The following is a 279,643-nucleotide window of genomic DNA, read 5'->3' as shown; positions in this document are numbered from 1 at the left end:
CGATCAATCGGGGCGCGATATACCGGGAGTTTACTGTACATGAATTTTCTGAAACAAGCCAACAATTTTTCAACTTCGTCTTGTTCCCTGGTTAAATTTTGTTTGTCTTTAAAGATACACTACCACATTTTTTTGTAAAATTGTCTCACAATTCATGATGACAACATTAAGAGTGAGAACATCTACTCCTTCGCCACCTGAAAATGTTTAATTTTGGGATTCCTATGTATGAATGAAAAAAAAATTATTTGTAAGCAATAGAAAACACTTTTAATTAAGTCCTCGCTCAATGATTGGCAACTTAAATATCGTATGACTATGTACGTGCATCTGAATACCCACTGGAATGGCAAGGATGAGAAGAGTTGACTAAGGGTGCCAACTGACACGTAACTATGAACATTGTGTACCTTCAGTACATTGCATAAAGTTGTATTTTAACAAACTTCATGTATTGTATGGCAGTGATTGTAAACATAAACATACATAAAGGAAACTTTTTATCGTAAGTGTGGGAATGATTTGGTTTTAAAACATTTTTTCCCCATTTATTGAATGTTAGAAAGCAAACATTATAAGCAGGAAATTACACTATTTATGAACGTTATATGCAGGAAATAAATACATTGTCCTTATGGGGGAAATATTGGGACTTTAAAAATATGACATAATGTTCCTGCATATAATGTTTTCCTGCTTATAATAACAGGGTTCTACTGTAGTAAGAATGATAGTTAGAATCTGACGCTGCCGTCAGTGCTCCCTCTGAGAGCACAGGCCGTTATGTGTCCTCAACACCTGATAAGTGCCGCGCCCCGAACGCGCCCGCGCGCGCAACGTAGTGCAGTGCCCCGAACGGCGTGACGTCAGTCACGGCCTCCTACGTGTGCAAAGCGCCCGGCCGGGTGTGGCACTGCGCAAGGGTATTGTTTCTCAGGCCTTTTATAATATAAACAAAAACTAAGAAATCTAAACCATTCAATAATTAATGTTAATTAAATGATCATATGTTACAAGGGTATAATTCACAAAACTGGCCGAAGTCATCATCCCGCGCTCCGCAGTTTTCCCGCGGAATTTCCCCCCTCCCTGGCCCCGGCGGCCAGGGAGGTTAGGCAGTCGCCATCCAGCACTCGCCCGGGCCGGCAGCCCACGCACGGGGAGCCTTCAATTTTCGCGCCAACACCATATAACTGCAATAGGTAAATATAGTCCAAACGTTTTATATCAGCTCCCCGGTCGGCCCAAATCGGCCGTTAGCAACCACGCGCGGTCTTTTAATAATATGTGTATCCCATCAGGGATTTTTATAGTTTACGTAAGCAATTAGGTGACCTGTCGTGGCACCTGCGCCTCACGCTTTAACGTCCCACCACGGGACATAGTTCTTTGCCCACGCAGGGCGGCACTGCGCCGAACGCGACCAGAACTTTCGGACGAGTATTCACCTGGGACGTGCCACGGCCACGTGTGTGATATCGCTCCAGATTCCACCGTGTCCGTGCCCAGCTTAACGTGGCCCAGCCACCCCGCGGACTATCCGCGCATGCATATTCTCCTGTGCGGGACTAATCGCATTAATTCAGTGTAACGTGTTTTAATAAGTAAATCATTCTCCTGTGCGGACTAACCACAGTAATCTAGTGTCATGTATTGCCTTAATTAATTTGCGGGACCGATCGTCCACACACGTCACCCCACGTCCGTGTACTCTCGCAGAGACCCTAGCAGGTTCAGGTGCGCGGAGCTTAGGTCGACGGTGAAGCGGCCAGTCACGTGAACGTGTGACCTGTAGAGTGTGCTACGTAATAAATCACCAAAAGAACTCGTGTGTTTCATTAGTAAGGCGTCCTGGGAGGCCATAACAGCCCGGGGAGTCCTTTGTCGCCGCATCCCTGCCTACTGCCACGAGGCCAGGAACCCCCCCTTGAGATTCAAAATTAACCTACCAGCTTAAATTTACGTAAATTCAGATTAGGCAACGGGGACGGCGTCAAATCCTACTAAATATTTTTTTGAAATCATGTAACAACTTCTGAAAAATTAAGACAAATAACATTAAGTGAAAGGTTGAAGTCAGCTACAATAATAAATAATTATATGGAAAAGTTTGTTAAAATCTTTATATTATGACAAAAAAAAACTTTGTTTTTAATTATGCAGCTAACCTAACCTAAGAAAACAACCTTTCCATTTCCTATTCGCCTTATTTTTTAGTTTCTTCATATTTTCAAGATCTTTATTCCACCACCAAATTCTTTTGATATTTGTGGGTTTTGTGTAGACTTTATCCCTTTGAGAACAAGCAGTTATTATATATACTTTGTTGAAGTGCTTCTATTGTTGTTTCAACATTACTTGTATCAATCACTATTTCATTTTTGCTTATTTGTTCAATAGCTTTTTCCCAATTTAATACTCTCCTATGTAGTCTATTTTCTGTTATTACTATGGAATCTATTTGTGTTGATATTTCAAATCTAATTATATTATGATCACTTATACTTTTCTCCACTCGCCAGTTTTGTATTCTTTGTTCCATGTTTCTTGTGGTTAATGTTACATCGTTGTTCTCCTCCCTGTGTATGATATCATATGTATACAGATGCCCTTCTTTATTTAATACTATTAGTTTTGTATCTTCAATGAATTTTTCTATTTCTGTTCCTCTTTCATCTGTTTTTTTTTGAGAACCAATTTGTTGATTTGGAATTTATATCCCCAGCAAGTAATATTGGTACCTTCCTATTACTTCTAATGATTTTTTTAACTTCATCCAAAATATTATCAAATTCCTGATTTGGTGGTAAATATATACTTATTATTATTATTGTGATATCATCTATTATTGCTTTAATTACTGTAATTTCCTTAATTTTGTATTGTGGCATCTGAAGAATTTGTATTTCTTTATGTGATAGTATTGCAGTTAATGTTTTCCCTGATTCTTTAAGATATGTTGTATGCCGGTTTTTATCCATATTTACGAAATTATTTTCATGTATATATGGTTCCTGTAATATGGCTATTGTTATTTTTTCTTCTGCTATTATTTTATTAACGTCTATTGTTACTATTCTTGATCCCTGTAAATTGGCTTGTAGAAACGACCTATTTATATTACTCATCATCAAAATATTTTGTATTATTTTTTACTCTATCTTTTGCTATTTTGAAAATTGGGCATTGTATATCCATTGCGGTATGTTGTATGTCCTTTCTATTATTTCTTATACAATTTATACACTTATTATGATTTGCCTCGCAGGTCCTCATATTATGTCCCTCCTTGCTGCATTTGGCACATGTTGGATCTTTATTATTGCACCTTTTTTCAGTATGTCCATATCGCAGACATTTTTTGCAGCGCATTGCTGATACAAATTCGTTAACTTTATAAGATTCATATTCGCTATATACTCGCCCTTTCTGTATAATTATGTTAAAGAGATTTGGTGCTGTTTCTACAATGATATTTTTCTTGTTATTTCTTGGTTTAGTTTCAAAAATCAGTTTACTTTTTGTCCTGTATTCTTCTTCAGTGATTTCTTCAAAGAGATTTTGATGGTACAGCTGTTCATATACCTCTTCTTTTTTTTATCTCTTCTGGTACTCCATAAATTATAATTTGTGGGTTTCTCTTTTCCACCTGTTTACAATTCATCAGCGGTATTTTTTCTTGAATTATTTTTTGGATCTTGTTTAACTGTTGTGTTGTTGGTACCTCTACAATTATTCCATGTGTTCCAGTTTTAAAAATTTTGTTTATCTGTATATTTTCCTTCCTGGGGTTAATATTTTTAATAATTTTTAATTTAGTCGATTCACTACTGCCTTCACTTGTCTTTTCCTTAGGTTCTATGTAGAGTTTTACTGGAGTTGATTTTGATTGTAATGATTGGTTTGTCTGTTTCATTGTTTCTGCATATGTTAACTTTGTTGGTTTTAGTTGTGTCTTACTCTTTTCTATTTCTTTTAGCACTTCTATTTGTGTTTGTTTTTTTACTAATTCTAATTCCTGTTCAATTATGATGTTCCTCATACGGTTGAAAATTTCTATTATAAGCAGTTTAGTTGTATCTTGTACTTTAGAATCTTGTAGATTTAGTAAAATTTTGTGCAATTGGTCATAGTATTGTGTTATTCTATTTGTTGCTGTCTTTTCATTCTGGTTGATTTTCTTCCTCTTGTCTTCTTGTATTTCTTCGGTTTCTTCAGTTTCTCTATTCCTTTTTCTTTTTTCCTTGTCACTTTCTCTTTCAATTATCATGTCCGGTGTTTCTGTAGCCCAAGAACTAGAACTTTCCCTTGGTTTTTTTGGTGGTGTCCTTACTGTTTTTCTACTTCGCTGAAATCCTTCCATTGTATTTACTTTTCGTGATCTTAGCTCCACTGAAAATCTCTAACCAAACTTATCTATGGATCAATACACCAAACAAGAACGCAAGAATGCAGGCAAAACAGGTGGGCTATTTATTTAAAAACTTGGTATTTCTTCTATTCTTTTAATTAAAATAAATAAAATCTCATGTTTCATAAAAGTAACCGTTGAGGTTCTTGATTATGTTATATAATTTAAATGTGTCTTCTGTATCTAAATGCTGAAGTATATATACATTTCTTCAATTTACTTCTATTTCGATTTATTAAAACTTAATTTTTATTAATTTCTCAGTAACTCCTAAAATATTGCTCGTAGAGCGAAATGGACGAAATTTGGTTTCTTTGTTAAAAATCCACTACCAGCCTAATTATATTTTTATTATTTGACTTTTGAATGTTTCATTTTTTATTGGAATAATATATAAGTATAGTCGGTTATATATATTATATTATATATTTGAAGTATATCTTCTTTATTTGGGTGTTTTATATGTATTTCTTCAATTAACTTCTGCTACAATAATTAAAAAAAAAATTTTTTTTAACATAAAATTATCAATAACTCCTAAAGTATTGATCTTAGAGCAAAAATAAACAAAATTTGGTTTCTTATGTTTCTTTAATGTGAAACCCCGACCAACATGTTTATGATATTATTTTTCAAGAATTTTTTTTTTATTTATTTATTTTTTCCCCAATACTTAAACTGATCCAGTCAATATTGTCTTGAGGTATCGGTACTTTAGTATACCCAACCAATCTTATAAAAACTCTTTATCGTAGCTATATCATCAGTTACCGTTTTATCGTATCTTGCTGTTAGCCAATCACCGGGAGGTATCGTACCTTTACTAGACCCTTGCTTGTAAAGTATTGGAATGTTTTTTATTGTATATTAAATCTATATATAGATGTGTTTATATTTGATATTTTATCATCAATTTAATTACATATAATTATATCCATCCACAACACTAGTTAAATAGAGTTTATAACTATAAAAATTCCTAAAATGTTTTGTTTACATTTTGCATGTCGGCCATTGTCTCACTTCAAAATTTATAAGTTTCATATTTATAGAACAATACTTCAACAAAACATACCTTCATTTTTACATATATAATTTTGACTCACCTATCTTCTCAGATTGTTTAAAATATTCCATTTCATTTAATTTTCTTGTTTTTTGGCAATTTTGGGGAGCCCACCCTTCAAAGCCACTACTCACACAAATTCATAGATAACATAGTCTGAAGAATGTGACAGCGTCAACGGCAAGATGTCTAGTGGCGAGCGAGAAGGGTGGAGATAAAGGAGACAAATAACCAAAGCGCGCTTCACGCGATCACGCCGTAAATTCCTCAAAAAGACCTCGTTATAGCAGTGTTCTCGCTATTACCGTGTTTGCTATAACGGGATTCTACTGTACTTACTATACAAGATGTACATGCACTATAAACACACATCAAACCACAAGTAAGTGTCAATGATTGGTTTTTATGTGAGCATTGCACACAACAAAGCATCTGGATGGATATACGACATGTAGATATAATTTAGCTGATCATTGCATAACTTTGTACTGCTGCTAATGCAATAACCTTTAGTTTTTTGTAAATTACATAATTCTCCTGGTATTTTAAAAAGATAGATGTAAATATTTTTACAAAAATTGATGTAAATGTGCAAAATAATTTGAGAAAATAACACCACTTCATGCCATAAAATAAAAATACAAATGCATGTTTAGCAATTAACAGTAAATTTCCTATTATAAGGAGACTTGAAATATTCTGGAATGAAGAAATAAGAATGATTAACATGTTAAGCAGTATTAAGTTGTACAAAACAAGTTTATTTAGTATTTACAAATATTTTTCACACAAAGAAATTACCCTTATTTTAATTAAGGCTTCACTTACCCACCATGTTGTGTCAAGTGTATTTTCACATCATTCTACTTTGTTTTACTGCAAAGTCTGCAGTAGGTTTCACTATATAAGTGTCAATTTTTGCTCCAGATACATCAAGCAAGGTTTCTGCTATTGTAAAAAGTCACGGAAACATTCATAATTAAAATTTTGGCTGGATATTGGCCTCATGTCACTTGCAAAGTTCATTTCCAGTATCTGAGTATAACAACTTACGTAGCCCAATTTTGGAAATATTTCTTTACAAAGCTCTGGAATAGTAATGATAATAAAGGTAAAATTCCAACAGGTAGGTGAATCAAAGCCTTAACAAAATAATAAGACATACTCATCATTTTTCCACAAACATTATTAAGAAGAAAAAAAGAGTTTGTACACATTACAAAACTAACTTTAGTGTATGGTGACATTTAACAAACACAGACTCGCGAGCCAGTGACACAAGCTGTAAAATAATGAGCTAAAGTGCGTGCGCATGTACACAAACACAACACTTCAATCCCTTCTCTTGCGCTTGTCGCGCTCCGCTCGCTCGTCCCTGGGCCGCTTGCTCGCGCGCTTGGCCTGCGCCAAGAACTTGTCCAGGCCGAAGGGATCCTCTTCGTCCTTCTCAAACTGGACCGGGCCGCTCCTCGCAGCCGTGCCGCGGTCCGTCCCGCTGAATTCCTTGTCCGGCACGAATCTGCAACAACAGCTCTCTCTGACGTCCATTTGTGCACACACATGGTCACACAAACACACACAGGTGCTTGCTAAGTGCTAACGCCCTCATAACAAAGAGACCATACAAAATGCTAACATAAGTTACGGATTTCAGACCATTTGGACTGGCCAATGAACACGTCAACTCACACAAACGAACACACATATACATACTAACACAAACCAGATGTTAGTTTAAGATAAAATCAATATGAATGGGCATGTTGATTCTTCGGTGCTTCGATTCCACCGATTCTACCTGGAATCGGAACCGTCAATTCTCAAGCCGAAGGGAGGAATTGTACCGTATCAGGAATCATATCACAATTAGAATGGAAGGTCGTAAGAACCGTCAATAATTTGGATGTAAAATAGATTCACATAAATTGATTCTTGCAATGTTTTCCGACCAGTAAGCTGACAAAGTTTACGTACTCGCCTAGCATTAATATACAAAAGACGAGGTAAATTAATTAAGGTTAGACCACAACCGCAATCACCTATATTTATCCGTAACACTGTACTAAACAAAGTTAGATTTCTGTACTTGCCGGGAAAGCTTTGTAACCTTATTTCAAAATAATAACCTTATTTCATAAATACAAGATTAATGTAACTTTTCTCTCCTCTCATAAAAATAATATAAAGCAGGCTGGCCTACCATGTTATCTATAAACACTTTAGTTTTTATTTTAGTCATTTGTAAACTAAAACTAATTTCTCGTTATATTTTTGATACTTTAATGTAAATATATTCCACTTAAATGGATATCTGCCTATTTAGTCACTAAATTGAATGCCTAATTTTTATTTTTTTGCATAACATGTTGCTTCCCTTGTGTTAACAAATTTTTGTTCAAAATGCACTGTTCTCACATTTGTGTTGATGTTTCATTTGCAGATTCCACGATAGCTTGCATTATTATTAAATCTATTATGACTATGAATCACAACAAACAGAAAATATGTCATGATCAGTTATTGTTTTAATGTTAATGTAAATGTTCACAAACATAAATCAATTGAAACACAACGATCAGCACTGTTAATGATCATGGCAGGAGAGATGAATTTCACAAGAACACGAAAGTATTGATTGCGATAAGATTTTAATTACATATTTTGCACATGTTTGTTGATGGTGAATCACGGTGGCTAAAAATATGCTACAATAATTTATAAGTTGCAGACAAATATATTTCATTATTACAGTCAAACCTCTATTGTTTTTCAGGGACCAACAAAAAAATTCAGTAGATGCGGACATTCAATAGATGTAGACTTCACTCTTAGATTTTGAAAAAAATATTTCAACCTTTAAAATTAGTGTCTGAAATATATCAGTTACTTGTCATTAAAGTTTAATCAATTGAAAAAAAATAATAATAATAACGGAAGCATTTTACTTAATTCAATTTACAGTTAAAATAAAACATAGTCTATGCACAATAGACCTACAATTCAATTTCAATTTCTTCAATAATCCTAATTCGTTCATCAAGTGTTTCTCAACTGTTTACTATGCTGAGACATTTTAATCGCTCTAAAACGTTAACCTCACTTTTGCACTTTTTATTAAGTCAACATTCACGCACATGTAAATGAAACACCGATCAGAATCAGGAAGTAACATGTGCCGTAGATTAGGATAGCATGCCCGAACAATGAAATACCGGCCTACAGAAATGCGTTCATGATGCTGCACAGGAATCAATAAATTTTCTACGCCACAGCGGACGCCATATTGGTTTCTTTGTACCTTATAAACGAGACGTCTCAATGCTCAGACATAATAAGGGACATGTTTATTCTTGAAGTGATTTTATAATATACATACGGTATAAAATGTTTTGTTTTTTACGTTACCATTTTAGCCGACATGAAAAAGTTTCGTACATGAATACAAGTGGATAGTGTGGCAAAGTTACAACGTTTCGTGACGAGTCAATTTCACGGAAATATGTCACCAATGTTAGCCATCTACTGTTTGTTGACAGTTACTGTAGATGGTGATATGGTGTTGTCACATATTTTATACCAATTTTTAGCTTAAAAAAGTGTAGTGTGATTCTTCTGCGAATTTATAACTTTGGGTAAAAAAAAACTTTATAATTGTAATGTGTCTTAAGAATGTGTGTAAATAACTTTATGTTTCTAATAAGTATGTTACGTTGTTTAGTTCAAATATCCTAGCAATGCGTGAAAAGCACTATGAATGGTGCCTTTGTGCTACGTCTGCCGTCTGCCACGCCAGTTGTCCAGCCCTACAATCAATCAATACTTGCAAGCTTTTCAAATGCAATTTTTTTTTAGAAAATTAACATATATTTAGACTTTTTAAGGGTTTTCTTTAGGTTAACCTCTTGAAATTCCACAGTTTCATTCAGAAGAAAGTAAAATTGGGAATTGTAATTGAAATTGAACCCGGAATCGTAATAGAAGAATTGTGGGATCGACCCATTACTAGTATTCAATAATTTAATTTTTAGTTACAATTTTTCTTACAACCAAACACAATGCAAGATATTTAGGGAAAGAATCAGCCTTGGCATAGTGTCAGAAGTATCCCAGCACTTGCAAGGAGTGACTTTGAGAAACCATGGCAAACTGATGCCAAAATAAATGAATCTGAATTAAAACTTGTGACATAATGAACACAAGTACAATGTTTTAAAATTGTAAAAATACTTTTTTATAACCAAATTTTATTCATATAAATCAATAGATTTTGATTGATCACATTCCACAAGCATTTATAATCAATAACGTTAGTCATCATTATATCAACTACTTCCAGCCTGCAGCCGGGTCAGCAAAATCAATAATGTTAATGTCCACACAGAATGAAATTTACTTCAAAACTAATTAAAGTAATGATTAAGTTCAAAGAATTTATTAATAACTGAAAAAAAGAAGAATGAATTGAGGTTCAACATGTCGTCCACTTGGGGATCGTCACGAAACAACGCGAGTGGATGAGAATGGAGCGCGAAGACGGAACAAATGGATCGCCTCGGTGGTAGGCGGAGGTAAGGTGGCACCTGTTGGTCTTGATGAGCTTGTCCAGGTCGTCTCCGTACACGTCCTTGTCGACGTTGCGGCTCGGCCGGTAGATGTGGGTCCCCAGCGTGCCCGCCTCGCGCCACGGCTTGTCGTACACGTTGTACGCCTCATCGTCGGCGTAGCCCGAGTCCATGCCCTTGGAGGTGTTGAAGAGCCGCTGGTCGAACTGCACCTCCCCGTTCGAGATGTTCTTGGCGGGCAGACCCAGCGCAATCTGCTCGCTGATGTCGCGCTCCCGGTCCCGCTGCAACTTGGACCTGCGAAGCAACACGACCTCACAACAAAACAGCAAAACCTTTTTGCTTTGTAACATTTTATTTGTGAGGAATGTAGGTAATTTTTAAATAATACAAATATGAATATACTGAATTTCTTGATTTTACATCATTGGTAACTGTTGCATTAAGTCTGCACCCATGGCTGTGTTTATGCGGCCGGAATCCACTCGAACGCATCTAAATGCTAGCGGCCTGACTGGTGCAGGATTACATAATGTTCAGAACTATAAAATGCTCGTTTAAAGACTGTGAAAGGTACAAGGACCGGCAAAAGCTATTTTAGAATGACTGGATGACATATTCAAGGCCTGTTTTTTTTTTAACCCCTCATACCTACGCCCACTGTGTCAGTGTTCTGTATTGGTTAAAGTGTCAAGCTTTAACTTATGGTATGGTTTCCTTTATTACACTGCATGATTGCAAAGCAAGATAGTTTAAACTATATTTTATAAAACAATAAATAGTTTATAAAACTATTGATCAATTATTTAAACTATTCTGCCAATGTGTGATGGTGGTGGCGGCAAAAAAAATGAAGGGGGGGGGGGGAAACTCTTTATTCTTCTAGCCTGCCTGGCTGTGACATCTTGGATTGTCACTGAGGGTGAGAATTTTTTTATTTTTTTTTTAAATTCCTTCTCTAATTCACATGATTTACTCAAAAAAAAAGCTGAAATTATTTTTCTTAGGGGATTGTACTGCTTACATGACCGAGATCAACCTCTTACATGAAAGTGCAAATTTATTTTAAACTTTTTATCACCTAAATACTAACTTTGTATGGACGCTGTGCATCACAGACAAAGCCACCAAACCTCACCTTTTGTCCGGGGCAGCCCTAGAGATGTTGCGGTCTCGCTGCCGCTCCTTGTGCCGCTCGTAACGCAACTGGTCACGCTCCCTGGCTTCTTCATCCTTGTCTGACAAAACACATTACAATTAGTGGTGCACCGATGCGGATACCGATGAATCGTAATCGGCGATTATGGGTACTTACCGATTAATCGTAATCGGCGATTATCTTAACGATTACTTTGCCGATTATTTACGTCCCGGGCGTAATTAAGTAGGTTTTTACCGTGTAATATTTTGTTACACATTTTAGGACGAAATACTGTAATATTTGTATATATTACAAAATTCATCTAACTCCGTCATATCATGATTACGGATATTTCGTTAAGTTTAATAAATCTCATTGCCTCGAACAATAAAAAACACATTTTTCCTACACGTTTGTTTACGTTTCGTCTTTTGTTCTGTCTTTTGTCTATTAGCCAGAGACGTAAAATAGATGGCACACAATCGAAATACCACAAGCAGTTGCAGTCGATTCTATGACAATCAATCTTTTCGAGTCGTAGCTGTTCAAAATCGTGGTCCCGATACCTTCTAGAGTTTTATCACTGCATTTTACCAACTCGTTATGGGTGGCTTTGGTAACATTATCCGTTGCCACAGAATAAACAATTGTTTATTCTGTGCAGTTGCTGTGTTATTTGTATGTGACGTGAAAAGTGAAAAAGTATTTATAATTTTATATATTTAGTCAACATAAATAAAATCACATGTGCTAGAATTGGTTTTGAGTTTTATATATATAATTATAGTGAGATGGCGAGTAGGGAGAAAAAAAGTGAAGTGTGGAAACATTTTTCTATAAACTCAAGTGAACAAAATAAAGCAACATGTTTACATTGCTAAACGGTAATTCCTCGATGCAACCTTATGTGATAGTCGATAATAATGCTAGTTTTCCGCAACAAAAACTTACCCATTGTAAATTACAATTCTTAGGGCGCGGTTACACGGGAGTCTGAACTACTTCAGGTGAACATGTTCAGCTGTTGAGTGCGGTTACACACAGTCTGAACATGTTTCGTTCGAGGCCATTTCTCATTTAACTTAAACAGGTTGGCAAAGTAGTTCAGATCGACATATCTTCTACATTAGCCTCTGATTGGCTGGTTAGAATATAAACAGTCTTTTGCAGAAATTCTAGATGGAAAGTGTTTCTGGCACAAGTTCGAGTAATATTTTACCGAATGCAACAAAAAAAACCAACAGACAATTATACATATTTTTTAATTTATCCTGACCTTAATTTTCTTAAAACTGAGATAGGTACTCTCGCTCAAAAAATAATAAAAAATAAGTTTAAAACTTTACTGTGCATGTTTGAATTACCGATTTGTAAAAAAATATTGAGCAATATGTACACACATTTCATTTCTGCTGATAATGCTGTATAAACAAGTGAGAAAATCCTGCGTTTTCTGGATGCAATTAAAAAATAGAGATCAACAACACAGTCATTCGTTGACAGTAGACAATCGGTTTTAGAGCTAAACACACTTTTCAGCAACTACCGTGTAACCGCACACTTTCGCGTTTGTAAACGTGTTTACTTAAACATGTTCACCTGAAGTAGTTCAGGGTCCCGTGTAACCGCGCCCTTAGACTGTAGTTCAAGTTCTTTACAATAAGAAATATAAATAGAAGTTAATTAAATTTACACTTTGCAATGACTTAATAGTGTATTTTATATATTTTTATACTGTTATTATAACTGTATTCTCAATTTTACCTAATCTTTTTAAATTCACGTGGGAATAAAAATTTTTGTGTGCATTATTACACTTAAAAAAATTTGTTTATTATAATCGGTAACTGAATCGGTATCACCGATTATTGCTCTCATAATCGGTAATCGAATCGGTAATCGGTAAAGTCATATCGGTGCACCACTAATTACAATCACTACACCGCAAGGCAGTTGTTATCCTCTCTTTGGTGGTGGCTACACGTTTCATGAACTGGCCACGCCATATTTAATCGAATGCAAGTCAAGGCCGATATTTTCAACTTTCATAGAGATAAAATAGTTTTTTTAAGGTCAAATACTATGGGAATTTGATAAAACAAACATTGCAGCTGATACAGGTCCAGTTTTTGTTTATATACAGTAAAACCAAAATGTTAGACCTCTCATGCTTCTCAGAAATAGGGGTTTAATAAAGAGGGGTCTTAATAAACACTTTCCACTGATTAACCCACCCCCCACCCTGTATACCTCGAAGTATAACATTTTTTTCTACAAGTCCTAGTTCAGTCATCTCTGGCATGAAATTGACACTTTTCAAAATTAAAAATACATTTATTTTAAAAACAGACATCTGAACCCCCCCAACCCCAAGTAAAACATATTCAACCACGGATTGTAACCAAATCAAGCATTACCTGCCGAACCTATATCTTTTAAGAGTGTTAAGTCCATCTGATACTGATTTCATTAAGAGAATTATGAACATTTTCATTAAAATTACAATTTATTAGATGTGGGTTGCAACTATATACCACACCAAAGAGGTAAAGAAGGTTAAGCAACATGACATAGCTTCATGTAGCTCGCCCAAGTTTTAGACAAATGTTACAAAAGGTGATAAAGTGGAATGCACAGGAGGAAGGAAGGCAGCCAGATGTGCTGTAGTATATGCCGTGCTTGGTTAAAAAGGTTGACTTTTTTTTGTGCTGTGAAGTGATCTATTTTGTCAACCCACGAGTATGAGATAATTGGCCAGCTATCATTATTAACACCGCCTGCGACATCTAGAAGGGAGAGGGGTAGAGGCGACGCGCATCCGAAGCATGACAGGATGACCTGGTCATTTCTTATGTTTTTTAATCAGAGCTAGACAACTTTCCTATGGCACAATTTTAAAGAACTAATGAGGCATGCTGTACACCTCAATATTTTTTTGTTGAGCCTTCTAAGGAATTAAAATGTGGTACGTTTCTTTTAAGTAATTTTGAAAGCTGCTTTATTAACATCTTATATTTCTAAATAGTTTCAATTTCAGTTCTATATACTATGTACTTTCTTTTGGGCCTATTTTTTATTGTGTTCTTTCAAGACTGTTTGTAGGGTAACTAGAGCCTGTATGTACCGAAAAAATATTGGACGTTCGTTCGGGTTCTTTCTCGTCTCACTGCACCGCACCACCATCGCGAGCGACGAGCGAGGAGTTGCAGTGGCACTCGGCAAGACTTGCTCGTGCTCAGCCCTGTGGGGCGGACTGCTGTCGAACTGGGTGCTCTGCAGAAAAGTTTAAACGAAACAAGTTGAAAGCGAATAGTTTGAAGTTTATTTATTATATACGTTTCTGCGTGTGCTTGCGATCACGGAAGCTTAGTTTTCTTTTGTAAACAACCTTTTTTGGGCCACTGTGAAGCTATACAGCCATGAATCCAAATTTTGGTGATGACACAAAAATCAAGTTCATTTTACTTTATCTCCCCTTTAAATCTTTAATGAATAATGCATTAAAATAAAGTTGTATACTGGTTTATTATTATTTTTTTTTTTAGATAAATAAAACAGTGTATTACTGTGCCATTTTTAAAAGAAGTTTAAGATTTATGTACCAAATCCTTTAAATATGGCATCATTGTCATGTTCGGCAATGTTCGTTTTACCACCTCAAATATTTAGACAATTTGCAGCACTGAATTTCCAAAAAATGTATTGGAACATTGGAAGCATTTATAACTTTATTCCTAACCATAAAAAAAATTGTTTTAAAAGTAGCTGCGTTAGTTTAAAATAATTATTTTTTATGAAAATCTGAAATTATTAAATGTTAACCACAATACACTAAGTCCAAATATGAATTGTATGCATATACTGTTATATTTCAGTGCTTAGTCTCATTGCACATTTTTTCAGAATTATTTACATCGTATATTGTTATCGTCACAAGAATTTTTAATTAAATGACTTAAGTTAACATTAAGACCGAATTAAAAACATTAGAGAAAGTGCAGTTTGTTGTAGAATATTATGAATTTGATGTTTTCCCAAAAGGATTGTACTGTTCACAGAAACTAAAAACACCAATAGGTGTACACTTTAACTTATCCTCAAATTATGATTTATTTATGTTAATTCCATCAGAAATTGTATATTTAAGAAATTTTAAGATCTATTCAAATAATATTTAACTCAATTCAGCCCGCATAAAACATAATAATGTGCTGTATTTTTACAAGCCTGTGCTATGGGCAGGATTAGTTACTTCAGAATGCCCTTATTCCATAAATTCTTACTTTTATTGTGTTTTACTATACAAAAAATTAGACCTGTGTTTTGATTATTTCAATACACATCTTTCATTTTACTGTGTTGAAAATAAATTTTCTTGGACACCTGAGTAAAAATTTTTTTTTAATGAACTTTTGTATTCAATTCGAACAATATTCATTATTCGTGAATAACTTGATATTTGATTTGAAATTTGATTCAAATAGTGTGTGTGTGTGTGTGTGTGTGTGTGGGGGGGGGGGGGGGGAAGAACCAGCATTAGCAGACGCCTAGCATTTTCCCATTTTAACTACGAAAACTTCATGACAGCAACTTGAAATTTGATTGCTTTTACACGGTGCTTTCATGTTTACTACAAACACAAAGCGCCTGGAATTTATCAGTGGGACCAAAAAAAAATCATGCAAGAATTTTTTCCTGCCAAATTTTGATGCCCTAAAATAACGGCAAGACGATTAAGCAATAAAACATGACATTATTCCCCTTATTTCCTGAAATCAATTTTTCTACAGAATTACAAAAATATTTTATAAAGGCCTCTTCCTAAACAAGGGAAAAAACATAATATAAAACCCAAAATGCTAACATCATTATTTTTTTAATTTATCTAACTACCAATGAATAACTACTGCCAACAAAACCAAAATATAATCTTTACTAGTAATAAGTTTCTGTATGAATTATTTATTTTGATCTTTAGTATTATAGCACAACCCATTTTTATTAGTGATGTGCGAGTCTCGGCATCATCGAGAACGAGTCGAGGCAGAAATTTTCTCGATCTCGTCTCGAGATAATTTTTTTGGCTCGGAATTTTCGAGAATTTTGTAAACAAGAAATAGGTTAGGTTATATAATATATTGAGGCAGCATTTTGTTTTGCGTGTTGAAATAAAACATATCTTCAACGTAACGTAGATCGTATAAAATAAAATATACTTGTTACGATAGTATACACGATAAATTATTAAAAAGTTAAAAACGAACAACTTCCGTTCACAAGTCACTACATGAAACGGTAAACGTAAACAATGAATTGTGCTGTGGTTATCACATTAAATTACAGAAGAAAATGATTATTATCCGTCAATAAAACCAACATTAAAGTTAAAAATAAATCATTTTCGGTATCAATATCAAGTATCAACGTAAAACGGTACGGTAAAAAATAAAAATATAAACATGACTGCAGAATTCTTCCGCGATTGCATTTTGTTTTATGGCCTTAGGTTATACACACGGCCAGCAGTATATAACAAGCAACATGATGTTTAAATTGCGGTCCGTATCGATAGTGACATATCGATAGTGGCGAATGTTCAGACTTTCATGATCAAGTACCGTCCATGGCTCAAGGAAACTGTATAGACTATGGAGTCAATAACGTATGTTTACATATGACAATAGGCAAATAAACTTGAGTGTAAAGGTAAAGTTGTAATTGCAATTGTGGATACTTGATAAAATTATTGAATAATTATGTATGTTTGTCAGATTATTGAGTTTTACTTTTTTGGATCATATTATCCTGTTAACTAAAGTACAGATTTCTCGATCTCGACTCGATTCTCGAGAATTTTTAAATTGCTTTCTCGATCTCGTCTCGAATTCAAAAAAGTCTTTCTCGCACATGCCTAATTTTTATATTCCACACAAAATAAAACCTGCAACTACTATGGCTCGAATTTACTAGAAATCTTGCAAGTGTGGAGGACTGGATTTGAACTCTGCTCAACTCGACTCTAACTAAAAATTTGCAGACTTGTCCATCTCTAAACACAATGTAAGTTATACGTAAATGGTGGCAAGAAGCATGTGAACTTACCCACTGCAGCCTGAGTGCGTATGCCAGCGCGCTCCTCGCGGGCTTTCTGGGCCAACTGCCGCAAGTGTTCTTCCTTCTTTTCCTTTTCTTTCTGTGCCAGCTTCTTCTCCAGCTGTGCCCTCATCTCTACCGCCTCTCGCGCCTATGCAAACAAACACACAACTACTAGAGCTGTGCCGATACGATCGGCAGAAGCAGATTTGGCCGGCATTTCTGCCAATTCGTGATACACTTGTTGGTAACCTTTTCACTTATTGTACTACTAGATACTTTAAACTTGCATAACTTCTTAGCTACGTGTGCCAGCCGTACATATCAAACTCAAATATCCTAAGTTTTAATAATGTTCTTCAATCTAATACATCAGAAATAAATATATCATCAGAACTGTAAAGTTATATAGAACCAAAATTTACTTATTTAGAACATGGCTATCACTACAAACAACGTAAAATACCAACTGCTGGAACTGCAAAAATGTTCATAATATTGTCACTGTGACATTTTTGAACTAACTTACATTAAGTTTTTTAAAACTGAATAAAAAAATTATTATCAAATAATATAGGACCTCACATAATGTACATTACTTTCACTGTTTCCCGTGCAAAACGTCCACATGAAAATAATTTCTGAATAAATGTTTGGTGCTGTAAATCTTTGCCGCAGCATGCGTTATGATGGTATTGGAATTCCCGTTCTTGAATTGTAAAAGTGCACATAATCTCACAATTTTGCACATTTTAAATTCATTTTTTTAAACTTTGTATTTTGTAAATCAATATATTTCATAGTCATTATTAAATAATCTTATTTTATATAATTACATATCAATAATTGAATTTTCCATACTTATTAAGAAATTTATGTTTCAATAAGACACAAACGAGTCGTCAACAAATAAAAACAAGATAAAAATTAGAGTTACAAAAAGAGAGGTTATGTTCCGTTTATAAAATAAAATATATTTGCATTGCATGCTTTTCTTAAAATTAATTATTTTGGGTAATTTAGTACATTTTTTAACCAAAATGGTTTCCTTCTGAATCGGTTAGGAATCTGTGAATTCGCAACAGTTGTATCGGCAAAATTTTGTGAATCGGTACCGCACTAACTACCACATTCTTTATTCCCACTGGCACATCATTTAAACACCATTTTACCAATGCTGAGCTTGTACATATTATATTTCAGGCTTCAAATCAAAATGCTGAATTATTGAATCTTGTGTCATTATATTTGCTTCAATGCAATTCCAACAAATGTTTAAAGTGTTGCATATTGAAGTTTGTTGCTCGATACATGCAACATGGTATTGTCATTTGCAAATATTTAGGCAAGTATTGTTTCTTGCATTATTAACTGTATCATGGTCCCACATGATAGGTTTTAGTTTCAGAGTTCCCACAGCTGGGGAAATACCAACTTTGCTTCTTTAGTCCCATTTTGTAAATGTGTCTTTGTAAACTTCGGAAATTAACAATACACATTTAAAAATTAAAAATTAAAAAAAAAAAAAAAAAAAAAAAAACACACACACAGGAAGAAGATGGTGCTGAAATTCAAGTCTACGAGGGCATAAAAATATACTCAGCATTTCCAACGCAGGTCCATGCAAAGCGCGGGACAGAAACTGACCTTCCTGTCGGCGATGTAGAGGGCCTCTGCCAGCTTGGCGAAGTTCTCGTTGATGTGGACCTGCTGCAGGCCTCGCCCATCCGCCGCCAGCCGCTTGTCCAGGGGTATGGTGTAGCCCTGCGACCACACGACCACACCTGCTCCACCCGTGCTTGCTGCAGCTTTCCAACCACCAAGTCTCCAGCAGTTTCACGGTCTTACACACTCTCCAGACTATTTCCCATAACTAGGGACATGCACTTTTTAAGTCGATGAGAAATGTGAAATTTACTGTGAATAAACAATGACCAATCATAAACATTACAAATACTGTACAGTGCAAGATTTCATAGCAGCACATTTTCGAGGTTTTTAATAATAATAATAATAATAATAATAATAATAATAAAAGTATAAACGTTCTTGTCTGTGTTAATTAAAAAATGTACCCAGTGAATATTTATTTCTTATGTTGGTGTGCTTGTCTACGCTTAAACTATGTATATTTTTTTTTCTTGAATGGAAAGTTAACCTCAATTGTTCAGAAGACATGCTGAGCAAAATGGATTTTGGAGGTTTAGTTTTTTGCAAGATTTACAATTATTTACCTGTTATTTGTGATTGTATCAAAATATGGGATACATCTGTATTTCAAGTATATATATTAATTTTTTTAAATAAAAAAAAAATTGGTTGTCTGTAAAGTCGGTTTACGGACGATAGTTTAACGTGACAACGTCATAACAAAACATTGATGAAATGATTGATCCAGAAGAAAATGAAATATCCAATTCGGCCTGATACTGAGTCGTAATAGGTTTTTGCAACCAAACCATTTAGGCATTAAAAATATATTATTCTTTGAGGAAGTAGTTTTTTTTTTAATTTTTCTATCTTTTGTATGATAAAATCTACCTCTGCATACTTTTATGAATAAAATTGAATCATTTTTATTGAATTATCACTATTTTGTAGTGGTGCACCGATGCGGATACCGATGAATCGTAATCGGCGATTATGGGTACTTACCGATTAATCGTAATCGGCGATTATCTTAACGATTACTTTGCCGATTATTTACGTCCCGGTGTAATTAAGTAGGTTTTTAACGTGTAATATTTTGTTACACATTTTAGGACAAAATACGGTAATATTTGTATATATTACAAAATTCATCTAACTGCGTCATATCATAATTACAGATATTTCGTTAAGTTTAATAAATCTCATTGCCTCAAACAATAAAAAATGCATTTTTCTTACACATTTATTTACGTTTCGTCTTTTGTTTAGTGGCCTTGTACATTACGTATAGCCAGAGAAGTAAAATAGATGGCACGCAATCAAAACACCACAAACAGTTGAAGTGGATTCTATGACAATCGATCTTTTCCAGTCGTAGTAGCGGTTCAAAATCGTGGTCCCGATACCTTCTAGTTTTTATCACTGCGTTTTACAAACTCGTTATGGGCGTCTTTGGTAACATTATTCGTTTGTTATTTGTATGTGACGTGAAAAGTGAAAAAGTATTTATAATTTTATATATTCAGTCAACATAAATAAAATCACATGTGCTAGAATTGGTTTTTAATCATTTTTATATAATTATAGTGAGATGGCGAATAGGGAGAAAAAAAGTGAAGTGTGGAAACATTTTTCTATAAACTCAAGTGAACAAAATAAAGCAGCATGTTTACATTGTTAAACGGTAATTTCTTGATGCAACCTTATGTGACAGTATATTATAATGCTAGTTTTCCGCAACAAAAACTTACCCATTGTAAATTACAATTATTAGACTGTAGTTAAAGTTGTTTACAATAACAAATATTTAAATAGAATTTAATTTAATTTCCCCTTTTAATGACTAATATGTATTTTATATTTTTTTATACTGTTATTATAACAGTATTCTCAATTTTACCTAATCTTGTTATTAAATTCACATGGGAATAAAAAATTTTGTGTGCATTATTACTAGTGGTGCACCGATATGACTTTACCGATTACCGATTCGATTACCGATTATGAGAGCAATAATCGGCAGATACAGATTCAGTTACCGATTATAATGAAGAAATTTTTTTTAAGTGTAATAATGCACACAAAAATTTTTATTCCCATGTGAATTTAATAACAAGATTAGGTAAAATTGAGAATACAGTTATAATAACAGTATAAAAATGTATAAAATACACTATTAAGACATTGCAAAGTGGAAATTAAATTAACTTCTATTTAAATATGTTATTGTAAACAACTTGAACTACAGTCTAATAATTGTAATTTACAATGGGTAAGTTTTTGTTACGGAAAACTAGCATTATTATCGACTATCACATAAGGTTGCATCAAGAAATTACCGTTTAGCAATGTAAACATGCTGCTTTATTTTGTTCACTTGAGTTTATAGAAAAATGTTTCCACACTTCATTTTTTTCCTCCCTACTCGCCATCTCACTATAATTATATAAAAATGACCAAAAACCAATTCTAGCACATGTTATTTTATTTATGTTGACCTAATATATAAAATTATAAATACTTTTTCACTTTTCACGTCACATACAAATAACAAAACAACGGATAACGTTACCAAAGACGCCCATAACGAGTTGGTAAAATGCAGTGATAAACTCTAGAAGGTATCGGGACCACGATTTTGAACTGCTACTACGACTCGAAAAGATCGATTGTCATAGAAACCACTGCAACTGTTTGTGGTATTTTGATTGCATGACATCTATTTTACGTCTTTGGCTATAGGTAATGAACAAGGCCACTAAACAAACAAAAGACGAAACGTTAATAAACGTGCAGGAAAAATGTATTTTTTATTGTTCGAGGCAATGAGATTTATTAAACTTAACGAAATATCTGTAATTATGATATGACGGAGTTAGATGAATTTTGTAATATATACAAATATTACGGTATTTCGTCCTAAAATCTGTAACAAAATATTACACGGTAAAAACCTACTTAATTACGCCGGGACGTAAATAATCGGCAAAGTAATTGTTAAGATAATCGCCGATTACGATTAATCGGTAAGTACCCATTATCGCCGATTACGATTCATCGGTATCCGCATCGGTGCACCACTAATTATTACACTTAAAAAAATTTGTTCATTATAATCGGTAACTGAATCGGTATCTGCCGATTATTGCTCTCATAATCGGTAATCGAATCGGTAATCGGTAGTCATATCGGTGCACCACTACTATTTTGTATGGATACAAAGGAGTGAAATGAAATGTACAATTTAATTAATAAATTTACTTTTATTTGCATTCATTATTCAAATATATTTATTACTTTTGAAACGTTACGTGCGTCGTATTTATTTTTACAAGTACAAAAAAATTTTTCGCAAATCCTGCCTTGATTCGAACCGACAACCTTACAATTAGAAGATAGCGCCGCTGAGCGCTCACCCACGAGGCCATATTCAACAATTAATAGTTTCAGATGTTATACAGTGGAATACCGGTACAACGTACCTCACTTTAACGTATTTTTTTCAAATCCCCGCCAAAAAGTGTATGTTTACAATGCAAAATTGTTTCAGTTTAAAGTATCTTAATGTTCACTATAACGTATAATTTTCACTGGCAGCTTGGCACTGCTGCCACAAAACTTACATAAAATAGTAAACAAACGTCGAGCTAAATAGCGAATGTGATCGAAAGAATAAACAGAAACCACTTACACCACCGCACCGTAAAATATAACCTCTAAAAATAATCAAAACAAACGTTTGTGCGCCTGTACCATAGATGAATATACATACGCACGCAACACGTAATGTATACAACACATCGGCATTCGATACATCGAAACACAAAGCGCGAGGTAAAAGTGTATTTAATTCAGTGGAAAGTGTCCCGCTAATGTACGTATGGTTAAATCCGTGCCGTGATTACTGTTGAGTGTTGTTTGGAATTCATTTTCATGTTACTGTTTTTAGACGCCACGTGTTAGTGCTACAATGAGTGAATCTGGAAATAAAAGAAAAAGAAAACAATTCACGCTTAAAGAAAAAGTGGAAATGCTTAAAGAACTGGATAAAGGTAAAAAGCAGGTTGAAGTTGCGAAGTCATACGGCGTTAAGGCGACGACTGTAAGTACAATTGTGAAAGACCGTGCAAAAATTGAAAAAATGTACGACGAATCTTTGTTTGATTGTGACCGCAAAAGGCTTCGTTCCGGAGATCACCAAGGTCTAGAAGAAGCTTTGAACAAATGGTTGAAAGAAACTCGTTCAAAAAATGTTCCAGTAAATGGTCCCATGCTACAAGCAAAAGCAAAGCAATTTGCTTTGCTTATGGACATAACGGACTTCCAAGCCAGTTCAGGGTGGTTGCATCGCTTCCGGGAACGACATGGCATATCATGGAAAGTTGTGTGTGGGGAGGATAAGGATGCAGACACAGAGGCGGCAAACCAGTGGAAGGAAGAAAAGCTGGAAATAATTTTTAAGTCTTACTCAATGGATGATATTTTCAACGCTGATGAAACTGCTTTTTTTTACAAGCTTTTGCCAAACAGAACAATGGCGTATAAAGGTGAGAAGTGCACTGGAGGAAAAAAAGCAAAGGAAAGGTTGTCTGTCTTGTTCTGTTGCAATGCCACTGGCACTAAAACACTGCGGCCCCTAATCATTGGCAAACACAAGAATCCCAGGTGCTTCAAGGGAGTTTCTTGTCTTCCTGCAGATTATGCAAATAACACTCGTGCATGGATGACAAGAGAACTTTTCTCCAATTGGTTGGTTAAAACCGATAAAGAGATGCAAAAAGAAGGAAGAAAAATTCTTTTGTTGATTGACAACTGCGCAGCACACAGTGTTGATGTTAGATTGGAAAACATCAAAATTATGTTTTTGCCTCCAAACTGCACTTCTCAGTTGCAGCCACTTGACCAAGGCATTATTCAAAATGCCAAGGTCAATTTTCGAAAACGCCTGGTCGAAAGGCTGCTCATCAATTTGAGATTGAAATTGCCCACCAACATCAATGTTCGTCAGGCTATTGAGATGATCACCGGTGGCTGGTGGAATGTCCAGAAAGAGACAATTGCTAACTGCTGGAGGAAGTCTGGCATTGTAAACTGTAATGCTGATGAGATCACTGCAACATCATCAGACCAGGATGCAAGCCAGACTGCAGCTGCAGCACAAACATGTGAAACCAATGATATTGACCCCCAAGTATGGCAGGAAGTATCAGCCTCCATGCAGTTTGATGCTGTATCATTCACAGACTATGCCTCTGCTGATAACGAAATAGAAACAACACCAGGGTTGACCGACAGTGATATCATCAGTGAAGTCATTCAATCACAGTCATCAAAAGCTGAATCAGATGATGATTCTGACTGTGAAGAGCTACCTGTGACTGCAACGGAAGCTGTTCTGAGTGTAGAAAAACTAAACAAATTTATCTCTAAACATGAAAAGGTCCCAGAAGAGATCAGGAAATCTTTGCACAACATAGAACATTTTGTTCAACAGAGCATCATTAAAAATCAAAAACAAACTGAAATAACAAAATTTTTTAAAAAATAAATGAACTTTTGTTTTGCAGAAACTGATGTAATGTATTCGCCAATGTTAATGCCATGTGTTGTTATAACTATTTTTGATTAATTTTATGATTTTTTTTTCTTTGAAGTGATAATATGTATGTATTTATCAGTACTTAGTCATAAATGTTAATGCCATGTGTTATAATTATGTTTTTTTTTCTTTAAAAGTGATAATATGTATGTATTTTTCTGTACTAAGTCATCAATATTAATGCAGTGTGTTATAATAATGCTATTTTTGATTCATTTTGTAATTTTTTATTTGAAGTGATTATATGTATGTATTTTTCAGTACTAAGTACTTTCAGTACTAAGTATAAAAACTGGAGGTCCCTGTAAGTACTTAGTACTGAGATTCTACTGTATATACATTTATAAAAATTTTGTTCACGGTAGGGGAATAATATTATTTTGTTTTTATAACTCGATTTTATAACAAATACGCATCCCAAATACACCAAACTTATTTATAATGTGTTACAATATTTTTTAAAACATTGTGCAAAAGATCCCGGTTGTAATTTGCATTATTATGTGTAAATGTAAAACACCATTGTTGGTTCAAAACGTATTTGAATATTCAACATTACTTTTAAATAACTGTACCGATAGTGCTGAAAATCGGTGGACAATCGTTAAATTACATAATATTAATAAATCAAACGACGAAAATATGATTGAAAAGTCAAATCGATGGTTGTTCCAATAGAGTGGAAGAGAGATGCCACGCATGCGTACAATGAGCATTAAGAGAGATGCCACGCATGCGTACAATGAGCAAATAGGACACATCCGTAGTGGGACACTTTTTTGTGCGTACAGCCGGCATTCATCGATTTATTAGACGTTATCACGTCAAAAAAAACCTCATGCATTAAGAGAGATGCCACGCATGCGTACAATGAGCAAATAGGACACATCCGTAGTGGGACACTTTTTTGTGCGTACAGCCGGCATTCATCGATTTATTAGACGTTATCACGTCAAAAAAAACCTCATCTAATAGTAATTGTACACTACAAAAATACAAACGAATATGCAGCAGAACATCAATATAGATTCTACAAGAATAATATGAGGTGACGAATTATGTGGAAACAGGAGTGGATATTTAAAACCATGATGGTAGAAGTGATTTTGATGAAGAAAAATAAATTATTTGGTTTTCAGTGGAGTCACCCACAAGTAGGGGTTGGCCTGATATCGGGTCATTTTCTGTTCAGGTTAATATGGTTATGTTCCAGCATAATTTTTTTCAGGCCATACATTTCAGTGGCAATATAGCCTGTTACTCCATTTGGAACAGTTACTGTTTCATGGTGATGTGCATCTTGGAACAAATTTCATAAACAGAGATATTAAACAATACTACACTTTCACATTATGTTTTGATGTGTTTTGTTTATTAATTTTTTTTACTAAATCTTTAATTACTTCAATCCCTAAATATGTAAATTTTATTATAAATTTAGTTTTGAATTATATTTGTATGGTGTAAAACAAGATATTTCCAGCAAACATTTTATAACAATTTTATTTAATTTTAACAACATTTTTAAACTTCCATTAAGTTTATTTAGACTTTTAGTACCATTTTAACATAATTTGATAATGAAATTAATAGATTTTATTTACCACTTACAGGTGTTCCTATCCATAATCCTTTCTCACCAAGTTTTCAGTGAATGATCTTTGATCCAGCATTCTATGGTTAAGCACATCCTGTAATTGGGCACCAATATCCACTTGCATTCATATTTATTTGGGTGGATTTCGGCTGTACATTGGTCGTCAGCTCACATTACTGCGCTGCCGGTAGGTCTGTGCGAAACTTCCGACTAAGCAAACAAATGAAGCTCTTATAAGTATTCTATTTGAAATCACCAGCAAATTTCCTATCCGTTTTATTTGAAGCTTCGGTAGTGATGCGAAGCTTCATGTTTTGTATGAAGCTTCGCATTTGTTGCACATTGGAAGCCTAAGATTTGCTAATGAAAACATTTAGTTTTTTTTGTGTTGTAAATGTTTTGCTTGGATAAAGTCGGTTACTTAAAAAAATCAAAAGTGGGTGCTCCATTGGCTTTTACGACTGCTCACTATTAATATTATGCATGGTTATATGCTAATTTTATTGAATGATGTTATATGAAGGGACCAATAGGTTAAACACTTATCAGTTCAAATATTACAATACTTCAATTCTGCATTTTATGAAATAAGTGTAATACAGCTTTGTTGGGAACAATGTTTACATTTTGATTTTACTTTGTGAATATTTTAAACATTCAATTCAAAACATTCGCATCAAAAAACCATTATTCGCACAGGCCTGGCTGCTGGTGTTTTTAGTTTGCTCCAAGTTTATTGTTACTTATGGTTTTCATTTCAGTACTGTGTTTCATGTTTCTAGTCTATTTCATTTAACCTTTTCATATTCGCACGGATATGGTCCCGAACATGCCAGATAAAGGACCTTTTTCTCTAGTAAAAGTTTACGCTTTATTTGACAAGACCCGAAGGCAGAGTTTTTTAAACATGCTAGGCTGCATAAACTGTGCTTTCGATTTTAAAAATAATAAAAACACCAAGTCTTCAATGTTTCTAACCTTTTTCCCCACATGGGAGCAAGTTAAATGTGAGTGTTAAGAATCATTTTCCATTACCCTCAACCTTCCCGACACAAACGTGCTTGCAGCAGTACACCCAATTAAGGCATGTTTGACACGGGGCTCCAGAGTGGAAAATGATTCGACTGAATAAGAATTCCTAGCTTTCTAGGGTGAGTTTTTTTCGCTTCAATCATTTACACATGTACATATGCATAGTGAAAATAGAACATTGTTTGAGAAAGTTAACTGAAGTTTTGAAATGTAAAAAAAATCTCATAGCTAGCCTGATGTGGCAGAACATGAATGGATTCAAGTCCTGTTGATCTGCAATCACCTTGGCATTCTTCCAGTTGGAGATGCACGGCGGTATCTTCCACTCCTTCTGCTCCTTGACCGTCACCTGCGGCAAGAAACACACAGCGACTAACAAAACACACAACATTAGCCACACGTCTCAACATTTAACATGCACCTTATTGGCTATTGCCAACAGGATTCACAAATAACAAACTACAGAGGAATATCCAAGAATTTTGCTTTATTGTGCAACTACACACGTGAGAGATGAAATACAGCTTTAAAAAACTTGCTTTTTAATATTTTAATTACTTTTGAGCAAATCATAAATTAAGTATTTATTATTTTTGGCTTATATTTTTGCAATTTTTAATTATTTGAATTAAATGTTGTCTTTACCAAATTAAAAAATTGGCAATAATTATAATTACTGTATCCAGAATAATCTCAGAAAACAAATGGATAACAAACAAATTGCAATAAGGTTACCAGATTTATTAATTTTTTATTTTCATGAGCACCTACTCTAGATAATTACCCTCACCTTGAATTATCCCCTCACACTCAAAATTTGTTTTCGCATTTTATGTAACATGCTATTAACACAAACACAAAGACGCAGACAATGTGGACACGGCAACGTGTACAGTTACCTTTCTGGTGGGGGAATGCATGACTGGTGCTGGCGGAGATGGAGGTCCCCTGGGGATCTTCTTATTTATCCTGAAAAACACACACACACACACACACACATTACACTACATATCACTAGAAACCCGGAAATTACATGAATAGCAATCATTTCAAATTCTTGGGTGTAATTGAAGAAATTGTAGAGTAATATATATATTTCTTTAGTGAAAAAGACAAACATGCCAAACAAATACAGTGAAACCTCATTAATACAAACCTGAAGGGGAGTAAAATATTTCAGTTTGTAATAACGAGGTTCATATTAATGAGGTTCTTAAGCCAATAAGTAGAATAAGAACTCGATAAGAAATATTGAATTCCTACATGTCAGAGCACTAAAAATGTGGAATATTATTATTGTAATAGAAGCCAGATATTGACATGCACACTAACAAAATACACTTAGAAGCAATTTTAATAGTTTTAATAAAATATACTATAACAGACTGATAATAAGTATACATATACGTATGTATGTATTCTTATTTAATATGTTTCCAAAGTTTTGACAAAAATGATTAACATTTACCGTACAGTTAATTGCTGTTGAGTGTATAGCAATTCTCATGCAAAGTATGCAAGATATATTTACATAGGTTTAAAAAAATCATTAATTTTTTTCTGGACACACTTATCTCTGTAAATATCATTTACAGCAGAACATATCTTCTCAAATCCTGCAATCAAGTCAATTGGCACATCACTTGCAGCAAGTACATTTTCCAGTGTACGCAAAGCACTGATTGTGTCACTTTTGCTTGGAAGTTTATGCACTACCTCACCATTGTCGTCATCACCATCATTATCTTGACTTGTACCACCCTCACAAAGTGACTGTACAGCATCAGCCCTTGGTGTTTCCTGTAATCCTCATGAACCAACAAGATCTTCTGCAGTTAATCTTGCACTGGTGTACACACTGTCATCAATATGAACAAACTCATTGAAGTCATTATCAACTTGCACATGTTCTTTTAACTCTTGCCAATCCTCTAAAGGTTGATCACAGTCAGGTTCTTCAACAGTTTGCTGGCCAAAACCACTTTTTGCAAAGCAATGCACAATTGTCTTTTGGCTGATGCTGTCCCACGACATGGCTATACTACGGATAGCATCCAAAACTGACCATCTAGGAAGCTCAGTCTTTCCTTTTTCACACTGCCTGATAAGGTATTTCACCAAGCGCTGTCTGTAGTTTCTTTTGAAGCACTGTATTATACCTTGGTCGAGTGATTGTGTCACACTTGTTGTATTTGGTAGCAAGAAGAGTAAGGTAATGTTTTCCAACTTCATACCATGAGCAGTATGTGCAGCACAGTTGTCCAACAATAACAAAATTTTGCGATTTAGAGTCGCCATTTTCCTGTCCAATTTTAACAACCACAACTGGAAAAATTTTGTGGTGACCAAGCCTTACTGTTTGCCTCGTAATCTACTGGCAGGTTTTTTGCTGCAACATCTTTGAAACATCTTGACTTGGCAGACTTGCCAATAACCAAGGGTCGAAGTTTAGTACTGCCATCTTGATTACAACATAGTAAAACTGTAAGACGAACTTTACTGTGTTTACCGCCATGGCAGTTTTCACCTTTTACGGTTAGAGTTTTATTGGGCAACAGATTGTAAAAAAGCCCTGTTTCATCCATATTAAACACATCTCGTGGTGCAAATTTACTTACGATGGTCTGTACTGACTGAAGCCAGTCACTCGTTGCTGTTTGGTCGACAGCTGCAGATTCACCACAAATGGTTTTTGTGGCCAAATTATGCCTATCTTTGAAGCGTTGAAGCCATCCGTTGCTGCAATGGAAATCATCAATTCTGAGTTGCAGTGCCAGCTGATCAGCCTTTTCTTGGATAATAGGCCCGGAAATTGGAACTCTGGCGGCGCGCATCTGATGAAACCACTCCAGTAGTTTGGCCTCTAATTCGGAATGTTTACCGACGCGCATCCTTTTCTTAGTTTGATTACTACCTTTCCTGACTGCTTCTTCTATTTTATCTGCTTGCTTTAGAATTGTACTTAAGGTTGATTTTGATATACCAAACTCTTCAGAAAGTTCTGTTATCGTTTCTTCACCCTGACGAACTGAATTTACTATCTTAATTTTCGTCTTCAATGCAATTTCCTTGCGTTTACGTTTTGCCTCCATTTTTATGTGTGTACGTACAAATTCTAATGTTTAATAAAATTCTCACGAGATAATTCACTTAAACTTCCATTACAACGTACACAAATATTAAACGGGTTAGGCGTAATATATATTTTGATTTTATTGGTCCGGCACAGATTCATGTATACAAAGGAAGTACAAAATCGAACATAAATACAATCCCACGTGAAGTTCGATATATCGAATATTGTACAAACGCGAGTGATTTCTGAACATATCGAACACACGAACGAGTGATTTTGAAAACATAAGAGTTAAAAACACACTTCGGACAGTCAGGCGGGCCATATCTTTGTGGTAATCTTTGGTTCGTATTAAACGGTAAACACGACTGTTTGTTTATACGGAAGGGAATTGTTATTGTTCGCTATACATAATAACGAGAATTTTGTATTAACCAAACAAATCTTCATTGTGTTTAATGGGCATATTTCACGGGGAAACAGTAATAGGTAATATTAACGAGTCGTTCGTAATAAGCAGGATAATATTAACAAGGTTTCACTGTAACCATGTTAATTTATATAACATGATGAATTAAGTAAGTAAAACTAGATAAATTCCACTGATAGTTTATTTAAAGGAAAATAGTAGTGGTGCACCGATATGACTTTACCGATTACCGATTTGATTACCGATTATAAGAGCAATAATCGGCAGATACCGATTCAGTTACCCATTATAATGAAGAAATTTTTTTAAGTGTAATAATGCACACAAAATTTTTTATTCCCATGTGAATTTAATAACAAGATTAGGTAAAATTGAGAATACAGTTATAACAACAGTATAAAAATATATAAAATACACTATTAAGTCATTGAAAGGGGAAATTAAATTAACTTTTATTTAAATATTTGTTATTGTTAATTAACTTGAACTACAGTCTAATAATTGTAATTTACAATGGGTAAGTTTTTGTTGCGGAAAACTAGCATTATTATCGACTATCACATAAGGTTGCATCAATAAATTACCGTTTAACAATGTAAACATGATGCTTTATTTTGTTCACTTGAGTTTATAGAAAAATGTTTCCACACTTCACTTTTTTTCTCCCTACTAGCCATATCACTATAATTATATAAAAATGACTAAAACCAATTCTAGCACATGTGATTTTATTTATGTTGACTGAATATATAAAATTATAAATACTTTTTCTTTTCACGTCACATACAAATAACAAACGGATAATGTTACCAAAGACGCCCATAACGAGTTTGTAAAACGCAGTGATAAAAACTAGAAGGTATCGGGACCACGATTTTGAACCGCTACTACGACTCGAAAAGATCGATTGTCATAGAATCCACTGCAACTGTTTGTGGTATTTTGATTGCGTGCCATCTATTTTACTTCTCTGGCTAGACGTAATGTACAAGGCCACTAAACAAAAGACGAAACGTAAATAAACGTGTAGGAAAAATGCATTTTTTATTGTTTGAGGCAATGAGATTTATTAAACTTAACGAAATATTAATTATGATATGACGCAGTTAGATGAATTTTGTAATATATATAAATATTACCGTATTTCGTCCTAAAATGTGTAACAAAATATTACACGGTAAAAACCTACTTAATTACGCCGGGGACGTAAATAATCGGCAAAGTAATCGTTAAGATAATCGCCGATTACGATTAATCGGTAAGTACCAATAATCGCCGATAACGATTCATCGGTATCCGCATCGGTGCACCACTAGAAATAGTAACAGAGAAACAAATTTTAATACTTAATTAATAAAATTAAGCATGTGTGTGTGCATATGTATGTCTCTCTCTGGGTGTGTCTGTGTTTGTGTATGTGTGTGTAAGGGGGGAGGGGAGGAAAGGGTGATAAGAGCATGCATGTGTGTCTCAAGAAGGGCATTTGAAAGGAAACACTTCCTACTGGAGAATGGTGTGGGAATGATTGAAAAACTGCGCGAATGTGAAAAATGATGACCTTGCCTTACCCTTGAAGACTTTAAGAGCTTGGTTTGAGTGGACTGAAGAAAGGAAGTTTTTATTTTATAGTGAATCAGCAAGGGGCCACCAAGATAACTGGTTATCCAGCTCGAATGCCAGTTTTCTGAAACAACAGTAATTATAGCATCTCTGCTTATCACCCCTCAAGTGCTACAGTAATTATCTTCTGCTATCGCATTACCATAGGCAGATTAGGGAGAAAGGGGGCCATGTCTCCCCCCCCCCCCCAAGATGTGTAAAAACTTACAAGGAGTTTAATGCAGTCTCGCTAAAATTACGTTCGTTATGATCCTCCCCCTCCCCCAACCACAAAAAAATCCTGGATCCATCCTTGTTGCCATAACTTTAGTATAGCACAGAATAATTTGTATCATTTAATTCCCTACAGTGTCCACACTTTCCATTGCTATGTACCATACATATGGTTCGACATACCACAGCTATAACGTGTTCACACCTATGTGTTTTAAGAAGAAGAAGTAGAAGAAAAAAAATAAATACCCAACATTAAAAATTTGGGAGTGATTCGGGAGTGAAAACACACATATTTAACTTGCATTAAAAGTCATTTCCCACAGTTTAATAGTGTTTAGTAATTTTTTTCAAAGTTGCGAGTGCTGATTTTTCAAGGTCATGTTGTAGTACACTTAACAATTTTAATAAATGTCAATTAAAAGAAAAATTGTGATTTAAACTAATATTTGAGAATCTTATGAATGTTAATATGGTTTATGACATTACTGTACTAGTTTAGTTTTCCATTTTTATTTTTCTAGCAAAAAATAGTAACAAACTGAGCTTGAATTATCAATTTCAATAGTTGAAATGTTAATCATATAATTTATTCAGGTGTACAGAATGGCCTCAAATATAATAAACTCTAAAATATATTATTTTAATGTAGGACAATGTCCAATGTAATATAATACCCTTTAAGATAAGATAACATTCAAAATACGTAAATCTCAAATCAAAAATGTGGAAAATTAAAAAAAACTGAAAAATCTAATTTACTAATTTTTTATTAAATTACTACTCTCCTTTGTAAATAATATTAATTCTTCATTTGAGCCTTATAAAATTTCATATTGTTAATTTTTGATTTGTAAAATGAACATGTTAAATAACATTGTTATTTATTTGTATGATGTAGTATACTTAGGGCCAATGAAAAATGGTAAATAAAAAAGGCCCATTTCGGTGAATAAAAAGAGTTATTTCGGTGCAAATTTTCGGTGAAAAAAAAAAATTGTTTAGTTAGAAAAAATAACTATTTCGTCATTATAATTTTATACACATGTATATGTTTGATGGAATAATTTCTTTATTTGGTCAAATTTTATCAAAAACATTGTTTTGAAGTACATGCACATCTAAAATTTAGCATGCTGGATTTGCAATTAAAATTCTCAAGATTACATACAAAAAAAATCGGAAACTGATCAGAAACGTTAGTGTCTCAAGTCCATTTTGACTATCTCTGAAAATCAGCTATTATATATTTCCTGCAAACTAGTCCCCACCAAAACACTGTACTTATTCAACATTACAGAGTAGGCTATTGTTTTTTTTATTTGTTTACGTTTTTCACCGCCTCAACTGCGTGTGCGGTATTTGTTCATGTATATGTTGGCACTCTTGGCCGGCATTTTTCGTGCATTGCCGTGACAACTACGAAAATAAATAGTCGCCTCGGCTAGGACGCCCATATACAACAATTAGCATTTTGACAGTTATGATTTGATTGGCTAATATGGAAGTGACGCTATTTTTCTGGACTGCGTTTGGCCGATTCAGAGAAAGGAACAAAGATTGAGTTAAGGCCTATCGACGATTGCGTCACCAGACGCATTTGCGGTCGGCAAAATAATGTAATTTTTGCCGTTTTATGGCCTATTACGTCTCGTAGGAACGTATGCGACGACGGAGACTGAGTAGGCGTACGTCTGGATGTAATAATTTTCATTCGTGAAATATATGGTTCTAGAGTAACTTGACGCTTAGTTCCAGTGCGATGCTCGAAATTTACAGTGTTTTTCACACGTGTATTTTATTTTCCAGTCGACTTGCACATTACAGAACTTGCACATCATGATGCCTTTTTCTTTACTGAACACGTAAAATCCTTTGTCGTCATATTCTTTAGCTCTTTCGAAAACACAACTTTCGGCATTTTATATGTTTATCCAGTGACCATTGGTAATATGACCAAAATGACACAAAAACTTTAACGGAAAACGATCATAGATGCGGAAGAGAGACATATTGCATCCACTCGGAAATAAAGAACTTAAACTCGACAGACACACACTCGTGAAAACAAAATCATAGAACATTTCGACACTCGTAACTACCAACGCCATCTGTGATTTGTCCACCAGTAGCTAAGTGATAATGTTTATTGCTACACTCTACTCTATGGGTGCTAGAGAAAAACAAAAGCAAAGATGGCGTCTCGTCTCACATATAACCTCTTGGAATAATAAACGTTTTGTGCAGGTTACAGAATGTTTCAACGTGATTTTTCGCGATAAAAAATGTTAATTTCGCGCGAATATCGCGATTTCGTCATATTTCGTGAAAAACTACGGATTTCGCGCATCACAGCAAATTTCGTTAAAACGAAATGCAGTATATTAACGTCTTATCACTACCAAGTAAGGTTATTTGTATTACACTTCATGTGCAAGTGATTTTTTTTTAAATTTCGCGATTTCGTCATTAACGAAATTTGACTACCCCTAAGTATACTGTATACTGTATAAAACTTTTAATTTAAAAAATTGAGTGCATGAATATTATTTCAAGACATTTCTATATAAAAAAAACTGGGACTAAATTCATGCACTATGTAAGCTAACATCTTGAAAGAAAAGTGCACTTACTTGAATTTTGGAGGTTCAATAGGATCCTTCTGGGCTTCCACCATGCGTATGACCCTCTGTTTTGCTCCCGAGTTGAAGGACGCTCCTTGCTGTGACGGGGTGTAGCGAATATACTGTGCCGGGGCCTGAAATATCAATGCATCAGTGTAACTTACAATCACACAAGAAAACTTTGAACACTGTCTGTAGTCAATACCAGCGATTCCTGTAGCAGTATGGAGCCTGTTTGTCCCAATGTACTCAAGACATATGAAGGTTTAAAAATAAAAATGTACAGTAGTACAAGTACCCTCAAGCTGTTTTCTGTAGCAAGTCAAGCACGGGGAGAAACAACATACACCATGTTTCCCTGGTTGGATTAGCTTCCTCACGCAAGCCAGTGAAAAAGTTATTTTTCTTGAACAGTGGAACAAAATAATGGCACGAAACGTTGTGTAAAGAATCACCAATAAAATTAAAATAACTAATCACATGTCAAAATTTGCAACACTTTTTATCCTACTTTTTTTCCTACTAAAAACTATTTTGAGATAGTATGACATGAAATTCAAAATTATTTGTAAATTGTGGAAATCTAAATTTGGACTTATCTTCAGTCACTGCCAGTGCTCGTAGTTGCGATGTTTCACTTTAATTGTTCTTCAGTGTTCCATTAAATTTGTGAGATTGAGTAACACGACCTGCTGGACACCTATTGGCAGAAGCTGTATTAAAAAAAAGGCTGCTTTGATATGCCTCACAGTAGAGTGGTTACGTGGTGAAACACTTACTGTCTTCTCAGCACAGCGGACCGGCATGGCAGCAGCTATCTTGGTGTGTGTGAGGCGTTCCAGAGCCAGGCGCGTCTTCTCCGTCGTGTCTTGTACCTCGTCCTCGGGCGGTCTCTCCAGGCTGGGGTCATCTTCTGCCACCACCTCCGCAGGTAGCAGGTCCACCAGCTTGGAGTAGATCACCTGCAGGCAACAAGGAAACAAACACTCGTCACTTCATTAGTCATTAGTCATTACTAGCGACTGGTGACTTGCGATAAAGACAAAATAACATTGAAGAGAGTGTCAATACATCATAAATTCATAAGTCAAAACACCCAAATGCAAGTTAACACACCACATTAAAACAAAAACAAAAAACCAACTAAATCCATGAAATTAATCAGAATTTTAATAAAACTTAAAATGACTTAACAAAATTGAATCTTGTTACATATTAAATACAACAAAAATCATTTAGCTAGGTTCAAACCAAAACCTACAAAATTAATTTCACTATGATTCTGCATTTCTTATTAACTCATTAAAAATTACAGACATTGGTAAATTTTACAAATACACAAAAGTTTGCCGTTTTATTTTTATTTTTTCTGAGTGATTCTGTTTCCGACATGCTTATTACAAATTATTTTATTGTTAAAATCCATCATGTATTAGTCCAAATTATACACTATTATGGTGAAATAAGTACCTACCAAAAACATATTGTCATATTTGTTAAACAATAAACTACCTTTATGAATAAAATGAATGTATGAAAATAAAATACAGATTAGGCCAAGAAATAATTGTTAATGGTATGTGAAGACATATTAAAATGTGTTTAGTACACATTTAGACCCATCCCTATGTTTTAATTGTTTAGTTATTACAATATCTAGAAATGTACACAGTAAGAGTTGGTGCACTACTTTATTTAATACCTACTATGTTTCAATGATTCAACAATAATTTTTAAAAAAATTTTTTTGTTGAATTTATGAAAGTTATAGAGGTGATCTTAGGTAAATTTTTTGAAATAGATTCTTAAATCAAAACCATTATTTTATGAAATAAAAACATTAAGTAATTCTGAAGAAATGCCTTGTTTCTAGACCCAGAGGTGGGGGGGGGGGGGGGGGAGGAAGTTGAATAGGTTTTTTTGGTTTTTTCCTTTATTTACTGGCATGTTTTCCAATCAATCTGTAAGAAGTCATTGTGATAGTTCACGTAGTTTATAATTTTTTTCAAATGTTTAAGTTAGATATTAATTACAAATACAGTAGACTCCCAATTATCCGGGGTAACGATTGGCCAGGAGTTAATGGGTAACCAAAATACATCTTTGGAGGAGAAAAAAAAAATCGAATTTTTTTCTATTCCGACTATCTAGGCAAAAACAGTAATACCCCAACCTCAAAGTAACACCCTAATTCCTTCCAGTAAGGGCGCGGTTACACGGGACCCTGAACTACTTCAGGTGAACATGTTTAAGTAAACACGTTTACAAACGCGAAAGTGTACGGTTACACGGTAGTTGCTGAAAAGTGTGTTTAGCTCTAAAACCGATTGTCTACTGTCAACGAATGAATGTGTTGTTGATCTCTATTTTGTAATTGTATCCAGAAAACTCGGGATTTTCTCACTTGTTTATACAGCATTATCAGCAGAAATGGAATGTGTTTTCATATTGCTCAATATTTTTTTTTACAAATCGGGAATTCAAACAATATGCACAGTAAAATTTTTAAACTTATTTATTATTATTTTTGAGCGAGAGTACCTATCTCAGTTTTAAGAAAATTAAGGTCAGGATCAATTAATATATATATATATATATATATATATATATATATATATATATATATATATATATATATATATATATATATACACACACAGCAAAACCCCTTATTTGCACTTTTCATGGGGACAAAGTAAAAAAGTGTAAAAAGCGGGAAAGTGTAAATAAAGGGAAAAGTATAAAAAGGAGTACAGTTTACCTTATTTAGAATTTTTTTCCTTTTGTTTAATAGCACATACTACAATGCAGGTACAAACACACTAACAACAAATTTTACTTTAGTATTTAATCAATTATTAATTTACCACATTTGACAAAAATAAAAAAAGAATGAAAGCCAAAATGTTTTTCTGATTACTTCCTAAAAAATAAATTTGAAATTTTCTTCTGCTTGCTTTTTTGGCTGTTCAAGGAGATTATTTGCCTCTCCAAATTATAAATACAGTTGCAACCGGCAGGGTTTATAACAAATACGGGCTACATACACATTGCTCACAGTAAAAAATTTTTTAAGAAAAGGCCGCAAATTGATGAATATTTACCGTCAATAGCGCGCCAAACGCGGAGAAAGGTCATTGTACTCGGTCAGCTGCTGTAACGACGCGGCGGCGCATGCGCACTCTATGCTCCGCCCAGACTCATGACGCCATCAGCCGCCAACCAATAGATGCGAGCTTAGCGGAAAAAAATATAAGCTCCACCTCCCGTGTACCAATTTTATCCAGTTCTAATACCAGTTTATTGGTATACGCACCAGTTTTCTCGCTGCCGTGACATGTTCAAGTTTACGTTTATCATGATGTCTTGATACCAATAATTAATTATTTACGATCCCCAGAAATAAATGGTTAGTTTAAAAAATATGGCGTCAACTGTACAATACTTCCCAAATTATAAAAGACGTATAAAACAGTTACCAAGACACCGCTCATTTTATCTTGTGAAGTTTATGTCTCGTACCAGTATTTCGGCTAAGTTGTGACATAAATACAGTATCAGAACTTACAAGCAGCCATGTTTGTACATTCATGAGTTTACGTTTTTCCCTCGTGCATTTTAGATTGTCTCCTGCTATAATTACTCGTACTTTTACACGCCTAGGCTTAAATTATTACATGTTTAGAAATAAAAGCAACTTTTCATGTTATAAAATATGTATATTTTGCTATTTAAAATGTTCATTGCCTACTAGCTCCACGGTATTTTCTGGTTGTTTATGGTTGTTCGTGACGTAAATAGCGGGATTGATTCGATTTTTGAGACGTAATTCGCGGGAAAGTATTGTATTGGACTATATGGGAACCAAACGGGACCTGAAGAATATAGTGCAAATAACGGGAAAACGTAAATAACGGTAACGTAAATAAGGGGTTTCGCTGTATATATATATATATATATATATATATATATATATATATATATATATATATATATATATATATATATATATATATATATATATATATATATAATGATTTGTTGATTTTTTTTTGTTGCATTCGGTAAAATATTACTCGAACTTGTGCCAGAAACACTTTTTCCATCTTGAATTTCTGCAAAAGACTGTTTATATTCTAAACAGCCAATCAGAGGCTAATGTAGAAGATATGTCGATCTGAACTACTTTGCCAACCTGTTTAAGTTAAATGGGAAATGGCCTCGAACGAAACATGTTCAGACTGTGTGTAACCGCACTCAACAGCTGAACATGTTCACCTGAAGTAGTTCAGACTCCCGTGTAACCGCGCCCTAAAACAGAGTGCTAATCAAAACAGCACTAGTCAAAACACAGGTTTTTTCCATAAGAGATATTTTAATCAAAATAATTTGTTTTCCTAACAGGTAAGTGTAATTGCTGACTATCATTTTAATCAAGACACTACTCCTGTTAAAATTAATTTACAGTACCAACATGTATCTATATATATTTGAAGTACATTTAAATTAATATTGATAACATTTACAGATTAAACCATCTAAAATTAAATTTTAAAATTCACGTACTGCATTGTTTAAATAACATTTTTTTTTCCTATGTCGGCACTACCAACATTTCTGAGTTAAAAAAAAATAATGTTTTTGATATAGTAGATATATTTCAGTTCTAACAAGAATTCCAAAAGCATAAACTCAACATTTTATATAATTAGAAAGATTATTTAATCTGTTAACGTAATTCCAGACTCTCTTGATTACTAAATGTAAATGCATGTCTGCCATGACTTGCCACTAGCGCATCCAAGTGGCGCAAGATAAACTAGACCTGAAAGCGTCTGGCTTCTCTCTCCATAGCTGCTGTTGACATGCAGGATGGCGGAATATAAACGTTTGCTGAGCCAAAAGCTCTAACGCTCTTCCTGGTTGCGTATGCGGCGTGATCCGCATCCACGCCCATGGGGGCCCCAGGGCGGTAGGGCCTCACGGCTAAGAGCGCTGGGTTATCAAAGAAAAGGGGGGAAACCCTAATTCGTGACTTCTGAACACTTGCGCATCGTTTGATATAATTATGCAATGAAGGAAGCAAATAGCTATTGAGGAATAGCAAAATATGGTTTGTTGATTTGTCACATTATTAATTGGTTGTATTTAATGCTACACAAGTGCCATTGCACATGGAAATAAAAAGCCAAAAATTATTTTTGTTCTTATGATGTATTAAAGTGAAATATCACACGTTTAATCCGCAAACCAGATAACCCGCACACTGATAATCTGGAGTCTACTGTAAAATACAGTTATATTATGAAATGGGTTGGTATAGGTTAACTAAATTTAAAATCCTGTAAAATCATTAGGAATTACCAATTTAAAATGCAGATAACATCCTCACCAACCAAAAAGTGGTATGAAGAAGCATTTAATATCAATTAACATTTTTTATTTCTTGTACATTATTTCATTTTCGACCCTTGAGTTCTAGATTTGGTTTTGAGGGGTGGATTTGAGACACACTTTGAGATTTAGATGTGAGAAAATTGAGATTCCACCCATTGTACACACACCCAAATAATAATTCATGTGAATAAAAAATTATTATTAGGTACTTAGAATATACGACCTTGCTACCTCAAATCAGCCTTGATTTATTGGCAATGTTCCTTCAAAATCCCAATCAAAATCAAACAAGTGTTATTTCGAGTGGCGGGTGTAATCTATGTAACAAGGAGATGTAGTGGCAATACACAGTACATACTCACTTTCCACATGTTTTCCTTTCCCCAAAATAACTTAAGGCAAATTGTGATATAGTAAATTAATACAGGCCTTGGACGACTCCTTCCTCAATAACTCGGTTCTGTATTGTGTGTAACCATTTATATTGGCCTTGTTGTGGACAAAATAATAAGCCAATCTTTCAACTAACAATTTTTTTAAAATTTGTATTTGGACTAAATGTTTCATTGACAGCAAGATCATAAGAAACTTTAAAACCTGATTAAAGAGCAGGGGGAATTCAGAAAGGAATGGGCCAAAGAAAACTGAAAACAAGATGGTCAGAGCAGGATTCGAACTTATATCAGCAACATTAACAACTACTGGGAACATAGCCAAATGCAAGGACAACTGGAAGTCCTGTTGAACATGTTCTTGTAGTTGCACTAACTAGGCAATGGAAAGAGAGGTTCAAACATCAACATCCCGGCCACACCGAGGAGACCAACCCACCTTATCTTTGGCATGTCCCTGGCGCGCCAACACATCGTACTTGATCTTCCCCTGTGCGTCCAACTGCACGGCCAGGGCATTGGACGTACTCTCCTTCCCCTCCCGGCCCATGTTGAGAGGGTACTGAGCCACGTGGATCTCGGGGAATGCCCCTCCATCGCCGAAATCCTGCAAGCAACAAACGACAACAACCTGTGACACTTGCCTTCTATGGAACACCTTTTATACACAGCTGATTTTCAACTTTCCAGCAATGTACCCCAAGGTCTCTTTGGTCCCAATGCTAATACAATATTCCAACAGGTATTCACAATTTTTGGGAGGAAGGAATGAAGAAACTAACTACTACCTTAATAACAGGGGTTAAAATTAAAATTAAAAATATATATAAATTCTTTAGTATCAAATTCGTCAGAATTTATTAATAACCATCTTTATATTACCTTAAAAGTTTGTCTAAAAAAAAATTTGACCGACCATTAGTGCAAAGGATGAAAAATAGTGTTTGGATGACAGAACTATTTGCATAACTACCTTAGTAGGCATAATATGAAATTTATTAAAAAGACATTCAATGCTGGATGCATTAGGTTAAAAACATTAAAATATTTTTGCTGCATGGAATACGAGAAAATATAAAATCAATCTTTTTTGAATACTGGCGAACATACAAGTTGTTATGTACATTAAATTCTTAAAATGTTCCAGGAGTTTATAGAAGTTTCCAAAACATTTCAAGAAGAAAAATAGGTCCGAAATCTACCTACGCCTGTAGGCTGAACCAAATTGGGTTTTTTTTACAGAAGTCCTTAAAATCCACAGTTAAAATTTTCAATAAAATAACATCAAGTATAACATAATTACTATGATTAAGTACAACACATTCACAATGCACTTTAGCAATAACTAGGGACCGGAAAAATTTGCGGGCTCAATGACCTGCAGGATGAACTCCATAGTTCTACACACACTCGGTCAAATGCCAACCATTCATTGGCTGCTGTCTTGTGAGACGTCCCAACGTAGCAGCCTGTGATTTGATAAAGATTTGGTCGGGTGTTTCTCATTGGCCCAGAGTCATTCAGGTGAGTTGTTAGCCAATAGCAGAGGCAGCACTGAGGTATAACTATTTGTATTTTAGCCTATCGCGAAATGATTTCGCGAATTTTTCCTGTCTCTAAACTGACATGTGCTGTGCGCGTGACATGTACCCACCTGCAAGTTCCTGGGCACCCAGTCCTTCCTCTGGCCGTACGGGGGGGCGGTGGGGCTGGTGAGCACCAGGGCAGATGCCGGGGGTCGTGTCCGCACTCGCTCCTCGTCCCTGTCCCACACGGGCTGCACGGGAGCCGGCAGCAGGCTGCAACATAGCCGGCCAGTGTCTCACAGCTGCAGCACCTCGTCGTGCGAGGCCTGACCAGCCGACAGAAGGGAGAACCACTTTCCCGTCAAAAATTATAACAAATACTCCACAAGCATTTATTTTACTTCCTGACGTGTTTTCCAATCATTATCTAAGAGGGCAGGTTGACACTTCAAGTAGTTTACCAGTAATTGACCATTTTAAAGAGTGGTTAAGTTACATAAGATACATTAAAAATAGCGTAACATCAGGACAGTGGTTAGTTGGGTAGGCTAGCTACATTAAAAATAATTTATAATAGTGTGGATAGGATTGTTAGGTTTGGTTAGGTTAGGTAACCTACTTTATATTAGGGTTGAAAAAAAAAAACAGGTTAAAAAAATAAAAAATAAATAAAACTTTTTTTTTGTTTAAACCAAATATTTTTTTATTACATTAGTTATTTTGGTTCTCACCATGTTTTAATGAAAGCCACAGTACATCCCTTTCTGCCACTGATCTTGAACCATGAAATTTATAATATCAAAGAACTTAAGTTCAGCAAATCTGCACATGACTGTGACTTAACCACAGAAACAGGTGGATGATGATTCCCCATAGAATGGGTGTTTCCCACAGAATGGGGATTTACAGTACAGTCAGGGATTTCCCACAGAATAGGAGTTAACTGTTTAATAATCTTAATTTCAGAGGAGTATTTAGCATGGTATGATTTACAACTTATTCAGAAAATTTAAATGATAAGACCTTCATTAATATACAATTTTTTGTTCCTGTAAAATACACAAAACATTAATGACCAAATAGTATTAGAGTAGAATTAGACCTTTAATTTAAAAAAAATTAAGATATTCTATTTCAAAAGTACATTATTTAAAATCATGGTTTAAGCTGTGTGTTAAACTATTTTGATTTAAATCAGCCAACCCTGCTTTGTATACACTTTGAAATTGTGTGAACCGTTGGTTAGCTACATTTTACATTTTACAATTGTTTACACAATTTTACTGTATATTTAATGTATTCAACTAAACACCCACATTTTTAAAATATTGCTAACCTAACCAATTTTTCACACAATTATTAAGTATTTTTAATGTAACTAACCTAATCAACCATTCTCACAATACTATTTGTAATAGATAAGTTACCTCACCACTAATGAAACTGGTAAATTACTTGAAATATTACAATGCCCTCTTCGAGAATAATTGTAATTGTAAAATTTTAATTTTTTATTGAGGGGGAACCCCCCCCCCCCCCCAAAAAAAAAAACCGATTTTTGTCATAAAACATGTATTTATTACCTTTTTTTTTACAAAATTACTTCAGTTACCTTCAAAGTACTCTCCATTAGATGCAATGCACTTGTCAAGTCTTTTTCCCCCATTGTTTGAAGCACCTCTGGAACCCTTCAACTTTGATATCCTCCAGTGCCCTTTGCAAAGCTGTTTTTACCGCCTCCAATCAAAATGCTTTCCTTTTAGATCTTTCTTAATTCTGAGGAACAGGGAAAAGTCGCACGAGGCTAGTCTGGCTAATACAGAGGGTGGGGAACGACAGACAACCCCCGAGAGGCATTATCTTTGAATTATTTGTGCAATGGGAGTGCATGACTTGAATTAGGTTTTTGGACATACGCCATTGCTAAGCATAGGTATGTCTGTAGAAGAAAACTACAAAAAACGCAAATGACAAAAACACAAATAAAGCAAAAAATTGCTGTTGTCAGAATATAAACACCACACAATACTCCACAACAGGAATATGGTCAACAAACAAAGAAAAATGGACTAACAGAACGAAAAAAAACCCACAAATGATAACAGCACAAAAATACCGAACCCAAAGAGGCCACATAGCGGTTCACTCGTAATGCCATGTGTGCGGGAGTGTTGTCGTGATGAAGGAACCAGTCACCTGATCGCCAAAGTTCCGGGCGTTTCCTCCACACTCCTTTCGCAAACGTCTTAAAACTTACAAATAAAAGTGCTGGTTAACAGTCTAGCCAGGGAAACAAATTCTCTGTGCACAATTCCACGAACATCAAGAAAGACTAAAATCATCTTAAAATTCTACCTCACTTTTCTTGCCTTTTTTGTTCTAAGGGAATTGGGATTCTTCCATTGGCTTGACGCTTGCTTGGTTTCTGGGTCATACTCATATAACACCAACTCTCATCAACTATAATGACTTTGATCAAAAAGTTTGGATCACTTTCAATCTCTTTTTTTTTCTTTTCAAGTCCTGACTCAAATTAAATTGAATGTTTTTTTGATCCTGTTTGAGAAGGTGAGGAAGAAATTTAACAGCAACACGTCTCAATTGCAAATTCTCAGTCATAATCCGTTCACACGAGCTCGAACTCACTCCTGTCTCTTCTGAAATTTTGACCATCGTGAAATGACAATCCTAGATTTTTTTGCTGATTTTTCCAACGTTTTCATTGTTTCAAGATGTTGAAGGGAGCCCAGAATGAGCATGGTCTTCAACACTCATTTCGCTATGTTTAAAGCACCCAAAACACTCCAAAACTTGTGTGCGGCTCATAGAAAGGCTGTCGAAGCATTTGGTAAGCTTCTGTTGCCGATTTTATAAGCAGGAAACAAAATTTCAAACACACTCATTTAAAATCTGCCATAATGACTTTGCAGGTGGAACACGAGAACAGTAAGAGAAAAACAATACTACAATAAACGTTAACCTACAAACTGATGCCGTCTGGGCAGCTGTTTAGTGAAGGTATCTACTAACCCCATCTAGCAGGAGAACACTCTACTATGTCTACGAATGGCAGCGCGCTCTCAGTCCAGTTTTTTTGGGTCCCCCCTCGCATATTTAATCAGAATAGTGGCTTTCCATCAGAATTACCAACTGAATGTCTCAGTTTCGAATCCTGGCTAGTTCCACAGAAGACCTCCATCCAGGCTTCTATTTAAGATTAGATATTAGGTTATTCCTTCAACTCTGTGCTTCAAAAGGCAATTAAAAACCCCAACAGGATTTGGCCTGGACAGCTAGTAATGCATTTGAATACCAACAATTTTTTTGGGCAAATCAAATAATCACTACCATTATCAAATTGTAAGACCTGGTCAGCAAATAATTTTAAGAATCAGTAGCTTGAAGAAAAAAATAATAGTTAAATATCATACTGATACATACAGTAGGTCACATTAGATAGCCTATGCAGCGAAAACTACAGGACGGCTATGTCTAATTATTGCTATTTACAGGATAGAGAAGAATGGTTTAAGTATTTAAAAATTATATATTTTTTTAATTTCATTAATTTACGGAGAAGCCGCGACGTAAATTTTTTTTACAAACCTTTAAAACTAAAAAATATAACAAAACTTAAGAGAAGTAAAAAAAAAAACATAAGTTAGGTACCACTTTTTGAAATTTAGCTAATTATCAGACATTGTGGCTTTTTAGAATGGAAGGAAAAAAAAAATTGGAAAACATGGTTTTCACACACTACACGCATCCCTAAATTTACTCCAAAGGGATGATTTCGAAATTTCTACTAGTTTGTGAAAAAATTAAAGTTTTATATCTTATATAACAATACCTGTGCTTTTACACTCCCACAACCATTGTTTACCAGCAATAAATAGGAATATATGTTTTCCTTATACTAGAGACATTCCTGAATTAACAAGGAAGGTTTCATAATTCCTACAGGTTTGTAAAAAAATAAAGGTTTACAGCTTGTATTACAATACATAAGTATTCACGTAATCGTCGACATTGTTTACCCGTGTCAGTTTTTAAAAAAAGGTGTTGTAATAATGAAATTTGTTTAAATAATGACTGTATTCCAATTGTAAGGAATTTTAATGCCTGTATTTCATGTTTGTTGTTTTATTAAAATGAGTAATTATATTACGAAATGTTTATTTTCTTACATTGCCTTTAAAGTACGTACTATTTTGAGTCACGGTGTAACAAACTACTCTAATGGGAGCCAAAATTTGAATTGAAATGTTAACATCATTCATTTTCTGTGAGGAATATGTGCTGTGCACTGAAGTAGGACACACATTGAAATTTTCAGTCTTTTCTTTCCATCCAGGGAATTATTTGATTACAGCCGTCATATATTCTGTGTTCGATATTCCTGGATCCTGAAGGTTTGAACCTGATAGCATGATCCTGTTGGCTTGACGCTGTGGTACATGATGCTTGCTGTTTTAGTTCAAAACATCTAAAGAACCTGCACATACAAGAAATTGTGAAATAAAAAAATTATGATTGTAGGTTGAAAAAAAAAATCCCTTTTATTCGAATTACGATTAAAAATCATTACTATATGACAACTTTTTTTTAATGTACAGGATCTTCCAACATACTGAATTTTAAAAAAACCAGCATCATGTACCACAGGATCAAGCCTTCAGGACGCAGCGATAAACACCAATATATGAAATGGAGGCATTAGCATATTTTAATTCTTCATAGTTGGCTACCGTTGTGTTAAAAAAAAAGTTACACGACTGCGGGTAAACAATGACTGGCGGCAACAGTGTGAAAACATAGGTATTGTAATGTAAGCTTTCAACTGTTATTTTTCACGAACCAGTAGGAATTAAGTAACCATGTTGTCAGGGTCAAATTAGGGGGTAAATATGAAGTGTAGCGGTATTTGCGAAAAAAATGTTAAAATCCGAAAATACTTTTATTATATGTTCTTTCACTTCCTCTTTTCATTAAACCTGGCGGAGATAAAAAATTCCAAATACTTTAGGAGATATCGAATTTTTTACTTTTCATAGTTGGGCGACATTTGTTAAAAAAAATTTAAAAATTCCGAAAATACTTTTATTCAATGCTCTTTAACTTCCTCTCTTCATTTAACCTGGCGGAGATAAGAAATTCCAAATACATTTTTTTTTTGTTAATTTTCATCACAATACATGTGCATTCATGCGACATTCAACATTGTTTCTTGTTTACTAGCACGATTTTTTTTTTTTCCACGACGTAAGTGAACGACTACATCATTTTCTACTAATGGCAAAGGAATTGTACCCGCCTCTAACTTAGGTGAGTTTTTAACGTTTCAAATTTTAATATTTTATTTGTTATTTGGATATTGTTGCGCAAGTAATAAGTAAAAAAAAGTTATGTGAGTGCCAACTGTTCATCCTTTTTTCCGGTTTGTTTGGTCAGGTCAATTACATTATAAATACTTTAAAACTAAACAACCATTAAAATTAATTCACATTATTTTTAATGTCCGCTTATTTTGAAAGTATTTATAATGTAACTGACCTGACCTAATCGACCATTTTAATTAATTAGGCATTCACGAACACACGGCTAAATAAAAAAAATGGTTAAGGTCGAATGATAGCACAGGTCTTGTATTGCAAAATAAGAATGGCAATATCTCCTAAAGTATTTGGAATTTATCTCCGCCGGATTTAATGAAAAGAGTAAGTGAAAGAGCATATAATAAAAGTATTTTCGGATTTTTAACATTTTATTTCGCAAATACCACTACACTACATATTTACCATTTAGGGAAGTTTCAAGTACTTGAAAAACTTTTTTTATTTTTACTTTCTGTTCCACGAAGCAACGTCTGATGCTGGTAGGAATTAAGAAACCATCACTTTAAGGTAAATTTGGGGACGTGTGTAGTGTGTGAAAATCATGGCTGCATCCGAATACTAGCCTAATGGATCCCTTAGCTAAGGGATCCACTAAAAGTGCATCGTAGTGGACACGGCCATCTTTGTGTTGAATCCGAATTATCACAAGGGATGCCGATGCATCCCTTCACGCATCCACTAATTCGAGATTTCTAGGGATGCGACACTCGCATCCACTAACGCGTCCCTACATCCATTAGCTTCGGAATCAGGTTTTATTTTGTTTGTGTATAATATTACTTCAGATTTTCAGCATAACATTTGTTTAAAAAATTATAAGCAAAAGTGATAACTTAAACAGACAAATGAAGATGTTAATAAATATAATCAAAATACGAATTAAAACTTAAAGGATAATTCAACACTCATAAGTTCTTTTAAAGTTTACAATTTCTAAAATGTATTTTATTTGGATCGCTAACATGTATAACATACACGTTACATTATTTTTTAATTGGTAGGTATTTATTATTTACGTTTTGCTGAATATTCGTAGTTATCCCAACACAAAATTGCTGCGTGAACATTAGTACGACTGACAGTCAACAGGTAGTGCTAGCAGTAAAAGTATTCGGATACTATCCATTCATTAGAAATGCATCCTCTACATTGTGGCTGCATTTGCTAAGGGATGTAGTGATGTGTGTGCTAAGGACGCATCCCTATGTATTCGGATACAGCCCATGTTTTCCAATTTTTTTCTTTCAATTTTAAAAAGCTGCGACGTCCGATAATTAACAAAATGTATATTTTAAATAACTATTACCCAACAAAATCGAAACCCTTAGCACATACTGTCGAATATTAGTACTCTTCTTGTAAAGAACAACATTTTCCCCGAGCCAGTAACAAAATGAAATAACCATTTTTTTCTACTGTGAAAAAAATTAAACCAAATGCTAACTAACTATATGTTTGTGATTTAAATAAGTGTGTTTGGTGTATTATAAAAATTAAGTTTACAATATATTTCATAACATAAGTACCAAGACTTACCTGGACAAAGACATATTTTTTAGAATTTAAAAACACTCAACAGATTATAAATCCAGACAATCTGTTACGTCGCCATTTTGTATTTACAAATGGTGTAATAATAAGACCTGTTCCGATTGTTTCTATATCCGAAAATTGTTACTGTCCTAAATACCACAATGGCTCTATGGATAAGAATTATAGAGGCATAATTTTTTTTCACTCAAGAAGCTTGAACGACGACAAACCGCATTTACCTAAAAATATTATGTCAATTTTTTATCAAATATTATATATATATAATTTTTTATCAATAATTATATATATATAGCTGCAATTTTGTACAGAAGTGCCTGGTGGCAAGCATTCTCCCTACTTTCCCCGCACTCTCCTTATGAACTGATCCACACTCCCAGCCAACACACACTCTTCCAGCCTATTCCATTCCCCTACCATCCTCACGACCATCGCATTTTTTCCCCTTTCTGTTCTCCTCCTCTCTTTGAAGACCTACCTAGTATTTTCCGTCCTACTTCTAGGCATTCCCATTTTGACTCGTCCCTCCAGCTCTCCCCATCCTCCCACTCCACTCAGCACCTGGTACATCTAGACCAGTCTCTCCTTCTATCTTCTATCCTTTAGGCTCTCCCATCTCAATCCTATCATCTCTGTGGTACTGCACTCCCCCTTCCCTTCTCTGTCCATTCTCCTCCACTTGTCCTTCACCCATTTAGCTGCTCTCCTCTGCACCCCCTCCAGCTCCCTCTCTAGTACTGCCGTGTATAGGTCCCACACTGCTGCGGCATACTCCAGCATGGGACGGACCATAGTTTTGTAGGCCTTATCACGTAAGGTGCTGCTTCCACCCCTGAGCACTCGTCCCAGCATGCCCAGAGCCTGTTTGCCCTTCTTGACCACCTTGTCCACCTGTTCCCCCCACCCCAGGTTACCCTGCAGCACCACCCCTAGATATTTATAACTGGTGGCCTCACTTGTCACGTCTCCCCTCCAGCGATATTCCCTCCTGTCAATCTTCCTCTTCCCGGTAAACCTGACAACTTTTGTCTTACCCACATTTATTCTCATATATTTTTAAGGGTTTAATTATTATCATTTTAATATATTGACAACACTCATCAGTAATCCTGCTGGGCACATAGGTAGTAAAGATACATCGCCGCCCCAGCAAAGAATGTTTGACAAGTGGGTGTAGGAAAGCAATCTATACCTAACACAGAGATGCATGATGTATCGAATATCAACTATCGCGTACGAAATAGACGAACAAGGTTTTTATGTATTTTTAAGCACATTGTGGACAGATACTAAAATTAAACAACATCAGATATTACTTTATTTATTCAGCCAATGTATGCAGAAAGTGTTGCAATTTTCGCAATTGAGGCTTCACTCAAACTGACGTCGTACCGACCATGGCCTTTAAGCCCGTGCTCCGCACCGCCAGTACCGTATCCCGTTTTCGGAGCGCGCCCCTTGCCCAGCCGGATTGAGTCAGGCGAGCGCCTCGGGCGTGACCCCAATAGACAACAAACCTCATTAACAGTCACTGCGGCCACTGGCCTTAATTAAAATGCCCGTGACTATGATCAAGTCAGAATAGGAGAAATCCCTCTAAAACAATTCACAGTGGGACAATATGTTAGTAAATTTACAGTCGCCAATTTGATGTCACAATTTAAATAATTATATACATTAAATAATTGTTAAGCCTTAAGCACCCAATTACCAGGTGCTACATTTTAATTGGGCACCTGGAACATGTTTTAACTGGTCATAGAGTAAATTCAATTAATATAAGTTTTTTGACGCCGACTCACAAAGAAGAGAAAGTTTCTCTTCCTTGCGAGGCGGCCATGTCCGGCAGTCTCGAACCACTACGCGCCGGGAACAGACCTGTGTCCGTGGGCAGCATCCAAGTTTCTTTCATTAATTATTTTTTATTCTGTACTAAATCTTTAAATTTAAAACCTTTTGTTAATTCACCGCTGCCCACGTCGACTCGGCGCGTATTTTGCGGAGCCGGGCCTATACCGACCGTCTTCAGTGTGATTCCGCGATACGTATCGTAGCACAGAACGTACGGTACTGGCCGACTCCAGCGAAAGTGTTTTTACTTAAGGACGCCGTGCATATGCCTGCTGGCTGCACACACGTAAGTGTTTCGCCGAATTTAGGAGCCCGCTCATAGAGCCCCCCCCTGCACCCGTTAATGTTCGGCGCTGGCCGTCTCCAGCGAGCATCGACCCGCGTCCCGCGAGACTGCCGCGGTAACCATTAGTGTCGCGTAGTGTTATGTTTTTTCTGTGTTAATTGTGTAACGGCTAGATGTCGCCAAGTGTTGGTGGGAGTGTTTTGTAGCGGGACTAGATTAAAAGTAATTCTCACCAACTCGTGTACACTAATTTTCCGGAGTCTCCCGTCCTCCACACGGCCGAGCGGCCTTCACAGTCAAGGGAGAGCCATTCAGGGTAGATTCAAGCCATGTACCTGGTGGGGCACGCGGGGGCAGAGTACCCACGACCCAACACCAACGGCCTAGCAGCCCGCTAGCCTGGCGCCCCTCCGGACAACAAGAGCACCGCCCGTAGCGCCCGTCAGGTACCCCCCGGGCCTTTCACATAGGTCGGGTGACGGCAAAACGACCATTCCATATGCATTTCATCACCAAACCCGCCTTTAACAATGCACTGACAAAAGAGACTAGTTCATTTCCATTTCCGCTTGCATCGATCTAGACATGTGTTCATCATATACAGACCTTGAACATTAGGAGACAACTTGAATTCCAGTGTAATAGAGTAAATTATTGAACCATCATTCACCATGTCTTCTCTTCTATATTCACATAACCAATTTCAAATATAAGTTTCTTAAACTATTTATTCTCTCCAGTCCATGTTTTTAACTCCGAACTATTAAATGTGTCGCCCGAACACAGGGTGTGATTCGGAATTCACTACAACAGAATTCTGGCATATGTGCTCACTGCAGGACGACCTGAGAGCAGTATGTGGGCCATACCAGCTGCAGCCTTTATAGGTGCCTCCAGGCTGGACCTATTTCCACCACTGAAGGTGCAATATTGCTGCAGGGAACTGATCGCAGGGTAAGACCTGACTTCAAAACAAGGTGGGGCATCTGACATCTTACCTCCTGTGGCAGAAAAGCCTGGTCACTATCCCACAAGTACCAGTTCCCCGCTAGCAGAACACACCCTCCAAATAGCAAATAACTTTGATGTTGTTCCCCTCCTTCTGGTCCCCGGTGGTCGTTGGTGCTGTTCGGACAAAGCTAGATCTCAGGTCTAAATTGTTGGCCATTGTGGCAGGAGATAAGGGTTGCCTATGTTAGGAAATAAAATGACTGGATTCGCGCAGCTGGGTTTATTGTAAGGGTGCACTACAACTCTAACAAGATGTCTAGGAATCCAGCCCGACTAGGACCTAGTGTCTAGACACAGCCCACCGCAATCGGTAGGTGAAACACCAGGTCTAAAACAATATTGGACACACTTGCTAGTAAAAATTTGTTCCTGCAAAAAATAATGTTATGTTACTGATGTCGTCCGGCCGAAGGCCACCCCAAAGCCCGACATGCAACCGCCAGTATCCGACCCCACTAACGGAACGCACCACTAGCCATGCCCACCCGAGTCAGGCGAGCCCCTGAGGACCAGGTAGAATCAAGGACCATGCACTAATTAATAAGCCACCTCGACCCCAGATCATTAGAAATCAGACACAAATTAATAGTAACTCCACACTTTATTAAAAACCCCGTCCAAGGTAAGTGCGACGTAGGAGTGCCCGGGTCACTCACGTGTTGATTTACATTAATACATTTGTGAGTGCTCCCCTTGTGGCCTTCAGCCTTAATTAATTAGAGTATCGTGTAACATAATTATGACCTCCCCGTTTTTTGTATATAACTCGCCACTGGAGCAGACGACAAGTGACGAAGTCTCTGGTGTGACTCATATTATGTAAACGTAATTTATGTAAACATGTTAAATCTAATTCTTAGAGAGTATATTCAAATTAGGTTAATCCGTATTATTTAATGTACGAATTAAGAGCCATTTTCAATCTCTTGTTATTTAAATAATTTCCGAATAACGGGACTTTAGAAACTTTGGCGCGAGAGAACGCTGAGGCCTCCCCTCGCGCCAAGGGCAAACGTCAGTACCGAGTGACTCGCGGACCGGGGTGGACGTGCGTCCCACGGGGAGTCATCATCCTTTGTCTCCACTGAAATTCACTACTGGTAACTATAGTCATTAATTCAAATCCTTTTCGTTGCTTAAAATCCCCGTGCGTACCAGGTCCTTTTTACGGTGTAGGGCCTAACCCAGCCGCTTAAATATAAACTATCACACTAAGTATTACGCGGGGTAGTTTCAGCATACGGCACGGCCGACTCCCGCCACCAATGACTTTTTGATAATCGTCGAGTGCACAGGCACTGGCAACAACGACGCATACATAGGACTTGTAACTAATTTGACAGGACAGGGCAGGGCAAAAACCGGCCTTATTTAACTTCATCTCGTCGTGTGGTCATTATACCACAGAGTTAATTTCTTACAGGACTGGCCGAATTCAGAAAATAGAACAGTATTTAATCAGTCGTTCATATGCCTGCTGGAATCAAACATAACTTTCCTTAGCAATTTAGTTTAGAATCACAGCTCGTGCTATAACACCCGAACCACAATTAATGGGATTGCTTGATTTCAATTTTAAAAAATTATCTTAACATGACTGCTGCTAGGACCAATCTATTGTGTTTTTTAACTGAGGTAACATGCAAAGTGTTTTTCAAGTGTTATTGATTTTTGTCAGTTTAAGCTAAATACGTGTAACCAGAGTAACATGTGATTGAAGCAGTGTCCTTTCAACAATATTTTACAATTTTTACAGTTGTTTATCAGTTTATTTTTATTAAAGTACTCTAGCTAGGCATCAGCGCACTATGCTGGCTAGGGTGTTAAAGCAGTGTATTAGCTAGTTATTCAATAATTAAGTTGTATTCTACGAGCTTAGTGGATCATACTGAGAGCAATAACCCAAACACATCATTGTTTAGACACATGAGTTAGCCTGGTGTCCTCCAAGATAATTAACATCTTCAATATTCTCGCCAGCAAGCACTTAGCCCACCAAAGGTTTCAGCCACAAGACAGAGTGTCGTCGCCTGGCCGACTAGCCCCTGAATGATAGTATTTAGCCGGTTACTCAGTGATCGGTAGAGAGGGTTCGGGCCGCGTGGCCAAGGGACTAAGTCACCAGGATAGCAATTAATACACTCAAAGACGGTTTCCAGGTTCTTTATATACGGAAAATCAAACCCTTTACAAGGGGCTGCCGCGTTCCCGCCTGTGACCGATCCTGTAGGGTGGAGCCCGGTTCCGCGCACTGTTGCTGTATGGGAAAATACGTAATGTCCCGTTCGTGAGGAGCAAGACCCGAAAATTACCGTGCAAACGAAGGCGAAAATCCAGCCCGCAAAAGAACTCCGCGACTCGTAAACTGCCGAAGAAAACACGCACGCGAGAGCAGTGCCTGACTGCACGCCGCGACTGAATGACACGATGACACACTTAAATGACCACACGACTGTGACAGAGGAATCACTTCCTCTCGGCAATGCATGAACTGCAGCGAGACACCGCGCCCATTCTCACCGTCTCGGAGAGCTCTCGTAGACACGTCTGTCGCCTCCTGAGTCCAGCTGCCGACTGCCTGTCACCCCGCCTCGCGCTACCCAGTGCCCGCGTCCCACCCCTCCTCGCGAGCCTGCGGAACACGCTGATTGGTCACAGGCGGAAGCCACGGCCTTGGCGCCCGGTGAACACGTGATAACTTATTCTACATAACATTTCATACAATATAATAAACTATTTACAACAAAGAAAACACGACCCTTCAAATAATAATATAAACAATTTACAAATAAGAATGTTTCTTATGTATTTTACAGTAAACTTCCCCTAGCGTGCGAATCTCCCCCCCTGTCCTAGCCGCACTGCACATCGGCGCACACGCAAAACAGGGCAGGAGAAGCCGTTGGCGTGGCATAACGGGCTGTGAGAGCTGGGTCGGCACTTGGGTCGACGTCAAGAAGATGATGTAAACTTTACATCTCCATCTTCTCTATCAGCAACCTGTATGGCACTTTTTCAAAATCTATAATTACTACTACATCCACATGTTTTCATCCTCAACCACTTCTACCAGGTCTTCCAGTAAACCCTCTCCTTAAGCGGTGCTGCCTGTCGTCTCCATTTATCCTAATTATTTATTTCTCCCATCACATAATTTTGTCTACCTGTTCCTTCAATTATTTTCCAATATATATGTCATGCTCATTGGCTTGAAGCTTACTGGATTTTCTTCACACTCTATTCTATTGAGTTAATTTTTTTTTGTTTAAGATGTTCAGAAAATTTGTGGATAGAATTTTATTTAAAACTGTGTACGTCTATTAAAAATATTCTGTTCTTTAATTAATGCTGTTTCGAAATAATTATGACATTATTGACTCTTTGAAATCTTTTTTTTTTTACCGTTTCAAATTTTGTATTTGGTTTATATTTTTCATGTCTTTGGAATATTCCGTTTTCTTTGCAATGTTTTGGAAAAGCGCGCGAAGAGAATTTGCGAAATACAAGTGTTTGTGAGTGTGTTTGTTGAATGTTATAAAGTAACTGAACTGTCTAATCCTGCCAAAGCTATGAATAAGGAAACATATTTCTTTGATAAGACGAAAGAAGATCGATTGCGAGAATTCCAGAATATTTTATGTTTGACAGAGAAACCAATTCCTGCCTCGGAAATTAAAAACGAATGGGTTTTCTTTCTACAAGAAGTTATCGAGCCAACGGGCTGGAATGCCGTATGGTACGTTTCTCGGGAGGAGTGTGAAGAGCTAGCCATTCATTTTCCTACTGTTTTTTTGGTTGCGGTAAGTATTTGAATATTTGTGTTTTACAGCTGTTTCCTACTTACATAGCAAAAATTAGTAGGCCTAATAAGTTTGAAATTCGATTTTGAGTAATAAATATATAAAGAATAAACAATGTATGTGTAACAAATACGCTGTCCAGGTGCACACAAGCGTGCACAGTGGTATAGGAAAAGTGGGGTCTGTTTACGAAGAAACTTTTAAGAATTCGTGGAGGGCATAAAGTACTTTTTAATCTTGGATTAAGTTTTTAAACTGTATTTTTTTTAAGAGTTAATGTGGCTGAAAGTCGTTTTTTCAGAGTAATTTTTAGGCGTTAAACAACCGGTACAGATTGTTAATAGCATTCAAAGAACTTGCATTACACATTTTCCTTTTTTTTTATATCATATGGATGAGAGAATTGCGCACCAGTTCACAGACTTGCGCTTAGAAGTGATAGGTACAGCGCTAGAAGCACCAGCAAGCATCGCGTGTATCATTCTGTCTCACTAACACACATACACCCTGACTAGATAGACAGCCTCTTTAAGAATTACAGGTTGAACTCATTCACAAACTTGCTTATAGAAACTGCCTGGTTTCATTCCTGCCAACACAGACATTGCTTGCATAATACAGTAATGAGTTTTGTTTTTGTAGACCAATATTATGCTTGCCTTTAATATGCAAGAATAGTGTGGAGTTCATGTGTGTATTTCAATAATAGCTCAAAACCTATATACATTTATATAAATTAATAAAGAGAGTTTTTCTATAATTTACATATGTAGTGCAGAAGCAGCGAGACTTAGGGCTGTGAAATTTAGGATGTTGATCCTACGTTTGCACCTTAAAGAGATTTTTTTTTTAGTTGTTGCCTCTATAAAATTAATTTTTTTTAATGATTTTGGACCTTGTTTACCCATTGATCTGCATGGAAAAGGCTGTCACATTGTTGATTGTCTTTGTCTTTTGGCAATTATACTGCATTGTTGATGCATTATTCACTTTCGGATAATAATCCAGTCTTTCTGTAATTAACTTTGTCTTTATACTGATTCTGCCTTGTTGGTTATTTTAGTTATAAAAGTCTTTTTGTAATAAGTTGATTTTCAAAATTCAAATTTAGTATTTTCCACTCGAGGTACATCTGTAGCGTATCCTTGAGAAAGGGAATGTATAATGAGCAGTGTTGACTGTTGTAGCAAAGTGTGGGTGCATTAGCTAGTAATTGATAAAGAGTGAAGTTTTGTGTGTATTACATGTAGCACAGAAGCGGTGGGACCTAGAGCCGTGAAATTTGGTACGTACGAGGTGTGTAAATTAAGTAATGAGACTCATTTTTTTCTTAAATTTTTTATTTGAATAGAATTATAATTCAATATTGTCTCTCTAAAAATAACTTCTTTGAAAAGTGCTGGAGACGGTTCTTCCAATCTTCATAGCTGTGCTGAAACTCTGATACTGGAATAGCCTTCAGCTGTTTGGTTACAGCCGTTTTAATGTTTTCGAGTGTTCCAAAATGACGTCCCTTGAGGTGAATTTTCAATCTCAGGAAGAGGAAAAAGTCTTCAAGGACTCAAGTCAGGTAAATAAGGATGTTGATGAGTTACAGGAATGCTTTTACTGGCCAATAACCATTGATGCAGCACGCAGTTCTTAAAGTTTGGTTCAAACACACATGGCCCTTTTTCGAAGGTTTTCAAGATCCTCTCAGGAAAGTAGTGTTGATTGACTGTTTGGCCTTGAGGCACAAACTTTTTGTGGATGATTCCCCTGCCTATCAAAAAATCAAATCTGCATGCATTTGATTTTCGACTTGCTCATTCTCGAGTTTTTGGGCCTTGGAGAGGTTGAAGTGTACCATTTCATGCTTTGGCGCTTGGTTTCTTGGTCGTACTCAAACACCCAAGACTCATCACCAGTGATGACACGTTCCAGAAAAGGGGATAATTTTTAATAGACTCTAAAAAGTCCTTCTGGATGACCTTCTTGTCCTGGGAAAGTTTTTTTTTAGAACCATTTCGGTGCAGATTTTTCTCATCCCCAATTCATTGGTAAAAATCTGATCAACGGTAGTGTGTGTGTCATTCAACTCTTCCCCATTCATTCTGACCGTCATCCAATGATATTAACGCACAAGATCCCGGTTTCTGTTGACGTTCATCTTGAATATGGCCTTCCGCTTTGTGGTTCATCTTCAGTTGACTGTCTTCCCTCTGAAAATGCCTTAAACCAATGAGAAACCTGGACCCTTGAAAAAACACTGTCTCCGTAGGCCTGCTGAAGTTTTGCAAAAATTTCCGTTGCACTATACCCAAGTCTGAAGCAAAACCTGATAGTACACCGTTGCTCAAAATTGATGTTACTCATTTTTGGAACACACTAGAAAAAAATATTTAACGAAAAAAATTGCTGTGGACAACAAAATGTCTCGAGCAAGTTCAAACTCGTACTGAAAACGTAGCACATGTTCACTTGCTGCCCCTCCATGTCTTGGGTCCCCATTGTTGCCAGATAAAAATGCTACGTTACCAGTCTCATAACTTAATTTACACACCTCGTGTATTCTCCAGGGAGAAACCATTTGCAACTCAAAAAAAAAAATTTTTTTTTTTTCAAAATTCATTTTTTTTTATTTTAATGATTCTTGCATTTCTTGATAATCTCCATGGTAACAGTTGTTGCATTGTTGATGATGCTTTCTTTGTCTCCTGGCAATGGCTATTTCATTGTTTACACTTTCTTCGTTTCCTGGGGACGGCTATTACATTGTTGATGCCTCTTTCATTTTAAATTCTTATTCCTTTATTTCTATAATCATCTTTGCCATCATATTGAAATAGTACTAATTAAGCAAATATGAATTTTAAACCATATAAAAATGGTTGAATTCAAGATGTTGTCTTTGGGTTATATTTCTTCCTGGTTATTTTTATTCTAATGATGGGTCTAAAGTTGATCTTCAAAATTGATTCATTTAATTTTTAATTCGAGGCGTGGCAGGGGCGTATCCATGAGGAGGGGCATGTACAGTGAGCTCTGCGAGTGTGTTCTGTATGTAGACTGCCGTAGCGAAGCAGGGGTGCATCAAGTAGTACATAATAGGAGACAATGTAACAAATTTCCTTGTAATCATCTACTGCAATAACGTGAAGAATGTGATGAATGTTTAGGCACATGACTCAATGTAGAGGGTTGTTATGTTTTGACTTTTTTTTTCTTCCCAAGGTTGAAAATGTTGACTTCAAAAATTTATCTGCACGTGTGGAAATAATTGCTGTGAAGGAAGAAGCGGTGATAGCTAAGAAGCATATGGCTGGTTTAAGGCAGCTTTATCCGACAATAACTCAAGATGAGATGATTGCAATGAATTTAGAACGAACTGTGGATTATCTCGAGCAGTTCAGGTTTAGTATTGTCACGCTAATGTTAGTAATGATTACAATAGTTTCATAACAGTAGGATTAAAATTTTTAACTGAAATTTTTAAGACTTAATCTTATTTTCCTTGGTGACACCATTTAGGCCCTTTATTACATACCTAGGTATTTAGTTGTAGCTACAAGATATTTGACTGTGGGCAAATTATTTGATAGTTCAGTGAATACATCTCAGTCACAGATTTAAAATATTGTAAATAATATATCTAAACACCATCATTATCAAACACCTCATACATCTGACTACCACCACAACCACGTCACTTCCACGATTGCCATCTCACCTCCATTACCATTAGACCACCACACCATCACAATCAATACACCACCTCAACCCCCACAAATACCATACCACCATTACCACTATATGTCATGTTATTTGTGTTAATCATTCAACATATAAATAGTGTTTTAATAACAACTGGTAAAAGCACAATGTGTATGCATGTAAACTTCAGTAAGACATTCTGTTTGTTACAAGCATTCTCACTGCCATATCACCTTGGCATTGCTGCCAACTTCATAGCATGGAACACCCCCCCCCCTCCTCCTTTTCCAGGGTTTCCTATGATAATTTAAATGGTATCTCAGCAATAACTCTCCTTCCACTAATAGTAGGTAACATACCCATCCCCTCCAGGGTTCCTAATCCACTGATTGGTTCTGGGGCCTACTTTAAAACCCCGTAAACTCCTCTTCTATGGGACTCTTTCTCAGTGTGGCATGCTTGAGTGCCTCAGCTTCTGAACTATTTGTATTTGTGTGGCAACTGTGGGTGCAGGTTACCTTTTCAGGTACTACCTCCTACCATCTTATTAGTGACAATCCAAATCATTTATAAATCTTAATTTTTATACACTGTTGTGTGGTACAGCTGCTAAACACATTTTTTTTTGGGTCCCAGGTTCTTCTTTGATTATGTGTGGATGCCTTGGGATGAGGACAGTAATGAGCAAGACTGGCCGTCGTCTCATCTGGAGTCCCGACTGGACATGTAAGTAGGGTTTTGCAATCACTTGTAACCAACTGTTTACCTGTTGCTACTAGGCTTATGGCTTTACTGGACCCCAGATTCAAATATATTTAAGGTTCAATTCTTTTTTTGTTTTCTCTGCAAATAGATAAAATTTATGCATTTATCTCCACTAATATTATAAATGTGAAAGTGTGTTTGTCTGTTTGTCCTTCTTTCACACAGCAATGGAGCAACTGATTGACATGATTTCTTGCATATAGATAGTTTATGGATTGGAGAGTGACATAGGCTACAGATAATTATGAAATTCTATCCCCAAGGTCGTGAAAAAGGGGTAAATTCAGTTTTATAATAGAAAATCATAGTAGGTAGGCCATAGATACACAAACAGGGAGTTTGTGTCATTTCTCTATGTCTGCCACACAGTCATATAGTAAGGTCTGGCAACTTCTTATCCTTCACCTTGGCGAAACCCATCTGCTTAGTGAAGCTCGCAGCTGCTAGTAAACTAAAGGCGCTAATAACAGTTTAGTTTAAAACTTTGTCACTAGATGACATTGCCTTGAATTTGTAACACACTATTGTTTGGCAAGTTCGTCAATTTTTGCCGAGGGATTATCTGCCTTTCCAAAAAGTGAAGCTCAAGAGTGGCTTTCCTGTTTTGCTGATGTGTAGCCTTGATGCACCGAGATTGTGCAATCAATATGACGTAGAAAATCAAAACTTCCCGTTTTTCAAGCGTATGCCCAACAGACTTTAAACTCAGTAGTAATGTAGTAATGTTTCTTATGTTATGATGTGTTTAGCCCGGGCAATGCCAGGTACTTCAGCTAGTTTCCTTATAATAATTTGAGCTAAGTCAGCAATGAACTATATATCTATATATGTAGTCTATTAATAGGTATACTATCCCACCAAAGAGTATGCAATATGTATGTGACAACATAAGAATTATTTCAATTATATTTTGGTTCTCTGTATTGAATGCTAAGAGATGCAGAATGAGGCAACAACCTCGAGGTTAGAGTCGTGTTTGCAGCGATAACAATGTCTACAGCTACAGCTTTGTTTTCTCAGACTGATAAATACCGGAAAATCTCAGGGACCCAGGAAAATTGACAATATATGTACTTATTACCAAATATTCTAGTAAAAATCTGATATTAGTGTGTGCTTTTAATATCTTAAAATAGGTATGAATTTCATTCATATATTTTCAAAACATAAAATACCTATGCAGTTAACTATATATTAATTTATAGTGTGATAAAATATAGTAATTCAGCGCATGCGACAGACTGCCGTAGGATTGTACGATTGCCGACAACTGTCTTATGTCCACAAAAGTACCACATGTGGGTGTATCAGAGTTGGCTGATTTAATCCACAATGGTTTAAAACAAGTGGTTTTTATAAAAAAAAAATTAGTTTCTTTTAAATAATGTATTTTTACATGGAATATCTTAATTTTTTTTAGAGAAAGTTCTAATTCCACTCTAATAACAACAAAAGTTTGTTGATTAATGTTCCTTGTGATTTACAGGAACAAAAAATATTATACTTATCAAAATCTTATCATTTTAATCATCTGAATAAGTTGTAAATTATACGTAGCTAAATACTCCTCTAAAATTAAAAATATTAAATAGTTAATTCCTATTCTGTGGGAAATCCTTGACCGTTCTGTAAACCCCCATTCTGTGGGAAGCACCCATTCTATGTAGAATCCTCCACCTATGGGGAAATACCCTTTCTGTGGTTAAGTCCCAGTCAGATGTGCAGTTTTGCTGGACTTTGATGTTTTAACTAGGTTTGGGCCAATCAAATTCCTCAAATACCATCAGATACTTAGTATTTGAAGGATTCAATATTCGAGGGAAAAGAGTCAAAGAAAAATATTAGAGGAACTAAAGTAAATTAAAAAACCAATACAGATTACCTCTGAAGTTGTCTAGGTCATGTTTTTCTTCAACTTATTTTGTTACCTTTTTCCCAAGATATTGTATACATTTAACATGTATTTTGTAAATAAAATTACTATATGTAGTGATTTTTAGTTTGTGAAACAAACATTTAATGGGATAATTATTTCAACACCTTAGTTAATATTTTTCACTTCTTGTACATTATTTTATTTTGGGCCCTTGAGGCCTAGATTTGGATTTAAGGGTGTATTGGAGGTAATCTTTGAGATTCAGATTCAAGATTTGGATTCGAGAAAATTAGGACTTGACCCATCACTAATTATAACTTTTCTGGTTTAACATTAGTGAAAGTGGGTTGTTGTAAACTTATAAAAAAAACTTGTTCAGAAAAACTTTTTTTAACTTTGTTTTTTTTTCCAACTCTAGTGTGTATATATTTTGTATATGTTGTATATCCCCTCCCCCAGTCAGGCAGTGTGGGTTGTACAGTGTTCATGAATATAACAGTGCATGCCATATATTTAGCTGGAGAGAATTTTATGGTTGGTTCTGCATCAAAGTCCATTTTGAGGGCATACCGGTGTTGAGGTGAGAATATCGGTGGAAATTAATGGGCGCCACCACGTGAGTGGGCACGTGGACCCGGCTCTAAGGCCTCTTTCACACGGAGAGCCGTGCGGCTCGCACTCGCGAGCGGGAGCGAGGCGCGCGAGACTGAAATGCAGAGAGTGCAACTGGAGCTTTCACACGGGGAGCGCAGGCCTTCAGGGCGCGCGAGCGAGGGCCGGCAAGGCTCGTGCATCTCGAGCCGGATTCTCGCATCGCGAGCCGTGCGCTGTGGGCGGGGGTCGCGCTTCATCCTCGGAATGCAAAGGGAGGAGTGGGGGCATTCACACGAAGGGCGACAATAGCTCTCGCTCCTCAGTCTCTCGCTTTCAAGATGGATGTTGATGTCGAGTTCTTAATTAATTCAGTGCGTATCCGGCCCACCCTTTGGGACAAAAGTACCGAGTTATACAAGGACCGGAATGAAGTGGCTAGAAATTGGAGGGAAGTGTGTGAAGAAATCAACGGTGAATTTGAAACATTGTCCGGGCCTGAGAAAAAGAAATACGGTAAGGTGAAAGGAAAACACATATTAATTGAAATTGTATTTACGTATTTATGTATATACGTATATTTTAGTACATATACACATATTTATAAAATAATTTTGAGTCTGAATGCACGGCAGTGCACCAGCCAAGTAAAATAAGTACTCAAATATGAAGCTACATCAATTTTTGTGTTTCTTTTTATTTAATGAACTGTTTGTTTCTGTTCATTTTACATATCTTGTTACTGGGCAGTTACCTACAAATAAAATAAAAAAATAATAAAAACGCGGCGCTGCAAAGTACCACAGAAATTATTTCTGACATTGTTGCATTACAGTGTTAAATTAATATGCAATGTTACAGCAACAACAAGTAACTTAAAACAATTACAGAAGACATTTTTGACATTGTTGCATTACATAATTAAATTGCATTCATCTGCCATGGTACAGCACCAACAGGTGACATGAAATAATTGCAGAACACATTTCTGACATTGTTGGCGGACAAAGTTCCTCGCACTCCTTATTGCTGTTGTACATCCTCCAGTCCTGTAATTGTCATAGTGTCTTCGAATGCAAAACCATCTCTGTCACGAACGAAATTATGGAGTACAATACAACATTTAACAATGTCTACAGCGAAATCTGGCTGCACATTGATTGCCCGATGAAGGATTCGCCATTTGTTTGATAAAATTCCAAATCCGCATTCTGCAAAACGTCTTGCCCTACTTAAACGGAAGTTGAATACTCTCTTTTCAACTGAAAGATGTCGTCCTCCAAAGGGTCTCAACAAGTTTCTGTGCAATCCGAAAGCTTCATCAGCGATGAAAACATGAGGTAGTTGAAGTCCCATTGCACCAGGAAGACATTTATCGGTCGGAAGTTCAAGAGTTCCATTTTCAATTGAACTCCAAAGTCTCGAACGTTGAAAAACCGAAGAGTCGCAATCCTTTCCGTAGCTGCCAATATCCACTAACACAAAGCGGTACTCAGAATCCACTATGGCCATGAGGACCACAGAAAAATATTCCTTGTAATTGTAGTCCTACATGGATCCACTTTTGAAAGGGCATACCAAACGTATATGTTTCCCATCAACAGCACCAAGGCAATGTGGGAAGTTAGCTTTTTTTTCAAAACCTGCTGCAATGCTTTCCTACTGTTCTTTTGTCGGGACTGGGAGCACTTCCGCATTCATTGTTGACCAAATGGCTTCGCAAACGCTTCTCACAATCATGGATGCAGTTGATATTCCGATTCTGAACATGTAATGTAGCTCGGTGAATGTGCAACCACTTGCAAGGTACCTGAAAAGATAGTAATAGTGCAAGATCATTTATCAGTTGATTGGTAAAAAAATCTATAGCCTATTCACACAATAAGGACGAAAATTGGCCATACGGTTATGCAAAATACGAATTCCCTATTTATCAATTGCAGTTACTATCGAGTTAGTTGTTTGACATCATTTTTATTATTTTATTCTGTAAATATAATAAACTAAAACAAGTTAACATGAAAATAAACAACAAAATTGTGAAAATACTAGTGGTAATTCACTATGTTGTCACACGAATCATTTATTTTTTGTTGCAGAAAAGGACTTAACGACTAAATGGAAAACTATCAGAGATGGATACAGAAAAGCACTCGACAGAGCAAAAAATGCGAGGAAATCAGGAGCCCCCGCTTCAAAAATCAAGAAGTATGTTTACCACGACCAAATGGATTTCTTAAGGAAAGTTTTTGAACGGAGGGTGACTGAAGATTCTCTTGCCAGTGACAACAGTGACCCAGGAAGTTGCCTCGGAAGTGTAGAAGGTGAAGCTGAGGATCAACAACAGTTTACCGTAGGTGCGGTACCCTCGAATCCGGAAAGCCGTACCCAACAAAGGGAGGTTCTTTCAACAAACAAGAAGGGACGAAAAGAAACACCCAGAAGCCACCCTGACGAATTTGAGCAGAAAATGCTGCATTTACTCGAAACCCCAAACAGACACATTTGTTTCATGCAAGGACTAGTGCCAACACTTGAAACCTTCACTGATGATGAGGTACTCGAATCCCAAGCTGGTGCACTGAATTTGATTCAGAAAATAAAATCTGCAAGGAATAATCCACCTCACTCCGCTGTTACATTTGTTATCGATCCAAACCAGACAAATCAGCCTTTTGCATGGGGACAACCAAGCACTCCTCAGCAATCCAATCATAGTTGCTACAACTACTCGCATATAATGCCCACCTCATGTGTGCCCTCTCCCAGCCCAAGCAATACCACAACCACGTCTCCAACACAGACTCCATTTCCACAGGATATGGGACGATAGTGCAATTGTCTTGTTTCAATTAGTATGTGTTGCCTACCTAATTATTCTTTCATTGTCTATATTCTTTTTTCAATACCTTAAATTTTTCAATTTTTTAATTATTATTTTTAGAAATAACTTTTGTATTACTTATATACAAACTTTGAGGTTTCAGTGTGCATTATTTAAGCTTAATATATATATTGCTAAATTTATTCGCAATAAAGAATGCTGCAAATTAAAGAACATATGAGTTTATTATAATTATTCTCTCTCAAGATTTTTTAGTTCAATTAAATTGAATTTTAGTTTGTGTAGAAGTTGGTGGCCATGGTTTACATAAATTTTCTGTTTAGACAGTGCGATTTACTTACCTTAATGTTGCAGCCAGCCTCAGTTCAGGCTGAATGCAGTTCCTCATGTTAGTATTTTCGAGCTGGATACTACTATTGATCTTCCCAAGGAGCTCATCAAATGAGGCCAATGACATTCGAAAGTAGTTGTAAAACTTGTTGCCATCTCGTCGAAGTTCTTGATAAAGCGTGGCAAAAACACCTGTTTCATCGCGCCTTTGATTAATAGGATGTACCCAATACGTTTTGGTACATCGGCGTTTTTGTCGTCGAAGACGTCGCCTACGGTAAAGAAGATACATGGCCACGGCACTTGTACGATCCATTCCAATGCTTACTTGCGACTACGCAATGGCTAGCGCCCTAGCCAAAAAGGCTCTCCGTGTGAAAGAGTGGAAGGTAGGAGCGGAAAAAGCTCCTGCTTGCGAGTGCGAGCCGCACGGCTCTCCGTGTGAAAGAGCCGTAACTCAGGGCGTTACGTGGCCCGTGTGCGGCGAGATATTAGCCCTCCTGATGTTTTACGCAGCTCCTGTCCCTAACTAAGCCCGCTCTCAGCGTCGGGCACGCTCCTAATTGTCGCAGTGGGCTCTTAGAGCGTCCCACACGCCGCTGACCAGGTTAAGGACCCACGTGGCCCCCCGAACACAAAACACGTAACTCAGTTAATTGGTTTTTATTTTACTCACGGTACACGTCTTTACACGATCCTCCGTTGATACAGCTATAAACGCCCGAGGCACGAATCAGATTAGCTGAGGAGGCGGACCACGCACGTGGTCGCCTCAAGGTACAGACACGTCCGCCCTCGGCCAGCTGGAGAAAGAGACTGGGATGAGCTCATGGCTTGCGGGAGGCAACATGGCGCCCCTTCGCGCCGAACACAATTACCGTTACAACTTAGCTGTGGCGTGCCCCGGGTTACTATTAAAAAATACATAAATCTGTTTACAAAAATGAGTAAATTACTTCAATGTCCAGACCGTCTGTAATAATTACTTATATGAATAAAAATGGTTTAAATGAGTTGCATGCTAGTTCCTCCGTTGCCCGCTAGGGAGCGTCCTTGTTCGTGCTTGCACTTATTAAATAACAAAACATCATGAATTAGTTAAATAAAAGACACATACATAGCCGTCGTGACACTATTTCGGGGCAAAAAGAAAAAGGATTACAATATTTATTAATGTATATTAGGGGTGCGGCGCACTGCATCTAAGCGCCCTCTTGCCGGGCTAGCAACACACGCACACACGAGCGGGAGGTTTGAACAGATGGTGGTGTTTGGGCGGTGGCATATCGGGCCCAAAGGGGCCGCAGGCCCGGACGACGTCAATTTGTTGAAATGTTTTTGATAAGTACAGTAAGAGCTTTTTATTCCGGCACAGTCTGTACCTTGCGAGCCGGATTATTGAACATCGATATACAGAAAGAAAATTAATTTGCAGTACAATGATGTTAAAAAACAAGTTGTAATAAGCTGTTCTGTGGCTGTGCACTGTGAGTACACATTTGTTCAAAGATGACATGTGACCGCTAGTACACTGTAATCTACGGGGAAAAATCTTAAACCCAGGGAGGTTATAGAACGCGGGTTATAGAACATGCTTAACTGAAGGCCAGAATGTGCAGACTGTGGCGTATTCAAAAAAATTTTTGGCAAAATCAGGGAAGTGGGAATTGATCAGGGAATTAATTTGAAATTGTAGAAAAGCCATGGCAGTTCGCCAGAAGGGAAAATTTCATATTCCAGTCTGCCATCACACAGACTGTAAACAAATTTTTTTTTTTTACAGATGGTGTCGTTCAGTTATACATGCTTTAAAATGGTGTTTGAATTTTAGTTTTTTTGGATATATAATACCAGGTTAGCTGTGAGAATATTGGAGGCTGTATTTGGTTACTTTTTTCGGAAAATCTGAAAAAAGTCAATTATTTTCAAAAACAATTGAAGGGGCAAGTGGATGAAGGTGTTATGTTACAAAGCTATTGTTTTGAGAAAAAGGCTCCGAAAATAATTTGTTTGCTGCTTGCTTATGTGTACATAGCACCTTCATCAACTCGTAACTATGTTATTTTTGAAGTTAGAGGGAAGGGAGTGTTTACCATTACATGGAATGCATCTTAACACCTTCATCCCTGGACTTGGTGCAATTTTTTCAATGTAACATAACACCTTCATCCACCTACTATTAAAGTTAGGGTTTCTTAGTGAATAAAACTGAGAAAATCTACTTTAATATGTTTTATATTAAAGTAACAAACGATTGCACAGCAAGAATACACAACAGTCATAGACATCTATACAAAAATATGTAACACAATGGGCAACGACAACGTGGCTATTCAACCAAGATAAAAAATTTCTTTTTCTTTTTTAACAATTACCCCTTCAATCGTCAGTGGACGTAGACGACGGTGATCTCGGCGACGGTAAGAGCGGGGAGCCCTGGCCGCAGGTACTACGACCTGGTGGCGGACGGGCTGCGCTCCACGGCGGTGTACGTGCGGGCGCTGCTGCAGGAAGGCAAGGACGTCCACCGCAGGATCCGGTCCCTGGAGGAGTCCCTGGGGGAGGACGGGGCGGCGGAGGAGGAGGCGGACCAGGACCACGGCCGGGTGCAGGCCCTGGTGGAGCTGCACCTGAGGCAGGAGCAGACCAAGGGCGAGGTGGAGCGGCTCGAGAGCCCCGTCCTCAGGTGTGGTCCCGACGTGATGGGCCGTCTCTCTCCCTATCTCCGAACAACCTGAGTGTGGAAGCGTCGGTTATTTTTTTTATTTTTCTGCGGAAGGATTCCTTCATGTTGGTAAACATATCGTCACCTGATTGGCAAAAGGGCGAATGTTATATATTTTTTTACGATTTTTGGTTTTATGTTGGTAAAATTCTTTAAAATTCAATACGCATCTTGGCAAAGGGACTACCTACATAAAAAGTAAACTGGTGTTTTTTTATTCCGATGTGTCTTTTATTGCCTATATTGTATTTGTTAATATTTTAACAGTTTTTTTGTTCCTCCTGTAAAATTAAGATTTTGTAACATTCGTCCTCTTGCCAATCAGGTGACGATATGTATTGGATTCCACTAAAATCTTGGTAAACCCATTATGGTGCTGGTCCTATGGAAGAGTGTGATTGCCCCTTCCCCCCACCCCCCCTTTTTTTTTCTCCTCCCGGAACTAAACAAACTTCTATGGATTTAAAAAAAAAAAAAAAAATCGGCACCCTAGTTTTGATAATGACACTTTTCAAGATGTCAGATATATGTGTTGAGATAGCCGTTTTAATAGGCTATTTTATTTGAAAATTTCGGACTGTCCATTTAACTGGGAGTTGCACCTAACTTCTATTACAGACGCGCCTTTTGTGTGAATTGTCATGTTAAATTTGGAGACACCTTTTAATTTTATAATTTTGAGTAGAATGATAAAACTTTAAAGTAAATTAGTTAAACCAGTTATCAAAATTTAAGTTCTCGGTTGGCTTGAGTCATTGTTTTAATTAGTTTGTTTTTCAAGTAATCTCTGAGGACTATTTCATAACCCTGTGGGGCTCCTCTCCAAAGTGAAGGTCTTAGGGCCTCACAAAGCCTAGCCCTGCTACTGCCAAGGTTCTGCAGACATTAGCCCCCCTCAGATTGAAACTGGGTGCAGCTGGTCTCTTTGTTATAAGCTTTAATGTACTGCGTAAAACCTAACTTAGTCATATTTACTAAAATTTGTCTCATTACTGGTATCTTGTTCAGCACTAAATATCTTAGCTTTTTATGTACATACACAGTAGAACCATGTTATAATGTTTTTCAAGGGAGCATAAAAAAACATAAGCAAAAAATATCAATTTAGCACTTACCTATGTTTAAACTTTTAATCAATTGACCCATTAAGCTATATAAACTAATTTAAATTTAAAAAAAACTGATGGATACACTTGATGCTTGCATTTGCTTAACTAAGCCAACAATTTTACAAAATTATAGTATTTCTAGCTTCTATTTTATTTGTCTTTAAAAACACACTGCCACTTTTCCGTAAAAACAACCATTCATGAATCGCGACAATGATGATGAAATAATTCAAACTCTTTTTTATCAGCAATAGAAAACACAAATTTTTTATTCTTGTCGTTGCAGAATAGTTGGCAAACACAAATATTGTAGAACTACGTAGGTACATCTGAAAACACACTAGAATGGGAAGGAATAGAAGGATTTGTAAATTTTTTTGTCCTTCAAGACTAGAGTGCCAACAGACCCGTAAATGTGAACGTTGTGTACCTTCGATATAGTGAATACACAATGTTAGCCAGCACCAACATGTAGCGGTAGTGCTTTGGCACATTTTCAGTTTCTTTTTCCGTGCAATCATATTCGAATCTACATCTTTGGTACAGCAGTGATTGTAATTAAAAATGCTCGTAAAATATAAAGTAAACCTTTTAACATTTTTAATTTCACAGATGAGATAATTGTTGGGATTGTTAGGTTTTAAAAACTTTTTTTTACATTTATTAAAAAAATTTTAAAGCAAACATTATAAGCAGGAAATGAAATGTTCATGAAATGTTATATGCAGGAAATAAATACACAATCCTTATGGGGAAAATGTTTGGCTTTTGAAAATATGACATTATAAGCAGGAATATTATAACAAGGTTCTACTGTATGGTCTCTCTGCATTTCACAATAATTAGTCGCTCAACCTTTTTTAGTGGGTGCTCTTTCATACTTTTTTCACTTCATGTATGTAGTTTCTTACATTCCTGATTTTATTTCCAGGACTTTCATTATCAAGAAGCAGCAAAAGCAGATACACGCAGGTGAAGTGTTGTGTGTCTGCGAGGTCGCCACAGCTGACGAGATAGTCGGGCAGATCGCCGTTGTGAAGTCTCTCATCAAGCCATCAACACCCATCAAGTACGCAATTTTAACTTGAGAGATGGTTTCTTTTTCTTCCAAGTACCTTAAAACAACCTTAAGAGGCCGTGTCACAAATTTGCGCTCCTATCTATATTAATGTTATTTTAAAAGGCAGTTTTTCTCAAAGTCTATAAGAGGTAGGGGCCGGAAATTTTGCCTACTGAAAGTATACAATACATTTAACATAACCGCTTTTTTCAAATTTATTTATCATATCATATATTATTTCTGTGATGAAAATAATATTATCAATATTTTGATTTGTCCAGATACATTGAAATTTTGCTTATATTTATAATTATTTAGCAAAAACTGAAAACGCCATTGAAATGTATTGCACATTACCTTCCGATCAGTGTCTTCATGATCATGATGGGTTTAAAAACCTGGGTGTAATCAAGTCTTTAACTATTACTTGACAACATTTATACTTAATAATTTGGAGATATGCCTTTTCTATCCTCAGCCCCTGAGCTTTTACTATCTGGTCTGGCGACCGACCTGACACTCTTCAACCACCCCAGGGGTCTCCGATTACACATCTTATCAAAAAAAAAAAAAGCTGTTCGTTCATTTGTTTTTGTGTTCGAGCGAAGGTTTACTTCTCCATTAGTGCCACAGAATTCACACATTTATGCCAAGGGAATATTCCGCTGATGTGACGCCATACGAATGTATTATTCGCGACCATACAACTTTTTTGTTTGTCATCGGGAAAATGACGCCGCAGTTTGATTTTTTGTGGTGATATAAAATAAATTTTCTTGGAATGTTCATTTTAAATTGAGCATTTTTAAATGTCAGCGTAGAATATGCTTATCTGCCCATTTTGTTTCTTTCCATAATAATGAGTAAAGTTAACATTGTCATAGACATTTTATTATATTCGTTTGCCGTCCAAGTACAAATGTCACACTATATCGCACGTAATTATATTTTTTTACTAATTTGTTAGTTGTCATTTTATTTAAGTTATAAATAACATTAATAAAAATTATTACTTAATAGTCCAGAATAGAGATTGAGTTATTATTCATTTAATAGGGGTTTAAAATATGGTACTACATACATATTTATATTATCTTGTTGTCTTCTTTGTAACTTTAATGGAAGAATGGCATTTGGTATGTATGTTAACTCACAATGAAAATACTTCAGAAGTACTCAATTAACAGTGAACAACCTAGGGCCTATACTAATTTCATTATGTTCATGAAATATAATTGATATTACTAATAATGAACTGTATGTGTTTTGCGTAGAGATATCGTACGAACTGTATGTGGTACAGACCAACATTAGCTAAGACTGTAAATAAGTAATTTCAGTTAATGTGTAGAGAATATTAAAAGTTAGAAATAATGATATATATAAAACAATGCAGAGTTATCAGCATAAAAATAGAAGTTGTTTTTACGTAGCGCCTACTGGAATGTATATTTTGTGTTGAATTATGTGGTATGATTAGTATTCTCTTATTGTAAGTGTGTTTTGTTAAAATCTTATAAAACATCACTTACTGTTGAAGGATTTTCATTTTTTTTGTGATGATCTTAAACAAGTTTTAATTATATTACACATGTATATTTTAAAAGCATTTTAATGTATACTTATAGAATTGTAATAGGCTTTATACGGACTCTCACGATGCATGTGAGCATCTATAATTAATAGAGACCGGAAAAATTCGCGGATTCATTCGGCGATAGGCTAGAAGTCAAATACATATACCTTTTAGATGATTTTGCTATTGGCTTACTGTTCATCTGGACGAATCTCAACCAATTATAAAACACCAACCAAAGAAGGATCGAATCACAGACAAACAAGCTGAGACGACTAACAAGTCAGCAGCAAATGAACTGCCATTATTTGCCCGAGTGTACAGGGGAATGTGCAGTCTATCCTGAAGGCCGTCGAAACCGCAAATTTTTCCGGTCCCTAATCTACATCAATATTATGGCCGTTTCACAAGATCAAATATTTATTGAATTCAATCTGTTGCATTCATTGTACATGATTTTCGATATGTACATTGAATTCAATACAAATTGAAGATGTTACTCAACTAAGCTTATTCTTATTAACTTATAAGTATTTTGTTTGTTCAGTACATAAAAGTAAAAGATTCGTTATTATTTAAATAATGAGCATCTTTAAGCAATAACGTTTTCAAAATATTTACATAAACATAATGGAATATATTTTTTAAATACTTTATATCTACGATCACATCAACGGCAGTATTATGTAATGAATGAGGTAATGAAATATCTTGAAAGGATATTTTCTTCTCTGTAAAGTAAATTTGTAATGCAGCCCTCTTAATGTTAGTCTTGTGAGTTATTTCGTCTTCTAATATGCTACAGCAATGTATAAAATTAAGTTTTGTTAGTGTTTTAGTCTTGTGTAATGTTAAAGTGTAATGTGATAAATTCAATAATTTTTTTGTAAGTTCGTATTCATAAAGGTAGGCTACATATCGTATTAAGATAAATAGTATAATATTTGTAAATTTAAATTCTTTGAAACAACGTCGATAAGAGGTTCACCTACCTCTGTTAAACTGTATGATGGTGCATTGTAAAAAATTAGGTAGTCTGACTTAAGTGAGATTGTATTTAGATTGTGTGTGATGCATATGCAATATCTAAGCATATGCATTTATGTTATTATCCTTTTAAAACGTTACATGATGAATTTCGTATACTTTTTAATGTCAACTAACATTATTTATCACGGACTATTACATCCAGATAAAGAATAATTACCACATGTTTGAAGATTAATTGTATTCCGATACGTTTAAAGTATTAAAATTTTTAGATTCAACTCATACCATAGTTGTATAAGTGAGGTTTCTTGATTCTGAATCCCTGCATCCGCAATTTCCTAGTGAGCCGCCGGTCAGATTGTCATCCTCTCAGATTGTCGAGGAACCAGATACATTTTTCGTCGAGTAAACTCGAGCTGTCAACCTTCCCACTAATCCTGTGATAAGGGTATATATAGTAGCTTTATCACGCGCTGCGGCTACAGTTCCTTCGGTTGAAAAAGCCACTAAATCTCACTGTTAAAAGAGAGAACTTCTAGAGCAGAATATTGGAAATAAACATTTACTGACACGGCCTCTTAAAATGTAGAGTTATGGGTTGGTTGTTTTACCAATTTTGATGGAGTTTATGTGAATGCACTTAGTTTCTCACTACCTTAAGTGTGTTAAGTGTAGTTGAACATGGTTTTAATAATGCTTACTGTTATATTCAGAAATATCAGACAAGGTAACCACAACCTGCCTGGTACTGAACCTCCGCCATTACACCAGCTCTCCCGCCCTCGTGCACACAATAACAAAACATCATACTACTCAAGTCAACAGCACAACACCTACGTAATTTATGTACTAGCAAACCATATTTATGTATTTAAATACTGTAAGTATGTGTAAACAATTATTTAAGAAATTGTATATTTAAAAACACTGAAGCATGGAAATATTGTTACCACTACACTTTTGAAATACAGTGGAAATTGAGTCCATAATTGATGTATAACTTATTTGGGGATGCCTGAGGTTATCACCTAAAATAGTAATGTTTTATCCAGAGATGTGTTATGTGAAGCCGGATTGTATCTAATTTTAGTTTCAGATTGTCTAATCTTCAATTAGATATGGTGCTTAAAATTACTTAAATAGTTCTGAAATTTGGTTCTTCCTAGTTTCAGTTCTTGCATTATTAGAATGAGAGGTACCAAATAATCAGGACCCACAATCAGTATTTAATTTAATATTTTTTCTACGATTGATAACTGTAGACAGTAAAGAATTTTTGGCATCAAGACAGACCATTAGTGTTCTTAATTACGTGCTCCTAATGTATGTGTGTGTTTTTATTTCCAGGATGCTACCATCCCTGCAGGAAGCCCTCAACCATGTTACTTGTGGTCAGCAGATATTCTTGTTCCCAGGGATTCATCACATTAAGTCTGACAATGTGGAGGCTGCTCTCATAAAAGGTAACGGATCTTATTTCAATACGTAGTGTGACATCTCTATTTACAACATTCTCAATAATGAAAGTAACACTGTTCCATCTGTGCGGTTTTAAAGTAAATACCCGAATGAATTACGACATGATTTGAAATAGTGCAGTCATGGATTCTATCTAACACTTTTTTCTTTTACGTGAATTTTTATTTCTCTGTGCGCACAATGGCAACAACACTTGTGTAGTATTAAATACACTGAAATGAATTAATACAGTAGAACCCGTTTATAGTGAACCCGCCTATAATGAATTCCCGTTTATTGTGAATTTCCGTCTCGGTCCCGGCAAAATGATGTGAGGTTATGTATTAATTTATTGGATATAGCGCACATTTTTTGTCAATGTTGATACTATTTCCCGTGTACCACGAACAAATTTTGCCGACATAATGCACATTTATCTCAAATATTTTCATATAATTACAAGTATTTTCACAAAACGTCTATTCTGGATTACATTAACTTTTTTCTCCGCAATATGCTACTCGATTGTCCACTGTTCATATTATAAACAAGTTGTAATCGAGTGGCCTCGGTAGGCTACGTGTAGCCAGAAATGGTGCTCAGTTTGGTGAAAATAAATAATTTTCCCTGCATAGTTAAAGAATGGGCGAACGCGTGTACATTTAATATTTTATCAAAATTAAACATAAATTACCGCCACACAAATACGTATGTACATTATAGCAGCAAATTCAATATTTTTACGTCTCATTTTTATCGTTCACGTTTCGGACATTTTGATCGAGTAAGGTTCGTAAGACTACCACTAGATAGAACTCTGTGGACTAAATTTTTCCATAGAAAGTAAGAAATTTTCGTTCCAGCTTTAGCAACTGCGATACTAAATGATACGTAGTGATCTTTGATGCGCCAGACTCGTTAATTTTCGTTTATTTACTTTTGACGGTAAAAAGAATTTTGTGTTATTAAGCTGCAAATGTGCTTCAATAAGAAATACGTACATAAAAAAGGGTGAAAAACGCGTTAAAAAACGTAAGGCATTATCTGTGCGAGATAAACTGGACATTATTAAAAAGGTAGACTCCAACCCCACTGTCCCGAACGTGTTAATATCAAAGGAACTGGGAATTGCAACATCCACATTAAGTACAATATTAAACAAGCTGAACAATCTTTCTCAAGCTGCGAATACGTCACAGAGTATTAAACGCCTGAAAAAAGGAAAATACGCCGATGTCGAAGAACCATTAATAGAAAGTTTGTACGTGTAGTGTAATTAAAACAATATCTGCATTTGCTCATAAAACTGTTGCTTTGAGTATTTTCATTCGTTCTTTTCTTGGCTTAGGCCTATGTGTAGTAAAGATTATGCTTTTGCGTATGTATTGCCAATATAAAAGTTTTCCCAGATATAAAGTTTCCCCTCTATAGTGAACATATAAACTACTCCCTTCAGATTCATTATAACAGGGTTCTACTGTAATGTGACGAATCGACAAACAATATTTTGCTCTTTCCTTAATAGCTACTTGCTTCCTTCATTGCTGGTTCATCTCCGATGACGACCAGAGTTTTTAGCCTACGTTCATATTATGCCATCCTGTATGTCAGCAGCAGCTCTGGAGAGAGATGCCAGAAGCTTTCAGGGCTAGTTTACCTTGCGCTTACTGGGATGCGCTAGCTGCAAATCATGGCAGACCCATATTTAGTAAACAACAGTGTCGCAATTTATGTTAACAGGTTAAATTATATTTATACTGTTTAGTTTATAATTTTTTAAAACTTGTTAGAATTGAAATACATCTACATAATTATGTAACTCAAAAATGTTGATAGTTCTTAGGAATGTTATGTCCAACCTATTATGTAAACATTGCGGTCTGAATTTTTTGATTTAGTTTTAAATTTTTTTAATCTCAAAATGTTACTCAACATTTGTTTAAATGTTGTTCAAATGTATTTAGATGTATATGGGTACTGTTAATTGATTTTAACAGGAGTAGTGTCTCGAGTAAAATTTTTGTCAACCTAATTAGAAAACAAATTATTTTTATTAGTGCTTTGTTTTCCTGGAACATATTAGGGCATTACTTCGAGGGGCAGGTGTACTTAAAAATAAATACTAAAAGTGAGAACTCTTTTGAAGTGATGTACTTCGTAATGAGGTTGTATGTGGATGGTAGCAAAGTAATAGTCTTCTTAAGGATATTTGCATGTAGAACTAATATATATAATTAATGTTAAAAAATTACATAAGCATAAGTATTCATAAGTTTATACTTTAAATTACCGTATTTACTCGCATATAGGTCGCAGCAATTTTACCAGATTTGGGAAGGGGGGGGGGGGGGGGGGTGAATGAAGTGCGATCTATATGTGAAGAAAAAATTTTGAGGAATTTTTTTTGCAATACGTATTTTGCTTTAAAATGCGAAAAAGAAGTTTATAAAGGTATAGGCCAATTTATTTACAATGTACATGTAGTTAATTAACCAAGCGAATTTTCATAACAAGAAATAAACACACAAAAAAAATTAAAGGCAACAAAGGTAATGAAAGATTTAAATGGCATCTTCGAAGAAGGGGAAAAATAACTGTTGAAAATGTTCATGCAGTAAACACAAAAAAAAATGGTAAACAAAGGGCGATGTCGCACTTGGATGGAAAACAAGTAGAAAAAGGGAAGGGGAGAAGCAATGGTTTCCCCAGCCACTATCTTATCTGTGTGTTATCTGTATCGCACGTTTAAAACGAAAACCGCTGTAGATATAAAAAATCATAACAGGCCTTTTTTATTCGTTATTAAATTTACTACAACTTTTATTCTGTGCATTTTTTCAATACAAAGCACTGTTTTCGAGTTATAGTCTACAATTAAGACATTTTAAGAAGTCAGGTATCTAACTTGACTTCAATTTTCTATATTCGGTTATTACGAGTACTTGTTGTTACAACAATTTATCACGCCATTATCAGCTCTCGTAGTAGCATGTTTTACAGTACCCGTTAACTCTCTTGTACACGGTGCGCCGGCCGTTTGCGTCATTAAATTACCAGTGCTACCTATATGGGGGGAATCTTAAATACCAAATTCAAGACCTCAAATTATGGGTGTGACCTATATGCGATGGCGACCTATATGCGAGTAAATACGTAGTTGTACAGGTGGTGTTCTGTTTTGAATTCCCAGGTAAGGTAACGAAATGTTATTGTTCATTTACTTGAGTATTTTATCAAAATGGAGTACACACACTCTTTAAAATACTTATCTTATAACTGTAGCCAGTTGTGAACTACTCCATAAATTGAATAATGATGTTGTTTCTCGATACAACGATACCTCTCGATTCATTCATTCCCATTTTTTATGTCCAAGTGTGCCTCAAATGTATTGACATAACTCAGTCCCGGTGGCTGATTCTTTTGAAGTGAAATAGCTGGTAGTGTGAGTTCAGGCTAATGCGAGCATAACAAAAAGTGCATTGCTTAGGAGTGGGGTGATCGATGGGGGGAGTGGGTACGTAGAGCTTGCCAATCTTACTCTTGGGCAAGAGTTTGTGAAACGACGCTACAGTGCTGCAGTTTTCGTTACGCTGGAAACAACAGAGTGTTTAAAAATTACAATTATTCGTTAAAATTCTAAAAATTTGTATAGACGTTTACAGTAGTGTTAGTGTGTTTTTGAGACGAAACGTCTTTACAACACAGCTGATCCTCATAAACACAACCTGCTGGAAACACTATGACAAACACACTCAAGCCTTTTCCCAGCTGCACATTTAGTAGACATGGTGTTGAGTACCATGTATTTTTTTGAAGTTTCACGTCTAATGCCGCCATTTCTTTGTCCATGGATGTGGTAGAGAGCGCAAGTTGACACTGGACATTAGCACAAGTACTTCTCGAAGAAAGAAACATTCTGAAAGTGCACTGTGGCGATGATGTGTGTGGTCCACATTCCTCAGACAGCGTGTGGGGAATGCAGTAACAGCACTCGGCCGTAGTGGGGGATGTTTGTTCGGAGACGTGGGTGATGTTCCAGGCCTGGGCGGGCGCGGGGCGACCACTCTCGCGTCGCTGAGCAGCAGCAGCTGCCTGCTGCGGGCGTTGTCCCGGGAGGTGTCCCTGGAAGGCCTCACCCTGGACGCGGGCGCGGTGCAGATGGCGCTGGCCGTGAGCGCCGGCTCTCTCCGGCTGCGCGACTGCCGCGTGGTGGGCGCGGGCCCCGACGGCAGCGGGGAGGGAGTCGTGGTGCTGGAGGGGGGCTGCCTGCGGGCCTCGCTGTGCGAGTTCGTCTCCTTCGGCACGGCCATCTCCGCCAGAGCCGGCGCCACCGTCTGTCTCGAGGCGTGCTCCATCAGCGACTGTCACGTGGGCATCTTGGTAAGCGGTGTCACCTTTCCGCGAATATGATGGTTGTTGCTTTGTGCTTTCAATTTTGATGCTTCGTAATGTTTCACTTCTTTGTCGATCTTCACACCTGTTTATAGTTGCATTAGACACAGTGAAATATACTATATATTAGTGGTGCACCGATATGACTTTACCGATTACCGATTCGATTACTGATTATGAGAGCAATAATCGGCAGATACCGATTCAGTTACCGATTATAATGAAGAAATTTTTTTAAGTGTAATAATGCACACAAAATTTTTTATTCCCATGTGAATTTAATAACAAGATTAGGTAAAATTGAGACTACAGTTATAATAACAGTATAAAAATATATAAAATACACTATTAAGTCATTGAAAGGGGAAATTAAATTAAATTCTTTTTTAAATATTTGTTATTGTAAACAACTTGAACTACAGTCTAATAATTGTAATTTACAATGGGTAAGATTTTGTTGCGGAAAACTAGCATTATTATCGACTATCACATAAGGTTGCATCAAGAAATTACCATTTAACAATGTAAACATGCTGCTTTATTTTGTTCACTTGAGTTTATAGAAAAATGTTTCAACACTTCACTTTTTTTCTCCCTACTCGCCATCTCACTATAATTATATAAAAATGACTAAAAACCAATTCTAGCACATGTGATTTTATTTATGTTGACTGAATATATAAAATTATAAATACTTTTTCACTTTTCACGTCACATACAAATAACAAACGGATAATTTTACCAAAGAAGCCCATAATGAGTTTGTAAAACGCAGTGATAAAAACTAGAAGGTATCGGGACCACGATTTTGAAACGCTACTACGACTGGAAAAGATCGATTGTCATAGAATCCACTGCAACTGTTTGTGGTATTTTGATTGCGTGCCATCTATTTTACTTCTCTGGCTATACGTAATGTACAAGGCCACTAAACAAAAGACGAAACGTAAATAAACGTGTAAGAAAAATGCATTTTTTATTGTTTGAGGCAATGAGATTTAACGAAATATCTGTAATTATGATATGACGCAGTTAGATGAATTTTGTAATATATACAAATATTACCGTATTTCGTCCTAAAATGTGTAACAAAATATTACACGGTAAAAACCTACGTAATTACGCCGGGACGTAAATAATCGGCAAAGTAATCGTTAAGATAATCGCCGATTACGATTAATCGGTAAGTTCCCATAATCGCCGATTACGATTCATCGGTATCCGCATCGGTGCACCACTACTATATACAGTAGAACCTCGATGATACGTTCCCGTTTCATACATTTTCCCGTGTCATACGCCGATTAATTTTGGTCCCGCTGAAAGTACTATATTTACAATGGTTTACTTTCCCGGAACATACACTTATAAAATAAATAATTTCCCGTTTCATACGTTTTTACGAAGCGGAAAAGTCCTAAATTCACAAATTTTTTTGTTATATTCCTCCTGATAAAATACATTTTAATGCTTTTATTTTGAAAAACGTTCATTGTTTACCTTTGCAAACGTAAGAAAATAACTTTATCGCACCATAGATATGGATAGTATCAGGAAGACTGTGCACTTCGCTAGTAGCATCTATGGCCAGCACCAAGCGAGACTAGTGGCGCAAACTAGCAATGATTATGAAAATGGTGCACGCACTTTACCAAGGAACGGATCTCATATTTTGTGTAGTCCTTAATCTTTGAACTTAATATACCCGTTTGTTATTGTTTTCTTACGATCGGATTGTTTTGTATTTTACGTTTCTCAATTAAAAATATTATTGAAAAATGTTATGTTGTATAAAGTTGATGTAAAATGAAACAAACAAGCAAAAATTTCTGAATTTTTTTTACAATAGCCTAATTTTTTTTATTTCTAATTTAGGCTTGGTGACTTTTCCCCCCCCTCCAAGAAAGGACTGCTTTACTTGATTATGGAGTGTATTTTACATTTATGGTGTTTTTATTATATGTATATATAATGATGAATTCATATCTTTCATTAATATAATGCAATTATTTACAAATTATGTATTTAAGTTTAATCTGACATTGTGCTGGTATGCTAGATTAAAAAAATTTTTTTTATTATTGCCATTCCCTTTTCATACACTTTCCCGCATCATACACCATTTTTGTGCCCTCCATTGAAAAGTGTATGACAGGGGTTCTACTGTATATTTATTTGGATCCTAAATTCTAATGCATGATAGACTCATATTTAACATTTGAGTTATCTCTTTAAAAGCAGTATTAATAAGTCAATAAATGTGTTTCAGATAAAGGTTGGTTTTAATTTCATGCAAAGGTATCATCAGCTGACTTCAGAAAATATTATAACATTTCATAATATTATTCGGAACACGAAAATACAGTTTTTTTTATATGTGCTAACATATTTTAATACATGGATTTTAGGCAGTTGGTAAACACATGTTTAAACATCAGTAAAAATAAATGACTTAATTGTGGACCTTGATTTATCCATCTTAGCATTTTGGCTGTAGCTTTAGCTGCCTCGTAGTAGCTGTACCAAAATCTGAGTTGCCTCTTGTAGCTTGTGTAATTCTTCTTGCAGATGAGTGAAAATGCAAATGTGATGCTAGAGAAAACATCTGTAGGCGGCTGTAAAGACTGTGGCATCAAGATTGAAACAACTAAATTGAACGAGGGTGCTACATCTCAATATGGGACTCAAAGTCTTCTAGAGAGGTAATGAATATTTGGTTTACTGACATAGTACCTACATTTGTTTAAGTTTATTTGTTATTTGTAATTATTTCTTTCCTTCTGGCTCCCAAGTTGCATAAGCCAGGTGTTTGTGCTTGTTTTTGTGCATGTGTTTTCATGTCTGTGTGTCATACATATGTTCCAAGCATGATGACACACTTTGGTGCTTTATGGCTAAAATTAACAGGAAACTGTCAGTTGAACTCAACGTGCAGTGAAATATGGTTTTCTTTAAAACAGTATTAAAGCATTTAGAGTTAATATGGTGAAAATGATACAGCAGGAGTAATGATTCATTAAAAAATGTCTTAAAGTGTGTGACAGGCACAGTGCGTTATCCCATTAGTTGCCGTTTTAGTAACGTAATCATCTGTGTGCAACCTCCCCCTCCGATGGCCAGCTGAGTTTGGATAAGGAACACACCTTGTGGTCGGTGTTCCAGCAGTTCTTGCAATTGATGTACTGTAGGGTGGCAGCATTTATCAGAGTCCCCGAGAGTAACGTTTTAACGGACGGGAGCCATCGCAAGGTTTCCTTTTCCTTCTCCCCAATTTGCTTCGTGAGAGAAGCTAGCATTTTCAAACTAGGCCCGCAATATAACTAAATAAAGTAATGAGCTGTAAATATATTACCTAAGCATCGATAACTGAAGAGTTATAAGAATGTAAGTTAATAATTGTATTGTAACCAGATGATAATAATAGTATGTGCAGACATTTTATAGTTTTCTTGGTCCAATTTTGTTTTTAAAATAGAAGATTACAGTGTCATTGTTTTTATTTTGATGAATACCCTGTTTTATAATACTTCAACTCCACCAAAATAGTGTATTTGTATGCTGTTTTTTGTTACCATAAAATAATTTGTAATTAATTCAGAACAGTAAAAATAAAATGGTGAGCATTCGTGGTGCAGGAATAGGTTTTTGTACTGCGGGAAATTTTTGGGAAAAATAAATTATTCCCACGGGAAACGGGACGGGATCGGGAAAATTAAAAAAAAAGCAAATTTTTATTTCTAAGATGAGAAGACGGCCATTTAAACGTTTCTTGCAAAGTTAGTTGTTTTTTTGCTGCTATTTCTTTTGTCTGCTTCACTTGCCCTTTTTTCAGCGGCGACTTCATATTTTTTAGCATCCTCAAATTCTTTTTATATAGAGGGATGTTTATTGAGATGTCTTAGTAATCCAGACGTGCTACCATGCTCGCATCTCAAAAATTTTTCACATGAGACACACTTTGCCAGGGATTTACTGTCTGTCAGACGTTCAAAATACTTCCAAACACTTTTAGGTTTACAAGTAACAAGCTGATCGGTTGCGACCTCCATTATTTGTAGGCTGCTAGTTTGTTTTAATATACAACGGCATCGAAAATAGGAACAAATACTTTGCACAAGCCTTAATAACGTAACGTCAGCCGACAAAGCCCGCCAAACTAAACAGTAAACAACTATTTTTTTCTCCCAAAGCAAAATCATAGATGTTTAGATACTCGTGAGCAGTGGTGTAAAACTACGTGATTTCATATTTTTCAAAGTGCCAATACAGTTCTCTACATCGCCACCGATATCAAGTAATGAGAATGGTTACGCTTCGTTATGTAACGCAAGTCTAGTATTTCTTATATCTTTGGCGAAAAGGTTGGATTGCGCATGTGTTTTGTTTGTGTCTAAGGACACACAGTGGTTTTAGGTTAAATATTCAATGGTGATGGCAATAACGTTATATAACTGACTATTCACGTATCTTGCAAATTTGTACCCTTGAAGAAATATATTTATGAACGCATACAATATTTAAGGTACTCATGTACGTTTTTTATATTCCAGTTAGATATGTGTAAACAATTATAATTCACTGCACACCACAGCTGTCGCTACGATCGTCATACGTTTAAAAGATGTTTTGCGTTTAAATAATACAGAAACCTTTCAAAAATGTACGAATCCATAAAAAATATTGTTGTAAAAACAGTTTGAATTGATGGAAAACATTTTCACATGATTAGTAAACATTTGTAAATTTTTAAACAATTTCCCGAAAAATTCTTGAGTAATAAAATTCCCGCCCGGCATTTCGGGAAGCCTATTTTCCCAACTTTTTTCCCGAAGCGTCGGGATCCCGCACACCCCTATTTAAAAGTGATTCAATAAAAGATGCACAATAAAAAAAAATTAATTCTTCTGATCTATGCTTTTTGGTTCAATTTTTGTATTGAAATAATTCTTCTTTCTTGAATCTCAAATTTGATTGTGATTTGAATTAAGTTTTGCTTAAATGCTGCTTAATTCCATGATATAACTTGCATTATGGTGTATTAACTTGCATTTCGATGTTATGCTGTGTAGTGACATGATTTTTAGTGTTATTTTGGTTTTACAACAATTCACTGTATAATCTCGGCCCTAGTGATTTGCCATTCTGTTTGCGGGTAGGCAGGTCGATGAGAGCCGCAGAGTTCTGATTGGCTAGAGTTGGAGGCATGTAGGTTTGAGTTGTTTGGTCGTTGGGAAGTCGGTGAGGCAGGGTCTGTAAGAGCCGTGGAGTTCTGATTGGCTGGAGGTGGAAGCACCTAGGATTGCGTTGATTGGTCGTTGGGAAGTCGGTGAGGCAGGGTCTGTAAGAGCCGTGGTGTTCTGATTGGCTGGAGGTGGAAGCACCTAGGATTGCGTTGATTGGTCGTTGGGAAGTCGGTGAGGCAGGGTCTGTAAGAGCCGTGGTGCTCTGATTGGCTGGAGGTGGAAGCACCTAGGATTGTGTTGATTGGTCGTTGGGAAGTCGGTGAGGCAGGGTCTGTAAGAGCCGTGGTGTTCTGATTGGCTGGAGGTGGAGGCACGTAGGTTTGCGTTGATTGGTTGTTGGGAAGTCGGTGGCTGGTATCCTGAGCGGACATGCCACTGGGTACAGCGTGATGCATCACAATGTGTGATTTGAATTTAACTAATGGACGTGTGGGTGATGAGTGTCATGAGATGGCTTGCCATGGTGCGTAGTGAAAGAGATTATTTCAGTTTAATAGAGTTGGTTGAGAGACTTGGTGTTAGGTGTCAAGAGGTGGCTCAACATTAGGCAATCTTTCTCAGCAATGATCTTTAATTAGGACGCAGCCACCATAGTGATAGTTCACAAAGGTGTAATTCATTGGACAGAGTGCACATCACAGGGGTGTAGAGAACTGCAGACCACCAATGACGATCGACATGCGCCTATGTGAAGGGATTATGTTTTTCATTGAACGTCATTATGTAATCCACTTTGCAAGCTTGGGATTTGATGGAGATTAATCTAGGAATAATAAGTGGGGTATTAAATTGTGACTTGATCAAAAGGTAAAGTGGAGGAGCCATTTTTGTAGTGGCCATAGCCTTGTTTGTAACTACTGTGCATTCCAGCTATTGAGATCATTTTGGAATAAACTTTCGACTGGACTCCAATCAACAACAGTGCAAAATTCAACAAGCGTGTCTTACACCTTTTCATACTGGTGACATATTAGGATAAATATTCTCATAGTTTGACACCTACTCTTACACTATTCCTTACCAATAGTGTACTTGGATGAATATTTTCAAATTTTAATTAGGCCTGTGAATATTCAAATTTTAGAATTTGAATAATAAACTAGGCCAGATATAAGGATAGTGGAACCTTGATTTTCTTTATTTCTTTCAAAAATTTTAAAAATTGGAAAACTATTTTTAAATTTATTGTCAGGGGAATTTTATTATATATTTTTGTGGACACCCTGTTGCTACTACTTAGAGGTAAATCATATAAATCTGTGACTGTTTTAAGGGTTTTGCCCTCGTGCGTGTGCCTGGAAGCTAGCGGTCGTGCGCTGTGCGTGTTCCAGCTTCAGCACGGTGAAGCTCGAGGAGTGCGTGATCTCCGATTGCACCCGGGGAGACGTGCAGCTGTACCAGCAGCCTCCGTGCATGCTGTACGACTCCTTGGACTCCGGCTGCAGCTTCACCGAGCTATAGGCAGCGGGCCGCTCCCGCTGCCCTCCCAGTGCGCTCTGCAGCTGAACGGCTGAACAAACATGTGCCATCCAGAAGACATTGATTGCGCCTTTTGGACTCATTCCAGTCTCTCTGTGGCTAAGTATTCATGTTTTATGCAAAGTGTATGAAGCTTAGAATACTTTATTGTGGAATGATATTCAAATCTTAGTGATATAGTGGGAAAAAATATATTTATTTTGTTATATTAAAAAAAAAACTAATTTTAGAATGGATCATTTTTGTCAGTTGCAATTATTATTATTAACAATAACATATTAAAAAATTTTTCTTAAATCAGAGCATTTTATATTATATATTGTATTTGTGTAATAATTTTTAATAAAAATAACATTCTGTTCCTTTGATGTTGCGATCGCGGGGTTCGTAGAGGATAGCCCAATTAAAGATTTTATTACACTACACAGTTTTATTGATGGCCACTATTTACATTACTAGCAAATAATCTAAAAATGCCAATTAATCAATTGTACTTAAAAATGTTGCTTCCTCAGTCACTCGTTTTTACACACTGCACACCTCGCTGGGCCGCACCTCTTGTGCAACTCTCGCCGCAGCACCCCTCGTGGGTCTCCGTCGCTGCACTCCTCCGCCGCCGTCGCACTTCCCCTTCACCGAGATCCCACTCAACACCTCGCTCGGAACTTCACTTGGATCTCCGCCGCGCCCGCGACACTAACGCCCGGAAACTCCGCCGCGGGAAAACTCACGACTCCACTCTCTCTCTGAACTCTCTACTCTTAAGGCCGCCGTCCTCGTTTTATATATCAGCCGCAATTTCCAGAACTCACGTGCACGGCCGGGGCCAGTCGCGTCATTCCGCGCCGACACGAAGGCAGAAATCTCTCGAAACACATGTCGGCGGCTCGCGTAACTCCTCAGCTGTCCGGTGTCAGTTACGTGTCAAAGGCAGGGCGCCGTGCGGGGAGTGGGGTGAAGGAGGGGGGAAAGCGACAATCCTGTTATCTTGCAGGCGCGCACGGTACATCTCATGTTGCGGCAGCCGCAGCCAGCTCTGCACCTGCACGTGTCCCGGCCTTGCTCACGTTCGTAACAATATAATATTTCTTTCTTCTTTTAGTTTGGTTTAAACAACACCTCTGGTGTTAATTTCTTGGGCTTTTCAAGCCAAGCTTTATAACTGGTTGTTTACATTGGTTTACAACATAGTGAACTGTTCTGTGTATTGAAACTAACTAAAACACTAATTTCCCAATTTACTCTCTAAAATCAAGAAAATTTACAAATTATTACTACTGATGGCAAAAATTTAGTCGCCCATTAAACCTTTTCCTCATCGTAAGTAACCACAACAAATTTATGTTAAGGCCGTGTTTTAAATTTAAAAAAAAATTAACAAAATGATTGCAAAATCAACAAATCACGTTCTCTTTAGCAGCGAAATAAAATTACTGTAGCATCTTAAAGTCCTCCAATTAATTGTAAATAAGTATTCTGTATTGTTTTGCTGACAAACTGATGACAGCAACAATATTTTGAACCACACGGTTGACCACTTACTTATGTAAACCAAATTTGTTGTGGAAGAAATCTCGTGTTAGTGATATTAGTGATGCATCTTCTCTAATTGAAATGCTTTGATGCCTCTGAATCCTTGGTGTGCCGTTGCTCTAGGTTGGGGTTGCCAGAACTGATTCTGTCTGTATTTCTTCCCAGCAAAAGTCATATGCCACCTTGATTCAGAAAATTTACCAGCATAGCTGTGAACAAAGACTGAGCTTCACATTTTAAAATAAACTGTAATTTTCTCAGTCGGTGTGGTATTGTAAATGTGTATAAATTTTAAGATGCTGTGATTTGCTAATTTATTTAAAATATAATTTTGGACATATGCCATTGTTAGTTATACTGTGTTTCATGGGAAAACATGAAGAATAAACAAAGGATGAATACACAAACACATACAAAAACAAACTAAAATCAGCTGATGTCAAATGTGCATAAACAGCTCAAGAGGATTCCGTGGAAGGAGTTGGAACAAAATCACAGTTTAGACAGACCCAGTGGGCTGATGACGAGACAGTTGTGACAATGAAACAGTAAATACAGACAAACAGCACTCGTGGTCAGTACAGTGACAAATACATAGAGGAACCCAACGATGATTCTAAACAGATAGCCTGAACAACACGAAAAAACAAATGAACAAAGTAGGCTTCTTAAGACCCAACAGTTGCATTGTAGTCAGCCCACTGGGTTCGTCTGTGCTGTCTATGCTTTTGACATTTGACACCGGCTGATTTTGGCTTGTGTTTTTGTGTTTTCATACTTTGTCCATTCTTCGGGTTTTCTCGTTTTCTCTGTGATATACAGTGTAAAATTGTGATGGTGTATGTTCAAAATAATGTTTTAAATATCTTCCCCATTGCAAGAATCAAAGAAATTAATCTGCGAAATAAAAAAAAAACTGTACTTTTTATAGCATTTGTTAAGAAATTTATGTTACAACTAAAATCTTAATCAGTACATTTTTACTTATATAAGAACACTTCAATGAAGTTTTTATGTGTGCTGTTTTGTTAGTACCTAGGTATGTTAAAATTCTTTCTTACATGCAGAGAATAAAGTACGTATTAACTAAATCTAAACTCATTGTAAATAAATGTTTTTAATTCACAAAACATATCCCTTACTGCTTTGTAAACAGAAAAGTAAGTATAAAACTGATTACGTGGTGAAAAATTAGAATATTGTTTGTCAAACATTTACGATATATACTTTTTCTGGGTATGCAAATAGTTGGCAGTTGTTCACTTTCAAGAATTATGGCATTTCTTTCAATCAAATATGCAGCCCGTCACTCAAGTCATCACTGTCTCCGTCCCGGGGTGCAATGGTACAGTCACGCAGAGTGGATCCGTCTGCTCAAGTCATCACTGGCTCCGTCCCGGGGTGCAATGGTACAGTCGCGCAGAGTGGATCCGTCTGCTCAAGTCATCACTGGCTCCGTCCCGGGGTGCAATGGTACAGTGACGCAGAGTGGATCCGTCTGCTCAAATCATCACTGGCTCCGTCCCGGGGTGCAATGGTACAGTCGCGCAGAGTGGATCCGTCTGCTCAAATCATCACTGGCTCCGTCCCGGGGTGCAATGGTACAGTCGCGCAGAGTGGATCCGTCTGCTCAAGTCATCACTGGCTCCGTCCCGGGGTGCAATGGTACAGTGACGCAGAGTGGATCCGTCTGCTCAAATCATCACTGGCTCCGTCCCGGGGTGCAATGGTACAGTAGCGCAGAGTGGATCCGTCTGCTCAAGTCATCACTGGCTCCGTCCCCGGGTGCAATAGTACAGTCGCGCAGAGTGGATCCGTCTGCTCAAGTCATCACTGGCTCTGTCCCGGAATTGCAATGGTACAGTCACGCAGAGTGGATCCGTCTGCTCAAATCATCACTGGCTCCGTCCCGGGGTGCAATGGTACAGTCGCGCAGAGTGGATCCGTCTGCTCAAGTCATCCCTGGCTCTGTCCTGGAATTGCAATGGTACAGTCACGCAGAGTGGATCCATCTGCTCAAGTCATCACTGGCTCCGTCCCGGGGTGCAATGGTACAGTGACGCAGAGTGGATCCGTCTGCTCAAATCATCACTGGCTCCGTCCCGGGGTGCAATGGTACAGTCGCGCAGAGTGGATCCGTCTGCTCAAGTCATCACTGGCTCTGTCCCGGAATTGCAATGGTACAGTCACGCAGAGTGGATCCGTCTGCTCAAATCATCACTGGCTCCGTCCCGGGGTGCAATGGTACAGTCGCGCAGAGTGGATCCGTCTGCTCAAGTCATCACTGGCTCTGTCCTGGAATTGCAATGGTACAGTCACGCAGAGTGGATCCATCTGCTCAAGTCATCATTGGCTCCGTCCCAGGGTGCAATGGTACAGTCGCGCAGAGTGGATCCGTCTGCTCAAGTCATCACTGGCTCTGTCCTGGAATTGCAATGGTACAGTCACGCAGAGTGGATCTGTCTGCTCAAGTCATCATTGGCTCCGTCCCGGGGTGCAATGGTACAGTCGCACAAAGTGGATCCGACATGACCAGAGCCACAGAATAACATGGCTGGCGAATTTGAATTTCTAAGGCCAGACAGCACCACCTGCATCTGACGTCATGAACAATATTTGCCAATAAGAAGCGTGATGAGAACAAAGTGTAAGCTAGCATAAAAATAATAATTTGCAAACAATCATTTAAATTGGTACTCTTGGGTACCATTTTGTTGCATTTGTTTTCCTTTAAGTTGCTTTGAAACAGAGAACAAAGGACCGTAGGTATAGTAGGAAAAAATAGAAATAACAGTTTTGACTCTAATATAAAGCACATTTTTTCAAGAAATGGTTCACAATTCCATGAATATGTATTTAGTTTAATCTTTCCCATACAGCACAGAAACATATGCATGTTACTTACACGTCTCAAGCTTTGGATTCACTAGGGGTCAAATAGGAGCAATAAGATGCAGGTATTCTACATAACGTTTCGGGAACTATTTCCCACAACAATTTGCTCGCACACAGTAAGTTAGTATCGCGGAAATGTCGCCCAAGAAGTTGTGTTGATTAGTGCTGCATATACTGTATTGAGAGAATATCGAGCCTAAAGATAAATAAAGAAGAGGCAATGGTTGCGAAACTACTTACTGCAAAGAGTAAGTAAAGTTTTCATTCTACGCAATTTTAGAATGTTATATGGGTCATTTGTAAATTTTACTTGATTGTCAACAACTGATTTTGAAACTTGGCTGCATATGATTAGGCCTTCTGTAGCCAAGCAGCACACAATATTATGAAATGCTGTTCCTCCTCAGATCAGACTTGTAGTGTAATTGAGATATATTTTGACTGGAGATTCCTATGCTGCTTTGTCGTACACTTTAAGAGTGTAGAGACAACTGATTGCTAAAATTTTACTAGAAGTTTGTAAAACCAGCTTCCTTTTTTCTGTGCCATTTGTATTAGGAGCTACAAGTACTGTGATACGCTCTTTGGAGAGTTTTCTTCCCATACCTTCTCCTTTAAATTTCAAAGTTTTATTGGGTGTCAACTTACAGAAAATTCCAGCTTCATCAGCATTAAAAATGTCACTTGGAAAGTACTTTTCTTTCAATTTTGGCTACACACTATTAATCCAGTCGTAAAATTTGTATCAACACTTCGTGCTTCGCCATTAATTTTAGCATGGTTGATATGACATTGCATGAACTTTCCTAGCCATCCTTTTGATGCTTTGAAAGCGTTAATCCAAGTTCTTCAGTAAACCCTGCCTTAGCTTTCACGATCGGCCCCGAGACAGGCATATTATTCTGGCGCTGTCTGTGAAACCATGATAACATACATAGCTTGATCCAGATCTTCGTATTAAGGTTTCTCTGATTTCTTAGAAGATTTTCCATCACCCTCTGCTTGTAGAATTTTTTCTTTGTTCTTCCATATTGTAGACACGGTAGAGCGATTAAATCCAAAGTGTCTTCCAACAACACTTATCTTTTCTCCCGCCTCTATTGCGCGTATTAATAAAACTTTTTCGTTAATACACAAAGATTTTCTCTTACTATGTTCATAGTATGAAAGTTTGTGAGCAACTAAGAATATAACATATAGACAATGCATAACAACCTAACGACAGTCTAGCAGTCAAGGTAATCACAACAAACAAAAGATGAACACAGCTGCAGTTCTTATTAATTTCGGCAAATTAGAACGTACTGTTCATTGCTTAATGATGTATTGTTGTCGTTATTTAGAGTGGGTATGGACGACTAGGTAAACCAACCAAAGTCAAGTAATTTTAACATTTTAGGGAGTTTGTCATTAAATTGAGTGGCGTTAGATGGAGATTACACTGTATTGTAAAAAGAACAATGTGAAAAACTGGTAATAAATATGTGACAAGTGATGCCAGTAAACCTGGCAGTGTGGAGAGTACCTACATTTTTAAGTGCGTGAAACTAGTTACAGTAAAGGCATTTTGCGGCGTGATGTGTAAAATAGATGGAAAGCAATGCAGTGAATTGCCTCGTGCTTCACCAATGCTAATTGGTCAGAGTTTCCCATGTAGTCCTATTATATTTGATATAATATGCTGAAAGACACATGCAACAATATTGCATTATCAATGTTACAGCAATGGATATGTAATGTGTTGAGTGACAAACAAAATGTCGCATTATAACTTTGTGGCAACATGTACGTCCTAAAGTGATGATAGACACATTCATGTTTTTCACCAGAAACAAGTAGCATTAGAATACAAAGAAATACACTTAAATGAGTCCACCCTAGTAGAGATAGTGTAATGAGATTTCACACATGCGCACTGAAAAATGTTACAGCAATGGGCCATTTAATGTGCTGAGTGGCAAACCCAGTTTCATATTTATGCCTTTGAGGCAACATGCATGTGTGAAATGTGCAGAGTGACACAAAACGAATTAGTTCAGCAGGCAGGCACTTTCTACCTGGAAAGTATTACGAAGTTAATGATATTTCGGCATGTTGTTTGTGGGTATACTGTGGAGTAGAATCTGAGTTTTCAACCTCTTTGGTGCTGATGGTTTGTCATTGTCAGTGTTGTCATCATTTTCTTCCCCTCTAGCTATAATTTCGTCGAAGAGTTTGCTCGTTCTTCGCATTCAGCGTCAGTGTCTTATTCATTGAAGTCTGTTTCTGGCGAATTTTATTGTGCGGTACCAACACAATTCTTGCAGATGGCAGAGCACTGGAGTCCTGTTTTTTTACAGCTGCAGGCCCCCGTGAATGACACTGAGAGGTGCAAACCTCCTACCCACACAACCCTCGTTGTCGAATTCTGAAATGGAGGCAACCACACACGAGCCTTCCGAAATAATCCCTGATCAAAAGTGACAACACATGTGTTTTGGTTAATTCACCTGCATTCTTCAATTGCAGTGAGATTAGCTGTATATACTATAGAGTAATCATTTTGAGGCTCATTGATGAAATAGAGGCACACAATCTTGGAGCATTCATATTTCTCTCTTGGTGCCCTCAGTTCCATGAATCAATTCCAACCGGGTACTGATGATGAGTGTGTGTTCTTCCCATACAGCCAGGCAATATCAGAGGCAAATGGCACGATGCCATGTACATGGCTAATATTTATGTCAAACATTTTTACAGTTTTCAATCCTTCATTGGATGGTCAGTGATACTGCTTAACTTCAGCAGTGCCAGCTTTGCCAATAAGGTCGGTTGCTGAGGTGACTTTCATGCGAACTACATTTATCTCATTGGTCACAGCATGTTAGGGGATAACAACCATTATTCTTCCTATGATGTGGAATGTGCCTTTTCCAAACCAGCATGTTCACATTGAAATCAGCATTGTCGAAAATAAACTGGCTGAATGGATTGGCTGACTCATCAACTATGGCTTTCTTTGCCTGCAGCACATAAGCTCTTTCATGCCTAGAAGATTCGTCATAGGTAGCTGAAAATCATATTATCGCTAGGAGCAGGGGCGTAGCCAGGGGGGGGGGGTTAGGGGTTCCAACCCCCCTCCCCCCCCCCCCCCCCCCTTAGCACCGAATATTTAATTAATTTCCTATTCATCACTCAACAAATTTCATATTAAAATTAATAAAAATTTTACCATTACAATATTTAAATTTAAGAACCGAAAACTGCTAAAATAGCACTATTTTACACCTTAAAATCCAAATTTTTCCGGGGGAGGACCTCCGGACCCCCTGCTTTAATACGGGGGGGCCGTGCTTCTTAACACCCCCCATACACAAATCCTGGCTACGCCAGGAGGTTTAGAAGAAGTTTGGACCTAAACTTCTTGTAAACATATGTTGCAAACCCAATAATAATGGGTGACAAGAATGATTTTTGTCACATGGCTAGCATAATGGCATGTGCCAGAGCAAGACTTTTTTCTTCCATGATTCCAGTGAACCCTATTTATTTGTCAAAATGATATATGCAGGAGGAGAAGCAGTGCATCTGGAATAACATGGTGGGAACCACCATAAAAATTATAAATGGTAGGGTGAGCAGCAGTGCTGAACATTTTAGAGCGGATATCTTCTAAAATAATTTTGCCTGCAGTTTTCACAATTTGAGCCCTTAATTCTTTGAGGATCTCCTTTATTTTCTTCCAAGTACCAGTTGTCTTTTAAAATTTTTGGGCCAGTGTTCTTGAAACATACGACACTCCCTTTGCTGAACCAGTGATGATTATGCCATTTTTATACTTCTCCTCCAGACACTTTTCATAGTTTTAACATGTGGACGAGTATTTTAAGGTACCTCGTCAAGCAACTGTGCAATGGAAAACTGGCACTCGTCATTGTTATCCTCGAGAAAGGTGTATATAATTTCCATGGCTTGATCTTTGTTGGGAGTAGGTTGTGCCAGCCTTTTGTGGAGATTTGCAGGTACCTATTTTGTAAAAATTTTGAATACACTTATGGTGGTATTCGCATTAACCGCAACTAAATCTGTGTCCGTATTATCCAACATGCTCATACGGTCTTCAATTTTTTGGTCCCCAGTCATCTTCTCGCTGTCTTGCTTAAGACAAAATGTGCATGCTACTTCTGGGAACGTCACTACTTTGACCACAGAATTGCGCCTTTCCTGAGGTAACTAGGTCTATTTTTGTCTGTACTTTCCAGTAACGTCTTCCTCGCATAATAAACACTTGAAATCAAATGATAGTGATGGATTGCCTAAGCGTGTTGGTTTGGGGGTAGTTGTAGGGGTGTCACATTCACGACGTAAAGAGGCCAAAATTAATTTCTCACTGTTGTAAGTTTATTTTTCAAGCTGTGTGAACTTTAATTTACTCCACTTCCAGTGATCGTTGATTTTCAAGCTTTTTGCGTTAGACACTAGAGGCAAGAAGCATAGCAATTCATCTCTTTTTAACTACAACCACTTCACGTTCTGCCAAACTTCCTTCGCATATGAAACACTGTTCTAACACTATTGAAGATGCCATATTAACTCAGCACCACCATGAAAATAATTCGAATTACAGCAAGTCCAAGTAAAACGTATTGTAATATACCTCAAATAAGAAGTTACCAACAAACATCCACTTCAAACACCTGCAACGAAACCAAACAAAAAAGAAAGAACCTCCTTTAGGAACATAAAAGAAGGATCGCTAAGAGGGGATTTGTGAACAAAGGGTGGGGTCAGGATGGGCCGGTCTTTCACTCTCCTCTAGCCCTTGTACCTGATCCCGTTACGCGTGGTCATTCCATTATGACTCTCCTAACAAAGAGGGCGGAAAGTTCTGCACATAAAAAATTTTACATAGAAATGTTAACAATCGAAAGTTATAAGGTAAAAACATGGAATTTTTATGCTATTGATAATTTTAGAATTTTGTTGTATATTTAAATCACTGCATATCGGTAACTATTGGGTCAAAAATTACTTTCGTCCAATGAAATGAAGGGAATTTAATACTCTTCCAATTTGTATACAGGTATATCCGCTAAACCCGCATGGTTTAGACGTTATAAGCGAAAAACTGAAAAAGGTCCGAAAATTTCGGGCTTTTCGGCTCCCCTCAAGTTAGCTCAGGGTCCTCGAGGTCGAAATCTCAGATTCTACTCCACAGATACTTACAAACACAATCAACTTACTAAAATACTTTCCAGATACTCCATCTTCATTTATATCCTACTGCCTGGACTATAGATTACAGTGATATCTATGTAACTGTGACGAGTATTGGCACGTTGTAACATTATAAGAACGTTGCTAGCACAAAGTGTACAGTATGGGCTATTTTGTATAAATCTCTCGAGTAAAGCCAAGCAATCTACAGTGCTGCTCTCTATGACTGACAAAGCGAACCAGATGCATTAGACACGTTGGAACGGACAGACGCGATCGCGCGAATGTGGTAGGGCCTTAAAGTTTGCCTTGAGGGAGACTGCACTGATGGCCAGCTACACAGCTCCTGCGAACAACTGGAGGGGAAGCCACACTCGGAAGCGGAATAGCCGCGTGGCAGTTCGTCGCGCGGTCGGGGCGTGGCCGTGTTTACGCAAGAGGCGTGTCGTGTCTCCGTAGCGGTGACGCCACACGCCGTCTTTCTTTTTTTAAAAAACCGTTTTCCAAGGTGCGTGCGCGCGCGTGTGTCAGCGTACCGCTAGGCCGCCCGTCGCGCGGCGTTGGGTGGGTCCCGCTTTGCTCGCGGGGCTGTAACGATCAGCGGCGGCAGTCGTGGAGTAACGCCCTCGGGGGCTGCTGCGGTTGCGGCGGCGGCGGGGGCGGGGGGATTCCCCTCCTCCCTGCCTCCTGCCGGGAGAGACGTGCTGGAGCGTCCTCCCCCCTGGCGGGCGAAACAGTAAACAGCTATCGCTCTCCGTCTACCGGCGCGAGGTGCAACTGCCGCCAGCGGAGGAGGGATGCCGGCGGTCGGGGTTTCGCAACAATGAACTCGAGTTGGTTGTTCGTCACAAAAAAAATATATGCAGCGCTGTTGTTTCTCGTAGACGAGGTTAGGACCACCGACATTATTGCCGGGGGAAAGAAAAAAAAGTACTCCACCAAGGAATCAACAAAAAAAACTGGAAACAGTTACACAAAATAAATGAAATGTCTCGTTTCCTTGACGGAAAAGAGGACGTTGCTGATTCGCTAGTTGGCAAGCTTCGAACCCCGGATTTCCCCCCCACTGGTGGTAAACGTGGTGGACGATGCTGTGAGCGCGTAGGGTAGGTAATTCCTGGTCTCTGATACAGACTCGCTCGACTACATCAATAATTAAGCTGAATAAGAAAAATGAGTCTTTTTTTTTTCGGTTTTTACCATACAACTAGTAGGGTCACCGCTAGTGTTTCATAGAGGCGCGTTGCCGACGCGAAAACAGCACACCAGTTCGGTGCCTGGCGCGAAGAGGCGAAGTGGCGTGTGATGCGCGAACCATTGTCGCCCTTAGAGCCCCCTGCGCTATTGAAGCATGTGAACCCAGCGATAAGTAAATGTCAGCGAGGAAGGACAGTTTCTATGAAGGCCCGTCTACAACAGTCCGAAACGTGTGGGCACTCCTTGACTTTATCCTAACGTGAATGGCGTCACATTGTCGCACGGAAAACTGTCCTGTCTTCTATTACGATGTTCGAATCTACTGATTTCTTAAGCAGTCACCAAAACGCATCAGTAAATATAGAGTGCCAATATAAGTGTTTTTCGATTGTTTTTGTTTATCGTTTTCGTGCATTTAAAATGAGCACGCAGTTAAGTTTTGAATATTCATTTAACTTGTGAAAGTTGTGGGAGTTCAATAATATTTAGTTATTTGGTAAGGCAAAGGTAAATGTTAATAAATGACTTCTAATTATAATGTCGAAAATGAATTCGTGTGTTTGACCTTTGAAAGGTGCCGTTCGCAAACAGATGGCACTAATAAAAATTTCGCCCGTTCTTTTCCGTTTACCTTTTCGAAACGATAGCCGGAAACAGAAAATATCATGGGTGTTGTTCTTCACAGATTGGGACAAAAAGTTCAAGTTGACCGTTGTGTTTGAACCAGTGAGGTTCAGACCATCGCCCACACCACCCATGACGTCAGAGGGCCACGTGTACCAATCAGCGATCAGTGTCTGTCGGACACAACTTGGAACATTGCCATTCTTGACGGGCCTTGAGAAGATAGTATGAGTAAAGCCCATAGCCAGACTTAATACTTGACCCAACAATACATACAAGCGTGTTTTTTTCATGACAAATATAATTGCAAAATCATCAACAATAATTATATTTATAAAGCCTTTAACCATACTTATAAGTGACATTAATAATAATAATAATAATAATAATAATAATAATAATGGTTACAGTGATGTCCTTATTTCTGACTTTCTCAGACAGGCTGGCCGTTTGCCAACATCGTCAAGAACGTATAGTCCCATAATACATATCGCACGGTCTATTCGGGAACTATAATTCCAGGTATCAGCAGCAGTACCTATGTCTGAATACATTTCTTCTCTTGGTCGGATATGTTCCATGGTTCCTTACGAGACAGTGCATGTCGGTAAGACAACAGAACATCGCGCATCTGAGCCGTGTCGTTGCAGAGGTTAACGTACTCCATCCCGTCGCGTCGTTGTGCGACTCTGCGCTCCTGGAGATCCCCTCCTCCCCCCTCCACTTTCACAAGCCACTTCCCCAGTGGACTTATCATTCGCAGACATGTTAGCGGTGAATGGCCATGTGGGAAATTAAAAAGACGCGTACCGAATAGAAAGACCTCCGCACGTCTTAACAAGCTACTGTCTGAAAGGGAGTTTCATACCACGAAAGGGTGTCGTACTGAATACTGCAAACACTGGCAAACCACCTCAGTATCATCGCAAGTCGTCCATTTGTGTACTTCTTAATGCGGTTACGTTAGTCGTGAACAAAGTGCGAGGCAGATGTTTAAAGACGTACAGCATTGCGTCCATCGGGAGAGACGGCCCGCTGAAGCGACTAGACGGTAACCTCGTGTCGTGAGATGGTATTGTCTGTCGGAGCTGACCGCAAGATAGCGAGGGTTTCGCAACTGCTGCTGCGTCTTCCAGTTCGAACAACTCGAGGAGTGCTTTCAGAAACTCGCTTGTTGCGCACAAATACGCTCGTTATAACCTCGCTTTATTTCCCGCGAGTGAATATGATGATTGATAAACTTTTTTTTCTAGCTACTCGTTTACTACTTTTTGGTCGTTTGATTCTAGATAAACAGCTAACATATAAGATTTTTTTAAAAAAAATTATACTTTAAAAAAAAACACGTAATGAGTCTTTCAGTACTCGCCAGTGATGTGTAACATCTAACTTCGGTAACTAGCAAATTCATGTGTTCTCATGCTGCAAATAATCTTATAATACGAAACTCGGACAGAAAATTTAACGTAGAATTTTTTAAAACAATGCCGAGCGTGATAATATACGCAAATTGAGTTTTCAACTACATTTCCTAACGCGCATCACGCGTAGTTTTCGCACCCGCCGCTAGAATTCGTTGCCAGCAACTACGTCGACTATTGAATCATTTGATAGCAAACAGAAATTTTAAACTATAGGTATAATGAAATTTCTCCAATAAAAACGAGAAAGACTTGTAAAAAATAATAATACACCCCGGTTTGTACCTGCATTTTGACAAGGAATTTGATTAAAATACTGCCCATCTTGTTAAAATTAATTAAAACGGCTAATACTATTAAGTTTTCCTTTGTCTTTGTGAACTTTGGTTCGCGTCATAAGCCATATATTTAAGCAACGAAGTTACAGAATTCCGTGCCATGCGACTTATGATCCATTCACGAAATTACTCCTACCAAATGCCGTTTACCGAGAGCTAAGATGTTACACATAAAAATGATAATTTAAATGAAAACATTAAAATAACGCGTTTAACTAATCTAAACACAACTTCAAGCAACACTTATTTTAAACTAGTATGCTTGTACTCGACACTCGCTGGGTTATAGCAACGAGATTATTTTTGTTTTATTTTTTCGCCGACGGGACGAGCGTCTAGTAAACTCGTCCGATGTTCATTAAATCAAGGCTATGTGGTTGTACGAATCCCATACTTCACTTGCCCATGTGGTGTACTAGCGAAGGATATAATTTTTGGCCTTTATAAAAGGTGTCCAGCTTAACAGGCTGTTAACATTTTTTTTTTCGATGATTAAATTCAACAGCAGAATTTAATTTTAATATGATAGAAGTAAAAATTTACACGCAATTACAAACACCTGAATTTAATGTAATTTATTTAAATGTTACTTTTTTGTTATATAAATTTATATCGGTATATGTGCATGTTTTTTATGAAACTTTCTTACAAAATCTGTCAAAATATAAAGTGACAATTATTTTATAAGTATTTATTTGATTACCTAAGTGCTCAATTGAAACATAACCTACCAAATGCTTCTTTTTTATGATTAAATTCAACAACAGAATTTAATTTTAATATTATAGAAGTACAAATGTACACGCAATTACAAACACGTGAATTTAAGGTAATTTATTCAAATGTTACTTTTTTGTTATATAAATATAGATCGGTATATGTGCATGTTTTTTTTATGAAACTTTCTTACAAAATCTGTCAAAATATAAAGTCACAATTATTTTATAACTAGGTATTTGATTACCTAAGTGCTCAATTGAAACATAACTTACGCCCATGGGTCTAGGGGGCCTGCGAAGGAAAGAGAAACAAACTTAAAACAAAAAAGAAGACAATTTTAAATAAATCATAGAAAACAATTAAACAGTATGGCCTAAATTTAGTTACCGATGAAATATGACACCAGAGTAATATTATTCGGAATATGCTGTGCGTACCGAACGTGTCTGAATCTACAACTGTGAGTAACAAATTCAAAACCAATTGACGTGACACCACGTTGACAGTGCAGAACACTTACACTCATTTAAATGCCATTATTCAAAACAATTTACGTTGACAATCGAAACACTGACTTAAAACTAGTTTTAATGTGTTTTGAAAATAATTGTGAAAAGGTAAAAATATATATAAATAAAATAATATACATAAAGGGAAAAAAAAAAAACATTTTTTTTTATCTCTGTTAGAAAAAAAAAGGGGGGGGGGGATCGTGACTTCTAGCTACGGGGTCCACAGAATGATGTGGGGGGGTCTGGACGGCAGCGGTGACGTCACTGGCGGGGGCAGCGCGTGCTCGGACACGGCCTCACTGACACACTCGAGCTGCGTGACCTTGGCGCGGGCCGGCGCGGGTGGGTGCGGGAACCAGAGCGCTGATCGCGCGGGGGGGAAGGGAGACGGCGGTGACCGGGGAGGGGCCGTCCTTGGCTGCCGGAGGGTGTCGACCCGCGAGGGCTGCCTCCCGTCCGGCCCGGGATAGGGAAGCCTACAACTCACATAGTTTCGGTTCCCTACCACGTTCGTGCAACTTCGGATTTCTCTCAAAAATTGAAATTAAAAAAAAAATCGAAGGGTTAGGTTAGGTTAGGTCAGTCACAACATGCTTGTTTTCATTGGAATCTTCTGATTTAGCGGCTGAAGTGGCGTTAATACCAAAACGCAAAACTTCGGAAATCTTCGGAAATTTTTGCAGGGAACCGAAACTACGTGAGTTGTAGGCTTCCCTTCGGGATACCCGACACGATGAATTCCCTCCTAGCACATGATGCATGCGACCCTCTCCCTGCATGGCTAATCCCAGCATGACTAGGCGTATAGGCTTCGGCCTGAGACGCACCTAGGTCCCTCCCTAACCCGGACCCCTCCAAAATACACTTAGTTTTAGTTAGGTTAGGAAAAAAAAAAAAAAAGGACTGGCTGATGTCTCCGAGTGTGACAAACTCGCGGTTAGGCATTTGTGAATTAATTAACTCGTGGCCCCCTGAAGCGTAGACGCCGGGGCTAGGGTTTTGCAATCACGAGATTTCATGATTTCGCCAACAGCCGACAGCCTTTTAACTGGCAACATGCTCTATCCCTTCTGGAGTAACACCCGATGCGCCAGTTCGCGATTAACTAACGTAATTGTACTTTCAATGAGGATTATCAACACCTTCCTTTCCATAGACATTAGTCGTAGAGCTCCCCGCCAGGGGTACCAACCCAGACGCGCACAAACACCAATGCGGACCTCAAGGTCACAAGCTCTCGACCCCAGCATGGTTGAAACTTTCTGCCCCTGACCAGATCTTCTTAACGACCATCCTCCTTGTCCTGTATTATGTTTATAATAATTAATGAATTATCCCTCTGTCTATGCAGGTTTACCTGGGCCCAACTCAACTGGTTAAAGTCTAGATCTAAGATAGGGGAGCTATTCATGGCATAAATTGCCATGGCTGGCCAATCCCCGAACAAAGCACGTGATGCATGCTACCTTTTCTGCGTGGCTGAAATCCAGCATGAACTGATGTATATAGGCTTCGGCCTGGGACGCACCTAGAGTCTTCCATAACCCAGTCCCCTCACAAACAAAAACGCTTAGTTTTAGTTAAGGTAGAAAATATAAATTGGAAGCCTAAGATTCACACCAGTCAACTCCGTGGCCCGAACAGTTCCGAACGTTACCGAAGTTCGCTGCTCGCTCGTGAAACTTCGGTAGCACTTATTATGGGATAAAAATTTATTATTCACTTGAAATGGAAACAAATTAGGAAGTAAAATCGGTTTGGCCCGGCTATTACGTACTATCATGAAACATATCTGTCTTCAAGTTGCAACTAGTATCAAGAAAACAGTAGGACTGCGAGAACAATCACGGCAACCTCTCGAGGAAAAGTCTCAGCTACGATTTTAAAGCATTACATCAATTTACGCATAATCAACCATCCACTCTTTTAAAGTATTTTATTGTGGCTATCATAACGTAACTAACCGTCCACAATATTAAGACCAGTTTAAATTTAGGTAACCTAACCTAACTGACCATTCTCACGATATCACAAATTTGTAATATTTGCACCTAACCTACAACACGTTTTGAATCTTTTTAAATTTAAAAAACGTGACTTTCCTTCACAATTACCAATGTTTTAATAAAACTTCTAACCAAAAACAGAACATACGCCATAAATGGAAAGGAATGAATTTGCCATTAAACTTGTTCAAAAATGGAGCCTTACTACTGCAATCAAGCACAGACCTGCTATTGAGTCCAGCGCTTAGTATTTACGAACTTATCAGTATTATTAATAATTACTTAAATAGCTTTGCTGTTATGGTTTACAGTGTCTGACCCAGAATATCAAAAAAAAAAGGTGGTTATTGGAAGGGGAGGTGGAGGGGAGAAGTTTTGGAATCTAAAATCCTCCCCTTCCTCCCCCCCCCCCCCCCACACCCTTGAAAACGTCCTTTTATCCAGCGCAAGTTCGTTTGGAAAATAAAGTGAGCCTTCCTATTATCCGCCTCTGATTTCACAGAAATAAATAATCATTCAGCTGCTCCACACTCAACTAATAAGATCAGAGTCGGTGTGGCAGTGATTCTTGAAGGTCCAGTCAGCAATAAATTTCGTGTGTAATCTTGCGACGTAGAGGATATTGTATTTCTGGGAAACTCACAACATTGCATCTTTAAAGACTTGGACATTACTCGTGTATTTATATTTCGCTCATGTTCTCAAGTTGCGCAAAATACTATATAAAATCCGAGATAATATTTAACAACTTCAATTAAAAACACACATTTCTTAGCATTAAAAAAAGGGGGGGTTTGTCTGTAAAGTCGGTTTACGGACGATAATTTTACGTGATAACGTCATAAGAAAACATTGATGAAATGTTGCATAATTTTTAATTTTCAAATATCATTTACAGTTTTTTGCAAATTTAATTTAAATAATTTGTTTGAATATAATCACGAACAAATAGTTAAAAAAAAAAGCCCGCCTTAACCTGTTTGATGTTATAGAAGATTTTCTCGCACGGTGGTTTGGCCGGTTCTTCCACGCTCGGCTCATGCGGAACGTGACAATTTTTCGTGCGTCCAGCCGGCGTTCATCTATTTATAAGACGTTATCACGTCAAAAAATGTATATATTGTATTTTTAACTCAAAGCATGAAAACAATTGAGAAAAAATAAGTTTATTTTGGCGCTCTATATATATCGTGTGCTGTGGTGACTACTTTAGAAATCAGTATATTAGGACATCGGACATCGGACATCGGACATTGTAGACCGGCAGTTTTCCGTGCGACAATGTTGATGAGAACACGGACCGCCCACTGGTTCAGGCTCAAGACGGACTCTTCGGGGCCAGACACGGGCGACGGACGAGTCTGGTGGCTCCGCGGCGACCGGCGAAGGAAGACCGCTTCTTCCTCGGAGCCACTTGCGGTAAACGGGGCTTCTTGCCGCTGACTTGACTCACGTTTCATTTCGACGCCGTGTGCCCCCGCTCACGATTCGCGGCCCTGCTACTTAACGACGGAACGACTGTTAGCTTAGGAAAAAAATACAAACAAACAAAACAATCAATCAATTCTACCAACTACCGAGTTATTTCAACGTAGTAGTGTTCAACCCGCAGTCCGCGGACATTGTTTTAGCGAGCATTCACAAGTACGAGGCGGACTACGCCATCTTGGATTTATCCATCTTTTTGCTACAATTAATTCTTATTTGTAACTGTTAACCTCAATTTTCGGCTTTTCTAAGCGTAAATCATATATCCCAGACCTCCTATGCCTTGTTACAACCACTTATTTGCTAACAGGATCTAGTCTGTAAGTGCCGTGAATAAATAACTTATTATTATTTCACTCGGGCGACTACAGCTATCATGATTGATGATCACACCAGTTCACAAGTGTTGACTTCAACAAGTAGCCAAAGCTAAGTCCTAATTACAAGTTCATTTTTTTGTAGTTCCAGGCATACAGTCCAGCTTCTAGAACATTCTCACATCTACCGGTAAACCAAATATCCGATGACACTTACGTTCAATGATCCAACAAAAATAATGTTAAATTTAATTTGGAGGGGTTGGACGAGCAGTTACGATAGTTTTTAAAAAAAAGGGCTTGTGCAAAATTCACCAATAACATTTTCCTCAAACATATCCTTCACAAAGTAAGGAACCACATGCAAAAGTTAATCAAGACTTAGGTAGACGGGCTTCTCTTAATGAAAATGTATTAAAACAAAGTGGTAGTCGAAACCTTTCAGCGGGGACTAATGCTATCAGGGTGACGTAACTTACTTCGTGTCTCACACAAAATTTCGTGTGTCATTCTGCATACGAAAACCGGGACCAAGATCGTCATGTTATGGCGCAACACACGCTTGTAGCTTCTAGCGCGTAACACTTCACCCGGTTTTTTTTTCGCGCGCTCGACTAGACCAATTTTTTTTTTGTCTACAGCTTGAGCCAGCAACCAGGACTCTGCTTTAATCTTGCCTTAACCATCTGATGTCGATTTGTATCTGTGTCTCTTTATTCTTCTGTTTCATTTCTCTACGCGATGGTAGTGAGTGAGTGAGTGGCGGACGTAAGTATAAAGACGTAACCACAAGGAGGAGCAGAGGCGTACTAGAGCAGCGTGGAAGTCACTCACTGAATCATCCAGTATATCTAAACAAAATAATTTTTTTTTACTATCTAACTTAGATACGTAGTCACTAACAGCGCTATGAATATTTCGCTCCATGAATGCATAATGAACAGTGCGAGAGTGTTTACGTAGCGAAGCACGAGTGGAATAAGTAAGTATTTAGGAAATACAATATTTTCCGCAGAAATATCATTTATTGTTCCGTGTTCCGTGTTAATTATGTGTTGTTATTTTTTCATAATTGTTTAAATACGGTTATTTCAAATAATTATTTTTTTTTGTTTCTGTCACATGATACCGAGATGTATTGACTGGTTATTCTAAATCACAATAAGATGTAAGGTATCGTACTAATTTCCAAAGTGATATCAGGCCTGTTGCAGAGTGGAGGTGCGCACAGCGGGTCGTTAGTACCACAACGCCGAAATACCATAACGCCGAATGCCAAAATTGACCACAACGCCGACAGCTAGAAAACTGCTGTGTACCGCAACGCCGAAATAACAACTGAATGAATTTGTATGTGTTTCTTAAATGTACCTTAACGCCGAAATACCACAATCAAACCTAACCTTACCTAACCTAACCTAACCTAGCGTAATATAAACTAACCTAACTTAACCTAGCCTAGCCTAACCTAACCTAGTCTAACCTAACCTAGTCTAACCTAAACCTAGTCTAACCTAACCTTTGTAGCAGTCCTGCAATGACATTTTTCGGCGTTAGTGTATATCGGCGTTGTGGTTAACAGCAGTTTTCTAGCTGTCGGCGTTGTGGTGCGTCCCCGCGCACAGCCGGGCTGTGACCTCGGCGACGACAGCCGGCAGACAGGCAGACAGGCGGACAGGCTGACAGGCGACGCGAGAAGCGCCCCCGAAGAAGAAGGCACTCGTCGTCCAGGAAGAACACGGGCGGCGGGCGGGGACGTACCGTTCCGAGGAGCTGGTCGGGGAAGCCACGCATTGTTAGCCCCCCTCGGAGTGGGAGGGGGAGGATGTAACAGTTCGAGGGTAATGACGGTGAATCTTCCCCCGCCGCGGGCTAACTGTATCCCCCGGAGGAAGGAAGCTGGGGGAACTGCAGCGGACATCTTCCCACATATCACCACACACTCACACACACGCTCCGCCTGCGTCTGTGTGTCTGTGGGAAGATGTCCGCAGCAACACCGTGGACCGCGTGGTCCGCCACGCGAGGAACACTTCCTGCCAACTTCGACGCCAAACAGTTCCTAAATTTAAAAAAAAAAACTAGATTTTTATTTTATATAGATACGACATAATTAGAGTCCCGGAAATTTCGCGGATTCCTCTGGCCTCAGGATAGAATTCAAAGTTATAGGTGTGCTCGACCCACGTTTACTTTCCCATTGGTTGATTTCTTAGCGAGAACATTTTTATCGTTGTTATTTGGCACTACCTGATTCGCTTACTTCTCTACTAGCTGGACATCGTTGGCTCACGGTCGTAGAGGGGCGTGTCCAGATAACTGCGGTCCTATCATGAACACAGTGCGACAGTGTGGAGGTTTGCATTATAGCTTGAGACTAAATGAATGCGCGAAAATTCCGTGGCTCTAGACATAATTAGAGACCGGAAAAAAATCGCGAATTCATTTCGCGATAGGCTAAAATACAAATAGTTATACCTCGGTGCTGCCTCTGCCATTGGCTCAAAACTCACCTCGATAACTCTGGGCCAATGAGAAACGCCCGACCAAAGCTTTATCGAATCACAGGCTGCTACGTTGGGACGTCTCACAAGACAGCAGCCAATGAGTGGGTGGCATTTGACCGAGTGTACGTAGAACTATGGAGTTCATCCTGCATGTCATTCAACCCGCGAATTTTTCCGGTCCCTAGACATAATGAATAAATTCAAGATTGCGTAACAAATATTTAAAAAAAAGACGTAAAACTCTACTTGGGTGTTTTAAAGTCTATGATTTTTAGGCCTCCACTTGTAGTCTTGAAGATAATAACTGTAAAAATAGTTTTTTTTACACTTGACACGTTTATATATTTACTATGTAATGTTTAGTATTTAAAATAACACTATATTATATTTACACTTTCATAGGGCTCTAACTTACGAGAAAAATAATTTATTTCTAATCCTAGCTTGCTAAATTAATGTGTTCTTCTGAAGCACTAAAACCAAAGGTGTTTGTAATTTATTTCTTGATTTACTTTTGTTTAATGTCAAAGCTGAAGTATTCTCTCAGTTGCTGTGGTAGCATTGTTTAAAAAGTGGGAAAATTTTATCTCCATAAGTATTTTAAATAAAATAAAAACGTTCTAGACCTGTGGGTAAACGTACTAAAACACTAAAATTCTATAATCAGTACTAGATCTAGTTACTAGAAGTGGAGACCTTGATCGTAGCCGGACATCGAAACATGGCGATTCTGTTAGTAACCCGTCGAATTATGGCAACGCCAGCCATGAAAGCTACAGAGTTGAAGTAAATATATCTTAGTAGAACAGACTTTGCTCGTGGTCGTTACGTATGACTCACTACATTTGCAGTGATGACGTAACGAGCGTTGGTGGGAAGCTTCGAACTGAAGTCAGTGAGAACTCTGACTGGGTACAGTAGTAGACCTAATTTGCGTGATCTAACCTTTAAGTTGCTGGTGAGTGAGCACTGAGTGGCGCCAGTTGAGTGGAATAACTATAAAGATACTAACTTTGGTTTTGTAGTCATTAATGGCAAAATGCCTAAGCGAAAAAAGGTTATGTTGGAGAAAAGAAAGAAAACGAGCGAAACCGCCCGAGCAGAAGCAATTCGAAATGTAGACAAGTGTCATAGGTATCGCATGAGGCCAAAAGTAGCCGAGAGAAATGAGCCAGTGGGGCAAAAAGGAGCCCCCGATCGAGGCGCGAAATCTGCGCTCGAGCGAGCCTCGGCCGTCCGCCTCGCGAGAAGCGACGGGGAATGCAGACAATTGTTTGGTGATGGACGAGGATATGTTCTGTGATATATTCTGGTGTTGGTATGGCGTCAGTCGAGCCAGTGGTTGTGAACCATGGGCCGAGTTCGCCGCGTCCAGAGTAGACGATTCTCAGAGTGGCAGTAAACACACTCGACGGCGGATACACACTTCGTTAGTGCGTTTGTTGAATATAGATTTAGGCGTAGTTTGTAACATGTGGCATTAAGAAGGTAACGAAATCCAAACGCATAACATTACTGGCGAGCGTTTTCCGGGCAGACGCCGACGTGGCTGACTGCCGAGCGTGCAAGACTTGCGTGGATTCGACTTTGAATATATATACTGTATAGAAGTCGCCAGCCCAGGTTAAAATTTCTAATACGGTTTGAGGTAGTTGGTTAATTCACCGCCGCAATCGCCACCATCTCTAGGGCATCGACTTGTGGTGGTCCCTAGCGGACAAGTGTCGAACTCTCTTTAAACACCCCTTCCCCCTCCCGTTGAACGACCTTCAGCTGCAGTGAATGATTGGTGGGGGGTGCGGGGAATGACAGCGGGCGACAGTGCTGCGCTCTAACGTGTAAATAACAACCTAAGACGATACAGGGCGTTACGGCAGCACCCTGCAGCGGTGAAGTTCCCAAGCTGCTCATCATACGCTCCTGAAAAACGTAGAGTAAATCCTATCCACTCGCGACTTCTATACAGTATATATATTCAAAGGTTTCGATGAGTGCTGGCAAATTGGCAACTGTGTGTATGACGAATGGATTCAAGCGCCCCGAGATACGAGCAGGTTTGCCTCGTCTCGGTCCGATAGGACAGAGAAACTTATATCGCCCGGACTGCCTTTCATGCACATACACGAAGTTTGAGACAACGACGGAAACTAAAAGCCAAGTTATAACTAAACGCGCCCGGTTTGGAAGTTAACAACACGGCGAAACAATTGCCGATACAGTTGGAACAACGATTACGCTGCGAACGTTTTTTCTTTCTTTCTGGCGTGGCCACCCGATTTTCAAGTAGGACGTTCATCTAAATCACGTAAAAAAAAAAAAAAATTAAAGCAACATCAATTTCTCTTAATTATTTTATTTATTACATGCACAACATTCCCGTTCAGCACGTTGGAGATTCGTGAGACAAACCCCCTGGCGGCTGTAGTCCGAAATACAGCCTACCCAGAATTTTTTTTTTTAAAGCGTGTGCTGTAGTGTGCACTGTACGAAGCGAAGTCGAAGAAACCACTCCCACGGAACAAGAGCCGCTCTCGGCACACTCGCACGATGTCCGGGCACGAAGCGCGGCCCGGCACGAGCTCCTGGCACGACGGGCACCGGGGTCGGAGGTCAGAGGCACTCGCGCTGGCCCCTCGCCGGCGTCTCTCGACGGACATCCAGCGGCGGTCGCGGTTCTCAACCGCAGCACACGCGACTCGTCACGGACGGGGCAGGCCAAGTGTGGAACAGTTGTCCTCGTCGGGGGAAATGTTTTTGTGTCGACCATTACTGGAAATTTTAAAGGTCAACTTTTGTGCGCGTGTTAGTATCTTCAAACCGATGGCGACCATCAACAGTAGGTCTATTGAGATGTGTTGCCATTGGGATATTTAATTAGGGAAGCCTACAACTCACGTAGTTTCGGTTCCCTACCACGTTCGTGCAACTTCGGATTTCTCTCAAAAATTGAAATTTAAAAAAATCGAAGGGTTAGGTTAGGTTAGGTCAGTCACAACATGCTTGTTTTCATTGGAAACTTCTGATTTAGCGGTTGAAGTGGCGTTAATACCAAAACGAAAAAATTCGGAAATCTTCGGAAATTCTTGCAGGGAACCGAAACTACATGAGTTGTAGGCTTCCCCTTTAATTACGGTTGTAGGTTTGAAGGCATTAGAACCATCGTGGTAAAAATCCGCCTCATTATTCAACAGACAAATTTATTAAAAGTCCTCAGATATTGGAAAGCAGTTTCGTGAGGCAGTTCACGAAGGCCCTGCCTTGTTTTCGGTAAAATATAGGAACTATATTAACTATACACCACGGAAGACCTGTTGGCTGATTGCCTGGATTTGAGGAGCTTTGGATACCGGGTTGGGAAAATAATATCATTACTCCATCACAAGTCAAGGAAGTTAAAGCTGTGGGGAAAGTGAGTATAAGAAAATAAATGGGTGTATGGGCGCTTCGCGCGTTATAAGTGAAACTTCACAGATAAAAGGATAGGAAATTTGTAGGGTACATAAATATTTTAAACATCTGTACGAACGTGCAAGTACACAAGTTCTCAAGTATGCAAGTATGTGTGTGCGCAAGTACGCAAGTACTTAAGTTCGCGTGCGAAAGTATGTAAGTGTACAAGTGCGCAAGAATACACGTGCGCAAGTACCTATATTAGTGCGCTAATACTCATTTGTGAAAGTATGAAAAGAAACTAGTGCGCAAACACACAAGTACAAAAGTATGCAAGTACACAAGTGCGCAAGCATGTACAAGTGCACAAGCACACAATTGCACAACTCACAAGTACAAAAGTGCGTGAGTACACATGTTCGCATGTACACAAGTTAGCCAGTATGCTAGTGCGCAAGTACACAAGTGTGCAAGTACATAAGTGCGCAAGTACACATGTGTGCAAAGTACATAAATGCGCAGCTACACATGTGCGCAAGAATGCTAGTTGGTTACACACACACACACACACACACTAATCACAAAATCAAAATTAATTTCCTTGTGATAGAAAATTTTTATAAAAAGTGCCCTCCCGCACCCTCCCCGAGCGATAGTTTAGATCCATGCCTGTCCTACTGCTCGACTCATACCACGAACCTATGTCTCAACACACTGACTCGCATTAACCATTCGTCCCTCGCACACACAACACAGTCACGATGCACCAGTCTACGCACACGAAGCCCCTCGCTAGTCGCCCACATTCGCTAACCCCGACGTCACCCGCGTTCGGCCTCGAAGGCCGGCGTCACCGTTTTACACCCCGGTGCCCCCTTCTGGAATGGTCTCGCACCCCTTCGGAGTGTCGCGTCATCAGGGTCGACTTAACACCTGAAGCTCCCAGAACAATGACGTACTAGTTACGCCACTGCACGTAGACGGGGATCTGCGAACGTGTTGAACCCTCCAGAGCCACAGAGGATTCTTCGGTTTCAATGAAAGAGGTAAAAGAGGGGGGAGGGGGTAGCGAGGCGCTAATCCTATTAGGCGTTGTAATGGTAACTGAGCACGCCACACCCACAGGCGAGCGCTTGGCTGGCTGGCCGGCGAGCTGACCTGCCTCGCATCTACTATCCTCGTAACAATGCGTTTGGTCAGTTGCGTATCTGACAATAGCTGACACTGATCCAGTGTATCTCATCGTACACGGCAACGGCCCTAGTGTTAAAACAGAGGTATTTCCGAACCTATGCCCACTGACATTTTTTGTCTCCTGCACACATGTCCAGCATGTGCCACCCAAAGTCTGACGAGTATTTAGATACACTCTGTATAAAGTTGACACGCTTGTTGGGTAGATATATGTGTAACGTGTTGTACAACCACAACTGTTATGTAAGTTGCATTTGCGTCTCAAAACTGCAGCACGCAAATTCCCATTTTTTAATATTTCTACATCGTATTTGAACTGCTGTGATGATTCACATCGTGCGTTCCGTTTGGCCCCGTTGTTTTTACAACCTTACAAAACCACCAGATTGTAAGAGGGCCACAGATGATTGGGTGCAGGCGGCCTCCGTAGTGTAGTCGACAACGCAACAGGCTACGGTGCGGGCGTTCCAAGTTCGAATCCCAGGTATGACATGGATGTAATTTGTGTTGTTCTAATCGTCTACTTGGTACTATCCAACAACTGCAAAACCAACGAAACATTACATAACTACAGAGATTTCAAAACAAATACGATATTAAGTGGGTGGGAAAAGTAGGGTGAGTGTACTATGCTAGTGTGTCACACATATTTTGTACCGCCAAAGCAATACGAGGTCGATTCCGGGTGGGGTATAAAAACTGGATTTCAGCGACGTGGGAAAAGTCGCGCACGTTACCTTGAGAGAAAACCATCTTCGCAATGGCCGGCCAAACTACATCCCGGATCCAAACCCTGTGATTCCTGTAGTAATATCTGATCTCTTTCGTCTTCTCCGATGCAACTCCATGTTTTTATTTTCTTTCTCTCTTTCGAAAACAGCCGCAGTCCATGCTGTGGGTTTTTAAGGCTCTGTCCCACATGCTATGACAGTTATTTCATTTTCTTCTCGTTACTGTGAAGTAATATTGATAGCTCCCCTGCACTTTATGTTACGTCTCCAATTTCCTCAACAGATATTTTTACTAAAGATTACATGATAGCGATAAAAATTTACCCAAGTGTTCGTAGTTATGATCACGTGCATACCTTACAGTCGGGAAATAACATTCAGTAAATATTTGGTAAGAAAATTTATGAGTTAGATACAAATGCGAGAAATAAATTCGGAATAAATTTACAGTAAGATAACTTACTTTATAGTGATGACAACAAATTGAAAAAAAAAAAGGTGTGAAATTGAACATTAACGAAAAATTCTTCCAGAGACTTGTTGGAAAAGTTTTCGACAGTTGGCAACACTACAATACAAGACACATGAGTCACGTTCCGCATCAAAGTTTAATACACTCCATCGGACGATTGGAGAATGGCCTTGTGCGGAAGTGTAGCAAAAACCAATATAAAAGCGCAGCGCAGCGCAGCCAAACGAGTAGGTACATTAATGACTCGAAGATTCAATGCTTCTTCTATAAACACGGCGGATACAATGATAAACTTTCGTAACTGCAAAAATAGTTTCGAAATTCTTGTCCTTAACAATAGAACAACTCAGTTTTTTTTTCTTAAGAGATGAGACAAAGACATGGCCCCCACATTTGATTACGGGCCCTGGACCCAGGATCGGAAACGGGCCACATCCCCCCCCCCCCCCCCCCAAATTTTACAGTTACGTGCTACGTAATTATTAAAGATTATTTCTTACCTACACTTTTTAGAATGTTATTTAACCTGAAAATACAGGGTATAATTACGGTTACTATTTTATAAGTCCAAACTAAGCTTTATTTATAAAATATTCAATATTTTTTTTTCTAATTTGTAAAAACAATAAGGGCCCTGGACCCATGGACCCAGGGGTCCACCCAGCCCCACCCTTGTGGTGGCCATGGACAATGGATTGTGTTAGCCATACTGGACAAATTTTCTTACCGTAGTTTTTGAAGGAAAGGCCCTGAGAGGTAATTTCGCTGCTTCGTTGCACTTTCGGTCTCCGGAGCGACCGCTGGATGGGAAACGATGTCAGTGAAGAGTAACGACATTCGTGAAGCCGCAGACCAGAAGGTTCGTGACAGGGAGCAGGTGTCAGTCGATGTCAGCCACACGGAGCACGACGAAAACAAACACCCCCCACGTATCTTTTATTGTAAAAATACTTGAACACCGTTCAGTAATGTTAATTCATCCGACGATGAAAACATTCAGAATAAACTAATCAAACTTATTGTTCTAAAAAAAAATTGCTCTTCCTAAATTAACTTCTCTCTTTCTGCCTGAACGACGCGGTGGGCCGGGGGGGGGGGGGGGACTATCTAAACTCACTCTTTGTTTAAGAGTTCCCCAGTTTAATAGTCGTTCAAAATCTACTTTTTGTGCACTTAACAGAAACAATGATATTATTTTTATACTTATATATAACTACAATAGTTTTGATCAAATTGTAAATAAATCTATTTAGTAATTTATTTTTGTTGTAACCTATTTAGACATAACCAATAGAGTTATTTTATCATTCACCAAAATTATATTTCTTAATACTTGCAATAAGTAGTGTACTCTTGATATATGTATGTGTGTGTGTATATATATATATATATATATAGCCACAAATGTGTTATATAACTTTAGTATTTATGTTATTCTCAATTAACTTTTCCTGGAGGGTTTGAATGTTCATTTATGGTCCTTGTTCATTGTTTGTTTCTGTTCTCTGTGTTTTGTACTCAATTCAGTGTTGTTACTGTACTTAGTGTCAATCGTGCACACCCCTGCAGTCTGTTCAATGAGCGTTGGTAGGTATGTCACAGATGTCAATAAATAAATGCAAATGAATAAATAAAATTTTTAAAATTGCTTAGCTTACATTGTAATTTATTTTTTGTAAATGAATCAGAAATATTCATGTATAATAAATTACAGATATTTGTACATCTGTACGTTTAGATGAAAACAACTGTATCTCTACAAAATATTGTTCGCAGTAATATTGGGTTTGGATTCTTACCCGGGCATTTATACTTTGTGTTATCTCAGTAGTTACAATAGTTTAAGTTATTTGTAAATCGTTCCCTGAATAGTTTTTCGGTATTAACTGCGAGTAATATTAAGCACGGTAAAACAAAATAAGGTCCAATTTTTGAATATTCTATTATCTTTTCCATTGTTCAAAAAATTGTGCTTGAATGAAACATCAAAAAATATAAAATCACAATCGATTTTCATAAGAAATACTTAATCCTATTTCGAAAAAAACTGCAAAAATAACCATATCCATGTGTTGTTGAAAGTTACAATATCGTTCTTGTAGTATTACAAACTATTTCTTGCAATTGGTTTCCAAAGGAATCTTTTTTTAAGAGTACAGAACATTTATTTCTGTGTAAATAAATGTTTTATAACTTTACATTTGTATCGTGTTGTTTAAAAAAACAAAACAAAAAAATACAAGTGTGTATACTTTTACACAAATGTTTCTAAAAAAAATCTTCAATGAAAAGTCTTCAATATCCGGCATTCGATGGTTCGGCATATTCTGTAATCCGGTACAAGATTCTTTCAGCTGTTGTCCTTGGGCGCCATGTCGCATAACTGCGCTGCCGGCTTTCCAGTCCGCCCAGAGCTTATTGTTACTGTCGGTTTTAGCTTCAGTACAGTGATTCCTGTTTTCTAGCGTGTTACACTTCAAATTTTCGCGTTCGATACCTGTTAAAACTATACTGACGTTCGATAATCAGGAAAAGTCTCTAATCCGGCATGGCCGTGGTCCCGAAAGTGCCGGATTAAAGATCTCTCACTGTGTTCCAGGCCTCGGGTGAATTGAACTAATACATACGCCTTAAAACAATAACTTACGTGTTAAATTACACATTTGGATGTAGCCTGTGTGCGAAATGCAAATACAAAAAGCGTTAACTTAATTGGTGTCTTATTTTTCAACTCTGCACTTTAGTATTTTGAACACACTTCATTGTAAAAGTGCATAATATTAGTCAGAGTAAATATACAATGAATGATCTGCAAAAATACATATGTATGAATATTGACAGAATCTCATCAAATGCACGAATACTTACTTATAATGGCATTAGCTGACCGTATATGGTATTTTATTCCCATTACTAACTACTTGTCTACTGTGCTCAATGTTTAAAGGTTATTCGAGATAAAACATGTTTATTCTTTCAATTAAAGTGTTTTTTTAATTATTAAAAAGTGATAAAATTAAATGTTGATAAATTTAAAAAATGTATTTTTTTTTTGGATAGTATACTAATTGACATATTTATAGATTGTGTAAATTCACAAACCATGAAAGTAATATTTACTTGTGTTGTGGTAAATTTAAATTGTAAATGCATTTGTTAATTTACTTAAACGGAGTAAAAATACACCAAAAGCTATTAAAATGATAAAATGATCAGACCATAGCAATAAATTTTATTTGTATACTTTCGATAGTATTTTTAATTGAGTTGATCACAATAGTAAAAGTGTAAAGTTACACTAACTTCGGTAGACTCTGCTGCCTCATACATTTTGTGTAAAATAACACAATTTTTTTTTGCACTGTTGGTTCCAGTTGGAACGACGGCAGTTCCTGGCGATTGGTGATGAATGTGTGCTGCCTTAAGAGAAATGTTTTTTTTTATGCATCGATAGTTGCAGTGGCCATGCTAAAGAAAAATATTGATATCAACAGATCTAGCAAATTCTGAAGCATCTTGGAAGTCGACGCTTCCGAAACATTATTTCACAAACACATCTCGCAAGTTTTTTTTTTTTCGAAGACCACACACAAAATAGCATGACGTCTGGCATATGGACGTATTACTAATAGGCTATTTAGTCATTAACCGACAGTTACCTTTCTTATGAATATAATTTTTTCCTAAACAGATATATGAGATACACTATGAATGCTTGGGGAATATTTTTACCATTAATGAATTTTTATTACATCCATACGTTAAGGGGAATTATGCCTCACCATCTTTCAATTTCCAGTATTTTGATACCGCTTGAAATAAAGCTTCCATGATAAAGATTTTGGGTCGACATGGCATAGGACTTAGCTTTGGCTGCTTGTTGAAATCAACACTTGGGAACCGGTGTGATTTTCACGATAATGGTATTCGTCCGCGTGAAATTATAAGTTGCAAAATGGTTTAGAAGGTCTGGGAGATAATTATATGAAAATTTTGGGGAAAATGTCAAAAATTAAAATTATAGCAAAATTATAGAACAATCCAAGATGGCGGGGCCTAATATGCTAAATTGCACAACCATTTCTTACAGCGCTGGCCTACATTGATTCTATAACGTTGTGAGACTCAGATAAACTATCGCTATCGATGACTTGCCGGAGCTAACAACTCGCTGCAGTGCTCGAAGGGGGAAGGGCGAGGCGGGAATCCCGAAGGAATGCCTGGAAGAAACGCTGCGGTCCGCGGGCATCGAACCCTGAACCGCCGACGTCATCGGCGGAACCGCGATGATCTTCGCTTTCAATGGCAGCATGCTTCCTCGCGGTCTACCGCGCTCCAACTTCCACGTCGATACACATTTCCCCATTCTGTTCCCTCTGCTGCTCACGTACCGGGGCGCATTTCACGGTCAACTGTTCCATTGTCGAAAGAAAAAAATGTTATAAGCTCCGACACAACCACCCGACACGACAGAACGCACAGATCAAGGACGGAGCTATAGAAGTGCGACTCTTACATTGGAAACTGACATGTTTCGCGCGACGCTATAATGTGACGCTATCTGTTGGGTGGGCCCATAACTACTAGCACAAAAAAAAACCCTCGGGATATAAGGTCTATTACAAAGTTTTAGGTTAATAATGTTAATTTATCTACTTGACCCTCACCATCGCTATAGTGTTCCTCCCAAAAATGGTGCTTGTTAACTTCTGATGATGGTTAGTAAGTATGAATTAGAATCTCCTTCGTTAAAAAAGTCACTTAAGTAAAAAAAAATTAAAATTGTTTCCACATTGTAAACACTTGACTTCAGCCAATGTTTTGGGCGTCTAACCAATATGGCACAACAATTAGCTGAAGAAAAAAAAACAGCTTCACACACTTACCATGTAACATTGCAAACGTGGCCACTCCCTCATTTTCACATTTTTTTCTTTATACGGAATAATATGGCGATGGCGAGGTAAAATAAAAAAGTGACTTTAACTGCATCCAAGAAAGTCGTCTCCTTAAATTTCGTTACTCCATCCTCCGAACTAAACCAGGAGACTCGTTCACAAGACCTGTATGCAATGAAGAGCTTGGGGTTCGCAGTGCATATAAAATTGTTCCATATCCATCTCAATACCAGAAAATAAGCTCTATGTGGCGTGTTTTTTACAAGAAGTTTGCATGTTTTTCAACTTACTTTCCCAGTGTGGAACTGTACACAAAAAAAATTCTGTACTCTTACAAAGAATTTCTTTTAAAATCAGTTGCCAAGAAATATTTTGTAATACTACTAGAAAGATATTGAATCTTTGTACAACACATGCCTATGGTTATTTTTGCATATATGAAATACGTTATTCGATATAATACTGAGCATTTCTCTCGAAAACTGGCAAACAATTTCATGTTTTAATTGATCTTTAATTCAAGAAATTTTTTTTGACGTGACAACGTCTAATAAATCGATGAACGCCGGCTGCACGCTCGAAAAAGTGTCCCGTTACGCACATTGTCCCGTTTCGCTATGTCCCGTTACGCTTTTTTTATATTGCTCTTTGCTAACCTGAACCTCCTAGCATTGCGACCGAGTCCGTGGCTTAATTCTGTTTTCATGCATTTCAATGTAACATTTTCATTGCTCTTTGCTAACCCGTTCCTCCTAGCATTGCTGCAGACTCCGTGGCGCAAATATATTATTTTTGACTGCATCTTGGTATTGGGTAAGCCATTTTCCTTCACATCATCCTTGAAACACTCCCATTCGTTTCCTACTTTTCCTATCATCGTCCTATCCTTAACAGAATAACACAGATTGGAAGAAGTTAAATAGCAAACATGTATAAATGTTATAGTTAAAATAATCTGTTCGGTAAAGTAATAAACATATTTGAATTAATGAGTGCAAATAAAAGTAAATTTATCAATTAAATTGTATATTTAATTTCACTCCTTCTTTGTATCCATACAAAATAGTGTTAATTCAATAAAAATGATTCAATTTTATTCATATGAGTATGCAATAATTTCATCAATGTTTTGTTATGACGTTGTCACGTTAAACTATCGTCCGTAAACCGACTTTACAGACAACCAATTTTTTTTTCATACCTTGGAAAAGAGAGTCGAATATTCAACAATTTGACTTTATTTTGTTGCATCATGCTTATAATATGCGCTGGAATTCTCTGCAAGGAACAGTTTACAAAAAATTTTTAACTATTGGAGGTACTGGGAAAACACAAAGCATAGATACCCAGGTAAGAATCCGAAACCAGTATTACTGCGAACACTATTTGGTAGTGATACAAATGTTTTTATGAAAATGTTAAAATTTATAAATATCTGTAAATTTTACATGAATTTTTCTGTTCCATTTACAAAAAAAAATTGGTTGTCTGTAAAGTCGGTTTACGGACGATAGTTTAACGTGACAAAGTCATAACAAAACATTGATGAAATGATTGCATACTTTTATGAATAAAATTGAATCATTTTTATTGAGTTATCGCTATTTTGTATGGATACAAGGAAGGAGTGAAATGAAATCTACAATTTAATTGATAAATTTACTTTTATTTGCACTCATTAATTCAATTATGTTTATTACTTTAACGAACAGATTATTTTAACTATAAATTTTATACATGTTCGCTATTTAACTTCTTCCAATCTGTGTTATTCTGTTAAGGATAGGATGATAATAGGAAAAGTAGGAAACGAATGGGAGTGTTTCAAGTTTAATGTGCCTCGAAAAAGTAAAATCGATGGTTGTTCCAATCGAGTGGAAGAGAGATAGATGCGGCGCAAGCGAACAATGAGCGTAACGGGACAAAGCGTAACGGGACAATTCGTCATCCTTTTTCGTGCGTGCAGCCGGCGTTCATCGATTTATTAGACGTTGTCACATCAATAAAATTATATTGTAAACTTCATTTCTGCGGTCATTGTTGGAACAGCTGCCATTTTGTGCATCACAAAGACATCTGTATTGTTTCCAACCCAAAGTAGCTCCACAATCACTATCTTGTCTTCTTACGACACTTGGGACGTCTTAAATGTTGATGAATCTCGCAGCGCGCAGATGACAAACGACAGCAAGGGGTGCAAGTCGGGTCAACAGAAAAAAAAAACGACCCGACAGGGGAAGTGAGGGGGAACTGGATGTTGTGGATGGTTCTCCAGATCCCACCGCCAGTACCATCGCGTGTCGCTACGGTTGTCCCGACTGTTTGGCCGTCGTGTCGGAGCGTGTTGAGGGGCCTTAAAACTGAATGTGTTTCCAGCCTCCAAGTTGGACTCGATACACTGACCACTGTGCAGTCAAGACAGGTATAAATGAGGGTGTTTCGCTTAGTTGCATTGCTGGCCCCAATCGAGTCTCGACCATAAAAACTTGTAACATCTGGTCTTTGATGCGAACTTATAAATTTATTTTAATTATTTTAAAATTAACGCAATTTTTTGCTAAAAAAAAGTTAAAATGAAACTTAAAAATTTGATTTATATTTTTCAAAACTTTTTCCAGTTCGTAAAGTTACCTGTTCAACAACGTTTTTTTTAAACACAAAATTTAACAATTTCAAGAGAACTTACTGTTAAATATTCACGCGGTGTTTATATCACTTCCAACGTAAATGGTATCTTCGTATGTAACTATATTTTAAAGGGCTGAAGAGTATTTTATGGTTTGAAATGTTTCTGTCGTAACTCTATGAGGTACAATTTGACTTCATTAGAAGTAATTCACAACTGCATACCTAAAATAACCTTCAACAAACAGGAAACTATTTCAACTCCACAATTCCAATAATAATTTTGCGTTTAGACAGATGACGGGGACTTCAACTTAAACAGTTCTTTAGTATATTGTTTCGAGTCGGGAAACAGGTTCGAAAAGGATGGCCCAATAAATTAATTATAAATTTATTTCTTGGCTAAAGTCGATACTATCAATTATGTTACAACACCTAAAATGTCTGCCTACAAAGTGATCTCTCTTTCATCAATTTACTCTCCTCAATGGAGCTCGGCTCGACAGTCGCTCTCTCTCTCTCTTTACTGTTCGTCTCTTACCCCGCACCCCTGTCCCAACAACTGCCTCACACTACTCACTCGTCCACCGCAAACTCAGTGGCGTAGCCAGGATTTGTGTATGGAGGGTGTTAAGAAGCATGCCCCCCCCCCCCCCTGTATTAAAGCGGGAGGTCCGGGGGTCCTCCCCCGGGAAAATTTGGATTTTTAAGTGTAAAATAGCGCCATTTTAGCAGTTATCTGTTCGTAAATTTAAATATTGTAATGGTAAAAATGGTATTAATTTTAATATAAAATTTGTTTGAGTGAAGAATAAGAAATTATTTAAAGATTTGGTGCTAAGGGAGGGGGGGGGGGGGTTGAACCCCTAACCCCCCCCCCTGGCTACGCCCTTGTAACACAACACAGTCCCGGATTCTTCGGTCCCCGATGCATTAGTCTTCATACATGAAGCTCGTTCTTGTCGCCCATTCACCTATGGGTCACTCACCCTCTTCACTTCACTGCCTCGCAGGTCAGTCCGTCTTATACACCTCTCAGCCGCGACCTGGATAGGTCTCGTAGCCCTGCGAAGTGTCGCGTCATTATATAATCCCCGACTTAACACTCGAATATCCGAGAACAATGGCGTCCTAGTTACGCCACTTCACTCAGACGGGGCTGTGAGAACGTACCGAACCCTCTAGAGCCGCAGAGTCTCTCTCCAAAGTCTATGGTTCGGAATGCGTGCCTAATATCCCTCCCCGCCGAAGCAGCAATGTTCTCCTCAGTCAGAGTGGAGGTGTTCACAGGTACCTACATCTGCGATGTCTTCACCGGACTCTTCGTCTTCGTCCATCGCAAGTGCTTCTTCCTGGTCGCTAGCCTCCTGCCAGCACGCACAGGAATCCTCCTCAACAATCTCCTCATATGTGGCACCACACATCTTACTAGCTCTGTTGATAACTACGAATGATACCTCATAAGGGTGCAATGCTTCAACCCTCCCCACCCCTCTACCCTTTATATTCCAGTCCTGTCCATGCGTGCCAAGCGCACGCACCTCTGACGCACCACCCCTCTACCCATTCTATTCCAGTCCTGTCCATGCGTGCCACGCATCACAGACGCACGGCCTTTGCCGTCAGCATACCTACCCCCTCCCCCTCACACTGGCCCTTCCCAGCCCTAATAACTACGTCATTTTGACCTGTCGCCACACCGGGTTCATTGGCAAAGCGCTGGGGAAGGATAAGGGGGTAGCGAGGCACCGCTGCTAATCGGATTAGGTGTGTAGCAGTAATGGAGGGATGGTAGCTACCTGCCTCGTGCCTCACCCATAAGCAGGTGCGCGGGCTGGCGGCCTGCCTCGTCGCTAGAGTCCTCGCAACAATATTTTGAATCATAGAATAATTTTTTTTTTCTATTTGAAAGTGGCGCCAAACTACTCGTTTTTCTCGCGCTTATGAAAAATCTACGCATAACTTTCAAACTTATAATTATTCCATTTCTTTTAACGGTTTGAAATAATAGAAAACAGCGCGATGTGTGGGCCCTCACCGATGCGTAGCGATAAGGGAACCAACTACTAGGCGCCCTCGTGAGAATACTCCGAGTGGGACCCGAACTATTTGTGAGCTGTAGAAATGTAAAAATATTTCCCAGGATGGGCGCTTCTCACACCTTTGTCTGGCGCGCACTGCCGTGAGAACTGTGTACTACGTAATTCCAGTTACTTTACTGTTCCTGCAACTGGGGTGTGCACAGCCTGGGAGGTTTATTTTCATATGTAAATCCTTTTTTTTTTACTTGTTCATGAATTAGTGCAATAAATGTAGCTGTATTTGTGATCTTTTCGGAATCTCAAATAAACCACATATGCATAAACAAATATTCAACTTAAATAATATTAAGAGGCAAAAAAAAAATCTAATTGGACATGCCATTAGGCACCGGTGATTGGCGCCTTTTGGAATCCTCACAAGCTGTTATTTCTTCGTTTCTTGCGATTACGATCGTATAAATTCGCCATATGCCTTGACATTGTAATTTTTGCGCTCTATTAATTCGTATTTTCGTCTCACAGTTGTTATATCGCAAATATATTTATTTTATTTTTATTTTTCAAACGGTTTTTGAAATTTTTTACTATCTCTGAACACATTTTTTTTTAAAAATTTGATTCAAATCGGTTAGCTCAATGTAGATGAGTCACCCGGAATCGAACGTTCGTGAATCTTGCCTGTTACTTGCAGTGGAGAGCGTACGCAGAATCTCATTTCGTGAGAGGGAAAAATGGAGAAAAAAAGGAGGGAGGGGAGAGAATAGAACCACTTTCCCAGCTGTTTGCTTTCAAATTATTTCCATTTGTTGGTGGCAATGATATATTTATTTTATTTTTAGGATTTTTTGGGTATATTCCACCCCCCCCCCCCCCCCTTTTCCGGGCATGTAAAAATTATTATTTTTTTATAACGTTTTAAAGACTTACCTTTTTTTACACCCCACTTTTCATACTCGCATTCCGATTTATGAGACGCATTCACTCGGAGAAAACATCTGCGTCAGTTCCGATGCTACGAGTAAGGAGACACGACAGTGGATCGCAGGGAAGCGTGGTGTAGCAACAGGGGCCTTGCCAGGGGGGGGGGGGGGTTAGGGGTTCAACCCCCCCCCCCTCCCCTTTGCACCAAATCTTTAATTAATTTCTTATTCATCACTCAAACAAATTTCATATTAAAAAAATAATAAAAATTTTACAATTACAATATTTCAATTTAAGTACCGAAAACTGCTAAAATAGCACTATTTTACACCTTAAAATCCAAATTTTCCCGTGGGAGGGTCCCCGGACCCCTCGCTTTAATACGGGGGAGGGCCCATGCTTCTTAACACCCCCCATACACAAATCCTGGCTACGCCACTGGGTGCAAGACGTACCTCGCGTCACTGTCGCACGGGAGGCGGCGAGGTCACACCCCGCGGGTATGCCGACCCCCCTCCCTCCGCGGCGGGCTCCAAGCCCGAGAGACCACTGCCGGCCGATCCTCCCCGCAGGCCCGGAATACCGTCCTTCTGTGTTCGACGCGCGTGGTCGCCCCGCACCTTACAAGTTAAACTTCACGCTTCAGTCATACCCACACTAGAACGATCTAATAACACATGCAATCTATATAAATACAATAATTGTACATGTTCCTTCGATAAAAAAAAATATTAAATTTCAGAAAGTTCTTCGCCGATTGCTTTGAAATTTTTAAACTACGTTGCACTCGAATACGCGCGTGTTTTTACATACCTACGTCACACCTGTGACAAGTAAAAATACAGATAAAAATATTGACTAATATATATATATATATATATATATATATATATATATATATATATATATAAATGTTTGTGTGTCGTCTTCTGTTTTGTAAAAATAAATATATAGAGGACTATATAGGCATAAAGTGATAGAGATATGAATATATACAGATATAGGTATAGAGAGTTATAGCGAGGTATATATAGATATAGAGCGATATGTAAAGATATATAGATATGGAGATAGATTGAGATATAATTAGAAACATAGATACCTAGAAAGATATATAGAGAGATACAGAGCTAGAGAGATGCTTTGTATATGTGTACCTTTTTCAAACAAAATCCTAAAAAAAAATGGTGAGTTTTCTCTTTTCCTTCTTTTCCATCTTTTCCATTTAACCAGGCTGATCTATAGCCACGCGTGGTTGGGTACAGCTAGTTGAATAAATAAAACCAAACAATAAAGAACACAATAACATATTAGATATGACAAGTCTTCGAAATGCGCAGCTGGGAGACGGCCTGAGTGTGTTTGTCGCCGTGTTTCCAGCGGGCTGAAGCATACTTTGAACACCCTAACACTATTGGAAATGTGCACACAAATTTTCACAAAATTTTAATTGAACCTAAATGAATTTCTAAAGAGAGTTGGTTTTTTTTTTTTGTCGTTTCCAGCAGGGGCGCAAAACTGTAGGAATCAGTTGTGCGGGCGGGGAACTGCGACCGAAGAATTTTGCGCGACGCAAGTCATCTCTGGATAGCGTGATTTCATATGTTGTATTCTTCTCTTATTTACGTTTTGTTTAATAGGTGACGTGAGCAGAGCAGAATATTGTTTACGAAAGCTAGAAAAGAGGCAGGCCAGGCCAGCAGTTAGCGTCCGACAGTCCATTACCGCTGCACGGTAATCCGATTAGCAGCGGCGCCTCCCCCCCCCCCTCCCCCCCAAACACCTTCCTCGGACCCCGAGAACTTTCTAGTCGAACCCGGAGAGTTCTCTGCGGCTCTCGAGGGTTCTGCACGTGGCTTAACTAGGACGCCATTGTTCTCGGAGCTTCGAGTGTTAAGTCGGGGATCCTGATGATGCGGCGCTTCGGAGGGCCACGACACTTCTTCCAGGGTAGGACTTGGCAGGCATGCGAACGGAGAGACTGACCTGCGAGTTGCAGTGGAGTGAAGCGGGGGGAGTGGCTTCTTGGCGAGCGATAACGGGGCGACGTGCGGGCCTCGTGTGCGAAGGAGACGGCGTCTTGACGATGTAAACGAGCGAGCAGTGCCAGGCAGCGTGTTGTTGGGACCGACGTTCGTGGTAAGAGGCGAACAGCAGAGGGAGCCAACTGACGAGCCTTAGCTCCAGTATGGAGAGTGAATAGTGGACTTATTAAAAAAATGTGATTACTCTGTGGACCGACACTGCAGTTGTTGAAACATATTCAATAGTGCAAATAGTAACTGATAAATAAAAGTGTATCGAATTAACTGGATTATCCTTCCGGACCCGTTTTTCCCCACTCGTATCAGTGACTATGAAGAGTGTAACATTAAATATTTCATGTGTAATTTATTCTTAAATAATCTAATTTCAACTATTGGCTGACAAAGATAAAGTTATCACTTAAGGGGAAAAAAATTAAAATATACTTGACTCAAATAATATCGCCCCAACTAATGAGGAGCTTTTAAATTATTGGTTAACAAGTAATGGTTTGCAACATAGTAGCGTATCTGCACTAGACCCTGTCCAAGGAGTAGGGTGCTCAATATTACCCTTCAGCCTCCTCAAAGCCATCGAGTGCCCTGTTAATGAACGTTGCACTTATCGTTACGCTTATATGAGTCATAGTCTCGACTTAGCCTACCGGCTGTACAGAAATTTAAGCAAAAAAAAATGTTTCACTAACGAGAAAATTCGTATTTTCTCATGTTTCAAATACCCTTATAATACGAAACTTGGGACACGAAATTAACGTAGAATTCTTAAAAAATAATATAAAGCGTGATAAATGTACAAAAATTTTGTTTTCAATTACATTTATGGACGCGAATCACAAGTAGTTTCCGCTCCCGTCGCTGTAATCCCTTGCCAGAGCAGCTACGTCAGCTAACGAAACATTCGAGTCGAAGAGCGAAAGGTTAAACTATAATAAGAAAACGTATTTGAAAAGAATAAGCTTGACACCGGCTTTGGACCTGATTTTTCACAAGGAATTTTATTAAAATGCTGCCAATCTTGTTAAAACTTCACTAAACAGTTACTGCCATAAAGTTTACTTTTGGCTTTGTGAACTTTTATTCACACCATCCGCCACAGATGGCAGCATCGCGGTTACACATTTCCGTTCCATTCACGAAATTACTCCTACCAAATGCCTTATATAATATAATATATATCGAGAGCTAAGATGTTCGCACTTCAAAAAATCAGTCATCATCACCGTTACCATGACAAATGCCGGTCGAGTGGTCAGTTCAGTTACCTACCCGCCAAGGTTTGGAAAAGGGGGGGGGGGGGGAATAAGACACTTCGCAGCTCCATTCAAATGGCTCCCCCCACACATAAAAAAAAAAGCAATTGGAAACATACTTCCTTGAGCAAAGTGTACAGACACTCAGCAGGTTCCTGGTGGCGAGGGGGGGGGGGGGGAACTTACTAATTACAAAACTTTATGCAAAGAAGGGGCAGGAAAATAAAAGAACTAAATTATTAATTGGTTATAACGAAGGTTGCATATTAAAAAAAATATATCATAAATACAAAACAGTAACCAGTCTTTGATGGCACGGAATTTTCCGCAACTAAGTAGCAATTTCTGTGAGGCGATGAAAGACCTAGATATCGCCAGTACAGACCCGAGAAGGAGAAATTCTCACATTTCCCAACACACATCGTCCGCAGACCACCTACGTGTCGAAGAGGCGTTCAGAAACATCATCCGGAAGCGACGTCGTCGTCTTCGTCGTCTTCGTCGTCGGGGACCACGACGGCGGCAGCGAAGCACCTCGCGCATAGCGGGTACCCCCGTGGGGGAGGGGGGCAGGAGGAGGGCCCGCCTATATAAGAGCGGCGTGCGGTGCTCTGCAGAGATCAGTTCGTCGACCGGCCACGGAGTTGCGCTGCAGTCGGCACACACACACGCGCGCTCTCCGCGACAGTGCACTGCGGCACCAAATACACCAGCCGACAACACCCCCCCGCAGGTACGTGCAGTGACGTCACAGGAACAGCGGCGCCGACTCGCTGGGCCGTGCCTTACGGTGCGGTGCGGGAGGAAGGAAAGCTGTAAGGGCGACATTGGCTCGCGCTGAAATAGCTTTTGTCGTTGTCGAATCATCGCTTTCGGGACATTCGAGGGCTAGAAACGGAAACATTCAACAGTTATTTCAAGTCGTAAACTCATTTGATCGTTGATTGCAGAAAATTACAAATTGACGTATCATTTCAATGAGTGCCTGATGTTTAAATTGATTGGCTGGAACTATTTTTTTTTATCGGTTTAGTTTTGAATTAATTTTTAAGAATTTCTACAACTTAAATTATACGTTTTTTACAGCCTTTTTTGGAAAACCTATAAACATGGGGTCTACGTATGAAACATCAGCCGACTTAACGATGCGCGAGGCCTTGGGTTCGAATCCCGGGTAAGACTGGGACGTGTTCCGGATTTAGTTGGCGGCATCTGGTGCAATCTGGTTCTCAAGGGCACCGTTAGCTCCTGGGTAGCGTATCTTACCTCAGTGAAGTGGGTGCTTCAGTAAGAAACAATCCAAGGTGCTCATAGTTTCAAATGTCAGAAGAAAAAAAATATTACAAAAAGATGAAACAATACTTGTATAAAAATGTTGTTAGTAAAATTTAACAAATGAGCAATGATGCTCACTATTCTGAAATTTTTAAACGTTTATTAGCAGATAGCACAGCAATGTAGGCTTTTTTTTTTTAATTTACAATTTGTGGCTTGACAGCACTTTGGTAGAGCTTTGGATTTTAATGTTAAATGTTATAGAATTTGTAGTCACCTGCTTATCGGAATCAATCATTCATTTTCTTTTACAACGATCGCAGGATAAAAACGTTTAATTAGTATCAGACTGCAAAAAAAAAAAAACTTTATAAAAATCTGGGAACTATTTCTATAGATATCCTCTAATGGTGAAAATTTCAGAACGAATAATAGAAGATTAAATGTACAGAAATAAATGGCATATCCAAAATATTGATGGTTAGTGTATGTACCTTCTCTGATGAGGTATTTGGTTCGATTCCGAGAGCTCTGTTGTGATTGGTTGTTCTCGAGGCAATTCTGTTCCTTACCTCGTATCAGTTAAATCTCGTGCCATCGAAGATAACACTGTACACGTCCCTAAGACGTTGCAGTACCCGGCTGCAAGTCTTACTAACCCTGGTTCAAGTAAGGTCAACTTGTAAATTTTTTTTTCTTCGTTTTCTTGACGTTGTTGATCTTCACGATGAAGGGAATGCACACCGCCCCACCTGAGTATGCAACTCGGCTTTCATGTGTGCGTGCAATATTGTCTGTACCGGTAAGCCAGTGAAGTATAGACACGACTAGCCATATCCAAAGATAACAGAAAGTTACAGATGGAGCATAAGCTCTGAGCACTGTGCCCAGTTTGTTCACGTAAGAATATGGCGGCCATTTGTTTATATAGTATATAGAAATGTAGTTTACTACATACTCTTGTACACAATCATTTTTCTCGAGTCAACAGTCTTTAATTGTTTAATATTCATGCACTTTTCCAACACCATACATACATCACTTATGAGAAAATGCGATTTTCTTCATTGCACAATATGGCGGTGACCTGCTTCCCCCTTACGTCCCCTGGCTTCAGCAGAGATACCTACAAACTGTGTTTATGCTCCATCTGTAACTTTCTCTAATCTCTGGCCATATCGCGACGACTTCCCTGACGCGCCCAACGTGGCTCGGCTTCCAGCCCAAAGTTGTATGATTGCATTTTAGTTTTTCAACGACAATTTCTACCAATGTTTCACTCTATAATCATCCATGAGCTTAGATCGAGAAGGGGGGGGGGGAATTAAGATGCCCCTCACCGAGGGGGCCCCTCTTGTGTTTGCAAAATCGTGACTGTGAAACGGGTTCGATGAACATGAACGTCGAAACTATATTTTATGGAAAACTTGCGGTATATTTTAAATTTTTTTTCTCACATATTGCATGCATATAGACCAGGATATGGGCAGCACACAACATGCAAGCACCCATTTAGCCATGACTTGTGTCGGTTTAAACCTACGTGCCGAATTCTGTGTCCACGCGGGTCTCTCTCCACACCCCTTACCCAGGGAAGTTTTACGGCTTCCTCTTCCCCTTCATAATACTAAAGATTTGCGCTTCTGCATCATATTGTGTATTTAATTTTGAAAATATAAATAAAATGTCAGACAAGTACCCTTTAATAACACTTTTAGTTTGACTAATTCATGACGGTTCCTCACCGGAAGCTCAAGTACTGTGTTGTCACGGCTGCATAATGTATATAAATTAACGTCTATAGTAATATTTTTTAAGAAAAATAAATCTTCAAGTATAAAAAAATATTAAAATTCTCACTGAGGAGGTGGAGCCAAGCTCATACGCTAGTTTTCTATTGTTTTCCACTGAAGCAAGGCGAATGAGAAAAACAAGAAATTGCAGCATTGAATTCACGAAAGATTTTTTTTTTTTATGCCAGAAAGAATAGCCTGTAAGTATGATTGTACCCGGAATCTCAGACGTTCCAGCTGTGAAATGTCGCGCAAGTTCAAAATTAATTACGAACGAAATACGTGACTTTTCACCGTTGATCAGGTAACACTGAGAAAACACGTGGCGGCAGAATTTGCGAGGAAGCGCAAAACGCAAGAGAGCTGCCGTGACGAACTGGCAGCAGTATAACCTCGGCATGGGCGTGACGACGAGGGAATGAAGGCACCAAGATGGCGCGCGCTAGACCGTGCCCCGTTGGAGCCGGGTGCGAGACCTGCTCGGACCCGCCGCCAGAATGCGCGCTGCGCTCCGGCCACAGAGCGAGGGAGATAAACAGTCGCTGTTCAATTCTACAACCAACGCTCTTATTTTATTTGTAAAACAACGAATTGCGCGTTATTTAACGGCGACCTAACAATCTAAAAGTCGTTATCTTTTTGAAAGGAAATGTTGGCCAACTTGATTTTTTTTTGTCGTTTGTTGCTGAGAATATTCACCATGAATATTTTGGGTCGCGGAAGACTTCCATACTGAAAGACTGTCATATGGAAGTATTCCGCCTGTCTTCGAAAAAGGCGGAGAAGTACCATAACGGAAAACTGCCATAATTTCAAAGGGCTAGGCGGAATTCTGCCATATTTTCCTATACACTCAATGGAATGAGTACAGCTGCTTTTCTCTCCAAGTACTTTTCCGCCTTTTTCGAAGAGGCCAGGCGGAATACTGTCATTATGGTAGTTTTCCAGTACATAATATATGGTAGTCTTCCGTCGCCCCGAATATTTCAAATTATCCATTTTCCAACACGGAGAAACCCAAACACTTTGTTAAAGCGCTTTATCTTTGGTTTCAAAACTAACTAATAAAACAAAACTGCATAGCCTTAAAGTATAAGTGTTGAAAATCATACGCTCAGTTTCATTTGCAAAAAAAAAAAAAAAAATACACATGAGCACATGCATGCATATGTGCACACGGCAGCCATTCTTATTTAATTGCTACAAAGATAATTCAACACTGTCAGAAATTTTTACAGAATATAATATTTTGTAATTATATTCAATACGAGACTCCATTGATACACCATATAATTAATTCTGAACTAATAATGTCTGTAACACTCTTTTTTTTTGTTAAATCATTATGTTAAAGGAATTTTTATGTTTTATTTATATTTAAAAATATAATTTTTGATGTTGGAATTTCACAACCGCACAAAGTTGTCTAGTGGCCATATTCCGCCTGATAAATTGCGCCTCCCTGGCTCCGGCCGTCACCCGGGCTAAGGTTAAAGCTGGACTCACACAGGTCCAAAGCGGGGGTTACGTAATTTTTTCGAGTCTTTTTCGCTATTATAGGAGCCTGTTCATTATATAGTTTAAAATTTCGGTCAGCAAATGGAATGGTTCGATAATTGGCATAGCTGCTCCGACAACGAATTGTAGCGGCGGGTGCAAACTACGTGTAATTCGCGTCCAGAAATTTAGTTCAAAACACAATTTGCGTATATTTATCACGCTCGGCATTATTTTAAAGAATTCGACGTTAAATTTCGTGTCCAAGTTTCGTATTATGAATATATTTGTAACATAACACGAATTTGTTCGCTACCGATTCGCTCACTTTTTTTAACATTTTTAAAATGAGTATTTTATACTAATGACTAAAATATTATTTTTAATGCTACAAGTAGTTATTGTGTGTCTTCTAACAGAGGGGCATATAGCTATCAATAATTCTAACGAGGAGGATGCGTCCGAAATGAAATAAATTTTATGTTAGTAGGCGTTTACATTTGAGTCAATTGAAGTTATACACACAGTACGTAAAGCCTAACTTAAATTACAAATTATTTTACTTCTCTAAAACATGATACTTCAAAAAACTATACCATATACTATTATTGTAAGATTTATTTGCATATTGTAAATTAAGGTACCACTTAAATATATTTACGTTAATAGTACATCGATTCCGGTTGATTGCGAAGCTAAGAATATATAACTATCTTTGGCGCATTAAATACGAGATAACGTTCATCCAAAGGAAGAACGTCCAGAGAAAATCTTTGTTAATTGTAAAAATACCAAATTCTTTGTTTCGGTGAGATAGGTATCATCTTCCACAGGAAGCTAGCTCATTTAAACATGATGTTTTCGTTTTCACAACATTTGTTCGCTGCGTGAAAACGCGGGGAGTTGAAAAGGAGAGGTGAGGGAAGTTAATGAACATGTATCAATATTCGTGTCGGGGCAATCAACACCGGGCGTTGCGAAATGTTTTCACGTCTTCAGCACATTGCAGTGGCCCGCGGGAAAGTTGCGCATCCAGGCAGTTCCCGGCCTGATGCAAGCTTCATTGCCTCCGACGTTGTTCGATAATTAGTTTAGACATTTGACGATACGACTAGACTTCGTGGTCTCGTAGGTCTTTCAGACGTTGCTATTTATTTACTAAGGGGGATATATAGTTCCCGAGAGATGCCATAGTGGTTCAAACAGTTTTTAGGCAAAAATATATATTTTTTTAAATCTTTTAATATAGCAACTTTACCTTCGTTTAAGCATACATCATAATTTAAAATGTTCCAGTTTCAATAGTATATTACAACAGTTTAATTTAGACTACATATTTACAACAAATCACACAACAAATTGAAGGTAAACAAACCTAGTTTTTCTTACAAATTTTCAATATGTACATCTTTAGTTATACGACACACATCCAACATAAAGTCCAGTTCTTCCCGCACTTTGGTTAACACGTCCGGAGTAATGGAAGCAAATAGCCTCTTCAATTCTGTGTATCAACTCCGGCAAATCATTAGGTGGCGGCGGAACGTAGACACGATCTTTCATAAAGCCCCAAAGGAAAAAAAAAATATATCGCATGGTGTTACGTCAGGTGAACGTGGAGGCCAGCCAAAAAGAGCTCTGTCGTCTCGACCATTACGAGCAATCCAACGGTCAGGGACTTGCACGCGTACAAAGAGATTCCAATGGGCACGTTGAACTGAAATTACAGATTCACTACTCCGAGAACGCTTCGTTTAGGAGTCGCCATTTTGCATAGAAGGCGCTGCAAGCGAGAAAACAGTAATGCAGTACTCGCGCATGCGCTTATCCAAAATTGTTTAGGTCACTCTTTAATTGTGACCTTGAACCAACAAACTACAACGCTCTAATTGATCCTATTAAAATTTATAGTTGGGAAATTATTTATGTACATACCGTATTTTGTTACCACTTGCAATAAAACCTCCATGCTAAATTGTTTGGTTTGACATGGCACAGGACTTGAAATCAACACTTGTGAACTGGGGTGATCATCAGGATAGTTTTAGTCGCCCGCGTGAAGTAATAAGTTATTTTCCCGCGGCGCTTACAGACTAGAGCCTGGTAGTAAATATGTGGTTGCAACAAAGTAAAGAAGGTCTGGGAGATATGATTTGTTCCTTGACCAGATGGAAAAATCCGATATGGCGGGGTCTAATCACCTGAAAGAGATTTAAGAAGATCATAAAATAGTGTATATGAATAGAATTACTACAGTTGTAGTTATTTTCAGAAATAAAATTAATACTACACGCCATTATCTCACAGGGTAAAGTATAGTTTCATCGTTGGTTCCGTTTGTCCGACATCAGCTGATTCAGTCTTGTTTTCTGTTTATATTATTTTTAATAATAATTATTATTATTTTTTCGGAATTTTTCCATGACAAACAGTGCAAAACTGCAATGACGTATTTCCAAAAAATAAAAAAAAACTGCATTAAACTTAAGGTTCGGCCTCTCATTCTGAGTTGGTTATTTTGTTTGCTGGCCTTTGCTGTTATATCGCTCGAGCTCAGTTTAATTTGTAGTTAGGTCACAAATTTTCTGGCCACGTTTTCACCAAACGCCATTTCCGAGTTGAAGGTCGAGCAAGCGCGCGACAGATTTACCGCCGTCAACATAATCTTCAGCACACGCCTGTTGGGAAATTTTGAGATGAAATATAAAATGCAATCATTATGCGTTTACAGGAGAAAAGCCCTCTAATGATAGTGATGACATGATAATGGAACAACCATCACGGGTTGGGAAACAGAGCCACCATCCTACCAGTTGACGCACGCCGCAATGCAGGCCTCTGACGTCGTAGGTTAAGTAACTCTCGGATGATCATTGAACGCCGAGCAATTATTTATTCGTGACGGCCGTTAACAAACAGACGCAGGTCGGCGGAGAAAGTATTGCTTGGAAGTGTGACGCTTCAAAAACTGTTTGGGGATAATGCGTTTCACAAAACGTTCCTCCACTAGGTATAGCTGTGTTCTTTGGGAGTGTGTTTTTGGTATCTACGACGTTAGGATATTCCCATCGTAAAGTGGGTTGAAAAGGGCATTTAACCTAAGTTTCATATTGTAAAAGGTATTTTGATGTCTGAGAACGCACGCAGTTTTGAGAATTTCTTGATGATCGGCAATAAACGTAATTTTTCGCAAGAAACTTCGGTGACGTAGAAACTTAAAATTACAAACATTTTGCCTGTATTGCTAATAACATTTTTGACGTGACAACGTCTTAATAAATCGATGAACGCCGGCTGCACGCACGAAAAAGTGTCCCGTTACGCACATTGTTCCGTTACGCTGTGTCCCGTTACGCTCAATGTACGCTTGCGTCGCATATATCTCTCTTCCACGCGACTGTTTATAAAGTGAAGTGAAAAGTTAATGTGGTTTTCATTGCTTATTACAACAACAATTTCGGCAACAAAGGTTAATTATTCTTGCATTTTAAAAATCTGATTACTAGTATAATCTCAAGTATTTATTCTTTTATTATTAAAATAAAAATGATTCAATTTTATTCATAAAAGTATGCAATCATTTAATCAATGTTTTGATATGACGTCACGTTAAACTGTCGTCCGTAAACCGACTTTACAGACAATCAATTTTTATTCTTTTTTTAGTCTTTGTAGGAATTATTTTTTTCTCCATTGTAGTTACTCGCACTCACCCGGCTTGTTTAATAATGTGTTGTGCTGGGAGACCGCGTCGTCAACGACCCTAGCCTTGGCGTCTCCCCCCCCCCCCCCCCCAGCTAGCAAGCCCTCGTCAACGACCCTGCCTGAGCTGCCTGCCAGCGCCTCCGTGACGGACCCCGGCCGCGCGACTGCACTGCCGCCTGGCGGCTGTCGCGGGAAACTGCATCCTTCACTCCTACCAAGGAGGATACGAGTAAACAGAGATTTCACTCCCAGGTTAAACATAGTTCCATATTTTATTTCTTTGAAATCGGTCACTAATGATTCTCGGGAATCCTTCTTTTCATAGACGAGAGAGCCAAACTCCCGATTGTGCATCTTCGTTTTTTTTTGTTCATTGTAAATAAATATGGCGGTGTTGATAAAAGGATACTAATGGTCAATTAGGTTAGGTTAGCTACATTATAAATACTTTAAAACATTGTGGACGGTTGATTTGGTTAGGATAGCTACATTAAAGATACGGAAAAAACATGAACTTCGGGGAACTTCGGGTTTTGGCTCTCTCGTCTGTGAAAATAAGGCTTCACACTACCAACCACATAGAAAAAAAAAGTTTTGCCCTGAAATATATCAGGATCTAGGTTGTAATTAAAATGCTTTGGGTATCAGGATCTAGGTCTCTTTAAGACTTTTATACGTTTTAATAAAATATCGCCTAATTTGTATTGTGGAGTCTTGATATTCACGACATAAAAATTAAGGATTTTATAAGATGTTATCAGAGACGGAAGATGGTATTCGTTGGTGGTCTGAAACAATGTTAGATTAACCTAGTTTTTTCACAGTTAATAACCATCTTTCTCTCGTAAAATCGCGATATTAATTTGCATATATGCCTATATAATGCAATACAAACAAATTGACTTAATTTGAAGTGGTATCTACAAACACCTTAAAAAAAGCACCATTAGCTAGTGCTTTCTAGAATCAACTGACGCATTCAAACACTCTTGGCCACACAAAAATTTACTTAAATGTTGGTATTTAAACATAAACATTTAACTAGGTCTCACGATTCCTTTACATTTAGGTGCTACACATTATTTGAAAGTTAAGCATTATATTTATTAATTTAAATATACGTATCAGACAGGCATATTCAAAACACAAAAATCATTTAACAAGCGCGATTAAAAAAAACCAAGGACTCCAATCTGACGGTGTAAAATTTGTTGATTCGCACCTATTATTAAAAAAAAAAATTGTTAATTCGTCCCTCGACACTATCATGTTGTTCGAGTCAGAATAATTATATTATGAAAGTAAAATTTGTTGTTGTTTGTTAACAAGTTACATCATTAAAAATTATTTATATTTCAGCTTTGAATGTGAATGACATTCTGATGTTGGTATGGACGGAATCCTTACTGCGCAATAAGTTCATCGTAGGCCGTGTCTAGTGACAGCCCTCTGACTCCGACCACAGAAGAGTCTAGCGACAGCAACTACCTTCCTGCAACTGCCGCACCGCTTACGCTCGTTCCGGGGCCGGCTGCCGCATCGCTCACGCTCGTTCCGGGGCCGGCGGCACGACCATATATGTCATCTGAAACTTTTATATTGTCAAATATGGCCTCGTGGCTGAGCGCTTAGCGGCGCTATCATCTAATAGTAAGGTTGCCGGTTCGAACCCCGGCAGGTGCGAATTTTTTTTGTACTTATAAAAATAAATACGAGCACGTATAATTTCAAAAGTAATAAATATATTTGAATAATGAATGCAAATAAAAGTAAATTTATTAATTAAATTGTAATTTTCAGATAAGGACATAACTAATGGTCAATTAGGTTAGGTTAGCTACATTATAAATACTTTAAAACTTTGTGGACGGTTGATTTGGTTAGGATAGTTACATTAAAGATACTTGGAAATCAAACATCCAAGGGGTAGGCGCTCCCGATCGGCCAACTTCGGAGAGGATCGGCATTTGCTGCCAGTTGCAGGACGGTAGCATTGCTGTCGCTAGACTCTTGTTCCGACCACACTGCGCTTCGGGCAGTTATTACACCGTCACGTGTGGGGCAATTCAACTCATTTCCCAGTTGCATTCTACCTCGGGAGTTGAATACCAGTAGGGTTTTTAACAGAGTTGATGCAGACCGCAGAAACCGTCGGACAAGCAAACTCTCGGATAACAAGAATACATGAAGTAAGTTCAACAAACTCTGCTAATTAATACTTATTTTAATTGTTTAACATAATATCCATTATTAGAAAGTTGTAATATAACTTTTATGCTAGCTAATGTATATATTGTACATATATTAGTAATAGTGTATGTAATCATATACATGTATTTAATAAAAATTGTAACCATGTTGACAAGCCCTATATTCAGAGAGCCACTGCTCATCAACTGAGTCTATTGGGTGCTAAGAAAATAAATAAATAAATAAGTAAACCAGTTGGCTCAGTGGTATCAATTTTTGGGGTGAAGTTATTCCACCTATTCTTCGGTGTGGATTCTTTTCACGTCGCTAGATTATTTGCCCAACCAGTAAACGGCATCTTTGAGGTTACTTTCTTCTCTAGGCTTCCCACGGCAATTTCTAGGTCCACGAGCAAATGTTTCAACAGTCTTCGCTGGTAATTATGCTTGAGGTCGGCTTGGATAATACGGAACCTCAGTTGAGACCCTTCCGTATTTCAGAAATGTAATAATCCCATTAAAGCACACTCTAAAATAAATTAATTCAGCTGTATTTATTAATAATAAAACTACAAGGAAAAAAGGGGGAGGTAAATAAATCTCAGTGCCACGTGTATTACAATTATTTACATGCTACCGTTTTTTCATACTTTAAGGAAATAAGTCAGTCATATTAGTATATAGCATGTGTTAGTTTTATATTTTAATATTTTCTTCAAAATAAAATTGGAAGATAAGAGCGAAAGTAAGAATTTTTTTAGAAGTAATACATTATTATTATTATTATTTAGCATCACAAAGTTGTCACGTGTGGGATACTGTAGAGCCAGTGAAATATTAAGTACATTCAGTGACTCCAAAAATATGAAGTGCACTGCCCAATATCTATGAATGCAGCTGAAATGCAATTGAAAATGCACGGGAATTTTTTTTTTTTAGAATTTTGAAGCAAGAGGAATACGTCGCCATCATCATGCTTGCTACACTGATAAGAAATTCAAAATACAAATTATACTAAAACCAAATATTGATACGTACGGAAGTTGAAACGAGTTACAAACGTTATTAAAGGACCTGAAAAAAATCACAAAAAAAACAACATAAAATTACTACAGAATTTGACAATTTTCTGCTAGGTGCAATTGAGTTGAAAATCAAGTAAATCGCGCCCACAAAAAAAAAAAAAAGAAATCGGCGTTTCACAAGACCTACTCGTTTCTTGATGATCTCTTTACCGTGCGTTTCGAGCAGTTGGTGCATTCCACCAGAAACCACTTCCTCCTCCACCGAGTTGAGCCTTTTCAAGCCGCGAGAAGCTAGGGGTTTATTACGATCCTCCTCGCGGATCGCGACCATGATCGCATCCCGTCGGGTTCGCTACGTGACGCTTTCAAGAGGAGCGATTGTCCCGCGTCCTTGTGATCTCCTCCCTGGCGCGATGCTTCTGGAGGGGGGGGGGATGGGGGAAGAGGGGGAGTTCGCAGTAGCTTCCAGGTGCGCTGCCCTCGCGCAGACGAGGGTCAGGAGCACTTCACGTGGGAGGGGAGGAGGGGGGATAGGGGGGGGGGGGAAGATAAGAGACCGCCGCTTCTGCTCGCCGATAAAAACGCGGTGTTCGGTTGTAATGGGTTCCTCCTCCTACCGCGCGACGGAGCGGCGCTCGACTCTTGGTCCGTGAGGCCGGCGCAGTCTTCCGCGCCTCCTTCGCGAGCTCGGATCCCGCGCCGGAGACGTCCACGTGTCCAGAGGGGCGTAACTGTAATGTGGCCACTTCACTGTGCGGCTGAGAAATGCCAAAACATTAAAAAAAAAAAAAAAAAATTAGTTGTCTTTAAAGTCGGTTTACGGACGATAGTTTAACGTGACAACGTCATAACAAAACATTTGATGAAATGATTGCATACTTTTGTGAATAAAATTGAATCATTTTTTATTGAATTATCACTATTTTGTATGGATACAAAGAAGGAGTGAAATGAAATCTACAATTTAATTGATAAATTTACTTTTCTTTGCACTCATTAATTCAAATATGTTTATTACTTTTTCGAACAGATTATTTTAACTATAACTTTTATACATGTTTGCCATTTAACTTCTTCCAATCTGTGTTATTCTGTTAAGGATAGGCCGATGATAGGAAAAGTAGGAAACGAATGGGAGTGTTTCAAGTTTAATGTGCTTCGAAAAAGTCAAATCGATGGTTATTCCAATCGAGTGGAAGAGAGATAGATGCGGAGCAAGCGTACAATGAGCGTAACGGGACAAAGCGTAACGAGACAATGAGCGTAACGGGATAATGAGTCATCCTTTTTTGTGCGTGCAGCCGGCGTTCATCGATTTATTAGACGTTGTCATGTTAACAATTTAAGTTATTAAATATGAGGATAACATATAAATTTCTTAAAAATTATAACATCAATAAAGAAATTCGTGCGTGTACTTATGTATGTGCGTTACTTGGCGTGATAAAAAAAACTGACTTTATTTTATATTCAAATAATAAATATAATAATAAAAGGATTGGATTAATAATATAAACACGGTTGGTAAAGTATAAATTTAAAAAAATAAACACGTGTAAAAATTAATTATTTTATTCATTAAAATAATCAAAATAAATTTAAATTAATAATTAAACCAATAAATTTACCGAATTTACTTTCCCCGTAAATGCATCATATTTCACCTCAAATTTTACCATACATATACTATGCAGTGGTAAAATTCACTCTAGTGTTCATAATTAATATCAGTTGCGAGTCTTTTCACACCTCTAAAACAACTTTTAATAAATGTCTGGTCCTAACATTTGTGATCCATAAACCACAAATATATATATATATATATATATATATATATATATATATATATATATATCGGAATGAGTTTACAGAAAAATCCCTTGGTTAACGAAGGCTTAACTATAAAAATGCGTAACTGTCGTTTATTAAGCGGTAAACGTAGGGTCACCTATATTTTATGTGCCGTAGTAGTCAGCCTGCTTTTGGCAAAGTATCGTGTGAAATTATCGATTTATTCACGAAAGATACTCAACAAGACCGGCAGAAATCTTTCTCTTGACGCGATGCACGGGGCGTTGAGAAATAATACCGGTTGCATTATTTATAAGTCATAGATGATCATTTATAAGTCACAGATGATCATTTAAATGATCACTTTTGAACAGACGATACATCAAGTATCCGGGTTTCAAACAAAGATAACAACGAAATGTTACTCTTAGAGCACGATATACCGAGTAGGAATCCAAGGGAATCCATGTACATGTAAATTTTTTTGAAAAAATTAAAAAAAAAATTAAAAATGAGCTAGTCCTTCAGTACTCGGCAGAGATGTGTAACATCTAACCTCGAACGAGCAAACATGTGTGTTCTCATGTAACAAATTCACTTATAATAGCCTACGAAACTCGGACACGAAATTTAACTTATAATTCTTTTAAAAAAAGGCCGAGCGATATATATATATACACACACATACAAATTGTGTTTTAAACTACATTTCTTGACGCGAATCGCAAGAAGTTTCCGCACCGGCCGCTAGAATTCGTTGCCGGAGCAGCGTCGTCGACTATTGAATTATTTGATTAGCAGATAGAAAATTTAAACTACATAATGAAACGGCTCCGATAAAAGCGAAAAAAAAAATCGCGGTTTTGGATCTGATTTTCGTCAAGGAATTTTACTGAAATACTGCCCATTTGGTAAAAATTCATTAAACAGTAAATACCATAAAGATTCCCTTTGGCTTTGTGAACTTTGGATTGCGCCATCCGCCGCAGATAGTAGCAACGTGGTTGTTGCACATTTCCGTTCTGTACTACCTACTTCCGTTCCATTCGCGAAATTACTCCCACCAAATGCCGTATGACTAGTGTTAAGATGTTTACAGATTAAAAAAAAAATTAAAGTAGTTATAACAATCAAAACGTACAAACCCACTTTCTTATACCCCTTCCAGATTAACAAAGGCTGTATCAGTAGTGCCTTAAAAAAAAAAAAGAAAAAAAAACTCGTTTACGTGTAGTAGAGGAAATTGTAACCACGACACGACCGCCTTCAAAATATGCTACTTCACATTCACCGCAGCTGATCGGGTGGCTGTTGTAACAGAGAAAAACAACGAACAAAGTCCTAAAGCGTTCCGTCCCAAACCTCGCTGCTCGGTCACGGAACTCTGCGGTACTTATGGCTCGTGACTTGAGGGAGCACCAGCGAGCGTGACTTGCAATGTTACCAGTTATTCAGGCTGCAACTTGTTGAAGTGCTTAGGAATACCTACCGCATGAAATTATTTATATAACTGACTTGAGACAATTCTGATCTTTTTTTGATACCGGAGAATAGACTTAAGGACCAAATGGTTAGCAGTTTGTAACATTTGGTAAAAACAGTTAAAGAAATATTAAAGCTTATATATATACATATATAACTATTTATTGGTTTCTGGGTTTGGGTCACGACCATGAAAATTATGTTTTTCGACTTTTCGGAATGCTTCAAGGGCGAGTGAAAACTGCTGTAACAATTGTTACTCGCCACTGAGGATGGCTGACACAAGGCATGCCGAAACTTTGGGCAGAGCATTTTCATGGACGTGGTATTAACTCAGAAGCCAAGAAATGGCTAGTAACTATGGCCTTTAAAGCCTATATTCTAAATCTACATTTTGTTTGAATGCGGCACGTAAATCAGTTCGAGTTACGTAATAAAATTATATAAGTTACAAGCACATATATTAAGATAACCACTCATTAAATTATACGTAAAAATTGCAGAAAAATTATTATAACATAATTTTTTTTTTGTTATTCTATGGCCGTTAATAATACCTTGTTTTCTAAAAATTTAAAAACGCCTATTTTTTTACTGCTATTAATATATCTTGAATCAAGCTATTCACAATTATTAAAACTAGCTCAGATGGTAAATTTGTATTTACAATATATATTATTTTTGTTTTAAGGTAAACTATAACGTCATTACTCTACTCGCCAGAAGAACCTAATTCTGAATCTTTCGCTGTGGAATTCCGTCACTTTAAAATTCATAAAATTGCACGCCACTAGAATCGTCCTGAGAGCCGAATGGCCCGCGCTTTGTCTCCTGCATATACGAGTAACGGTTAAAAAAAATATCCTGATACAGTTGGTTTGCTTATCCGGCTATGAAGTTTGCCCAGTCACCAGGGTATGTGAATTTCGCGTATACAGTCAGAATTCGCACGTAATGGCATTTGAATTGCAAGGCTCCACTTTCATGCTAAGAGGAGACTAGGTTGGTAAAAGTGCGAGTCCAACTACCGAAGATACTCATATATTTTTAAAATTGGGTAAGTTATCCGAGCGAACCAGTTTCGCAACATTTTTTTTTTTGTGTACAGCCGTACGAAGCAAGGGCCTAATATAATCTTCAGCTTGGTGGCTTATTATTCACCACTCAATATTCAGCATTTTAAAAGTTATTCCAGCAAGCAAGTAAAAAAATATTTTCACCTTAAATTTACGAAGAACGCTGGTTACAAATTATTCAGGGATCTCCGAAAATTTATCGTTATCTTCGTAAATTTACGGGTACTAAGTTCACTTACTTCAAAATGAATTCACAAGAATAATATTGGTATATAAGCTAATATTTTAAAAAAAACTGTTAAATCTACTGCATAAACACAAATATTTCTTCCATGTGTGAGTTTACCTTGTTTATAACGGAAAAAAAAAAAACTCGCAGTCGAAATACGGCATTGTTTCTACGCAGATACAGCTATCTGAAATCACGAAGAACTCTTCGTATATTTGAGGTGAATTCTTCGTTGAAAAACCGCAAATTTTCTGTAATTTCTAACAGTGAAGTAATGCATTTAATGTTGTGAGTTTAAATGAGAAGTTGACTAAAAAAAATTGGTTGTCTGTAAAGTCGGTTTACGGACGATAGTTTAACGTGACAAAACATTGATGAAATTATTGCATACTTTTATGAATAAAATTGAATCATTTTTATTGAATTATCACTATTTTGTATGGATACAAAGAAGGAGTGAAATGAAATCTACAATTTAATTGATAAATTTATTTTATTTGCACTCATTAATTCAAATATGTTTATTACTTTAACGAACAGATTATTTTAACTGTAACTTTTATACATGTTTGCAATTTAACTTCTTCCAATCTGTGTTATTCTGTTAAGGATAGGACGATGATAGGAAAAGTAGGAAACGAATGGGAGTGTTTCAAGTTTAATGTGCCTCGAAAAAGTCCAATTCAGTGGTTGTTCCAATCGAGTGGAAGAGAGATAAATGCGGCGTAAGCGTACAATGAGCGTAACGGGACAATGAGCGTAACGGGACAATGAGTCATCCTTATTCGTGCGTGCAGCCGGCGTTCATCGATTTATTAGACGTTGTCACGTCAAAAAAAAATTGCATCGGACAAACGAACAGCCTTGTCAGGTGGATGTTGCAACCAGCTGCATCACGGGAAGCCGCAGCCAGACATGTCAGTGTTCTACTTCGTGCGAACGTTTCTCACACTGCAGTGGCACTCTCGTTCGAACCGAACTCAACTGCAGGTATTGTGGTGATACGGAACAGCCTCAAGTCGCGAGCTCACAGCCTTCTCGCGTAGAGAGAAAAAATACCCTTTTGATACGATCGTATAATTGTTGAATTCAATTCATTTGGGTGAAATTAATTGAATCCAAAAATCTTACGTGAATTCTCTTTAAAGAATGGATCCAATGACCTTTAAAGTATTTGTTGGTATCCATTTCACACTCTGTTCAAGTGCTTGAACTATTTCCGTGGTGAATGTTAACAATATAAATCCATTTATTGTGTTGGAAGTATATCTTTAAGACATGCATGCCTTTAAAAATAAACTATGAAAATTATTTCCGCAGGTTTCAGGATACATTAGATTGATGCTAACTAATTCCATTAAAAAAAAAAAAAACGGAAAAATTGAATTCGAATCCGGAGCGAATATCTTTAAAGAAACCAGAGCATTCAATCGCTTGAACGACAACTTGGCCGTGTTTATGACGTCAATGGATAATGGATTCCAGAAATGTTCAACGTGATTGTAAGCGAACCTTGATAGCGAGGGAAGGGCCACGGGTTAACACACGGGACTTCTTCGTCCGGAAGCGTCCCTCGCAGGAAGTGGTGTCGCGCGCACGTACCACGCCGCGATGACGTCGCGGGCGCTTCCGGTCCTGGTTGGCACCTACGGACTGTTAAAGGTAAATGATTGTCCATTGTGTATGTCTATATCCTCTTTCGAGTGTCAACCGGTAGAAGTTGACGTCTGTACTTCGGAGCACAATGCACAGAAATATTTCAGGCCGGGAGGGGGGGGGGGGGGGGGAAATAACATCTTTGCATGCTGTTTGCTTTCAAATTATTTCCTTTTGTTGGTTTGAATGATAGATTTATAAATATTTTTTAAGGAGTTTTAGAACTACGCAAGAAACTCAAAAAAGCAATAAACATAATAAGCAAAAAAGTTTAATAACGCTGTTTTCAAATATTCTTCTTTCTTTTTTTAAGTACGCAAGACGTAAAATAGCAACGTTTGCATCGGCCAACTTTCAACTTCTAGCGTTTGAAGTGAAGTTTCCGAAAACTTTTAAAGATGCAGACAGAAGTCATGCGTATAGAAGGTTGCGAATTGATTTTTATCTCTCGCGTCATGTTTTTACTTAGGCCCTATTAAACTATTCCATAGTGAAAGCAAATGACGCTTTTAATTAACATCCATCAATTTTTACATGTTATAGTAAAAAACATTATCTATTAAATAATCCAAATTAAAATTTTGTTCTACAGTGTTGCAATTTTAAATTGGAGTGTAGGATTGGCCCTTGCGAATTACGTGTTTTATAAAATACCATCTCTTTTTGCTTTTGTTACGTCCTTGCGCTCTTGTGTTTCTTGCGAAGTTTACAAAACCAACATTAAATAATTGCCATCAAAAACAAATATTTGCGTTTTGTGGGAATGATATAATTTACCTAGTTGAAAAATAAAGCCACAAATATTTCTTAACTACTTAATGTACTTATATTACTACCGCACTTAATATTTTTAAATCCATTGGATTGTTTTGCTTGCTGTTGCTGTTATAACAAATTATTAGAAATTCAACAATTTTGAGAAATAAATTGTTGTTTTGGCCTCTATATCACTTATTAAAACCAAATTGTATGTACAGACGCGACTCCGTTGCAATTTGGATATATGTAGGTCCCATAGATGACGTGGACTGGAGCCCATATCTGGTTACCCACTCAGGGCTCATAAATTATGAGCCTTGCATTTGAACCAGCACTACTCCAAACTCCTATTTACATGAGCGACCAACATTCGTGACGTAGTTATTTAGAGCTTCGACCAAATTCAATACGAAGAGTTCTGAATTCAAGTCGTAAGCAAGGCATTGGTGTATGGGACAGTATCGATTTTTAGTTTAGGACTTGTAAACACCCCCCCCCCCCCCCCAACATCAAATTTTCCTATCAGCTCTACCAACACAAAATCAAATACTTAAATAAATAATAAAACTGCCTTAGAATGCAAGTCAACGATGACAATACCTACATTTCAAATACTCGTAAATGGCTTGGAACCACAAGATATTGATATCAACATTTTTTTTTTTAGTCCATAATAATTCTTTAATTTTGATATTGAAAATGTACCTTCGTAAAGAAAAATATCATTCATTAACACTGAAATATCATAAAATTAGTGTCTATTAAGAGTATTATTAGAGTTGTAGTCATTCCCAAAAAAAATGATTTTAACGCTACATGCTAATTACCTCACAGGGGAAACTATTTGTCACTATTAACCTCAGGCATATCATGTTTCAACGAAACCAAATTTTGACAATCATACGATAAAAAAATTTTGTGGCTTAAAAAAATTGTTTTAACCAAAACCCATTTCTCTCCCTTAATTAACAAGTATGGATATATAGGCCCTATATATAATTTCTATAAATTATTTGTTGGTTATAAATTACATGTTATTTAAATTTAGATGGGTTGTATAGCTTGTAATGAAGGCCATTATTTTGTAATGAAGCGTTGTCAGTAGCATGAGGGCTGGGAAGAAAACATGAGCACTCCGAGAACACCCAGTACCTTCTCACCTGGCATTGGCACCCGGAGCCAATAATTACTGGTTCTACACGAACTCTGGAATAGAAATGTCCTGCAAGAGTGCTTGCAATACACCTTCTTACAATGAACTAATGAGGGTTTTACAAGGTTCGAGGCCGACCGTTTCGAACGGGAAACGTTCAAAATCAAATGCGCATCGGCTGGACGAAATTTTTAAAAATTTTAACACTACTTAAATAAATACATTAATAAAAAGTTAAAAGGAAATTAGTGTTTAACTACGCGGGAAAAATCCGTCACTATTTCCACGATCGTATTAAACGGATTGCAAGACCTAACTAACCACCGTTATTTTTCTCACTCGAAATGGGGCTGAAGAACAAATCTACTAAGAAACTGGTAGTCGAATGTAGTTTACCCCTCCTTTAGTGTGGAGTACCGGTAACATGGTTGGGTAGTAGCCCTAAACGGGCGAGGCTGTCGCAATAAGGGGTCGTCCACTGGCCTACTTCTCTGTTGGGGTTGTTGTCGTCTTCTCTGGACGAAGTTCACCAAGTAATTATGGGGTGCTGAAGTCTGTAAGAGAGCGCGCGGCCATTGTAAGTCGTGTGCCTGTCGTCTAAGTGGCTAACTTCTTCAAAGATGAGAGAGAGAGGGGTTGTTTCGAACAGCGCTGGATTCAGAGACGAAACGTTGAAAAAAAAAAAAATCTTGTAAGGGGTGGAAACGAGAGGGCCTAAGCCCTCCCGAAGATAAAAATAAAATAAAAGCAAACAAATAAAATAAAAGCAAACAAATAAAATAAAAGCAAACAAATAAAATAAAAATCAGACCGCACTTTAGAGTTGTCACAGTTACAGTCATAACACTTAATTACTCTCAGAGAGCAAGTGTATGAATGCGAAGTTTTTCTACTTCCTCTTACCCACCGAGTTAGTTATTTGATTTTCCTTTGCATTGATTCGAGCAGCTCTCTTCGTCACCTAGTTAGTTGTTTCATTTTCCTTACATTGATATTTACCCAGGGATTTTCCTTTAAATTAATTCCGACAGCTCTTTTCATTTGTTGTTTGACCACAAAAATGTTCTCACCAGATATTTATTAGACAAGCAAGTGATCATAATGCGAACACTTACGTAACATTGTACCGCTCGCTGGCTATTATATAATATTCAGTAAATATTTGTTGAGGAAATCTGAGATGAAACATAAAACGCGTGAGAGCTAACGCGATAAATTCACATGAAATGTCTTGAAATATAAGTAATGACAAGAAAATGAAATGTCGAACATAACACGCGACGCTGAGATTTAATTTGTTACTTTTCTGGTTAAATTGTTTTGGAATCTAGATAAATGTCTCACAAAAATATTTTTCTTCCCCCCAAAACCTCGTTGGAGAGAATTTACACCTTACATTAGTGCACAGTATTTTTTGTTTGTTTGTTAATGGTACAGAAATAGTCATATGAAATTGCATATATTTACATGAAAATTACTGTAACACTTAAAAAAAAAATACTGGGTTCGGATTCTTACCCCGGCATTTATGCTTTGTGTTGTCCCAGTACCTCCAAAGGTTAAAGTGCTTTGTAAACCGTTCCCTGAATAGCGTTTCAGTTTTAACATTAAAAAGCACAATAAAACAAAATAAAGTCCATCCAGTAGTTGAATATTCGAAAATCTTTTCCATGATTTCGAAAAATCATGCTTAAATAAAACATAAATAAAAAATATAAAATTAAGCGCCAATTTTCGAAAGAAATATCTCTAAACACGTATTTCATACTTGCAGAAATAACCATAGCCACATGTTGTAAAAAAGTTTCAATATCTTTCTTGTAGATTATTACAAACTAAAATTTGGTAACTGGTTTTCAAAAGAATCTTTTGCAAAAGTACCAACACATATATTTATTTATTTACTAGCTTTTAACCGCGGCTTCGCTCGCGTTATGTCCTTAAGTATCAAAGATCATTGCAAAGGAAAAAAAATATGGTAATTCTTTTTTTTATTGCGTGACTGGAATCATCAGTATTTAAAAATTCTAACATCCGATATAGCTTAAAAAAAAAAAACTGAAAACATGCTTTATTGAAATATGTTTCACTATTAAAAAAAATAATTTTTAATCCTAACATTTTAGAAAGTTCGAAGTATTAACGTAGAATAAAAAATTAATTAATTAATATTCTGCCCCAATTGTGTTATCCGAAGCCTCGTTCCATTACATAGTCGAGGAGCATCTAGATTTCGTATAAGCTTAACTTGTAGGCCTACATTTAGTTTCATTTGAAGTTCATGTGAGGGTACACCCGAAAGTTCAAGAAAATTTAAAAACTCCGAAGGATATGAAGCGCTTTGTTCTGTATCCATGATTGTATCTATTGACAAATACTCCATTTACCCTTGCACCTCTTTTAAAATATACATAAGTGCAGATTTTATAAACGATATAATTTTTTTTGGCGCCAATATTGCTCTTGCATACAACCACCGATCACTATTCAAATTTTGCTGCAAGTCCGGGAAAACTTGAGTAATTAGATCCACATCATTTTCACTAAATTACAAAATTCTCTTGAAAGTAAAATATAACATTCAGCATCAATGTCCAAACAACAATCACCGAAGAAAATAGACACCTAACCTCAAAAATTTAAAAAGTTTAAGTATTGCTTGGCGGTGACAGAAAAATAAAATTGAATAGTAAATTGACCGCCGGTATTATATTATTAAATTAGCGAATTATTTAATTTACTTATTGAAACACCAGATGGAGTTGAATGTCATTCAAATTACTCAAACTCGCAGTCAGACGATCATACATACAAATAACAATTTGTTTTGCCCTTCGGAAAAAAATATTGTTTTTTTTTTTTTCAATAAAAAGTATTCTATGTTACTTCTAATACCTCCAAGAAAATGTGCACAAAGTTTCATGATGATCGGTTAAGTAGTTTTCGCGTGAAAGCGTAACAAACAAAATTACATTCACATTTATAATATTAGTAGGGATTTACTTCTGTTTTGAGTTCCTTGCGTAGTTTATAAAGCCGGTCTGGTTGTGGTCAGAAGGGTGGGGCTCCAGCCCATGTAGTGTGCTCGGACGGGAGTGGCCGACCGGATACGTGAGGGCACTCGGGGACAGTCGGGAATGTGGTGTGGGCACAGCGGCGTGTGTGTGTGTGTATATATATGTACAGGGAGAGAGAGAGAGAGAGAGAGAGAGAGAGAGAGAGAGAGAGAGAGAGAGACAATCACATCCATCCGTTCTTTAAATGATTCATGCAATGGAGAATTTCGATTTAACGTGCAGTCTTTTGGACATACGACATTGCAGTTTTGCACAGTTTGTCATGGAAAAATTTCTGGAAATAAAAAAAATGAAAATATGAATATAAAAAAAATTCGCAGGAAACCGGACTGAATCAGCCGATGTCGGACAGACGGAACCAACGATGAAACTAAACAAGAATTGTGGACAACACACAACGACGACAGCACTGACGAACACAGAAGGTTTCTAATGACAACTGTTGTTTGGTTTGTAATACTACAAGAAATATACTGTAACCTTGTACAACACATGGCTATGGTTATTTTTTAGCATATTACTAAATACGTTTTCCGAGATAATACTGAGTAATACATACGAAAATTGGCGCATAATTTTATATTTCAATTGAATATTTTTTTTTTTTCAAAACATGGAAAGTTAATCGAATATTCATCAATTGGACTTTATTTTGTTGTATTATGCTTGTAAATATGCGCAGTTAATACTGGAAAAGATATTCAGGAAACGGTTTAAAAATATTGGAGGTACTGGGACAACACAAAGCATAGATGACCAGGTAAGAACCCGAACACTGTTAATGCATTCGTTTTAATGAAAATGTACAAACTTGCAATTATCTAGAGTTTAACATGGATATTAGTGTTCCATTTACAAAAAAAGAAAAAGGATGTGGCTGTGTCGTGGATACGGCCGTGTGTTGTACGTGAATACGTGTACGTTACAGGTAATATTATCTATAAAAATACAAAATACGCTATTTTTTTTAATACCACATATATTCACTGTAACTATTTCACACTAATGTTTTTATAGATATATGCAATACATAGATTTTTGACGAGAGCTGACGATTGAAACTCAAACGAACGTCGTAGCTTCGAGTCAAAAGTTATACTAGATGGAAATCTCGAAACGCAGCAAAATGACCTCAAAATGGCGGCGCTTCTTCCTCCACCGCGCGCGATTAGTCACAGTCTTTAGCTATCCAGTGGTGTGATTAAATTTTGGATGGAGCTGATAGATATGGACGGTCTCCGGGTAAAAGGTAACAAGTCACATTTTGGTGATTTTTAGTCAACAAGTCACTTAAACTCTTAAGTATACTTAGAATATGTAATGCATTTTTAATCATTGGCAACTATGTTGGTAAATATGTTGGTAAATAAAAGAATAATGCAAGAAAAATTTAAGTATTTAAATTCAATTTTTATCTAAGAGTTTTTTTGTTTCTCCTGCAAAAAGTGAATTCTTGACTTGTGTCCTTTTACCCGGAGACCGTCCATATGTAGCTGCAACACCAAACCGTATCCCCCGGATTTTGTTATCATTCGTTTTTTTTTTTTTAATTGCCTCCCACTATGGAGTCGTATTCACGTCAGAAAGGTGCAGTGCGCGGCGCGCGCGGTGCTATATAGAGAGCAGGCGGCACTCCAGCCGGGCCGGTCAGCGACCCCCGGCGCTGGAGGGGGGCCGCCCCGGTAACGACCGCATCTACAGCTAGCCGCGGCGCTGCGAGCTTCCGCACACGCCCGCCGCGCCGCGCCACCCGCCGTCCTTCCTGCTTCCCCGCCCGCCGCCTGCACGGTCTGCCGCCAGGAGCGCTGCTCGCGTTCATAGAAAACAGAGCTCGCGTTCCAACTCCTTCCTTCTGATGGCAGCGACTCCAACAGATCCCCGAACCAAAAAAAAAAAAAAAAAATTGGTTGTCTGTAAAATCGGTTTACGGACGATAGTTTAACGTGACAACGTCATAACAAAACATTGATGAAATTATTGCATACTTTTATTAATAAAATTGAATCATTTGTATTGAATTATCACTATTTTGTATGGATACAAAGAAAGAGTGAAATGAAATCTACAATATAATTGATAAATTTACTTTTATTTGCACTCATTAATTCAAATATGTTTATTACTTTAACGAAGAGATTATTTTAACTATAACTTTTATACATGTTTGCTATTTAACTTCTTCCGATCTGTGTTATACTGTTAAGGATAGGACGATGATAGGAAAAGTAGGAAACGAATGGCAGTGTTTCAATTTTAATGTGCCTCGAAAAAGTCAAATCGATGGTTGTTCCAATCGAGTAGAAGAGAGATATGTGCGGCGCAAGCGTACAATGTGCGTAACGGGACACAGCGTGTCAGGTCAATGTGCGTAACGGGACACTTTTTCGTGCGTGCAGCCGGCGTTCATCGATTTATTAGATGTTGTCACGTCAAAAACAACCGTGGACAGAAAAATACAATATCGCTTTTATTTTTAAATATCCATCCTGTGGTGATCCCTCGTGGCCAAGCATCTACACGGCAACCGACTTTACTTTTACGTAATAGACGTTGGTTTCAACATTATTTGCTTGTTCTTCCTGCCTACTAGTCCAGATTCGTAGGCTTCGTGCTTAGTCCCAGGGCTGCATTGGAAATGTCAGCTGCTGATATCTCTGACGAGAGTTTCTTCATATCCCGAGATAATTACTCGCCTGCTGAGAGTGGTGGTGAAAAAAAAAAAAAAAGGGGGGGGGGGGTGGGGGCAGGAACCAGGGAAGATGGGTGAAAGTCGTGCTACCGTGTTAAGTGGTTTTCAGGACACATTCGGGAAAATGTCGCCTGTTAATTGGCTACTCACTTGTGAAACGTCTCAACTGAGTAGCTAATACAAGGTGACACAGAAAAACGGGAAACAAAATAAAAATAGAATACATACATGCAACAACACAAAATTGTATTGACAGTAATTGAACCATTACAGCTTGCCTTTTAAGGAAAAACAATTCAAATCATCAATTTGAGTTATCTGTTTGTGATTATTTCTTGTGCGGCTGCTTCAGGAGTCAGGTACACACGACTCTGCCAAGAACACTGGAGGAATTGAAACAAAGAATTAAAGACAAAATTCATGATGTCCCAGCTGAGATGTTGCAGCGAATAGAAGAATGTAAACGAATGCAAGGACGCCATCTGCAGGACGTAATTTTCATTGTCATAATTGGTGATAAGGACTGGAAAATTTGGCGGTTTCGATGACCTTCAGGATAATCTTCACAGTCATCTGAATGCTCGGGCAGATAAAGCCAGTTCATTGGCTGCTGACTCGTGAGTCGTCTCAGCTGGTTTGCCTGTGATTCGTTACCTCTTTGGTTGAGGCGTTTCTCATTGGTCCAGAGTCGTCCAGATTAACAGTGAGCCAATAGCAGAAGCAACTTATTTGAATTTCAGTCTATCGCGAAATGAATCCACGACATTTCCGGTCCGTATATAGTGATTATATCGCGGCAGAGTAGACGTGAAGCACGTATGCGTCCACTTCACGTTGATGATTGGACAACAGACATATCTACACGGCCTTAACGAAGGCAAGGCGAAGAAGCTATTGTTAGGGACCGGAAAAATTCGCGGGTAAGATGTCCTTCAGGATAAACCACACATCCCCCTGTACACTCGGGCAAATAACGCAAGTTTATTGGCTGCTGACTTGTAAGTCGTCTCAGTTGGTTTGTCTGTGATTCGATCCTTCCTTGGTTGAGGGTTTATAATTGGTTTAGATTCGTCCAGATGAACAGTAAGCCAATAGCAAAATCATCTAAAAGGTATATGTATTCGAATTCTAGCCTGTCGCCGAATGAATCCGCGAATTTTTCCGGTCTCTAGCTATCGTCCATCCACGGGCATCCAGCCAAAGGTTGTGACCTTGTTATCAATTCGTATTTTTAAGAATGCTTGATTATGTATAGTTAAGTTGAGGGAAGTAAAATGTACCTGCTAATAAACGTGGCTCTGTTTATTTACGTTATAATTTGAATGCAGTCGCCATCGTCAGAGTAATAGTCTCCTACTGAGAGTCTTTGACGACCTTCTTCTCGCCTTCAAACACTTTCGCCCACAGCTATCGGCCTGATGATGGCGACTGCATCATCGATTGAAACGTTGGCGAAGTCTTCATTTTCGACGCGGCTGGAAGCCACACGCCGAGAAATACTGAGATTAGATGCAGTGGTGGGTACAGGAATTTATTTCGAGAGGGGATCTGAAAAAAAAGAAATATCTGTACTCAAAAATTTTAGGTTAACAACAAGGGGTTTGGACAGTTCCATAAATCTCTGCATAACTTCCTTTGTGGTTTGTGATTACAGTTGTCTTAATAGCTCAAATTTCGTCACCCAAAATCAGTGGCGGGACCCTGGGTCATTTCATGTACTTCTTGGAGGCCACAATATTTGGAGACGCGTCTTATCGTGGGATCTGCGGGTGTGGCATAGTCCGCTACACAAAATAAACTTTTTAAAACAACGATTTTTAAGCCAACCAGTACCTTAAATATTGACGATGATTTTTATGATTGTTAAAGATGTTAAAAAATACAAAAAAAATCATTAGAACAATAAATATTATTTTTTTTTAGCGTTATTGAAATTCGGGCAATCGACCAACATGTCACGTGGCAGATGCTGTGGTAGTGAAAGGGCCGACGCGGGACCCTGCAGGCACCCCTGCGCCGAGATCTCGTGTAACTTCTCATAACTAGAGACCTGCAAAATTCGCGGATTCATTCGGTGATAGGCTAGAATTCAAACACATGTACCTCTTAGATAATTTTGCTATTGGCTTACTGTTCATCTGGACGAATCTCAAACAGTTATAAACCCTCAACCAAATAAGGATCGAATCACAGACAAACCAGCCGAGACGACTTACAAGTCGTCAGCCAATGAACTTGCGTTATTTGCCCGAGTGTATAGGGGTATGTGCAGTCTGTCATGAAGGCCATCGAAACCGCGAATCTCGCAGGTCTCTACTCATAACTTGGTCCGCTACTCGGTCAGCTGCAACGCGCTGTAGGCGAGCGACTCCCGTCGGTGGACACGCGCAGTACACGTGTCGCGAAGGACAGGAAGCTCAAGCTGCGCCCGACCCGCTACCTGGCGGCCGCGCCGGAAGACTAGACCACTCGACACGTCGCGCCGCCCCGTGGATAAAGGGGGGGGGGGGGGGGGGGGGAGCTGCAGTTACCGTGACTCACGCCATTGATGACACGTCGCGGCCTTCTTCAATGAGCACGTCACCTCACTTTGTTTACATATATTACTAGAGACCTGCAAAATTCGCGGATTCATTTCGTGATATGCTACAATTCAAATAATTATACCTTAGCGCTCCTTCTACCATTGGTTCACTGTTAATCTGGAGGACTGGGTGCCAATTAGAGACCCTCACTCATAGAAGTGCCGAATCACAGGCCACCCAGTCGAGACGACTCACAAGTCAGCAGCCAATGAACAGGTGGCATTTGACCGAGTGTGTAGAGTGTAGTAGAGTCTATCCTGGAGGTCACTGAATCCGCGAATTTTGCAGGTCTCTATAATATTACACTTCACGTTAATAACGTTCGCAGGCGCTCAAGGCCATTGTCTGAAGTAGCTTGGCTTCTGGGTTGTGGCCGCGTCCGTGGAGAATAATTCACCGACGTTTCGGTCTACATTGCCGTCGCCATCATCAGGGGGCAGTTACCTACCTGACCTTATCTTTACCTTACCTTACGTTATCTTACCTTTACACTTCACGTGGTTTGATAACAAAACGTACAAAGCAAAGAATTAAAAAAAAAAATTACACAAGTATGCGAGTGTGCCAGTATGAAAGTACGCAAGCGTGAAAGTATACCAGAGCCCAAGTATGCGAGCACGCGAGTATGCAAGTGAGCAGGAATGTTAACATGTTATCGAACGCCACACTCCTGTTAGATGCAGTTTTCATTTGCCCTCTGAGAGTTAATACTTTCGTTTCTGATGACTTCATGGCCGCTACTTACCCTGCTGGCTGAGAAACAGTTTCGTTTAAAAAAAAATCGAAATAACTTTATTGGTTTTAAACATTAAGATGTTATTGTGCGGCTATTCATAATTTTAAAACTGGGGTTAAATAGTTTTCATATTTTTTTAAAGGTTGTTTTAGACTTGAAAATTGATTTTTTTTAAAGATTTATAATAATATTTAATTTACACATTAATACTCGGAGTATTGAAACAATGTTATGCAGACTGCATTCGAATCGAAACGGACCAAATCACAAATCAGGAAAATCAAATTTGACCGATCCTAGTTCTAACACGGGTCGAGGTCTGGAAGATCCACGGGCGGGAAGACAGACAGTAACGGAGTTCCATCAGACGGAGGTCGAAGATCGCATACCTCCACGGCCGATTTTGTGGGTTCGCCCGTGATAATGATAGCCTGCGTAGGCAGCAGTACGAACCGTGGAATAGCAACCAACGTTCGCCTCGGACTTTTTTTTTTTAATTTTATTTTTAGTTGCGTTAAAATAGACGAGAGCAGTCACCTTAAGGCCCGTTCCGCAATGACACGGAAGCGGAGACGGATCACGTAAACGGAGACGGATCACGTAAACGGAGACGGATCTCACGGAACAGAGTTCCTACAATAGCGCCAGACGGAACCGTAGGCCTACTCATTAGCTCGGCAATGCTGAGCTCTTCCGTTTACGTTTCTCCGTGCGACCATTAGAAGCCGAGTTCTTTTTTCCTTCTGTGCAGGCAAATGCTTGAATGGTTTCTTAACAATAGGCTACGAGTACGGCCAATTCCTTCTCCAATATCCCTGGCATGTATCTATCATTCCTTGTCTACAAGACGTAAAGACCAATTCAGTGTCTAAAACCTGCTGTTACAATAATTGTCACATGAAAGTCAAAATATTGCAGCATACTAGTCGGAAAACAGTATTAAAACCCTGTGATAGTGCTTTGACATCACTAGAAAATTGAACGTTTGTCTGATAGCAGCAGCTGAATGCAGTTATTTGTCGCACTTAATCTGTATGTTTCTAAACAAAGTCATACCGACTGTCTTGCCGTGCAAAGAAAAAAATACTGTACTTTTACAAAAGATTCCTTTGGAAACCATTTACCAATATGTATATAGTTTGTAATACTCTACAAGAAAGATATTACAACTTTGTACAACACATGGCTATGGTTATTTCTGCATATATAAAAATCGGTGCTTAATTTTATATTTTAATTTATGTTTCATTCGAGCATTATTTTTTTTAAAACCATGGAAAAGATAATCGAATATTCATTAACTGAACTAAATTTGGTTTTATTATGCTTATTAATGTGTGCTGTTAATGCTGGAAAGCTATTCCGTGAAAAGTTTACAAATAACTTAAACTATTGAGGTACCGGGACAACACAAAGCATAAATGCCAAGTTAAAAATCTGAACCCAGTAATACTGCGAACACTATTATGCATTGATGCAGTTGTTTTCATGTAAATGTAATAATTTACAAATATTTGTAATATTATATGAATATTTTCGTTCCACTTTCAAATAACAACATACGAATTAATGCTAGAGTCGAAAAGAATAAAAAAATGGAATCGTGACACAAAAATAGAATAAAGGAAGGATATGTTTAAAATCAAGTAAGGCTTACCGTGTAAATCTTGGTATACATTCATAACAGAGCACGAGCTAAAAGTCAACACACATTAATTCTAAACATATTCCATAAAGTTTCATTGGGCACGCTAATGCGTTTGGTATGTACCCTAATGTTTTTTTTTTTTTAATGTGGCTGTGTATGTTTTTTTTTTTTTTTTGTAGCTTCATGCAGGTCCGCCATCTTTGTCCATCGATATCCGTTCCATTTCCACTAAATTACTCGTACCAAATGCCGTACACATTAGAAGTCTGTAAACATCCCAACGGAAAACTTTTGAATCGCTCGTGGTTTTCGAGACGTGCACGTCTTCTTGCAACACGCCCGACGGGGGTTTAACTTGGCACATCGCAGCCTTTACCGGAGCCATAAGCGTCACGCCACGTGGTATGGTTGCGGATAAACGATCTACCGTAGGCTCTTGATAATGATCTCCCCGCGAGATCGCTCGGTGGAACGAAAACACATCCCCGGCGCCTATTAAAGTCATTGCAGCCTTGCCGGAGAGTCGAGGTGGGTGCGTTTGCCTCTTTGCGAAAGTCACGCCGCTCCGTCGTTGACGAATTGGTTCTTCCGAGGAACGACCGACTCATAAACGTCGCGTCCCCCGCAAGAGACGACGATTGCGACGATGGGGTTTTAGGCCGGCTTGCAATCAGGCGAATTTCACGCAGGTTAATAAAATGGTGGTAATTCCTTCCTTTTGCCCCCTCGAGTCACGACTCTTGGTAACTGAAGTTAAAATAGTTTGTCAGCGGTTGCCTAACTTTTCTGCGTCGCATGCACTGTTGCACCAATAATAAAGCGAGAACTGTTGCTACAATCCGGGTCATTTGCCAGCGAAACATCAACACTTATCGCTGCAGAATTTCTGTTACGCACTGTTAAAAAAAAAATCTTCATCTTAAATTTACGAAATACCCTGGTTGCAAATTATCCAGGGATATTCGTTAATGTACGGGAACAAAGTACGCTTTATTTGAATGTGCACCCACAAAATAAATCTTATTGTATAAAAAAGATTAAAAAATAGTCTAATACACATACAAAATTATATTTATTTACGCCACTAATGCGTTTTAGCTGTTTATACACAAATACATAATCCGGTTGATAAATTCGGCGTAGCTTCTACGAAGATCAAGTTATCTTCGTTTATTTGAGGCTCATTCTTCGTGGAAAAGTTCGTACGTTTACTGTAATTTTTAACAATGTCGTAGTTATTACCGCGAATGGATTTTTTTTTTTTTTTTTTTTTTTTATGCTTCTTGTGAATTGGCCGGTGTCACACGATGCGTTCCTGCCACTGCGACTAAAACTTCTGCAGCGTTTTTTTGGGTTGAATTTTCGTTCAAGCGCTTTTTCTTAGAGTGCTGGATTCCTCAAGATTGCACTTAGTAAATTAATCAAAATCAAAAGTGTAAACAACTGATCTAGAAGACATCATCTAGTGGAAACCGGGGGTACCACTCCGGTTAAACCGCATAGCGTGACCCCGGTCTTACGTCTCACGGACAGACAGGTTTTTAGAGACGAACGCTTTCATACGTCACACGTCGTGGACGCCGGAGAAGGTGTAGATCAATGGTAGATAACTTCACTATTTTCGACGGACAGAATTCCTTTTTTGAAACTAATCCGAGGGCCAGACACGTATGCATAAATATTTTTAATTTCTTACAACAATTTTTTACACTGTATTTTTTTTTTTTTTTGCGATTTGAACATAAATATTTATGTAAACTTACAGATATTTGTAAATGGGTATATTTACATGAAAACAACAGCATCACTATGAAATATTTTTCGCAGTAATACTGGGTTCGGGTTCTTTCCCGCGGAAATTTAATGTTGTCCCAGTACCTACCTGCATTAATTATAGTTAGCCTATTTGTGAACCATTCCCTGAATAGCTTTCCAAGTAAAAGCACTATAAAACAAAATAAAGCCAAATAGTTGAATGTTATATTATCTTTGCTATGGTTTGGATAAATTATGCTTGAACGAAACTTCAATTAAAATTTTTAAAAAAATATACCCTAATTTTTGTAACAAATAGGTCAGTATTATCTCGAAGAACGTATTTCATACATGCGAAAATAACCATAGCCATGTGTTGTACAAATTTAAAATATCTTTCTCGTAGTATTACAAACTATTTCTTTGGTAAATGGTTTCCAAAAGAAATTTTTATAAAAGTACAGAATATTTTTTTTTCTGGTTAGCGTCAAATTATTCTGTTGAGTGAGAAATGAATACAGTACATTGTTGCGGCATGCGATGAAGAGAAAAATAGTTCTCTTAAAAATGGTTTAAAATAAAAATAAAACAAATACTTTAACACAAAACATTATATTACAAACTTAAATTAAAAAATATTTTTTTCCAATATTTCTGTTAGAACACAGTGTGACCAGTAATGGCGCATGTAAAAAAAATCTTTAAACCAAAATTTCTCAAAATTCGAATAACGTTATACACGGCAGTTTAACTGAAAAAATGTATCTTTGTTGGAAGATTGTTCAAGCGGGCTGTACAGAATGTCATTGTGTGAAAAGGTGACTGTCACTGATTTTTAGGGCACGTCTCTTATTTGTCAATCGTAAAAATTATCTACGCGGCTTGCATAGTCGTGACTTGAGGCAAAATAAATTGTTCCTCATTTTGAATAACCTGCAAAGTTTTTGCTTGCATTTTACTTCCTGACTCCGCGTGTCATCTTTCAGCGAGTCTCACCGAACCTTGCCTAGCAACGCGCACCAGCTTTTGAGATCCAGGCAGGAAACCGTATATCCCATTCCAGGTCATCATTTTATATTTAGGTCCCACACTGTTCGACTTGCTAAATTTTCGATTTGCTGAACTTTAACAAAATAAAAAATAAAATTATATATATATAGGTAATTTTATTTTTTATTTTGTTAAAGTGTGTATATATATATATACACCTATATTATGTCACATATTTGTTTTGCATAATTAACTGGCAAATTTGAATTTTCAACGTTTTCATGAAGTATGGATAAGGAAAGTGAAATATAATATAAAACTGAAAAATTTAAGATATACATAAAGCCAATTAATGTTACCTAGCATTTTAAAACCCTCAATTTTTTTATGATCTAAAAAGGCTAAATAAAATTAAAATATTTTTCTGAAATAATCCTAATCATATCACGCAGTAGCCATCAGCGTTGCCTTTAAACCCAAAAAATTTCAGTTACTTATTCCATTTGGTTCTCTTTATCCATACTGCAGAAAAATGTTAAAAATTCAATTTTTCCAACTAATTATGCGAGAAGTATGCACGGTATATGTGTGATATTGTTGGTATTCGTACTCTGGAAAAGTCCGCAAGTTGGATTGGTTAAACGTGAATATAAAACAACGAGCTGGAACGGGACATACAGACGGAACTGGGAAACGGGGTGATCGCCACGGAGAACGATGACCTGACAGGAACACCAAGGAGAACACAGCGCCGTGGCATCGGAGACCCAACGGGGCCTCGGGATTCCAAAGAGGAAGATGTCTCTCGGACCGTAATGAATGGAGGAAGAGATAGGAACGGGAAGACGGCAACTATAGCTGCCAGAACCAACCATATATGTAATACAACCCAGTATATCACCCATTGATTCAGCACCTGCTAACGACTAAAACAAACTGCATCCGTTATTCAACATTATATATACCTTATCTGACTAGAATTAAGTTCGTCGGCTTTCGTGGCCGGAGTCTCTAACTACTTCCTGGCTTCTGGCTGCGTCTGACTTTTTGGCATACCTTGTTACAGCCATCTTCAAGGGTGATTAACAATCTTCCTGCACGCTACAAATGAAACAATGAAAGGCTCTACGCAACAGGAAATCCTAATTTTGTTAACTTAAAAAAAAAAAAAAAAACGTTGTAGCTATTTAGCGAACATTGAAGAAAGTGACACATATATATGGTAGATTTTGATAATGTTTTTAGAAGCTGGTTCCCAATTAAATGAATGTTATCGGCAGCCATACTTATGATCTGCAAGGAAAAATGTTAAAAAGAAAAAAAAAAGTTGCTATCACGCCAAAACTTTATGTTATATATACATGCGAAAATAAACCACTTTTAGCGGACTCTGATTATATATATATATATATATATATATATATATATATATAAACTCTTTTAAAAGTCGTTAATGCGAGGAACTATTTTTCTTCTAAGATATCGCATCCTGGAGTGTGGACACGTCCTTTTCGTTCCATGTTTACGAGCAGTGATGTTCTCTGCGGTTGATTCAACTGTCCAGATAAGTTGGAATGGACTGTAAGAAGCTATTCGAATCCAAAGCCTCCCGCTGCATGTTCAATGGTGTTCCAATAACGGAACGGTTTCTAAGGCTCTGCGCGCCTGTGAGTGCCGCGGGTAAATGGGCTCTCTCGTACGGTGATGAGACCCCTCTCCTTCTCGGATGCATTGTGCATCCTTTCGTAAATTACTAAACATACGGGTGAAGAAATATCATTATGACGTGCAGAATTATTTGGAACTGGTAAAAAATGAGCGACATCCGTTATAATTCGTTGGAAAAATAAAATGTTTTATGGTTGCAGTTGTGATAAAACTACCCGCAGCTATTTACGATGACTTTTTAGTAGGAAAGTCGCAAGTCACAACAGTGTGACAGCGGCGACGCGATGACTTTCAACCAATCGCGAACGACACATACATGACGTCAGCGCAATCAAAATGGCGAACATGACAGAATTTCCGATTAGAAATATATATATATATATATATATATATATATATACATATTTATATACATATATTTAATTTTCATCGAATCGCTGGGCGCGGCGTTAATGAAACGCTTGTCAGAATTTTATTTTTGAAATATGGTTAAACTGGTGCACTGGTTGTTGTATTATTATTCTTGTATTTTAAAGGTTTTGTTACAATAAACATTATCTGTAAAATCTTTGAAATGCACAGTGAAATGTTTAATTTGAATTTTAAAAAAGTACTCCCTCATACATTTCTAAAAAAAAAAAAAATATTAATAATAATGTAAGCATTGATGGTGCGTATGTAACTGCAAGAAATATTTTATAAACAATTATATATTTTTGGTTGTCAAACGGGTAAAAATTGAGTGCGGCTGTATCGGGAAACACGGCTGTTGTTTTAACGTGAAAGGTCTCTTGTCAGCAAGTACCTAGCTCCTAGTGTAATGATTTGAACTGAAAACGAATGCGTTCTAAAACTTTTACAGGCTTACTTTGAGTTTTCAAATATAAATATTGTTTAAAATACACTTCCTTCCCCCCCCCCCCCCCCGCTTAAATCGATCGAATAATCGCGCTATCACGTTTTGAGTCGCGAGTTGCGCTGAGTAGAAATGAGCGAGAGCGCAGGATTTTTGACCAATCCGCGCGGTTCCTCCTTCCCCGCCGACCCGCCTAGCCAATCGACGCGAGCTCAAGGTCGTTATCAACGAGCTGACTGTGTACGTTAATAATGACACCGCACTTACGTCTCTTAACCCTTTGAGGCACACAGAAATATATTAAAAATAAATTAGAATCTATTGTGTAACTTTTAGCAGACGTGGCGGAAGGAAAAAATAAAGCAGCCAATGTTGCTTGTTCTTGTTAGGATCGCCAGATAGCAGCACAAGGCTTACTTACGTGAGGTATTTCGGCAATACCACTGAAACATTGCGAATAGTAACATTTTTTCAAAGTGGTATCATAGAAATACCACTACAAACAAAGGGTTAAGACTGATAGTTAGGGAATTATAACGGTACAGATTTCTGTTCTGGTACCCTTGATGTTTTGGTGTGATTTTTTCAAAGACGTCTCGCGTGGAAACCGTGTGTTCGCAATGACTAGAGACCTGCAAAATTCGCGGATTCAATGACATCCAGGATACACACTCGGGCAAATACCACCTGTTCATTGGCTGCTGACTTGTGAGTCGTCTCGACCGAGTGTCTGTGTGATTCGACACTTCTTTGAGCGAGGGTCTCTAATTGGCCTTCATTACTCCAGATTAACAGCGAACCAATTGCAGAAGCAGCGCTAAGGTATAATTATTTGAAATTGTAGCATATCACGAAATGAATGCGCGAATTTTGCAGGTCTCTAGCAGCGACGCCGTGGCGCGCGGGCTGTAGCGCAGGTGGGCGCCGGTCAGCCCCGCAGGTGAGATGCCCCGGCGGCGCTGTCCGACTTTCCGGCCGCGGGACCGGTTCCCCCGCCCTGTGTGCGTGCGCCTGTGACCCACACGCCGCTTTTGGAACACCGGCTCCCGAGGGCGTGTGTTCCTCACGGGAAGCCTACGATTCACTCATCCTTCTGGACATACCTACCCGAATACTCACGTTGGCAAGCCTTCTTTTCACAGACGAGAGAGACAAACCCGATGTTCACCAAGTTCATGCTCGCTTTTTTTTTCCGTACCACAACAGATGTATTTATTTGAGGGGAAAAAAAAATTCGCGGGCATTTATTCTCCAAATGCGCGGGCTTAACTTATAAGATGCCATTCTTAAAATTAGCAAGAAGTAATTATAAATACTTTAAAACATTGTGGATGGTTGGTTATATTAGGCAAGTATAGCTACATTAAAAATATTGTAAAATCATTTTATGGTTGCTTAGCAAATAACTTTTTAATATGTAACTATCCAGCGCTAGGAAACCGTTTACATGATTTTACAGTATTTGTAATGTAGCTATCCTAACCCAATCAACCGTCCACAATGTTTTAAAGTATTTATAATGTAGCAAACCTACCTAGTTGACCATTAGTTATCATGAGTTGTATATTTATTTACAATAAACAAAAAAACCGAAGATGCACATTCGGGAGTTTGTCTCTCTCGTCTGTAGAAAGAAGGCTTGCCAACGTGAGTATTCGGGTATGTCCAGAAGGATGAGTGAATCGTAGGATTCCCGTTGCTTACAGCTCGGGCCGGTCGCCTGCGACGATACCCCGTGCAGGATGTGCTGCAAACCGTGTTGGTGGTCCACTAGGTCTCGTGTTCCGGACAGGGCAGCCGTTGGAAAAGGAGGGGGTGATTTCTCCGGGGCCCCAAGTACCGAAATTTTTTTTATTGTCGATAAGTTTCATTGACAACGTTACAAGTTATGCAATTTTCCCATATCATGTACCTGGGATGTCACAAAAACCACATTTTTTTCATCTTCCAGATAGCAGTTTAAAAATTTTTAAATAGTGCCCCACTTATATACTATAATATTTTCAAAACCATAATAGGTGAATTTTTGGCATCGCATCGTAGATCTAAGTGTTGTACGCCACTAAAAAAAAAAAAAAAAAAAAAAAAAAGATCGATGTTCAAGTTTATTGTTGAAAGCGCATTTTGCCCAAAAGTGGACAGGGTGTCTAATTTCTCCCCATGTACAAATATATATTTAATATGTTATTTTAAAAGTTAATGCACTTATTGACGGTGAGGACGCCCGACAAAAATGATCTTCCTGTGGTTGCTCTCGACGGCCGGGGATCCGCAATCCCAGGCGACAGTGGCGGCGGTCACTGTTAGGGCGGAGAGGTAGTGACCAAAACACGCCATAATGACTTCTAACAGATCTTGAGACATTGAAAATTTTTCTGTCGATTAAATTAAAAAAAAAAAAAACTACTGATTTTGTTAAAGCCTACCGTATATTTAGGCGCAGTCAGAAGTCAGTAGTGATTATCGGCTACAAATAGTTTCTCCTGTGAAGTCATTGCCGTATAGTAGTGAACTCGTTTACGGGAATGACTACAAGCTGAAATAAAACTACTAATGGCAGACACTATGTTATGGTCTTGGAACATTTTTTTTTAATGAGTGATATCTGCCCGAACTGAGGCAAATTTCAAATATTAAATGATAACATATCATAACACCATAAAAACTGTTAAAATATGGTGTGGTTTGGTTCCTATGTTCCTTCCTTGTGTTTTGATTGTGATGAGAAAACTGAAGTAAAATATCCCCATGAATTATTATTTGCTAAGTTGTACTAGAGGCTCGACCCCGGTTGGGAAAATAAAAGGTGGTTGGGGGGGGGGAGGGGGGGCCTACGTCTGCAAGATTACATAGTAACAGTGTGCGTGTGTGTGTGTGTGTGTGTGTGTGTGAAGCCTTTTATTTCTTCGGATAATTGTTGCGCCATATTGGTTAGACGCCAAAAAAAAAAGGCTGAAGTTTATTTAGTATTTGCATTGTGGAAAAGTTTTTTATATGACGACGGAGATTCTAAATTATACTTGCTAACCATCATCAGTCGTTGTAAGCACCACTTCGGCAATGTTTTGGGTGGAGCAAAATGACGTTGGCGAGGTCAAAGTGACTTCCACTACGTCACAGCATGAGGTCCCTGGCAATTCCCAACTCCAAGCTCGGAGTCCATGTTCGCGGGCTGTCAAATACCATGGGTTCAAAAGAATGGCGAAGAAAAAAAGGAGGGGGGGGGGGATAATGAATGAAATTTGAAAATTTTCGTTCGAATCTTCGTGAAAGTAGTTTGTTTTAATATTGTGCGGCGTTAGTTCCCAGCAACACATATCTCGCCTTGAATAATAGCTTCAGTGGGTAGTTTACGTCCAATTATTATTTTTCCATCGTAGCTAGTTTTTTGACGAGATCTTATAATTTTAACCTGCTCTTGATAATAATATGCACTCTGGCCTTGTTTTTTTTTTGTCTGTGTTCAGATTTTTTCCGATGGCTGTATGATGACTGCAACTCAGACCTTATGTTGATTCATTATGTCTTCACCATACTGTTTTTGGTATCCAACCTTTTGTTCCCTATGGTTCATTATCGGCAATGAAAGCAATCAATTTAAATTCAAAAGATGTCAATTTGTTTTGAAAAATTAAATATATCAGAACTATTGCTAACATTTTTGACACGGCGAAGATGGTATAGCTAATCTCTGAGGAAACTGTATTTCGTCTAGTTTACGTCACGAACAAAAAATTGTTTGTCTGTAAAGTCGGTTTACGGACGAGAGTTTAACGTGACAACGTCATAACAAAAAATTAATTAAATGATTGCATACTTTTATGAATAAAATTGAATCATTTTTATTGAATTATCACTATTTTGTATGGATAGAAAGAAGGAGTGAAATGAAATCTACAATTTAATTGATAAATTTACTTTTATTTGCACTCATTGATTCAAATATATTTATAACTTTAACGAAGAGATTATTTTAACCATAACTTTTATACATGTTTGCTATTTAACTTCTTCCAATCAGTGTTATTCGGTTAATGATAGGACGATGATAGGAAAAGTAGGAAACGAATGGGAGTGTTTCAAGGATGATGTGAAGGAAAATGGCTTACCCAACACCAAGATGCAGTCAAAAATAATATATTTGCCCCACGGAATCTGCAGCAATGCTAGGAGGAACGGGTTAGCAAAGAGCAATGAAAATGTTACATTGAAATGCATGAAAACAGAATTACGCCACGGACTCGGTCGCAATGCTAGGAGGTTCAGGTTAGCAAAGAGCAATATAAAATGAGCGTAACGGGACGCAGCTTAACGGGACAATGTGCGTAACGGGACATTTTTTCGTGCGTGCAGCCGGCGTTCATCGATTTATTAGATGTTGTCACGTCAAAAAAATGAAAATAATAATGGATTTAAAATAAACTATTATTTCACATACATAGTTTAACACCTCAGGAAACTTAATAGGAGTTTATATTCTGTCTAATTAGTCATAACTTTATGCGTAAGTCAGAACACTATCACTACACAATTGTTGTTTCAAACGGTGATGATCCAAAGGTTTAAACCGTTACAACAGGATGTTCTGAAGATTAAGGTTTTAACAAAGCAAATACGTATTTTTTTTAAAGCATGAACGATGCAACGTCGACCCCCAAGTATTGAATTCCAACCTTAAGTTAAATTTCAAAATTTTTTACACGGACATACGAAATTTTCTGGTGTATTATAAAAATAACCACGTTCACAAAGAAATTCAATCTCCTCAGGCAATTTTCAAAATGACGAGATGAACTTCGGAGTCGATGCGCTGGGTTGCGGGGAGAGGCATGTCTCTCGGAACGGCATCTTCCGCGTCCGTCTTTTCATCCGCCTCTTTGTGACAGCAGCCGCGAAATCGAGCTCTTTCCACCGTCCGCGGCCTTCGGCGTTCCCTTTTCTTTTTTTGTTTCCTTCCCCGGATGACGACGTGCTGTTGTTCGCTGCGCTTTTTATTATTATTATTACAGTTGTTATTGTTGTTTCCTCTGCCCTGCTCTCTTCCTCGGCCGCCGGGTTTCTTCTTGCACAATCCCGCCAAGGTCGTTCAACTCGCGCCTTCTGGGTCCCGGCCGCGCGGAAAAACGCCAGTCACCCCCCCCCCCCCCAACATCCCCTCCAGCATCATCTCGTGCGGGGCCGCGGAGCACCAGGTATGCACCCCCCCTCCCCCCCCCGGTCAAGGGTCCGCGAGGGCTCATGCAGCCAGGCGCGTCCCGATCATCCTTGGTCCCTATTGGCGCGGAAACTGTCCACTCCTCGCCGAGTGATTTAGTTCCTTCCAGCCGGACACTCGACTGGTTGTCCCCAGCGAGAGCTTTGCCGTTTTGAAGAAAAAAAAACAATTACCTATGTGAAGAAAGTATCCTGCGTTATAGTGAAAAACTGAGAAACATGACAAACATATGTCAAATACTGAAATCGAGCAAATGCTCCAAAAACCAAAACAAAAGGTTTTTTTTAATTTTTTTCTCCTTTTTATTTTCGAAAATTGTTTTTTTTTCCTGTATAAATTTAACAAAACAACCGCTTATATATTTTTAGCAAAAGAGCACTGGGTGCTGGGATGTCCGTGTATTAAAAACACAACTGTAAAAAGTGCAAATATGTGTAATAAAAAAAGGTTTTGAATTTTGAATTTGTCCCCAGCGAGAGCGGGATTACAATACATAGCTCGCCGCCGCCTTCCCGTCACTGTCCCATCCGTCGACACCGCGCAGCTAGCTGGGCGTTTCACCACATGACTTACTCGTCCGTCAAGATATTCCTCCCAAGTGAGAGCTACCGACAGTCAGGATTTTTTTTTCTCTCTCAGAGACTTTATTTACAAAGGAATAGGGAATATTCAGGATGTTCTACACAGTCCTCTGTACACTCGGGAAAATAACGCCAGATCATTAAAGGTATGCAGATTTCGCGAAAAGATTTCGCGACTAGCTCAATGTTAAAACACTGTAGCATCGTCTGTGTTTCGTGATTGGGCGAGTTTCTCCCAGATACATATCGATTGTAACAACACCAATCACAGTAATTCAGTGCGAAAGCAAACGAGTCCTGAATGGCTCGGTCAAATAAGGCAACGACTTCTCTCGCATACGGACGCCAATCACAAGGAATAAACCACAGGTTCGGGTATACCGTGTTGCAGTCTATTAAGCGTTCAGATCTTTTCGCGAAAAATGCCTGCCCCTACAGATCATTAATTCGCTGCTGGCTTGGTTTTCCTTTGATTCGATACTTCTATGGCTGAGGTTGGTTCTGATTGGCCCAGAGTAAAACAGAGGAACGCTGAGCCAACAGAAAAAAAAAACCAGCTTAAAGGTATATGTATTTGAATTTTATCCTATTACGAAATGAACATGCGAATTTTTTCCTGTCTGTACTTATTTTAATGATTTTTTTTTTACTATTTACGTCGTGTTTTTGTACGTATTGTTTTGGCATATCCTCGGGAAAATTCAGAGTCGTGACTGAATTGCCTGGACATGACTTTTAAGAACCGCAATGTTATTATACAAAGCACCTGAACGACCTAACACAAACACCAGAGGCCTGTGTTGTAATAACAATTGACTGTCGCAGATAAAAACGTAGATATAATCCATCCGTCCATCTGCCCGTCAAAAATATGAGTTTGCCAAACTTTTGACGGGCCGACGGATGAAATTTTTCGGGCCCTCCGATTGGCTGCAGGTCAAATGACCGACGGACGGATGACGAACGGAGGCTATTGTAATTCCGCCTGACTTAGATTACTGACTCAGTCAGACTTAGTCTACCTGATGATGGCAGCTGCAATGACTGCCGAAACGTCGCAAGGCAATTACCTGACACGGCCCTACACCCAGAAGCCAAGAAAAATGCAGACAATGGCCGTGAAAGCCTGCGTTCTTTATCATCTTATTTTCGTTACGCTCCAGTTTTCGTACATGCATCTCGATTTGTAAGACGTAGTCATGTCATAAGTAAGATGCGTGATGAATGTCGGAGACACACGAGGCAGCTCTGGAACTGGCTCCACGTGTGTGTGTGTGTGTGTGGCGGAACCCGGGCGGGGTGTTGCGTCACACCCGAGGGGGATCCTGATTGGTCGCGCCGCCCCAGTTCCGGGGAGACCGGCCCAGGAATCCGGGGACCGACCTCGCTCCGGGGCGCCGAATGACGTCACGAGCCCACAGCTCGTCTCCGGTGCTTCACAACTGAGGTTAGCCCGGAGGCTGGCTTGGGGCACTAGGCGGTGGTTCGTCATTGCTAGAGACCTGCAAAATTCGCGGATTCATTGACCTCTATAGGATAGACTCCACAGTCCTTTAAATACTCGCGGAAATGACACCTGTCCATTGGCTACTGACGCGTGAGACGTCTCAACTAGGCTGTCCGTAATTCGGCACTTTCTTGGTTTAGTGTTTCCCATTGGCTCACAGTTCCCCGGATAAAATGTGGGCCAATCGCAGAAGCGGTACGAAGGTATAGTCGTTTTGATGCTAGCCTATCGCGAAATGAATCCGCGAATTTTGCATGTCTCTAGTCATTGCTGTTCCGAGCCCGGGGAGGAAGTCTTCTGCGAGTGAAAAAAATATCCCCAACCCTACCGGAAGCTATAACCATCGACCTTAACAACTCAGACTACTAGTTATCTCGCGTTTCAAGTCTCACTGCAATTTTTTTTAATGGAGCTGAAATTATCATGTCAAACTACAGATATTTGTAAATTTGTACACTGACATGAAAGGAACTGTTTGCATAACATAAAAAGGTTCGTAGAAATACTAGGTTCAGATTCTTACCCGGGTATTTCTGCTTTGTGTTTTCCCAGTACCTGTATTAGATCAAAGTTATTTGTAAACGTTCTCTTAATAGCTTTCTATTATAAACTGAGCACGTTAATAAGCACAATAAAAAAATAATGACTGGTTGTTGAATTTTATACTGTCTTTTCCATTTTTTTTAAATGTATGTTTGTATAAGGCATCACAAAAAATTTAAAATAATACGCAGATTTTTGTAAGCGTGAAAACCTAGTTCATAGGCCTATTGCGAAAATAACCATAGCATTGTGTTGCGCAAAGTAGCAATAGCTTTCTTGTAGTATTACAAACTATTTCTTGGCAACTGAATTCGAAATGAATCTTTTGTGAGAGTACTTTTTTTTTCTGTGTGTAGCAATGATGGCTTACTCTTTGCGATGCAATATTTGAAAGCTGCATTGTGAAACAATGTAAAAGAAAATAGTCCCTAACTGCTCCTAGGCCTCTGGGTTGACGTCATATTCAAGGGGGAAGAGGGAATAATCTCTTCTGAAGATGGCTGCAATAAGGCATGCCGAAACGTCGTGCACGCCATAATGTTCACGGACGGTGCCCATACCCCAAATGATGATGGCGAATTTCTCCCACCTCTTAAACCAATAATAGTTTCCCCCTTTCCAAAAAAAAAATTACTTACCTAGGACTTTGGATTTGAAAGTGTCCAACCAATTGGTCCAGGGCTACTACCTCAGAAAATTTTTTAAAAATTAGATTAGAAATTTTTTTTTTAATTCGAATATAACATTATAATACTAAATGAAATATTGCTCTTTGTGACAATTAATGTCAACTGATACATATTTATAGATTTTGTGTTTATTAAATTTTTTTCTCATTCCCTCCCTCCACCATTCCAAGTTTTTGAAAACTTCCCCCACCCCTGTGGCCCGCCCGCTTAGGACTGTGGTCACAGCACCCGCCGGTCCATGACGTGGTGTCGTCCCCCTCTTCCCCCCTGTTCCAAAAACCCACCGCACGTCGAGGTCCGGCGGGCTTGCGGTCGAGTCGGGGCTCTTCGTGCGTCTCCGCGCGGCTCGCGGAAGCAAAGCGTCATGGTTGGGTTCACGATACGTGTACTTATGTACGCGCGTTAGAAGTTTAACTTTCTTGGCGTGATAAAAAACCTGCAGTAATTATTTTGCATGCGAGTAATTAATAGAAATAAAATAATAAAAGTACTGGAGCGCGCGTAACGTAAAAATTTATTCTCATCACTTTTTAATTACGCGCCTAAAAAGGTATAACTTAAAAAAATAAGCGAGCGCACATCATAACGAGCACACGACCTGTGCTAAATCAGTTCAAACTTGAATTCTTATATTTTAATTTTAGCCAACGAAATTTGGCGACATTAATCAATAAATAAGTTAAATTTTGAAAGGTACTTTCTGTTAAAGAAATATAGTTAAATATGTTGCTAACAATTATTTAAAAATTCAAATATAAAATAAAGATGAATGGACACCTAAAAATCGAATTAACAATCATATTTAATAACTACTTGACGATCAGACATAATATTTTGAGTAGTAAAAAAATAATATTCTATTTATGTGGGATTTTTGGTTGGAAACGTAAGAAAATAATTATTTTAAGAATTATTCTCCCACCAAAGTTGACTAACAACATGTAAACACTATTTTACTACTCATAAAATATTATTAATTATGATAGGATATTGTAGTAAACAATATTTAAGTAATCTAAAAATATTAGTACTTTTGTTATACATGTCTATCACGACCCAAATATCTGAATAATTATGATGGTAATACTAAAAGAAAAAATAAACCGAGAAAATTATCTACCACCTAATAATAAAAGTAAACAGTTCCCAACTCCCGCCAAAATGGCACCTTACTCTGCTCTCATTGGCTGTTACAACGTGCGTCCGTAACAGGAATAACTAATTTCTCTCGTATGTGCACGAACACTCTCTTACGCATAGGTACTATGCGTACGTTGTGAATCTGTAGTTCCGAAAACATTGCGGTCAAATGTTGTGTACACCACAGACTGTTACTGTTACTGTTCACAGTTTAAAAATAATAAATGCGTGTCTGCCACGAGTGTTGAAAGTGAAACTTCACAATTGTATATTCCATTTTAAACGATAAAAATAAACAATAAAGTACACTGTAATATACTAAGAAAGACACACACAAACACTATTGGAAACGTCTGTACAAATTTTAATGCCTGTTTTAGATTTGTCTTCAATTTCTAGTCCCTTATCAAACAATCGCCATTATTTAGTTTTAAAGAAAAATTTACAGTAGCACCTTAATACCTATTACCAAAGGGCGTGTATTTTTCGCGGAATGATATGATCGTTCATTGGCCTGCAATAAGGTATGCCAGACCTAGTGATTATTCCCTTGTAATTGGCGGCCGTTTGCAAGACGGGTCATTCAGGACGCGTTTGCTTCAGCAATGGATGGCTGTGATTGGTGTGGCAACAATAGACATGTTCCTGTAATTAACCCAGCCAAACCCGAAACACAGACAAGGCTGCAAAGTTTTAACACACAGCTGGTTTGGAAATTTTTCGCGAAAAGTACGTGGCCCTGCACATATATATCAGAAATTACTTACCACCACGACATATGAATATAAAAAATTCCTAGCTGCCGCAAAAAAATGCCACTCTACTCTGCTTTCATTGGCTTAAACATTATTTTTTTTACAAGGATAGTGTTTGAAAACTCAGTTGCCAATGATGCCACTTGTAAAACTGCAAGGCAGAGGTCTGTAAAACTTCAAATGGTACAAAAAAGCTCTGCCTTGCAGTTTTACAAGTGATAATCGCTGGCAACTGAGTTCCCAAGGATTTTCCTTGTGAAAGTACAAAAAATTTTTTTCGAGTGTACGCCATGCGTGCGTGACATAGATGAAATATATTCCATTTCCCTCACATGCGCAACGACCTGACTAACTAGCACACGACTGTAGCTGTGGGTAGTCGGGAATCAGTGGGGTTTGAAAACACGGCGGAAATAAACACGTGAACTGATATTTTATTTCAACCGTGAATCCACCTTAACCATCCCCCCCCCCCCCCCCCCCGGCCCGTCCTTCCTTCGGGTTTAACGACCCGGGTAAATGGTCGAAGTCGTTATACGTTCCGAGCTCGGTCAGAAGCCGCAGAACAAAATAATTGTGTGCTTTTTTTTACTGCGAGCTGAAAACGCCCTTCGGATGTATCGTCTAAGAGCCCGTCATCGGACATGTTTCCGTCTCCATTTCTCAATGCCTTGTCGGCCAATGGTGAGAGGCTTCTGGTCGTAAACTCGGCGAGATGAGGGAACGCAATTTGTCCAACCTCACGTGCACGGATGCTCTCTCTCTTTTTTTTTAATCCACAGCATTCGCACTAATAGAAATGTTTATACCTCCAACACGTCACAATAAAACCATGCTAAGGACGCATTAAATGACTTTTATAATTGGATGTCATGCAAACATGTTTTATAATTATACCTTAACTAACGAAGAAATATTCTAAAATAATAATTTCGGACATGACTTTTCGTTTATCAGTGTATTAATTTCGGGAGGGTTTACGTCTTGAAAAAACGCTGCTTTAACTGCGATGGTTTGGTTTTCTCTATAAAAAGTCATGGTTACGTGTCCACGGGATCAACTATGGAAGATAGATTCAATTAATTTGCCACGCCCACACAATTGTACACCGAGCTAGAGGGGCCACTTAATCGGTTCTAGATGCTTTGGATACAATTGGTTTCACGAAAAGCCCGATGGTTTTTAAGTGTACCTCTTTTTCCCAATCAACCAAAAAGAATCGCAGGTGATGGATAGTGCACTCAGACACGCACCAAACAGGAAGAAACACAAGACTTGCTACGGATCGCTTGGATGTAACACCACTTCGTAATTTCACGAGTAATCGTTGATCACCTGATTCGCAGTCCTGCCTTCTTCATCCTACCAGAAAATAACGGTAAAAATTAAGAACAGCACGATCGACACATGCGGAAACGTGGAAGATAAACTAGCGCCAGAGGGCGGAAAAAAAAGAAGACATCTGTCCAGAGTTGAATCCCCGATCTACGTAGAATAACGTAAGTCACGATATTTATAAATCAAACAAGCGAGCCAGTAAGCAAATGATATCGTATTTAAATGAGATTTTCAAGAAAATTTGGAGGAAGAATCAAGACCTTAACTTTGTGAGTCAATTTCTTTTAGTGAGTGATTGATTTAAAAAAAGTTACAAAGATCATTTAAAAGTCAGCATTGAATGATTAGTGAAACCTGAAAATTGAATTCACAATTGTTGCAACAACTTGAAGCTAAGCTAGAATATTCTAGAAATGTGTGACTCGTATCGTATTAAAACTTCTTCAGTAGGTAAATGGAGCTCGTCATCTTTCATTTTGGTCTGTAACTTAAATTACAGAAAAACGTTATAAACTAATTTTCGTGTCAGTTTCATAATGAATCTACTACTCACGATATCAACGCACTGTGTCGTGACTTATCATGTACAATCGACTTGGCAAATACTATACCTATAGTTTCCAAGGACCAAAACCCTAGCCAGGATGTTGTTGAGGAGCGGTTCGAGTACAACCATTTTATCAGTTTTTATTAGTAAGTTTTTATTATTGGATTTTAAAAGGAAAAATTGACTATCGATCAAAAATTTCAGGGAGTAGAAGACTTTTATAACTCCAACGTTTACACATAGAAATTTAAGTAATGATTTTTCTTGAGGGAGAAAAATTTGAAGATTTTATTAAATGCATGACCGAATGGTTAATCTGGAGCCGGATCACCGGAACTTGGCACACCAGTGATCATGGCGGGGTCACAGTTATTGGTGGTCGCACCGCTCAGCCTTACACCAGAGCGACACGGGTTCGATTCCCGGCGAGGACAGACCAGGATTTTATCTATGGAGAAACGTGACGGACGTTGCCACGAGCCGACACGAGGTTTATTTCTGGGCGCTCCCGCTTCCCTTGACCGGTGCATTACGTCGCTTCTCAGCGTCAACGTTTCATCCTCTCGCCCTTATGGGCTGGTCTGGATGTCGACGATACCAGTGGCCAGAAGTTATGGAAAAAAAAAAATGTTTTGATATTTCGGTGAAGGCAGTACACTGTATGTTGTTTCTCAGTGATGCACGTAGAGCTGAAACAGACAACGCCTGGCACAAGAAACTACTCATATTGTTAGAAATTAAGCTGGACTCAACGATGATCCGTCTTCTCACGTGATCTGCAGCCAATCAGGTGTCACGGAAAAATTCCGTCCGTCCGTCCGTCCGTCAAAAAAACTTACCAACCTTTGACTTTCGACGGATGGTAAGTTGAAATAACCTCCAAAATGTTAGCAAAGATTTTTATTGCAGGCAACCTTTGCTATATCAAAAAGTTTTCAACTTACGTTTGAACACATTTTTAAGTTTGATGTTTGATACAAAAATTGTCCTAGGCAAAGAAATGCAAGAAATTACGTTACAAATATGAAAATATATTAATAAATATCAAAGCAAAAAAATTAAATGGTTTGAGAATGCTTAATGCCTTATGTTTAGGGCCATGCATATTTCGCGAAAAGATTCGGAGACTAGCTGTAAGTTAAAACACTGTAGCATCATCTGTGTTTCGTGATTGTGTTAGTTTCTTTCAGGAACATGACGATTGTTAAAAACACCAATCACAGTAATTAATTGCGGAAGCAAATGCGTCCTGAGTGGCTCAGCCAAATAAGGCAACTACTACACTCGCGGACGGCCGCCAATCACAAGGAAGAAACCGCTGGTGCGCGCATACCTTGTTGCAGTCTAATAGGCGTTTAGATTTATTCGCAAAAAATGCCTGCCCCTACTTATGTTGTATCCAACATTGGCTGATTTTCCAGCGTGAAACTTTTTGATCTTGTTAATCGGCGCTACCCGATTTGCCGGGCTCCGTTGGCTCACGGTCGTGGTGGGGCGTGTCCAGGTAATTGCGGTCCAATCATCATCAACACAGATCATGCGTATGAAGGTTTGCATTCTAGCTTGCGACCAAATGAATCCGTGAAATTTCCGTATCTCTATGTATTAAAAACATAATTTTGAATGTATCTGGCGCAAAAATTAAAATTAATAAGTATCAAACAATGCGATGTATATATCGTGATGCATCTGTTTTAATCGCAACAAAACAAATATAATGACGCGAAAAAAGCAATATCTAGGGGCATGCACATTTCGCGAAAAAGATTCCGAGACGAGTTGAAAGTTAAAACATTGTAGCATCGTCTCTGTTCCGTGATTGCTCCCAGGTACAAGTCGATTGTTTCAACACCAATCACAGCTATTCAGGGCGGAAGCAATCGCGTCCTGAGTGGCTCGGTCTAATAAGTAGAGACCAGAAAAATTCGCGGATTCATTTCGTGATACTTAGTCTAGAATCCAAAACATTTGCCTTTTTACTGCATCAGTGATTGGGCCACAGTTTATCTTAATGATACTCGGCCAACGTAAAACCTTTAACGAAAGAAGTATCGAATCACTATCGTCCCAGTTAACAGGCGACACGAGTCAGTAGCCAATGAGCAGACGTAATTTTCCCGCGTGCGTAGAGGATCATGGAGTATATCTAGAGTCCCGGAAATTTCGCGGATTCCTCTGGCCTCAGGATAGAATTCAAAGTTATAGGTGTGCTCGACCCATGTTTACTTTCCCATTGGTTGATTTCTTAGCGATAACATTTTTATCCTTGTTATTTGGCACTACCTAATTCGCTTACTTCTCTCCTAGCTGGACATCATTGGCTCACGGTCGTAGAGGGGCGTGTCCAGATAACTGCGGTCCAATCATGAACACAGTGCGACAGTGTGGAGGTTTGCATTCTAGCTTGCGACTAAATGAATCCGCGAAATTTCCGTGGCTCTAAGTATATCCTACAGGTCATTGAAATCGAGAATTTTTCCGGTCTCTACTAATAAGGCAAGGAATTCTCTCGCAGAAGGCTGTCACTGGACAAGGAAGAAATCTTGTTGCAGTCTAATGGGCGTTCAGGATTTTATTTTTGGCAATATCCGAGCATGGCGAATGAAATAAAGCCTCAGCCTCAGTTCGTCGTGACGCGAGGGCGGCGCTGCTCGCCGATGATAATTGGCGCGCGGGTGGAGTGGTTGCTGCCGTCTCCGCTGCTCGCAGCGCCGGAGGGGCGGGGCTCCACGCAACGAGGAGCACTGCGTGATTGGAGTTGTCCGGTGGAGAGCAGATAGCGCGAAGCCTTCGCTTGTTAACATTCCCGGGGCTCGCCGAAGCGGAAACTCGAGTTGGGACCTCGCTGATCCCATACCTCCCCCGCCCCCAGCTTCCGCAGTCGTCAGCCTGTAATCTGGGAGCTTCCATTGGCAGGGTACACTGTGAATTTCATTTTCCCCCTCCCCCCCCCCCTTCGTAAACGGAACAGAAACATCCACGCAAAAATTACAGACGTTTTTGAAATTTTTGCACGTCTACATGAAAAACAATATTGTATCGCCACAAAATAGTGTTCGCAGTAATACTGGCCTCGGCGGTTTCATACCCCGGGCATGAATGCTTTGTGTTGTTCCAGTACCTGCGTCAGTTAAAGTTATATGCAAACCAATTCCCTGAATAGTTTTTTCCGTATTAACTGCGCACGTTTACGAGCACAATGAAACAAAATGATTTCCCGTTGTTGACTATTCGATACTCTTTCCCCGTGGTTTGTAAAATGTATAGTTGTGTAAAACATTAGTTAAAAGTTTTAATTTTTTGGCGCCAATATTATGCATTGTTTCCAACAACTTATTTCATTTAATGCAAAAAATAACCATAGCAATGCGTTGTACAAATTTACAAAAATTTTCTTGTAGTATTACAAATTATTTCTAGGTAACTAGTTTCCAAAGTAATATTTTGTAAAAGTATAAAAAATAGTTTTCTGTGCGTTGTCTCGCCCTCCAACTCCCGCTCCTTATTTCTTGAAAAGAATAAAGGTTTGGTTATGATCGGAAAACACTTAAGAATTATAAACTTAACTTGTACGCCGTTGAGTATACACGGTTAAGTAATACTGCGGATGTCCAGTTTAGGATTGGATTAGTGGTTGTCAAATCCAGCCAATCAAAACGGGCGAGTATGCAGCCATGTTATATTAAGAGGAAATTTTTGTGTTTGCAAGCATCATCTGCATTCTGAAGCGCATTTCGGTCAGGAATCGTTGTCGAGTGAAAAATTTGTTCGATGCAGCATTTTTAGCCACGGTGAAGTTCATGCACCTACTTGAAATGCCCGAAAGAAATACGGCTACGGTCAGAGGCGCAAATCTGTAGGATTCGCAGAGTGAAGGGGGTGGGGGGTAAACCGACACGAGTCATCTCTGGATAGGTTGTATACGGCCCATATTTTGACCTAAATGCATGCGAATAGCAGAAAAATATAATATACACAGTGAGTTCTCCATAAAAAAAATAGTTTTTTATATTTACTTTAATCAACACATTTTTCAAAGACACACCGAGAGAAAGGTTTGTTTGCCTCAACAAAATATTTGTTTGTATACGGAGAAATAAATATATTTTTTTAATTAAAATAAATATTTTGTGGTAGGAAAGATTCCGTTGACCCAACAAAAAGATTTTGTCAACTCAAATGTATATTTGGTTAGGTGTAACAAATAATTTTTGTTACTTACCGAGTTTGGTTAAGCTAACAATTTTTTTTTTTTTTTTCCACCAAGTGAATATTTGTTTCGCCATATATAAACAAATAATTGTTTGATTCAAACAAACCTTTTTCTCTGTGCACGCTTTGCAAGCGCAAGAGGGTCCCTTCAGTGAGGCGCTTCTTAATTCCAGGATGAGTGGGGACAGTGCGGGCCCTCCTTCCCCCGGGGGGGGGGGGGGGGGGGGGGGGGTGATCTACGCCCGTGGCTACGATTAAACCTGAAAACTTCAACATTTCAGCTCGTAACCTAGGATCCGTACGCAAATCAGAATCACAAATACATAAATCCTATTTCATGTAACGCTAGTGTAATATAGTCCGAGCCAAAATAAAATGGCTAAACGGTTGAAAAATATATTCGTGAATTGTGAATACATTTTTAGACTCGTATAACAGCACAAATGAAACCAGAAACTTATCAGATTAACCAGTTACCAAAATCGTAGAACAAAATAAAGATTCCTGAGTTTTATTATTTTTTTTAAATATTTCGTGCAGTTTTCTTGCAAGTAATCGTATCATTTGTTGAGATTATGCTAATAATTCCTTATTTCCTACTCCTTTCGTACGCTATCGTAACCTACTTTCCCCAAGGAGACATAATTTCACACCAACATTATTTCCTACTGGGCTCGGATTGACGCTTCCCATAATTCTTAAGGGAATATGTAACATATAACCATTTGTTAATTCTAAAGTCAACAGCTGATTCGCACGCGACCCGTCAAGATAACTTACACGAAAATCGTAAACCACTACCTTTGTATACATACGATTAATTCTTAATTCTTGACTTTCAATCGTAAACGCACCTTAATAGAGATTCCGATATCTTGTGATACAAAAGAGAAATGTAATTTTCTTGACGGCAAATGGAAAGTGAATGATGGCTCTATGCGCAGCAGATAAGAATCTCTATAGTACACCATCAACCTGTGGTGGACAGCCAGTTGATTTTGCCGCGACCTTTCAGATAGCAACTATAATAATAAAAATGGCATGTACACTGCGACGGGTGTAGAAATATTTCTTCTAAGGTCGCAGTAGCTTCACTGCAATCTCAACCCGTGTCGTAAGAGTACAGAACCCTTTCACCAAGCACCATATACTTATTGTTACTAAGGAGTTGATCTTTCTACCCCTCATCAACAGGACTTTCACAGGTAGTGCTCTGCCGCTCACCTAAATGACGTAACAGCTCTATTGTTACGTACAGTAATAGTTACGTCCCGTGGGTAGAACGCCCTAAGACGCTCGTGATCCAGGGCCTGATGATCGCGTGCTCCTAGACGTGAAATGGTCACCCAGGACTAGCGGGGGAACAGAAATTGACCACCTCTCTCATGAATATAACGGGACACGAATTCACGACGGGATTCGAAAACGTTCTCCACCGAAATCAGGGCTTAATAGTTAGCCGTGGTACGACGGCGCGGGGTACCCGTTCCTTCATCGCCGTTACACTTACGGTGCCGGTTTTTTATGTAGCCTCGTGATTAGATTCGGTGCTATGTTACGAGCATGCGCCACGAAAATGTACGGTAAAAATAATCACCAATTACTGATCTATAAAAAGAAACCATCCTACACCACAGGATGTAGTCAAAGGTATGTAGTCAACGAAGACACGTATAATTTCAAGCATTCATCCACACAAAGTTTTGATCGTGTAAAAAATACTCAGTTTACTTTACGCATAAATCCAAGATCAGAAAAAGTTTGAAGACAAAATTAAAGAGAAACCATAAAGCGCAAATAAATATATTCCCCGCTGCTGTTGGTTGGAGCAGTAAATGCGACATCCCTAAAGTGATTTTGATGCACTAACGAACGTCGCAAGATAAACATCTTGATTATCCGACAGTTAACAGTGTAAGTGTCTGTTATTAAGAAGATTTTAAGTGATGCATTATAGAGGAATGTTATTTCTCAAGCTTCTTAGTTCATAATGACAATTCTAATTCTCCTTTTTTAAGTCCTTGCCAGTATAATTTTGGTGGCGACGCTTTTAAAAATAGGACTTGAGTTAAAATGCTATACTTAAGTGTAAGTAAATTTTTCTAAGTTAAAATTTGCGATAATTACCGTTTATTCATTTTCGCTGTAGATAGGTATGCAGAACGTTATGTAGTCCCAAACCTCTCGGGGAAGTTTTTTTTGTTTATTCATGTAAATTCAGTAATATGTATGTAGTTAATTTATTTTAAAGATAAGTACGAAGTATAAGTTCCAGTATTTCTCGAAGTGTACATTTAATAGTAAGTTGCCTAAATGTGTTTTTCGAACAGATGTTTACTCTGCGTAAATAAAAGTAATACAAAAATTACTATTGTATCATAAAACATTTAAAGGAGAATGATATCCGATTCTGCACCATTTTGGAGTTTGTAATACATATCCATCAGTTTGAGTGTAGAGTAAGAATTATTTTTAAGACTCGGCGGCGCACATGGTATACATTTTGTGAAGTTATTCTGCAAACATATTAAATGTATTTAAATATTTAAACATGCATGATAAAACGCTTTTCTTACAGTTGAGACTTAGGTAAATAATATTCTTTAAATCCTCCCCCCCCCCCCCAAAAAAAAAAGTTGCACTTAAAATGAAATCAAAACCGTTATAACAATTTTCGAAAAAGCCAGTAGCCTACTGGAATGCGTGTTTGTATAGATATGAATATATATCAGTATAATAAAAATAAATAACAACCCCTCCAAAACGGCGGTAATTGCACATTTACGATACATTTGCGACATTCGCTTTCGCTTTTCATCGCTTGCACGAAATGCCGTACTCATCATTGACGTTATTTCCCCCCTCCCTCCTCCCCTTTCTCTTTCGTCGCCGGCGCGAAAATTACCTCGACATGATTCCATTTCGCTCCACTTGTGTTGGTAGTTGGGTAACGCCTGGGGGCAAATTGCCCCGAGCGAGAGAGGCGGGTCGTGGGGCAACAGCCACCAGTCGACGGTCTTCCCCCCCCCCCCCCCCCCCCGCGAAGGGGCGGACCGCAGGAATCCGCCCCCTGTCGCCTCGCCGCTGCACTCACTTCGCCCGATTGCAAGTCGAGGACACGCCAGCTGCACCCAGAAACCTTCTTCTTCCATCAACAATCAACTTAGCTGCCGCAGTAGTTTCCACTAGACATATAGTAGGTACACCTAGGTAAAATTATTTTGTATTATTGAAGGGAAACGTTTTTGCGGAGGGGCTACAAAAATTTCGAGCGTTACGAAAATAATTCCGATCGCACGAGGGGAATAGTTAGGTACGTGGTGGGGTGAACCGGTAGAAGAAGAGAGTGCGTCAGTGGCAACGCAACTCCAACGCATGCGCTAGCGGTCGAATGAGAAGACGACAAAATATAGGGGGGACAAGTACGTAGCGTAGCATGCTATATATGCTAGTTGTAAGGACCGGAAGGGGAGATGGCAGGGGAGAGGTAGAAATGACGCAGCAGTGATGCTGATGATGATCATCGGTATACATTTGTTTCGCCAAACACAAAGAAATATATTATGCAGGCAAACAAAACTTTTTCTCAGTGTGTGAGTGTGATATTTATTTTCTGCGAAACATAGGTAGTGTATTTGTGTAAATTATGAGAAGGAAATTAATAGCAACACGCGACCCTGGGACCATGCGAACAATATCTGTGATTTGTTTCTAAATAAACATTTTATAATTTGGTAAACATACAAATACTATGTTTTAACCACAGCTGGTATAATAGCTGTTTTCTGCAACAATTTCTGGCACATTTTTTTTACCATTTCATAATATCAAATCAGTTAATCTATATTCAGTGCATACTCACAGATGAAAATAGTGCTAAATCTAATGAGTACACGTCGTTTGTCATAAAATAGTTTGTCCTAACAGTGCACTTCCGTTATTTGTCCTAAAATTAAGACAAACGATATGAGGAAAAAGACGGTAATTATAGGGTCGTTACAGTTTTGGATTCAGTTTTAGGATAAACCATTTTAGGACAAACGACATTAGTACAAACATCTTTAGGACAAATTACATTAGTACAAATGACTTTAGGACAAATTACATTAGTAAAAACGACTTTAGGACAAACGAAATTAGTACAAACGACTTTAGGACGAAAGACTTTAAGACAAACGACATTAGTACAAACAACTTATGAAAAATTACATTAGTAAAAGCGATTTTAGGACAAACGAAATTAGTACAAACGACTTTAGGACGAAAGACTTTAAGACAAACGACATTAGTACAAACAACTTATGAAAAATTACATTAGTAAAAGCGATTTTAGGACAAACGAAATTAGGACAAACGACTTCAGGACGAAAGACTTTAAGACAAACGACATTAGTACAAACAACTTATGAAAAATTACATTAGTAAAAGCGATTTTAGGACAAACGAAATTAGGACAAACGACTTCAGGACGAACGCTTTCAGGACGAACGACGCACCCGGAACCCAGTGTGCACGGGCAGCTGGCAGCAGTTGAACTGGAGCGGCCGACGAGGCGAGGAAAGCATCGATCACTCGCAGCGCCGCAGTCTTGAGCGCCGGAAGCTCGGCAGGAAGTGGGGAGCGCGGCCATGTTGGGCGCGGCGCGGGGCCGAAACGGGCGGCTGTGCCTCGGACCACGCGCATCGCCCGGGGCGCGCACGGCTCGCGTCTCGCCTTCATTTCCTCGTCATTACCGACAGTCAACATTGCACTCATTGTCACGTCTCTGGCATTTACACCGAGTGTTACCAACTTAGTAAGTATTGCTTGAAACTATTTGTGACAGACAACAAATGCAACAGAGGTATAGTGTTAAATTTAAAATAAATAGCCCTTATTTTATACTAATGACGATAAATTGATAATATCAACCCCGCCTTAATTTCAGTCACAAGTCCGTATTGGCTTCGATGTAGTACAACGAAGCCAAAGTTTACTTACTTCTATAAAGCCTTCGTCACCTGTGCTAAGATTTTTGAGCCGTCTATACTTTTTGATGATTTTAAATGAAAGGGGATTTAGAAGTTAACTAAGGAAATGGAACCAGGTGGTGGGACATGGGGCTCGTATTCCTGAGGACTCGTGTTCTATTCCCGGGCCGCCATCTTGATTATTGCTCTCCGTGCCGCCACCCCCTCCCCCCCTTTTCGCCATGGGCTGAGCCCAGGCAGATGCTGGGATGGTTCCTTACTGCAGACCATGGCTAGAATCCGGAAAAATTCGTGGGTTGGTTTCGAGATAAGCTAGAATTACAATAATTATGTTTTTTTTGGCGATGCTTGTGCTATTGGTAGGTACTGAAAAAATTCGCGGGTTCAATTACCTTCAGGATAGACTTCGCGGTTCTCTGACTTGTCAGGCGTCTCAACTGGGTAACATGTGATTCACTACAGCGTTGACTAAGTGTCCTCCAGATTAACAGTTGACCAATAGCAGAAGCAGAACAAAGGTATAATTATTTGAATGTTAGCATGTAACAAAATTAATAAAAATGGAACAGAATTGTTCATGTAAAATTACAGATATTGGTAAATTTGTACATTTAAATATAAACAACTGTATCACTACAAAATAGTGTTAGCAGTTAATACTGGGTTCATATTTTTACCCGGACATTAATTATTTGTAGAGACCGGAAAGATTCGCGGATTCATTTCGCGATAGGCTAGAATACAAATAGTTATACCTCAGTGCTGCCTCTGCTATTGGCTCACAACTCACCTGGATGACTCTGGGCCAATGAGAAAAACCCAACTAAAGCAGCATCAAATCACATACTGCTACGTTGGGACGTCTCACAAGACAGCGGCCAATGAGTGGGTGACATTTGAATGAGTGTACGTAGAACTATGGAGTTCATGCTAGAGGTCATTGAACCCGCCAATTTTTCCAGTTCCTAATTATTTGTGTTGTCCCAGTACCTTCAATAGTTAAAGTTATTTGTAAACCGTTCCCTGAATAGCTTTCCAGTATTATTTACGCACATTAATAATAATTTAAAAAATCCAATTATTCAGTTATCTTTTCGATGGTTAACCAAATATGCTTGAATGAAACATCAATTAAAATATATAATATTATGCGCCGATTTTTTTAAATAAATGCTCAGTATTATCGCGAGAAACGTATTTCACACATGCAAAAATAACCAAAGCCATGTGTTTTACAAAGTTACAATATCTTTACAGTAGTGTCACATACTATTTCTTGGCAGCTAGTTTTCAAAGGAATCTTTTTTTTTTTAACTCACAGGAAACGTTTTTTCCTGTAGAGCTATGGTCGATTGCTTTCACAACAATTTTATTCTATGTACTTATTGTTTTATTTTTTTGTCTTTTCCGATGAACTCGCTGTCGACACGAAGCAAATCCAAAATGTAGTCATATAAACGTACACCAATAAAATCTAACTTTAACTAATAATGACTCGCCGAGCCAACCGCCGGAAATCTCCTGCTGTCATTCCAAGCACACATTATTAGGTTCACACCGCATAAATACATCAAAACTCCCCCAGGCAACTGATCCCGTTAGGGTATTGTCCTGGTTAGAAGAAAAGATGGATCTTTTACATGCGTGACACTGTTACCAGTGCCCAACATGGGTTCCCAAAATCGGGAAATATATACGCCATTTACATTCGCTGCATGTTACTGGAGAGCGCACGGCTAGGTCGAGAGGTTGAGGAGACCCATCCCAACTTCGGCCCCGCCTTTGAATATATATACTGTATAGAAGTCGCGAGTGGATAGGATTTACTCTACGTTTTTCAGGAGCGTATGATGAGCAGCTTGGGAACTTCACCGCTGCAGGGCGCTGCCGTAACGCCCTGTATCGTCTTAGGTTGTTATTTACACGTTAGAGCGCAGCACTGTCGCCCGCTGTCATTCCCCGCACCCCCCATCAATCATTCACTGCAGCTCAAGGTCGTTCAACGGGAGGGGGAAGGGGTGTTTGAAGAGTTCGACACTTGTCCGCTAGGGACCACCACAAGTCTATGCCCTAGAGATGGTGGCGATTGCGGCGGTGAATTAACCAACTACCTCAAACCGTATTAGAAATGTTAACCTGGGCTGGCGACTTCTATACAGTATATATATATTCAAAGGCCCCACCGACCCGCCCCCAGCTCCGCCGTAAACCCCCAGACCACCTACAGAGCTAGCCCCCTCTGTGGAATGTGAGTGGAACCGTCACGGAACCATGCCTCTCACATCCCTGGGACCCCTCGGTCACCCAGTTGCTCGTGATCCAGCTGAGGCCTATCCAACCTCTACTAGCTCAGCAGGCTATTACCCGAGCTTAAGTAGCTCAACACTTCCACTCGTCAACAGGGCGGGGACCCTTCGGAGTGTTCTCCAAGCGTAGGAGGACCACTACCACTCCACCTACCATTCCAAGCACAGTGCGACATCGTCTCAGCCAGGCGGCGTGCATTGATTAGTGCCCTGCCGAAAGTCCAGAAGTCTGAGCATAGTGCATCCGAGCCAGCTCACGCGAACATCGCCTTTACATGTAACTTGTTTCAAATTTGTCAGTTCTCGAAGATAGTACCGGTGGTGCCCCATTCACCCCCCCCCCCCCCCCCTTTTCTTTACCAGTGACTTGCGAGAGCCTGTTGTGTTTATGAATGCAGACACTCACGTGAAGTTGTTTACAAAAAAAAACTGTTCACAGAACAACAGTGGCTGAAGTTGTACCTAGACCATTTGTGCTATTTTTGAAAACGGTCTATTTTGAGACAAGTTATGTATCAGCGCCTGGATGAAACTCCATCCTAAACGTAGCTTATGTTATATATATTTTTTGTTTCAGTTTGAAAATGTATTAATACCAGGGCCGTTGAGTGAAAATTATGACCCGGGGGGGGGGGGGGGGAGGAGTCAAAATAGGGAGGGGAGACAATATTCCCGTGGTCCAGGCACCAGGGAGGCCGGGTTGAGTTTCGAGATTAATTTTAATGCTTGGGTTAACTCTGATGGTACAAAAATTACAAGCCTATTATTAAAATAATTCGTAGGAAACCTTACAATCAATGTGACATGCACACATCACGTTTGCAGTAACTTCTAACACCTTAGATTTTTTTTAATTGTGGAGTTTTAAAAGTTGTACATTAAATTTATATATATTTATTTATATATATATTTGTTTCCCAAGCCTAGGTTTCTTTCGATAGTCCTGGTTAGGGCAAGTAGTGTTGGAAATTTTCAAACTACATTCTGACTGAAAGGATGAGTTCAAAAATGTTCAAATTAACTAAAATGCACTTTGCCACACATGCACGGGCAGCATTCCCTTTTCTACAGAAAATGCTGATGATTGTCCCTTTATATTCCGCCTATTGCGGAGACGGATCACGTAAACAGTGACAGATCTCACGGAACGGAGTTTCTACAACGGCACGCAGACGGAAACCGACCCGTACGGATTAGTTCGGCAATGCTGAGCTCTTCCGTTTATGTTACTGCGTGTGACCAATAGAACCCGTTATATTTGGCCACGGTGGTAGCCATGTTGGTTTACAGTTACAATGCGTGGAAAAATTGTTTCAAGTGCAAGAATATCTAGTGTTAAATATTAAATCCATATTTCGTGAACGTGAAATTCAATCTCAATGGTTGTCATTTGTCACGTTTCCGTGCATTGTCGAAGAAGAGTGAGATCCGTCTCGGTTTGCGTGGTCCGTCTCCGTTTACGGGCGGTTCCCTACTTGCCAGTAACCCTTGGCAGGAAAGGATAACGCGGCCACAGAAAGCAGCGGAAGCACAGTCCTAGGTCATTGTCTTGTGGCTCGAGCGGGGACAAGGCAGGGGAGGTGCTGACAACAGTCGTCGCGAGGGCTACCGGTCTTACCAGCCAATCCTTTCAGCGACTGCTGGTCATGTAGCGTGACGCCGGATTTCAGCACAAAAAAAAAACTTCCCCCCCGGCCGGTTTTGGGCCTTCGGACGCGGCGTGCAGAGCTTTGGCAAATGGCTGTTGAATAGGCCAATTAAAGCTTGTGTGAGCCTTGAAAGGGCCAATCAGTAGGGGCATGCAGATTTCGCGAAAAGATTTCGAGACAAGCTGAAAGTTAAAAACACTGTAGCACCGCCTCTGTTTCGTGATTGGGTGAGTTTCTCCCAGATAGTAACAACACCAATCACAGTAATTCAGTGCGGAAGCAAACGCATCCTGAATGTCTTGGTCAAATAAGGCAACAACTTCTCTCGCATGCGGTCGCAAATCACAAGGAATAAACCACGGGTTTGGGTATACCCTTTTTGCAGTCTATTAAGCGTTCAGATCTTTTCGCGAAAAATGCCTGCCCCTACCAATGAGATCTCACATGGAGCTTGAATGGGCCAATGAAAGCTTGTATGGCTTTTGAATGGGCCAATGATAGATTTTTATGGTTCATGAATGTGCAAATGAAAGCTTATATGGCTCTTAAATGAACTTATTAATTTTTTTTTAAATTTGGCGAATGACGAACAAAGCGTAAGAAAATGTTCACGTTACTATATAAGTTTGGATTAACAGTTATATTTTTTTTATGTTGGGCGTTTTCACAGCCTATATATGTATGAAAAATCTAGTACGTATTATTAAAGTGGAATGGGGGAAAAGGGATTGCAGCGTACCTTTTATTTTTATCACTCCGACATAAAGTAAATCCCCTCAGAGGCACGCTGCAAACGAAAATGAATGCGCGCAATTAAAAAGCGCTGTGCGTAGAGGTCAGATTTGTTTATAAAATTGCAGTTTAGCTCAAAGATTTAGTTTTCTTTTAAATGGTTAAAAAAAAAAAATATTTTAGTAATTGAAAGGGTCTCTCACATTATCAAAGATCTAATATAAAGTTTGACCGCTAGAACACGGTAAAAACAAAATTTATTTAAAGTTATTTTAAATTTTTTTAAAATTTAAATATAGTAGAAAGTGCACAAAGCATCACGCACATTATAAATTATCTCAGGAATACACAGTATAAAACGCCAACTGTAGTCTTAACAGTATAACACTGGTTCTATATATATCCGCACGTATTATTTTAATATTAAATTTAAAAAAATAATTCAATGTAAGTTTACCATGAAATTAGTTATAAAATCTCAACTATTTGTGTAAATAACAAATTATTTCAAATTATTTCCTTCTAAACTTATATATATATATATATATATATATATATATATATACACATACATACATACATACATACATACAGCAACTAGTGTGTGTTTCGTACCGAGTATTCTGGTTGGTTTAAAACATTTAGAGTAAGTTCTAAAAATAGAAAGAAAAAAATATATATATATTCAAAAGACTTCTATATTTACGTTTCGGTGACACACTCGTGATCAATTTTTAGAGAGCCAAGAAGAAGACGTAGATTCGTTTATATTCTAGCGAAACAACTTCTCGTAGATTGCAGGTGAAGTGAGAGAAAAGCGAATTGGGCTAAAAAAGCTCATAGACGAATGTGTTGATAATTGATTTCGATGAGACGATGTAACACAGCTTGGTATACCCGCCCCCGCCCCCCCCACTCCTCGCCATAATCGCAAACCCGACAGTCAAGTGGCGTGTGATGCGTGGCTTCTCGAGGGGACTGTGCGCTTGTTCCCATGCTGTCGTTCTCAGGCTCGTGCGAAGCGCGAGTGAACCAGCCTCCTAGCGATGTCGGCCCACGAGTGAAGTTTCGCTGACCTCAGAGTCCAAATTGATAAGGGGGTGGGGGGTTGTGTGGTTCTCAAACTTCGCCGCTGCACACGGGTAACCCAGTTCGCGTCTCGGCGCGGCGTGGGCGCTGTGACACAGACCCTCGGAGGGAGCGAGGGAGGGGGGGGGGGGGGTTGCCGTGACGGCACCGCTAATTCCGCGAGGGGCCGCGGGTGCCGGTAACGGGAGTGGGCCGGAGCGGCCGAGGGAGGGAGACGGCATGTAGGCCGGCCGGGCAACGGTTCCCGTCCTCCGCCGAGACAGCTGCGCGATGCGCCCGGCGCGGCGCCGCCGCCGCCGCCGCCTGTTGGTCGCTGACCCGCGGTGAAGCGGCGCCGGCCCTGGCTCACGTCCCGTGACGCGAGGGGCGGGAGGAGCCGCCCATCGCCCGGCTCCCGTAACCCACTGGACGCCGAAGGTCGCGGCGCGACGCTTGCCGTCCTGCTCGTGCGTTGAGATCCCCAGCCGTTCTGCTCGTGGGTTCAGATCCCCAGCCGTTCTGCAAGTTCGTTGAGATCCTCAGCCTTCCTACTCGTACTTTGAGATCCTCAGCTTGCCTTCAAGTTCGTTGAGATCTCCAGCCCACCTGCAGCTGGAGTCATCGACACCCGCGCTCTTTCGGACGCCTTCGCGGCTGCGACAGAGCGCGTTCCTCCCCAGCCCCTGAACTTCACGCCCAAGAGTGCTTTACTACCGCAATTTGGGGTGTTTCTGTTTTTTTTTTTGAAATTCTTGAAATTATTACATATAAAATCTTTCGGCATGAAAAGATCATAATTATTTTTCCGCCTTTTGGATTTTTAACGTTGTTGCATTCTAGTGTATTTAGGCAAACGCCGGCTAACGACCCCTAGACAGGAGCGTATGCAGAATTTCATTCGGGGGGGGGGGGGGGGGAGGATAGAACCACTTTGTCCACTGTTTGCTTTTAATTTTTTGTTTTTGTTTTTTTGGGAATGATAGACTTTTTCAAGACTTCAGGGCGATATATCACCACACACATCCCCTCCCCCTTACATACATCCCTGCCCCTGGGTCAAGGGGGGAGGAGAAAGCACACCAGATACAATTATTTTCATAATACAATCTTAATTTAAAAATACTGATTTTAAAAATTGTGATAAAGTTATATATATTTTTCAAATAATACAGTGTAATAGGTTGCATACTATATTCTTCAATCTGTAACTTAATATTTGAAAAATTCAATATGGCGAAACTAAAGCTCCCTTAAGCTAGTTGCCCCGTAAAAAACTCCCTGGTGCCTTAAAGTCGCAGCAACAACAAAGAGACCCATTAAAGATATATATATATATATATATATATATATATATATATATATATATATATATATAGTTTTATCTGTTCACAACTCGATTTACGATCTACTAAAACATACGATAAAAAGTATTTTAACTGTGCAATAAGTTCCACTTCAGTCACAGGCAATGAAAGCATCATTCAACTAAACTGGTAAATAAAAAGCCGACTAGATTCGGTGTAACGGAAAGGAAGCAATCGTACATCAAATTAGCTCCTTGTTTCGCCATGTCAGTGAAGCATTTTCGTTTGTGGTTGTGGTAGAAGGCAATTTATATAGTCTTTCAGAGCTGCGTTCATGTTTTGGTATTTATAAACCAAAATACTCCAAACGTTTATATTATGTCAAGACATGAGCAGGTTAATAGAGTCTCTCTCTCTCTCTCTCTCTCTCTATCTATCTATCTCTCTCTCGTTGAGAAACCGTATTATTCTACGACATAAGTATAGATTACTGTGTAGTTTTTTGATACTTAAATAAAATTTTAAATTACAGTCTCTATGAAACAAGCATTCAACGCATCACGCAAATTATTTTCCAGAGACATGAAATGTTCATTTTATCTCTATTAACATTAGTTTGGTCAATGTAATGGGTTTCTCTGTTTTCTTCATATTGGCTACGCTAACAACATCATTCAACTTCCTACACGTGTACACCTAAAAACACCATGGTTAGCGATTTGAAAGCAAAACAAACCGTAGGCTAATACTAGAAGTGTATTTAATAGCTTGAAAGGAACTCGCAAGGAAGAACTTAAAAATGCCATCATGAATTGAGTACGGTTAAGCAAAGATTTCAACAACGCATCAGCAAATTACTAGCGTTAAATTTCGTGATTGCCAAAATTTTGTATTGCTAGCAAGATGGGAAAGGAGGATGGGGTTTCGCTCTTATTTTGAGTTCAATTACTGACATGGCAAAGATTGCACACGCACGAGCGTACGCAGGATTTCATTTCAGGAATTTGGAGGGGAGGGGGAATAGAATCACTTTTCCGCTGTAGGCTTACAAATTCAATTCCATTTGTTGGTGGAAATGATGGATTAATTTTTTTTTTAGGAAATCGGATATATCCCCCACCCTCTTCCCCGACATACATCCCTGCGCACACTAAATTTATATGCTGCCCAAGGGTTTAATTGTAGACTACCTTAGTCCCAGGTAACTAGCTTTTAGTCGAACCTACGCCGAATTCTGGCTTTTGTATTCGTATCACTATGATTAATTAATTGTTTTCCCAGTAACAGCAGTGTACATATATGTACACTTTTCCGCTTACAGCAAGCATTTGGCAAAGGCTGTCTTCCCTTTGTAAGACGATATGACGGTTTCCTCACGCTCATACCTTTTGTGTTTGAATTATTTTTTTTATGTATCTAAAGTACCCATGAAATTCATAATTGACTAGAGCGAATTTACAATTTTGTATGTATAGGTACATGCAATTTAACGAATAACTTGCCTTGAAAAACAAACAATTTTGGAAATATGTAGTCTGTTACAAATTTTTGCTTTTTACTTTTGGAAAAAAAACCTTCCTTATTTCTGTTTTTCCTCCGGGTCTTTCAAGTACATCGTCGTCTTCATTATAACCCGAATCAATTATTCTGAGATGTGGAAGGAATGTCTTGTTGAAGCCTATCTATGATATCTACTTTTAATACGTAGTTTTTAGTTTTACTCTTTTCTTGTCCCTTCCCTGATGAATTACATTTCGTGGGCTTGGTATTCCCCCCCCCCCTCCCCCACAAAAAGTTTAATTATTAATTGAGAACCTGGTGAACCGAATGCCCTGGTAATCGGGTAACGGATAATCGAGATTCTACCGTAGATAAAACAGAACTCTGAAGTAGGGACGACTCCAGGAATACTTTTTTGGGAGGGGCTATCTTACAAGGAAAGGATGCATGACAGAGACTGGGTTTGGAACATTTATAAATTTATGGTATCCTATACTGAAATACTCAAATAGTTTAATACAACTTTAGATGAAAGAAAAGATTAACACATGAATTTAAGAATTTACGTAAACATTAAAATACCCTAAAAATTAGATAATACAATCCTGGCTCGAGAGAGGCTACCGCTCCAAAATTATTTGTGGAAGAGCGCTTTCTTTTAAGTCGGAGTGTGGCGTAGTTACTACGAATATTCAGCTCTCCGTAACTCTGGAGAACACTTTGTAACATCTTAGTTCTAGGTATACGGCATTCGGTGGAAGTATTTTCGTGAATGCGATGGAAGTCTAGGAACGAAAATGTGTAACAACCACAGTGGTTCCATCTGTGACGGAGACGCGAACTAAAGTTCACAAAGAAATGGCAAACCTTACAGTATTAAGTTTTTAGTTAATTTTAACCATACTGGCAGTATTTTAATAGAATTCCTTGCTGAAAATCAGGTCCAAAACAGAGATTTAGTTTTTTTTTTAAATTCTTTTTCGCTTTTTACCGGAGCCGTTTCATTAGTTTAAAATTACGGTCTGCTAATCAAATGATTCAATAGTCGACGTAGCTGCTCCGGCAACGAATTCTAGCGGCGGTTGCGGAAACTTCGTGTGATTCGCGTCCAGAGATACAGTTGAAAACAGAGTTTTTGCGTGTATTAATCACGTTCGGCGTTATTTTAAAGAATTCTACGTTAAATTTCGTGTCTGATGCGTTTCGTATTATAAGTGTATTTGCAACATGAGAACACATCTCCGGCGAGTACTGAAAGTCCAAGTTCACATTCTTGGTTGAAAAGTCCGTGTAACTGCGCCCTGCGCCGCGTGGGGAGCGAGCGACGCCTGCCAAGTAGCGCACCGACTGCGATGGAAGCTGAGGGGTGCACGGAGCGGGAAGCGGCGAGTGGCGGCATCTGGCTGACCTTGCGGCGTGACGTCACCGCGCGGAGGGGCAGGTGTAGTCCATGAGGGGGGGGGGGGGGAGAGGGGGGGAGCGACTCCAGCGTCGCCGCAGTCAGGGTTAACGGCACAAGGAGGCGAGCGGCCAGTCGGCGGCGCGGCGAAGGCGGTGTTACACGCGCGACTCTTCAGTGCTCTGCTTGCGACCGGCTCGAGATATCCGCTGCCCTTACCGCAGCACCGCCGACCCAGGACGCAGCAGGTAACAAGCCCTCGGCTGTCTCCGCGGCTTCGAGCGACGTGCGCATCGCATCCCTGAAGCCGCCGTCTCTGTAGGCTACGAACAACGGACTCAATCTAACTTCATATTTGCCGCGTTGCTTGAGCTGACGGAAAATGTTTTGTTTCTCAGCGGAAAAATGAACTTCCGTCCTCTCTTTTCCAAGTCGAGTTCAACCCATCTGGAGTGTTGGGATGTTCCTCGGCGGTTGTTTTTTTCAATTCACCAGCTCAGTAAACTCTAGTATGGGCTTTAAAAAGGGGATAGGGGCATTCACATTTCGATGTTATAGTATCAGTCACGTAACTGTCTCAAATTTGACAGATTTCGAAACCAGACCAATACCAATGAATGCCCTTCGTTTCCTTCTGCCACTGTTGTTTCTGTTGTCAACTGTGGTTTTTAAGTTAAACAACACCATGTGGTTGTCATAGATTATAAACAAATATCGTTAAATGTTTTGAAAGTGACATATGAGAAATGGGTACCACTGGTACTACTTATGAATTTAGTAAAATTAAAGACAAGTTTCATGACCCAGACTATATAAACAATATTTAGCGCTAACTCAACCTCTCAAATGACCGGGATACGTATGGCTACTTATAATTAAAGCACACATTTTAAAATCGGAAATCAGTGATATTTATTTAATTTTTGCTGTAAGATAGAAGCAATAAAATAAATTTGGAGACTTCGATGCTGATAGAACAGTAACTCGGCCGCATTTTACATAAAATTTTGTATACCAACCCAGTGAATCTAGTTCATAATTTTTCCGTGTTTCGAAGGATTTTAATTCGATTCTCAGCAGTACCTTTCCAGAGTTTTTTTTTCTAAATAATTTAGTGAGTTTGAGTAAGAGGTAATGTTCTAAGCGTTTTGGCTGATTAACCTGTCACGCAAGAATGGTGATAATACAACATAATACAGGTTATTATAGCAAACATTTTTAGATTTAGGTATAACATATTGTTGTCAGAAAACTTTTATTTTCATTTTAATCCCCTGCTGTAGGAGGCTTGGCGTACTGGTACAGAGGTCACACGCACTTGCTTCTCCGAGGGCTTTTCTACAGTGACACGGAAACGGATCTCCCGTAACAGAGTTTCTACCACAGCACGCAGACGGAGACGGACCCGTACAGAAGTTAGCTCTTCCGTTTACGTTGGATCCGTGCGACCAACAGAAGCTGAGAACTTGGCTACTGTGGTAGCCAAGTTCGTTTAGGTTCTAAATAAGTTTTAAAAAAATTGGTTGTCTGTAAAGTCGGTTTACGGACGATAGTTTAACGTGACAACGTCATAACAAAACATTGATGAAATGATTGCATACTTTTATGAATAAAATTGAATCATATTTATTGATTTATTACTATTTTGTATGGATACAAAGGAGTGAAATGAAATTTACAATTTAATTGATAAATTTACTTCTATTTGCACTCATTAATTCAAATATGTCTATTACTTTAACGAAGAGATTATTTTAACTATAACTTGTATACATGTTTGCTATTTAACTTCTTCCAATCTGTGTTATTCTGTTAGGGATAGGACGATGATAGGAAAAGTAGGAAACGAATGGGTGTGTTTCAAGTTTAATGTGCCTCGAAAAAGTCAAATCGATGGTTGTTCAAATCGAGTGGAAGAGAGATATATGCAGCGCAAGCGTACAATGAGCGTAACGGGACAATGTGCGTTACGGGACACTTTTTCGTGCGTGTAGCCGGCGTTCATCGATTTATTAGACGTTGTCAGGTCAAAAAATTGTTTCAAGCACAAGAATATCTAGTGTTCTTTTATTACTTTGTCGTTTATTTTTTATTATATATGAAATCACTGCCAGTACTATTATCTAGAAGCATTTTATTATTTTTTTAAAATTAAATTAATATTTTGTAACCTTGACATTTATTCTCACTGGTTGCCATATCTTACGTTTCCTTGTATTGTGGAAGCAGCAGACGCGACAGCGAGATTTTCCGGAAGACTCGTCTCCGCTTATGTGATCTGTCTCCGTTTCCGTGCCATCGTAGAACTGGCCTTATAGAGAGAGTGGATAGTTCAGGTTAATGTCCTTGCTCGCATCTGGTGGGTACGTTCACGTGCGATTACACGTGTGCTGAACTGATTCCCTCAGAACATGCTGCAACAGAGAACCAGCTAGCCAAACTCGACATCTTGCTATACTCTGAACAAAATATTGTTCTTCAATAACTACAACATAAATTAACGTAAACAACGTGCTATGCAATATGTCGTATAACCGCATTGTCCGAGCTTATATTATGAAGTGGTCAGGTGGCTTGGCGACAGATAGAAAGTCTTGGGTTCGATTAGGGTAGGGGGACCGTGCTTAATTCAGGACTGTGTAGTTTGTTGTCTCTTAATTCAGGCTTCATACTGCGGAAGGCAAACTGTCGCATGCTAGTTTTGCTTTGTGATACGTTGTCGTACCAACCATCATAACTGGTTTTTTTTCACCCAGTGTCACCGAGAGAGTTTGTGGGTCTCTGGTCCTTGGGTATTCTTTTTTATTCCCTTAGGGGTAGAAATTTGTAATGATACATAGCCTAAAAATCTAACTGACAAAAAGAAAAATCCGTTCTGTATTTTTCGCGTTATGTAGGAAGAAACAGATAGCTAAGGAGTGGTATTATTTTAATGGTCAAATATTTAATTGAAGTGTTATTGGTCTGGTACTAATTAGGCCTCTTTTTGTTTGCAGTTCAATTTCAGTATATCAGGAGTGGTGACATCGAGGTGCATAATCAGTGTTAATGGTGCACCTGTACACTTCTAATCTGGTCCTGACAGCCTCAGATTATTACATTCACACGGTGTACTTGAAAAGCGCAATTACATAAGGAGCTGTTTCTGATGTTGTTCATCACTGAGGAAATTGATGAAATCTTAGTGAATGTCTGCAATAACAGCACAATAAAAAGTAAACTATTTTGTATCTGCTCTATCTGCTTCGAAATACTCGGAAATATTTTTACCTGTCAGGGAAACAAATAGGAACCCCGCTTATTTATTTTTCCCAAATTATCTTGTGCTATAAGTAGTTTATAGGATTCCGAGAGGTGACATTATTTGGCAGTCTAAATATATGTTGCATCCTACTAATCTATACTAATAATACAACTTTTCGGGGTGATACATCTTCACATTGCATATATATATTATATATAACTTGCGTTATTAGAAATTCAAATATATAGTTTTCAAAATTTTTTGTCTGAATCTTTTTTTCTGTGTTTGTTCATACATCACTTGAAAACTATTGAACAGATGACGATGCAGCCTTTTTAATTTAAAGTTTGGCTAAATTAAACACGGGGTAAAAATATGGTAAATATGGTTTTACAATCACTAATCATAGTTCTGAAGCTTATAAAATAAAAATTAAGATATTGGGTACAAATATTAAACGTAAAAAAAGTTTAACAACTCCTTTTTACCATTTTCTGAAATCCTGCCCCTAAGGGATGTAAACTGAGTAAGTTTACTTGCATTTTCGGATCTGCTAAGCGGGGGCTAAACTGAGCGAAGAGTAACATAATGCGATTTTTACATTTGTTTTCGAAATTTTATCCCCTGGAGAGTGAAACAAAAAAGCAATTTTGATTTTTAAACGAAAAATAATATTTCGGAAGCTAATCAAACGGAAGTTAAAATATCTTTTTATGAATTGTAAACACAGAAAAATTACAAACTTCTCTCTAAAATGTGTAAATGGGGTTAACTTGGTTTTGTTAAATAATTATTCATACATCTGAACTTATGTAAGTAAAAGGTAACAAACTAGGTATGACTAACCAAGAGCGTACGCAGTACGCATTTGGGGAGGGGGGGGGGGGGTGAGGGGGAGGATGGAACCACTTTGCTTTCAAATTCGTGCCATTTGTTGGTGGTAAAAAAAACACAAATTTTTAGCTAGGCCGGTTCTACAATGGCACGTAAACGGAGACGGATCTCACGGAAAATTTCACTGTCGCGTCTGCTGCTTCCATAATGCACGGAAACGCAACAAATGGCGACCAATGAGATTGCATTTCAAGGTATCGAGATATTAATTTAATTTTTTAAAAATATATATATATTATACTTGAAATCATATTACGAGCAGAATTCACATAAGAAATAAATAAATACGATAACTTAATAATAAAAAAACTAGATATTCTTGTACTTGAAACTTTTAACTTATTTAGAACATACAAAATCATGGCAACCACCGCAGCCAATTTCTCAGCTTCCATTGGTCGTAATGAACAACGTAAACGGAAGAGCTAGCATTGCTGAGCTAACCCGTATGGGTCCGTCTCCATCACGATAGAAACTCTGTTCCGTGAGATCCGTCTCCGTTTATGTGCCATTGTAGAACGGGCTTAGCTAATATATATTTTTTTACCACCAAAAAATGGAACGAATTTGAAAGCAAAGTGGTTCTATCCTCCCCCTTCCCACAAATGAGTACGTTCTTGGTTAGTCATACCTAGTTTCTTACCTTTTACTTACATAAGTTCAGATGTATGAATAATTATTTAACAAAACCAAGTTAACCCCATTTACACATTTTAGAGACAAGTTTGTAATTTATCTGTGTTTATAATTCATAAAAAATATTTTAACTTCCCTTTGATTAGCTTCCGAAATATTATTTTTCGTGACCTACACCTGCTGGCTGGGGTGCCCGTCGTTTTTTTTCTTTTCTTTATTTCATTTCCGCAAAACGGTAGTGAAAAACTTGGCAATGCAGCTTTGCCACGTCGACAAGCATTCCACCCGGCCTTCTGGGCAAGACGGCCGAGGGGGGGAAGGGACTTGGCAACGTTGTCTCCGGGGACGCCGTGTCGGGGAGTGTTCCCACGGCCCCGCGCACGCGCCGGGCGGCCACGAGCCAAGGGTCGCAGGAGCGACCTGCTTGGGTCCGCGGCCAGGATCGCGAGGGGGGGGGGGGGGGGGGGGGAGTGGTCCGGATAACGAGCCTCGCGCCGGTGTTCCAACAAACAGGAGTTGAATACGCCAATCCTGTTCCCCTACCGTGTTCCTAGTGCACGGCCAGTCCCTTACTTTTCAGGGAACGTATTTTGGTTCTTCCAACCGTTGCCGTTCTGTTGCCCAAATTCCGCGCATACGCAGAGCTCACTTTTCCTGCGTGTTTCGTCCAGGTGGCGGACCCGCGTCTGGCGCCGTTAACTCGTATACAGTCACATTCAGGGGCGCAAGAACTAAATTTCTAAAGGGGGGCAATATACCTTTTTATAAAGAATTATCGATCCCCCCTATTGAAGCGGGGGGTCCGGGGGTCCTCCCCCAGGAAAATTTGTATTTAAAGGTGGAAAATGGTACTTTTTAAGCAGTTTTATTATCTATTATCACAGCACTTTCTTTGCCCCCGTTTGCCTCCACTTCAAGGTTTCAGAGGGGGGGGGGGGGGCAAAATACCCTTGCCCCCCTGTTGTTGCGCCCCTGGTCACATTTATGGTCATCGGGGGACGTACTAAGCGTGTTGGTGTGCCAAATTAAACTTTATTATAGCGAAACTATCCTGTAATGCATTCTGTAGGTACATTTTAATGGTCATAACAAGAAACAATCACATCTTATGAAGTACTTGAGAAAATTAGAAAAGCGGTTCTATATTTGTGCAATGGTGCTGCCAACTCTGGTATTTTTTGCCGTAAGAATTGTATCGATGGTTGCGAAACGTCCGCTAGAATGCGTTGAAACCAATTTGTAGCCTCGCGCTGGGCACCAACGGTTCCCGATTTGTTTCCTTACCGGGAATCGGTTTGGACACGTTCTGGAATACGGGCCGCGAGTTAGGTTACGGTTGTATCCCAACAACGCAGTGCTTATTCGCTACTTTTACCCGAACGTCTTGGAATACCGCCCTTAATGTGAGATAACCGCCTAGTCGGTGGTGTGTTTGTGTTGGTGAGGCGGAATGGTAAGTACGACGCTCGCTGGTGCTTCTAGCGCGATGTCGCCTCTGAACAGGCGCGCAGTCTTCTCGTCGTGCATGGGAACACTTTGAGATCTGATCTGTAAACATAGCATTATAAGGCGGAAAAATGAAGATAAAAATGTTATGCAAGTTCTCTGAGTGGTTTCGAGAATCTGTACCGGGTATTTCATGTCTAAAAAAAAAACTACTCTGAAAATACGCGTTTTAGCTATTTTCACTCCCCTTAAAATACAGTTTAAAATGAAATGCGGAAAAATAACTACTGATCCGCGTATTCTTAAATGCTTTTCGTAAACAGGCACCACTCGGATATCTTGAGCAGTTTTATAATCGCGTGGTTTTTTCCTGAAGCTCTGCTCACTACGTGTATGTGCCCGGGTAGGCGGGGCTCTTGATACATGCCATATTGCACCTCGCGTTACTGTACGTAGGATTTTTCCTTGTCTATACAGATTTTACCTGGGCTCAACCTAAACCAAGAGGTTTAAGACCCTTCATTTTACGATCACAGTTGCGTATAGTAAAAATATACAGGCGTACTGGGAGTAAAACTGGGGACAACATTATTCTCACTGCTTAAAGTGTAATTGAAGCGACAATACGACCGCATATCGGTTCAGCGCCTCGAGTGATTTACAATCACATATTTACAGCAGAGATTATCTTAACAAACTATAGATGATGCAAACTGACGGTATCAGTCTTCATTTACCCAGTATATTAGTAACCGAAGTCCAGCAGATCCATAATATCTTTTCTTTTGATGTGTAAACAATTTATCTCTCGGTATACGGCATTTGGTAGGAGAAATTTCGTGAAAATGTAACGGAAGTCGACTGACGAAAATGTGACACAAATATGGCGGACCCACGTGTAGCAACATAACCCCGTTAATAGTTACTTTTGTAAATATTAGGGTACATACCAAACGTATTGGTGTGCAAAATGAAAATGTAGTATAGTGAAACTACCTTCTGGAATATATTTGGTAAACTAAAAATAGTCGTAGTAAAGAGTAATCCCAAGTTTAAAAAAAAACGTAAGAAAGTTGGCTTAAAATTATCCCTAGCGATTCCCAATAGTCGTGATGGCAGCCTACCTCCGTAGCGTAGTCGGATGCTCAACGGCTTTACAGTACGAGGGGTTCTGGGTTCAAAAACGTTTGTAAACGTTTGAATTATTCACCAATTTGTCAAAGTCAATAAAACTGTCACACTAAAAACTTGAACTTGAAGAAAAAAATAAGTAAATAAAGGTGGGGGGGATGGTTGGCTGATTGGTGACTCGGCACGTGACGACAGTTGCCGCGCAGAGCCGCCAGCCAGCTCCGAGCCTGGTCGCTCACGTTCCTAACAATATCAACTAAATAAAAAAGTGTTTTTACAGGTTTTTTTAAATTTTTTAAATGATATATCAAACGTAATATACAAAAAAAATTGGTTGTCTGTAAAGTCGGTTTACGGACGATAGTTTAACATGACAACGTCATAACAAAAACATTGATGAAATGATTGCATACTTTTATGAATAAAATCGAATCATTTTTATTGAATTATCACTATTTTGTGTGGATACAAAGAAGGAGTGAAATGAAATCTACAATCAATTTAATTGATAAATTTACTTTTATTTGCACTCATTAATTCAAATATGTTTATTACTTTAACGAAGAGATTATTTTAACTATAACTTTTATACATGTTTGCTATTTAACTTCTTCCAATCTGTGTTATTCTGTTAAGGATAGGACGATGATAGGAAAAGTAGGAAACGAATGGGAGTGTTTCAAGTTTAATGTGCCTCGAAAAAGTAAAATCAATGGTTGTTCCAATCGAGTGGAAGAGAGATAGATGCTGCGCAAGCGTACAATGAGCGTAACGTGACAATGTGCGTAACGGGACACTTTTTCGTGCGTGCAGCCGGCGTTCATCGATTTATTAGACGTTGTCACGTCAAAATTTTTAATGGTAGCGTTTCTTTAGCTCGAAGTACGCGATAAGGGCATTGATTCTTTTACTTGCATACTTGCACTCTTCATTTCCAGTTCGGACAGCCCTCGTGCACTATAAATTTTTGTCTTTTGTAAATGGAACAGAAATATTCATGTAAAGCTACAAATATTTGTAAATTTTTCATGTGCATGAAAATACTGTAACACTGCAATTAAAGTGTTCGCAGTAGTAGATACTATGGTTCGGATTCTTTCTCAGGCATTTATAAATACTTTTTTTTGTTGTCTCATTTCTCCAATAGTCCAATCGCTGAATATTCTACTATCTTTTCCACGGTTAAAAAAAAATGCTTGAATGAAACTTAAAATATAAAGTTACAACTAGCTCGCTGTAGGAAAGGTTTTGATGGAGATTAAAAACTGACAAAAACTAGCTTCTACTGTGCAGCTTAGGTTCCCCCCTCCCTTCTTAGCGACGGAGAATTTCCGTCACTCCCCTCTCTGTCGCAAAGAAGGAAGGAAGGGGGGAACCTAAGCTGCGCAGTAGAAGCTACGTAGTTTTCGTCAGTTTTTAATCTCCATCGAAACCTTTCCTACAGCGAGCCAGTAGTACACGCCAGTATTATCTCGAAAAACGTATTGCACATGTGTAAAAAATAAAGATAGATTACTCTTGTTAGTGTTCTAAACCATTTCTTGGCAACTGGTATCCAATTGAATATTTTGTAAAGAGTACAGTAACAGTGTGCAATCACTCCCGGGGACAGGCACAAAGTACGCGGATTCGGCCTGTGTCTGCTGTAGGGTACGCACCACAGCGCCGAAAACCATAACGCCGAATGAAAAATTGACTACAACGCCGACAGCTAGAAAACTGCTGTGTACCACAACGCCGAATTACCACAACGCCGAAATACATTAACCCCGAAAAATGTCATTGCAGGACTGCCACAAAGGTTAGGTTAGGTAAGGTTAGCACACAAATTCATTCAGTTGTTTTTTCATTTAGCTCCTGTGGCCCCCTCTCCCCGCAGCAAAATTTTGGGCGTTACTGTATTTCGGCATTGTGTTACACAGCAGTTTTCTAGCTGTCGGCGTTGCGGTCAATTTGGCATTCGGCGTTATTGTACGTTCGGCGTTGTGGTATTTCGGCGTTGTGGTAACGACCCTCTGCTGTATCGCACGTGCGCGCCTCTCACGTAAGGCATGCAGCGGGCAATGCGAGGCGGCCACGGGCAGGGGGTAGGCAGGGGGCGCTCGGACGCCCTGCTTCCCGCCATCTGTGTCGCGGGGGTAACGGTCCGGCCGCGCGACCTCCTTCCAGGGGCGAGTCTCGGGGCCAGCCGTGGGACTGCCACTCGGGCCGTGTCCGAACCCCACCCCCCTCGACTTCTCTAACATCATAACTCTCCGGTGCACGGTGCTGCTATCTGTGGCGGTTCGGCGCGAACCAGATTTCACAAACCCATAGCATTAACTTTTAAAGATTTCAACAATATGGGCAGTATTTCCATCACTAGAGACATGCAAAATTCGCGGATTCATTTCGCGAGAGGCTAGCATCAAAACAACTATACCTTCGTACCGCTTCTGCGATTGGCCCACATTTTATCCGGGAACTGTGAGCCAATGGGAAACACTAAACCAAGAAAGTGCCGAATTACGGACAGCCTAGTTGAGACGTCTCACGCGTCAGTAGCCAATGAACAGGTGTCATTTCCGCGAGTATTTAAAGGACTGTGGAGTCTATCCTAGAGGTCAATGAATCCGCGAATTTTGCAGGTCTCTATCCATCACTTAGGAAATTTAAAAAAAAAATACGTAAAATAATTTTGACTTTTATATTTTTATAGGTTTAAAATAACTAAATGGTATAAAGAAACAACTATCATAACAGGTTTATAACAAAGTTTCAAAAAAATACATGTACACCATTAGTAACTTACGAAACAAAGGTGGAAAAAATAAGTAGAGTGCCATAATTTTCATGTTATGTGATCGATTTGAATATTTTACTGTTGTAAAAATTATATGTCTTGTTTGTATTAAATGTATTTATAAGAGAAAAAAATTAACTGTTAAACTGGATAATAATATTTATAGGGGCACAAACTATGCATATACGCCCGAACTGCTCTAATACAGCAGCAGGTGAAGAATGCGGTATGGTAAATATTCTACATGGATGTGTAACGGACGCCATTTCAGTTGCTTTTCTTCGGGGTTGGCAAGAGCGAAGAGCGGCTGGCGTAACAACGCGTTGGCGGTTAATGTTTTCAAGCATTTCGAACATGTAAAGGTTTTTTTCCCCCCAATTGATACCCCTTCGAAACAATTTCACCGTGGAGTCACATCCAAGGTATTTGACGATTAAACGTCACGTGGAAAAAAATGCGGCGAGGTTCCAAAGCGTTGTTACAGCCAGCGGGTAGCTGCCAACTAGGGACCGGAAAAATTCGCGGATTCAAAATGACCTCTAGGATAGCCTCCATTATATCCTCTGCACTTCTCAAAGTAAACACGCGTGTTCATTGGTTACTAAAATTGTGAGTCGTCTCCCACTGGGTAGCTTGTGATTCGACGCTTCTTTGGCCGATAGTCTTTTTCATTGGCCCATCAGAGAGCTCCAGTTAAAAACCGCGATCCAATGGCAGAACCAGCAGAATTATACACACGTGTTCGAATTTCAGCCTATCACGAAATGAATCCGCGAATTTTTCCGGTCTCCAGGGACGTAGTCAGAGAAGGGGGGGGGGGGGTTTAGGGGTTCAAACCCCTCCCCCCTAGCACCAAATCTTTATTTAAATTGCTTATTCATCACTCGAACAAATTTCATATTAATAACTAATAAAATTTTTACTATTACAATATTTAAATTTATGTACCGAAAACTTTTAAAAAATAGCACTATTTTACACCTAAAAATCCAAATTTTCCCGGGGGAGAACCCCCGGCCCCCTCGCTTTAATACGGGGGGAGGGGGGGGCGGCATGCTTCATGACACCCCCCATACACAAATCCTAGCTACGCCACTGCCGGTCTCTGCTGCCAAGTGCCAACCCCTGGAGATGGCGACCGACACTCGTGCTGACAGCGAGGCTCGCCGCTGTTTCAGGACACCACGAGCCATGACGGCGACCCAGAGCCCCGCCGCGCGCTGGACCGCGACGCTGCTGCTGCTGGCGGTCATCCAGGTTCCTCAGGCCGCCGGTAGGTGCCTCGCCGGACACTACACACCACTCCTCTTTCTTTCCCAACCTAACCTAAAACTAAAACTGAGTAGATGTTGCATGGCTGTTGGGCTTTTGTAATATAAATTCATTTCCCTATTTACTATCTATATGTATTTCGCGATTTCATTTCATGTCAAGGTATTTCAAAAAACACTGTAGCTTTTTTCTAAGAGTCGTGTCAAATTGTGACGTGTGCAGCAGTTACGGTGACCACATTCTCATCGGCCCCCGTCAAGAGCGGGACGACACCTCTCACCGACCTCAGCCAATAACCACAGGAGAAAAGCTAAGGTATTTTGTGAAATACCTTGACACGAAATGTATTCGCGAAATACAGGTGTCCCTAACTATAGGTAAAACTATTATTATTATTATTATTATTATTAATCCATTTATGGAAGCTGTTAAGTACTACCACACAAAAGGATTCGAATAAACGCGAAATAACAAAAAAAAAAATTTATACATAAGCACAATTATGTAAAATTTATCTAAAATTTACCCAAAAAAAAACTAAATGTATTTGTAGGCAGGGACATAACTAGAGCTTGTTCCCAGGGCGTCGTATTTGGGAGGTCGCTAAACCTGCACAGTAATTTTTACTATAGATATTAACTTTACATACCGGACACTTGATTTATTAGTTTCTATGATTTGCGCAGCTCACAGCCGAGGTGTAGGTTGTCACTGCTTGAAAATATAGTAATATAATATATTAAAACTAAATTTATTATTTTGGTTATTTGTTTGATTTTTATAAGTTTTTTTATGAAACAAACAAACACGAGCTGAACAGTTCCAAAGTTTAGTGAAGTAAAATGTAAGGTTCTGTCAGGGTAATAAATAGTTGTTTTGTTTCATGCGAGTAGGTTAGGTCATCGTATAAGTAAAATGAAAAGTTGGTTAGGTTAGATGGTTAGATTAGCGTTATTTAAAATACTCTATGACAGTACAATATATAAATCCTTGCAATATGGTGTTTTTTCACAAGCGATCGGCAAATTTCGGAACTCTTCGGGCATGGCTCTCATTCCTGTGAATTGTAATGTGTATCAAATCTGTGTGATAATACCAGGGAATGTTTTTCGTTAGCATGTGTATTAGCAGCCCTGGAATTTATTCCTAGGGCTTTGTGATTTGTGGCACTTTATTTGGTGAATATTACGATGGGAGATTGAAGAAAAGCTGATCCATGTTGTTTTGTCGTCTGTCCTTGATGAATTACACACATAACATATCAGATTCATTCATATTTAATAAAGATTCATACCACTGAATGGGATTCCTTGCAGCTAGCATGCTGATCACCATAAATACGTCATGATGTCCTCTTCGTTTTCCCTCGTGACCAAGAAGACATTTCCGCATTCGAACAAAACTCTCGTAGCCCGATGATTTCCGCGTGAAAGACTGCGATTAGTTTTGCAGCAGCTAGATGCTTCACGTGAAACAATCTCACTCCTCATTAGACTGCAGTAAGGTGCATACGCCCACCACGACAGGCTGTCTGCAAGAGAAGCTGTTGTTTTATTTGACCGGGTCATGCAGGATGTGAGTCCACAAAAAAAGTTTTAATTCGTATGCCAACGGTGATTATACTTGAAAAAAAGAACTCAACCTAACCAAGACATCCAAACAATGTTTCAAAACACAGATTTATAAAGAAAAAAAACAAAAAAAACATATATTTCATTTAAAATATCTTCCCAGGCTGACACATTTCGTCACAACCTAACATTTACTAGCATGTTATTATCTGGAATAACTGATTTTTGTAAAGACGCAACTACAGATCTCTTGATTTTACTCCATTTTACTCCATTACAGCGTATTTTCACGAGCAGCTGTGCATCGCTCTCTTGAAAATATTTATTCCTCCCTTTCCCCCCCCCCCCCCCCAAAATAAATAAGTAAGTTGTCTAAAATTAAAATGTATTGTGTTGTTTAATAATTGTTTTGCAGTGCCGCTTCGACTGTTATTTTATTCTGAAGAACAATTTTTATCACTAGATGACATAAAACAACATACTTAATGTTACCTTAAGAGAATAATCACATCTACCCAACAAAATTTTATTTTGATGGGACCAGCTGCGCACAAAGACAATTAATTACAGTTGCACAAAACTTGATTAAACGCAAAACAAGAAAAACAACCAGCAATAGCTAAAAATATCAAGTGTGATATGCCAAGGCCTTTCAAACGACCTCGAAGTTATCTGACCACGCCCTGTTTCAATGCCACTTAGATTATTGAGATAAACAAAATAGAAAAAAAAAACTGCATGCAGTCATGTTGGTCAGCTGTTCACCTTCACATCAAGCCTGGAGTGCCAAGTACAGACAAAAGCTCTGAGTAGATATTGCATAACAGTTGGGGTTTTCTAATATAAATTTCTTTCCCTATTTAATATAGGTAAATTTATTATTATTACTACCGGCATTTATGGAAGATGTTAAGTACTACCACACAAAGGTTTCGAATAAATGCGAAATTACAAAACAATATTAATACATAAGCACAATAATGTAAAATTTATCTAGTACAAAGTATCAGTTAATGATAACATTTTTAAAGTTTTCATACGTTTTATAGCTGGAAATAAAATCTGATGTTTTTGAAAGCTTGACACATAGTTCGCGGTTTCATTGACCTCTAGGATAGGCTCCAGGCTGCTCATTGGCTACTGACTCGAGACATCTCTTAATTGGAAAAAGGGGGGAGGGTCTTTTGGTTGGATACCTCTGTTGTTGAGGGTATTTCATTGGCTCAGAGTCCTTCAATTAACATGTGGCCCATAGGCGTGCCCAGACATTTCCATTAGGGGGGGCCCTGCTAAATTTTTAAATCAGAAGCTGAATTTAGAATGTTAAATAGCCTAAATACATTCACTCATTGCCGTGTTTATATTTTTGTGCAGTATCAACGATATATGTTTACTAGTTAATATTTATATCCGTATAATTTTAACAATCTTGAAAATATGTTTTTTTTTTCCATAGACAATGTTTAAAGGGTACTTACACATTTTTCCCTCTCGAATTTTCCAATAGCTTGGTCCAGATCTACCTTGAAATGAACTTCTTTTTAGTGAATGCAAACACAGCAATTATTCATACAACAGAACTTTAACAAACCTATTAAAATATTTTTTTTTGCTTGGCCATTTTAAGGGACCTCGTGTTTTAAATAAACTAAGGCGGCTGTATTTCCATAACGATAAAATGTTTAAAAATATTGTTAATTAGCACGCTGCAACACTGAAAAACAGCTTGAGTGTCACAGTGCCAGGAATATACGAATATTAACGAACGCATTAGAGAAAATGCCGATCTGAGTGATTACATTAGGGGGGGCCATGGCCCACCTGGCCCCCCCTGTAGGCACGCCTATGATGTGGCCCAATCACTGAAGCAGAAAAAATGTAAAACTATTTGGATTGTATGTAGTCCATCGCGAAATGAACCTACGAATTTTATCCGGTCTCTTCTCTTCAGTCTCGTACAGAAAAAATTGTATTCTAGTTTAATCTAGTAAACTGATAAATTACAATGAAATCAGAGACTTAATTCATGCTGCTTCACTGGTTATCAAACGGCAACGGTAGTAATTGCTGTAAATTAGTTCCAAAACCTTACTGTTGTTTTTGAAAAGAAACTTCCTTACTGCCTGTAGGATACGTTTAAGTCATCTTAGCCATGACGAAAAGTAACGGATAAAGTGCAACTCTCATCTCAGAGTTTTATGCAAAGTGTAATGATCAGGAAGAAAAAAGGGCGTAACTGCATTGCTAGTTGGCGCCATGTTTGTACCACTTGCACGTCGATTTCACGTTACACACATTATAAGCGAGACTCTTAAAACCAATAGAAACTGAATTTCCAAAATTTTGAAAACACATAAACTGTAATCGTACTGTAATAGCATTAACACTTAAAACACTCGAAACGCGAATTTATGTATCATATGTTTTTGTTATTACCTTACGTGCCGAAAAGATAGACGACAGCGACAGCCCGTTAGTTGAGCTTACGTAGAACTACAATCAGACTGTGAAGTTCACTTTAATGCGCTTAATTGCCACGCATCCATGATCAGACCCTGATCCCAGGTATCTAGCGCTCTGGGCAGATAATCTTTACCCCACCCTCCCCCTTCCTTTTTCATTTCTCCCCAAAACATAATGAAATTTTTACAAATCTAAGCTTATTTACCATCAGTATTAAAACAGCACCTTATGCAACTAAATACCAAAGTTTCTCAAAGACGAAGGCTGTTTGTCTTCTTTCTTATTTAAGTTTCATAAATGGTTGTTGCAGTTTTATGCGGATGTTGTAAGTACCGTAGTAAAACATACGTTGTAGTATTCTGCGTTTTTTCAGACGAGTTTTAAATCTATTTCTAAAGTATTTTGTTTAGGACATAATATGTTTAAGCGTTAAAAAACTAATTTTTCTCGTTCCTCAAGTTTTTTGTCCTTCAATTTTTTTTCGTACCTCAAATTCTCTGGCCCCTTCAAAAACTGTCGGTCTGGGTAAATTCCCGGTTGGCCCGTTTGGTAAATCGGGGCTAGCCCGCGAGTTTTTCAAGTGAAACTTCTTTGCTGAGGGGGCTACAATTTTAGACCGTTACGAAAATTCCGAACGCGCGAGGGGAATAGTTAGAAACGTGGTGGTGGGAACCGGTAGAGCAGGAAAGTGCGTCAGCGGCGACGCCAGTCCAAAGTGGTCGAATGGGAAAACGGCAAGGGAGAAGGGGCTATGTACGTAGCGCAGCATGCTATAGTCGCCGCACGGTAAGTTCGTACTTTTGGGAAGAACTGTTGAAAAATGGAACTAAGAATATTTGGTTTACTATTGTGCAATTTGTTTGACAAATAAATAAACAAAATAGGACGACATAATTTATCAAGCTATTACGTTTCCGTACGTGTGTATTTTTACTGAAATAATTTGTATTTGTTAATTTTATATGTAAGTTTTTAAACACGCGTGGCAACGATATTTATCGGTATGTTGGCTACACACTTGAAGAAATAGTTCCTTAGTATGTAATTTATAACAGCTGAAATAACGATAAATATTGCTTAAAATGCTTCACATATGTTTATTTCCAGATCCTGGAGTAATATTGTTTAATATATACGAAAGTTAAGTTATTTTGTTTACAGATGACGTTGCAAGCTGTTGCGGATGAATCACCTACGTAACTGTGTGTCGGCCCGAGCCATGTTGAACGCTTGTTTGCTCAAAACGACTTCTGATTTTCCGAAAACATCCAGTGTATTTGTGTACTAATTAATTTTCTAATTTTAAAGGGTTGTCTTAATTGTAACTTGTAGTGAACTATTGCTTTTACAGTGTAACTTTGTGTTAGTTATTACGGTTTGTTAGGTTATTAAAATGAATGTAAAGGAGACAGCACGATATTATCAACGTGGCACGAAGAGTTACGATGGAACAGGGCGATGTCGCAGAAATGACAGCATTTCTTCTAAATCTGGGCGTCACGACCGTGAAAAAGTGGGTGACTAATTAACACGTTATGAAAGTATGTGCGTGAAAACGTTCCGTTAGGTTGGGGCGTGTTTGTAAAATAGTGTAAAAGTACCTTCCTCGCAGCTTTCTTGTTTTGGATGTCTGGCAAATTACAAACAGACACGTTCTTATATTTTCGGTTATATATTAGGTAATGTCCCACAAGCAAAACACATTAAATGTAAGGGCATGTACACAGATTTTTTATTATTTTAACAATATGTAATATGATTCTATTGTTGATTTTTATATAACTTCTATTGTATTAAATTGTATTTAACTTGCTCCATGTCCCTAATTTGGGACTAAACGGAGTGCATGAATAAATAAATAAATAAATAAATAAATAAATAAATAAATACTAACCTAACATAACCTATCCTCAACCAACATAATGTAACCTAACCCAACTCAAATGAGGTTTATTTACATTAAATTAGGTTTGGTAAATTTTGGTTAATTTTGGTTAGGTTAGGAAACATAATTGTCAATAATTAGAATGCATTTTAAAAAACTTGAGTAGAAATTCAACTCTACGTAGGTTGTTGTCATGACTTTTTGTTAACACCTGTAACCATAAAAAAATACAGCATTTGAATATATGCTCAGGGTAAATGTGCTAATGTATGCTTTTTAATTACAGGTGTTCTGGATAACGTGTTTAGTGATATGTAATTTCTCTGCTGTGTTTATATGTGATTCTTAAACATTAGTTTCATTACAGGATATAACATAATATTGATGGTAGTGATAATTTATTGCTGAGTTTCGATTTATTTAATATATTTATTTTATTACAGATTCTTAAGTTTTTTATGGAAACAATTTCTTTTCTGCATTGTACATACTTAAGTGATATAGTTTTTATATGAGACAAACCACATAGACACATAAAAATACACACTTACAGAAATGTTTAATGTATAACTTAGAATTTGAATTTAAAATTTATTCTGCTTGATAGAAAATAATGCCTCTAATTACAAAACACATGTTGGTTAGCCATAACCTTTAACCGATACTTGACTCGGTTCGTAGTGCCAGAAAAGTGTTACTAACTTGGGTAAATATGTAGTTGAGCGGTATTTGCGAAAAAAAATGTTAAAAATCCGAAAATATCTTTATTATATGCTCTTCAACTTCCTCTTTTCATTAAAAGCGGCGGAGATAAGAAATTCCAAATACTTTAGGAGATATCAAATTTTTTAATTTTGCAATAAAGACCTGTGGAACCATTCGAGCGACGCCATTTTTGTTATTTTGCCGTGTGTTCGTGAATACGCGAATCGTCAATGCGTAATTAATAAAATGGTTGATTAGGTCAGGTCAGTTACATTATTAATACTTTCAAACTAAGCCGACATTAAAAATAATGTGAATTAATTTTAATTATTCTTTAGTTTTAAATTATTTATAATGTAACTGACCTTACCTAACAAACCCGTAACAAAGGATGCACAGTAATAACTCACGTTTTTTTTTTGTTACTTATTACTTGCACAACAATATCAAAATAACAAATAGAACCTTAAAATTAGAAACGTTAAAAACTCACCTAAGTTGGAGGCGGTAATTAAACACCGTTTTAAACAATAAATGAACTAAATAATCACGTATTGGTTCGTTTGAATTCTGGCCTATCACGAACAATCACGTGACATCATTATCCAATAAAAAAAGTAGATACTCGTACATAAACAAGAAACGATGATAATCGCCACATCAATGCACTGGTATTGTGATGAAATTTAAAAATTCGGTATCTCCTAAAGTATTTGGAATTTCTTATCTCCGCCACTTTTAATGAAAAGAGGAAGTTGAAGAGCATACAATAAAGGTATTTTCGGATTTTTAACATTTTTTTCCGCAAATACCGCCCAACTACATATTTACCCTAACTTGTTATTTTCTATTCACAAATGACCTCTCGATGTAATGGCAGTGATGTGCCTGGCACTCACGGCTTTAGGAAACTAACAGTTTACATAGCTACCTCATACTGAATAATTTCTTAAAGTTAAATTCTTCATAAATGATACTGACATAATTTTCATGCTTTCAACCATAGCACTTTGTGATATAGTAATCTCGAAGCAGCAAAATTTCTTTAGTAAAACTTAACATTAATTTTTATAGATATTATGTGAAGACACAGCACCACGCTGGGTTTAAACTCTAAACTATAAAAATTTGCTTAGATTTTTTTATATTTAATATTTGAATTATAAAACATGGTGTTATGACATTTTCTACTGACATTTAACCAATTATAAAAATTGCAGTGTAATTTTATTATCCATTAATTACATCCCTATTTGACAGTTACCCAACCAAAACATTGCCATGTGGTAGTCACATGGTTTTCCACATGGCAATGTTATTGTTGATATTTGGCGGAAGGATACATAGTCACCTTGAAAATAGATCCCAGCTTGAAGCAGGGCTTCCTAAAAGTATGAACTTACCGTGCGGCGACTATAGATGCCAGTTGTAACGGCTGGAAGGGGAGACGGCAGGGGAGAGTTAGATATGACGCAGCAGTGATGCTACGGAATTCTCGTAACGCTGCTTGTGTTTGTCTACTCCTCAGTATTTTTTTTTTTCATTTGAGATCATACCCGCATCCTTGTTCAATAAAAAATAAATTACTAATAGTTCATCGCAATCTGTACCTTAAAAGTAGAGACCGGAAAAATTCGCGAATTCATTTCGCGATAGGCTAAAATACAAATAGTTATACCTCAGTGCTGCCTCTGCTATTGGCTACCTTTATGACCCTGGGCCAATGAGAAACACACGACCAAAGCTTTATTGAATCACAGGCTGCTACGCTGGGACGTCTCACAAGATAGCAGCCAATGAATGGGTGACATTTAACCGAGTGTACGTAGAACTATTGAGTTCATCCATGAGGTCATTGAACCCGCGGATTTTTCCGGTCCCTACTTATAAGCAATAAGCTTATCAGAGGTAACGGGCGTAGCTGCCACGCACCCAAGAGTTAAATGTTTGTTGCAGGGAGAATAGCTTTCGAAAAGCTGACGGAGCTGGACTACAAGGGGACCACCTACTTCACGATCAAGAACCTGACGATGTTCGAGTGCCAGGGCTGGTGCCGGGAGGAGCCGGAGTGCCAGGCCGCGTCCTACAGGTAGCCGCGGCGTCTCCGAGACGTCTCCGAGACACAGCTCGACGTCTCCGCGCTGGCCCTGGCCTCAAGGGGGGGGGGGGGGGATACTTCTCGGCGTGTCATCCCCCAGACCTGCAATACCTTGTAGCAACCACTGTATTTACCAACAGGCTCCAGTCTGCAAGCGCCTGCGAGGAAATTCACTTATCATTTCACGCGGGCGAATACAACCATCACGATGATCACACCAGTTCACAAGTGCTGGCTTCGACAAGTGGCCAAAGCTGAGTCCTATGTCATGTCAAACCAAAAAAACAAAATCTAGCACGGAAGCTTTACTGCAAGCGGTATATAAAATATTTGAAATCTCAATATGGTGAGGCCTAAATTCCCCTTTAAGCTGGGCGCACCATCGAAGAAGAAAAAAATAACAGTAACAGTAAACGTAGTGTCGTGGGCACAAGATTTCATCGCCCATGTTTCCGAACCTGATTCGCAATAGCGCATAGGACGGTCGTGTGCATCGGAGGGAAATTAACATATGCATTTTACTTTCGCTACTTGTGTATATGGCGCAACAGCCAACGAGAGAATAGTAGGTTATCATTTAGTTGGGCGTAATCACTCATACTGTGGCAAGAAACTGTCGAGATATTACAATGTTCAGGTGTAATTCCTGTATTAACAATTCATTAATGTCAATACTAGGCGCAAGAATTTTTCGCAAACAAAAAAAAAAAACCTGCGCGCCAATTAGAATGCGAGAAGGTATGCTCACACCAGTTGTTTCCTCCTTGTAATTGGCGGCCGTCTGCCTTATTTGACCAGGCCATTCAGGACGTGTTTGCTTCCGCATTAATTAACTGTGATTGGTGTGCTAACAGCATCAGACATGCGCCTGAAATAAACTTACCCAATCACGAAACACAGACGATGCTTCAGTGTTTCATCTTTCTTTTCGTTAAAATTACACGCTCCTAGCTGTAATTTATTAAAGGTCACCAGTAATTAATGTAAATAAAAAAAAATGTTTCTTGTTTAGAATGGTTAACTAAAAATTTTAAATAACCTAAACTAAAAATTGTGTTCACAAGTTACTGGTCAGACGTCACAGGATTATCATTTTGTAGTTAATAGATTTATTTAATTGCACTACCAAAATATGTCGGATACATCGCGAAAATTCATTGGCTAAAATTAACAGTGAGATTTCAATTGTGAACCGATTTCGCATAGGTCGTGTGCTTGGCCTGACATGCACTCGCTTAGGTTTTTTTAATTGTGAACCCAAATTTAGGCCGGGTTTATAAACTACGCAAGGAACGTAATACGGAACCAACGCAAGAGCGACTCTGTCATTTATAAAGCCCTCGAGACGCAAGACGTCACCAAACCTATAAATAAAAAAATGTGCAACATTAGAAAAAAAATTTATCTCGGGGTTCTTTGGATAATTCATATTCATCACGAAAACAAAAGAAATGGTCAGTAATTTTATTTAAAAAAAAAGTTGTTTTCTATCACTGTATGGGAGTTTAATAAGAGTAATCATGAAGAAAGCAGAGGCTCTCGAGCCCATTGTCTGGAGTTTCTCGGCTTCTGAGTCGGAGCCGCGTCGAAGGCGAAGACTTAAATGACGTTTCGGTTGACCTTGCAGTTGCCATCATCAGGGCAGCAGTTACGTCGGTGAGGTCTTGGCCTTCGACACTGCTGCAACCCAGAAGCCAAGCAGCTCAGGTGTAAACATGATGCATCGTGGGGCTTCTATGCACATAACGCGTGCGTCTTTAAAGGTTTTTGGGAAACTTCTCATCAAATAGCCTATGGCCATTTAAAACGCAAGCCGAAACGCAAGAAAATTGGAAGTTGAACAAAACTTGCGTTTTGCTATTGCGTCTTGCGTGGTTTATAAACCAGTACTCCGAAACGTGAATTTTGAACATTTTGAGGTGAGTTCTTAGTTGAAAAGACCGTAAATGTACTGTAATTTCTAACAGTGTAGACGCAGAGAACAAGCAATCGGTAGGGCCATGCATATTTCGCGAAAAGATTCCGAGACTAGCTGAAAGTTAAAAACACTGTAGCAATCTTCTGTGTTTCGTGATTGGGCGAGTTTCTTTCAGGTACACGACGATTGTTAAAACACCCATCACAGTAATTCATTGCGGAACCAAATGCGTCCTGAGTGGCTCAGCCAAATAAGGTAACTACTTCTCTCGCAGACAACCGCCAATCACAAGGTAGAAACCGGTGGTACGCGTATACCTATTGTTGCAGTCTACTAGGCGTTCAGATTTATTCGCGAAAAATGCCTGCCCCTGGCAATCGGCAAACTTCCAGAAAGCAAGTCTCGGAACTGAGTCTGGATGAGGCGGGATCTGAGGCTTGTATAGGACGAGACAGTAACAAGCTCGCCGCAGGTTTGCATGCCGTCGGGTGAGATTGATGACGGTCACGATGGTGATGATGGTGACGATGTGCTCGCAGCTTCGTGGTGAACCCGATGATACCGGTCCAGGAGACAGTGTGCCAGCTGCAGAACGAGACCTCGGCCAGCAACCCGTCGGCCGTGCCGCAGAGATCCGTCAACCTCTACTACATGGTCAAGAATCAGATACGGTCAGGTCAGTTCCTGCTCTGAGCGCGGTCAGCGTCCTCGTCCTCGCGTTGCAGCAGTGTTGAGTCGTCCTCCGATGGTTACTGTTTGTTTGTTTTTTATCAATTATGTGGTCAAAAGCTGTACGCCAACGACCAGAAACTCAATCCTTAATCGGCACTTTTTATAATATCGTTATTAATCACTAGCCGTGTGCCCGATGGGAAAGTATTTTATCCTCATTTTTTTGATGAATCACAGAAAAAAACGCCGATACAACTGATTTTTATTTATAAACTGAAGCCTCAATACCAATTTCCATATTTCGAACTTCAAAACTGACAAACTTCCACACAAATTTTCATTCCCTATTTAACCCTCTTAGTGGATGGATTTTCAAAAATCCTTTCTTAGTGCTCACCTACGTCAAATAAGGAACTCCTATGCAAAACTGCATGCCTCTAGACCCACCGGTTTAAGCAGTGCGTTGTTTGTCAGTGTTAAAGTTTTATTAATTAGATAATATCTTCTTTCAAATTCCCACCCATGCCTTTCCCGGGACTCGAACCCAGGACCCCTCGCACCGTAAGCCGGTGTGCATCCGACTATGTTACGGAGATGACTGACTGCCTTAATGGCATAACCACCTGCAATTATACTGTTTGCACTCACATACTTCAAAGTTTCTAGACGACTCTCTTGGAAAATTGGCAAAAAAAGCTCCAATTGCAATCAAGCAGGACTCACTGTAGCAACAGTGCCAGACAGGCATTATTTAATCTACGAATCAGTTCAGTTGCCTGTTAAGCATTACTTTAATGAAATACTACAAATGGAACAACGCATGTGTTTACATTTCAGACAACGTGTGCCTGCGGCCATGGACTTTCGAACGGGTTCCTAACAAGATGATCAGAGGATTGGACAATGCACTTATATACACGTCTACAAAGGAAGCTTGCCTGGCAGCCTGCCTTAACGAGGTACTTATTTATATATATTTATTTAAATTATTTCTACACTAAAAAATTACGTGCGTAGCGGAAACAAAATGTGAGCGTGTCTTTAAGAACTTGCCAGTGATGTGTAACAACATCTAACTAACCTCGGTAACGAGCAAATTCATGTGTTCTCATATGAAAATATAATACGATACTCGGAACACGAAATTTAACGCAGAATTCTTTAAAATAATTCCGAGCGCGATAAATATAAGCAAATTGTGTTTTTAACTATGTACATTTCTGGACGCAAAAAAAAAAGAGAGTAGTTTCCTCATCCATTGTTAGAATTCGCTGCCGGAGCAGTTACGTCTACTATTAAATTATTATATTAACAGACCGAAATTTAAAACTGTATAATAAAACAGCTCCGATAAAAGCTAAAAAGACTTGAAAAAATACTAAACCCCGGTTTTGGACCTGATTTTCAATAAGAATTTTTTTTAAAATAATACCAATTCTGATACAATTCATTTAATAGTTAATACTGTATTTGTCTTTGTGAAATTTCGTTCACGCCATTCGCCACAGATGACAATACCGTGGTTGTTACAAATTTCCGTTCCTTGCTTGTTTGCAGTTGACCGAGAGCTAAGATGTTACCCATCAATAAGTTTAAGTAATAGTTAAAAAATATTCAGTCTGTTGACTGATATTTTGGACTACCGTTTCCTAGGACCCTGATTCGAATCTCCATCCCAAGTGTGGTATAGTTTCTCGAAACCAGCGCTTGCAAACGCTGGGATGGTTTCTTAAAGCGGAACGTCGTGCGAAACAGCGCGCACACAGCACAGACGCACGGAGTTTGGATGTACACAAGCAGACAGCAGCTGCCACATTACGAAATAGCACACGCACAGCAAAACTGCATGCGCACGGCACGCAGAAAGTTGACGAACTTCTAATTTTTTTATCCGTGCTGTGTGCCGGTTCCTGTTTTGCAGCCAATCAGCATACGGTACGTCAGCAGCAGATAATAACTGGTACGTGCATTTCAAAGATAGAGTGAAAATAATTCAAATATGCATTTATTTGCGAGAACGTTGTTTGCAGCAGCAAAACAGTGATATTAAAAGTTTGGATTCAAGTTTTAAAAAAGCCTCTGTAAATAATAGCTGACAATATAAAAACATTTGAAATTGTAAATTTCAACAGAATTAAATGAGGAAAAAATCTGTTCGAACGATTCGAACTGCTATGTTGTGTGCGAATGTAGCTTCGACATCTGTGCTGTGCGTGAGCGACTGTGCTATTTAAAGCCCGTTCTACAATGACACGGAAACGGAGACAGATCTCACGAGTATCTACAACAGCACGCAGACGGAGACGGACCCGTAAAGATTAGCTCGGCAATGCTGAGCTCTTCCGCTTACGTTGTTCCGTGCGTCCAATGGAAGCCGAGTATTTGGCCGCGGTGGTAGCAACGTTTGTTTACATTTGGAATACGTGAAAATTGTTTCAAGTACAAGAATATGTAGTGTGCTATAATTACTTTTTGCTTTATTTTTTATTAAATATTCAAATCCTGGCTGTGTTTCATTCTCGATTCTCAATATTTTTTTTCAAGTGAAATAAATTTTTCGTAACCGTGATGTTCAACTCATCGATTGCCGTTTTTTACGGTTCAGTGGATAGTTAAACGTAAATAAATATCTTGCGGATCAGGATTTGTTTCAGTTTTTACGTTTCCGTTACCTTGTAGAACGGGCCTTATATGCTGTTAGCGTGCTATCACGACTGTAGCCTAGGCTTCTCTAGAACACTATAGACTGTGGACGATTGCTTTCTCGATTTTTTTCACTCGTGCCCTGTAGGCGCATCTCCAGTGACTTTGTCATCGATAAGACGTAAAACTAAAATAAATAAATAGCTAAATAAGCTTCCAAATGTAAGGAGGGTGAAATATAACGGAGGGCTTTAAGTGTTATGGAACACCTCCCAGTTAGATGTTAAGTCCGAGGTTTTGGAAAATAAAATAACAATAGCCTCTATTTTATCGTATTCCTCACGTATTGTAGAGTCATTATGTAAACTATTATGTTGACATCATTTTAGAGCTATAAATTTTAAAAATGTAACTCGTAGAATAGCATTAAAAATGTAAAATAATAAATTTTCAAAAAACTTTTTTGAAGTGTGATAGTCTTTCAGTACTCGCCGGAGATGTGTAACAACGGACAAGCAAATTTGTGTTCTCATCTCGCAAATACATTAACAATACGAAACTCTGAAACGAAATCCAACGTAAAATTCTTTAAAATAATACCGAGCGTGACTAAATAAATATACAAAAATTGTGTTTTCAACTACATTTCTGGGCGCAAGTCACACATAGTTTCCGCACCCGCCGCTAGAATTCGTTACCCGGAGCAGCTGCATCGACTATCGAATCAATCGATTCGCAGAGCAACTACCATATGATTAAACGGTTACGAAAAAAAAATTAATAAATCCCGGCTTTGGACATGATTTACGACAAGGAATGTTTATTAAAATACTGCCCATGTTGTTAAAAATTCACTAAACAGTTAATACTATAAAGTTTCCCTTTGGGAGCCCCCCTGGATCGACGCCACTGACAGGCATGCGGACAGGGCGGCTATAGCTACCGGCAATGATGACAGTGTCAGTTCCGCCGACTGGGCTGTCCGCATCAGCAACTGATCCGAGCCGTTGCAAACGCGGCGAGCGACGCCGCCCGAGCCCCATAGAGTCCAGGGAGACGACGGGATTGACGGACGACGTGACTGCGTGCTGACGGGTTCGCGCCATCCCCCACAGATTGGCAGCACCGTGGCTACACCAGGGGCGCAACAACAGGGGGGGGGGGGGGGGCGGGGCAAGGGTATTTTGACCCCCTCCCCCTCTGAAACCTTGATGTGGGGGCAAACGGGGGCAAAGAAAGTGCTGTGTAATCAATTTTTAGATGACAAAACTGCTTAAATAGCACCATTTTCCACCTTGAAATACAAATTTTTCCGGGGGAGGGACCCCCCGCTTCAATAGGGGGGGATCGATGATTATTTATAAAAAGGTATATTGCCCCCCCCCCCCCCTTTTTGGAAATTTAGTTGTTGCGCCCCTGGGCTACACGTTTCCGTTCCATTCCACGAAATCACTGCCACCACGTCCACCACGGAAGCTAAAGATGTTCACACACACGCGCACACAGACAAGTGACGCGGAAGGGACGGGTTCCGCGCGGAGCAGGAGGACCCCTCGCAGGAGACTGATGTGGATGACCGTGTGTCCCCCCCGCAGCACCGGTTCACGTGCCGCTCGGCCGAGTACAACTACGTGACGCTGCAGTGCCACCTGAGCGACTCCGACCGCCGCTCCACGGGCCAGTACGTGCAGTTCGTGGATGCCCAGGGCGTCGACTACTTCGAGAACCTCTGCTTGAAAGGTACCGTCGGGAGTCACCAAGGCACCGGGGGTTAAAAAAAAAAAAAAAAATTGGTTGTCTGTAAAGTCGGTTTACGGACGATAGTTTAACGTGACAACGTCATAACAAAACATTGATGAAATTATTGCATACTTTTATGAATAAAATTGAATAATTTTTATTGAATTATCACTATTTTTTATGGATAAAAATGAGTGAAATGAAATCTACAATTTAATTCATAAATTTACTTTTATTTGCACTCATTAATTCAAATATGTTTATTACTTTAAAGAACAGAATATTTTAACTATAACTTTTATACATGTTCGCTATTTAACTTCTTCCAATCTGTGTTATTCTGTTAAGCGATAGGACGATGATAGGAAAAGTAGAAAACGAATGGGAGTGTTTCAAGTTTAATGTGCCTCGAAAAAGTCAAATCGATGGTTGTTCCAATCGAGTGGAAGAGAGATAGATGCGGCGCAAGCGTACAATGAGCGTAACGGGACAATGAGTCATCCTTTTTCGTGCGTGCAGCCGGCGTTCATCGATTTATTAGACGCTGTCACGTCAAAAAAATGGACTGGCCCCTTCCGTAACATTCAACGTACAACTTTTCAATCTCCGCCACACTGCAATTCTTTTTGTAAATGGAACAGAAATATTCATATAAAAACTACAGATATTTGTAATTTATTTACATGGAAAACAACTGCTTCACTAAAAGATAGCGTTCGTAGTAATACTGGTTTCTTATTCTTACCCGGGTATTTTTTCTTTGTGTTGTCCCAGCAACCTCAATTAGTTAAAGTTGTTTGTAAACCCTTCCCTGATTAGCTTACCAGTATTAACTGCGCACATTAATAAGCACAATAAAACAAAATAAAGTCCAATTATTCAATATTCATTAATCTCAATTGTTTTTAAAAAAATATTCGTGAATAAAAATTAATTAAAATACAAAACAATGCACCAATTTTCGAATGAAACACTCAGTATTATCTAGAAAAACGTATTTAATTTATGCAAAAATAATAAAGTTAAAATATATTTCTTGAAGTATTTCAAACTATTTCTTGCCAATTGGTTTCAAAAGGAATCTTTTGTAAAAGTACAGAATGTTTTTCTATGCAATACACTGAACTAAGATTCCAAAAAAAAAAAAAAAAAAAACCCTGAGTGGGAAAAACAATCCCACCATCCTTTGTTTCAGCTTTCCGAGGTTTACCCGAAATTGCCCCAAGCAAATGCTGGGACGGTCCCTTGCGATACGCCATGACCGCTCTCTTCCCTAGTTTCCTTAAACTGTGTTGTCGATAGTATCCGTCAAAGATTGACGAGGCATCAACAATCAATAAAATAACATTCAGTATCCAAGGGGGTGGAAAGTTCCGTGCCAGGGTTTGCTGGTCTGCTAGATTTTCTTATTGTCCGGAATATAAGCTGGCTCGCATATAAGTCCACCTATTGCTTTTCAGTTTAAATTTTGAAAAAAAAAAATATTAGATTGCTTGCTGACAAGTAATTGATTGTACTTCTTAGCAACCTGCTGGTCATTGTATTACACATCTTCAAACATTGTTTATATACTGACTATTTTACAAGTTAGTGTTGCACACAAAACATGACTCAAATATTTCTTTAAATGAAATTTTTAAACTGGCAACTTGGTGGTAACAACTTAACCATCGCAGAGTCACTTTCACTATCGCCATCACTGTAGCTCACACTCTCTTCACTGCTGGTTGCACTTTCTACTCTGTTGGCAACGTGTTCTCGACAAACAAACATCAGTTTCTACGTTAAAAATCTGTTATTTGTAAAAATTAATTTGCACCATTGTAATATATTTTTTTAAATTTCTGACATCCAGTATAAAATATACATGTTTAAATTTATTAAATGCCCGCATAAAGTAGGGTATGCATTTTTCTTCATAACTTTAGGGAAAAATTTCTGACTTATTTTGGGCACAATACAGTAATTACTATTTCGAAAATTGTTAAGCTTAATAAGTAGAACGTACGCTGTCTTCCTTCAAGCCAAAACATCAAGACAAACAGCACTCTTGCTGGTGGAAAAGTAAGCCACTAAGGTGGTAAGGGAGGGGGTGGGGGGATAACTGTGCTAGGCACAAGCACACCAGAATTGCAGGAACATAAAAATTTAGCTGATAGACAAAAGAAAACTTCTGCATTATGTGCTTGTTTGCTTATTTGATTATGAGCTAAATGAACCAAATTATATCAATCTGCACTATATTCAACAGTAAAAAAGCACTAAACTATTTTAAGGCATGCTACATTTGGCACAAATAAGCACTACATATTCAGAACAAATTTTAAATTTAACGAGTGTAAATCTAAATGAGCGACTATATTTGATCTATAATACAACTGTGAGAAATGAGCAGAGCTTGTTTAGCATACATTTCGCAAAGGGTACATGTATTAGAGAGTCATAAAGTATTTTCAAAAAAAAAAATAAAATAAACTTTTTAAACTAAAAAAAAAAGAACTAACATCACTTACACAGCAACTTAAAAAAAAAAAACCCTCAACCACCTTTGTCTCTACAAGCCATAACTTTGAACCTAGTTAACTCGTGCAGATTGCAAAGGTTGTGCAGCGAACTGGCTCGCCCTTCAAGTGTGTGCGTGTGTGTGCGTGGGCAGGTAACGCTGCTTGCAAAGGCAACAGAAACTTCGCAGTTCCCCGCCTCGGAGTGCCGGAAGACAGGGTGTCGCAGTACGCGAGTCTTCACTACTACGTGGACAAGGAGCTACAGGTATTTAACCGTTACTCTTCCTCTTGCATTGCTTTCAACTTGTCACGCAAGCAACAGATATAGGATCAAGGAAACATTTGCGAGAAAAAAAATGGTAAAAATGTTTTTAATAATATTATTTAATATACTAATGGCTGTCTTGTCAAAACAATTTTTTTAAGGTCAGCCGTTTTTGCGGAATGTATTCACAAGTGTAAAAACGCAAAATACCTGATAAGTAGAGACCTGCAAAATTCGCGGATTCATTGACCTCTAGGATAGACTCCACAGTCCTTTAAATACTCGCGCAAATGACACCTGTTCATTGGCTACTGACGCGTGAGACGTCTCAACTAGGCTGTCCGTAATTCGGCACTTTCTTGGTTTAGTGTTTCCCATTGGCTCACAGTTCCCCGGATAAAATGTGGGCCAATCGCAGAAGCTGTACGAAGGTATAGTTGTTTTGATGCTAGCCTATCGCGAAATGAATCCGCGAATTTTGCATGTCTCTACTGATAAGTAGCCATCACGTAATACTCACAATGCACTATGCTATGATATCACCAATGTATTAAATACTCAAACATATAACGCAATGGTTAAAAGCACATACAACACTGTACACATAGTTTTGGTGCAGGATTAGAAACCATTACGACAGTGTCTCTATTTACAATAACTGTTGGAAGGTATCAATCACAACGAGCGCCATCACTGGTATTGATGTGCATCACCAAGACGTTGACGCAATACCATGTTCAGAGTTTTATTTTTATCGGAAGAACACCTACGTCCTACTCTATTAAATTACCAAAATGTTAAACGGGACAGGTATAAAGCAAGGAAAACCCAGGGAAATTGTGCGAAAGTAAGAATGTGGAAATCCTGAATATTTCTCCACTGTTCTTGTGCGCAAAACGCAGCTGGAGGTAAGGACCGGGTTTTGTAAACTACGCAAGAAACGCAACAGCGCAGGAGACGCGGGACGCAAAATTTTCTGAAACCCACATTTTAGGTTACCAGTTTACTGACGACGCAAGGCGAAATAACGCAGCGCATGTTACGATCAGCTTCTAGCAGTCAGAGAAAAATAACTTTTTTTTTTATATATATAAATTTTTGACACGTTAATTTTGTTTTCATGATAAACATGAATCATCAAACGAAGCCAGCGGACATTTTTAAAGGTATAGGCAGTGGCGTAGCAAGCGGGTGAACAGGGATTGCCCCCGCCAGGGGCGGGGGCGCGAGGTTTTGCTTTAAATCGTTTTGCCTAATCGTGTTTCCCCACCTTCGTTTTGCCTAAAATTCGTTTTGCCTAAAGTCTATTTGCCTAGTCATTTTGCCTAAAGTCTATTTGCCTAGTCATTTTGCCTAAAGTTGTTTGGCCTAAAGTCGTTTTGCCTAAAGTCGTTTTGTCTAAAATTAGTTTGCCTAAAGTAGTATTGCCTAAAACCATTTAGCCTAAAATCGTTTTGCCTAAAGTCGTTTTGTTTAAGTCATTTTGCCTAAAGTCATTTTGCCTAAAATTTTTTTTGCCTAAAGTCGTTTTGCCAAAAAGTCATTTCGCCTAAAGTCATTTCGCCTAAAGTCGTTTTTGCCTAGTCATTTTGCCTACAGAACATTTTAGGCTAAATGACTTTATGCAAAACGACGTGTACTCCCAGGGGCGCCGGATAAGGAAGGGAGGAGGGGAGGGGAGCCGCCGCCGCGGCGGTATTCGCGGTTACTGAACCGTCCCCCCGCTAAGTCTGGCCAGGGGCGCGTCACCTCAGCTACGCCACTGCTCGCGCTGCCGCAGGTGACGAGCGACGCGTCGTGCAAGCTGGCGTGCGAGATCGAGAGCGAGTTCCTGTGCCGCTCGTTCCTGTTCCGCGGGCCGCCGCTGGGCGGCGCGCCCAACTGCCAGCTCTTCCACCTGGACCACCACACGCTGCCCGACGGGCCCAGCTCCTACCTCAACGCCGAGCGCCCGCTCATCGACGACGGAGCGCGCGTCGGCACCTACTACGAGAACGTCTGCGAACGTGAGCGCTCGCCCCCACTTCCCTCCCCTCCCCAACCCTCCCCTTCCCCGAATTCCCCGTGACACTGCGAGATCTCTGGCAGCCAGTGTCGTATATCGCACCCTGAGTACAAGACTATCGTAACTCAAAAAAAATTGAGTTTATGAGATATTTTTACCATAAGCAGGAAAATATCATTATTAGAGCCACGGGAATTTCGCGGATTCATTTAGTCGCAAGCTAGAATGCAAACCTCCACACTGTCGCACTGTGTTCGTGATTGGACCGCAGTTATCTGGACACGCCCCCTCTACGACCGTGAGCCAACGATGTCCAGCTAGGAGAGAAGTAAGCGAATCAGGTTAGTGCCAAATAACAAGGATAAAATTGTTATCGCTAAGAAATCAACCAATGGGAAAGTAAACATGGGTCGAGCACACCTATAACTTTGAATTCTATCCTGAGGCCAGAGGAATCCGTGAAATTTCCGGGACTCTAATCATTATCTAGGCACTGCAAGACTATTGCAATATTATATTTACTTTTACGGGACTTATGGCAAATAATGTAGTGTTGCACTCTGGAAAACATCATATAAGAATATGTGAAATACTACGGCGTCTGAGTTGTGACAGTATTGCACTGATTTTTTGAGTTACGATAGTCTTGTACTCAGGGTGAGATATCTAGAGACCGGAAAAATTCGCGAATTCATTTCGCGATAGGCTAAAGTACAAATGGTTATACCTCAGTGCTGCCTCTGCTATTGGCTCGCAACTCACCTGGATGACTCTGGGCCAATTAGAAACACCAAACCAAAGCTTTTTATCGAATCACAGGCTGCTACGTTGCGACGTCCCACAAGACAGCAGCCAATGAGTGGGTGGCATTTGACCGAGTGTACGTATAACTATGGAGTTCATCCTACAGGGCATTGAACCCGCGAATTTTTTCCGGTCCCTACATATATCCCCTTGGCACAACATCAGTACACTACAGTTTTACCCATCACAAATTTGAACCCCACCCTGGTTTCTTGGACCCAATCGTAACCACGCGATGATATTTTAATGACAAAAGTTACCAATGTTTTCTAAACCAATGTATGTAGGTTAATATCTTGGTATCTTGGCAGAAGTTAGTCGCCAGTAAGGAAATTTGTAGGCATCATGGCGCCTGGTGTCCATAGAGCCCTGCAAACGCCTGTTCTGTTAATAAATGTTGTACTGGACCAATTAAAAATAATTTATGAACGTAACCGGTATAACTGACTAAGAATCTTCCAGTTATTACATTTTTTTTAAAAATATTTTTTTTTAGTAAGGGTGCGGTGGTTGAGTGGTTGGCACTCTCGCATCCCACCAATGCAATCCAGGTTCGGGTCCCGACTAGGTCGAAACCGGATTTATCGCAAGACGTTGCCGTGAAATGTGGGTTTTCTCGGGGTGTTCCGTTTCCCCCTACCCATTCATTCTGTCCCATACCACCTCACCTCGCGCACTCTCCGGACTGGCCGGAACGACAGGTCTGTACCACCTTGAAGGGCAGCCGGCTCTTGTGTCAGCCCCGTCCCATCCATGCGGACCCTGCCTCAGGCGGGAAACTGCATGTCTGTTTTCATACATTATTTTCCTTGCAGTGGCGAAGATTTATATAGGCCTACTACGTTAAATGGTATTTATCCTTTGGTATTCTGTATTTTCAACAGGAAATCTAACACATCAGCATCTATGGGCATAACATTTTAACGATTCTGTGAACTAATCAAATTCACGTAATTTTCGTTTCACAATAAAATCTAGAAAAATCATTTTAAACTAAAATTCTAACACACAAATTTTCTACCCCTGCTTCTATCAACCTTTCTCATTTGCCAAACGCTTGTATCCACCTTAGTCATGACGTGGCAAACTTTCAGCAGAATTACACAATTAAAATACTTGAACACTTAAAAAAATAAAAAAATAAAAAAAATAGAAACAAAATCATTTTGCACCTAGTGCTAAAGGCTGAACTCTCATCTTAAATCATCTCAACAAACATGAACTCTAGTGTAAAAAGCTGACAATGCACTCTAATCTCATCCCTCTTACGAATGGATATAAAATCATCCCGAGCTGCATGTTCGAGGGCAATGCTGCGAAACAGTGGCTTGATTGTGGACTCGCTTGTGGACTCGCTTGTGGACTCGCTCGAGGACTCGTGGACTGATTCACTTGTGGACTCGCTCGAGGACTCGCTCGAGGACTCACTTGTGGACTCGCTTGTGGACTCGCGTGCGGGTGTGTTGGCAGGGGCCCTCGCGGGGTCGCCGCAGGACACGCTGCCTGTGGTGTTCGACAGCACGGACGACCCCGCCATCAACAACCTCACTCGCACGGACGTCAACTGCGACAAGACCGGCACGTGCTACGACGGTAAGCACTTTCTCTCGTCACGGTCCAGATCATTTATACACATAGAGTTTATTCAAAGGTCAGTGTATAAAAGTGAGGGTAATCAGGATGCGTACACAGAATTTCATTTTATTTTATAAATATTTTTTTGTGGGAATGATAGATTATTTTAGGATTTCGGGGGAATGGGGAGGATTATGTCTCCCATATATTTCCCCCTGCATTAAGGGTAACGTTACCTCAGATAATTGTTTAAAATATCGATAATATAATGTGGTGCCTAAATTTAAAGCATTTTCAATGACCGTTGTTCACTTGTAAAGACAATATACCTATATATATGTGTTTTTTTTTTTAAATTTTGTGATTATTTACTTCTTTGGTCAGACTGACAGACCGCTTATTAAGAACTACTGATATATTGTGTATTTAACAGGTATGCTGAGTATTGATCGCATATTCAAAATTACCCTAGACATCAAATCCAGATTGGTGAGAAACAAGTGGTCTAGCCACTACTTAATCGACTGGTATATTATTTGATAAAAACTATGGAATAATATTCTGTATGTCATGATGTGTTCACTGCTGTAATTTGGTTACTGCCTGGACACAGGTTCAGACGCCCTATTTTCGTAGCAGGCAACTATCCTCATTTTTCAATTTAAAAAAAATGAATAAAAAGAAGAAATGGTAAACATGTCCGAAACAAGTTTTGTGAGAGCGATTCACTGTGATAGACGTAGTTGAGCATTTTTTAATCAATAATATGACTCAGGTTTTGTTGGCATTTCACGTGGTTTGTATTATCTTACAGTTGTTGCTTCGTTTAAATTCAATATTTATTTCTTGGTTGTACTTTCCTGCATAATACGTACACACTCAATTTAGATTCTAAATACAGGGCCGGCGCGTCCATATAGGCGAACTAGGCAACCGCCTAGGGCACCAAGTATCTGGGGGCGGCGCAGCACGACATGCAACAGCTGATATCATATGTTTAACCATTATTGAAACTAGATAAAAATTGATTTTTGTAACAGTTTGGAATGTTTATATTGATATAAGTAATTATTTAAAGTCCACGGTGACCTGTTTATGATTTGTAATAAGTAAAAAAAATAAAAATAAAAAAAAACACAAGCCTGCTTACATTTGATTGTTGACAAAATCTTAGGCTTACTATAGTGCAATTTTAATATGTTAGTCCGGTGTACTCCTCTGAGTTAAACTTTGTCTCAGTGCCCTGACGCCCCTTTCCCATTGGCGTATCGGATATTCTGCTGGCCTAATCACTGACTGGCAGACCGCTTACCATTTCCCCCGCCTTCAGTCACGCCTCAAGCCTGTAATATTATTTCTCTTCGTGACCCTAACTGCATAGAGCAGCTTCTGGGCTGCAAGCCGCTACTTCTCAGAGAGCTGCTGAGAGAAGTAAGTCTGGTCACGAATACGTATTAGGTTCTCTCCTCGAAAAGCACGTCATGGACGCTTGTTCTCAGCGTCGATGCACTTTCCCCCCCCCCCCCTCTCTTTCGGTTCTAAGAATTCGCCTAAGGCCAATGACCGGTCGTAACCCCCTGGACAACAGCGACCGTCTCCCAGGATGCCTTGCATAAAAAAATGTGTGTGCCAGGATGGACCACCCCGCGACACCTAGCGGCAAACTCGCTAACCATCCAGCCAACCTACCCTCTAGGGCACCAGAGAGCAGCACCGCTCTCCCTTGAGTTATATGGACGCCCGGCGCGAGTCGATTCCTTTCAACTCAGCCGCCTCCGACAGAGTTCTCTACGGTCGCCCAGGGTGGCCAACTTCAAGACTCCTGCTAGAGTTTTTTTTCCGCCCGCGTTCGGGCAAGTTCGGTATTTTTCGGCGGGCCAGACACCTGTTAGAGCAGGTGGGCACTTTTTAATTACGAGACGCCGTTTACCGCGAGACAGATCAACTCGCGTCGCGGCTGCAGACAGACCTCCATCGCGAATCGGCTAGATTTCATCCGACCGTTAACGAATATGTAGTCGCCTTGTATAAGGGATGCTATCCCTCAAGTCCATTTTAGTAGATTAGTCTGTCTGCATAGTTTAGTTATTTGCCTTAGAAATTTTTCTCTTTGAAATTTATTATTATGAAGAAATCATCCGCGTCCTGCCGCGCAATTCGCGAGCTCCCGAGCCTGGCTGACTCCACGACTGCAGCGTGCTGGGCAACTCCCCTGTTTTGACAGGGTTCGATGACCGGGAGAGATTGATGCTCTCATCTCGTGGCCTCCCCCCCCTTCCCTGTTCCGTGGGTCACATTCGAAGAAACGCTTCTACTACCCGACGTGATTGTTTGAAGACCCCGGGTGGTAATGTAATTTCAACATTTCCCCTTTACCTAGCGACGAACTATCTCAACCGGATGACCAACCCACCAGCGACCAGTGTTTTTCTCAAGAAAATGTAAAACGGATAGAACTAATTATCAATGTAATCATCGGATCCATACACTCATAATGCAAAGGTTTATATTTCAAACTAAGAATGTAAATTAGTTTAAGTAAGCGCTGGCCAGCCCCAATTTCGTGTTCCTTTTGTTAATCTTGGAAAATTGTTAAATCTTTTGTATGTATGTTAAAATAATTGAAACATGATATTCATCAGGGCAAATAAAACAGGGAAACTATAGATCAAGTTAATCGTGTAGTTTTTATTTTATTGATTATAACGATCCCCCAACTTCCCCTTTGCTTGTTACAGGAAGTTCCTAAATTGTGTTTGTTCCCACCTCGTGTCGCCTCTGGTAAATCATTTCATTTAACGTATTTTTTTTTCCAGCTTGTTTCCAAGGCTCTTTTAATTAATTCCAAATAACTCTATTTTGAGGCACGAGGGGTGTTACAAGTTGTGCAAAGCAAAGTATTTTGAGGTAATGAAAATTTTTTTTTGGGTGTCCAGCGGTGTGTGTGTGTGTGTGTGTGTGGCGGGGGTTGGGGAGGGGGGGGGGGGGAAATTAAGGTTTTTCGTCTAGGGCGCCAATTTACCTTGCACCGGCCCTGTCTAAATAAATACTATAACTGTTCTATCTTTTTATTGATATGTGAAAAAAATTAACGCAGGGCTGAATATAACTTCACAATGTAAAGAAAATGTTCTCTGTCTCCTTTTTTTGGCGGTTAGTCGCTTTAGAGCGTCTCCTTTCTGTGTGTGCTGCCTTGCCCGGCGCCGAGATAGCCGAGACAGCTGAGGATGTGCTTGGTTGGCAGTGGCCGTGAACTGCAAGGACACGCGCATAGCGGTGCAGGTGCGCACCAACAAGCCCTTCAACGGCAGGATCTACGCGCTGGGCCGCTCGGAGACGTGCAACAACGACATACAGAACAGCGACCTGTTCCGCCTGGACCTCACCATGAGCGGCCAGGACTGCAACACCCAGTCCGTGGTGAGTGGTCCGCGCCCACTCGACGAGGCAGTGAATACCAACCAGTCTTCAACATGCCTGTTCGAGAACCTACCTTCACTTAATTACAAAAACTTATATAGAAATCTAAACCTGTTACAAAGTCTTCTAACATATCAAACAGAATGTCTTGGGTTCCATTGAAAATGATTAAACAGGTTGCCAACAGTATTTTTTTTTCTTTTTATTACTCCAGCTGACTTTTTAAATTTAATTTTAACTCGTTAAGGTTACAAAAAAAACTACAGTTAGATTGTTTAACATGTAAAGAAATTTCGTTTGTGTGCGATGCACATGAATTTTGCCCACAAATTTGAGGGAAGAATGAAGGTGTGGGTAGGGATACCGAAGTGTGACAGCGCGTGTGTGCACGTGTGTGTGTCGCAGACGGGGGTGTTCACCAACACCGTGGTCCTGCAGCACCACAGCGTCGTGATGACCAAGGCAGACAAGATATACAAAGTCAAGTGCACCTACGACATGTCCTCCAAGAACATCACCTTCGGCATGATGCCCATAAGGTACGCCATCATTTCCTCGCCCGTCCTCCTGGGCCGTTGAGAGAGTGTGGCAGGTCCGGGCCCCACGGGGGGCCCCCGATTCAGATTCCCAGTTTTTTTTTTTTTTAATGCTTGAGTTTACTCTGATGATACGAAAATTGCATCTGCTGCTAATATAATTAATTTGAAACCTTACAGGTTTATGTGGTATTATGCACAGATTACATTTGCAGTTATGGCCATGCTAACGTTTACAGTCTTAATTATTATTTTTTTTTTAAATTGCGGAGTTCGAAAAGTTAAAGGGTCTGACAAACATATTTGCCCCCCTGGGCACTTAGTTTCTTTCAACAACCCTGCCCGTTCCTGAGCATGTAGAATATTACGCCGGACGATCACAACTGTATTGCTAACAGAACTGTTGGCTTGGTCATGCAGAAAGCAAAACCTGCTAAGGTTGAAGAAACTTGTTAATTTTTTAACAAAGTGAAAAAAAAATTACTATATGAAGAGGCCAGTTTTCAAGGTTGATTCTCCTGACCTATACCTAATGGCCACGGACAATATTAAAAGGTGGATGGCGATAAAACCGAAATAACACCAAAAAAAATTTGTCAGTACACCATACAACCCCGAAATGCAAGTTTTTACACCATACCACACCAAAATGAAACTAAAGTTATGAAATCAATAAGCATTAAAAAAAAAATCACAAAAAAAATTAATCTTTTAATAAATCAAATTCAATGTTTGTACTACAATTTATAGACCAAGTGGCTACCAAAAATAATATTACTTAGTTTAATCTTGCATCTCTAAATCATTTTAAAATTACTGATGTTATTAAATTTTTCCGACACACATATTATTGCTGATTTATTTTTATTATTATAAGTAATTGCGTGCTAGACATGCCTTGCGATAAACTATTTTATTGTTAAAATGCATCATTGATCACATTAAAAATACACCATGTATTTCGGTGAGATATGTATTAAAAAATTTCAAGATTTTATTATTTTTTAATAATTATAATATTTTTGTGGATATACAGGATTTATAAAAATTAAAACAACAAAACCAAAATAACATATTTTAAAAATGAAATTGGCCTAAAATTAAAAATAAAAAAGTACTATCTTGTCCTTCCTAATGGCTTAAAAATTACTGTTATTATTAATGGTTGCAAAAATGAATACATATCAAACTCAATTTACATAAAGTGCATTATCCTGACAAAGCTGGAAATGTCTGACTCTTGAAAAATTTTCCCTTTAAAGACCACACTTTCTATAGCATGTCTCATTATTATAGTTGCAGTGTGCATTTAAATGGGCATTTACTCTCCTTTTCCAATGCACAATTTCAAATATCCGCTGTCCTTGTTTCGGTGTGTTCTGTTGCCAGATATACACCAGAGAGCACAAAAGTGTTAGACACAAATTTGTAATGTAACGAAAATATATTTTAAAAATGCATCTGAAACATTGTATTTTGTAAAGTAAAATTTGGAATTGAGAATTTTGTAGATATATTTTCCTGTTGTATTTATTGATGTTCTTTTTTTTTTTTACTTCTAAGGAGATGCAATAGATAAATGCTCTGTTTATAACTGCTTGTCCTAGCAATTTATTTTCATACAAAATTCAGTATTAAAAAGTTTTGGTATTTCGAGCATAGCACATACTTTTATGGAATGCCTGCTACAAATAGCTTAATCCTTTAGAGTAATAGGTGGTGTTTAACGTTGAATTTTATTTTTTTTCTGTCAGAATGACCACAACACTAATAATAACGCCAAGAGACACTATTTATTTAATGGTCTTAGAAAAATCAGAAAATAATATGATAGAAAGAAATAATGGAAACATTTTTATAATTCACTACGGTAGAGAAAATGCTAACAAGCCAAGGTAACTCTGTACGGCAGTCCAAAGTGCGAGACACTGTGTCGCCGCTGCGACAGGAAGGAGGAGGGAGAGGTGACGGAGGAGCGAGTGGCAGGCAAGTGCGTGTCCCGTGCGCAGGGACCCCGAGATGATCAGCATCACATCCGCCCCCGAGGCGCCTCCCCCGCGCATCCGCATCGTGGACGGCCGGGGCCACGAGGTGGAGACGGTGCGCATCGGCGACAAGCTGTCCTTCCGCATCGAGATCCCCGAGGACAGTGAGTGCCGGGCTGCCTACGTCGCAGTTGCCGCTGGCCACGGCAGCGATTCCCAAATTTTTTTTTTTTTCGGCCAGTGAAACCGTTACGGACCGACTTTTTCTTTTGGCGGAACCCCAACTCCTACAAAGAAAATTATTGGACAGTAATAATTGTGTCTGCTTTATACGACATTCGAACCCCAGGGTTCCACCTTTTGTGAACCGGTGGACTACACGGTTAATTTTAAAAACAAATAAAAAAGTGTCCCACAGGAAACCTAGCTAGGCATTTGGCTGTCTTTGAAATATGTACTAATTCATATGCTCCTGTTCTAATCATTAATTTAAAAATAATTAATCGAAATCCACAATATAATGATGAACAATTTCAAGAACAGTGGTGGCGAATGCTTTAAAATCACAGCCCCACATAAAGGGCGCAAAAATTAAAACTACCACACACTCGCTTTGTTGTGGAGATAGAGGAGTCTTGAAACATTGTAGATTGTTCCACGAAAACTGCATTAAACTTTTTTTTTTTTTCCAGCTCCTTACGGCATATTTGCAAGAAGCTGTGTAGCCATGGCTAAGGACTCGAAGAGCACGTTTCAGATCATAGATGATGAAGGGTAAGTAGAATGGCATATTCATCAGGTTTGCTACTCAATTACAGTAAAACCCTCTTAAGAAAATTTCCCTACTTCAAAACTTTAAAAAAATTTAGCACTTGACCTATAAATACATACAATTTTACCCTTTTAATAAGTACCTTGAGAAACTTATTAACAGGATTGAACTGAACTACTACTACTACTACTACTACTACTACATGGGTGTTGATCCCGGGGGGACCGGAAGGGGGCTGGGCCCTCACAGGAATAATAACGCCCCTCGTGTGGGGGCCAACTCCATTGAAATATTTTATGCTCCATGCTTTAAAGTTTATAATTAATAATTGCAGAAAACATGCCTTTCTGTTCTCTTTACGTAGTAAACATAAAGTATATGAAAGTTTAGTTAAATTTCAAAATATAGGAAGTGGTTAACCCCATGCGGGAGACCATTGAATCGCCGGTTGTGCCCTTTCCCTAGAGATTTTCGCCCCTGCTAGTACATGCCTGAAACTTTAAAAACTAGCGTTAATATTACCAAAATGAAGAGAAAAATTACTATTGGTAATATGAACTAACAGCCAATAAAATATCTTACTTAGTAAAAATATTACAAGGTTATAAATTAAATAAAAACATTTGTAAATAGTCACAGAAATAAAATTTTTACATTTTGAGTGCAAAAATATTACGTAGTTAAGTCCCAAACATTTAATGTTTCATTGTAAATTTTTTAAAGAAAAAACAAGTATGACCTTCCAGGGATTGGTTGTGTATAGAATGGATTTTCTTATGATAGAACCAACAAAATTATGATGGACCTCCACACAATTTGGACAACCAAGTTATCATAGTTAAATTGTTTGCTTTGCAGAACTAATTCTGCAGTGTATTATAAAATAATATGCATTACTTTGTAAAATAAATCAGTTTCAGGTAGAGTAGAATCCTGCTAATCCAGACTAGATGAGACAGCATCCTGTCCGAATCACAGAAAGTCCAGATTAAACAGAATTCGCCTTTAAATGCACTTTATGCAAATTTTATATGGGTTCAACTATAAAATTAATTTTTTTCTCTCTCTCACAAATGCAACTTTTTGTACGGCTTGATTTTAGTTTTAATAATACTGTATGCACAGACCTGACTTTTTAACCTTCGAATTATGCATTTTTTTTAAATCCCGTCCAGATTTAACTGGAAGTCCAGACAAGCAGGGTCCAGATTAGCGGGACTCTACTCTCGAAGTTGTGCACGAAAACATCGTTGTGAGATCACTGTGGCTATGCCCCGGTCTTGCTCTTTCCAGATGTCCCGTGGATCCCACCATCTTCCCAGCCTTCACCCCCGACGGCAACGCTCTCCAGTCGGTGTACGAGGCGTTCAGGTTCACAGAGTCGTACGGCGTCATATTCCAGTGCAACGTCAAGTACTGCCTGGGCCCGTGTGAGCCGGTACGTTACAGCACAGCTTGATGGTCCATTAGTAGGGGCATGCGTTTTACGCGAAAACAATTCGAGACCACCTGTTTGTTATGTGTTTCATGATTCCTTAACATACATAACCCACTTTCGGCACACCAATCACAGCAATTTCTTGCAAAAGCAAACACATCCTTAATGGCCTGGCCAAATAAGGCAGTGGCTTCTCTCTTGCAGACGGCTGCCAATCACAAGGAGAATACTGCTGGTGTGGGCATACCTTATTGCAGTTTAATGAGTGTTCATATTATTTTGGAAAAATTCCTGCCCCTATCCATTAGCTATATCATAGTTCGCTACTTCTCCATCATTATTGTTTATTTGAAAAGATTCTTCTAATCTTTAACACTTATTTTTATATACTAAAATTTGCTATACAGACCCCACAACATCTATTCATAACACATTTTTCTTAACCTGGCAATTTATCTAAATACCACAAACTTCTTACCTACCTCATGTTAATTCCCATACATTATCAATATTTCTGGTATAAGTTTTTTTTGCACTAAACACATGTATTATTCACTCTTTCTTATCATCATTACATCCTGTTATAATAATCCTCATCTGTTTCTCTGTTTCATTATGCACTCATAGATACTTCTAGTTTTGACTATGTAAGTAGTATAGTCTGAGTGTCAATATTACCAAAGGATGAAAAAGTGTAACAAAATCATGCAACAATGCTTCTTGTAAAAAATTAATTTCATTTAACAACCACTTTTACTTTCATGATTGTCTATTTATTGTATAAAACTAAAAATGCAGCGATGTGGTAATTAAGGCCACGTATTTTTTTGCGAAAATATTTGCAGACCAATAGTGTGCGAAAACCTTATACATAGTAGCATTTTTTGTGTTTCGTGTTTGGCTGGGTTTATTTCAAGTACATGCCTACGGTAAGATCACTAATCACAGCCATCCAGTGCGGAAGAAACACGTCCTGAATGGCCCGGCCAAATAGGGCAGTAACTTCCTTTGCAAAAGGCCCCCCAATTACAAAATAAATTCGCTAGCGTGGGCACACCTTATTGCAATATAACGGGTTACCATATCATTTTGCAGCAAATGCATGCCTCCTAGGGATGCGCAAAGGAGAATTCCTTATCAAAGAGGTTTCTTTGAAGGGTTATTCAATTTTTTTTAAAAATTAATTTTAATTATAAAAAAATATGTTAAGTGAATGCCTTCAACACTTCACAGAAGCCTATCATCCAGGCTATATAGGGTACAATGAGCAATCTGATTATTTTGCAAAAAAAAAAAAAAGATGCCTCTTGTGTTGGGCACAGGGGCATAGCCAGGGAGGGGGGGGGGTAGGGGTTCCAACAACCCCCCCCCCCCCCTTAGCACCAAATCTTTAATTAATTTCTTATTCATCACTCAAACAAATTTCATATTAAAATCAATACAATTTTTACCATTATAATATTTAAATTTAAGAACCGAAAACTGCTAAAATAGCACTATTTTACACATTAAAATCCAAATTTTCCTGGGGGAGGACCCCTGGACCCCCGCTTTAATACGGGGGCGGCAATGCTTCTTAACACCCCCCATACACAAATCCTGGCTACGCCACTGGTTGGGCAAAGGTGGAATTATTTGTCAAAGAGGTTTCTTTGAAGCATTATTTAATTTTTTTACCAATTAATTTTTAATCATAAAAGAAGTTAGAGTGAAAGCCTCCCATGCTCCTCGGAAGCCCCGTGCTCCGGGCAGTACAGGCCGATGCCTCTCACGCGACGGTTGGTCGCAGGCCGTGTGCGACTGGGGCCACGAGTCCATCGAGTCCTGGGGCAGGCGGAGGAGGTCCGTGGCGTCCAACCAGACGGCGGAGGCCGAGGACGACATGATGCTCAGCCAGGAGATCCTCGTGCTCGACTTCGGGGACGAGAAGAACACCGACTTCTTGAGGAACGAGGCCTCCTACTCAGAGTTCAGCAGAGGTGAGCCCCGACGCAACACTGCTCCGTAACCTCCCACGCACGGGAGGTGGCAGGATACGAATTTTTAAATTGAAAACAGCCAGGTTATAAAGTTCTCACAGAGAAGGTCTCAGAGATAGACCAAACTTTTTTCTTTAAACACAAATTTTAATTGGTCTAACATTTTTCTCCACCACAAAAAAAAAAGCTCGTTGGACCAAAAAAAAAAAATGAAACCATGAGTCCATTTAAATTTGTTTTGCCATTCACTGTGTGCACATGGGAAGCCTTCTTTTCACACACGAGAGAGCCAGACGTCCGATCGTGCATCTTCAGGTTTTTTTTTGTTCATTGTAAATAAATATGGCGGTGTTGATAAAAGGATACTAATGGTCAATTAGGTTAGGTTAGCTACATTATAAATACTTTAAAACATTGTGGACGGTTGATTTGGTTAGGATATACATTAAAGATATGGAAAAAAGCATGAACTTCGGGGAACTTCGGGTTTTGGCTCTCTCGTCTCTGAAAAGAATGCTTCCCGTGTGCACATACAAGCACACACCACTCCAGTCAACAGTATGTCAAAAATTATAGGTAACCATTAAAACAACACTAGTTCTGTACAAAAGGTGAGCCAAATTGCAGATACAAAACTGTTGTTCAGTCAATCAGATGAATAAAAAATATAACAGAAAAAAGATATTCCAAATACAAAGGTAACACTACATAAAAATATATTCATAAAAAAACAAGCTGTTAACACTGCTGTCTACCAGCATTGTATTATAATTATTATGAGAGCTATGTATATGCTGTGGTGGCTACTGACAGAAGTTGAGGCTTGCTAAAAATAGCTTTTTAATATGAGCTCAAAATGACAGAAACCACGAAACTAATTTCATTTTTGCCCACTGTTTGCTTTCAAATTATTTAATTTAGTTGGTGGGAAGGGGGAGGGGGGATATTTATATTTAAATGCATATGCCCCTGACAACATGCAGAAGATGTTTTACAACTGTAAAAATGAACTGAGCAAAACTCTGTTAGCATCTTTCCAATAACATTTTTGGATGCCCTGCCAACACACAATATTCTGATGCAGTACCATGATGTGCATCCCTTCGTGTGGTTTATTTTACCTGAATAACTTTCATTAAGTTTCGTGCTCGTGTTCTCTTACATACATGTTTTAATGTTAAAATTCGCAGATACTAACTTGTTATGCTACTTGTATGCAATTTTTAATTCCCACTTGGCAGGTTTGCTCAGTATGTATAAAATATAGGTGTAATAGGTCTAAAGCATGGAACAGTTTTGGCTGTAAATTTTCACAAGAAATCTAGATATTTTTATCGACCCTGCCTTATGAAGGCCATTTTCTTGAGTAAGTAGTTTGATTAAAACGAAATAATATGTAATATAGTAATAAATAATGTTTTGGTTCTCTGCTCGCAGACAAGACTGTGACGATGACGGAGCAGTGCCCCACCAAGACGTCCGTGATGGCCCTGGGGGTGACGTGTGCGCTCATGGTGCTCATATACCTGGTCACCATCTTCTGCTACTACATGAAGAAGTGGCTGTCGCCGAGGAAGGACATGGCCTAGGGCCCGACGACGGTGCGGCCCCCTCCCCCCCCACCCGAGACATCGAGCTGAGCCCGCCGCGGTTCCACGCGCAAACCGAACCTCGAGTGAGCCGGTCCTCTGTGGCGCCGAGCTCCCCGCGTTCGTGCAGACGCAAGCACACGTGATACGCGCCAGGAGCGATAAACTACGTGCCAACAAGCCAGTGCAGAGTTGCGACTTGCGTACGGAGATTCTAAATAAATAAAAAAATACTCTTGCGGGTTCTCCAGTTCTTAAATCATCTCAAAAGTGGCTTCGAGGGAACCTAGTGCAGTGAAGATGATTAGCGACGTGAGCAGATATGTACACGAGTTGCTGTGAGTTGAGTTTTGACTTCGAATATAAGAGTGCCCATGCACGGCCTTTTAAAAAAAAATTTCAAGTTGGGAATTTTCGGAAACAAAATTTTACTTGCAAAGTAAGTTTGTCAATACAAAATAATGTTGTAAATGCGCAAAAAAAAAATCATATGCTACACATTCATACACACAATGCGTGTGTGGTGGATATTGTATATCAATGGGTTTGCTGAATCAGCAACAATTTGAACTGCGACCTGTCTGGAAACTTATTTGCTCGTCGCTAATCACAAGATAGTCTATCTCTACGATAGTATTCTGAGTGTGTTTTGGAAGTGAGCCAATGCGTTCGCTTAAAACACACTATGGGGTTTTCTGGCAAAGGGAAAAGGTATGTGGTTGTTCAACCTATTTATTTATTTATTTGAAATAACTTTTTTGTAAATATTCCTTACATCTGTGTGCCTGTATTAATACTCTTATTTATACAACAAATTTTTACAATAAAATTATACAAAAAGAAAAGGTGTGTTTTTTTTTTCTATATTGAGTATCTAACCTTCGCAAATGATTTCTACAATGAAACCTTATTAAGTAATAGACACAAAAATTTATGGTTTTATTATTTAGTCCAATTTCATTTTTAAAACAGATGTTTCGGTGTTATTGTTTTAATTTTAATAAAAGCAGGTTTGTTATACTTACTCCAACAAAATAAAGATTAAATTTATATGCTGCATTTTTAAAATAAATTAATTTGTAATAAATTGGTCTAAAACCGACAAATTCAGAACAATAAAAATAAATTAGATGGAATTTGTAGTTATAAATAAATTCAACAAGATATACATAAGAAAACAAATTAAATTAATTTTTCTGATACATGCACTTTGGTACAATTTTTTGTCTGGAAATAACATGAATTTCAAACATTAAAAGATTACTTTATGATTTTTAATTTAATTTTGGGTTAAATTGCTACTTAATTCCATGATAAAACTATCATTTTCGTGCTTTATGGTGTATTAACTTGCATTTTGGTGTTACATGGTGTTTTGGCATATTTTCCCCCCCCCGTGTTATTTTGGTTTTATATAATTCACCATATAATCTTGTCCCTATTAATTAATGAAAATTCTCTAAGGTAAAGTTACAAATGCTGTCTTATTAGATACACTATATGAGCTTCGGCCCTCGGACTAGCATTGCATTCCCCCCAATGTTGACTACAGGCCATGTAACGTGGCCTTCAGGGCGAATCTTCCTGTGCCTGGCCTTGGCAAGCGAGGCCATGCTTGCTTACATCGTCGGTCCATGCCCATCTCCGAGAACCAAGACGACAGGACGTGAGCCTGCAGCATGTCTCCCCTGTTCTGGCGTACCTCGGACAAAAGACGGGGGCACAGTCTCTGCTGGACAGTAAGAAGCTTATGTCGGCCGATGTGGGCTTAGCCCCTGGCAAGCAATGGATACTGTACAAGGCACACTGGGAAAAAATTAATTAGCTCTTAACATCTTACTGACATCAGGGTCCTTAGAGATGTTGAGATGAGAATGAATAATTGACTGAACAAACTAGAGAGAGAAGAGAGCACTCAGGGAAAACCACTGGCTCACATAAATGTGTAACACGTTTCTCACTTGCCAGTAACAGCGGGTATGATTCCATCAAGTATAATTTGGGTCGCCTTATAGTTCGGTCTGACACAACATGTTGATTTAATTAATTTTCTCGTCAGTAGTATATGTTGAGGGCTACTGGTGCTGCCTTCTAGCTGAAGTGCTGGTGTGCACCATTATCTTGAATTCTGACGTCATGGTGGCCATCTTGGATGACCTAACCTTGACCCTGGCAGCCATTTTGGATCCTGCCATTTTGGTTTCCACCATCTTGTATTCTAGAACTTACTGCCATGTTGACTTATGACATCACTGTTGCAATTTTCGTTGCAACCGCCATCGTGAAAATCTGTAATTTTCATCCAAAATAATACAAATTTACTTTTAATAAAATAATACTTTAATAAAATTATAACTTTTAATAAAATATTACCACCATAACCCCACCCTTAGCATTGCAATTTTCGTTACGCCCACCACCTTGAAAATCGATAATTTTAACTTAAAAATTCAGAATTTTTTTAAATTAATAAAAAAGTTTAATTAATAAAATTTCGATACAAAAAATTTGCCATTTTGAAAACTCTCCACTATATTAAAATTCAGCAATTTTAACTTATAAATTTGGGAAAAATTTTAAATTTAGTAAAAATATTAATGTGATTAATATTGGTTGGTTCGAAGCCAGCAAGGGTAAAACAAAAATGGCAATAGATCCTCCACGGATACCCTGGCAGACTGACCTCCCACCACTAATGTCTAGATAGCTATTACATTATGGTGGCCATCTTGTTTACATCTGATTAGAGGCTTCTGCCGACACATTTGTTTTCATCTGCTAGATGTTGCTGCTGCCATATTAGTTTAAATTTTTACCTACTAGAGTGCAGTAGGTATTCAGATTTTTCTATGGCAGCTGCAAACTTGACCGTCATCTTGAAATTCTCTAATTATTTAGCTAAAAATTCAGAAAAAATTCCAATATTCTTAAAAATTAACTTTTTAAAACTATGACTGATTACATCGCCTCGGTTAGATTCTAGATGGATACAAAAAATAACTAATAAATAAACACGACAGGCTTGAGAAATAAAAACAACAAAATTACAACTAAAAAATTTATTATGTAAAATCTACAAATACAAAAATCAAATAAATTACTAGCGTTTCTCGATTTCTGCATCGGCTACCCACGAATTAATGAAAAATGGGAAGCTCCATCACTTGACATAGGATAGTCCATTTCTTCGTTTGAGAATCTTCTCCATCTAATACATGTCGGGATACAACGTAGGCTGAATCTCTTTGGCATAGAAGCCACCACGAGTCGGCATGTGTTTCAAACTTCGAGTTAGTAGGCCCTAGGCTCAGATTCGTGAACGTTGGTCACACGGAATAGTTCGGGACTCCAATTTGGAGTGTAACCTTTCTCGAAGACGTCTTTCTGCTTGGAGATCCGCACAATGTCACCGATGTTGACTCTACACTTTTGTGGATCTTTCTTCTTTGGGTTTGGAAAACACAGTTAAGGTGATTATATTTTACGTCTTTAGGCTTCGTTTTGTGGTAGAATGCACCATGGAATTGCATTTGCTTATTAGCAACATATCCAGCCACTTGTAATTTCTGTTAGCAGTGAACTGTCGCCACATCTTGGTGCGCAAAGTTCTGTTAAACATTTCGACAACAGAGGGTTTGACATTATTAAATGTAGAATAGTGTTTGATGCCAAACTTCTTCATCAAACCCTTGAAGGTCGCACTGTAGAATTATTTTCCGAGAATCGTTTGTAGATGTAGTTAGTAAGCATAAAACATGTTCATTTTTGTCTAATTGCTTGTAATTTATTTTATCATTACTTTAGGTCTGACAGTTCTGACAGTTTTTCTTGACCTTTGAAATATGTTATATTTGTAATCAACGATAAATGATTTTTTTTATGATTTTTGGAATTTATTCCAAATTTCTAGGTCAATAAATTCAAATTTCTAAGATGGCAGTCAATATATCATCGGCTTACGGGAGGCTCGTATACATACTAGGAACATATAATTTTTTTATTGAATAAATATTTTCATCGTAAATTATTTTTTTACATCGATAAAGTATCGTACCAAGGGCAGGAACTGATCGAATCAATCAGTATATTGATTGCATATTTTTAAAAATGAATTTTGGAATTTTACCCAAATTTATAGCTAAATAAATACAGATTTTGTCAAGATGGCGACCAAATTTCAAGATGGTAGGCAGGTAGGCATCCTGGTAATAAATGATTACTGCACTGTAGCTGGTAAAAATCAAACTAATATGGTGGCAGTATCCTCTAGCAGATGAAAACAATATTTTGGATCCAAGATGATGGCCTCCAGCAGACGAAAACAAGATGGCACATGTGTCATACTAGCTGGCGATATACAGCATGTATCAAAATTCATGTTACAAAGCTTGAGGGTAGAAAGCTCTAATTATTTGCAACCATTTATGCCAGTAAAAATGTTGCCGGAAACGCGTAGTTAAGCCCTTGTAGCCCCAGAAAGAGTCAGCGTAGGCAACCCGTTGTAGAGTGTTATATTGTGGATGTGCAGGCGTTTGAGTAGAGAAATAACCTTTTTAATCGTGGCACAGATTTTAATTTCACTCTGAAATCAATCACAGCTTCGGCTTTGTTTCACAACATTGAAATTGTTGCATACATTTTAACAACGTGACAGCCTAAAGCAACGGCTCAAAAACACGCCCACCTTGAGCGACGCAGAGGTGGCAACGGCGAATCATGTTTTCACGGATACGCTGGAGCATGTGTGGAGTCGACCTTATGATTTCGAACGCTTCAATGATTCGCTGTGTAAGCTCTTCTACCGTTTCTACTGGCGTAGCGTAGATAAGCCCTTTTACGTAACCCCACAGAAAGAACTCTAACGGGGTTAGGTCCGGTGACCTTGGCGGCCATGCGACAGGGCCTGCTCGTCCAATCCATCGGTTTGGAAATATTTGGTTTAAATACTCTCGCACTTGCAGGGAAAAATGAGGTGGTGCCCCGTCATGTTGGTACCACATCACACGTCGGACATGCAATGGAACCTCTTCAAGAAGACCTGGTAGTTCGTTCGGAAGGAAGTGGAGGTATCCGGCGCCGGTAAGTCGTGACAAAAGAAAAAAAGGCCCGATGAGTACGCCATCAACAATACCGGCCCACACATTAACTGAAAAACGTTCCTGGCGAACTGTAACACACATTGCATGCGGATTGACATCATTCCAAACATGACTTGTGCGAATTGAGTATAGCATCTTGAGTGAACTTGGCTTCATCGCTGAATAAAACCGCTAACTCGGGGTTCCTCAATACTCTTCGAATTTAGGTAACAATGAGAAAAGGTCATGCGAAAAGGATAGTCCGCCGGACCCATGTGTTGCACTTTTTGAAGGTGGTACGGGTATAAGAGTTGCTCATGAAGAACTTGCCAAACAGCCATTTTTTCAGCGTCCATATCGGAACCTTCTGCCCTCAAATCTCTGAAGTACATCTTCTTCAAAACTGGGAGTACGAACCCTGCGTGGAGCACCAGCATTTGGTCTTGTGACGGCACATGTACCAGTATCACGCATTCGCTGAGTAAGTCTTGCAAACATGGTGTGAGCTGGAATCCTACGACCCGGATATCGTTCTTCGTACAGACGGGCGGCTCGTCCATTTTGTCTAGCTTCCCCGTAAACAAGCAGAATGTCCGTGTACTCACTAACCGTGTACTCCATTGAGCTCCACTAAAACGTCGCCCTTTTCAGAACCACAGCGAAAAAAATGACACCACGAGTTTGCTTGTACGACAGAACAGTCAACGAAAGACCACCAGTGATATCAAAACACACTGCGACGTCACGCTGCTCAGTGCTATGGCATGGCACCAACAGAAGTAAAAAGGGGCGGGGGTATGCATTCGACATCGTACAGTCCTCTCGAGCACTGCCCGGCATCGTAAACACGTAATTCACCACAGCATCGTCTGTCTCGCACAAAGGCCAACTAGTTGCCTACGCTGACGCTTCCTGGGGCTACAGGGGCTTAACTACGCGTTTCCGGCAACATGTTTATTGGCAAAAATGGTTGCAAATAATAAGAGCTTTCTACCCTCAAGCGTCGTAACATGAATTTTGATACACTCTGTATATACCTTGAATTACTGGTGGTAGCTCAGTCTGCCGTTGGCTTCACCATTTTTATTTTTGCCCTCACCAAGTTCGAACCGAGGACACCATTATGTAAAAGCGTTTATCAAAATTTGATTATTTTTTATAAACTTTAAATTTTTTCCTAAATTTCAAGCTAAATAATTACGGATTTTCAAGATAGCGGCCGTAACGAAAATTGCAATGTTTTTAAGAATCCAAAAAGCCATAATGAAAAGTACAATAATGATGTCATACACAACCAAGATGGCATGCGTAACGAAAAGTGCAATTCTAGAATCCATGATGGTGGGCCTAACGAAAAGTGTAACGTTCTAGTATCCAAAATGGCAAAGTAACAAAAGGGCAATGTTTAAAAAAAAAAATCAGAGTTATTAGGTAGAAAATTAAATAATTTCAATTTTACAGTCAAGGTCAAAGCTTCCCGCCAGAGGTATTGTAAAAAACAGAAAATTTTCCCCTCGAAATAGAGAAACTTATAGGAATTTTGTGTTATTTTTTAGGTAATTTTCCACCAAAAAATTGCCACCGTGATGACACAATCCAAGATGGCGGACATGCACTCAATCCTCAGGTGGAACCAGGCGCTGGACATACCAAACTATACTACTGCTATTCTTTCTGACCTTTATTCCCACCCTTCATATTACATTGGTTTTGCCCTTTTGAGCAATGCAATTTTTTTTAATCAGACACTTTTTCTAAGTCCCCATTCTGTTTCTAGGTATGTATATAATAAGGAAAATAAAGTAACTTACTGATTACATTTCATCAAACATTATTACTGCAGCATTGATTACAAACCAATCTTTTTGAACTTCAAATTCTATATAAGCTTACACATCTGTAAATAGTCCAACTAAATTTTTAATATGGGTGGGTAACGTTTCGTCAACATGAGGCCATAAACGGAAACGCTCATCAATACCAATAAGGTATGTTGCAAAAGCTATAGGCCATGGCCTGCAAGTAAAAACTACTAGCCTATAGTGATTTAGCGAAAGATGGAAAACATGAAAAACATAAATCAGTATGACTGGTTCAGGATCCTAACCCAGTTTTTTAATATTGCTTCACTTCACTTATTTGGTTGTGATATATAGCAGTTATTTCAACCCGGTTGATAATTCAACACAAAAAAATATTATAAATAGACAAAAAATAAAAAAAAACTACAGAAAAACATAGTATAAAAAGACGTAAATAATTATTTAAAAAAATTCATTAAAATTAAAAGAAAATTAAACCTTTCTTGTTCTTAAAGCAATTATTTGAGATATTATTTTTTCAGTTTGAAAGAATTAATTTTGCCACAAATATAGTTGTCACTACCACTACAGCTGCTTATTAATTTTTTTAGTTCTGAGTGTTGTGTTATACTTCTACACTTCTAGTTTGGAATCTTTATGGATGTATGCTCGATTATTTTTCAATAGAAGCAAAGAGAGAAAACTTTAAAAAGGAATCATGCATCTAAATCTTAGTGCTTTATTTTAATTAATTAGTGTTATGGTAAAATCATAAATAAAATAAATTTGAAAACTGATAATTTTGACAAAATATTTCAGAAAAAACTAAATAATAATTCTTTAAGTTTATATATTTTCCAAATGTTTTGAGCTATTTTTCTTAGTGGAATGTTAAACCACAAAGCCGAATCCTAATTTTGATTTAACTAATTCATAGAATATACAAAACAGTCGCCTTTATAATTGTCTGTGATATTAGAGAAGTCGTTACATGACGTGAACTTTTTTTTTTTTTTAGTGGGATTCTAATTTACATTCTTACTATTCAAATTCAATATTCGTATTCACGAATAATTTAATAGTCGTATTAAATTCAAACTAAAAAACTGATATTCACACAAGCCTAGTTGTTACTGTACATGAATAGGCTGGTGATGTTAGATGATATTCAATAAATGATAAAACTTAAGGCAAATCAAATGTACTATATATATATATATATTTATTTTTGAAGGACAAAAATATTATAAAAATTACAAAGTTAGCGGGAAACACACTAGCAGCAGCACAGCGAGAGACGAGATAGGAGCTAAAAGCTGGTTTGCTATTCGTCCGTCTCCATCTGGTAGAGCCGGGCCTGGGTGAGCAACGCCAGGTCGAACATTGGTTCTGGATACAGCAGCTCGTGTTCCTGCACCAACCACACCGCTTCACTCAGCGCGGCTAAACATGATGGCGAACAACAAAGGCGACGTTACGACAAACCTCCTAATGACACTGCTTAATTTAAATAGTGAAGTAGTATATTTTATGATCTCATGACAAAACATATTTCACTTCTATTGGAAAATTTGAAGCACCAGAGATTTCCTTTTTCTTATTTGGTACTAGCTGCAGTACCCGGCTTTGCCCGGGCTGAACACCGGGTGATATATTGTCCGCGAGTTACAGCACAATGGATAGCTATATGTCCAGTGTGGTGGACATTAAGAAATGACACATAATTACTGTTTGTGTATCTGTGACCTATGGTTTTCTGTTTACCCATTGCGATCGGTTGAAAGGTTTAGAAGTTGATGCGCTACAGCGCCATCTAGCGGCGAGTTACAAAAAAAATGGTTAGCATAAAAACCTTCTCCATGATAAAAACACTTCGATGTGCCAACTTTCATGGCGATCGGTAAAACGGTGTAAGAGTTTATCGACGTCATCCATGCCAACATCCAATTATATATATTCTTATATTTCGAAATTTTAGGGCTTTCACTTTTGCGGAAAGTGGATGTTCAGGACCTCGAATGGTTTGGAACACTCCATCTCGAAAGAATAGATTCCTCAAATTTTCGAAATTTTGGGGCTTTGTTCCCAGAGGGGGGCGGGGGATTCGAGGACTAAGAATGGCTCGAAAACACTTAAAATCGAAAGAGATAGATTTTAAAAAAATTTCAAACTTTCGACATTTTGGGGCTTTAAGCACCTGGGAAGGGGGGGGGGGGGGGGGGGGTGATGTTGAGGACCTCGAATGGCTGGGAAACACTCCAAATCGAAAGAGATATAAAGGAATTTAAGAATGTAGGCATTTACTGTGTACTCATATCTACCATAATAACAGTATTGACAAATAGAAAGCTTATTACCTACCTATGAATAATTATCTAAATAAATTAATAAATAACTGTATGTTTAAGAATTTACGTACATACATAATATTAAACTTCAAACTATACACACCAAAAAAAAACTAAGGATGTTTGTGAAACTATTTTTTATGTTTTCCAATCGCCTTGCTTGTGCTATGTTAGGGTTAGTTTACGACTTCTTGTTAATCTTTGAAATTCGTTTGTTGACAGCTCCAGGCTGCAGGCAAGCTTGAATGTTTCAAGGAAGACCATGTGTACAAGACCATATGAGTGCTCGAGTTTACATGTTTGCTATAGTTGTTGTTAGTAAAATGTGCAACTCTCACAAAACAGTTTTTTTGTGTTTGCTCTAACTCAATCCCTTGTTTCTCCTCTTGGGGGGGCAACACTACATTATTCTCTAGTGTATTTAATATTATTACTGTGAAGAGCTGCCGAGGGAAGAATCCAGTACCTCCACTCTAGGATGGGCAGCATTTGTTGTTCCTTTCTGACAACGGCCAACAATAACGAAGGACCGTATTCTCATGTCGGCAGCTGCAAGTATCAGCTCTTCTTTAGCAATGTGGCTAACATTTTGTAGTTCAATGAATGGAATAAAGATTCAATTGGAAGAGGAAATCTGAATACAATTAAATTTACTCATACTGTAGAAAAATTATTCAAATACTCAAGTCTATTGATATATTAAAATAAATAATTATGAAAGTGAACACTTTTTAAATTTAAATAACAGTGTCAAAAAATCAAGATAAAATATGAACACTTAACACGGTAAATTTTTTATGTAATTATTTGATTTAAATTATTAAATTACATACATTTTGTTGGAATTTAAGAAAGTTAACTAAAAGTGATGACATTAAACAAGATGGCTATTAAATCATTGAGACAAAATTTGTTAAAATTTAGTTCAAATCTAATAAAAAAAAAATTCTTTACTTTGAAACACAAAACTGAAGCAATAATGAAAACACAACACCTCTTCTGATTTCCAATGAACAGGAAACACGAAACTCTAGCTCACCGAATACTTCTGGGACTCCTCGTAAGCATACTGGATGCTGGAGTCGTGAAGCATCAACTTGTAATGGGCCAGGGCCAGAATGCAGTTGCGTAACCTGGCGATCGATGCTCTCTCAACGAGTGGCACAACCTGAAAAGCATGACCAACACTTTGTTTACCATCTGGATTTCCTGATGGTACTTCACACTTAATTTGAGTCGTGTACTGTTAAATTAGAATGTCTTATTTATTATTTTCAGTAAAGTAAAATCTAAAACAATATGGCTTGAAGAAAGCTCAGTGTTTATTTTGGCATACCATCTGTAAGAAAACAGTCAAACATTTTAACTCTAGTGCAGTGTAATTTGTTGAAATAAAAATAAAGTTTTTTTTTATCTGCAATTGTAAGTAGTATTTTCTAAGATTTTTTTTTCCAAGTTGAATACAATTATTGAACAATATATTTAGAGAAAATAATGACTTTCTATTGAAGATAATAAGTGAAAATCTAAATTTTCTACAATCCAAATTTCGAATTTGAATCCCAAAGAGTACGTAAAATTAAAAGCTAGGTCTCAAAGTTGAAAATAAAATAATTTTTAAAAAAATTATTAAAATGTTAACTCTTTCATTGAAACATTCAACCATTTAAATGTTTGTTTCATGAACTGACACTCCCAAATCAATGCAATAAGGCAATTGAAAAGAAAATAAGTTTTAACATATTAAAAGTACAATATCTTGGAGAATGATAGGATAACAACAACGAAAAAAAAAAATGGACTTACTAAACTTTGTACATAGTTGTCAGTATTGAATTTTTAAACTTGCTATATTTTCCCAAAATATTTTCCTTGAATCTTAAATCTTTCAAATACTAGATACTCTACGGTATTCAATGGTTCAAGGAAACAACCAGCCTAACCCTACTTTATATAAATGGATAAAGCTCAAAATGGGACTACATCTCTGCTATCTGACTTCTGGAGGAAACTAGAACTAAGATACGTCCAAAAATGCAACCAATTGAGGCCAGGATCGGCAAATGGTAAAATGTTACTCGTTAACATTACTTTCACATATGATGTTTAAAAATGTACTTTACTCTAAAATCCACAAAGTAAAATATGCAGAACAACTGAAGCAGGAACAAGAACAAGTACTATTTCAGAGTAGCTCAAGAGCACTACGGCTCATCACTATCATACCAGAAGTCTTCTCTTAAACAGCCCCATTTCCCACATGTGGTGTGGGGCAAGTACCGTATTTACCTGAAAATAATGTGACTGAATATTATGCGGCCCCAAAATTTTGAGTAAGAGTTTATGAAAAAAAGACTTTATAGATTGGAAATTGCAATTTGAGTACACAGCACATGAAAATTATTTAAATTATTACATTTATTCCATATTTACTAGATCCTTTCTGGTGCCACTTTCGTCAGTAGTGATTTACATAGTCTCTTGCCACAGCTAGAAAAAAATTTGTTTTATTATGACTAGTTCATCAAAGGGAAGGGGGGAAAGGGGGGAGGGGATGGCTGTTCAGAAATAAAAGAATGTGGTGATATAATATAGTCTGGTCCCAGAAGCCACAGTGAAGAGAAGCAGAAGGAACCCAGTGACAAACTCCATGTGCACCCTCTCCTTCATCCTGCATCTCTCATCTGTCACGCCTGTGCAGAGGTTCAGGAAGCTCCGGACTAAAGTGGCATAATTGATGCAGTTCACAGGCAGAGCGTGAAGTTCTTCAACTAAGCTGTTCCCAATAGCAATATACATGTTTGCGATTATAACGCGACCCCACTTTTAGTTTCACAGTTTCTGTAAAAATCATAGCATTACATACATAAATACTTCTTCACAACCTTTAAATAAAATTCCTTTACAATTTTTATATATCACAAGGTCATAAAAATGAAACATAACTTAAGTTTGTTCACGCTTGTTTACAAACAGTAAAGAGCGAATACAATGTCGTACTGAACTAAACCACTGTTCGAAAAGAACCTGCACATTTGTTCAAATAACACATAATAATGATGTGTTTACAAAAAGAGTGGTACCTCTATGCATAACGAAATGGTATAATGAGCATGACTCTGCAAATCCCAAGCACCAGGTCATGACGATACCTACTTGGTGACTAACTTCTGCCATGATACAAAGATATAACTAAACAGTGGTTTTGAAAACATCAGATAATTTTGTTATTACAAAATCTTGTTGTACAGAAATGACTGGGTCCAAGAAACTGGGACGGTATTTAAATTGCAATAAGTTAACTCTAATTACTGATATTGAACCAAAATGCTATAAAGGTGCCATTAGAACTTTAAAGTTGAAATAAAATATAAAAGTAGAACTGATCTCAAAAGTATTTTTTATTGCTGACTCCTAGTGTTTTTTTTGCTTGTCTACAAAACTTTCAGAGATTTTGTAGAGGCAAGATAATGAGTAACTGTATTTATTTTTATACCTCGACGCACATTTTTCTGGCATACCACATGGCGCGCAGTTTGAGGACCATTGCTAAAGGTCCATGACAGATTCTTTTTCCTAATTTCTTCAAACTGGGAAGTCAAGCATGCCCTGACGGCAGGCCCAAATACAACACCTCATCCAGGTTCTGGGTGTAGCCTCCCCCCGCGTCGTCGCCCTCCGAGCTGGTCGGGTAGATCCAGATGAAGCCGTTGTTGCCCAGGATGATGCTTATGCCGCACGGGAAGTTGTAGAAGTGGTTCTTACGTCGCTTCACCAGCGACGGGAACACTTTTACCAGCACGCCCTGTGATAGCTGAAACACGTCAATCTGTTGTAGGCAAACATGAAACTTAAGCCATGCTTTAAATTTCCACCAATAAAAAAGTTTTGTAAGATAGTCTACACACCAAGTCAAATTCATAAAAATAAAAAATTTGTAAAACAAGAAAATTAAATAATTAAATTGTGCTAAATAACAAGGGCTCTAAGCAGAGATCTGGACAGTTATGAACAGTCAAATGGCTGTGAAGTAATTTTATTTTTTGTTTTTAAAATATAATTTAGTTTGCAGCCACTGGACCAGATTTCTACTAACCCCAGGCACCAGTTGCCATGATGCCTAACTTCTGCAAAGATACCAAGATATAACCATACCATGTTTATGAAAACATCAGCCAATTTTGTTGTTTGAAATCTTGTTTTACAGTAATAAGTGGGTCTAAGAAACAGGGAATGTATTTAAATTGTAGTAAGTTAGCTCTAATTACTGATATTGTACCGAGGTGCTATAAAGGCTAATACAATTACACTGTTTTTATCACTAGCTCCTAGTTTTATGCCTAACAAGAATAAATGAGAGCATAGACTTCACTTGAATGGCTTAGGACTCCCTTATCGTTACCTTGCCGTACTTCAAACTGCGTGTGTAGAGGGATAGCGAACCATCGTCAAAGATTTTTTGAACTTCTGCACTGATTAGATCTCCTTCCTGCAGGTAGTTCCTCATCATTTGTTCATCTTCAGCAGATCTTCTGCGCTTGAAGACCAGAGAAAACATATGCAGCTAAGATTACATGATTAAAACAAAAAAAATATACTTTAGTAATGTCTATGAAAAACAATGCAAAACACATGCTACTTATCATGTGAAATTGAATAATTTACATTCTTGTAAAATATTCCTGCTTAGGTCCAAAATTTCCAGTAATTTGTCCACATCTTTCATCGCCTAAATCTCACATCCACTGGAATATAAATTGTTAAATTAATTTTCTCATTTTCCCTTGGTGTTCGAATTTCCTACTGAGGTCAAAACTTGATTTATCGCAAGTGGATAGGTTCTTTCAAGATACGCCAGTTTCCTCACCCATCATTCTGTCAATTCTCAGTTAGCATCTCATTAACATTATAAAAAAAAATTTATCTGAAGACTGCTGCTATTGGGCACAAACCCAGTGACAAGAATTCACCCTACTTTCCTTCCACTCTTCTCCTGAACAGAGCCACACTCCTTACCATCACACTCTCCTCATCCAGCACATTCCATTCCCCTATCGTTCTCACTACCATCAAGTTTTTCTCGCCTTCTGTTCTCCTTCTCTCCTTACAAACACTCCTACAGTTCTCCCTCCTACTTCTAGACTTCCCCTTTGCAACCAGCACAATACTTGAAATGCCCTAACTAGCCTCTCCTGTCCTTTAGGTTCTCCCACCCCATTTCCTCCATCAGCTCCGTTGTGATACTGAAATACAGCCAGACTTGGATAATTCGAAGCTGAAGGGACCACTGGAAAAATTAGAATCACTCAAGATTTCAAACTAGACAAGAAAAAAAAATCAGTCCCACCTAAAAAATGATCAATGTTTATTTACACCTAAAAGAGGTCCATTGCAATCATTCGATCAATTGGTACGTATGTACTGTGTAAAGTTACAATAATAGAGTTGTGCAGTTAACATGGATTTTAATTCCAAAGAAGTCTAAAGGAATATGTACAGTATTGTATAACAGAAAAACATTTAAAGCTTTTGGAAAAAGTTAGGAATTTTTGTTTGTTTTTTAGATCTAATTTTTTTATTCAAACAAAATTATTTGAGTTTATTTAGAGATTGAAAAATAGTCTCACTCAACATATTCTCGTTCTTCAACGAAACACCTCAATTCTTCGATGTGGTCCATGGCTTCGATGATTGCAGCAGCCAACGTTTTGATGACATTGGCCAAACTTTCAGATGTCATCTCCCCACATACCACCAAATTATCATCCATTTGCACAAAGTCCTCATACGAAACACCAGCACTTTCATCAATAACTTCTTGCCTGTTTTCATCATTTTCTTTAAGTCCTTCAAGTGCAACATGACGAAAGCCGTCTTTTTTAAAACAGTTTGCAACAGTGTTTGGTTTCACTTAATCCCATGCACTGCTAAACATTTGGGCTGCTTCAATGATGTTAATTTTCACTTTGTCATTTTTGTCAAGAAAAGCTCCTGACAGAAGGTTCTGGACTGAAAGACGTCGGTAGAAATGTTTGAATTTTTTATGACTTCTTGATCTAAATGTTGCACTTTGGAAGTCATATTAGAAGGGAAAAATAACTCTTCCAACAATGGAATTGTTGTGGTGCGTGTGTGCCATTGTCAATAAACAATAAAATTATGCTTTTTCTTTACAATATTTTTTGTCCAGTTTCAACAGCAATTTTTCAAAGAGATCACCTGTCATCCAAGCTTTTTTGTTGGCAGCATACTCTAAAGGCTTTGTTTTAAAAATTTTAAAACATCTTGAATTTTCTGACTTCCCGATCATTAAGACGGGAAGCTTTTCAGAACCAACCATATTTCCCCCAACCAAGAGTGTGGCACAGTCCTTACTAAGTTTCCCTCAGTTGCACCTTTTATTTTTGAATATCAGTGTTTTTCTGGAGTGCATTTGTAAAACAAGCCCGTCTCTTCCACATTAAAAAATATCTTTTGCATTTCGGTCTTTAATCAACTCAACTAAATTGTTTTTCCAGTTAGTGACTGCCTGTTGGTCTACACTCCCACTTTCTCCACAAACAGTTTTAAAAGAAATATTGTTTCTGTTTTTAAACCCATTGAGTCAGCCGGTGCTACCCTTAAAATTGTCTTTTCCTAAGCTAACAGCGAATTCTTCAGCTTCAGCCATGATAAGAGGTCCACTCAGAGGTACCTTTCTATCTCGTGCCTGCTTCAACCATTTTTAAACACACTCATCCACATCAGGGTTTTCCGGTCCCTTATCCCTTTTCCTACCTTTAAAACTGTTAGCTAAACTGCTCAAGATTTATTTTATCTATATTTTTAAGATATGTGGACAAAGTGTTCAGGGAATTCCCAAAGTATTTTGCAATTTCAGACTTTTTTTAAGCCTTTCTCCATCTTGCGAACTGCTGCTGCCTTTTCTGCAAAAGTTAAGGTTTTGTACGTAACCTTAGTTGATTTGGACAAACACATTGTCAACACAACTCACTAATCGTTACACTACACTACATATGACGCACTGTAACTTAAAATACAGATCTAAAACACACAGTTTCACAAAGAATCGCAATATATATGCTTTACTGTAACAGTCTACTCTGTCTGTCGATAAAGATAGACTGAAGAGCGGGACGGAAGAGGGGACGGAGCGAGGGAGGGGGGAATGAAACGAAGCAGAAGCCTTTGATACAGTCACCCTAGCCGACACATCAGAAGGCGCCCAGCGGTGGCGAGCTGACGCGGCAGTACGTAAACAGAATGCAGATCAAAGTCTACGAGTCTCGCATCATTTGTACAGTACATACTCCTCTAACCTCACAATCAAGCCTACTAGTTTATAAATATTCCCTGCTCTTTACTGAGTGTCCTGGTGCTATTATGCAGGATATATTTGTAATTTTTGTACGAAACTAAGTTTTATTGTACTTTGATTTATCCAAATAAAAATTTAATTAAACACAATAATTTTACATTGCGTGTATGAGAATGTCAAGGGACCGACAGAAAGGTTTGAACTATGCATGATTTTGAATTAAAAAAGTTTGAATCATTAAAAGTCAGACTGTACTATCCCTTTCCATCTCCATTATTTCAGTGCATTTCCACTGTTTTCACTCCTTTAAAATTCATTGGCAATTGTTAATTTATACAAACACCTACTTATATTTATATAAAAAAATTAAACTTCAAATTAAGTAATACCCAAAGACAACTCTTCTGTAGCACCAATTTATTTATGAATGGTAGCAATCAAAGGAGCAAGAACAGAAAATTTAAATAATTGATTATGTTTCTCAAACTTGAACCTCTAATATACACACACACCTGAATATTATATTACAGTTTCTAGGATTATCTAAAAAAAAATCCCAATAAAAATACACAATAAAAAATAAGTTGGCCTCGGAAAAGAGACAACCTTGACTGTATGACCACCTCAAATATAACATGGCTTTCAATATGACAACGAACACCTGAAAGACAATTCTGGTAATAAAACTATTTTGTACTATATAAAATGGTGTGGAATATAAGGCACACACAGATACAACATTTAACCAGGTAAGCTATGATGGACATTGGATGAACGTGTAGTACTTTTAAGACTTTACTTAAGAGTAAAAAGTACAGCATGAACAACACTTATACTTTTCTACTCTTTAGAGCAGCAATTCTAATTCTGTATATGGTGATTATTGAATAATTAACGACTAATTTATAACTGGTTGTGATCCAGATCTACTAAAAAAAAGTCTAAAAAAAACAGGCTAATATTGCTATGCTTCTGTAATGTATTTCATGTTAAAACATATGTGTGACTGACTGCGGAGAAAGAAAGTATGGTCAACCACTAATTACGTTTACCACTGAAACTCAAATATAATTTCTAACAAACACAAGACTGATTTAATAGATATTTGTAAAATAAAAAAAAAAAAAGAAAAAAAAAAGAAAGGGTTGATGAAAATGTTTTAAAATAACATTTACCAAAAAAAAAAAAAAACCCTTTACTAATCAGGTCACAAGATTCTTAACCTTACAGCAATCATTTCAAAAATAGTTTAAAGCATATAAAGAATACAAAAAAATAGCCACTAGAACTTTTATTATTTATAACTAAGCATACAGGACCTGTAAATATTCTTTTAGTAAGTAAACCATTTCCTGATCAATATTTAATCTGACCCCATAAAAAGTGTGTAACAGGTGATGGTCAAATGTGGCAATAGAGTCATTCCATATCAAATCAACCAAAGAAAAATTAATTTAGAAACTTCATGTTTCAGATTTATATGATTTTTTTTATATTGGTAATATCAACTAAATACATTATAAATATATTTTTTCTAAAAAAAAATTTTGAGTAGTTTTTTTTGTATAAATTTTTGAAAATTGCAAAAATAGCCCTTTTTAGCAATGTTTTGGATCACTCAAATACTTGTAGGTTTCCAACTAATGGTGCTAGAAGGCTGTTTGACAGCTCATTTTAAAGGTCATTGAATGGGCTTCAATTTGATATGTAACATGACCAACATTGGAAAAAAAAATAATTTTTATTTGTTTTCAAAATTTTTAATATTGAATTTCTAAAAAACACCATTTTCGATTTTTAAAAAAAAAAAAAGTATGTTATTCCTACATATATTGGTTAGATTTGTGCCAAATTTCAAAGTGGAGAATCAATGGGATCATGAGTAAATAAAAATGAAAAGTTTAGTAGATGCTTAAGGGGGCATGGTAGATGAATAAATGCTTTAAGCGTCAGTTGGACGTTATTGGTTTTTGGAAGACAACATTGAAAAACTGCAAAACAACAATCCTACATAATGTTATTTGCCAACTTTATTAGCAGACGTCCTAAAAAGACATTTCTCGAGCGTTGTTCTTCCGCAGCAATTAAATGTTCGAAATTACCAAGGCAGAAGTTTTGGCTTCAAGTAATCTTCAGTTTTTAATTAATGCATTTAGCTCTGGTTTAGATACCATGCCGCCTTAAGAAATAGTTGCAGCAAGGAAGAGTAGCATAATTTTACATAAAATTTTGACTTAGTAAAGTATTCAAATTTTATTTTTATAGACTAAAAATTTTTGACAAATTATAAAACACGGATAACAAATCTTACCTTACATTCATCCAGTGTTCTTTGATTAAACATTTGATCAATATGATAATACAAAGCACGTGATCTTGCTGAACAGATGTAGCCTAAGTTCAAAGCACATGATCTTGCTGAAAGGATGTAGCTTAAGTTATAACTGACAAAACATATAATTGCTCATGAAAAAACTCTGTTTAGTATATATTTAATTATTTACAGTTTTCACTTAGGTTGTGGCATACTTCGTTCAAACAGGTGTGATGTCTCTACAATCTCTTTTTTAGTGAGTGTAAAAGTTCTCCCAGTTGCTGTACAAGGTTCAACCTTTTTAAGAAGATCTTCAGTTCTAATGTCTAGTATATCGGCTCTTGGTGTTGGATAAAAAAAGGAAGCAGCAGGTCCTTTGGGATGTAAAAAACTGACTTTAACTTCATTATTCTCATTATTTTTTGCCAATATACATGCAAGCCACCAAAAGTTATCGTATTTCACAGTAACATGTTTTGTCAGTTATAACTTAGGCTACATCCTTTCAGCAAGATCATGTGTTTTGAACTTAGGCTACATCTGTTTTATCATATTGATCAAATGTTTAATCACAGAACACTGGATCAATGTAAGGTAAGATTTGTTATCCGTGTTTTATAACTTGTAAAAAAATTTTAGTCTATAAAAATAAAATTTGAATACTTTACTAAGTCAAAATTTTATGTAAAATTATGCTACTCTTCCTTGCTGCAACTATTTCTTAAGGCGGCATGGTATCTATACCAGAGCTAAATGCATTAATTAAAAACTGAAGATTACTTGAAGCCAAATCTTCTGCCTTGGTAATTTCGAACATTTAATTGCTGCGGAAGAAACAACGCTCGAGAAATGTCTTTTTAGGACGTCTGCTAATAAAGTTGGCAAATAACATTATGTAGGATTGTTGTTTTGCAGTTTTTCAATGTTGTCTTCCAAAAACCAATAACGTCCAACTGATGCTTAAAGCATTTATTCATCTACCATGCCCCCTTAAGCATCTACTAAACTTCTCATTTTTATTTACTCATGATCCCATTGATTCTCCACCTTGAAATTTGGCACAAATCTAACCAATATATGTAGGAATAACATACTTTTTTTTAAAAAAAAATCGAAAATGGTGTTTTTTAGAAATTCAATATTAAAGATTTTGAAAACAAATAAAAATTATTTTTTTCTCCAAAGTTGGTCATGTTACATATCAAATTGAAGCCCATTCAATGACCTTTAAAATGAGCTGTCAAACAGCCTTCTAGCACCATAAGTTGGAAACCTACAAGTATTTGAGTGATACAAAACATTGCTAAAAAGGGCTATTTTTGCAATTTTAAAAAATTTATACAAAAAAAAACTACTCAAAATTTTTTTTTAGAAAAAATATATTTATAATGTATTTAGTTGATATTACCAATATACAAAAAAACATGAAAATCTAAGGTGTAGAGGTTAAGGCCTCTGGTTGATTTCATATGGAATGACCCAATAAAGACATCATTACCAGTTCTCCGCCAGGCAGATTGACAGAAGAAAGGAGCAGGACGGAGTCCAATCGGGAGTTGGTGTCCACCTTCCACCTCTTCTGTTGGACTTCCGAGATCCTCCCTACCACGACGTCGCCGATCTCGCCATTGTACCGCGCCTTCACCGGCCGCACAGATATCAGCTTGTTCACTTGCTCCACCACGCCAGCCACAGACGCAGTCAAGGCCGTTCCTTCCATGTAGGTGCCATGGCCCCTGACCACACCAAAGAACACAGCCACACGTTACGAGACAGTTCACTAACTATACCCTGATTACAGTTTTGATTCCCAACTATATTTCATTCAATTCAAATTATATGCAGAGCCAGACCTACATGACAACTCTGTTATTTTTAACATGAATTTACATTTTACCACAGCTGACCTATGTAGCGCAGTTAATTAAACACCAACATCAGTGTGATCGGTTCCAGATAATAAGACATGAGTTTGATGTTTAAAATATGATTAGGTATCTATTGTTTAGCTTGTTAGACCCATTTAATGGCCTACCGGCATAAACGAGCGCATTAAACCTGTAAAAAAAAAAAAAGTACGTTTGTAACTACATAATTTAACCTCCTCTGAATATTACCCCTATTATCACGCATAAATTACCTATACATATTACCGGGTACACTTATAAATAGCGTTAAAGGAAAAGTTAGAAGCATCTTGCTACAAAGTGAGGTATACAACAAAAATGAATGCAATTTTACACATTCATAACAAAAAAAAAGTTGTACAGGCATACTATGTGACAGAAGAAACGAAGAGCAAGACAAGGGAGGTGGCAGTGAAGTCAAAAAATTCTGTCAAGTTACCCGCGTAGCAGGAATACATAATTACAATACCCCCACCTCATAAATCCCGTATCTGCTGTTATAATTTCTCCTGGCGTAAACAACCGAGGAGGATTAGAACTGCAAGGGATAACATTTTGAGTTCTTTCATTTGCAAGTCGAATATGTATATTCTGAGACATTTTGAATTGGTCAAAGTTTAGGTTAAGAAAACAATACAAATAGAATACATAAATAAACAAAGATAAAAAAAATTGACTGTATTATAACTTCCGGTTGTGTGAATTGTAATTTATCAAATGTTTTCTTTTTTTTTCCAACAGTTACAATTAGAGGTGTGTAGAGAATAATAGCGAAAACATTTTGAGATTACTATGTAAAAGCATGTCTAAAACAAAAGGTTAGAAAGTTAGACGGTAAAGCGAAGTAATTTTTACAGCATTTGATATTTCTTCGGGAAATGTGACAGAGACTTTACAACATTGAAGTAAGTTGATACTAATTTTTTATAAAATATATTTAAAATTAATGTACTCTATGGGAGACAGCTTATTTCAACCCAACCTTTTTTGTACGTCACACTTTTAACATTCTATACCTTTCCTTTCAAGACCACTACTGCCCTGTTTTCACTAGGAATTAGTGCTTCTCTCTTTCTGTTCACCTCACATCCTTCTGGATCTTTCACTCATAGTATATCCACCCTCTGTAACCCACCTCTACAGAACATATCTCCCAGGTTCTCACAATTACCTTCCACCTTGATTCCTTTAACAGTCTCTCCAGCCTTTCTGCCCGCATCCAATCCTCTAGTGTTACAACCTCAAGTTTCCTGATCATTACTGATAGTCTATGCGTTCCCACTATAACCATTTCCCTCTCCATCACATACTTTAATACCCGTCTCACTGCTCTGTGCTGCACCTTCTCCAGATATCTTAATCCCGTTACTGACTACAAGTTCCAAAATTCTGCAAATTATTCAATCATCAGCCTCAACAATGTAGAGTACATATATTTGCTTTTATATTTATTCCTTTTCCCATCTAAATCCTGCAAGTCAAAAACCAGCCCTCTCGTCCCCTAATTTATTACCTACTGTATCAGCTCCTCATATTCCATATTGTTCTGCAGGACTACATCCAAGTGGTACCGTACCTACCTGTAAACCTCTGCCTCTTGTATTCTCTTGCCCCTTCCAGCAATAAACATAATTTAAACCCATGTAAACCTTACAACCTTCATCTTGTTTACATCTAATGTCATCCCATTCTTCATTGACCAGCTCATTTGCCTTCTCAAACCACCTTGCAGTTTACCCTCTCCCCAAATGATTCATACATCACACAATCGCCTGCAAACATTCGCAGCTTACCTCCCATTTTATCTAAAATATTGTTCATGATAATGAATAGAAGGGGCCCCCTGATATAACTCCCCCACCACCAATCACTCCTTTCCCACCACAGCAGTTTCCTATCCTTAAGGCTGTTTTCTGTCTTATTTACCACCCTTCTGTCTCTTACTAACTTCTCCACCTAAGAAAGCATCCATCTGTTTTCTCATCACAGGCTTCTGTCAAGTTATCCAATAGCTCAATAATCTGTATCTAACAAGATGAAGTCGTCCCAACCATGGCCTCTAAGCCCGTGCTCTGCACCGCTAGTACCATATCCCGTTTTCGGAGCTCACCCCTAGCCTAGTGGGAATGAGTCAGGCGAGCGCCTCGGGCGTGACCCCAATAGACTCAAATAAACTTAAGGGCACGAAACCCTGGGGGCTCAACCCCATAAAACAATTAAGGAACAAGACACTAGGACACAATTATTAATTCACAGGCATTAAACAAGTGCGTCGTAGCTACTCCGTGCGAGCACCGCACGCACGGAGCAGACAACAAACCTCATTAACAGTCACCGTGGCCTTAATTAAAGTGCCAGTGATATTGATCACGTCAGATTAGGAGAAATCCCACTAATACAGTGACGCCGACCGCCAATGCTCCTCTGTCGCATAGACCGCTATGCCTCATCGTCTCGCAAAAGCGTGTGCACCGAACGCACCCGTGCGCGCAGCAAAGGGTAGTGTGTGCGACGAGGCGAACGCCATGCAACGAGTGCTGCGCCCGCAGAAGGATCCGGCCAGGTGTGGCATATCCTTCCGCCGCACTACAACAAATTATTTAAATTGTATTTTTCCACAGGGTTTTATTAAACATTATTTTTCATTAATTAATAATTCAGTCCTGTCAAAATTATGTCTCACTGTGCGTTTTGTCCCGAACCTGGCCGGTTCAGTTTCCCGCAAATTTCACACGTTTCCGCGGGAGGGCTGGCGGGGGAGGGGGGTCGCGCGCGGCGACACCGGCAGTGTCCTTCGAGAGCTTAACCAGGCCGGCAGCCTGCGCGCAACGCGGAACCTTCAACCTTTGTTTTCACCGACATGTAGTTTTCAATAGTGTAATATCTTTTCAACCTTTTACGTACAGTTCCGCGGTCGGCCTCAATTTACCATGAGTCATTTAACTTAATGAAATCAGTGCTCCAAGATGAGTGTTCTACGTCATACGTAAGTACTGTGGGGAGTTTACGTGAATTTACATCGGCGCTTCACGCCCCAACTTAGCCTACAGGCTACTTAGTTTTGGCCCGCACGGGGCAGTCAGCAGGCGACGCGTGCCGTCGAGCATAATAATGATTCTGTCCCTGGGACACATCTAGACATCACGTAGAGTCGCTGGAGACATGGGCCTACGTGCCGCTAGCCCAGTTTATTAAGTGTAATGTATTAGTGAAGTAGTTGCTCGTCCAAGTGTTATCTGTCATGTTAGGGTTTATGTATCACCGTTGTACAGCATTGTGCCGCCAAACATAATAACTATTCAGTCCCTGGGACACATCTAGACATCACGTAGAGTCGCCGGAGACACAGGCCTACGTGCCGCTAGCCCAGTTTATTAAGTGTAATGTATTAGTGAAATAGTTGCTCGTCAAGATATCGTGCGCCATGTCAGAGTGTATTTTTGTAACTATCGCATCACGTGTACATGTCCGCCCCTCACGCGCATTAAAATCATGAGCCGCCACTGAGGAAGTGAGCTGCGCGTGTGACTAGTCCATCGGGCAAACCGTTACGGCCAGAACGGGCAGCACCATGTATTGGGCTGTGCTGTATTAAATTCACCAACTATCTTTCAGAAACTTTGTGTTATTCTTCAGGCGTCCCGAGTGGCCATAACAGCTCGGGGGGCCCTACTGCGTCAACCCCTACCTCTAGCCACAAGGCCGAACCTTCCCTGAGATCACGAACCCGAGCAAAAATCACATCTAAATAGTCAGAGGTAGCGGGGACGGCGTCAACAGTTCACAGGGAGACAATATGTTAGTAAATTTACAGTCGCCAACTTGATGCCACAATTCAAATAATTAAATACTCTGCCGTCGTCCGGGGTCTCGGGCTCGAGTCCCGGTGCGGCTCCTAGCGGGAATGGCTGTTGTCGATGTAGTGTTTCCGGTCGGGCGCCAGACTAGCTCTGTTTCTAGTCGATAGGTGGGTCGTGGGGTCGGTTGCCCTGCGTGGCCCACTAGGACCGTCGGCGGTGTTGAGTGGGTTATGAGGAATTCCCTACTTAGCGGTGGTTGGGAGTTGTATGGTTAATTAATTAGGTGCTGAAGTAATGCAACAAATGACGTGCGTCGTTTATTCATACGACTGTGGGTTTGGTGTAATACCGTTGATTACACACCACATCGTACAGAGGGTGATGTCACACAATACAGAAGTTACACAATTACACAAAGTTAGTCTGAGAGTTACTTAATAAGACGTGGCACAAGTTTACAAAAAATGTTACGGGGAGGTGCGTTGCACAAGTTTATTGAATGTTACGTGGTGGCGCGTCGCACAAGTTTACAAAAGAAAACGTTCCAGACTCAAGGCGTCGCACAAAGTTACTAAGTATTACGTATTAGCGTGGCACTAGGCGGTTCTGAGCCTGGTTACTCAAAAGAGGGGTGAGGGCGATTGGAGGCGGCCAATCCCGTATATCAATGTCTCGAGGCGGTGTTCGCGTCCACTGTAGTGGAGCGCGGACTGCAGCTAAATTCGCTCAAGTTCCCTTACGGGGGTGGTGTCAGCGCCGGAGCGACTGGTTTTAGTTAAAGTTCTGTGGTTCGGGAGGCGGCCCGTGCCGTATGCTGAAACTACCCCGCAGACCAAGTGTGGTGCAGGGGGTTTTAAAAGTTATGCGGCCGGATTAAGTCCTGGACCGAAAATTGGACCGGGTACGCACGGAGAGATAAGTAAAAAGAGGTTTCGAGGAAGTGACTATAATTACCAGAAGTGAGTTCAATGCAGACAATGGAGGATGTCTCTCCGTGGGACGTGCGTCCGCCACGGTCCACGAGTCGCGCTGTACTGGCGTGATGTCATGGCGCCCGGCCGAGGCTCGGTGGCCCTCGCGCCAGGGTTGACCTCATTACGTTAGTTTCTAATGTGACACGTTAATAAGATATTTTAAGGGCGCTAAATTCCTACATTAATTATTAAGGCTAAATTAACATCACTCGTTCCTTCTACAAATTGGAGTTAGTATGTTTACGAATTATGTCCTCTAAATTATACGTCACACTAGCGACTGTTCGTCTCTTGCCGGACTGCTCTGGTGGGGGTTAATAACGAACACAAGAGTTTAATAATTATGTCACGTGGTTAATTAACTAATCTAGGCAGAAGGCCGCCAGGGGGACACTCACACACGTATCGACGTATTTACACACGTGAGTGTCCGGGCACTCCTACATCGCACTTTCGTTAATCAACTTTTAATTTATACATAATATTGTTTAATATTCTGTGTTTGTTTTTGCAACGTGGTCGGCTGTAATGTCGGTCTGTTTATTAGGGGGCCGGGTTCTACCTTGGTTGCTGGTGGCTCGCCTGACTCGGGTGGGCCATGGCTAGGGGCGCGTTCCGTTAGCGGGGTTGAATACTGGCGGTTGCAGGTCGGACTTTAGGGTGGCCTTCGGTCGAACGACGTCAACTCTAAAACAGTTGTTAAGCCCTAAACACCCAATTACCAGGTGCTTTCCTTTTAATTGGGCTCCTGGAACATGTTTTTAGCTTATAATAGAGCAAATTAAGTTAATTGAAGTTTTTGGCGCTGATTCACAAAGGAGGTGAAAGTTTCCCTCCCTCGCGAGGTGGCCATGTTTGGCAGTCTCCAACCACTCCGCGCCGGGTCAAGACGTGTGTCCGTGAGCAGCCTTCAGTTTTGTTCCACCGATCATTCACTCTGTACTTAATTTAATATCCAAACCCTTTTACTTCATTGCTGCTCACGTCGACTCGGTGTGTATTTCGCAGACCCGGGCTTATCTCGACCGTTTACTTAGTGATTTCGCACAGCCTCGCGGACCACGCAATTTATGGCACTGGCCGACTCCAGCCAACTCGCGTTCGCTTAGACCGCCGCGCATATGCCTGCCGGCTGCAACCTCAAGTAAGTGTAAAGTGTAATTTAGGAACACGCTCACTGAGCCACCCTAAGACAATTAACTTTCGGTGCTGGCTGTCTCCAGAGCACTAGTGACCGCGCCCCCGTGAGACTGCCGCAGCAAATTCACATATACTGTGTCGCTTATGATTATTCCGCACTACTATGTCCTCCATACGGCCGAGTGGCCTCACAACCCAATAGGGAAGTTCAGGATATATTTCAAGCTGTATACCTGGTGGGGCACGCGGGGGCAGAGTACCCACGATCCATCACCAACGGCCTAGTGTCCCACTAGCCTGGCGCCCCCCTGGACAACAGCAGCACCGCGACGTCCGTAGCACCCGTCAGGTACTTCCCGGGCCTTCTACAGAGGCCGGGTGATGGCAAAGAGAAACCCATCCTAAATCGATGTTGCCTCTCATCCATCCAACATAATACATAGTGAAGCCAACCATCAGTGCTCCTCTGTCGCACACGCCATTATGACATATCGACCGACATTCATCCCGATAGTGTGTGAGTGCTACGAACACAACAGCAGTGCAGAAAAGTGCGGCTAGTGAAACAGCTCCTCGGCCGATATATCGATAGCCACCTGCGCTGCCATCATGTATTGCCTCTGTGTTTCTCTGCACGAAACATGTGTATCAATCCACCGAATATAGTCACCGAACTTTATTAAATTTTCTTTAACTAATAAATATCAATTGTAATTACATAATCATTTGTGCTACTTAATAAATCAAAGACTTTTCACTGTGCGACTATTCCACAAAACTCAGCATGAGTCGTTTCCATGCTCTGTGTACTTGGTGCGAGAAATGCGGCCTCTGTCGGCGCGAAGCTGCTGGAGGCGTGCCAGTCGTCGCCTAGCCGGCTTAGGGTTTTCAACACTTTGCATTCACTGCCTATAGCCACCATAGCATAGGTTTTCTTAATCCTTTTACATTGGCCCAGTGGTCGGTTTCACCTCGGTGCAGCTATAAGAGCTCACCACTGAACCAAATTCTTTCTTTCGCAGCTACGTGTTCGCCAGTTTTCGCTTATCAAACTTTGTACTCCATGGGCCATGCATGAACTTGATGCCGTCCCCGCTGCCTATGTAGAATTAATGAATTTAAATAGGAGAAATTTAGAATGTTACTTGAGGGCGGGGTTCTTTGCCTCGTGGCTGCAGGCAGGGACGCGTCGACAAAGGACTCCCCAAGATTTTTAGGCCACCCAGGACGCCATAACGATTAAAAGAACACGTAAATATAACTGGATAGCACGTCACACAGTACATTACGTCCTCTGGTACAGTACGCCGTCACGTAACTGGCCGTATCATCGTCTACCTTCTCATCTCCGCACACACAGCCCTCGAATGGCGGCACTGATTAATGGCTTGCGGAATTGACTGGAAATACCCCACCGAGGGTTGCAGGCTATCATGAGACTAGCAGTAGTGGCTATAAAGGCGCAAAGCGCGTCTGGAAGCTGCGGGTACAGATACACCTGACGGCGACACAAAGGTATTATTCAACTATTTAACTACAAAATGACCTAGGTGAAACACTGGAATTACAAACCTATATGTGGCTGATCGCTGAAACTAAGGCTAGTATTAATACCGTGGGATAAAGTCTAGCATGGAGAAGTCCAGTAGGTCGGGATGAATCTGATGCAAAACTACCGTTCAGGTTAGATTACATAATTAACAAGAGTCCTTCCTCATAGTGGCATGGAGGCCACGAATGCTGGGCGCGGGCGTGGTGGTTCTGGGGCACGGAAAACACGCACACGACCGCGGCACGTCCCAGGAACTGATGCGTTATTAAGTCTCACGTACGCGTTTATCACTATGCCGCCCCGCATGGGCAAAGTTCAAAACTCCTGGTGGAGATCTTATGGCGTGAAGCGCGGGCAGATCGGCGTGCTAACCCTAACAATATCAATTACGTATTATAAGGAATTTGCTCATGACTGAGCCACTTACAATTATTAATGGACCGCGCGACACTTTGTACGGTCGATTTAGGGCCAGGCGTGGAGCGGATGAAAACAGATTTAGATTTTTACCCATGGAAGCTACATGCTGGTTTTGGCGTGAGAAGTGAAGGCTCCACGTGCGCGGAGCTGCTGGCCCTTTTGAGTCCTGGATGGCGACTAACTTTTCTCCCTGGCAACCCGGCCACGGAGGGCTCGACTTCCTGCGGAAAGTTACGGAGCGCGGGAAGATTGTGACGGCCAGTTTTGTGACACAAAAGCATTTACATCAACATGAATTAATTATTTAAGAATATTCAAGACATAAAAAGTTTTAGTTAATTCTCTTAATTATAATTGCATGTGCACTATGTTCAGATTGCGCATTGCCACACCCAGCCAGCCTTGACTAGCGTCACGTCGTTCAGTGCACTGCCCTAACCTACTCTACCTGGCACATGCGGGCATGTTTGTTACACTTGTCCTAATTCAGGTGTTGAGGACACATAACGGCCTGTGTTCTCAGAGGGAGCATCGACGACGGCGTCAAACTTATCCTCGGGCAGGGAGCCGTACTTGTGAACTCTTTGACTATCACCAGCATGGGCTATTCACGGACGAAACGTGCAGACACTTAACGTAACGTGTTGTGCATTTAATTAATTTCCATAGGACTTTTGTTGTACGCCGCAGTTCGTAACCGTTGACTTGCTCTGGCCTATCTCGAAATAAGGATCGGTGAATTTTGTGCCCGGCGAGTTCTCAGGGAGGTTTATTTGCCACGTGGCTGAGGCAGCAATTAAATGAAATCGGTTTGATTGCAAGACTGTGTGGATTTATTTCAGGACAATCACTCATACATGGTGCTACTCCAGAAGCCAGTCCGTTATGTTGCAGTGCTGGAGCATGGCCCTACGCAATGGTTAAACTAGAGATTCCTATTTACGACCTCAGATACTATGCTGGTTTGACTGTATAGTGAAGAGTAAGTCTGAAGTTGGCGAAGAGCGGTTACTGACGCAGGAACACTTTAAAATTCGGTATGTAGCACACATTAACACTAGATGAAAATACACGACACGGAAAAATCACCCAGCAAAAGACACCTAAGTTAAAAAGACTCTGATTTAGGTCATGTGATTAAAACTACAGTTGCATTAAAGAGTCGGTTTACTAAGTGGAGTATTGACCTAACAGCGATGCAGTACAATTAAGATGCGAATGTCTGCTCTTAAACATGGGTGAAGGCTCACATGTGCGGAGATGCAGCTAAGAGCTTATTCCTGTGAAGATTAATGTTTACATAAGAAAGTTCACTCAAGCAGTTGGACTTAACATCTGTAGATGGTTCAGGGTAGGCAACAAAGGAAAGCGTTCATGGGCTCGACCAACTCTCGATGATTTTACACTTATGTGATCCACCAACTTCTAAAGAAATACCTAGGTAAACTCGCGAATGTGGGATGACGAATAATGTACCGAATTTGGCAGAAACTACATCATTGTTAGGGCAGGTCACAAGGCCTTTGAAAATGTATTTAAAAGTTCTAACACTATTGAAACTAAGACAGATGAACAAAGCAGTGAGGACCCCATGGTGTGCGCACGCTTTGGCCCTTGAGCCAGTCATACAGCGACTGCAGCGCCTCCAGTTGCCCTGTGCTGCTGAAGGCCGTGATTCCCACACTATGCAGAGCGTGGGAACGATTCGGGCTTGGTTGTGAGGCCTAATTGTGCAGTGAATTATTTTAGGTTACTTAAAAGTATAAAGCATGATTAAATTTTAATTAATAATTGTTCATTTACAAAAATAAATTAAAGTTTGATAACTATTTCCAGCAGAGGGATAAAAACGATTCCTGTGGAGGAACATGGCGATTCACATGATAGCAGCGTGGGCAACTTTTGCAAAATTGACTGTGGGGTCGTTTCACTCGCCGCACTGCACACAGTAATTTCTGTGACACTGCCCGCGAGTGAAAAATTTAGTTTCTAGGGGGGGTGGAGGGGGACAGCTTGGAGGAATGGCAATGGGACATAATGGCCTGTGTGAGCCGGGCTAGCACTGACAGTTGGTGTCACCATCGTTATCTTGTTCCACCAGTATGCAGGGCCAAGCTCTGGCCCCGAAACACAATGGGCTGGGGGCTAAGGTATCACCATGTACTGACGTCGGCCCAGAGGCCTCCTTAACTCTTACATGCCTATATGTCACACCAATGCCTTCTCCTGCCGAGTGGTGCTTCGTGGAAGTGTTTCTACTCGCCGAGGGTGCAGTGTAGACTTGTGTTTCCTTTTGCATGTACTTATTTTGTATTGTATTTCATTTCAGAGTAATGTGTTTGTATAGTTCATATTTTTATTTATTTTATTCGTATTATTCACCGGGCGCCTAGGCCGTAGTTCTCCGCCTGTGGCCAATCTGCGGGTTTCTGTGGGCTCGGGGAGGAGGGGAGTCAAGGTCGCGGCACGTGGGAGGTGAGTCGCGGTCGCGGCACGTGGGGGAGCAGTCGCGCTCGAGAGACGCAGGAAGGTGGATGCAGGGAGACGTCGCTCCACAGCTAGGCCTTTTTAGTCGCGATTACAGTACGGGTGGGACGCCCCTTGCAGTGTGCGGGGAAATTAAAGCGCGCAGAACCGGGCATCGCACTTATTGAGATTGCCACAGGCGGGACCGCAGTAGCCCCATGTAAAGGGTATGTTTTATCGTGCATAAAACCATAACAACTTCATTCGGACTTTATTTCCTGAAGTCATCCTGGACAGGCTAGATCCCTTAGGCCACGAGCGACCACTAGCCGCGGCCTTGTCAATTGGCGCCCTTCTTGTGTGGCCACGACTTACAAACTTTCAAATTTTCTCAAATTAGAAACTCACATTTTTCAAGTCGGTAAAACCCAGTGACGCGACAGTACGAACGGGGGAACAGGAAGATGGCGCGGCGAGTTACAGATAAGGGATGACCTGAGAAGCTTCTTAATTATGCGTCTCACGCTTGCATCTACGCGCCTTATCGCAACTCAACTCCGCTCCGCGCCTTATCGCAACTCCGCTCTGCGTGTAACCCAACCCAAGTCGGCCCGTCAGCCGCGCGCAATAATGTCGAGATAACTACCGAACATTGTGAGAACATTATTGTGACTTTGTTAGGACTGTGTGAGTCGGGTGACGTAATGCAGGACATAAGGGAAGTTGCTGTGGACATGGAGGGCAGGTGCGGATGGTGTTCATTGCCGCGAGCTACGAATGATATCGCGGGAGGTCACGCGGGAGAAAAATGTTCATGTTCACTGAACATTAAAACGGAGTCAGATCAGCAGAGAGAGAGGCGCGGGCAACAGGAAACTTGCAGTGCGGCCAGCTGTCGCGGACAGCCTGGAGAAACAGCTAAGTGTCATGGATGCGGGATAGTGAAGCATTGCGCGTGCACCGATCGGGGTGAATTTCTCCAGTTCCGAGACAGTCTTTTTATGTGTCACAGGTGCGAGTACGAGGTGGTGCAACAAGGACACGTACAGGCACAACCGATAGTCCGATCAGTAGGGGCACCGGCGGCACTACCGAGGTTTGCGGGACAAGCCCACGAAAATCCGCGAGTCTTCATTCAGGCATATCGCGAACGTCTCTTGAACGTGCCAGTGGAGTGTTGGGTGGAGCGGGTCAGTGGTCAGCTCCGGGGCAGAGCCCTGGCCTGGTGGGCCGAAACGGGGGACATTTACACAGGCTGGGAGGAGTTTGCCACGACAGTGGAGCGACGATTTGATGGACCGAGGGTACGTGCGGAGGCGGAACGTCAGCTGTTCTGCCGCCCACAGGTGGAAGGAGAAGAGGTCGAAGCCTTTATCTACAACAAGGCTCGCCTACATCGGGGAACTGAGCTCATGAGCGAAGTCACGTCAATCGTGTGCGAGCTGGTCGTGCCGGAGTTGCGACCGTTCCTGCGAAGCGCCACAGGGCTACCACTAGCAGACTTCGTTGATCTGGCCAGGGAAATCGAGTAGGATCTACGCTCGGCCGGGGCCGTGCTCCGGGCACCACCAGTGCCGAGGTCAGCAACACCCCGGGAGGCAGTGACACCGGCAGACGCCCGAGCATTAGTCCCTTATGGGGGCCCGCCGCCTCTGCGGAACCTGCAGCCCCCCATTGGGCCGCGACAGGAGCGAGTGAATCGTCGTGAAGAGTGGCGCCAAGACCAGGAGAAGGGAGGAGTCGGTCGGCCACCGCGGTGCCGGTACTGCAGGAAAGAAGAATACCATTGGCACAATGCGTGCCCTACCAGGTCCGAGGTATGGATGAAGAAGGAAGGCAGGGAACACCAGACGGGAAACAGCCAGTAGGGAGCAGTAGATCAGCTGGACATTGCTCCCTTACTACACGCCCAGCACGCACGCTTGCACCGCTGCTGACTGCCACACCTGACAGCCACGGCGCGCATCACCTGTCAGCATCCTGCAGCACCAGGTCGTCTGCGAGCACCACCCATCAACAGGCACCACCGACGGCCTCGGTCGCACCTGCGGTGCCTGACTACGGACCGTCCAGGCTGGGACAACATGGGGACAACACCGGCACGCTGCTCCGGGTGCCCGTCCTACTGAACGGACATCCAGTTCAGGCCTTGGTGGACACCGCGGCCAGCCACATATACGTCGTGATCCACCTGGTGCCAGATGGGGACCTGGAGCCCGGCGAGGAGGACGTCCAGCTGGCCACGGAGGGGACTTGCGCACTCACATCTGGGCGCGCCCAGGTAACTGTCACCGTGCGAGATCAGTCGAGTCGAACCACTGCCCTGGTGGTACGAGGCCTGAGGGACGACCTCATCTTGGGCCTACCATGGTTGGTCCAGGAGGATGCCACAATCGATGTCAGAGAGGGTAAGGTGCACGTGGGCTGGCAGGGCCGGAGGACCATGTATTGCCTGGGACAGCCAACCCCCCCACAACCCACACACCCTTTCTCATTGGCCGATCTATGCAACGAGGTCCCGCGTGAGTTTGTACCAATGTTTGAGGATGTCTTGGCCCAGCAGGCCCAGGTATTTGCAGCCACTGACATGTTACGGCGCACCAATGTCACCGAGCATACCATCCCCACCCGCCCCCACGAGCCCCGGTTCGTGAAACCACTTGGTTTCGGGCCCAGAGAGAAGGAAGTGATTCAGGCTCAAATTGACGAGATGCTGAGAGATGGGGTCGTGGAACCAAGTGAGTCGCCATATAATTGCTTAGTGGTAATGGCAAAGAAGAAAGATGGCTCACTTAGGTTCTGCGTTAATTTCAAACCGATAAATTCAATTACTATACCTGTACCACCTCCTTTAATTAACATCACAGATGCACTGGCCGGGTTGGGGGATGCCCGTATCTTCTCGTCACTGGACCTGAAGTCCGGATATTGGCAGGTGCCCGTACGCCCAGAAGACCGCCCCAAGACCGCCTTCACTGGCCCCGATGGTCGCAGATTCCAGTTTTGTGCCATGCCATTCGGGCTAATGGACGCCCCCGCAACCTTCCAGACCATGATGGTCCGCGCCCTGGATGGGTTTGTTGGCAAGTTTGTCACGGCCTACCTGGACGATGTGATCATCTGGTCACGGACATGGGAGGAGCATGCGCAGCATCTTGCCATGGTCCTCGAGCGGCTGGCCAGACACGGCCTGACATGTGCGCCACACAAATGCCACATCGGGGCAGCAGAGTTGGAATTTCTGGGTCATGTGGTCAATGCAGAGGGGTGCTGGCCAATTCCGGAACAACTGGAGGTGATTGAGTACAAGACTCTGCCCCACACACGAAAGCAACTGCAGTGCCTCATAGGATTACTTAACTGGCTTCGGTCCTTCATCCCCAATTTTGCCACTGTCACCACCCCCATGACAGATCTCCTTTTCCCCAAGCACAAGTTCTGGTGGACGCCAGAAGCTGACCGCGCCCTTGCCAAAGTCAAGCAATTGTTCCGGGAATGCCACACCCTAGCTCGGCTGAGGCCAGAATCACATATTTACCTCCAAACAGATGCTAGTCAGGTAGGTATGGGGACGGTACTCTACCAGCTGGGTGAGGATGGGGAACGGCATGTGGTGGAGTACACCAGTGCAAAGTTCGGGCCAGCCGAACGCCGCTACCACGTGAACGAACAAGAGTGCCTTGCAGTCGTGTGGGCAGTGCGGAAGTACGGCACCACTTGGAGGGGACGAGGTTCACGTTACGCACAGACAGTAAGTGTTTGAAGTGGTTAGATTCTATGCAAGGCAGTAAATCTAAGTTCACAAGGTGGGCAATGACACTACAGAATTATTATTTTTGTGTGGAGCATGTGCCGGGACGGGAAAACCAGCTAGCAGATGAGCTTTCCCGTCACCCAGACCCAGACACCACGTACCAGGACGACAACAGTTGGGAGGACCTGTTGCCTCCTCAGGGTAGTGCACCGACACCACCGGAAAACTTGCCATGCGCAGCTTTGTATGTCACCACCCAGGCAAACCCCGAGCCAGACAATAGGCCCCTAAACACTTTGTCAGACTTACTGCAGGTCGTGCGACAAACTCAGCAGGACGACATGGCAACGCAGGAGGCTGTGGAGGTCTGTGGCCGGCAGGTGCTTCCTTATCAGAGGTGCGTAGATGGCGTATTACAGACACGCACACCAGGGGATATGGAGGCCTGGCGCACCCACGTACCCATGGGAGCACGAAAAGCTACCATAAAGTTTTTTCACAATCATGACTTAGCAGGCCACCCAGGCACGGAAAAAACTCTGGACGAATTGCGTAAAACATTCCACTGGCCGGAGGTTACCCGGGATGTCAGGGATCATGTACGTGAGTGTCAAGCCTTCAGCAGCGTAAGGCACGCCGTTCTGACGGAGAGGAGCAGCAGCGCCCTCACAGGCCCCAGAAACCTTTTCACACAATAGTGTTGGACATTATGGGCCCCTACCCCCGTACGACACGGGGAAAGCGTTTTCTTGTAGTGATAACGGACATGTTCACGCGTTGGGTTGAAGCTTTCCCTGTCACTAACGTCCAAGTGGGAACAATAGCGGCCCTGTTGGAGGGGGAAGTCTTTCCCTGCTACGGCTATCCCGCAATCCTTCTGACAGATAACGGCTGTCAATTTGCTGGCAGAAGATGGCGAGAGAACTGCCATAGGTGGGACGTCACTCACCACACCACCCCCACCTATCACCCCCGTGCCAACCCCACCGAACGGAGGAATCAGGACATCAAGGTTCAACTCGTTTCAGGTTGGGGAAGGATCATTCTAAATGGGATATCCACATTCCTCAGCTCTTGTACTGTCTCAGAAGGCGTACGAAAAATGTCACAGGTTATTCACCGGCAGAGTTGTTACAAGGGCAGACTCTAGCTCCTCCAGGCGAATGCTGGGTAGCGGCAGCAGCCACTGTGGGCCCCCTGGGAAACGATCTCAGGGCAGAAATAGAACAGCAAAGGGAACAAGCACGACACAATCAGCAACAGTACCTAATAAGTCACACGCCCCAGACCGAATGCCCACCCCCTCCTCTGGAACCCCGGGACTGGGTATACGTCAGGCAACATCACCTGTCATCGAAAAGACGTAATTTCTGTGCCGGGCTGGCACCAAAGTGGTCAGAGCCACGTTTGGTGTTGAAGAAATTAGGACCAACTTCATACACAGTGCGCACACCGAGTGGCAGGCCGGCCAAAATTCATAGGGACGACCTTCGCCTAATAACATGCAACCCACCATTCACGAACAGCAATGCAGTGGGAAAAACCCCACCAGGTTTCGAACCTGGGAAACAAACAACTGACCAGGAGAGAATCAAAGCACGAGAGTATAACGGTCCCGAATCCCCGAGGGAAGAACAGCTGTTATTGACAGGTGCCGTCCCAGCAGGTACAAGTTGTCAGGAGGAGGGGAACTCACCCGCGCCATGGGACGGGGAGGGGAGTCAAGGTCGCGGCACGTGGGAGGGGAGTCGTGGTCGTGGCACGTGGGGGAGCAGTCGCACTCGAGAGACGCAGGGAGATGTCGCTCCACAGCTAGGCCTTTTTAGTCGCGATTACAGTACAGGTGGGACGCCCCTTGCAGTGTGCGGGGAAATTAAAGCGCGCAGAACCGGGCATCGCACTTATTGAGATTGCCACAGGCAGGACCGCAGTAGCCCCATGTAAAGGGTATGTTTTATCGTGCATAAAACCATAAAAACTTCATTCGTACTTTATTTCCTGAAGTCAACCTGGGCAGGCTAGATCCCTTAGGCCACGAGGCACGAACCCTAATCTACCGCCCCTGAGCAGCCGGAGATACGCCACTAATAACAGGGACTAGCCGCGGCCTTGTCAGTACAAGTGACCGTTATGTAATAAATCCACACCATTTTACATTTTATCTTGTTTTCTTTAATTTCTGTCTTATCTACCCTCCTTAAACTCTCACCGGGCACAAAATTCACTTTTCATTATCAAGAAACAGTCCAGACAATGACAATGTTTGCCACACTTGATGTAATGTTGACTGTCCTGGTACAGGCATGGTTTGCCATATATTCTCCTCCCTTGAATGTAGGCACCACTACTTCCTCTATCCACTGCTATAATTATTATTGACAGATTCGTGACCACATCAAGGGGCATTTAAATTTTTAATAGTCTCAATAGGTATACCCAACTCCACTAATTATTTTTCATTCACCTTGCCATTTCTCTCATTTATCATAACGAATGGGTCCCACATTTCATCAAAATTGCACAAAAGTTTAAAAATTTGTGTAAAGTTGTAGAATCATTAAACTATTTCAGTACCGGTACTATAGGTAATGTAAGAAAACATTTCTGCCATGGTTTAGAAACATTAAATGCCTAATGGAAAATGATATATTTCAGCATTAACTATCTAGCTTTTTTGGTTGAGCCACGTCACAGTGTTACTATTATTATTATTTTGCTTAAACGCCGGAGTACATTTCATTCTGAACAATACGTAAGAGCTTTGTACATTTTAATTTGCAGTTCCTAACCTTCAGCTTGCCGTCGTCCGGGGTCTCGGGCTCGAGTCCCGGTGTGGCTCCTAGTGGGAAAAGGCGGTTCTTGCTACGTATTGTCCGGGTGGGCGCCAGACTAGCTCGGTTCTAGTCGTGAGTTTGGGGTCGTGGATGTATGTGCCCCTGCGTGGCCCACTAGGGCCGGCGGCGGTGTTGCGTGAGATGATTTTAAATAAGAGGCGTGGAGTTGAGGTGGTGGTGTCGTACCTTTTATTCATAGGAACGAGTCGTACACAATACAACACTCTACAGAGGTCCCCGGGGGGTTGGGGGGGTTTACTCGTTATTCCGTGGCGCCGTATGGTTTGTGTTCCTCGTTACGTGGCCTCGAACGCTGTTACGTCTCAGACGTCTCACTGGGTACGCAGGTAACGTAATTTCGTAACACAAAGGCGGGACACAAAATACACTGAATTAAGGGGGCGCTCACAGGTTACGTGGCACTCGTTACTCGGGTAACGTAAGTTAGCAATACAAAGTACGGGACACAAAAATACACTGAATTAAGGGGGTGCGCACAAGTTACGTGGCACTCGTTACTCGGGTAACGTAAGTTAGCAATACAAAATACGGGATACAAAAATACACTTAATTAAGGGGGCGCGCACAAGTTACGTGGCACTCGTTACTCGGGTAACGTAAGTTAGCAATACAAAATCCAGGACACAAAAATACACTGAATTAAGGGGGCGGACGGTTGGAGACGGCCAATCCCGTATGCAAATGTCTCGGCGCGGGTGTTGTGCCCACTGTGGTGAAACACGCACCGCAATTAAGTTTGTCCAAGTTCCCTTGCGGGTTTGTGGTCAGCGTTGTGCGCGTGACCTTAAATAAAGTTCTGTAAGTTGCGGGAGGCGGCCCGTGCCGTATACTGAAGAGCAGCCCCACTGAACCAAGTGTGGTGCGGGGTGTCTTTACATTGATGCGGCCGGATTAGGTCCTGGACCGAAAAAAGGGACCGGGTACTCACGGAGATTTTAAGTAATAAAAGGGGTTCTGTTAATTAGTGACTATATTTACCGGACGTTACTTTCGATGTAGACAAAGGATGTTGCCTCTCCGTGGGACGTAGGTCCGCCCCGGTCCGTGAGCTGCGCTGAACTGCCGAACTGGCATGGCGTCCGAGGGAGGCTCGGCCTCTCTCGCGCCAGGCGTGACCTCATTACGCTAGACTCCAAACGGGTGTGTCTGGAAGAGATTTTATTGTCGCTATAATCCTAATTTAATGTTTCAGGAGGAATGGGTACGGTTCTTCTCTTGTCTACTCAGGTTTCCGCGGCTTTGCCTTTAATTGCTGTTCGGGTCGCCTGACTCGGGTGGGCCATGGCCAGGGGTGTGTTCCGTTAGCGGGAGCGTATACTGGCGGGTGCAGGTCGGGCTCTGGGGTGGTCGTCGGCCAGACGACGTCAAGCTTAGGGGTCGTATTTCAAAATAATTACAATGTTTGTTGTTAATAATGACTGTTCTGTTCTTGCAATTTCACAGTATATAGTATTTTCTGTTTTAGACTTACATTCTACAACTGCTACATCTCTTGAGAGTTTACTACATGTTCTTTCAGTCTGCCTGCAAATTTTTCCTACAAAATTCACTTTCTTCCCATACGTAATCAAAATCGTAATATGAAACAATCCTTAGGTATTTGCAGTTGTGGTCTTTCTCTATCTCTTCTGCAGTTTTTTTATGTATGCAGTTATTATCTTGGTGAATTTAATTACATTTGTTTTACCAACATCTATGTTTGATACATATTTTTTACACGATCTTAGTACGTTGTTGCAAAATAGTAATTTGAGTGCACTATCATAATAACTCCAGGTAATTTCCCTCAAAATTGCTGTTTCCTTCTGTCTACCTTTTCACCCAATACCTCTCGGTCAAATTTAGTTCATCAACATAACCGACCAGAACCATGCAGTCTCTGAACGCAACCCACATCAGCTGCACGCCATCACCACCCGACAAAGCACCCCCACTTACCGAACCCTTCCTTCCATTACCAAGAACCCCTGTCGTTGGCTGGGTCCAGCCACATCATCCATCATTTTATGTCGCCTTTTAACCTTGTACAGTGTCATGTGTTCTTTTGTATATATTTTTACTATTAAATTGATG

General features: G+C 39.2%; 4 protein-coding genes and 1 long non-coding RNA gene across 7 annotated transcripts; 2 read left to right on the top strand and 3 right to left on the bottom strand.

Moving 5' to 3' along the window:
• Positions 1–6,217: 6,217 nt before the first annotated feature.
• Positions 6,218–49,469, bottom strand: LOC134534783 (puff-specific protein Bx42). Its single transcript, XM_063373360.1, has 12 exons — positions 49,362–49,469; positions 42,558–42,702; positions 41,343–41,510; positions 35,894–36,076; positions 35,124–35,248; positions 28,051–28,120; positions 27,435–27,500; positions 18,921–19,037; positions 17,283–17,424; positions 11,178–11,277; positions 10,058–10,336; positions 6,218–6,996 (listed from the first exon to the last, which is right to left on the bottom strand). Exons 1-12 carry the CDS (start codon positions 49,373–49,375, stop codon positions 6,810–6,812), a joined length of 1,596 nt encoding a protein of 531 aa, XP_063229430.1. The 5' UTR covers positions 49,376–49,469; the 3' UTR covers positions 6,218–6,809.
• A 6,512-nt stretch (positions 49,470–55,981) lies between these two features.
• On the top strand, positions 55,982–89,422 carry LOC134534780 (protein nessun dorma). Its single transcript, XM_063373359.1, has 9 exons — positions 55,982–56,324; positions 59,538–59,716; positions 60,654–60,743; positions 68,871–69,110; positions 71,190–71,327; positions 75,232–75,347; positions 79,385–79,725; positions 82,306–82,439; positions 86,312–89,422. Exons 1-9 carry the CDS (start codon positions 56,094–56,096, stop codon positions 86,439–86,441), a joined length of 1,599 nt encoding a protein of 532 aa, XP_063229429.1. The 5' UTR covers positions 55,982–56,093; the 3' UTR covers positions 86,442–89,422.
• Positions 67,072–81,367, bottom strand: LOC134534782 (uncharacterized). Its single transcript, XR_010075539.1, has 2 exons — positions 74,170–81,367; positions 67,072–69,054 (listed from the first exon to the last, which is right to left on the bottom strand). It is a non-coding gene; the product is annotated as an uncharacterized LOC134534782 (long non-coding RNA).
• Positions 89,423–127,402: 37,980 nt separating the features above from the next.
• LOC134534779 (uncharacterized) lies at positions 127,403–240,687 on the top strand. Of its 2 annotated transcripts, none has more exons than XM_063373357.1 (16): positions 127,403–127,514; positions 205,182–205,276; positions 213,856–213,988; positions 216,455–216,591; positions 217,425–217,546; positions 220,826–220,970; positions 223,627–223,739; positions 225,520–225,745; positions 228,019–228,141; positions 231,368–231,543; positions 231,949–232,082; positions 234,089–234,228; positions 234,757–234,838; positions 236,130–236,274; positions 238,064–238,253; positions 239,691–240,687. In XM_063373357.1, exons 2-16 carry the CDS (start codon positions 205,195–205,197, stop codon positions 239,840–239,842), a joined length of 2,100 nt encoding a protein of 699 aa, XP_063229427.1. In that variant the 5' UTR covers positions 127,403–127,514; positions 205,182–205,194; the 3' UTR covers positions 239,843–240,687. The 2 variants fall into 2 exon arrangements, with proteins under 2 accessions (XP_063229427.1, XP_063229428.1); XM_063373358.1 differs by lacking the exon at positions 127,403–127,514 and adding an exon at positions 193,971–194,118.
• Positions 240,688–247,924: 7,237 nt separating this feature from the next.
• Positions 247,925–261,267, bottom strand: LOC134534778 (exosome complex component RRP4). 2 transcript variants are annotated; one of them, XM_063373356.1, is made up of 6 exons: positions 261,085–261,267; positions 260,201–260,438; positions 253,473–253,607; positions 252,705–252,884; positions 250,110–250,238; positions 247,925–248,133 (listed from the first exon to the last, which is right to left on the bottom strand). In XM_063373356.1, exons 1-6 carry the CDS (start codon positions 261,207–261,209, stop codon positions 248,047–248,049), a joined length of 894 nt encoding a protein of 297 aa, XP_063229426.1. In that variant the 5' UTR covers positions 261,210–261,267; the 3' UTR covers positions 247,925–248,046. The 2 variants fall into 2 exon arrangements, with proteins under 2 accessions (XP_063229426.1, XP_063229425.1); XM_063373355.1 differs by lacking the exon at positions 261,085–261,267 and adding an exon at positions 260,843–261,071.
• Between the last annotated feature and the right edge of the window lie 18,376 nt (positions 261,268–279,643).

This window comes from Bacillus rossius, chromosome 8 (genome assembly GCF_032445375.1).
Source record: "Bacillus rossius redtenbacheri isolate Brsri chromosome 8, Brsri_v3, whole genome shotgun sequence".
Classification (NCBI taxonomy): Eukaryota; Metazoa; Arthropoda; class Insecta; order Phasmatodea; family Bacillidae; genus Bacillus; species Bacillus rossius.
This window is presented reverse-complemented; position numbering and strand designations above follow the sequence as displayed.

Coding starts and splice junctions, on each gene's coding strand:
- LOC134534783 (XM_063373360.1), bottom strand. Junction 36,077..41,342: donor AGGGACATGCCAAAGATAAG/GTGGGTTGGTCT, acceptor TGTTGCCTGCAG/GTGATCTACTCCAAGCTGGT. Junction 10,337..11,177: donor AGGGCTGCCCCGGACAAAAG/GTGAGGTTTGGT, acceptor GTTGCTTCGCAG/GTCCAAGTTGCAGCGGGACC.
- LOC134534780 (XM_063373359.1), top strand. CDS start 56,094: ATGAATAAGGAAACATATTTCTTTGATAAGACGAAAGAAGATCGATTG. Junction 60,744..68,870: donor CTGGAGTCCCGACTGGACAT/GTAAGTAGGGTT, acceptor CCCTGGCCGCAG/GTACTACGACCTGGTGGCGG. Junction 71,328..75,231: donor AAGCCATCAACACCCATCAA/GTACGCAATTTT, acceptor TTTTATTTCCAG/GATGCTACCATCCCTGCAGG.
- LOC134534779 (XM_063373357.1), top strand. CDS start 205,195: ATGACGGCGACCCAGAGCCCCGCCGCGCGCTGGACCGCGACGCTGCTG. Junction 217,547..220,825: donor TGGCAGCCTGCCTTAACGAG/GTACTTATTTAT, acceptor TCCCCCCCGCAG/CACCGGTTCACGTGCCGCTC. Junction 232,083..234,088: donor TTCGGCATGATGCCCATAAG/GTACGCCATCAT, acceptor TCCCGTGCGCAG/GGACCCCGAGATGATCAGCA.
- LOC134534778 (XM_063373355.1), bottom strand. CDS start 260,976: ATGCCTGTACAACTTTTTTTTTGTTATGAATGTGTAAAATTGCATTCA. Junction 250,239..252,704: donor ACACCCAGAACCTGGATGAG/GTGTTGTATTTG, acceptor CATGCTTTTCAG/GTTGTGCCACTCGTTGAGAG. Junction 248,134..250,109: donor AGGAGTCCCAGAAGTATTCG/GTGAGCTAGAGT, acceptor TGGTTGGTGCAG/GAACACGAGCTGCTGTATCC.